The sequence below is a fragment of the Oxyura jamaicensis genome, chromosome 5 (assembly GCF_011077185.1).
Source record: "Oxyura jamaicensis isolate SHBP4307 breed ruddy duck chromosome 5, BPBGC_Ojam_1.0, whole genome shotgun sequence".
In the NCBI taxonomy this organism is placed as follows: Eukaryota; Metazoa; Chordata; class Aves; order Anseriformes; family Anatidae; genus Oxyura; species Oxyura jamaicensis.
Genome location: NC_048897.1, coordinates 43445783 through 43679147, shown reverse-complemented (window position 1 = coordinate 43679147; position 233365 = coordinate 43445783). Strand labels below are relative to the sequence as shown.

General features: G+C 39.4%; 8 protein-coding genes, 1 long non-coding RNA gene and 1 other non-coding gene across 37 annotated transcripts; 4 read left to right on the top strand and 6 right to left on the bottom strand.

Annotated features, from left to right (window-relative positions):
• Positions 1–10840: 10840 nt before the first annotated feature.
• Positions 10841–53808, bottom strand: TECPR2 (tectonin beta-propeller repeat containing 2). Of its 4 annotated transcripts, none has more exons than XM_035327511.1 (20): positions 53231–53292; positions 48739–49023; positions 48472–48600; positions 47945–48076; positions 46814–46971; positions 45378–45690; positions 44773–44905; positions 42946–43410; positions 41327–42321; positions 39895–40078; positions 37847–38020; positions 35475–35655; positions 33857–33998; positions 32333–32573; positions 31339–31428; positions 30296–30529; positions 26617–26765; positions 14670–14811; positions 13311–13460; positions 10841–13044 (listed from the first exon to the last, which is right to left on the bottom strand). In XM_035327511.1, exons 2-20 carry the CDS (start codon positions 48970–48972, stop codon positions 12887–12889), a joined length of 4404 nt encoding a protein of 1467 aa, XP_035183402.1. In that variant the 5' UTR covers positions 48973–49023; positions 53231–53292; the 3' UTR covers positions 10841–12886. The 4 variants fall into 4 exon arrangements, with proteins under 4 accessions (XP_035183402.1, XP_035183399.1, XP_035183400.1 ...); XM_035327508.1 differs by lacking the exon at positions 53231–53292 and adding an exon at positions 53675–53808 and having other exon boundaries at positions 12503–13044; XM_035327509.1 differs by lacking the exon at positions 53231–53292 and adding an exon at positions 53675–53808 and having other exon boundaries at positions 12503–13044; positions 42946–43272.
• Positions 53725–72247, top strand: CINP (cyclin dependent kinase 2 interacting protein). 2 transcript variants are annotated; one of them, XR_004751254.1, is made up of 6 exons: positions 53725–53850; positions 54823–54991; positions 56232–56358; positions 57936–58065; positions 59463–59741; positions 71905–72247. XR_004751254.1 is itself a non-coding variant. In XM_035327533.1 (5 exons), the coding sequence occupies exons 1-5, from the start codon at positions 53844–53846 to the stop codon at positions 59663–59665; spliced, it is 636 nt and encodes a 211-aa protein (XP_035183424.1). In that variant the 5' UTR covers positions 53725–53843; the 3' UTR covers positions 59666–59796. The 2 variants fall into 2 exon arrangements, 1 of the variants encoding a protein (XP_035183424.1); XM_035327533.1 differs by lacking the exon at positions 71905–72247 and having other exon boundaries at positions 59463–59796.
• Positions 62453–74971, bottom strand: ZNF839 (zinc finger protein 839). Of its 3 annotated transcripts, none has more exons than XM_035327514.1 (8): positions 74378–74971; positions 72639–73571; positions 70304–70555; positions 69329–69421; positions 68811–68963; positions 67249–67296; positions 66245–66383; positions 62453–64556 (listed from the first exon to the last, which is right to left on the bottom strand). In XM_035327514.1, exons 1-8 carry the CDS (start codon positions 74840–74842, stop codon positions 63574–63576), a joined length of 3066 nt encoding a protein of 1021 aa, XP_035183405.1. In that variant the 5' UTR covers positions 74843–74971; the 3' UTR covers positions 62453–63573. The 3 variants fall into 3 exon arrangements, with proteins under 3 accessions (XP_035183405.1, XP_035183403.1, XP_035183404.1); XM_035327512.1 differs by having other exon boundaries at positions 67156–67296; positions 74378–74970; XM_035327513.1 differs by having other exon boundaries at positions 67156–67296; positions 72639–73568; positions 74378–74970.
• Positions 74972–75016: 45 nt separating this feature from the next.
• TRNAI-AAU lies at positions 75017–75090 on the bottom strand. Its single transcript has one exon. It is a non-coding gene; the product is annotated as a tRNA-Ile (tRNA).
• A 984-nt stretch (positions 75091–76074) lies between these two features.
• Positions 76075–99208, top strand: MOK (MOK protein kinase). Of its 12 annotated transcripts, none has more exons than XM_035327521.1 (13): positions 76075–76188; positions 80532–80646; positions 82440–82529; positions 83917–83987; positions 87333–87411; positions 87910–87958; positions 88895–89073; positions 91448–91549; positions 91971–92144; positions 92390–92498; positions 93470–93667; positions 93754–93880; positions 99017–99154. In XM_035327521.1, exons 1-12 carry the CDS (start codon positions 76182–76184, stop codon positions 93832–93834), a joined length of 1254 nt encoding a protein of 417 aa, XP_035183412.1. In that variant the 5' UTR covers positions 76075–76181; the 3' UTR covers positions 93835–93880; positions 99017–99154. The 12 variants fall into 12 exon arrangements, with proteins under 12 accessions (XP_035183412.1, XP_035183411.1, XP_035183421.1 ...); XM_035327524.1 differs by lacking the exon at positions 99017–99154 and adding an exon at positions 78745–78806 and having other exon boundaries at positions 76129–76188; positions 93754–94776; XM_035327520.1 differs by lacking the exon at positions 99017–99154 and having other exon boundaries at positions 93754–94776.
• On the bottom strand, positions 83917–87339 carry LOC118167750. Its single transcript, XR_004751255.1, has 2 exons — positions 86702–87339; positions 83917–86381 (listed from the first exon to the last, which is right to left on the bottom strand). It is a non-coding gene; the product is annotated as an uncharacterized LOC118167750 (long non-coding RNA).
• Positions 99209–99372: 164 nt separating the features above from the next.
• WDR20 (WD repeat domain 20) lies at positions 99373–144374 on the bottom strand. 6 transcript variants are annotated; one of them, XR_004751253.1, is made up of 5 exons: positions 144010–144363; positions 116724–116906; positions 111439–112716; positions 109608–109674; positions 99373–100278 (listed from the first exon to the last, which is right to left on the bottom strand). XR_004751253.1 is itself a non-coding variant. In XM_035327516.1 (4 exons), exons 1-4 carry the CDS (start codon positions 144271–144273, stop codon positions 100225–100227), a joined length of 1779 nt encoding a protein of 592 aa, XP_035183407.1. In that variant the 5' UTR covers positions 144274–144363; the 3' UTR covers positions 99373–100224. The 6 variants fall into 6 exon arrangements, 4 of the variants coding, with proteins under 4 accessions (XP_035183407.1, XP_035183409.1, XP_035183410.1 ...); XM_035327516.1 differs by lacking the exon at positions 109608–109674; XR_004751252.1 differs by having other exon boundaries at positions 99840–100278; positions 109608–112716; positions 144010–144362.
• A 17950-nt stretch (positions 144375–162324) lies between these two features.
• Positions 162325–169839, top strand: HSP90AA1 (heat shock protein 90 alpha family class A member 1). The gene is made up of 11 exons (XM_035326951.1): positions 162325–162474; positions 163883–164041; positions 164138–164504; positions 164953–165086; positions 165526–165834; positions 166506–166671; positions 166936–167126; positions 167248–167395; positions 168282–168550; positions 168646–168979; positions 169094–169839. Exons 2-11 carry the CDS (start codon positions 163883–163885, stop codon positions 169201–169203), a joined length of 2187 nt encoding a protein of 728 aa, XP_035182842.1. The 5' UTR covers positions 162325–162474; the 3' UTR covers positions 169204–169839.
• Positions 169840–179085: 9246 nt separating this feature from the next.
• LOC118167527 lies at positions 179086–183710 on the top strand. 6 transcript variants are annotated; one of them, XM_035326955.1, is made up of 6 exons: positions 179086–179417; positions 180662–180729; positions 181130–181183; positions 182541–182600; positions 182809–183360; positions 183522–183710. In XM_035326955.1, the coding sequence occupies exons 2-5, from the start codon at positions 180673–180675 to the stop codon at positions 183352–183354; spliced, it is 717 nt and encodes a 238-aa protein (XP_035182846.1). In that variant the 5' UTR covers positions 179086–179417; positions 180662–180672; the 3' UTR covers positions 183355–183360; positions 183522–183710. The 6 variants fall into 6 exon arrangements, with proteins under 6 accessions (XP_035182846.1, XP_035182847.1, XP_035182844.1 ...); XM_035326956.1 differs by having other exon boundaries at positions 179087–179417; positions 181133–181183; XM_035326953.1 differs by lacking the exon at positions 179086–179417 and adding an exon at positions 180077–180195 and having other exon boundaries at positions 181133–181183.
• A 1061-nt stretch (positions 183711–184771) lies between these two features.
• DYNC1H1 (dynein cytoplasmic 1 heavy chain 1) lies at positions 184772–228973 on the bottom strand. The gene is made up of 78 exons (XM_035326950.1): positions 228639–228973; positions 226216–226303; positions 225472–225645; positions 224764–225019; positions 223653–223839; positions 223196–223467; positions 222858–223085; positions 220947–222023; positions 220462–220641; positions 219835–219984; positions 219416–219562; positions 219138–219278; positions 218812–218988; positions 218599–218709; positions 218399–218518; positions 217936–218175; positions 217256–217411; positions 216807–216920; positions 216073–216183; positions 215783–215992; positions 215248–215394; positions 214858–215024; positions 214019–214192; positions 213118–213283; positions 212850–213038; positions 212569–212763; positions 211608–211890; positions 211248–211348; positions 209716–209875; positions 209177–209420; positions 208814–208997; positions 208063–208275; positions 207675–207913; positions 207395–207551; positions 206752–206979; positions 206285–206515; positions 206010–206150; positions 205500–205733; positions 204708–204914; positions 204483–204604; positions 203939–204104; positions 203576–203739; positions 203147–203276; positions 202295–202428; positions 201915–202029; positions 201632–201793; positions 201341–201555; positions 201036–201240; positions 200726–200899; positions 200509–200628; positions 200257–200377; positions 199418–199613; positions 198699–198816; positions 197535–197750; positions 196764–196976; positions 196420–196547; positions 195891–196044; positions 194946–195092; positions 194717–194867; positions 194254–194507; positions 193946–194080; positions 193756–193850; positions 193495–193669; positions 192399–192474; positions 191666–191826; positions 191279–191390; positions 191137–191197; positions 190636–190759; positions 190185–190298; positions 189740–189910; positions 189311–189528; positions 189022–189125; positions 188419–188630; positions 187565–187718; positions 186629–186771; positions 186065–186233; positions 185506–185633; positions 184772–185162 (listed from the first exon to the last, which is right to left on the bottom strand). The coding sequence occupies exons 1-78, from the start codon at positions 228907–228909 to the stop codon at positions 185034–185036; spliced, it is 13956 nt and encodes a 4651-aa protein (XP_035182841.1). The 5' UTR covers positions 228910–228973; the 3' UTR covers positions 184772–185033.
• Between the last annotated feature and the right edge of the window lie 4392 nt (positions 228974–233365).

The following is a 233365-nucleotide window of genomic DNA, read 5'->3' as shown; positions in this document are numbered from 1 at the left end:
GGGGGGGGGGGGCATTACTTCCAGGCAGAAAACACTTGGCTGCATGCCTCAGCCAGGACAGGCAACAGCTTCCAGCCCCAAGCAGGACCGCAGCAGGGCTGCTCGGCTCCCTGACTCTGGCCCGTGCACCGCCAGCACCGTGGCTCCTCTCTCGCAGGCTTTGGGGGTCCCCTGCCTGTCCTCCCATGCTTGCTCACAGCCCAGCAATCAGGCAGTGTCCCCAGACCCTGGCTCAGTTTGGGGCATTCTCCATGCTCTCTCTGTCAGCAAAGTTTCCCTGCCCAAAATTGTCCCTCGGCTCTTTTGTTCCGGCTGTGGCAGTAATTACTATTTTGATGTAGGAGTGGTGTTTTTGGCATTGTGCTCTTAATATTTGGACTTTATTTTATAATCATTGGGTTCCTTTTAATGGTGCAAGTAAATTATAGCAAACATGTTACACCACATCACATTCATGTTTTTTAATAGTGTCATTTCCCTGACAACGTCTGAGGCAGCCCTTTAGAGCAAAGCCTAAAAGGATAAGTAATTTCTAACTCCCAGTAAGAGAGAGAACCAAGTCCCTTGAGGAGCTGAGTTTTGAGTGTCCTTCCCTACAAAACCATCTGCTAGCGCTCTCACGCTTTCTCCCACTCCTGCAACAAGGCAAGCTATTGCTGGTTGGTGACTCAAAGCGACAAGACGGAGGGACTCAAAACCAAGCTGCTTTTAGTCCTTTGTAATGACAAGCAGGGGCAGGCCTGCAGCCAAAAGCAGGCTACACAAAACAGCCTTGAACCAGTGATGGAGGTGACCTGAGTGACTGCTAGTCCTAGAGCGGGGCAGCCACCTCATCTGCGAGGCGAGGGGCACATTGCTTCTGTCACTTAAAGCACAGATTTGCAGGCTCGCCCAGCAGGAGGGATGCTAGGACCTCAGGGACCACAGAGCTAAGAGAACTCCTAAAAATGTCATAGGGCTTCACCCGACAGCAGGCAACTGGTGAGACAAGAGGGATGAGCAGACACCTTGGCACCAAGGAACGAATCTGCCAGTGACCTCTGCTGCTGTCCTGTAGAGTTGCAGCATGCATTTGGCCACGGCAGTCTGACAAGAGCCGTCACAGAGCTCCCCATGCTCAGGGGAAACACTCAGATGCCAGCAGGAAAAGAGCAGCACTCTGTCAGGTTTGTTTCCTTCTTCAGATGCCCAAGGTTTGACTCAGCCTTGCTGCCGTCTCATCCTCCCTGCCGGCAGCAGCAGTAGGGATGTGGTTAGACCAAAATGCCCTGGCAGAAAAACACCCTCTGAGACAGACCTGAGGTAAGGAGCTGCTGGGAGGCAAGACCAAGTGAGTCACTTGCTGATTCACTTGGTGGATAGGGTGGGATGTTTTAAAGGAACATTTCCCTCAAAGTCAGATGCCAGCTGCATGGCTAGGAGTGCATGTATTGCCCAGGTCGCCTTCAGTAAGGAGAACTAGAGCATTGGCTCTGTTGTTGGAGCTCTGCACGACATGCTGGCCAGGGATGGCTGGTTCACATCCAGCAACATCATCCCAGCCTTCCTGATAGGACAGCGAGCTGTCAGCCCACCAGTCAGGGCCATGGCATCCAGCTCTAGGTGAAAGTCTCCAGGTGGATCTCCTCATAACCCTTTGTTCCAGCCAGTCTGATCTGTCAGGAGACTGTAGCTTTTCCCCAGGGTCATCACCCCCAGGCTGGGGCTGCAGTGTGAGACACTCCACCCTCTGTTTCTTCTCTCAGGAATAAAGTCCTCTTAGGGTGCAGCGGAAGCACTACAAGCATGGTGATGGGTGGAAAGTGTGGCTGCCATCCAAGCTGTCATTCAGTGCTGGAGACTTGCTAAGTGCTGTCTCCCCAGGGAGCCCAGACCCCTGGGGAAGCATCCAGGAGATGGTGAGGACAGCACAGTCAGGCAGACAGTGGGGCCAAGCACAGCACTATTTGTGCCACAAATGCTGAGAGAGCCTGAGGTCCTGATTCTTTGGTACCACGCGGTATCAGCTATGCTTACGTACAACATGCCTTAGTCACGATACGCCTGTGGCACTGATGCAGTGCCCACATAGCGAACAGCCAGCTCACGTCACATCTCCTCCCCTTTCCAGTTTACAGAGCACACAAAGCAGTTACAATCCCAGCTCCTCAGCTGAAGCCTTTTCCTCAAGTGATATCAGCAAATGTTCTTATCACCAGAGGTCTCCGGCTCAGTAATTGCCCTGTGGTGGCCAGCGGCGGCTGGTAAAGCTCAAGTCTCACAAGTACTCGCTCAGTACAAGCCAGCTAGCAGCAGACCTTGTCCTGCAATAGTCCTTGCTGTCCCTGCAAAAGTCCACGCTGTCCCTGCAAACAGCATTTTTGCGTGTACAAGTCAGGGAGTTATCAGGCAAATGTTTCTCCCTATTGCGCAGCTAAGGCTGCCGGGGCCAAAAAGAGAGCTGCAACCCTCAGTGCTCTGCTCAAACAGCGAGTCTGCCGTGTTCCAGTTCTCTCTGCTGAATGATGGGAGGAGAAGAGAGGGGGAGCGAATTGCCTTGCTGCCCCTGATCGAGCGAGTAACTTTACAAGCTAGTGCCAGGCAAAAGAACGGGGGAGTAACACAGGGCTTGGCTCTGCCCACCTCCAGCGCATGGGAAAGGCTCTGCTCGGTGACTGCTGTGCCTTTCGGGGGTGCTAAGCAGCACTGAACGTTCGCTCAGGGAGGTGACAGATCCCGGCTGGTAGCCTGCATCTGCCTCCATTCACCTTTTCAGCATTAGCAGTTCACGCACGGCAGAGTGGCACCGTACCGCAGCGAACCTAGGACACCGAGCGGGGAGGGTATTCGGCAGTCTTTTGTTCCAGAAGCAAAAGAACTCTTTCCTGCCTTCTGCTTGGGATTTGAGGCTTTAGAAACTGGTTGCTCAGATACCAAACAAATCTTGTGCAGACTCTCTGCTAAAACAAAAGCACAGAAATTCATGCGACCATATCCCTTGCTTCAGCCTGTGACCTTACCAAGCCCCATTCATTAATCCGGCTGCGCTGAAGCTTTGCTCAGTACAAATCTAACACCGATGCAGTGACTCTGCAGGGGTGGGACACACACTGAACCTGCATTTTTGCAATGTGATGTTGACCATAAGCAGCCTTGATGACCTAGGCATTAACTACATTGTGGCAGAGAGATGTGTGCCCTCAATTAGATGGTCTCTGTGAAGAGACAAGCCAATTTGGCCAGCTGAGCCAATGCCTTTTGGTTCAGCTGGCAAGAGGGCAGCACCGTGATAGCAAGCTGTGAGCTCAGAGCCTGTGGAGAGCCCATATCCTTTGTGGTATCAAAGCATTAAGCACTAACAGGGTGATCATGGAATTTTTGGCTGCCCTCCTCCTTTCCTAATCTCTGCAATGGGAAAACATAATTCCTTATTGCTTTGTTGCTATTACTGAAGGATGTACTTGTCCTAATGACCAGGCAATTCTCGAGCCCACACCCTTATTGTAAACTGCAAGCTTGACACTGATGAACTTCTGGTTAACGAGGATCACACCGCCCTCTCTCACCACCCTGGGTTACTCCTTTCTGAGCAGTGTTTGGAAGCCACTCCCAAGCACAGTAAGTCTGCCAGCAGCAAACCCTCAACATCTGCTTTCTGTTTGCCTGCTCTCCTTCTTCACCTGCCTACAGGTAAAAAGACAGGTTGTCTGCTGACCATCACTTCAAGAGTGCTGCTGCTACCAAAGGAAAGCACAGAGAACAACACGTGATGGCTCACTTTGATGCAAATTACAAGGTAAGAAATAAAAAAGTAACATGACACCCTGATGAAAACAAAGGCTGATACTAAATGTGAGCATCCACTTGTGGAGGGATCACTTCTGAGGAGAGAGATTATAGAAACCTACAGCCTGACAAAACAGATTTACTACATAAGTTACCCATTTTCCTATTATAAATCTGTCATATGGTCTAACACCAAATCACCAGAGGTCAGAAAAGTCCCTCTCATCTTATGCTCTTGACACACTGATTTTGAAAATAAAACCAACCAAAGCAAACAACCCCCCAGGTACATGACAAGCATTACAGGGTTATGCTATACGCACTGCTACCGGTGGTTGCTTTCATGCCCCTCCTACCACAAAGACCGCTGTTTTCACACAGGCTTTTTTCACATCAATCAGCCCTAGCTGTTCTTACATAGAGGCTGAAATAGTTGGAGGGCTGATTTGCAGACACGCTGAGTGTCCGCAGCACCAGCTGACACCACTGAGAGGCATGTGCTCTGCACCTTCAAATGCCCTGACTTTCTGCTAACACCGTTCACATCCACCAAACCAAACCAAAAAGCACGAGTACTTAGACGTGAAAACAAGCTGACACCACTTACACAAAGAAATAAAGCAAAGCAAGAAAAGATTAAATGTCTCTGATCTCTGATCGATGTTCTCACCCCTTGATATCATTACAGGGATTGTTCCCTTTATCCAGTGTTAAATGCCTCACAGAATGGGACTGCCACCACTTCCTATCAAAGGCAACACACAGCCTAGTAAGCTTTATTGTGAGGAAATGTTTCCTGCCACTAAGCCTGATTCCGCTTTGCTCATTCTTCTTCCACAGGTCAGAATTACTCTCTTTAGCATCTCCTGAAACAATCTATCATCTCTACTCACTGTAGCAACTGTGGATTGCTAGGTATTCTTCAAAGGTCTGACTTATTTTGGGGTTCTGTTCATTTGTTTGCTTTTCCTCCACAAGGCATTCTCTCTGCTCAGTTCATTATTGTGTCTTTCTCAGATCTTCTCTTCTGAAATTCAGGTGCTTCCAGCTGTTTGTAGTCACCTAGATGCAAACACATCAGCATCAGAGGGGAAAGAGACTATGTCAGCACTATTGCAATGTGCAAGAGCTTCACCCAGGACCCAAACGGCAAACTATATAAAACCTACTACACAGGTCACCCTGTGATTTGTCTGTCTTTTGAATATACACATTCCTGCTCCCCAGCCACTGGCACAGAATGGCTTCTAAGGATAGTTCTTGCTTATCTGGACTATATCAGAGACACCAGGTTACAGAGGAAAGAAGAAGATGGTTCCTTCCCCAAGTGTCATCCATGTCAAAATTTTTGTTTTCCTTGGCAGCAACTCATACACTTGGTACCTGGCTATCACTTCAAAGTAGATGCATTTATTTTGCAAAATCGCTTGCCTGGGATGGCTTCCAAAAACATCCCTTAGTTGGCTGGACAAAAGCAAAATTGCCTCTGGAGGCATCATATGATGAAGCCTTAGATCCTCCTAATAACATTCCTGAAGCCACATCCACAACAACTGTAGTGAGAGCTTTGCCATAGATGTATATAGGACTAAACATGCAAGACAAGCGTTCCAACATTCCCCACTTGTCTGGCTGTGTTTTGACACTAATAAAAACCATCACGACACTTGGCCTTCTTAGTCTAAAGATCTTTCCAGTCACCACTGTATGGTTTTACTTGTCACCAGTATTTCTTGAGCTTATCATGACAACTCATGTCAGACACTGTAAATCTGCTGTTGGGAAGAGTTAAACTCAGTCCAGGAGATCAGTGATACCAAAGCCAATAAACAAAATAAATTCATTTTCATAGTTGTCAGGTTACACTTGCCTTCCCTAAAGGAATAAATATGTATACACTTCTACTGCAGCAGTGTTTCTGAATGGCGATTCTCATATGATGTTCCATCGGGCACTGCCAAGTGGTCCGTATTTGCTTTACAGAAGTGTGTTACTTCTCTGCTTATGTTAGAAACCTGATGGAAAAAGCACAGAAAATTCTGGAGGAAAGTTTTAGTGGTGACCCAGGTCAATTCACACAAGAGTTCTGGGAATCATTGTTTTAAATTTATTCACTCTGTACAGGTTGGTACTGCTAAAATAACAGAGATCAATAACGAAAGATGGGAATCTTGAACGCAGGAAGCAAATAAGATAATGATATGCAAATCACCTCGGTACACAATCAGAGACAGCTCTAATAGCTCAGTCCCTTAGACACTGGATTTCAAAAATAACCAGCTCAAGCTGAATGTCACTGTGACCCATTAAGGTCCTCGATACAACAAAAGCTGTACTACTACACGTGATGTTGACTTTCAAAATGAAAAACTGCATGAAATTTTGTGAAATTTAGCGTGAAGAAAGTTTTATTTGTGACATATGAACTAGGATGTGATTTATGTCTGTGTTACACTGACACGTTCCACCTTGGCTGAGTTCAGGAATTTTATCAAGGACCCTAGATCTAAAGCAAGAAACCTTAGACCCAAATCTAAAAAAAATCTACATTTTTGCTGAGATCTGCAAAAGACCCACCATGGCAGCTGGCAAATCGCAGAGTAGGGAACTATATGTAGGCTACAAGTCTGTCCATGTTGTCCAGAACAAATATGCTACAGGAGATAGTGAGATAGCTCTTAGCAAGTAGAGTTCTGCACAGACGATATTCCTCTTTAGGTCTCTGAACCTAACAGTAAGACAGATGCCAGCCTGCTCCTCTGGATCACTGGATGTCTGATTGCGAAACTCAGGGATTGAATGAAGCATGGCCTTTTAAGTGAAAGCTGAGCTCACCTTGCTCAGCGTGCTTTGAAAATTCATCTGGCAAGATACAGTATCTCTTACCCATTTAAAAAAAAAAAATGAAAAAAACATCTGTCACCTTCCATCTTGAAAGTCTTTTATTAAATCAGGTTTAAGAAGTTACCATATTGCAAGCAGCCAGCAATGGTGAAAAACATGCTGCAAAGGACTATAGACAAGGGCGTATAAGGTCAAAGGTAACAAAAGCCCTGCTGGCTTTAACCTCAATTTACACAAAATAGTAGAGCTTAAGTTGAAGGAACAACTTTGCTGCCTTCCTGGATCTCAGCTCCTGTTATATACAGCAATTAAAATCAGCAAGATGGGGAGGAAGAAAAGGTGACACAAAACACTCAGAACAGCCTCTACAGAGCCTTGTGCTCTCCTCCCAGTGATGCTTTGTGTGGGCACCATCCCATTACACAGCTGCAATAGAAGGGCAGGAAAAAGATCCCTCAGCTAGGCAAGGAACAGGATGAAAGGAAGTCAGCAGGCCTCGAGACTAACAGGATTCAGCTCTGCAATTTATCTGTTCCTAGTACAAACACACACTTCAGATTTCTTTTGTTCTTTTAAACGCCCAGCCCATGCTGACAGTACTTTGTTAACCAGCTAATTAGAACCAAAGACGGATAGATCTCCTACACAAGTACCTATGGCACCAGTGTTAATATTTAACAAGGTTGGCATTATTATAACAGTAATTATAAAGCGAACTAACAGTGCTAAACCTGTTATTTCAAAGTGCTACACCGATCATTTACCGTGCTCTCCTTGAAATAATTGACTTTCACCACAGCACGGTGGAAGGAGGTGCAGATCCGCTGGTTCACGTGCTCCTTGCTCCCAATTCGGAGCGCTGGGTGCAGCTCAGAGGGAGCAGACTACGGCCCATCTGTCGAGGCAGAGAACAGATTTAGCAAGACAAGCGTGGGAGCCGAGCAAATAAAATCTCAGCCGTCCTAGCAATTACCCGACTTACTTTGCCCTTCCTGCGATCAGCTGCCTGGCTGTCCCCTGTAGCAAGCTGGGACTGGGGGGTTTCTTGCTGGCACTTGCATTCTACCCCCCACCTCCAGCCCAAGCAAATTACTTCTTTTTTAAACACCCCCCTGCTGCTCAGCCAGGCACATGTGCCAGGCAGTCTGCTGGGTGCTTCCCCGGAACTTTCCTCCCAATCTATTTTTTTTTTTTTTTTTCGGAGAGAGTTCCAATTAGCTTGATTTTTCATCTGACTCAGATGAGCTTTGCTAAATTCATCCAGCACAAGGCCAGGCAAAATACAGCAATGTATTTTTCAAGCAGGAGTCATCTACTGTGTATTCCTGTCTTATGCTCTCACAGATGTAATAATATCTATACCATTTCTCCATTCTATATACAAGGTATCTATGCACTTGTATAATAGCAGAGAGTTCTCCTGGCAAAGACTTGCCACACTCATTAGACTACAGGTCTACAATACGCACATAAAGCACGCTGTCAACTTGTGCAAAATCAAGGTAGTAAATACAGGGTATTAATCTAATTCTGTACTCACCATTTAGCATATTCTCTCTGTATATGCAATTTTAAAGGACAAGTGCTATAAATTTAGGCCTTCTTCCTTCAGCTGTATCTGCCATAAGTGAATCTCAACTGAGGTTACGAGGAAGATGTATTAAAAAAATAAATCTCAGATTACTTCTATAATGGAGAGAAAACAGTGAATAATATTTGAAAGATTCATCCATAACTACAGTTTCATTCAGCGCTATTCAGCTGTGCATTACTCGGTGCCTCAGGCAATCACAGGCTACAAAAATTAGCATATTTTAGTCATTTCTGAGGGCCAAAGATAGGGCATTTTTTTCATTTTGAGGGATTTCATATTTTTGGTATTTTATTATCATTGTGTTAGCTTATAAAAACAGAAATCAATTACATATATAATTGATAAGTCTATGTTTCATAGGAATATCAAGTTTCTCAAACAGATCTTGGCTTCTTCTACAGCTTGTTTTTTCCCCCACCAGCATCAAGCAAGATTTAACTTTATGGCTAACGTAACAACTTCGTTAGATCTATTCACATAGACTTTGAGACAGATAAAGACCAAACAAATCACAAGGGTAATTTCACCTAGCTTCCAGTGTGCTACCAGCCAGTGTCTTATCTACAGAACTTCCTGAATTGAACCCAAAACCTCACTCCCTATCTCGATGTCAAACGATGAGAAATCCAGAGTTATTTCTGTGATGAACCTAGATATCACCATTCAGCAATCTAAAGGGACTTCTGTTTATCTAGATAGCGTAGTTGTTATCAGCACAGCTCTGGGTATAGTAATTCACAGAAGATGACTGCAGCTCAGCTTTCACTTTCCACTAATTAAAATCCAGTCCTTTAGATTACAAATTCTCTTCTCTTCTGCAGAAGTGAGAGTGCAATGGTTATTTTTAATTAGAGTAACTCATTACCAAACAACCAGAGTGAGCTACTTTGTTTGGCAAGGGATACACCAGCTTTCTTTGCTGGCTACCTGCCAACATGATACACGCAACTTTTCCTTTCTGGGAGGCTGTGAGAGGAATAAAACCCACACCTCATATTCTACAGGTAGAAGTCTTTAATTAAGATCTTATCTCTCCACTCCTGCAGGTAGGGATAGGATGTGGACAGGGCTGGTTAATGTAACAATTAAAGACCAGATATTTTCACCACAGTAAGGAGTAGATCTGAGTATCTTCACAGATGATTTATGCTTTTGTACTGGCTAATCAACAAGGCACAGACACACAGGCAATTGAATTGCAGTCCCTCACGCCCAGAACATCATTTAATGAAAATTTCTCTGAGGCTGTTCCTCAAAATTTATCCAGAACTGGTACCAACAGCTCAGCCATTGAAGGGACTTTCATGAGAGAAGCAAAAAGACAAGCCAAAATGCCTTGCTAGTCTGAAATAAGCCACAAGTGCCTTTGAGACTCATCAAGAAAGCAATGCCGAAGAGTTAAGGGGTTCAGATCTTCTGATGGCCATGTGTGTTGCGAAGTGGGTTTTGGGTTTCTTGTACATCGCACCAAAGATGCTCTTCATACAGATTTAATCATTTTTTCCAAATTATTTGTTCCTGTGAACATAAATCTATGTTTAGACAATGGCCTAAGTCCACAATTAGGAATTCTCATCATCTTCTTAGCAGTAACAGCATTTCCTAACAGCAACTTTACTATCTTACTTAAGCAATTCAAGTATTTTGACACTTGTTAGTGGAAGACTTGTTTTGTACCATTCAACATTTTCCATTCCTTTTTATTGCTGCAACACAGAAAAACAAGAGTTACTTGGACATCTAGATGGGTGTTTCACAACAACTCAACTCAGGCATCTGAACTGCCATCCGTCTGGTGATATAAGGATCACTCTTGTATAACAGAACAGGCTGATGCTGTAAGGAGACCAGAATTTCCCTGCAGGAACCAACAGAGGCAGCTGAACAAGTTTGTCAACATAATTAGCGAAGACATTGCAATCTGAATCTGAGCAGGATTCCCGTGGTTGGAAGTGGGTCTAAGTGCCTGAATTGTCATTAATCGTGGCTATGGCTTCTTGTGTGAAGTTACACAGGTCACAGCTCTGTCAGGAAACAGTCTGCCCATGTGGGAAGTGAAGGCAATGGTGCTTATTATGCCTCAGAAGCTGTTACAGTTCCAGCCCAGAAACACAGGAAGTCTTCTGATGAGCTCAGATATTTTAAAACGCAAAGCAGGGTGCAGTTACAGCACGTGGCACAGTCACCTATTTTCTGCCAGAACATTTCCTACCTGTGATCACACATGCATATCCTTCACCCAAGGCTGAAGCATTTAACAAACAAGTGCAATTTTTGTAGTGTATAAGGAAAGAAACTTTGTTTACTTGTTATATAAAGACAATCTCAATATAGAGACAATAACCTTAATGTTCAATTTTCTAAGTGTTTAATTCTCTTTGCTTGGAAGACGATCATTTGGCTGGTTTGACACACCTATCAACTAAGAAATATATGAAATATACCTTCCAGTATCCAGGTCCTTACACTGCCATTACCATATTATCTGGGGTAACAGTAAGATAAGGGTTTTATAAGCATGTCTGTCTTCAGCAGCAAGACAATTTCCAGACAAACAGAACTCTTGTGAATCATACAACAGATGAGTCTTACCACAGTCATTTATTTCTTAAAAATCTAGTTTATTGCACTTGTCTCAAAGCACAAACAAAAACCTAAATACAGAAATAAAATAAAAAAACCCTAGTTTTATTAAAACTACCCTAAAAAGTAGTCTGAGAAGAGCTCGACACCAATTTAATATTAACGACCATAGCAAGGTACAGTATCATACAGTAAACAAACAACTAGCAAGCTCAAGCCATTACTAAGATAACTTTGAAAAATGTAATACAAAAGTGTCACTATTAAATAATGCCACTGTACTTGAGCATCCGGTGCTTGGTAGGGTGCAGAGAAGTACCCGTATCCCTTCTCCAAAGTGGTTGATTCAGGAGCTGAGTTTCAGCTTCTTTGGGGTCCTCAAGATACCAAGCTACGCTTGCATAAAACAAACTGGGTTACTTCGTGAGCAGATTCCATTACAATCCACTGCCAGACAGGCTAAAAAAACCCTCTGGGGGTATTTTCCATATACGGATGAGCTAGCAATGAAGCAAGCATCATCTGTAAAAGGGAAACAAAGCTGTCCACCCTGCAAGACTAAAAGAACAGACTGAGAACTGACAGCCAGTATCACAAGTGGTACTAAAAATAATAGTAACAAAAGAAAGTGACATAACTTGGTTCTCTCTCCACAGATCTACATTCTCACCTTGCACCTCGTTTGTTCCAAGTTTAGTGCAGTACATGCATGAATTATTCTGAAAGAGAACAGAGGTTAAAAATAAAACACATCCTTTTCTGTATGTATCGATTAAGTTCTCAAAACAGAAACATCCCCACTGTTCAACACCCGGCCTTTTCTGAAGCTGGCTCATTTACAGTATTTGTTAGCAGCTGCTTAAACATTCTGATGGTTTATAAGCTTAGAAAGAACACAAAACTCCTCCGCCTACATACCGAACTAAAGTTCTCTCATCCATAGTTCTATTGCTTAAAAAAGATGAGGTATCTTTCAAAAAAGATTTAGAGTTTAAAGAAAAATAAACTGCAATGATTAACTTAGGTTACTTCCCAGTTCATCACATACCTCTGCTGTAACATCTGTTAAGTATAAGACACTTCAAATTTAGCTAACATAGCTAAAAATCACAATATTGTTAAGTATTTTCTCACAATATCACAATTTTTAATGGGATATACAGGTAATTCTATCAATTACCATTTTGCTTTTAATACATCTATGTTTGGCACTCAAAACAATTTGAGTCCAAATGTTAAAGCACTGGCTGGAGGCACAAATATAGCAATAACAGGTATTATGAAAGCTGCCTTGTACATTCCTGCATCGTACTACAAACCCAACATGCAACTTCTTCCTATTCCGAAGTGGGACTTACCCCCCACCAAAACTGTCAGCTTCCTGATGGCTGCGTGAAATGAGCAAACGTCCCCCTGATATTAGGTATAATCCAAACTTCTCACTTGTGAATGAAGCCAAGTTAGAAACAGAATTTGTAGACATGGAAGGTTAGTATAGCCTCGCAGCAGATATTTATATGGAAACGGACCAAACTAAGCTCATTTCAACACCAATGCTGTGGAATCACAATGTTCTGAGATCCCAATAAGAAATACTTCAACATACTTTCTTCCATGCTGCAAGGAAAAAATTATTGTAAATATATACAATAGTTGGAGAGTGTTCCCATAAGTTTGGAGTTTCACATACAAGAAGAAATTGAGAAAAAATTAATGTTTCTGCTGGAGAGAAATATTTAATGCAACAGAAATCCTTCTCAAAATAAGTACACATGTATTAGTGTGCATGCTGTTGTGAAATACTCACTTTCATTGCTAATCAGAATAAGTTAAAGAATTATGTTTCCAAAGGAGCTGCTACAGTAGTACGGTATAACAATTGCAGTATGCCACACCTAAAGAGTCTCCCAAGAGATACTGGAACAGACATCAGAACTCACAGCTTGAGGGCTATTTAACATGTCAGTTTTTTAAATACAAAAGTGCTAATATCACTGGTCCAACATGAGTGGCTTTTTAGATCCAACATTCTGTACATACATTACAGTAATTCTGTATGTCCTTCTGTTTTTTTTCACTGCTTCACAAGCTTGAGATACTTCATATCACTTCCCATTCATCTTCAAAATCATCAGGGTGAAGCAGAACAGAAGCATCATTATTTTTCTGCAAATTATGGGAATGGCTAAAGGTCTTAGTGAGGCGCTGGAGAAGGGATCCTGAAGTGCTGATTGCCCACAGTTCATCTAGAGGGGTCACTGCAAAGCATAAATTATCCATCTTTTAATGAAGGTAGTAGGCTCCAATAATAAACAGTAAATAAATAACATTTGATTTTTTTTTTTTTTCTAATTGAACGCAGAGAAGGTTTTTTACTAATGTGATAAAAGCACCTTGGTGAAATTGGCTGTCCACAAAGCATTTAGATTACATAGCTCTCCCTGCTAATGATCAGCTTGAGCACCAGCAGGCAGAAGTCAGCACAAATCACAATGTTCTGGATTATCACGCAGAGCCAACTCGCCTGTTAAACGTGAGACATTTCCAGGAATCTTCTTCCAGTAGTCTCCTGCTGGATTCTTGTCAGTGATGCCATATCGACGAGCTACATCTCCATTTGGACAGCGCGCCCAAACGGTCCTTGTACTTATGGCCAGCTGACATGCCTGCAAACCTACAGATAATTGGACATGAGGAGGCAATAATCACAGGCTTTCTTATGTAGTAAATACACTTGCAGTAAAGCTTAAGAGAAGACAGTGAGACTGTAATATTTTTATATATTCTGATACTAATACTAGAGAAGAACTCAATTATAAAAGGCACAAAGAAATACCTAGTTTTCCTAGAGGCTAAGAAAGAATTGGTAAGACAACAGTTTAGGACTACATTTTTCCTTACACAGACTTTAAGGGAGGAGAACAAAGCAGACACTATCAGATTCTGAGCTTCTTGCCCTCTATCAGCGGAAGATAAGAATGCAGGCACTTGCATCACATGGAGCAGCTGTAAACAAACAGGCTTTTTAATTGCAGACTTTGTAGTCATTGCAACTATTGGCTGTAATAACATCACAACGTGGATACACTTTGTTATGTAGCCATAGCCACAAGCAACAACCAACTGAGGATCTTCACAAACCTATTTCTGAGCTTCCACTGTATTTCACTAACAGATGGGGAATAATCTGACAGTTATAATTTTAGTTTGCCTGAAAATGGTTAATATTATAGACATGGTGGACATTTTTTCTTCCTCTTCAAAAGAAAGCAGATCCTCTACAACTGAAGTGCCATGCACTTCTCCAGTGAAATATCTTTAAAAAGCAGACAGCATCAATACACAGATATTTAAAAAGAAACAACTAAAATTTAATTTTACTTATAGGCAAAATGGAAATATAATTACTTAATCCAGAATGCATCCAGCACACAGAATTAATAGAAAGATGTGCAAAATCACATTAGGTATTTTTTAGCCACATCAAGACAGGAACCCCACACTGTATCACATTTAAATACAAAACTTCCCAAAGCATCGTAGTCTACTATTGCATAGGAGCATTGCTTTAATCCTAACTGAAAGATAATTGTACTGTTCGTTAATTCATTGACAAGAGCCTGAAATAACACACACAATGGAAGTTCATCTGAAAACCAGACTTCTCTTCAGTTAACTACAGAGCATTTTTAAGTGAAACCAAGGTTTTCTTTAAAAGACAACCCTAACTGAATACTTTACTGAGTTTCTATAAATAAGTAAATTTGGTTACTGAGAAAAATATCTGATTTAAGCATTGCTATCAAACTGAAAAAACAAAAGGGAAAAAAAAAAATCACAGAAAATGGCAGGAAGCACAAGGAATTAACATGTTAGTTTTTACCTGGTACATGCTCCCAGTCAGTGCCTACAGGCATTTCTTCTGTAATTCCCACTCGTACGTGGACATTCCATTTGCTATCAATTGCCCACAGCATCTGATCATTTGGACTTGAATGAATGCTGACCAAGTTGACTCCTACTGGCTATAAAAATTAAGCACAGTATTTAATTTTTGTACCACTGTATCTTTAAATACAGACACTTGCTCCTCACAGAAGTACACACACAAAAGTTGTAAAATATTCACCAGAGACTAAGGACAGAAAGAAATTTAACTTTTTATTTGTCATTGTATAAATTAACCATTTTTCAAAAAAGTCAGTCCCTTCCTAAATAGAAAAGGAACATGAGTGAATGTCAGCTGAAGTTAATATTCATATTTGATGTTCAACATCTGAGTTTAATAATACTAGTATTTGCTCAAACACTGTTATCCCAATCAAATACCATTTCAATTGTAAGTTGAAGAGAGAACTCATCCACAGAAATGCAGGAAGAACGGTATTTTCCTATTGCTTTCCTGAAAGTTTTCCTACCATAACTAAATCTCTCCTGTATTCCTAAATATACATAAGCTGCACATTTTTAAGGTCTGAACATCCCCATCTTTGCAATGATGCGGTGATCTGGCCTCTCCCCTAAAGTATTCCATTCTTTAGGAATATGACCATGAAACTCATGGTGAGCCCAAGAGAAATACATTTCCCATTCTGCTCCCAGGAAGGTCCTTACTCTACCTGCTCCTGTGGAAATTTGCCTTAACTACTATCCCAAATCAGTGTTACTGACCACAGAATTTTACATACATCATAAAGGTCATGACTTTGTAGCAAAATATATCAGCCAACAGGTTAAGTGTATGCAAATACCTTAAAAAAGAAAAAAAAAAAACGCACACAGAAGAAACAAAAAAAACACGTACTTTAAATAAAACGCAGATAAGAAGAAAAAAGGGATTTTTCTGCACATCAGCCTAATAAATGTTGCAATGAAGACAACAGTAAGATGTCCTGAAATATGTCATCATCTGACAGCAGCACTGCATTTCTTGCAATAATCTCACAGACATAAGCCAAATATCCAGTGTGATAAACACAAGAAGCAGCAGCTCTTCCTATGTATAAGCCTAGGAATACAGGACCATAATCAGTACACACACAAGTGCACAACCCAGCACCAGATGGGCCTTCTGTGTACGTAACAGTTACCTGCTTTGGTTTTGCTTTGAAAATTCTCATGCTAACACCTGATCTGGGTCTGACCCAGTTATAACCAGGTTCAACTCGCAGCTCCAAATCAATCCTGTCTATTTAGGTGGTAAGACCTTTGACAGACTGTCTTCTCATGCTTGTGTTCTCATCAGGTACTTGCACTTTGTTGGGAGCTCAAAGCTGGTTGAGCCTTGAGGAAGTGTTTTCACCTCTGCTGACAGTAAACTGACAATGGCTGCAGGTTGAACGCTTACAGGAAGACACAATTTGTCTTAAAGAACATCAAATACGTAGAATATATAACTACCTAGCTACTTTCAAATTCTTATTATCATATTACAAATAAACTGCTATATTGAAAAAAAAAAAAACATCAAAAAGCAAACAAAAAAAAAACATTATCACCCCCATCTCTCATATGCTGTAAATGAGGAAAGGGAAGAAAAATAAAGATAACCCACACGACACATCCCTCTGTCTTGCCACCCTCTTCACCCAAATTATCCTCACTCCTGGGCCCCTTTCTTCATCACATCCCTCTCCATACTTCTGCTGTCGTAGTTCCGTGCTTTCAAGGGAGCTGCAACTAATAGCTAGTGCACACTGAGTTACTGCACACAGCAGGAGATCTTGGCTTTTCCTTTTTTTTTTTTTAATCCACTTATCTCCTTCTTCCCACAATCTTACTCTATCATAGAGATCTCTTCCTCAGATTTAGGGACTTTGCCACTCTTTCCTCATCTGCTTCACACCATGAACTGCTAAGTACATCTATGCTCCAGGTCTGCAACATACCTCATGTTGCAACTACAGTCCTTCAGAAAATGTGATGAAGGGCGTGATGTGACCCTTGGGATCTGTTGGGAACTGTGCACCTTGCTCTCCACTTTTCCATGTCAGGATATCATTCCCCTTCCTCTATCATTTACCTAGAAACAAATTCCCCTAGAAATAACTGAAGGAATATTTCTATCTAGACTTACCGAGTGCTCACACCTACCAGGTAAGCCTGTGCATTAGTACAAAATTGTAGGTAGTGGAAGCTAAAAAAAAGCAAACAAAATACTCCAAAGGTGTAGCATAAATGAAGTTGCATGATACACATGCTGGATAGCTTCCGATATCACTACAGGTTCAAGTATAATCAAAGCAATTATCTCTACTTAATTCTTCAGCACTAATCAATTGAAGAAACAAACGGTATTATCAATTTCTAGGATCTCCACAAGTTTGCCACAAGCTTGGACAAAAATTCTCTCTTTTAAAGCATGCTCCTCCTTCCTCAACTTTTCCTGCCTCTCTGGGTATTGCACTTTTGCTTTCTTTTCCTTTCTCAGACTTAGTTCTTTCTGATAAACTTGCATCAAGGAAACAATCCTCCTACTCACTCTTATTATAAATGATCCAGGCAAGACACCGATGGCAGCATCCAGTGCTCTTAGCAGAAAACACCCCACTCTGCTGCAGCCTTCTGATGTGAAAGAGAGTAAAGGACATGACTGACAGGACAGCTAGTGATGTGATTATGTACCATAGCTTTTGGAACAAAGCAGTGACAAGATGCTGGGAAACAGGCACAGGCAATTCTTAGAGCCTGTTGCAGAGGTTTTAAACACATTAGATGGCTACCCAGAAAGCACTTACCTGCAACAAAAAGATGTTCCTATGGCTATCACAGTAGGATAAAACTGATTTAGAGTTTTCTTGACATAATGTACCACTTCTGGAGAACATCTCAAATACTCCTCCTTTTCACTAAGTTTCAATTACCATAAAAACATTTAAAGTATTTTATAATCTATATAACAAGAAATGGATCTCTACAGCTATAGATTAAATATTTTTCTTATAGCAATAAAGAGAGCTATCAGTGCAAATTTATAAATCTGCTGATAACATTTCAAAGACTGATAGCCATGAAAATGAATAAATTATTTCAGAGTAGCCTTTTCTTAACTCAATTAACTTCTAACAGCATTCATGAAATCTATATTAGGATCCAAGCAAATGACGTGGAGCTGGGACAGGGGAGGGTCAGGTTGGGTGTCAGGGAAAGGATCTGCACCCAGAGGGTGGTCGGGCACTGTGACACCGGGGCAGCAGTCACAGCACTGAGCCTGCCAGAGCTCAAGCAGTGTTTGGACACCGCTCTCAGTCACAGTGTACTTCTCAGTACATAACACTGCATGCTAAGAGCTGTGAATATCCTAATTGCCTGATACAGAAAAGAACAATGAAAAATAGTTTGCTAGCACCCAAGTGTCTGACCAGAAGACAATGCTGACCAGAAGACAAAGTAAACTTCAAAGAAGCACTTAACTAACAAATTGTTAAATGGTATCATTAAATAGTAACTATGCTAAACATATTTCAGTTATAAAGTTGTCCGTTAGCTTTATAACTCTATTCCTTCTGCAGACCGCAGAGAAATATGCTTCAGTGCAAGAGCTTTGTTTAAACAATGGTATCCAACAAAATCCAAAGTAAAAACTAGTGCAGTTTTCACCCCCTGAACTCTGAAGTTTTGCCTTACTGTAACTGCTTCAGCTACAGATGAACCCAAACCACACCAGTTCATTTCCTTGTTAAGGAGGAAAGGCCAAAACCCACACGCACACAAAAAACGCATCAGAGCATTTTCCAAGTCACTTTTCAGAATTAGAGAGTCCATGTATCAGCAGACCTCCCCTATCTCTTTTCGGCTGCAAACACACAGGGTGAGGAAGACTAAACAGAACATTCTCAGCCTGTCCAACTCCACCCCCCCACTTCTTTTTTTTTAAATAATGGTTTGGTGGCTACAAGCAGCATGAAGGTATGAATGCTCTACTCACCTTCATAAAACAGAAATACTTTCAGCTGCTCCGGGCCAGGCTGTAAGAATATCACTGCTGAGCAATTTCCCAGACTGTTGGGCACTATCTGTACGTAGATCAGACTCATCTGACTGGTCTGATGGCTAACAGACATCCAGACCTTATTAACTAGCATGACAAATAAATACTGCAGCTTGGAGAGACTCCTTGATATGGACCTGACCACTGCATATTATTTTCAGAGCTCCATTTGAACAGCAATTGTAAATCACTTCCACCATTGGAGATATCAGCCAAGCAGGAGCAACGTTGGAGCAGTACTGACCAGAACGTTTTGCATTTGGACTCTGAGGAGCAGAACAGCTTGCTAAACCAAGTGCCCCTTTTTCTCTGTAGAAAAGTTCAATGCAGCATACAAGAGCAGGAAAGGTTATGAATCTATGTTTAGTCTGCCTTGAAGCTCCATGTTTTTCAGTAATGCTGCCATAGAATTGTCAGAGAAAGGTTATTTATTGACTGAAAAACTGGAACCTTATTTTCCTCAGCAGCCTCAGAGTAACAGCATGACTCCTTCCCCCACTTTGTGCCTTCAGCGAGTAAACAGACCCGAGCCTCAGTCTGATAACTCCAGTCTATGGCTCGCACAACCAAGAAAGGGAAAAAGGCATGCAGGCAGTTTTCTTGACCTCTCACCTCTGTCAACTCCGAGTGTTTTTCTCACAGAGATATGCAAATATATTTTGTACACACACATATGTCACAAAATACAAGAAAAGGTCATGCCAAATCCACACCACTGTTCAGTGTGGTGAAGCTCTAGCAGGTCCACAAAATACTTTCAGAATATGTAGCACAACAACTGTTGCTTACAAGCAATTACAAACAATAATAATGCAAAGACCATTCAAAACACGAGCCTAGTCTTTTGGTTAGCCCTGCCGTCTTCTGGTCACACGGTCTTACACCTAAGGTTACAGAAGCCTGTAATGCCCTACACAACATTTTGTAATTACCACTACAGGTGTTTTCTTTTTTTTTAATAGCACACTAAAAAATTAAAATGTTAGGATGAGAACAACTATGTCTTTATAGAAATACACAACACTACATGCATGGAACTACATGTTTCACCACTTCGCATGAAACAGAACACAATTTAGTACAAGGTAATAAAAACCTTGATAAGCAAGGCTCTGAAAACCAAGGCATTTCAGGGTTTTTGTTTTGTTTTAAAACAAGTTTAATGAGCATCAGTAAAACATCCTCTCATGCATTCTATGCTAAGAGAAGCGCTTGCCTGTAGGTTTTGAAAGGTAAATGCCTTACCAAGGAAAGTAAAACATTTCTGTACAATAAAAACACAAATGCATATTTAAACTCAGCCTCACCTCTGCTTTGACAACTCTAACGGTTGTCAAACTCATGGTTTCTCTGCCATTTTGCATCTTAGTGTTGCTCCATGTCATGTAACAGATTTCTGATGAAAATGCCACATGCCTTTGACAGTAAGAGAAATTCTGATTTCTCTATTGCATCGGTTTACAAAGGCCTATTAACCTTTAAGTGATATAATTCACTTACACAACTGGAGTTCATGTGTAGGGGGGATCATTAAAACAAAACCCCAGGAAGTTACTGGTGGGAGGTTTGGTTTTGTTCTTTAAACGAAGAGTGACCTTGTGACACTCTGGAAAGTTACAGTCTGTCAGGATTCAAAATGTGCCCTGTAAGCCTCTGAAATACCGGGGATGCACTCGGGATGTAACAGTTGCTACTCCCTCATCTAGCAGCACTCATCCAGCACCAAAGCTGTGGACTGATTTCTGTTCCAGGTGAGGTGTGGCCCCCAAACACAAGGCTCTGAAATGTGTTACGCTCCTGGACGATAACAACAGTACTGCAGGGGGTTGGGGATCAAAAATCAGATCACTGCCTCCCAGGCAGAGGGTGCATTTACGGGAGTACAGAGTCCAGCTTCCTCTTCCTTGCCTGCTCCCTGGCTGCATTAGGCTCAGGTTCAGTAGGGCAAAGGATAGATAGCACCAGGCTACGTGACAGCTCTGCAGGATGGGCCACCAGGGCAGGGGAAACACCGCAGCCCAGCCAGCTTCCGGGGAAGGCAACCGAGCACAAGGCCCACTAGCCAGATCTGGTTGCTGGTACCCATTCTGCTCAAATAGGGGGATGCTGCTCAGCACCACACTGCGGAGGGGGCCTCAAGCTCATCACTCAAGGAAGAAGGGTTGGATGTGCCCATCCGTTGTCCCAGGCGGGCTCCTTACTCAGTGGGGACTTTAGGTTTGCTGGAGTCCTCTCACTGTAAGTACTGTCTCTGCTGCCCAAATTACTCCACGAAAGCCAAGCCTTTGATTACTAAACTGGTTCCAGCCTCCCGCTGATTTTAAAATGAGATAAGCTGAAGTTCAGTCACATGAAAAGCAATAAAGTGCTCTAACCAGAATTCACAAACTGCAGCTTTAATGAAAACAAAACAAAACAAAACAAAAACCACTCAATATATACCAGCAGAAGTAATTTCTTATGACCACCTCTCAAAATCACTTTTCAAGTTCTTCTATTTATAAATACTTCAGGACATCACTGCTTTCAAGCATGACAATAGTTCCACTGAAATCAAGGCAACTGCTTGCTAAATCAAGTCCTATACCCTTTACCAATGATTTTTTTATACCATTACCTGGACATTTTTACAGTAATTATGAAAAACTCTAAAAACTCAACATCAATCGTTTCAGTTACTTTATCTACCCTACTGAAGGTTCAATATATTTCTCCATCTCTGTAAAATAATTAAATATTGTGTATTAGCTAACAGAAGTACGGGCACACTGGAAGAGCCCAGATTTGAGGGTGTTACTAGTACTGCACAAATGCAAGCATGAAAATGAAAGGTTCTCCTTCCCGCGGTTTCTGTTTTCAGCATAAGCTGTCTTGTCAAGAAGCAGAAGCACCACCTTAAGATCACATTTCAAAAGGATATGGAAAAATCGTGTACTCGGTTTTCTGGGTGTATCTCATTTTGTGCACCTTTTTTGTGATCGGAGGCTTCTGGTACCGATAACCATTGCTATCTAATGTGACAGGCTACATGTGCGCTTTTCTGAAGACGACGATAGCAATGCCTTAAAACAAATACCAGACGGCTAAAACTCCAAAGCAGAAAAATACTGTGACATATAGTGGCAACAGTTTTCCTAACTTGCAACAAAACAGACGATAATAAGCACTGAACTGAGCAGTGGAATCAGCGTGAGATGACTTTACTAGAAATGCTGAAGGTGCATTTTTCTAGTATCTAAATAAGCTTCTTATGTAACCTATAAGAAAGGCACATGCCTGTGAAGAATTGTAAACATTTCAAGTTAAACATTACGGTATTCTGAATCAGCGAAACAACATACACTGCAGCAGGAACTCTGAGCTCACATGCTTATTCACAACCCACCTTGGAACAGCTACTCTACTGCCAAATACAGGTTTTCCTTACACCTTCTTGAAAACTGTAGTCCTCCATGAAAATCCTCTCCCCCCAGTGTCTTCAGGAGGCCTTACAAGAGTAAAGACACATGGAACAACAGACTAGATAGTCTGGTGTACAGATAACCAGAAGTTTGAATGAGTATTTTACCTCCCCAACCTAAATATATTTAGTCTAATGAAAAATATTTTCTGTTAATTTCTATACATCTTGTCTTACTACACCAAAGCAGAACTCCCAACAGTTACATCTGTGCAACCGGTAGGTAGTGCAAGTTATTTTGTGCTCCTGAAAACAATCTGACTTGAAAAGTGCAGTCATGTGGATTATGCGCTACAAATAACAGACTTTTCCATGGCAAGTATTTTCAGCACTAGCCTGGATGATTCTGAAGTAAAAACAACACAGTACTCTCAACAGAAAAAAATCCCTCATCCTCCAAATATCCTTGAACAATTATTTCAAAAGAATCTCCCCTACACTTCAGCTTTGATTTTGGCACCTGCCAAAAAAAGATGCACTCATCACTTCATCCTCTAAGTACCACCTAATGTAGAACTGGCCTTAAAAATAATAGGGAAAATGCAAAAGCAAGGCAGATGGCAGCGTAAAAGTTTTCTCTAAGGTAGGAAGAACTCTTAATTAAAGAGAGGAAAGTAAACAAAGATCATGGCAGCTATTTTTAACACGTCACCCAACATCTGCAGGGCACAACCAACCTCCTTACGCTGAACATAGATTAAGAAAAAGGAAGGTATTGAAAAAAATTAAATCTAATGTGCACTGATTTTTGCAGAATAACAAGAATTCCTGAAATTTCAAATGCCATTTTTAACGGTTGCTTCTTAGTTTTGAGGTTTGGGGCTTTTTTTTTTTTTTTTTTTTTGCATGACAGTGAAAGCGTGAATAACCAACAATTTTATTTCGTTCTTTTATTTTTTGTGTGCAAAAACTAATCAGAATTCTTACTACCTTAGAAGGGGCTATCTTACCTTAGCTGTGATATCAAGCTTGAAGCAGAAAAAGACAATTAGAAGGGTGTTTATGAGAAGAGCAGTAAACCAAAAATTCCTCTACCTTGAAATGCCCTTACTGGAAGGGATCATTTTACGGCAAACTGCATTAAGCAGTACTCTCCTGCTGATCCTAGGAATTACACCAAAAATCAACAACAGGTTTACGTAGTAGCCAAGTAGTGGACATCTTTTTAATTAAGTCCCTCTCTCTCCACAGTTTGGATGAGCTACACAGCTATTTAAATAAACTTCTTGACTTAATAAAACAAGCTTTTTTGATCCTATGCTCCAAGAAATTCCAGTTAAGAAAGACCATAGACAAGCAATTAAACAAGTGACAATTAAAATGTTTAATCTGTTCTTAGAGTAAGATTGATTGTTTGCATGCAATAGGTGATTGCTAACTCATTACAAATGGTTGTTCTCATCCTTGTTTCTTTTAGCTCTCCCTAAATACAAGTTTTGCTTACCGAAGAGATCAGCAAATTTATAAAATCTGATTAGGTGGTTCTAAGGCCAGTGTTACGTTAAGTAATACTTGTAAGAAGCAAGCTATTCTCAAAATCAGATTTTGCTTCTGCATCTTTTTCAGTAGGTGCCCAAAATCAGAGACAAAATGGGTTGGAAGGGACCTTATGGATCACCCAGTTCCAACCCCCTGCCATGGGCAGGGACACCTCCCACCAGACCGGGTTGCCCAAAGCCCCATCCAGCCTGGCCTGGAACACCTCCAGGGATGGGGCAGCCACAGGTACTCTGGGCAACCTCTTCCAGTGCATCACCACCCTCTGAGTGAAAGAAATTACTCCAAACGTCTATTCTAAAAATCTAACAAAACCATTGTCTCTGAATACCTTTGTGAGGCTGTGCAATGATGCTGTGCAATTACAGCACTTCTTTAACAATAAGTGACACGGTAAAAGCAGAGCCTGTAGCTGCTCATGAGTCATGAGATCTGGGATACAGCAAGTCATATTGGCTCTGACATTTACTAGGGAATGAAACATCCATAGTCGCTTTTAAATTACATTATTTGAGGGTATTTCTGTGCTTAAAGCAACTGAAAGACAATTTTGATTTCCCTCTTCAAGCAGAAGATGACTGAACCATTCACAAATACTTCTTACAATACTTCTGTTGTTGTGAACATAAAGTGATGCAGCATGAAGTACATCAAAGTCAATTAAGGGACAGATAACAGTAAGGAGCTACTAATAAGCACAAAACAGTTCACTTCTCAACCATCCTTTGTCATAGTTGTTATCCAAACACTGAGAGGTAGTATCTGGAAGTAATTTTAAAGTTCACGTGTTTTCTTATTTTGCATTCAGCCTTTGGAAAAGCATGGGTGGTTGCTCCCTTGGTACTTTAATTACTTGTTTCAGTGTGTTGGAATTGTCTCAAAACAAGCATTTAGCCCACAAGTTTTCATCTCTACAGGCAATGTTTGAATTTTTGCCCTTTCATATTGACTCATCAGATATGCAATGTCGGGACTTGGCAAGATAACAGAAAGAGAATGCTCCGGGTAGCAGGAGGTTATCATTTTAGATGGCAACATCACCCAGCTTCCTCAGTAAGCTATAGGAAGTAACATGATTTTCAGCTTTCTCCAAGACTTTCTGCATAAGGAAGTCTCTGCTAAATAATGAGCCAAAGCAAATCCTGACTTCTTGTAAACACCTTTGTATTGAGCTGTTTAATCAACTTCTGTAGAGGATTAGAGAATGCACTCAGTACAGACAAAATATTAGCAGTGTAGTGAAAGGCTTTCAGGTTATTTTCCTGGTTAGATACATTTTTCGTTAGAATATACAATGAAAGTTTAGTTCTGTCTATTGGCAAACTCAATTATGTGGAATACATCCTGGAATATGTTCTCCCCCACACTTTTTAAGAAAACTGTCCTCATGGAAGACATCATCATTCATATCCTCAGCCTCCTCCTCCTGCTGCCCTGCCCCCTATTAGGGGACAAATTTGTATCTTACAGGTTACATCAGAAAGACCTACTCCGCAGCACACAAGAGTGAGCAGTGTAATCTACCCCTTTTGGCGACAGCCCTCACTCAAATGATTTAGTGCTTATTTATCAGCCTGTTATGCTATTCTGCAAAAACAAGATGCCATTTCTCCAGGTCTGATTGACCACATTCCCAGCACAGACAGACTAGTTTAACCAGTGATGAGCTAACTGAGGAGATGCAAATCTGCAGTTTCATTTCCCTGTTTCCCTGGCCTTCTTTGCTGCTACACCCCCAAGATTCACAGGAGGAGCTAATAATTGGCTGTTAAGAGGCAAGCAAAAGTAAAAGGGAATGATGTAAAAAACAAATCACCTATTGCAACTTCACTGCCAGAGATTGACTTTCATTTCTTAATACGACCCTGAAGAAGTACCATGTGTTTCAAAATCTTTAGAAATAGTTCTGTAACATTATAAAATGTAAATCAAGTATGCAAACACATCCCAGCACCACCATGCTAGGTCAGCAGACAGCTCAACTGATTTCATGCCAGGGAGCAAAGAATGAAATCAGTACTCAGAGGTCAACTCTTTTACAGCAGTCTCGAGCCACGATACAGAACTGCAAGTTAAACTGTGGAATGTGTAAAGCATGAGCAGCACCCAAGTTTAAGGGGAGATTAAACAAGAAACCAGACACCGGATAAACATATTTTGTCCATTCGCTATATCCAGAAAATATGCTCCTAGTGTACTTTAGGAGGCTTCTTTCCACTCTGCTCCTCTCAGCTGGCAGGTAGAACGGATATCTCATTTGCCAATTCCAGGAATAAGGGAGAAGAGCTGCAGTTGTACGGCACGCTGACTAACCACCGGATGATAAGGAAAGTCCCTAGATCCAGGCACAGCACCCTGGCAAGCATCCCAGACTCACAGGGGCAAGGATAAAGGAAGAGGGAGGGAGGCACTTCAGTACCACGCCATGTGAGTAGAGCCTTCCCACACCCTCTGCTTTGTGCTGTTTGCCAGTCTAGCTTCTTGGCTACCGTACAAGTAGGTACTCAGTATATAGTTCAAGGCTGCATTCTACTACGTGCCTATAAAGCTGCTGTGTTACTACAATATAAATTTTTCATTAAGGATGAAAAAAGGACAAATAATCATTTTTGAGAAAAAAATAAAGTTATTTATAAGTATTAGATGAACTTGGGATGATTAAGGGTGATAAGGCAGCATATTTAGAGTACATTACACAGACTGTTTTGTTGTTGTTTTGCTTGTTTTTGAAGATAAATCCTGTTGAAATTGAACGTGTGTGACAGAAGTTTAAGTTACACATTTAAATCCGGTCCTATTGTTTTCCTTGAATGTTAAATTACTCCTTTCCACAGGCGCAGAGCTAAACCACTGTGTTACAAAGAATTAAAATCAGCATTTTACCTGTATAGGTGGCTCAATCATTATCCATGCAGGAAGCATCAAGCTGGGGTTAAGAGGCTGGGTTCCTACACGGAAATAAACACCACCACTGGTGTCACAGGCCCAAACATGCTGATTTCCACAGGACAAGCTGATCAGCTTTATGGCACCTAACAACAAAGAGGTTATTAGCAACCTGACATTTTTCTTTTACGTTCAGCTAATAATGAGCACCTTTAGTTAGACTTGATTGTATTAAGCTACCTTTAAACACAGGCACATAAAAATGATTACAAGCTTGTGAAAGAAAAATAACGGCATAAAATGAATAACACCAACAGGTAGTATATGTAAGGCATTTTTCTCTTCAATCTAAAAATAAATGTTTTAGTCACAGGATACTGCTATTTTTAAAGCACACTAAAAATATGCTATTAAAATCACTGAATTCAAGCAGGGAAAAAATTCTGTAACAAACGTTATCAGCGCCAAGACAAACTTTCACATGACCTAATGTGAACTTTTCTCTGTAGCTGGCCATGCTTATAATTTTCATGGTGTTGAGCTAGTAATACATTCAGCATTGAACACTCCTAATGCTACCAGCAATTTAAAAATACAAGAGCATACGGATTATGCATCTCAGTGTTAACATACCAGTGTCACATCTGTAAATAAAGGAGCTGATTTTCAAATGGGTTTATATTTAGCGTACATATTTATTACACTTATGTCAGAAGTGCTGCAGTATTTTAACCCTATGTAAGTCAGCACACTGAAAACAAAGCTCCCAGAAAAAGGATGTTTTGGATTTTTTTTTTTTTTTTTGCATATCCAATCACACCTAGGAGTCTTGCTACTGAAAGTTTGTAAAGTAAAGACACAGAACCGATAGTTAATGGCGAGCTGGAACTCTAACTCCCTTAAATTCATTTCAAAATAGCCATGTGATTTAATATACGTAACATTTGATATTTTTTTCCTCACAGCACTGGGACAACACAACGCTAAGTAATGGAAAACATGTTCTAAAGAAAAAGACTCAATCATGACAGATATACGACAGAAGGAATGCTCTGGTTGTACTCCAAACTAAAGACTCTAAAAATAGGCCTTGTTGGCTGATTGAACATGCCAGCAGTGCTTGGGATATCCCATTCTTGGTAACAGTTTTCTCTTCTGTGATGTGAATCTGGCAACAAATCCCTGCAAAGTACATCGCTCCTTAAAGAGGGGGTACGATTTCATCCCCCAGAGTAGGAGTTCAAAGCACTTTCTGCAGAAGGCAATATTCAATAAGGCTTGCTGAGGGAAAGAACAGGGAACAACAGGACTAACATTCCTTTATCTTTTAGTTACCTGAAATTGTAAACAGATCTCCTTGACGACCAAAGTTATTTAACTTTCTGAATCAAAGGAATTTGAATTAGCTCATCTCACCCCAGAATTCCCTTTAATTGTGCAGCTTCTTATTATAAAACAGCATACAGAGCACAACTATGCACAAAAACTTCTACTGCTTCAAAAGAGAGCAAGTCTCTATTACAGGTAGAGAGGCCTGACATTCAGCAAAGTCAAACTTTTTTTTAAAACCTCATGATTCCGTGTTACAGAGTACACCTAGCCGTGATGGCTTTGTCACATGTTGCTCAGCTGTTGAAATGTTCCGATCCAAAGCATCAGAGCTCTTGCACACGGAATCACATATCACCTACTCGGCATAGCTGATATTTACGTCTGCAGTACAATTTGAGATTCAAAAATGCAGCCCTCGTGTAAATGTTTTGGGGTTTCTCCCTCCTCCCACTTACTGTTTTTATGGTAGGAGAAGGGCATGCTAACCACATTCATCCACTGTTTAGAAAGAAGAAGTGTGATTCAGAGACACTGTTTACAGTTGAAACCTAAAGGTCATTCTACTGTGTTTAGAAACCTTGATAATGATAGTGGAACCCTAATCAAAATAATTTACCAGATACTACTCTCAGTACATAGTGTAAAGGCAAGAGGAAGATACTAACATAATATGAATATTTCAACATAAATGCTGACAACTTGATCACCTCCACACAGATTTCTGAATTTCATTTTACAGTAACTTGCTCTTTTTTCCTCCAATTCACAGTCTTAACATTTGAGGAGTAAAGGCAGACATACATTTCAACAATAGAAATAATTCTCTGATTTCTTCAGCCCCATTAGAGCAAATCAAGTCTCTTATATTACAACTGTGGGTAGGCACCATCTTGTCAGCAGTAATCTACCACATGCATTTAATTGGAGAAAAAACTGGAATTTTTCTGCATTTTAATTATTAGCTCACAATGACAGGTAAAGTGTGGTGTCTGAAATATTTCCTGACCCCGGATTTCTACAGTATCACCAAACAGAGTGCCATGAAACTAACAAGAACAGCTGAATGCAATGGTTGAACCCCAGCATGGCTAAAGTGAACAAGCCAGATAACACTGTCAGCTAGCACGCGTTTCCATTAGAATGTTTTGAGGTTTTCAGACAATAGCAAGAAGCTATTTATTATTTCAGTTTCACAGTTATTATCTAAACCACTGGAAAGTAAGAGTATCTTGAGGAAAACTTTAAGCTCTGCTAAGCAAGATGAAAAGGACAGTACAAACAAAACTATCCTGTAGGTCAGTGAAGGTAAAAGGCATCGCTTATCACTTAAACTATGGTAAGACTGATGATTTGGAAGCAATTCATCAGGTCTGGAAAACCTGTTTTACAACTGGCAAATATATTATTTTTAAAAGACTCTTTAAAAAGTTTTATGTAAAGAACACAAAAGATAAAATTGCTTGTCAGGCCAATCATGAATACTGCCATTAAAAATGGAAAAAAATGCAAAACAGTTTAATTTTATATTAGCACATTCTTTTTTAAAACCTTCTCTTGAAACAGATTAGCATTAAGAGAAAAAAATATTCTAGCAGATATTCAGATTATTAAAGAAATAAATCCAATTGGAATAATACTAGTGAAGCTGTCAAGTGGCCAGATTACCCTTATCTCTGATGAAAAGAGCCAAACTGGGAGGATATTTTAATGATCAAAATGTGGTCAACCAACCTTGGTCTTATTCCTAACCAAACAAAAAGGGGCAGTTAAACAGCAACACATTCTTGACATTATGCTGAATCATTAGATCGCTATCAATCCAAACATTAGAGTGTCATCATCTGTATCACCTATGGATGATGAAACTCTGAGCAAAATTTTCCTTAACAAGATCCTAAGGAAGCTTTAGCCACTCTGTTAAGAGCACATTTACCCACAAAATACAGGGCTTTGAGTATGGAACTGCCCAGGGCCACGTGATTATGGTTACACCACTTGTAGTACAAGAACTGGACTAGTTCAAGCTACTGGTACATCTGCACACCACTGTGTCAGGTAGAGTGGTCTCAGACTGACAACCTATAAGAAGCACAAGTGCATATAAAGCTTCTTGCAAAGGGTGAACATGCTGTCTCCAGCAAAAAGATAAAGAAAACATTGTCTGAAAGCAGTAAGTTGGTCCATGTTTTTTTACAGCCCTCTGTTGCGATGCCCATTATTGTAAGGTCCTGTTTACTCCAATAAATTGAATACTTCAGATCAGTAAACCAAAGACACTTCTGAATGAAAATATAGACTGCCTGCTAAGAGTTAACAGACAGTCTACTCAATAAAAATGTCATACCTAGTTGAGAGAGATCCAATTTTGTCCAATGCATCCCTGTTGGACAGCTGGATGAAAGTGTTCTGATAAATATCTGCCCAAGACTATCCAAACCCCAGATGGCATCCTGGCAGGCAGAATAGTGCACCATTTCAACCTCCGGTGGCAGCTGTACCGTAGAAGGACGAAACTGAGGATTCTGATCACTGACACAAAACAGATCCTTGTTGCTTTGGCACAGCCACAAAAAGCTTCCTATGGTAAGGACATTTCTGTTATTAAAATCATTGCTAATCCACTCTGAGAAAGCTAACACTTCCTCTGAAAACAATCAGTATGTTTGAAGACAAAACTCAAGATCTTAGATTAAGATTTTCAAGTACAAATAAGCATCCTAAGTGCTTATTTAGGCACTTAAGTACTGCTTCCCCCAACCCCCTTACATCAGGTAAGTAGCAAGTGATCTCATTTGAAGAAACTAAGAGGGAGAAGACAGACCTAATAGTTCACTGTTTCCCCTTATTCTTTTGCTCTTCTGTTTCCTTGATAATTGCCTCAGAAAAACAGCATACCTTTCCTTCCCAGTTCTACATCACACGTTTTTGCCAATAAAACTAGCGTGCTTAGTTCCAATTGTTAGCACTTGCATTATCTAACAGTAGAATTCTTCAGTGTGGTTACAGTTTTACCAATAAAATGTGATTCTGCTGCAGTTAACTGCACCGACAGAAGAAGTAGTTGGTTAGTATAGGCATTCCAGCAAAGCATGTTCCAGGTCTTCATATTAAACTCTGGCAATTCATGCTGCGGCAAGTTAGGAAGTTATTACTCCTAAAGACTATCCATTTCTCTGTTGGATGTCACTCCACACCAAAGGTAAGAGAGTGAATGATATGACTTTTTATCTCTACTACTTTTACAGATATTTCCACCTTACTTCTCAAATGTTTTAAATCCCTGCGTACAGAAACGGCACCCAAAACCTGAAGTAACTCAGGGTGTTTAATTACTTACACCATCAGTTCCACTATACTTAAAGTCAAGCATTATGTGCTTGCACTAACCTTCTTTTGATGAAGCTGCAGAAGCCAACACAAAAATCCATTTTGTGGCAGAAGCAGTACCACGAGGCACAATATTATTCCAGTAAGTACCTGAAAGGAAAGAACAGAGTGTCATCAGTATGAAAGTTAATTTTCTATTAGAATTCAAATATCTAGACAGATTTTTTTATGCAAATCTTTTAGTGTCTGTTCTTGGGGAAGAAAACCTCCTGACACATACACATTTCTGTGTGCACACACACAGGGACACATGCACAAATAAAGAACGGGGAATGCAGAAAATGAGACAGGAAAAGATCAACGGTCTTCAACAGGAGGCCAAATGGGTGATGAGTTTAAATAGACAATATTATATGTCTACTCTTTGTGTTTATCTGATCAAAGAAGAGAACTAAATTAAAGTTCTGTTTTGGGAAATATACTTAGAAACATAAATAAAGCAATTCCTGTTATCACTGTAACACCATAACATTACTGCTCTGCATAGTAACACTGATCATGAACCAGACTCCACTGTGATAGATATAACAGGTACAATAGCACAGAAGTGCCTTCTCATCTCAGAGAAAAGACAAACGTAGGTACTAAAAGGGGTAACTTGCGCACTTGTTCACTTGTGGACAATGAATTTTTCATGAAAAATATTTCCCTTCAGAAGGGAAAATATCCAGACAAACTGTCAAAGAATCATTTAATTTAGTTTTTAAACAAAGTTGGTTCATTAAAGCTCCCCTGACTCACCATGGATAATTCTCATGGTGACCAAACTGTAGTTAGCTACTTTTTCCTATTTCCTATATTATTCATATTTATTATATATTATTTATAATATATAAATATATATTATCTTACATATTTATAAATATGTATTTATAATTATATGATAACATATAATGTATACTATATATAATTATATATTATTTTATATATTTATAATATATTATATATTATTTATTTCTGAATTTAAAAATATTAGATGCAAAAGCACACCAACCTATTAAGTTTCCCTTTGCTACATGGAATTCATTTTTGCCTGAAGAGATCCAGACTCCACTGCCATTAACTCCAAGGAGGCTGGGTTGACACTGAAGCTGCTGTGACCAAAAAGCCATTCGAAGTTTGTCAGCCACCTTCTCTACAGGTGCCTGAGCTGCTGTTGCCACTGTGTGAGTTGCCTGGATTATCGTCTGGAACAAGCTGCACTGGTCAAACACTACATAATCGGTGATGCTTACCTGAGGGGGAAGAGAAGAGGGAAAAAATGGTTCTTGATGGTTAACTAAGCTTGGGGGGAACCACAGAATCTTCCATCAAAGGCTTTTTTTGTGTGTGTGCATGCACACACTTTATGTATCATGAGTTTAGAAACTTTCTAAGTGTAGGAAGGGAAAAATAATTACTAATTATAATAATTATTTCTGATGAAATAGGAGTCTTGATAATAACCAGAATCTATAATAAACATCAACTCACAACATAATCCTACCCAGCAATCCACTTTAAATTCTGCATTTTAAGAAAGCCCTTTGTTTAGGGATTACTGAACATCTCTTCCCTAAAGACACAACCCCTGCAAACTAAGAGGTATATTTACAGTTTCCCAAAAGGAATAGAGAAATTTGCATAGTGTAGCAATTTAAATCACATAGTAAGAACCTGGCAGGAGGAAATCTAAATGACCAGATGCCTAAATTCTACCATAAACAGCTAGGCTGACAATGCTCTGGGGTAGTCCTAGAAAGGAAGAAGAGCAGTTTGCCTGTAACCTAAAAATAAAAATCAAGCGACTCAGGATACTCATCTCCAAGAGAAAGATTAGATATGCACGTAAATAGAAAATATTTTCACTTAGGTAAGTATGTAAACAAATTTTCTGTGTAATTATTTCTCTGTACCCCTCTTCCCCCATTCATGCTTTTGGGGAAAAACAAGTAACACTGTGGAAAACAGTCAGGAGTTCTCAATCAACGACAAAGTACTTCCAGTAACTGAGTTGTTTCTATCCATAAGATCTGTGACTGAAGCAAGCAGACCCATGTAGTTTGAAGAAACTTCAATCGATGAAAAATGGTGTAATTAAAGCATTTTTGCAAGGCTAATGATTATTTATTTCATTTAGCTAAGGAAAAGGATGAGTGCTGGAAGATGAGGAGAAGAGACTGTATTCAGCAGCCAGACTTGAATGCTCGGGCTAAACAGCATGTCCTACTGCCAGCTGTTAAGATATCAAGCTACAGGCACCATTGATACAATCTGGTAGAGCATTTCCTGTATTCTTGAAAACTGCTGTGCTGCTGCTTTGGATGACCATGGGGTGTTTCTTTTCCACTTTTCTATAGCGGACATGAAAAGGGATTTCAGCCATAGCCACCCTCAAGTTTTAATACACTGAATGAAGAGTACTATAAGGTATAATATAAGCATAACTGAATGTTATGCTTAGAATCTCATAGGAAAACTGCACATAATAAACCCTGAGTGACACACTAAACTGTAAGCAAAATAAAAAAGTGCCTACTTGCCACCAATGGTTGTCATCTCCTTGTGGTTTCTTTGAAACTATACCAGTTCTGAACCACAGATTTCCATGGATATCCAAAGCCCATAATGTCTGTTGATCTCCAAGAGTTATACACACTGGTTCCAAAGCCTGCATTTCACTGAAAATGCAAACAAGCAAAAAATTAAAAAGCCTTTCTTCAAATTTATGTTTATGGCATTTTAAGGAGTTGTCACAATGCCAACAGCAATTCAAAGTGTTCAAGCTCAAAAACACACCTGATTTCACATTTTCACAGTTATTAGTAGTTTAAATCTTATTAGCTTGCATAAGTAAAAACCATTTCACAACAAAAAACAAGGCCTTCAAAGATCATTCAAGATTTGAAACTGAAACATAACAATAAAACTAAATAAAAATTAATTTGTTCAGTAAATAAGAAACAAATAGCATAAGTTTCTGGTCCATCAGTTTCATAAGTACATTTCCTTCAATTTTCTTGCCCTATTCTGAGAACAGTATTAGCAGCCCAGGCACCATAAATAGAAAACTGAACCTAACTACATGGCAAAGATGAATGTTGAGTCTGACTATATGTTTCCTGTGTAAGTAAATAATTTTTAAGCTCAGAAAGCCAACGGGATCAGATGATCTTATCAGGCATTTAAAAAGTTGGCAACAATGCTATTTCTTTCATAGAACATTTCTTGAGAACTTAAAAGCACATATGGATTGCTTTCTGTAACTTTAGTACAAAGCCCAAGAACATTAAGCATACCTAAAGTGTAGCGTGTAGGTCAAACAAATATTTTCATTAAATACACTGACTAAATGACATGCAAATTTCAGATTTGAACAATACACTGAACATTTCCCAAGTCTTTTTAAGAGCCAAATACCAGGTTGGGAGGTAATACAAGCTGGAACTTCACAACAGGGTATTCAGCAGAAAATAAAAATCACAAGACTGCAGTTCTGTATGACTGGAATTTCTTCCTATACTCACTTCAGGCTGATGTCACAAGAGACCATATATTCCAGATTCTCAAAGCCAGCAGTAAACACTTGTTGCTTTTAACTTCATCACAAACTAACTACTGCAAGAACAGGACCAACTACAAAGCTAAATAGCAATTACCCAAAATATCTATAAAAATCTGTGACTGGGAAGTATAAAAGTATTATTCAGCTGTGTGCAAATGACCAAGAAAATTCTGGGATTTAGTCTCAGGAAAAAAATCGCCCAAATATGTGGAGAGCCCTTTAAAACCATTACAGCAGAGATTAAAGAAATAGTATTTAATCAAAACAGTCATATTAATATACATTACTAAAGGTCTTTTAAGCACTGTTGTCACTTTCTTAAACTTGCTTTTAACTGCATTATCACTCCTGTTCACAGCAATTTCTTTCACTACATAACAGTCATTCATCAAACAGAAAAACACCAGTTACTCTGGGTGTGTCTGGACAAAGACTAAAGGAAATTATACATAATGTATACAAGCACATATATACACACACATACGTTCCAGAAGAAGTTCAAGTAATAAATCCTCAAATATCAAGGAGTTCCAGAGCTGAAAACAATGCATTTCATTCCAGTTATGATGCTGTCCTGCTACAGTGTCATTACCTGACAATATCGCTCTTCCACTGCTCTCCTTCAGGACAAAAGCTGCGTACTCCCTCCCGGTATAGCAGGGCCCGTTGCTCACTCAATGCCCATACAACGTTATTTCTGGAGGTAACCTGCGACAGTGGATAAGGGCAATCAACCTTTACTGCTCTGGCACAAGGACGATCCACACTCAGGCCTAGAAATCAGAAAAAGGAGGATTTTTTAAAGAATGTTTGGCTTTTTGCTACTAAAGGAAAAGAGAAAGCGCTACCCAAATTAAAAAAAAAGGGAGGGGGAAATCTCTCTAACACTTCTCATTTGATCACTATTTTCTTAATAAACCGTTCTTTCCATGAACTATTAATCATTTCCTCTAATACAGTTGAATTTTTATATTAAGAAATAAAACACTGCATTATCCTTCAACATCTTGCAGAGCCCACAAGTCCTATGCTGCCATTTCTGTTCCTTTTCTCCCTCTAGTGACAGTATTGGGAATCTCCATTTATAAAACACTAATTTAGACTTTACAGAAGCATTAAAGATAATAATGCAAGAATCTTTGCCCAGAACACACCAGGAAGAGAGAACCTGATACAAATAGAGGTAGTTGAGCGATGACAAAAGAGCATACCACAGCATGGAGCACTGCAAGGAGGTGGGAGGTTCTGGTAGGTTACATATGTTTATATACATAATCTGGAGGAACACATCTCCTTCACAGTTACACTGAAGATTGATTTACATGCTTGTAAGTGAAACACCTTAGGAGGCAGAGCTTTTGTTTAATCTTCTCATGCTTCTAAGCAAGTCTGAACAGACTCATCTGTATCATATTCTAGACTGACAACAAGACGACTGCTCAGTTTCAAACCTCTGAGAACACTCATTAGATAGGGTGGTGGTCTAGGGAATGAAGAGATCCAGAAGAAACAACCATCATTGGTTGCCTCAAATTACCAATACATACTGAGAATTTATTTTTGGCATCAACGACAAATTTAGAAGCCGAAGAACAGAAGAATGCAAGCTGATGCAATCAATCCAATCTATCACAGGAAAGAAAAAAAATATTGATTCAAACCTCCACGGAGCCCTGTGTGACTAGCATCAAGTTCACCCTCTATCACCACCAGCCATGCTTGTTGGCAATATACATGTGGCCTTGATTTCTCTGTAGCTACTAAACTTATTCAAAGAAAATAATTTAAGAGCAAAACATTTTTGAAACAATGCTATCTACTCAAACAGTTTTTTCACCATGAATAATTTTTATGTGACACTAGAGCAAGTAACTCTACAAGAGAAATTAGAGTATCAAAATTAAATGAAAATAAGAAGTTTTATAGCCACTCTGAAATATTTTCCTGTTTGAATGTTTGTTTTTGCTGTTATCCCCTATCCCTATCTTCCTCCTATTTGTACAGTAATTCCTTCATCATGTTATTTGTAATTTCTCCTGATCAACTCAGCTCTCTGTGCAAAGTCTGCATGCCCAGGGGTTCTTGATACTCTTCTCCTTTAACTCCATAAACTGGAGCTACATCCTAGAAATGGGCTTCCCTCTAGCTGCTTGCTTCTAGCCAACACTCTCCACATTAACACTTTCAGTTGGATCCTTTTTTATTCACTGAAGCAGATAAAGCTAAGGCCATCACTTCAAAGTTGCCACTGTAATATCCCTTTCTCAGTTCCTTGCCACATTCACATCCAGTGACAAAGCAGCTGTCTCTACTGATCCCTAGCCTGTTCCATTCCTCCGTTGGCTTTGCTTTCTCTCTGTCAAATAAAATACATACCACTTGCCTATACTTCAGAATCCATTTGTGTCTTCCATATATTACCTTCCTTTCTTTGTCAAGTGGTAAATTTTACCTCCAACAAAATCTATTCAAAACAAATAGCTTTTGCTTTCTTTTATACTGATTCCTATACCTGAATTTCTTCTGAACAGCTGCATACAATCCCATCTCCTTTCTAGTTCCTTCTTAAAACTCTGTTAAAATCTTTCAAGCAAAAACCCACTGGAAGTTCAGTTGTCTTAGCACACCGTGCCATTTTCACTGCAAGGATATTATATCAACATTTTCTCCAATCCTTTTCACATTTATCTGCATCCATGCCATGTTCTTCCCATGTCATAAATATTCTATAGTGAATGTACACCTTTTCTTTTTTTTTTTTTTTTTAAGTGACCATGAACTGGCTTCTTCAGCATCCCAATTTAATATAAAATCTCTAGACTGTTTCCAAACATTTCTCGATATAAAAATGTTTTCCTATGCTTTGGCTTCAGACAAAATTTTAAAACCAATTGTGATCACTCTATAGACTTGAATTCTAATATTTTAGTTCGCAAAAATTGAAAGAGGTTTCAATTTACATACCTGTTTGCAAATACAAATCTCCATTTGTTCTGATGATCCAGGCAGTGTCATCACTTAAGGCTACAAATACAGCCTGGGGTAAAGCCTCATACCAGTGGCGTTTTCCTTTTATAGTTACTTTTCCACAAGCAAATGCTTTGTTAGTCTTCTGTTCAATCTTCCAGAGAAGTGCCCCTGTATTAATTAAGAAAATTATTTAAAAATTGAAAGAACATACTACCTCTTAGCAATTACTATAACGGAGACAGCTGTCTTGTCCTACCTACAGCTAAATGAATGTGAGGGGAAAATAAGGTAAACCAGTACCATTAAACAGAAATGCACAGACTAAAAACTTTTTTTTTTTTTTTTTTTTTTTAAAAGGCAAAAACAGAACTGGCCAACTTCTGTAGGAATTTCTGAAATGCACTTACCATTTAGATCGAGTACATGTGATATTTAAGTGTTTAAATGCAAATGAATCAGTTCTCCTTAGTTACTCATTGAAAACTCACAAAACAAGTTCATGTAAGGGTGAAATGAGCCCACTGTTAAGAGACTTAAGTTCACAGCTTGCCTCCATATTAGTTTGGGTTATCCTCAGTACATCTATTCATTCACAATACCTGTGACAAATCCTTTCATAAGCATCATACTTAATGATTTTTTAAAGAGTACATAAAGGAAGAGAGGATATTGCAGTACTTTCACCTTTTACAAATACTAGTTGTAGTAATATTCTAAATGCTAACTTTGGTGGACTAGTTATGAATGACAAACAGCGGAACAGGTACGCTGTTCCACACACCACTGGGCAGGCCTATTACCTGTCCACTGCTCAGCATGTCACAAGCAAACAAAACTTAAACACTACTCCAGTTCCTTCAGAACTTTTTCCCCAACTCCAATTAGCTGAGCTAGCTCAGAAAAAGAAAACCGTATTGAATTGCAAATTTAACAGCTGATTAGCAACCGTGCTGGTTCATACCAGAGAAACATACCATCATATTAACTGCCTTTGAATAATTCCTCAAAGTAGCATTTCATTTCCTTTTGACCTTTGTGGTTAATATGCTGTTGTGTAAACATACCCAATTTCAAAACCGTGAATTCTAGCAATCTACATGGGCTCAAGGAAAAATTGGGTAAGTTCCTGGAACTAAGGGGAAAACAAATGCAGAGAAATCATTGAGCCACCAGCGATTGCAGTCTGAAATTCCTGAGGGCAGGAATTCCAGATATGTTAGCTCACTTTCCTTCACGCATCTGCTTTTGACCACTGTTAAAGACAAGATAGTGAGATGGATGAACCTCTCATCTGACCTAGTACAACTAGTCTTGTATTTTTGTCTATCACAAAGCTCAGCTACTGATCAAATAAAACCCTTCTTAAACCAGACAGAAATTCTTTCCCTACACAGAGAGAAGCGAAGATTAATGCATTTTTAAATGATGACAGTGGAAGAAAAGTAGAGGCAGAGCCAGAGACTAAGTTTAGGAACTTCTATTTTCACATCAGTCTTGAAGCAATCTGAACAGACAAAAAGTGAAGCAAGATCATCCCCCAAACCAATTTATCCAATATAATAAAAACATATAATCCAGAATAAACTCATAAACAAATGGATGCACCAAGGTGTTTTGTATTGTTTTTTAAAACTCAAGAAAACAAAAAAAAAAAAAAACAGGCAAAAGCAAAAAGAACTCTATGTTTGCAAAAAATAAAAATAAATAAGTTTGGGAATCTTACGATTCCGTAGTTCCGTATCAAAAACCAAGATGAGCACTTCGTGATTCATCTTCACCTATCCCTGAACTACTCCTTCTGTGGTTCACTTCAATCAGTAAGCTGCACGTTGACAACTTCACAAAATGCAATGTGAGCTTGTTAGAAGTCAGCCACATAAAATAATGATACCCAGATGTACTGAAGATGCAGTCATATGGTATGATTTTTTTTTCCCTCCATCTAATCAAATAATAGTGAATATTAAAAAATAAAAAAGCAAAGAGAATGCCCAGGTCTATGAAAGTTTACAGAGGTTACAGTGAAATAGAAGCCTACCAACCTGAGGGGGAAACTGCCACCTGCTGGACACCATCTTCAAACTTCTGCCACCGCAGTCCAGCAGACGGGAGAGCGCTGCAATACAGGCTGCCTCTGTAGTCCAGGCACCAAATATACTTTTCCGAGACAGCCAGGCTCAGGATGCCATAGCCAGGGCCAGAGTATCCCATCCAGCTCTCTGCAAACTAAAAACTGTAGAGTCAGAACAGTGGCAGGTGTCTTCAAACTGTGAAAAATCTTCCCTTAATAATTAAGGAACATGTATTTAGAGGGAGTGGCAGGTACAAAAAGAAATGTGTAAACATGTGCAATCTCTCTTTAGTTCAGGAAATTATTTATTTTCTATGAAGTCATTAGCAAAGGGAACAAGATAATTGTTTGGAGACAGCTAAATAACCAACTTGACTCTGTCTGTATGGTACAGGAGCCAAATATTATGGAAATTTAGTTTATCTTGAATTTTGATAGCTTGTATTAGGTGTACCCAAGCAGTGCATTCATGACCTATAATGAAAGTACCTGTAGAGCTTTTCTAAACATTCCAGAATCTGAGAACATGACAACTCAAAACTAAAAGTCTTTTACACTTGAAATTTTGAGTTGATAGAGTCCTATTTAGTAACAACTGCAGCCCAACCTTATTTGTTGATCTCAACACATGGCTGTAACAGATTTAAGACAAAAACAAAACAAAAAAAAACACAAACAATACATATATACATATATATATTAAAACAACTATATTTCCTTTTCAAGACCTCTGCTAAAACTCCCAGTGTTTTCTGTCAATTTTGCGGATTTTATGGTTAATCTTGGACTATAGAAAATAAATACTATATAAAAATTCCTATTTCTGGCAACTTTTACACTACAAAATAACAACAAAGAAAAGAAGGGTAACAGGAAAAGGGAAAAACACCAATATTTAAAATAGCACTAATCGCTGTCTAGGACACAAAGAAACACTAATCCTCATTCTGAGCATTTACAGATAAAACTAACCTTAACCCGAGACCTTCAATTTGAGATAACCAGCATTAATTCCTAGAGAAATTAGTGGAATTTGGAAGCATTATCTTGCACGATTTGGGCTACTGGAGACCCAAACAAGGAACAGCCTTTGAGCACGACTTTTTACTTTTCACTCTCTAATGAATGGGTTTATGACAACACCTTTGTCAAATTTGAAGTCTTAATGTTTATGCTGAATAGGCCTTACAGAATGTACAGCTTCTTCACCTTGTAAGGACACATCAACCATTCTGAAGTCTGATATATCACATGTCATAGGAGTTAAAACACATATTGCTGCTTTTGCTTTACTTGTTAACTGAGAAGAAAATTGCTTCCCTAACGAAGTAAAGGATAGTAGTTACACGTTTCTTTTAAAATACTGAGGTTTTAAATATTTCAACTAAATTGAAAACATATACCTGATCAGATTTTAACAGCACCGTTTCATCTAGGCTTGTCCTGGACACATCCTGGGAACCAGGCTCAGCACCAACTTCAGGCATGCTGGTTTCCGAGGATGAATACGGTAATCCATGTCCATAAATATCCTCCTCTTCATCACTTGAGGCAGATTTCTCTGTCTTACTTTCATGAGTGTTTGTTACCCATTCAGCAGTGCTAGTACTAGGTTTAGCTTTGATTGCACTTTCAAAATTCCATCCAGAAAGTGAAGTGTTCTCTGAATCAGTATCTTTAGAGATGTCAAAGTGGAGAACAGAAGGATCTGACAGAGCACTGTGTATTAGAGAATGCTGCTGTTGGTCTTCGCTACCAGTTTCATCACTTTCCTTCGGTGGCAGTGATGTCTGAACACCAAGTATACTGTTAGATTCCAAAACCATTTGGTCTGTAAGGTCTGGCTCTTCAAAAGGCTTTTCAGTATCCTGCAGATCCATTTTATCTAAATTTTCATCTATTTTACACAATGCACTAAAATCCTGATCTTCTTGGTGAGGGTTTTCAAGACAGCATTCATTGCTTGCAGAAAGCACGCTATGGTTATTTTCAGTATCAACATTGTTTGTTATGTCTTCTGTGACAATTAGAGGGGAGACAGATGTCAATGTATCTATAACCGTTGATGTACCCATGCCACTGTCACTGTTTGGAAGTTTCTGTGCATTAACTGTATCTCCATTTTCTTCAGGAATTAGCTCAGTTGCAGACTCAGGAGACTGTAGGATGCTGAAGGTTTCTGAACCATTATCTTCTTGCAAGATTGTATGGGACTCCACACTGAACATGCTTTCCTGATCTGGAGACCCAGTACTCAAATGATCAATGCTGCCACTCATTAGGCTGGATGTCATGGAAAATGAATCTGCAGTCAATGAATGTGGACTGTCACCAGAGAGCTGACGCTCGTAACTTGGCGTACCTTCCAGAGAGCCATGGTTTCTTTTGGTCCCACTTTCTGTTCTCATTAAAAACAAAAAGGGGGGGGAGGGACCATATTAATAAGTGCCATTAAATATTTTTATCACTGGGATAAGAACAGAGTTAAATCTACATTTTGACAAACTGATTTTTTTCACTTTGACTAAGCGATGCAGGTAAAACCAAACAAGTCTTAATAGCAAAACATTTAAGTATAACACCAAATAAAGTTCGAATAACTAAGTACACACACACACACTATTTTAATGAACTAAAAAACATGTTTAAGAAAGACACAGCCAAATACTTTAACTAGGATGAATAGATATTCCACAATTCCAACATAAACCTGTAAGCAGAGCGCACAGTGTGTTACCATTAACTTATACTTTATTTAGAACATTAAGCATATTTACACAAAGTAACTTTAAAGGAATAAAAGAAATAACCTAAAAAGAAAGATATAATCAATTCTTTGCTTTCAAAACAGGCTTTCATCTTAAACATAAAAGGCCAACCGCAATCACTCCAAATAACTCAAGAGTTTTGAATTCCATGTGACAATATAAACAAAGCACAACAAACACACACAGTGTGAAATTATCAAATGTGACACGTCCTAATAAATGACCAATGGTGGGCAAAGTTCTGCTAGACTTACCTTGTTTCTTCTTCTTTTTCTTTTTCACTTTAATGGGCTTTACAATGAGTTCTTGATCAAAGTCTTCAGAGCTGATAGTGCTGAACCGTTGTGAAGAAAGATGACACTCCCTCTGAGCTTCTGAGTCTGCACATATCATAAAACTAGAGCCACTGTCCACAGAATTTACTGAGCTGCTCCTGCTTCTTGACTCGCTTGCTACAGAGCAGCCCCTTTTTCTTGTTTCATTGCTCAAGTCTCCCACTCTATCAAAGCTTTTTTCCAATAGCGTTGGAGTTTCCAGCTTATCTTTCACTAAAGAATAAGAGTCATTTTTATGACCAATACCTGAAGGGGAAGTAACCATTTTTTTATCTGTTTCCACTGAAGGGCTAGATGATACAGATGCAACTACTGATAACGGGGTCAGCAAATTAGGACTCATATCTGTTAAAGGATTCACCACTTTTGAATTCACATCTGAAACTGACCAAAAGAAAAATAAAAGTATAAATACTAAGGTGTCAAGTGAGTAACAGCATAGTTCTTGGAGAGGGTTCAGAGAAAAGAAACTTTATCCTATGGAAAATACTCTAAATGCACATTTCATATATATATACAATTTCATGCAAGTAAATCTACATAGAATCACTTTAGAAGAATCAATTCCCCAAAGCCTGTATCAAGCCTCTAATAGTAAAATTCTGCCTTTCTATTTACATACAAAGAACAGTACAGGTCTTTAGCTGGAAAGACCCAGCGGTGTTACATACTGAAGTACCACCTTGTGTGTGTTCAATTTCTTCAAACATTCAGTATCTTGCACGCGTGCACACACACAAAAGACCAGATAAACCACTGTGGTAATTAGAGGATAATGCATTTCAAAAAGACTCCTTTCAAACTATACTTGGAAGTTAAGAATAAAATCGTAAAAACACCTTCTAAAAGTTTGTGAGTAAAGAACTATTTGAATGATGAAAACGTTTGCTAAGTGCAAAGATAAGAGAGATTAAGTCCTCTAGCATTCACTGAAACTTCATAACTTTTTTGCTAGTATTTTGTTAATACAGAACTAAGATGGAGTTTTTAAAGTGCATAAATAGTCCTCTTGTGACTGTAATATGCTGGGTAATGGTATTTACGATATTGTATGAGGAGAAATCAGTCAGCACCATCATTAAGGAAGTATTACTAATCCCTTTTACAGAGTTCCAGCAACACAGATGCTGAACTCAGATGGCAACAAGTAAGAAATTAAACCCTCAAATTATTTTGGGAGATTTAGTGAATGTTCTTTGGGTGTTTTGTCAGTTTTCTTATTCATTGCTGGGAAAGCTGAGAATTTCCTCTGGAATATGAGTGATGACAGGTGGTATCATACGTACACAGGCATCAACATACCTGGAATGTAACAGATACTCAGGAATCAACATACTCAGGTATCTCCAACCCAAACAACTGAGACTGACAGTAAATAGATAACCATGACTATGAATGCAGATTGTTTCACTAACATTGTTTAGAATAAGGCCGAAGATGCACATATTAGGTATGCCTGGCTATGATAACATTGATCAACTCTCAAAAAACAGAACCATGATTTCTTAATGTCCCCATTCTTGTTGCAGCCAAAACAAAATGTCAGATGACTAGGTAAAAATCACAGCTCTAAATATAATTTGCAGAAATAGATAAGCAATTCCACAGAAGATGGTAGGTTTTTGCAGTAGCCTAGAAGGTGGGCTTTTTTTTCAGTATTAAAAACCAACCAAACAAACCCCACAAAGTTATGATAGACACCACATTCCATGAGGCACATTCTAAAGTTTGCTAATCTGTACAAACCTATTGATGACAGTCCTTCTGGTCTACTTGAAATTCTTATTATGTCTCTATCTCCCTTTAAGAGAAAAATCTCACTGCTCGTGCAGGACACAGATACAATATCACCATATCCTTCCAATCCACCAATCAAAGCCTATAAAAAATCAACAAAGAAAGAGATAAATGGCATCAGATTAATCTGCTGGTTGGACAAGATTAGGCTCTTAACAATTTAAAATTATTCACTGGAATTTAATTGACATAGTTACAGAACAAGGATGCTAACAAAAAGAAAGGAAATAGCAAAGCAAGCAAGTACCTCTCAGTTCTGATGTAGCTCAATTTTTATACTAATTTCCATTCTGTGAAATGTCATTGGTCTATTCATTTCCTCTGTCTGAAATAGCAGTAATCAACTACTTAAACAATTTAAAATTTAGTGGCAGAAAAGAACCACAGTACTAGTTTTTTAGTACTTGTTTTTTTAAAATGAAAAAAAAAAAGTCTTCTTTTTTAGGATTAAATATGAGTTTATATCATAGAAGCGTAATGGATAACCCAAAGTCTCACAACACAGCATGAACAAAACCAGGTAAGAAACAGAATATGCACCCACAAGTGCCTACCTGGTTCACAGTGTCTAATAAATAGATGCTGTATTCATTCCAGGTCAGCACCCATCCTTCTCGGAAAAAGCATGAAACAAGCCCGAGGTGTTTTTCTGGGGAGCTATAACTTCCTCTGCTGGATGTTTCCAAACGTGGATACAATTCAAAAGTGTTTATTCCTCCAGCAAATACATCTTTCAATATGAACGTGGCCTGAACAGTTCCATGAACATCAGACTTCCAGAGGCGAAGTCCAGGTCTGGCAGCAAACAGTGTCAAATCAGTCTGTTTACATAGGCCAGGTATAAAACACGCTCCAAATTTGCCGCTGCTAAAATGTAGAAACAAGAATGTATTAAAAAGCTGTATACACAGCTTAGAAACAAATTTTAAAACTAATGTCAGAAATTTAAAACTGCAGGTTGTCAAAATTAATTTTGTTCTTCAATAAAAGTATTCAGCCAAACATCTGAAATATAAATTTGGTTTCAGTACACCAAGAACACTGCTGCCAGATAACAAGAGCAGCTTCAGGTGTCAGATACCACATCTATTAGACAAGTTAAATGCCTCCTCCTAACACGGCTCACAGCTATAACACTACTTTGTCCATCCTATTAAGATTCTACCATGCAGTTATTCTTCTCTGAGAACTGATAAAAACAAGCAGAAAACTACTAAATAATATTAAGAAATTGACAACCTCTATTTACAAGAAGCAGCTCAATCTCAGCTGTTAAAATCTTTGTCCCTCGTGCATAAAAACACCGTTACTATCACCCAAGAAAACCCCTGGTATATGAGAAAGGGGGGTCCTTGGTGTCCTTTACTGGTCATATGCCTGAAACATTATAAACCTTCTTTCAAGAGTCAATTTCCAACACTTCCAGATACAGTCAGTCATGCTGTTCTAAGACAGAGTGCTCTCTTCCTGCATATCCCAAAACAACTACACAATAAGAGATGCCAGAAGGTCATACAAGAAGTTCCTAGCCTTCAGGACAAGTTTAAGGGCTTACTATACACCTTCTCTTTCAATTCACTTTGGTGTTTAAAAATAATTAAGATGCTGACTGCATTAGGTAATACAGCACCCATGAGAAGGACTGGCTTAAAATGCTCACTCACACTAAGTCACAGTAAACAGTACAGGACGCAGATGAAGTTTAGTAGTGCTTCCAGTTTAAACAAACAGAAAAAAAAAAAAAAAAAGGTACATATTTTGGCATAAGAGTACCCTGAAAATAAGATTGTAGCATATTTGCAACTATATACTTTTTAAGTAAGCAGAACTGTCATTTCATGTTTGAGCATACATGGCTACTGTAACTATACTTTTTATGAGCAGACTGCTATGTTGTATTAATTTTGCTGCTTAGATCACCCTTTCTGTAATCCACTCTGAAAAGCTAGAATTAACGGATGTGCCTGCATCAAGATTTTATGAGGGTTACTTTTTTCTGGGCTGTGTTCCAACTTGCTTGACAGATTTCTCTTCTGTGTAGAAAAGTACAGTTCGTTGTAAAGTTGAGACAAGCAGCACTTTCTGGTTGTAATCCAACTGGACGATCGAAGATGGCTCTTCCAACACAAGGCTAGAGTTGCAAATACCCTTTAAAAGATACATGAAATTAACAAGAGTCAACCTTTCTAAAAATATACCACACTTTAACACTTCAAAGAAATCAATATGGCCAAGAAGGCAAAAAAAAAAACAAGCAAGCAAGCTATGAAAGAGCTGTTCAAAACAACTACTGTTCCGTGAAGTTCATTTACTGAATATGAAATTCCTTAATGCATTCAAGGGGGAGTCAGATTGTGCACGCCAGCAGTTGCACACTATGAAATTCAAATTCGCTGGGAATTTATCTAACATATCTCACCTGAACTTAACAGAAATCCTAGACTGCATATTTTCTTCCTTCTTTTCCACTACCAGGCCATAGGATGCTGAGACAGTTGTTACAGGCTGTGACATTAAAGCCCTCTGTCAAATCAGCCATACACCATCCAACAATCAGATAAATCAGGATGACTGTTGTTTAGACTCCTCCTCACTTACATAAAACAAATTACTACTTGTTTTGTTGATGTCCCAGGTCTGAACTAATTCACCAGCAATTAGAAAAATTCCATTTACTGGTAACATGCTAGAGCCACCCAGTAGAACTGAATCATATTTTTATTCTACACTCTACACTGAGATAATGAACAACTCAGAAAAAAGTACTTCAACTGTAGTGAATCAGCAAACCAGCAACCTCACATCATGTGAGTGTACCCTTTCCAAATTAAGAAGGAGAAAATGCTGGCTGAAATCCAAAGAAAGATTTGTATAGTTATTTCAAAAAAAAAAAAAAAAGATAAAATTGGAAGAATCACTTTTTTTAAAGCTGATGTGAAGGATTTCCAATGGTCAATTTACTGGGTATATGCACACCTACCTACAGGTACACACACCTGTAAAACAATCCAATCAATTACATGATACTAAGCAATCAACTAACTGCTAATTATTTAAACACAGAAGCATTTTTTTCAGAAAATTGTGAATTGGAATTAAGATCTTTAAAATAAACATTTACCTGGTCTAGGTCTAGAGCAGAATAAACAATCTTTCCTTTGTCATCTCCAGAAAATAATTTCATTCCATTGGGACTCCAAGCTAAAGCTGTAATGCTACTTTTGTGGATACCAGCAACATCAAATCTCCGAAGCTGTGAAACAATACCAAAGCAACACAGGAATGAAGGGAAGGAAAAACAGACACAAAGCCTATTCAGTGACTTGGACTGATAGATCAGAGATCAGGGAAAAAAATGCTGGTCGTTCTAATTTCTCTTTAAAAAACAGCAACACCCACCACAAAGTAGCTCAACCAGTTATTACAAACGAGGAATTCCTCATAAGAGTTTTTGATTAAATATCTTTTGTAATGATAAAAATGTTTTAAGAATATTGCTTTTATAAGCTTACCATACAAATCCTGAAACATATCTGCAGACTCTCCATCAGGCAAAATTCTCTCATTTTCACTAAGAACCCCCATAATACTCTACTAGGATTCATCCTACTAAACCTCCCAAAAGTGCAGACAAATACAAAGCTTTACCTGTTTGTTTCTCCCAGGCAATGAGGACACAAGCTGAAAAACTGCAACCCGACCTGAGGCCGTACCAACAGCAACTAGATCATCGAAGCAACTCAAGAGCTTTACAAAAGTAATAGATTCGCATTTCCCCTGTTGGAACAAACCATACAGAAAACTTGCAAAGTTATCAAGAGACAAAAAAAACAGTTGCAAAGTCACCCAATTCTGAGCAACTCAGCACAGAGAAAAGCTTGATTAGAAGAGACAAAGTCAAAAGTTCACATTTACCTCAAAATTATATTTTTTCATCTGGTTTAAATGTCTGCAGTAGAGATAAAGCATCCCAATGCTGCTCCCCACTGCAATGTAGTCTCCATTGGTATCAAGCGCTGTGAGGTATACCACAATAGAGCGAAAGCCTTTTTGGACCTTTGTTGGAATGGCATTGAGTAGATAATATAAGGGACAAAACTCCTTGAATATAACCGGCGAAGCCACAGATGCCATAGCAAGCATTGGCATCAGTAATTTTAAGGCAGAAATAAATGCATGTACTTCACAACATACGGAAATCTGAAAGACAAAACCAAAAGACAGCCCATTAACTTCTTTGCAGAAAGGAAGAACGGTTAACAACGTCATTGTTCAGCAAATAGGAATGCAGAAATTGTCAGCTTTTGTTTTGTATAAAGACAATAAAAAACAAGTCGGAACAATTTACATCCCCTAGTAGAGTTTAAGAAGAACCTTGTTGTTTAGCATAAACTTGTTTTTTTTCCAGTTCAGTCCTCGTCTAAGGATATATGGTAAGCACTGCATTTGGTATAAGCTTTTTTTCTTGCAGCTGCGACCTCATTGAAGTTGAGAAGAAATACTGTACTTGAACATATTTGGGCAGTGAAAGAACCGTATGGGCTCTGCCTGACACTGAACAATCCGCATAATCCATTTCCTCACCCATCTGAAGACTCTAGCCTCAATCTTCCCAGGGCTGAGAGCGTGGGATGCTCGCTGTGTATGAAGGCACGATAAAATCAAAGTGTCAAGCTGGTATTTATGCTCGACTCCACAACCTTCTTGCCCCCCAGCCTCAATAAAAACATGACTGAGAAACAATTCAGTTAGGTCTGTAACTACTATACAATCAAATAATAACCAACAAATAAAAATAGCGTGGGAAGGAAAGGGCAACACAAACATCAACCAACTCCCAATCTGGCCAGTACATGAAGGCATCCACATAGCAATGGAATTTAAAAAGACATGGGGTGAATAGTAAAAGAAAGAAAGAAAGAAAGAAAGAAAGAAAGTACCATATGCCTGTGTTTCCTCTTATGGGTAACTGAATAACTTCATGCTGATGAGCAGCACTGCATGCATACGTATGGGAAAAAATGTTTAAATTAGTTTAAAAAAATAAAAACAGCAGATTTTATTATCATGGGGTGACAGCCTTGACAAGTCCATTTTGTAGCAGAACCTATTCTCTTCGTGGATGATTTTAGAAAATGGGAAAGGAAGGAAATCTCCACTTCTTAATTTTATTTTGCTGTGAGCGAACACAATTAATGAAACAGTTTAGAATCTCCCCAAAACAGATACAATTTTCCAAGACAAAACTCTGGATTTCTGGAAAGAAAGCTTTCTATGCTTGTTCAAGGAAGTAAACATTGAAAGTTTTCTTTAGCTTCAGCAGTTATAACTACCTTAGAGAAACAAGATACAGAAATATGCCACCCTAAGTTGGAAACACCGCTAAATGCTGAAAGTTATTATGAAAAATATTCCTACTGCAATCTGCGTGCTATGTCCTATTATGCTGGTATTTCTGTGGGATAAAAATGGTATTTGTTTTGCAGCTTCACACATTGCTTAGTGTATCTCAACTAAATTAAAAATAATACAGCTACACTAGTTCAGTATCTCCATTGCCAGGAAAAGCTCCGATGTCTCAATTTTCAAACGGTGCCACTTATTGTGCAAGAGGATTGAGCATGCTGGCTTTGGGCCCCACAACGGTTGCTGTCACCATGCAATTTCACTAAATCCAAAGGGATTACTTGTGGGACATTACCCTTTCTAGCCCACATCAGACAAGACAGAAGGAATAAAGATTGGTTCCTGGACTCATGTTTGCTCTGTTACAAAAACAGGCAGTGAACAAGCTAACAGCAGTTACCAGATGCTCTCAATGGTGATTAAGAAACTAGAAAATAATTCCACTCTCCACCAGTGTTTACTACCTCTCGGGACACTTATTTCATAAAATATCACAGGGATTAGATGATTCACATGTCCAAACTATTTCTGAATGAAAAGATTTTTACAGAGTTGTTTGCTAAAGTAACAAATAACCTAAGAGCACCACCATTCCTTTACAATATTTTCACACACCTCTTTACTATTTTAGGACTCCTTTCTTTTAGCATTTGCTACCTTCTATCTACATAGTCAAATGGAGAACCCAATGCTAGAGTCTTGTTTGTTGCTCTAAACATGTTGCTTTGCCAGTTTAGCAATTTTACTGCCTGCTGGTCATCTTTTTTTTTTTTTTAAACACGAAAATCCAGTCTTTGTCCTAAGTCTAAAACTTCTTCCACTCCCTAGCTACTGCCTCATGACTTTCACATATTTTGCTTTTTAATTCCCCTTTGTCACTCCCACAATTCACATCTGTCATCATCCTAAGACACTCTTGTAGCTGAAACCATTGCACATTCCCTAGCTGTCAAAGGGCCTCGCAGTCCTCAAAATTCATTCCCTCTCCTTATCCTTCCCTTATCCTCACAGCTCCATTACAACTGTTAATCCAAAATAATTCATTACAAACTACAGAATTACAGAAACTTCTATTATCCAGAAAAAGGGTACTCTTCTTTATTCTACAACAACTCTGTTGGCAATATGACACATTTTTGCAAGTTTGTGCTTAACTGAAGAAGAAAAATGGGGGTGAGTTTGATGATATTCTCCTCCCCTCCCCCACAGAAAACACAGGAAGGAATTATTTTTGTCACACACTAAATTAAAATTTAAAAACGCAGTCAGGTTAGGGTTCTCACTCCTCATAAAATTTCTACACATTAATTCCATCTTCTTCAATGACATCAAAAGTGGGATCTTGTGCACTCTCAGCAAATTTGCAGATGACCCCAAGCTGAGTGGTGCAGTCGATACACCAGAAGGAAGGGATGCCATCCAAAGAGAGCGGGGGCTGTTCAGGCTCTGGGGAGACCTTATTGAAGCTTTTCATTTCTTAAAGGGGGCTTATAAAAAAGATGGAGAGCAACTTTTTACATGGGCAGATAGTGATGGGACAAGGGGAAACAGTTTTAAGCCAAAAGAAGGGAGATTTAGATTAGATGTTAGGAGGAAATTCTTTGCCATGAGGGTGGTTAGTCCCTGGCACAGGCTCTCCAGAGAAGCTGTGGCTGCCCCATCCCTGGAGGTGTTCAAGGCCAGGCTGGATGGGGCTTTGGGCAACCTGGGCTGGTGGTAGGTGTCCCTGCCCATGGCAGAGGGTTGGAATAAGATGGTCCTCAAGGTACCTTCCAACCTAAGCCATCCTGTTACTTTCTGAGGAGAAAGTTGTAAAAAGCAAAATTTATTTTTGTTCTCTATAACCCATTCACCCCATACAATCAAAAACTGTATTAATGAACTGTAATTTTTTGTAATCATACAAATTAATTTTATCTTGAGTAGTTTACAGACTAACAAAACACTTGCACTGCTTGTATGAAAACATAACTGAAAGCTCAAATCATCACTTTACTAAAAATACTTCTAATTAAGTAATTTTATCTGCACCAAACAAATGTATAAAGGACTAGGGAATTGCAATGTAGCTCTATACATTCAAGCACTGTGCAAATGCAATGATTCTCCTCTGATTGAGCCTAAAACCTCCAACAACCTTCTAATTACAGTTACACATCACATACAGCTTCTTCCTATTTGTTAATAGCATTAGATTTTATTTTACCCATTTTTCTCATTTTGTTACTCAAAGGCAAAACTATTTTTGCAGCCAGATGTTGGAATGGACCCACACGTTCGCCGGGTCAGCAGCAGTTATCTGAAGTACGTAAGAGCCATTTAGAACAAATCAGATTGCACGAAGCAGCTAGCCTGCAGCAGATACACAGTAGAGAAAAATACCATATGCTACACATGAAAAAATTATCACCAGAAGAAACAGAGCCCTTCCTTCTCAGCTCATAGAGACCACAAGCATTTGAACACTGCATTAAATGCAGTATTTTGAAAAACAGAATCATTTTTCCTTTTCTCTAGTCTCAGAACCGGGAATAAGGCTCAGCGTTGCCTTACAGAGACAGCTACTGTCAGAGATAATCCCATGGTTAAACAGACACTTAGTGGTTAAAGATTCAGTTGCAGGATATGCCAGACATCCAGTACATGAGGCTAAAGCTGTCACCGCACTCCTCTGAGCCCAAGCATCCTGTCTGTACAGAAGGAACATCTGCGCTGTTATCTTTTTTATTCTTTGATCGAAAAAAAAATAATACAAACTTAAATTTAAGGTCTCCAGACCATGGACAAATTCATATTTATGACTGCTGCTAAACACAGCAGCCTGATCACAACTAGATCCCACCAGCTACAAGTGTTATTTTCAGTCACTCCTCACGTTTTCAGCCTGAGGACCAGGCCACCTGACAGCCACATCTCCAAAGTTTTTCGGGAAAAAAAAAAAAAAAAAAAAAAAAAAAAAAAAAGAGAAACCAAAACGCCGAGGGGAGCACCAAACCATCACCTGGCTGAGGGCAGGACTTGGCTCCCCACTGTCCCACCGGCAGGCAGACGACCAGCTAGCGGGCTGGCGGCACACACAGCTCCTTCACACCCGCGAAACGCCGCAGTTTGGCTCGGGAGAGTTTCTTTGGAAAGGAAAGAGAAAGAAAAAAAACTCGGCACCGGGTGGCAGAGACCGAAAGGAGGGCGCGGGGGCCCCGCACACGCAGGTGGCAAAGGGGCACGGGGCGACGGGCTTTACTCTGGCGAGCCGGGACACCCAGCACCCCCCAAAAAATATCTTCCTTCCCCAAACCTTTCCTCCCCAAATCTTCCTTCCCCAAACCTTCCTTCCCCGCACAGCGAGCCAGCTTCCCCCGCCGTTCCCCCCCCCCCCCTCCCGAGGCCCGCACCCCCTCTCCGCCTTCCCGCGGGCGCCCACCGCCGCCCTCCCGGCCCCGCTCACCTCGTCAGGAGCCGGGGGCGGCCATGGCTGCTCGGGGCGGGGAGCGGGGAGGGAGCGCGGCGCTGCCCAGGCCCCGAGGCACCGGCGGCGGCCCCCGGCTGCCTGCGGCGCTCGGCGGGGCCGGGGCTGGGCGGGGCCGGACGTGAGCGCACTTCCGCGGGGCGCCGCCATGGCCGGTGAGTGCCGCCGCCATGGGCCCGGCCCTGTGTGGGGGCTGCTCGCCTCAGCCCCCGGGCGGCTGCAGGGCACCGGGGGGGAGCGAGGGGTGGTGGTGGTGGTGGTGGGGAACGGGGTAAGGGTCTGGTGCTTCCTGCTATACGCGAATAAAATGTCTGTCTCTTCCTTTCCGGCTTGCTGGCGTGTTGTTTTCAGTCAGGGCTGTAGGGCTGAGGAAGGTGCTTCTCTCGTGTCGCTGGGAGAAGCGAGTGACAGCAGTGTCTTGTCGTGTGTGGGCACTTCATGTGTGTGGCAGCCTTCAAATAGCCCTGTAAATACAGTAGGTGCAGTTAGTGAATTGCAAGAGCTGGGTGTGCAGCCCCCATGCTGCGGGGGAGGGGTTGATGCTTGTGAGCAGAGTAGTTGTGTGGTGCATCTCAAATGCAGACACAGCTACATCAGGTACTGGTGTGTACCTCTCAGAATCTGGGCTTTGTGGTCCGTGATAAAGCACCCACTGTATTCAGTGGGACCAAAATTTCTCCCTGACACTTCTAGATCATGTATTGGCATACTGAGTTAATTCAGGTGTTCATGGCAACAACCTTGCATGCACGTAGTCATCATTACCTTGACTATTTTTGTCATACCTTGAGTTAACATTTGACTTAAGAAAATAAGCTTATAACATGTTGACAGATGACCACTACAGCAATCGGTACTACAGAACTGTTACTGTCCACGTTACAACATCACATCTCAGATCACACATTTTTTTAATAATATGATTATTGTGTAACAAAGCTGATAGGTAAGGAATTAGATTTCAGGATTGAAGTTATGATTACTATAGTTCAATCTATAATAAATTATATTTTACTTTAATCTATACTCAGCAGTAAAGCAAGGAACACGTTTATACATGCACCTGCAGGGCAGCACACTGATTTGTTTATGTTTTAAATGGCTTGAATCTTTTTTTTCTCGTGTAGCAAAGAGTCCTGCTGACAGTACCCCAAGAAGACCTGTTTTATCTGTCAGTGCAAGAAAAATTAAAGATAATGCAGCAGACTGGCATAATTTAATGATGAAATGGGAGAGACTGAATGATAATGGATTTACTACTGCAAACAAAATAGTCAACATGAAGATCAGTGAGCAGTAAGTATGTTAATACCATATACAAGTAAAGACAGCATAAGGATTGCCTACATTGAGAAACTAATCTGTTTTCTTCAAAAGAAAGATTTTTGTAGACTGGGGAAAGAACAAGTCAGAGTGGATTAGCTAGCTCTTAGATCAAACTAAGCCGTTGCACTTTTTGGTTACATAAACTGTTTACATTCAAATAAGGTGTAAATGTTTAATAAAGATTAAAATAATCTCACAATGTAGTGGCATTTGCAAGAAATAGAAGATATTTATTATACTTAGTCAAGCATAAGGGCTATTTAAAATATTTACGTAACGTAAAAAGTTAGAGTCTAATCCTACAAATCGATGCCCACCCAGAAATTTGCAAGAGAGATGCAAGAGAGCTCTCTTGTATGTTTACACTGATGCCAATATTACCAAATATCACTGGAGCAAGAGTTCAGCAGATTTTAAGGAAGAATCAGTGATTTATATAGACAAAAGATTTAAAAAAAAAAAAAAAAAAGTTGTAACAGTAATGGTTTAAAAACAAAACAAGCACAGTAACTTCAGTAGAGCTATGTCTTCATGCAGTGAAGACAAACCTATAACAAGCAGGATTTTCAGAAGAAGCTTCCAAAGAGTCCTGACAGTTGAACAGGGTTTGTTAGACAGGGTTCTGACAGACATGCTCAAGAATATTTTGCTGAAATGATGTCAAATGTTGCTTTCTCTTTCTAGCAGTTCCATCTCTGTCAAATTTACAGCTTCTGTGGGGGAAGGTTAGCAAGACGAGAGATACATACCTGCAAACTAGCTGCTCCTGGTTCACATTAAATGTCTTAACTTAAACTGTCAGTGAAAGTGACTTTGTGGTGAGGTACCAGCTTGTCAGCTGGGCTAACCAAAGCCTTGACAAACATTCCTCCTTGTCCATTATGAGAGGATGGATAACTTCCAACACAGGGGCAATATACAGTGGAGAGAGGTGTTGTCTTAACATTTGCAACTGTTTTTTTGAGCACATGCTGTAAAGTGGAATAATTTTATGTTCCTCTGAGGATTTTGATACCAGCCTCAATTGCTCACATTGTGTGCAATTGCATTGTGTGCAATTGGCCAGCTGTGTCATTTACAATTTTTTGTTGGAATTCTCATAAACGGCCTGTGAGAGATTTTGTGTGATCAGACCACATGGATTTTAAGTCTGCACAGCTTGAGTACACCTGTATGCAGTTGCTCACCCTGCCTTATGTTTCTATTTTAGATTTCAAGATAACAAACTGGAGATAGCATGCGATAACAGTGCTACAGAATCTGAAAAGCCAGCTCCAAAATACAATGAAGAATTGGACAAATGCTGTGCAGAACTACTAGAGACCTTAAAGCATATGGTAATATTCATTTTTCAGTCTTAGTATGAATCAGTTCCAAGTCTTTTCAAATATGACATAAGAAAATGACTTCAAATATTTGTTGTAAACAGAAAAATTGGGATTCTTATTCATAATTCTTTGGCTTCAGACCTGAATGATTACAAATCCAGTGCACTCCATTTCTTTGCTTGATAAAGTTATTTTTACATCTCCCTTCTGCTTATAATTCTACTCCTCCCTTATAATGTGATTTATAATGAGATCTGAAAGCAAGTCATACAAAAGTCTGTTCTAAAACTGCACCTGTTGTCTTCTTTCTCATTCTGAATATTCCCTCTGTTTAGAAGACAGCAAACAACTTAAAGCACGCAGTGGTGTTTTTTCTACCATGATATCCATTGCAGCTATCTTTGATCAGACAATGCAATTATATTTTAATCTGCCTACCTGCATTTACTGTGCAGAACTCTTTTCTTTATGGAGTAGAGTAAGATAATTACTATGCAACCCACCTTCTTCGTGGATAAATTGTCAGGAATTAATGTCACCTTTCATTTTGACAGGAAGTTAAAAGAATTTCTTTGCCCCATATCGAAATGTAAAATTTTTAGTAAAAATTACTTTTAAGGCCTTTAGCCATTGTGGGGGCCCAATATAAAGAAAATAGGTATGCTTTTTATACAGACAGGATACCAGACCAGTATTTAGAATAAGCAGCTAGATTTTCCTAAGATTTTGATCCGTGGGAAAAAGCAACAGTAATTTGGGGGTTTCCTTTTCCTTTTTTTTTTTTTTTTCCTTTGAGATAGTTTGTATTCAGATGAGCAAAGGTATAAATGCAGCTTTTTATTACGCTTGAGTAACAGAAGTCTAAGCAGCCTGTGCTAGATTGGATATTAAGCATATCACTACAGACACTTTATTTTTCATTTCTTTTGACCCTGGTAAACTGGTAAGCTTACAGATTTACAGAAATACCTGTATCTTAGCTTCTTTACTTAAAGATAGTGAATGTGAGTTCAATTTTGTTATAAATATCAGTCCCCTTAGGTAATGTACAAAGACAGGTGGACATGAAAGAGGTGGACAGGATGACCTGTTTGTCACAGCAAGCTGTTCAATCAGCGTAGATAAATTGCTAGTCATAGGTTGAACTGCTTTTCACACCTACAGCCAATCTATTGAAATCAGATTTAAGTCACATTGACATGGTTATGTAAAAAAACGTGGTTATAAGACTTATGCCAAACTTGTTCATAGACAGTCTGATGTTTTTTTACAGTTCTAGTTTATAGGAAAAATCCAAAGAGATATAAAAAAGTGAGAGGGAACTTTAATATATTTGTGCTTGGGGGTAAAGCAGAAGAAATATGCAAAGTCACTAATTCATATCTGGAGTGTTTGAAATTTTAGGGTATCTCATATTAAATTTGTATATAAATTCCAGCTTTGATTCCCATCTGCAGTTAAAAGAAGAATTAGAAATGTTAAGACTAAGTAAATTCTTCAGAAAGAGTATTTAAAAAGATGTTCAAGTTTATAGTAGCCTAATGTTCCTGAGATGTTCATTAGCATTACACATTGATCATTTTCAGACAAAAATACAGCTGAAAATGGAAAAGCTCTCTTCGACTACTAAAGCAATCTGTGACTTGGAAACATTCCACCACAGAGCTGGGAATTGCACAGCACCCCTATTTCACACGTGGCCAACACCGTACTTCTGTAAGTAAAATATTGATCATCTTAAATAAATGCATTGTGTTGTTGATGTCATCTAATTTAGAACTGAAAAATAAACCATTTTATCTGGATGTCTTCCCTTGGAGAGAGGGAGTGTGAATCAGTCTCCTTTATAATTGACTAATCAATAAACACATGAGTGCACCACTTGGCTTAGGATTACTGCTGATGACTGCTTGTATGAATTGCCAAGCATTGTCTGACATGCAACAATTACAGCATAAAACTAAGCTTGTCAGCAGCCTACAATGGCCAAGCTACAACAGCCACATCCTTTGGAGAGAGGGACATATTTGCAACTTGGTAGTGTTAAGCTGCAGGCTACTGAATGACTTGTTACTTGACACTGAAATGGAATCCTTGAATGCAGAGAACAAGATACACCTCAGTTAATTCTCAGGCAGCCAACGGGAAATAGCTCTGATCACAGTGTCAGTTGAGACAAGTAAGGAAATGTTCAGTTACTGTTAATATCAGCCCTTTTTACATTCACTAAAAGGCACTGCCTCCCAGCTGCTATTGCTACAGTTCTAAAAAATTTAAGAGGAGCCTAACTGCATGCAAACCAGCTGCCTTCTCTGTGAAGTCATGACAGTCATGCCTTTGTGAAGCCCTGCTTCTTACTTCATTACCACAAGCTATCAGAAATCTTACATATTAGTTTCTGTCAGCTTGAAAGGGTAAGAATGACAAAGACAACTGCTGTCAAAACACTCATGGTGACTGAATCATTTAGTGATGCTCTCTACTCTGTGAAAGACTAAATCCTCCTGAAAATAGTGGTAGTTCAGGCTAAGTTGGAAACAAAGATCAGTCCCTCTCAAAAATTATTTTGTGCAGTTATTTTTTAGAAAGTCAAGCAATTAAAGAGAGAATTATATAAAAGTATTTTACCATTATTCTTCGCTATTGGTATCACTTGTTGGTGATCATGTGTTGGTAAAGGGCCTGACAGCAAGTGAGGACATAAAATCATAGAATCACTCAATGACTCTAAAATGTGAAGCTTATATTCCAAGATAGCATTGCAAAATTTTACCATCAAATTTCAGTTATTTAAAAGGAAAGATGTAGCAACTGCTAGTTTTACAGTGGATCCGGAAAACCAATACCATTGCTTATTCTAGAATTAAAATGCAATTCGTATCAAAATTACAAGTGTTTAAAAGTATAGCCAAAACCTGAAAACTGAGGAAAATGTTTAGCATTTTATATTCAAGAATACAAACATCATAAAAACCAAGATGTATAAATATGGGGAACAGCTTTTGTAAAGGTAGAGTTCTTTTAATGATCAACATAGCACAGGTGTAAATTCAACATTTAGGGAACTGCTGATTTGTTGTGGTCACTGTGCTTGGTTTTTCAATCCATTTCAGATGAGGTTTCGCTGAAGCTCTCTGAAATGTACAAGAAGGAACTACAACTCAAGAAAACAATTGTAGAAGAAATTGCTCATTCTGCTGACCAGGATCTGATTATGGTCTATTTATCATCATGGTTATACCAGCCTTATATTGACAACAGCAGCAAACTACTGCTTGAAGCCATGCTGCTGGAAACAGGACACAGGCAGTGCTAGAACTTCAAATGTTGCTCGCCTTGCTTCTAATGATGCTTATGTGAAACTGAAATGGCAAATTTGCAGGGCTCACCAAGTAAGTTGAATTTTTGTAAAACTTATTAAAAATATTTTTCTGTTTGTATTTATTAGTTCGTCTTAGCTGATACTCTTTTCTGCATGGAACAACTTGGTTTTGGCTGCTTTACCGAGTGTAACACAGAGCCTATGTAGGAGGCTGTATAAAGGCTAAGTTCTCTAATCAGAAAGAGATGAACACTACTTTGTGGTCAGGGATTGGGAATTAATGCACATAGACACCTAGAACAAATAATTTTACTACTTTCAAAGTCCTGACAGTCTAAACTACCTACATTATTGCTCTCACCATAGAAATTCAGTGCTTCTTGCTCTCGTGTTTTTTTCCATGACTTGACAGGGCTGGCACTCTTGTACTTAGTTTATAAACGGGGAAGGGAAAAGAGAGCACAAAAGGCAGGATCTTAAAGTGGATCTAAAAGGATCCACATTATTTGGTATGTGGTCCTGAAAAGCTGTTGTAGACAGTAGTGTAAATTCTGGTTTGGTTTTGATTATAGTGTGATTTACCCTTGAAGAGTGATCCAAGCCTGAAGTACTACATTTGGAAGATTTAGTACAACTTGCTGTTGCACAGATATTATATAAAAAGGCATTGTCTTTTTTGAAGCGTTGCAACTTTTCATGAAAGGCTCTGTTGAATAAAAGCCAGCCCTGCTTTGGTTATGTCCTTAGACCATATTGTTTGCTTCTTGTCATAGAGCTCAGTGAGCTTTTCCTTGGGTTACTGTTTCTGATGGTTTAAAGGTTTCTGATGGTTTTGGCTTAAAGGCATGCCCTTTTTGCATTTTTGGTTAGCAATTTACATAAGAAGATTGGTAGCTCTATTTTTTGCTTTTCTTTTTCATGCTGCTTTTTGATTTTCTTAGAAAGCACGGCAGTGAGTATGTTGAGGAGAAAGTTAATGAAAAAGATAAATGCTGAAAGGAATTCAATACCCATGTTTGCTTTCACTCCTAAAGGTATAATTGCTGTAGCATACCATTATGTCAGAGCTGGGTGGCATGGAAAAGTTGCTACACTTGCCAACAGTTATTAAAGGTTTGATTCTTATTGCAAATCAGGACTTTTCACAAAAGTGTATTATAACTTGCAAACTCTGCAGCTGTTCAATCATTTCTGTAAGCTAAATCCCTAATGTCTAGGGAAGTTAGGCCCTTCTACTTAATTATGATTAATAATGCAAATTCCTCCCACTTAGTGATTGCCTATCTGGCCTGCTACTATATGAAATGTTGCTTTCCAATTCCAGTCTTCCATTCCACTCAATTGCTGTAGCATTTCTTAGTGCTGTTGAACCACTGCTGTGCCCTGACAGATGTTTACCCTAGATTTCTCCCTGAAACAACTATTTAAACTAAAAATAACATGAAATGCACACTGCTATGAAATGCCCACAATGGCTGTGGTTTGACGTTATAAAAATGTAATTAACAGTGACAGATTCTGGAACAGATTTCTGATAGGAAACATAGGGTCACTTTTGCTTAACTAGTTCCAAGCTGAAACCTCATAAGCTTGGTAAAGGAGGTGCATGAATTGCCTGCAATAACTGAATAGACATGTATGAATTGGAAAAGTTTTCTTTTGCATGTTGCTCTGTTCAACAAAGGTTGTTTCTGACAGCTTAATAGTGTTCTATTCTTAGCCAAAATTTCTAGTGCATTAAAAAAAATAATCTGCTGTAGCTCGAGAATACCATCAATTATGAACAGCTTTGCTAGTTTTTATTATTGCTCCTTGCAAGCATTCCGCGTAGTTTAACAGCCACCTTAATTTATCTGAGTAGGGCCAGACCCTTGTCACTATGGAAACACCTTCATACTTGAGAAATATTTTGCAAGAAGGCAAGGTTTGTTCACTTACAGAACTGCTCTTTTAAGATGATAGCAGGTATATTTTATTTCCCAGCATGTACAAATCAGTAGGAAAGGAAGAACTGCAGCGAGTTTTCATTTTCTGCACAGGTGGAAATGGTGGTTTGTTCTTATTTCTCAGAAGAATTAAGCTCTTCAGGAAGGAGACTTCATATTCATGAATTGCTTTGCGCATTGACTGCTATAGGACAGGAGATTGCTACAAAATTGTTATTGCAGAGACGTGTTGTCATTATAGTTCTAAAAATTTCATTATTTGGAGCCCTCAGATGTAGTTTAGATGGACAGTATGAAAGAGTGTAATAAGGAATTGCTCACTGCAATCTAAGACTTGGCAAGACCAGCACAACCCTACTTTGTATGGTATCTTCATTTGTTAAGTAATTACCTCTGGCCATTACCACCTCCTAAAAAAGAAAACAATACAACAACAAAGTAACAAAAAATAACCAAAACCCAACAAAAAGTCCTTAAATCCAACAAACAGACAGGATCTTTCACATCCATTAACAAAATGCAGTGTCCTGCCTAATCATAAATCAACATTCAACTCAGGCAACCAATTTTTTTTTTTTAAAAAAAGTATTAAAGGAATATTACAGAGCAGATTGTTTCATCTCTAAATTGTCCCTTTCATTTGTATTCAATTTTAGTATAAGTTTTTACTCAGTTACTATCAATATTTGAGAACAAATACCTGCATGCAGGTATTTTTAGCTGATTTGTCCAATTATTTGTGTAGTCTCATTTGTATTTAGCAACGAGGCAACACACATTTTAAAGGTATGTTACCAGTTTTCAGTAATATTCACAAGAGCGCAAGAACATAATAAAGATGCTGGTGATTTAGGACTGTTCTTTTTTACCTGATAAGCTTTTTGAGAGTTAGTGCCTTGGACAAGACTACTATCAGCAGCTAGGAATGCCCACAAAAATACCATCCAAGCAATAAACGCCATTTTATGACTACACGCAATATCAGTAAGTAATAAATTTGGTAACTTTTCTCTCTGCATGGAGAAACAGGGATTACAGTCAAGGTTACATTTTTATTATGATTAAACAGTACAGGGCAGTGTAGATTTACTAGGAAGGCCAAAACTTTGAACTGATGAAATGCATCATCTGGAGGAGAAAAAAAAAAGTATAATAGAAATTAACAACTAAAAGAGACTATCAGGCACTAAAGTTAAAGAAAAGAATTTAAGGAAATTCACATTAGACACCTTCCTACTTCTGTCCAAGTAACAACAACTGTTGAAGGCATGGCTGAACATTAGGCAAGAACACTTGAAAATATCTCCAGCAGTTCAGTACAAATTAATTCTTGTTTGAGGCTATTTTTGTCTCTAAGCAGTGGATGCTTAGTCTAGTGTAATTTAAATGAAGATCAGTTAGGCTGTCACATTGTTCCCGGAATGCACAAGTGTGGATTGTATTTGAAACTACCCATTTTTTCAGACAGATTTATGTACACCAAATCTAGATGCTAATGAATATTCAAGCTAGCTTTAAGAAAGAGCAAACCAGCAGGGTTTTGTATTTTCAGCAGCACAAAAAATGCATACTTTTAATATAGTTTTTATTTTACCCATATACAGCTTGCCAGTACATAGCACATCACTGCCAAAAAGCAGTACAATTTACTGAATTTAGATGGCTAGAGAGAAGAGGAATTATGTAACAAAAGGGAATAGTGCAACAATTTTAGGATTGACAGATTTCCACTTTCCACCCACCCCCCAACATATAAAGCAAATAGAACAATGTTAATTCTAGAATTTTTGGTTGCAATGGTTTTAGATTTATATAAACATAAGTTATAAAAAGTATAGGGCATAGAAACAGTTTACAAATAAGTTAAATTTCAGTTATCTCAGTATTCACATTAGAAAAATATACATTTTTATGTAGACAGTCTTTTCCAGAAGAAAGCATGTACAGTATTCTAATTTATGGCTCCAATTCGCTTTGTGAGAGCAGAATGTTTTCGCTTTGGCCATCTGCTTCCATTGCCAGTAGTGCTTCCACAGTTTCCAAAGGTATCCCATCAGGTGCTCGGATGTGCATTGTAGTACCATTAGAATCAGTTACAATAACAATGCCTTCTGCCTGAGACAAAACAGCAGTATCTGGATGAGACAAAATAAGCCCATCTGAAGTCTGAATAAAAATCTGTTCATGTCCCTGAGTCAAAAAATCATGGCTCTCCTCAGTAATCTCAAAAGCTACAGTTTCACCTACAGTAATTGTATTCTCCAGCTCATGTTGTTCCGCTGTCCCACAAGAAAATTCACCCATGTTTTTAAATGAGCAGTCCTGGTTCGCATGAACAGACAGGGATACCTCCTGGACAGGATTCTGGTGCGACTCAGTCTGAGCATGGCGTGGATGGCTTATTGGCACGTTTGTTGAAAACACCTTTTCAAGTTGCTGCATTTCCTCAGTCATATCTGCGTTGTGAAGCTGCTCAGAATGTCCTTTAACAGCAAAAACATGGCTTTCTTCTTGCAGTGTCCGATATTTTTGATTGAGACCACTTTCTTCCCTCATTGGCAAGTCAGTTGTCTGAATGCTCACCATGTGCTCTGACACAGCGTTGCAGAGTTGAGGAACTGACAGTCCACCTGCTGTATTCTCACTCACAAAGTGTGCTTGAACTAATTCTGCTGAGCTGTTTGCTTCAACAGGCAATACAACTTCAGTATGTAGCAGAGACGTGTCACCTGCAGTATCTGGCCCCTGTTTATCTTCGGGTTGGGAATACTCTATCCTCATTTTCACAGCCTGAGAGAAGGTACCTGAATTTTCAGCACTGATTTTAACTTCGGAACCTACAAGCGAATTCTGTTCCTCCACTAATAGGCTTCCAGTTGTGCAGCAAGTGATACGTTTACCTTCTGAAAGCAGGATTTCTCCATTTAGTGGATTAAAACCTGAAAAATTGGAAGAAATATCATTTTGTTGGGCAATCTAGTACTGCATGTCCAAAAAGTTATTTTTTCAGCTTTAACTTTGGAGGAAAAGCTAGACCACTTCCCTCCTCTCCTCCCCTAAATTAGCAAGCCTGAAGCCTTTTTGAAGTTTCAAAGCACTTCCCAATGAGAAGGCCGGTATGAAAATACTTAAGGTACTTCTTGGATAGTGAAATATTATTGTGTATTTCAGTAACAAAGGACCTTACATTAGAAGCAGCATTTTTCTGTTAACCCCAAAAAACACCTGAGCTGAAAGTCAAACTGTTCCCCGCACGCCAAACACTATCTGGCACACAGCCAGTAACATTAAGCGAGAAGGAATATTCCAGGCACAAGGTTGCCAGTTGCTCATCCTCACTACCATTACTAAACTGACAGAAGCTTTAAAATTCTCTTGATAAGTCGAGCTCATCCTGGATTCAGAGAAGTCAAATTACTACATATCTAATGAGCTGTGCTAGCAGCCCCAGGACCAAAAGAGCAAAACACTAGAAATTTAGTGTGTTTTACCAGTTCTATGACCTGGACTAAGAGGTCTTATAAGCCTAGCAGGCAATTGAACAGTATCTGCTAAGCAGCAGTAGTTTGAGCCATCAATTTTTATTGAAGATCAAGAGGAACGAAGAGTTTTTTTTCTGCTGTTGTTATGAAAGATACCACTGCAGCACAAAGGAGACCTAACAGCTCAGAAAGGACTATTTTAACTTTCTGTGCTGTAGACTAGCAAAAGCCCTACTAGCATGTACAAGTGAAAGAACAAAAAAACAACCTCATAGGCCAGAAGAAAACCATAAGATAACAAGAAATAAGCACTGTCATGCAGAGAGCCTTCCAGAGAAACAAAGATAAACTGGGGGAAGGATAGGGAAGAACACACACACACAAAAAAGCAACCACTGACAAAGACATGCAAAGGGCAAAAGAAAAGCAGTTTACAGCAACATCAAAAAAAAAAAATGATGCGTACAAAGCAAGAGGATGGAAGTGCTGTGTACTTTACTTGAGATGGGTAAGGGCTGGGATCTTTCACAACAGGAATCACAATGCCTCTGAATAGTGCAACACTTGAAAATGAAAGACCAGTGCAGTTTTGGGAAATTACAAATGGGAACCTATCTCTGTTTTCCTCTCTAATCCAATTGCCCCGAGGAGCAGGGGGAATTAAGATAAAAACGGGAGAAAAAGAAAGACAGCCTAAAGACTGTTGTGCAAAATGGTGTCTCAATTTCAGCCTTTAGCTCCCCTGTTTCCCCTGGGATACAGGGTAGCCTGCACCAGCTCTTCCCCTCCCCCAGGATCCACAAAGCTCTAATGATTCCACTCTTGCAGTCTGCTGGGGCAAGGAGGAAAGACATACACACTGCTTCCTCTTCCTCTACTCTCCCCCTGCTGCCACAGAGGCTGTGCACTATCTCCGCTCTGAGGAACAGTGTGGACAGGAAGCATTCAGGAAACGCGCAGCAGAGGACAGTACTATTCTCCAAATACTGCAGTGAGGACTTTCCAGTTAAAAATCTGCTTTTGAAGAAGCCGGGAAGCAAGATGAGAAATGAAACCTTAAGACAAAAACCACAATAGCTTGAAGAACAAAGAGTCGCTCAGCTCCTCCATGAACAGAACATAATTGGAAAATGGGAAGAGGTTACCATCTTTTTCAAAGAGTGTACATAAATTCCCACTCTTTTCTTTCACTTCATCTTGACTGGCATAAGCATTATTCACATTCTCCATTACGTCTTCTAACTTGGTCCTTTTGGCTGATGGCAACAGTTCCTCCCCTGAGCTCTGTCAATACAAGACATAATTAACTGGCTGCCACCACAACAGCCAACAGTACTGGAGAAGAACACAAACTAACTGTGGGCACTTCGCGGCAGTGAACTAATGCTCTCCTTGAAAACAAGATTTTGCAATGAAAAGAAGGACTTCCTAGGAGGTAAGGATTTAAACACAGCTCTCACACTTAGCCAAAATACCGCTGATAGTTTTTGATATTTGGTTGAAATGATCTGCCTTGTCTTCAGTATCAAAGTTTCTCTCTGAGCCTTTGTGATTAGCTGTATGGCATGATACCTGCTATAAGCTCTCTCTCCAACATCACTAACAGGCTGTGAACAACTTGTCCAGCACTGTTTGGTTAAAGAAGAGCAGATCAGCTCAAATCTAACCACAGGCAGAAAATGTAAGAGTGCCAGTCTTATTTATCCTCCATGAGAAACAACTCTAAATTAAATAAAAATCGAACAGTTGAGGGGAAGGACCGTAGAGATGGGACTTCCAAGAAAAGGAAATCGACCGCACTCCCTGCTCCAGCTGCCAACAGACCAAATCTGGGGAACTGACTTACTAGAAAGAAACGAGCTGTTTTCATGCACCTCTACCAACCACCAATTAGCCCTGCAACCACTTGTCTAACACCTGAGCCTGCTATGGTTTAGCTCTTTTTACTTTAACAGAAGTCAGATAATACTAGTATGATTTATAAATAAATATTTATCTATTTTAACAAGCTTCATGTTCTGGTTTCACTTTTAGTTCTCACAAAAGCATTCCATACCTCAGCTAACCGTTTTTGTCCCAGAATCTCCACCGGCACTTGCTCACTAACCATTTTAATTATACATTGTGAGCAAGAGTCTATGCCTTGCACCTTTTGTTCTCCAGTGAGTATTTCTGTAATTCCCAGTGATTCAGCAACCTTTAAAGACAGTTACAGGAAAAAAGTGAAAGTTAGCCTCTCCAGTCTGAACACAAAAATACTGATTCATTTTCTTAAAGCTAAACCAGAAGTACACAGTTTCCATCTGACAACCAGTCATTACAGCTTAAAGAATTATTTAGACTCTGATGTTTTCTGCTAGCTTCCATATTAATAGAACGTGACCTTCTTTTGAAGGTGAACGTTAACGGGCAAACTCAAAAGAATCAGTACAGTGTACAGTGGTTATATATAGAATCCAGAAACAGTTACTAAGAACAGGGTTTAATAAAGAAGATTGTAGAGGCTCTTCATTACTTAAAAAAAAACATGCAAGTATTGCAATTTAAAAGTTAGTAGCTAAAGTTTATATATTTTTTTCCAAATCCCATTCTTGTGCTTCATCCTTACGTACGTATGCTACTATATGACTTCTCCACACTTATTTTTACCTTAAAAGAGCATTTATTAAGAAGGCACATTAAAGCTGAAAAAAAGAAGCAAGAAAGATCCAAATGTGCAACTGCTGGTATGGACAGCATCCCTTTACTCAGTGCAATTTCATTTCTCCAAAACAGAAACAATTGGTCAGTTACAAAATAGTTAGATGAGCAGGCAGTAATTCTAAAACGTTTTTCCAATACATACAGTGAACCTCGTGATTTATTCCAAAAAATACTAAGCACTACTAACAGCCCATGTAGGAGTTTATTAACCTGGATTACTATACAAACCAAAATTTTATCTCTACCTTCCCTATTAAGTTTTCAAGTATGCTCTCTTCTCATTGTAGTTGGAAGTTCAGTGCAGATCTACCCTTGTGAGGGTACATCATTTAGAAATTTTATTGGACATAATATGCAAAACAGAAGGGAAAACCAAGAACATGTTATGTACAAAGATGTTTTATTCCAATCAAGAGGAATATATACCAAATTAAGGATAAACAGATCCATATTAATACACACACAAAAAAATCAACAATGAATCTGAAGAGTTACTGAAATAATGGTTTTCAATTTTATCAATGTATTCATTATCTTTTGAATTTGTTAGTATGACTGAACTGCACAGAAGCATTCCATTTGTCCCCATTCTGCAATGAAACCACTTATCCCTTTAAATCAATGCCACTCAATTTAAACATAGCCCTTTTCCCTCCTAATCAAATATCACAGTGTACTTTTAATGCTCAACACACTTTGCAGTAACGTACAGCTTCATAGTACTCTACCCTAGATATGCAGACTGATACCAGAAATCAGTACTGTTAGAACTAGTTTTATACATTGCCATGCACTAGAACTGTAGTTTTGTTATGGATTTACTTTTTCTCTTTGCTTGCTTATTGTACTTTTTGCAATACCATTTTTGCTTATCAAAAAAATATGCCTTGTTCAAATAACTTTACCAGGATAACAAAACTTATCAGACAAGATATAAAAATATCTAAAAAGCATCTAAAACAAACAAAGAGCAAAAATAGCACAGTTCTAAGTAGAGTATTTTATTACCTTAGCATCTTTTATTTCAACAGGCTGCTGGCAACTCAGCAAATCAGAATTACTGAGGTGATCGTAAGCCATTTTCTTCACCATATTATGCAACTCTTCAAATTCCCTATACACATCTGGGAAGTAAGCTTTGGCTGGATACCCTTTTTCAACCTAGAAATAAAAGAAGAAAGGTTTTGTTTCCACCCTGTATATTTAAAAGAAGATGAAATGAAAATCTATCAGTTTGTTGAACATTTAAAAATACTAGCAGTCAAGTTAAAAGACTACAGAATCTTCAAAAATGCCACTGAACCAGAGAGCAAATACCTTCTATCAGGAGACCTATCAGCAAGAAGCCTGTGTAAAGCTGAAGTGTGACCTCTGTAAAACTGTAGCTATCTAGAACATCTATATTCTGCACAATGCTAACGTAGGAAATTCAGATACATCTCTGAAGGAATCTTTTAAGGTATATTAATGGAAGTTGCTCTGAAATAATTTAACATTTTTACATTAAAAAGATAAAATAACCTCACCTTCATCAACAGGAATTCATAGACTGTAACAAGCTTTGTAAGACGTGGGAGAGCCAGCTCCATCAAGTCTTCATTATCACACTGTTGTATTAGCTGTGAAAAGCCATAATGAGTTTATTAGAGTGAAGTAGCCTCCAGAGGTTAATGCATCCCACATTCAGAACATAAAATATTGCTACTCTTCTGCAAGGTACATAATGGTATCCTATATCAGGGTGGCTTTTTTTTTTCCTGTTTTAAATAGACAACACATGGCACACTGTCAGTCCTATAAGCAGTTGCTGTTAAAAATGCAAGTTAGGAACAAGTTTGCCTTTGGGGACTGGGGGTGGGGGGCAGAGATAGACATACTTTAAGTTTTAGCAGCTTTAAGAATAAAGGCATACATAACAACAAGATAAGTTTAACACCAGGAGATAAATTAAAAATACCTCAAAGCAGTAACTACACCTTTACAGACAACATTCAGTCCCACGAATGTTTCAAACTCAGAAAAAGAGCAACGTTAGTAGATTCAGGACCATTAAAGATCTTCAACAACACACAGGAAACAAACAGTCATATTAGCTGCATAGATTTTAATCCTCATTCTATCCTCTCCCAAGTGCTTTTCTGTGTGTGTGTTAGAATGTTGCCTCATTTCAGTTGGGTTTATTTCTTTTTAATGTGTTAGAGTAGATGCACAATAGTAGCTAGTAACTTTTCTTCTCCAGAAGAAAAGCGAGAGTATATCTACATGTCAAAAAGCCCTTTCCACACGGAGTTCCCATTTTCCCTTTGTCCAGCATTCTGCTGGAAGTAATTTTTCCCTAAAAGCCAACTTAATACTTTCTTCTTAGAAAATGTCTTAGGCTTTCATATTTTCAGTAAACAAGAACATCAACTAATCTTTCTGGAAAGAAATCCTTGAAGTAATCCAAACATTAAAAAAGGTGGGGGAGGAGATACTTAAGTAATTACAGAAGGGAACCATACCTCTTTTAACCTAGCTTTTCTTCTGAATACATTGTGTTCTGTCGACACACTACTAAGTGACTTTGAAGGGGACTGACCAGGTCTGCTAAGCCTTCCAGGGCACCTAGATCTTCCACCCATCCTTGGTCGACCACGTCTCTTTGGTCGTCTGGGTCTTCCAGGTCCTTTTGGTTTTCCGGGTCCCCGGTGTCCTGAACTGCTTTCATTTTGTTGCTCTTCCATCAGGTGCCTGCTTTCTCCAGACTTACAATTCTTAATTAAAAGAAAAATAAAAGTATTTATTCACCATTTGAAACAGCATTTTAGGTAAGGCAAAATTTTATAATGAATTCTTCACCTACACAAAAAATAAATAGTGCATTAAACAAATGCAAGGTTGGATACAAGCATAACTGCAAAGAAGTTGCAGAAGAAATTCACATTAGGTAGACTGCTACCTCAGCAATATTCACATGCCTTTATTTGTAAAGCCTTTTTGATCCGCAAATTACCATACAAAATACAGAGATCAGGGGAATATAGTTAGAGTTGTTTATGCCTGCTAAATATCCTTAATATTTTTGAAGTAAGATATTGCCTCTTTGAACAGAGAAGTTATAGAAGTGAACCTTAATTAGCAGTAAAACACACCCCCCAAAAAATGTGTTTCATTGCAATAATGTGAAAGCATGGAGATTTTATGAAATATAAAAACTTTGGGCAGCCATGAACAGTGAACAGCCCAACAACTAAAGTCAAAATATATTTCCCAATCTCCAAGAACACAGCTAAGTAGCTTCTGTTATAATAGCACAAGGCAAACCTGAAAGTACATTTTCTGTTTTTAAATTACCATAGCAATCTTAGTGCAAAGCAATTTTTACTGATCAAAGTATTGATTTCTTACTAAAGCTGTCTTGTCTTCACTTCCAAGCTAGAATTTCTAAGAACATCCCAGTATTCTTTTAAGAGGCTTGAACAACAGTTCAAGCTCATTTTCTTTATCAGTACATTTTCATCCCAATGTTCAGTAGCTTCCTGCTACTCTAATAAGTAGGAAAGCTGTAAAAACGCCAAAATGACACCAGTTCTAACCCATGCATTAAGTTACTATATTAGTTCTAAACATAAGACTAGGTTGAACATGGGGATCTTGTATGCCTTCCTCTATCTATCAACGTACCAGTTTTAGTAATCTCGCTATTTTTCCTAGGAAATGTTTACCTGGCCAAAAATTATAACTAAATCAACAAGTTACAGCACAAACTTCTAGTATCAGTATTTACCAGTTCAAGACAACTGATATGATAACAATCTAGCAGTAAAAAGTAAAAGTACTGAGATTGCCCAAAGGTTTTTGTTTGTGTTTTGTTTATTTATTTAAAGAATTCCTGGCTAAAATGAGTGCTGCACAGGGAAACAAACACATAATAATACAGGCAGCAGACGTCAGTATTCTGTGCTTCTCTCTTTTTCTAAAGATGACAGAAAAGCACAGAGGATGAGGTGTTTTGTTTGCAATGTTGGCACCTTGACCTGAAGTTTTAATTTTTTCTGAGAACAGCTTCTGTTCTAAGTAAAAATATAACATTGCTACAGCTAAAAAGGGTACTGTTTCTTAGGCAACAACTGTATCAGCTCTTACTGCAAGCTAAAGAAGAGAGAACTTTACTTTGAACAGAAACTTTATTTAAATTGACCAGCTTAAGACATCACAGAAAAATGCAGCTGAAGTTGCTTCCGACCCAGAGAGTCAAGTTTCAAAGCGTTCAGTCGGCAGGGATAAGTTAAGCCTCACTTTCAAAACCTGCTCTAGGAAATGCTGTGGTCCACTGTTCAATTCCAAATAGTTTTACCACAAAAAAAAAAGTTTCAGTAACAGAAATTGACAAAGCAGATGATGTCTTGCTGTCTGTCATGCAAAAGGCTATATAGAATGAACAATGTAGCATTCTTATATGAAGATTTACGCAGACCACTTTTTTTTCAATCTGCAAACTGCATGTCAGAAAGCCAGTAATAAAGGAATGCTCAGTGAACATTTTACATTCCTGTGCAAGAATCCTATTCCTGACACATTTTTTTTTTTTTTTTAAATCAAGTTGTTGTCTCTTGCAAACACCTTAATGGGAAATGTGTTTAATTTAGCCTATCAGTGGATATTGCTGAGCAGTACAAGACTTGCATGTTTTACCAATGAGCACTACTGAATTCACATGTATTTAGATCCCTACCTTCAGTCTCTTCAAAAATACTCATATCATTGTCAACAGTAACTCAGATGAATGAGTACAGTATGCAGCTATGAAATTGCCCTTCTATTTTCTACAAAACCGACAGCTGTAACACACTTTACCTGTCCTCCAGCCTGCGAACCAACGGTTTCTTCCAAACTGGTAGACAGTGCATTTTCATTATTAAAAGCGACAGCAACTGAATCCAAATGTGCTGGACTCATCGTTTCCTCTCCTGTTCCACAGGGATTGTCCACAAATATACTTCCATTAGGCTTATATAAAGGTATTTTTTGAGGTGCAGGCTCCAGTTGTCCGTGACCTGGATTAAGTTTATAATGTCTTGCTAATCCTCCTTTTCCTATATAGGATTTTTCACACATCTGACATTTAAACATTTTGGGTTTCAGATTGTAATTTGAAGAATTAAATAATGCATCCTTTCCCTTCACCTTTCCTTCTTCATCATCTTCTATACTCAGTTCAGAGTAGTCATCAGAATCAGACTGATGACCATGAGCCAAATCCTCCATCTTAATGAATTTATAATCTTTAGCCTTGTATTTTGGAGGGCGTGAAATCCGTCCGGAACGAGTTTTCACTTTCAAAGATTTTTTTAGCTTGTCTTTTTGTTTTTTTTCAAGACATGGTGTTAGGGTATTTGCTGAGCTGGCTGCAACCATGGTAATATTTGAAGACCTTGTAGCTGATACAGTGGCACGTGCCTTTTTCTGCCCATTTAGCATCTTACTTGTAGCACTCTTGTTTACAGACACTGATCCACGAGAAGGTAAAGGTCTCTGCACAAGGAATTGAATTGGAGACTCAGAAGAACTATGTAGGAAAACCTGCTGCTGCTCCTGTTCAGTTCCTGTAACAGGCTGTATTCTAATTATCTGGGGATTAATAACGCCAAGTCCAGGTATGCTAGAATTTCTACCAACCGACTGACTCAGTGTTATAGTTTTGGGCTGGATTGGTGCCAATGATGGCATTGGCCTTTCAGTTTCCTTCATCTGTTCTGGCTGAACTTGGACACAAATGGCCTCCAGCTGCTTTTGTGAAAAAAAAAAAAAAAAAAAAAAAGCTCAGGTTACACAAATACAGCATTAATTAAATGAAGCCATTATTTATCAATATGATTCATACATGCCCTTAGAGCAAGGCATGAAGGAACGAGTGCATACTGTTAGTTTTTTATTTGAATGCATCAAAGCACTGATTTAATGTCAAAGAGCAGATTCCCTTCCTTCAAGCTATGTGCTTTTCTGCATGCTCACCAGTGTAACTGCTGTTCAGGTAAAGCACGTTAGGATTGCTCGTAGGTGACATTACAGCTTCGTTTCCTGCAAGCAGGCCTGTTCTGGAACAGCAGAGCCAACTGCACCTCGTAGGCAGGTTCATAACCTTCAACAAGCCAAAGGCAGAAAAGCTCCAGCCTGTTAAATGGCACAGGCCACACACCCGATGCAGGACATGCAAGTGCTCTGTTCAGGAGAACTTTGAGACAACGAGCAGTAACGCATGCTTCCTCTTAACCATCTCCTTCCTATTCTCTCCCCCTCTTCCAAATTTCCACCTTAGCTCAAAACCAACCACTCGACAACCTCAAGCACCGCCTGGGAGCCCAAGTTCTGCCACCTTCTTCGAGAGAGGCACTCACAAGCCACCTGTGCTTCACCGCCCTGAGCCAGCTCCCCCGAGCTGCCCGGGCTGCTTTCAGCACACCGAAACCGTGCTGGTAGAAGCTACTCCAAACCCCACTGCGCTACACCCGGGTGAGACAGGAAGAAAATACACGAATTAAAGAAACGCTAACAGCCGAGGTCGCCCCCAAAAGGCGCCCCCACAGCCCGGTTACCTGGTGCGGGAGGAGCGGGGCCGCGGGCCCGGCCGGGCCGTGCTGCAGGGCGGCGGCGGGCTCGGCGTCCCGGGGAGCCCCGGGGGCAAGCGGGGCGGTCCCCGGCGGCGCTCCGTGCCACTCCTGGGCCCTGCTGACTTGCTCGATGACCCGCCGCAGCTCCTCGGCGGCCAGGCGGCCCGGAGGGGGAGGTGGCTCCGCCGGGCCCGGCTGAGGGCTCCCGGAGGCGGCTCCCAGTGGCTCCGGGTTCAGCCCCGCGCCCTCCGCCCGCAGGTAGAGGACGGCGCCGGCGGCCTCCAAGCTCCGCTCCAGCCGCTCCCCTCCTTCCTCCTCCTCCTCCTCTTCCTCCTCGCCGAGGGGAGCCCCGCACGCGGCCGCCGCCCCGGGGGGCTCCCGCTCAGCGGGAGGAGGAGGAGGACGAGGGGGCGGCGGCGCCTCCGTGCCCCCCTCCTCGGGAGCCGCCATCTTGGCAGGCGGCGGCGGGCAGGAGCCGCATCGGCTGCCCTCCCCCGGGCAGCGCTCAGAGGAGGAGGGGGCGGCGGCTCCTGCCCTTCATCCCGCCACTGCGGCCCTGCGGGAAGATGAAGGACGGTGGCCTTGGCCTGCGGCTAGGGGACGGAGGGAAAAATTAAACACTCCTGGCCCGTACGGGGATCGAACCCGCGACCTTGGCGTTATTAGCACCACGCTCTAACCAACTGAGCTAACCGGCCGGTTGGTATAAGGTGCCTACCCGCAAGCTATAGATGTATGCTACCGGATCGTTGCTTCACCCAAGGAAAGCAACGAGGGGTGGAAGGCAGAGAAGAGGCAGAGTTCGCTGCACTCGAAAGCCCAAGGGATACGGAGAGACCGTGAGCCTCGAACGGAGCCTCCCGCCCGGCTGGCAGTGCTTCTGCTGAGGTGCAGCAGCCGCGGGACACGTTAGCGGGCGATTTGCCTTCCCTCTAACTCAATGAGCTCACACTTCCAGGAGGCTTCTAGGGTGTAATGCCAGTTGCATTGAATTAAACAACGCATTTATAGCATATTTTTTAAAACACTAAATCCTCCGGATGCTTAATGCACTGCTAATATCTCAGTTTTCATGGATAACCGGTTCACCTTCTGCTATTTTGCTTTTTTATTAAATATGCATTTAAAAGCTTTCTTATCTTTAAAGCTTACATTGAAATACAGATATATTGTGCAATACATGCTGGAGGATTAATTGCTGTAATTACCAATCACTTTATCAATAGAGAACACCAAAAAAAACCAAGCCACCAGAGCACAAAAGAGCATGTTAGAATTTAATAATGCATGTTAGAACAGTAACGTGGATGTTTAACACAACAGAACAATTGTAGGAAGTGCTCTGTAAAAGATCCCAAGCTGTTGCAACAAGCGATTTACTATTTGAGGTCAGTCCAACTTTTAGAAACGTTACATGAAAGTGGAAACGTAAGGCTCTGTGATTCTGTGTTGCCTACAGAAATATTCGCATAATGCGTAGGAAACACTAAAAATCGCAGTTTGGGCTGTTCTGGGGCCGTTTCGTCCCCGGCCACGCGAGGCTGCACGCTGACGGCTTCCCTCAGCCCAGGGAGAGGACCCCGCACCTCAGCCTAAGGGCAGGAGGCGGTGCCCTCTTGGCGTCAGCGCTCGCACTGCGCATGCTCTGTTCCCTCCCACCCTCACCCGTGGCCAGGCGTGACGTCAGGGGCGGGACCTAGCCCTGTCAGCCGGAGCCTGCGCGGTTGCCAGGGCGACGGGAACACAACATGGCGGCCTGAGGCCCGGCCCGGAGCGGGGCGAGCGCAGGATGAGCAGTAAGGGGCGGGCGGCGGGGCGGGACCGGGCCCCTCGGTCCCCGGGGCCGGCGGCGGGGCCGGGCGCCTCTCAGGAGGCCGTGGCCGCGGGGAGCGCCCGAGCGAGGCGGCGGGTGCGTTGGCAGAGCCCGGCCGGCGCCGTCATCGCGGCCCGCTGCCGGCTCGGGGCATCCCTGAGGGAACGAATCGCGCTTGTCCGGGCAGCCGATGGTGCTCCTGGGCCGCCCTGCCGCTCCCGCAGCCCCTCCTCGGGTCCCTCCCGTCGTTTCTGCAGGAATCGCGGGGTTCCCCTATTGTTATGGCTTAGTGTCCCTTACAAACAGCCCCTGTCCCGTCCTAGTGTCACTGCGTGCGCTGAGTGGGTGCCTCGGGACCGTGGCTGAACCCAGCCTCTTGCTTCCTTTGCTTTTATTTCTCTTTTCTTGCATGTATGCATGTCATATTTAAATGTCATGGGCTTTCTTCCTCAGCATCTTGGCAGACTCACAACAAAATACCTACTTTTGTTTTTTATAATACCCCATTATGGTTATTGCACCACTGTCTTTTCTGTCGTTTTGCACTGGATTCTTTAATTCCAAACTGGGAGAGATTTCACGTGCTCTCTAGACACAGTAGTAACAGTCCAGTCTTTGCATTCTATCACTTGCTCATAATTTTCATTTACGTTGTTCTTAATTTCCTGGGTCCTGTAATTTCTTATACATTAAACTGCCTTTTTATTGAACAGTTATTTCCCTGTCATTCTCATGGCCACTTCTGCAGTGTTAGACCGGTTCATGGTGCTAGAACTTCTTCTTACGAATAACTTCTGTACATCTTTGTACTATTTTGTTGACTTGTTTGGAACTTTATTCCATTTTCGTAACCCTCATGTGCCTTTTCTCTAACTATTCCAAGCCAAAACATCTATGTGTGCTGAAACAACAGGGAAAGAAGGAAGAGGTTAGGTAATATCTAGATAGTTACAGATGCACGAAGGAATTACTAACTGGGGATTAGATCTTCTTTATTCGTTAATGTGATATGCAAGTGTAACTCAAACACTGTTTACTAAGTTTCATGCTGAAAGTGTTCTGTCTTAAAATGCTTATAAAGTTTTATAAATTTCTGGCATTCTTCATCTAAGAGTACCACAAATTCAGGTGAACTCGCTGGTAATTAGTTTTGCTTGGTAGCTGCATTAAGCTGCATAATGTGACATTGGGAAGTTTGACCTGACTATTCTCTTTCAGTGTTTGAAGTTACTGTAATTGATGAATCAGAAGTAGATTTTTAAGAATCTTCAGAAATCCTGGCTTGTGGAAGCAAATTCAAAATTTGCATTAAATTGTTAGTACACTCTAAATTTGTTTTCATTCTTATTCTATAAAAACTCTTATACTACCATTCTTATAATGCCCGAGATCTGTTCAGTTCTCATTAAACAATAATTAACTTGTCATACGATCATTCTCTCATTTCATCCCTGGGAGAAAAGCTCTCCCATCTTCAGTGATCTGTTTTGTTGAGAGTTTACATTTAATGTTATGCATCAAAAAGACATTTCAAATAATGCAGTTTTCATTCCTGATTCTGCACTTCATTCAATTGAGTGCAATTATTCTGGTCTTTGCTGTCACTTTTTTCACTGGTGGAGAGGATGGTTCTGTTCTCTCTTCAGTATTTGCCAGCTTAAAGCCTCGGGTGTTTGTTACTCATGGTTGTTTGTTTGTTTGTTTGTTTGTTGTTTTGGTTTTTGAATGTCTGACATTTGATTGTAAAAATGAATATACCTGTGACGATTTCACCATAATGGGCAGCTAAATTGCACTACAACTGCTCTGTCCCTCCCCTTCCTCAAAGGAAGAGAGGGAGAAAATACAATGGAAAAAGGCTCAAGGGTTAAGATAAGGACAGGGAGATCACTCACCAATTACCATTATGGGCAAAAGAGACTCAGCATAGTGAGATTTATGTAATTTATTCCCTACTATTAACAGACTAGAGCAGTGACAAACTAAAAACAAACTAAAAACACCTTCCCCCCATATTTACCATCTCCTACATCCTCCCCCTGAGCGGCACAGGGGAATGGGAGATGGGGGCTGCGGTCAGTCCCTGATGCTTCGTCGTCTCCACCAGTCCTTCATGGTCCCTTTATGCCCCTGCTCCACACGGGGTCCCTCCCACGGGATGCCGTCCTTCCCGAACTGATCCTGCGGGGGCTGCCCACAGGCAGCAGCTCTTCAAGAACTGCTCCCACACAACTTCGTACCACGGGGTCCATCCCCCAGGAGCAAACTGCTCCAGCACGGGTCCTCCACGGGGGTTTGTGACTTAGTGGAGAATATCAGTTGCTACAAAAAAAAATCTGTTGACAGGTCTTCTTTAGAAAAGTGGGATGTAAGTAATCTGAATTTATGATCTTCATCTTATATTTAACTATTTATTTGGGAAATTAAAACTTAAGGAGGAGACAGAGATCACAGTGCAAAGCATGCTACTTGCTGAGCTGTGTTGCTTAGTGATCACCAAAGTCAGGGATCACCTTGCTTAAGAGTCCTTGTTGGTCAGTGCTCACGTAACAGTTCCAAGAATTTATCAATCTCATGGTCACATCCCTATCTTTGTCTCCAGTAGGTATCGCCTCCTTTACCCAAAATGATTTTCAGATTGTTTCTGCTTTTAAAGTAGTTCTGTATGTAATTGTCTGTATAAAGAGCATTAGACAGCGCAATTGCTTTTAAATTACCCTGTTTTTCTCCCTTTTTCTCATTTAGATGGCCTAATTTGTTAGTTTAAGGAAAAAAAAAGGGGAAATGGTATGTAGGAAATGAAAAGGACACTTGACTTTCTGGAGAGGACTAGGTTTTAAAGAAAGTCTGGAACAGCACTAAGAATGATAATCAGAAAACCTGAGCAGCAGATGATAAAAATGGGAAAAGGAAATGGTAATTCTCACAGAAGCCATGTTTTTATATTGGAGAAAGCAGAAATTTTCCCTGTGCAAATCCCCCTAATTAAAATGTAAGCATTTGGATCACAAGGTAAAGAAAGACTTAACAGGAGTAAGCAAGAAAGCTGGGGAGGAGAAAAGGGATGATGGCCAGACGAACTGATTGCTGGTTGGAAGACATCGTTAGAATGTCCCTGCCTAAGTAACTTGTCTCTCTGTGAAATTTCTTGGCAGGCTCTCTCCACTCTGAGGCTGTATTTATCCTTGTAAATTAAACATATCTGGAAATCTTCTTGGCCACAAAGAGCAACTGGCATGAAATGGCCCACATCTATGCTAGTAAATTCTCTTATCCTCCAAAACAAGGCCGCAGGACAGAACCTCTGCTTGAGGAATGACCTTAGAAGGAGTCCTCGCCTGGGGCCAGGAAGGTGCCTAGGGGAGCGGTGGTTGTCCCAGGCCGAATGCATGCCAGGGACTGTTGTCACAGTAACTACACAGACAGCTACACTTCATTGGATTTGCTGCCATCAGCACTGCTTTGGACTCCTACACTAGTTTTGAGTCCCATAAAGGGCTGAATATGACAAAAGAGGTTTCCTGCTCTGCCTCCCTCAAAATGACTGGGTCTGGATCTCTCGTAAATAACAAGACTATCTCAAAAGCAAAAGTAGCATAGAGACAAGCAGGACTGGTTTTTGTTCAGATGAAATAAGTGGAGGAATTACCAAGGATAGATAGAATCTGTAGGTGCTACACATAAACGGAAACAGGAGGACAAGGTGGGAAAGGGGAACCGGTCAGTGGGATCGGTAAAGAACAGTTGATTACAAAGCTGAAGGAGAATAAAGGAGGAAAGAAAAGAAGTGTCAGTTCTGAAGGAAATTAGGAAAAGACTCAGAATATTAAACAAAAGCATTATTTTTGACCTACTTGAAAACTCACACCTGAAGTTAAGATGGGAATAAAACTTTAAAATCAGTAACTGCTTTAAAAAAAAATGAAGCAAAGCCAAGATGCCTTTCAAGATACAACTTTTTTGTTGTTTGCTTATGTGAAAGAGCAAAAAATAAACTCAGGTATGAGTTGCTAATGTGCTGCAGCACACACACACAAAAAGATATTAAGTGGTGTGTGCAGAAGCATTGTATCTCTAAGCAAGGAGGTAGTAGTTAGCTCCTGTATTTTACTTTCAGAAATATGAATTTATGTAATGTGGGCAGCAAAACTTTTTCTATTATTCATTATATTTTCTCTCAAATAACCGATGTGTTACCAAAAAACCTCAATTATTAAAAAAATAAAGATCCAGCTGTCTGAACTTAATAAATCAATTATGGATTGATACAGCCTTTATGACATTTTCTATTTTAAACTTACTGAAACAATATATTTTTGTTTTTAGAATACAAACCGGTTGGTAAGATAGGAGAGGGAACATTTTCTGATGTTCTGAAGACACTGAGTCTTAGAGATGGAAAGTACTATGCATGTAAACACATGAAACAACACTTTGAAAGGTATGCATAATTATACTACTACAGAAAATCTTATTTAAATTTAGTGGGGAAATGCAAAATAAGGACTAAGTGAAGGTTTTTGAATATGCCTGTGTGAAAAAGGTTTGCATATGGTATATGGGTCAGCTGCTGCTGATTACGAAGGGCCTTCCTATTTGGCATTGGAGTTATTTTATTGAGTACTCTAACTGGTGTCCTCCCCTGTAGTAAATGCTGCCTGACCCCTGGGCTGAGGGTGAAACAAGAAAAATGCAGACTCAGTATTTAATTTCTGCCTTTTCAAATACACTGAATGTACTTGTGCTGCTTTTATTCTGGCTGTACGTAACAGTAGAAGGAAATGTGCAAGCCCTCTCTCCTGGACAGTATGTTTTATTTCAGTACTGTTTTAAAGCAAGTTAAAAGCACCGGTTTTATCCTTACTCCATGTGTAGCATTAGTTCTCCTTCATACTTTTATTTACATTTGATTACATCCATCAGCAAGATGCTACATGGTCACAAAACAGGTGCTTTTTGTCAGGTGGAAAATAGCAAAGAGGGTTGTGTGGAAGTAGAGACATACACTTGATGTTCTTCTCCAAATTTATATGCCTTTTGGGTCACTGGCTTTGTATTCTTGGTTAAATGTCTTCATTTCCTAGTGACAGCAGTGGGAATGATACATGTACTTAAGTAAAATGGGACACTGCTCTGAAGTGAAATTTGCAGTGTAACTCAGAGCTTCAGAGAGGATGGAAAAGTGGAGGTTTAAAAACATTCCAGGAAGTTTAAACAAACAAAACAAACCCAGATGTTTTCAGTTAATGAATTCATGTGACTTGTGATTGTCTACTGTGTTGTTAGAGAACTGCTGGTCCATTTATACATTACCTACTACTGACCACATTTGCCCAGCTTATGATCAAAACAGTATTTAAACTAGCTGCTTAGCTACGTTCAGAGCAGATCATATGCCGTGCAGTGGAAGGGAGTTACAAGCTGACCCGCGTTTTAAGCTGAGTGTTTAAAATGTTTTTTAGGCCTCTAACCCTTTGATAAATTGAGTGACGAATTCTTTTGATGAAGCAAAATCTTAGCAACAGATAGTAGTGTTTCAAACAGAACCTGCCTATCCAGAGTATGTCTCCCAGTTTCAGATTGGAAAATGATGATTTGGTGTTTAGCTTTAAGTCATGAGAAGGCTTACGTATCCTGTTCTGATCCATGAAATAGTGTGCAGAACTCTTTGTTTTCTGCTTCCTCCTCAGTTTCTATTGCATGCATTTTTCTTGTTTATTAAAGTCTAGGAGGGTAACTTAATATTTAAACACCAATTGAATGGTATCCATTTTTCATGCAATTGCTTATCATTAAAACTTAATTTTAAGTATTAAATTGGGCAAGGCTAGTCTGTCACTTTCAGCATCGTGCTGAGCAATAATTGGTATGTATGCTACAGCAGCTCAGAATGACCTGTATGATACATACTGTTATGTGACACACAGTTCTTCCAGATAGCAGCTTGGCATGGTAGCTGACATCTGGAACACAATACATTAGTAATCATGCCTAGGTAAGTCCAGCTGCTTTGGACTGGAAGAAGGGATAAAGCCATTCTCCTCGTTACTGACTTGCTCTATAAAGAAACAAAGCAGGTCCTGCAATTGGAAGTTCAATTTCAGACTGAAATGGAGTGGGTTCTGACCGTCTCATGGCAGGGAAGACAGACAGTTATAATCTAGTTTGATTGCAAGTCAGTCTTCTTTTTCTTTCTTCCTCCCCTTTTTTTTTTTTTTTTTAATTCAACTTTAGTATTGAACAAGTGAATAATCTGAGCGAAATACAAGCACTGAGGAGGTTGAGTCCACATCCTAATATCCTTATGTTACATGAAGTTGTTTTGTAAGTATGGTGCATTCATTTCTTCCTTAACCCTTTATTTGAACAATATCCAGTAACTTTTGGACCTAGAGGCAGCCTGTAGGAACTTGACCAGCAAGAAAGAAAACACAGCAGATATGCCACATTCTAAAGTCATTGTGCCTTCTTTGTGTTTTGTTAAGAAAATATGATCTATTATTGCTCTGACTCTTCTGTAGCAGACTGAAAAACACTTAAACATCCATATTAAAATGACAGACTAGATATAGTTGAAGCATAGCTAAACTTAATGCATAATATATAATAGTTGCTGGTGAATTGAACCCATTTCCCATATCGAGGGAGTGCTTTAATGCACAGTGTCATGTCTACTGGAGACTATTTTGGTCAGGCACACACAGAGCATGTTTGCTGAAATAGGCCTGGCACTTCAGGGCTCTTGGTTTGGTCTGTCAGGTTGAAGTAGGGATCCAGGCAAACTATTTAGCAGTAGCACCTTGTAGGTGACTTTATGGATAGTCCTTTGCAAATAATAGAAGTATAGATCTCTGGACTAGGCAGCAGCTGAGGTATGCATTTGAAGAGAGATCAGTCAGTTATGGAGTCAGGCTCCTTCTAGCCACATTTGGCATTTAAGTGTCTTCTGAGGCCTCACAAAGTTTGAGTTTTATGACAGCATTTACTCCACTGCTGTGCTATACTTCCTCACTATGTAACAGCAGACAAATAGTTCGTTATTCTGAGTACTTGACACAAAACTTGTTGAATGCTTAAAACATTTTTTCTTGCTCTCCAGCAATTCCTCTGTGCCAGCCTCTGGTACTGTACTGTTATCAGCAGACCCATTTAGCACAAACACATGAAAAGCTGGTAACCGTGTCAGCAGCTCAGCTTTCTGGAATTGTCAGCTTCAGCTGCCGTGTTGTTAACCAAGTGTAACCCAGCCAGCCAGCCAGCTCGCCTGGCTCTTTCACTGTCTGTAAACTGGATTGCAGATTGTACCCTCAACCTTTTGTTGTCTGGGTCAATGGAGCATTGTAGAGGGGGTGTACTTTAATTCAATTACCTTCTTCTGAGAAAAACTGAAGACCTAAAAGTATTTGCCTTTGCAGGGCAGTGAAATGGAAACCAAGTTGTCAGATATATAATCGTATCTTGATAATACTTAAAACTGCTATTGTCAACAAAACAGATTCCAGTCAGAGTCAGGTACCCATTTCCACTGATAATAATGACCGAAAGTGTTTCCATGTCTGGCATCATGTTTCCTCTATATTATTGTAACATTGTACCGTTTAATTTACTGGAAATTTCCCGATACTGAACAGTGTCACATACTCAGAAAACATGCATTCAAATACCTTCACGAGGAAATCAGATCTTAAAGTCTCCTAATTTGTTTCTTCAGTGATAAAAGAGCCGGCTCCCTTTCACTGATCTGTGAACTTATGGACATGAATATTTATGAGCTGATAAAAGGTACGTGGCATGTGCTTAAGCAGACAACCCCTCCTTCTGCAGATCACAAAGTGGAATTAACTGTATTGTACAAGGTTATTCACTGTTACATATTATGAAACTTTTAGTGAAATTTTATGCTGTACTGCTTCGTTCTATATCAGTTTCCAGTGCAAAATACCCAGTTCAAAGCATGGATGCGTGCAGAAGCTTTCTAACGGGTCAGGTCAATGGCAATCTGTTTCTACAGTCACCTGAAAACAGGGAAACAACCTTCTCTACAAAACTATTACCTTACATAACCAAAATACTTGAATGGGTTCTTGTTAAGTCAGGACTATAACGAAACAACTTGAAGATTTTTCCAATTTGTTTCAAAGACTACTGAATCAATGAATAATGATTTTCAATTTTTGTGTTTTGTAAAATGCCTTTTACCAAGCTTTCTCTATAAAATAATGTAGTTCACTGAAAACACTTAACTTTAAGAATTCTGGAGATGTTTGTCAAGGCAGGTGGGAGACCATAAATCTTAAGGAAGAGTTCCTACAGAAAGGTTTAGAACAAAAGCTAATTTAAAAACAGATCTCCTACAGAAACCAAAGGAGTTGGATACAATAAATGGAGTGGCACTTTCAATTTCAATAGTAAAAGAGGATTTTTTTTAATAATTAAAACTTTGTAATGTCTTGAGAGCTGGGAGGTTCATTCCCGTAACTCAGCATGGAACTGATATTCCGTGCAATAGAATAAAGACTTGCTCTCAAACATTATGTTCATGACATTGAGTATTCAGATCTCTAACAAAAGTAGTAACCTTGTTCTGACCTAGATAAAGAGCTGAGATTAAAATAAACTTGTTTGACTCTGTAGATTCAGCTCTGAATAATTGCTGCTTTTTATTTTTCCGTGATCAATTTGTGAAGTTATTAAGTCAGAGTGAGTTGCAGAATATAGGAAGGAGCCCTCATTGACAGTGAATTAGTCCAGCTACCATCCAGCTTTTTCTAGGAAAGATACTATACTTCACTTATAGAAAATCAGAATGTTTAGATTTGCTCTTTAACTGCCTTAAAAAAATCCAAAAATCCAAAACACCAGATTTCATTTGGTGTACATTTCTCAGTGTTTCTCTTGTTCTTTCCATGTAATATCTTTTCCTGTTATATTAAACACAGATGGAAATTAGCCTAATAGTTTCAGTATTTTCTTTTTTGATTTTAATATACAGTTCTTATCAAACTCCCAGGAAGATTTTCCATAGGAAGATTGTTTTCCTGCTGCTTTTTTTTCAGAAATTAATTTTGATGGTTTCAAAGTAGGCCTAAGTGCTTGGTGGTTTTCCCGTGCTAGACAGCTGAACTCCACCACAGCCACTCTCTCTCTCTCTCTCACTCTACAAAGTGTCAAAAGGACAATTTCCTATGGGGCAGAAATAAGTGGGGTTTTGTTTGTTTGTTTGAATTCTCTCCCAGACAGTTCTATTTATGGCTTACTGCAAAGTCGAGAAATATAAGATGTGCCAGTTTATTTAAAAGAATAAGTATCTGGCAAAAATTCTGAGTTCGTATTTAAATTGGAAAATTAATCTTAATTCTGAGCCAGAACACTTATTGACTGGGGATATCTGAGTAACAATGGAAAGTAGGAGCTGCTTTTGAATTTTCAGGGCTATGATTTAAAGGAGTGCACTATTAATTTATAGAAAAACTAAATTGTGTGTATTGGCAATGCTCTGAAAACAGTTTACAGAGTGTACAAAAGTATTTACATTTCAGAGAGTTTTTGTAGTTTTTTGCATATTTCTTAAGTATATAGTAATATAAATCCCTACCATTTTCAGAATACTCTGAATCTTGCAAAATTAAGCTCAAAAAAGGTGCAGGACAATTTAAAAAAGCTTTAAGTTAGAAAAATTTAAAGGCTAACATGGTTTGTACAAAATTTTGTAGTGAAGAAAAACAGAGATTGACTGGAAATTAATTTATAGTTTATCAAGATTTATGAAGACACTTTTAATTAAGAGGACAGTTCATTTTAATGCCATAAATGTGGGAAGTTGATTGTTTTTTTCCCCCTTCATTACACTGACAACAGATTCATCTCATTTCAACCAAGGCTATTTGTCCGTACACAAAGTCATAATTCTGTAACTATTAATTTATAGTGGTACCACAAGTCATTTCATAACTAAAAAACAGCCTTGCCTTTCTTTAATCAACAGGTTGGTCATTTAAAGTGATAAAAAAAAAAAATAAGGCTCAGAAGGAGGTGGGGAAGATGGCCTAAAGAAAAAATGATTGTAGCCCCAAATGCTGCCTTCTTATAATTGACTTCATAATGACTTCCAAATAAGATTTGTGTGGTAAAAAATCCCAAAGTAGAAAAGCATCTGCTCCAGATTTCAGTAGTTACCTGTAAAGAAGAAAAAAGAAAAAAGAAAAAAAAAAAAAAAAAAAAAAAACAATTGAGCATGACTTCTTTTCACAAAGGCCTTATTTTTTAAATACTAGCAATTAGTTGGGTTAAATAAAAACACTTTATAAAATCTTTTCTACCATAAATAACAAAAAAACTGAATTTGAAAACACCATCTCTTTCTACCGGGGTAATAATATTAAAATTCCTGGTGTAAATGGTGACACTGGTCTGCTTGCAGCGAGTTTTTGCCCTGCTCATCTCCCTCCTTCTCCCACGCCAAGTACGCGCACTGCTGTCAGCATGCAAACCAGTACCTGTTCTGGTTTTCAGAAATGTGATCACTTCTGCCACTGTTGATGACATTGCAGCATTACATAAAGGCATTACAGCAAGATTAAAAGGCCTTTAGAGCCTGTAAAAGAAAAAACTGTGTAGGTACTGAAAGGCTCTGAAAAACAGGTAAATTTTATAACTGTGCTTATTGCACAACTGCAATAGTAAGCTAAACTAACTAGGTTAACCTGTAATTTGCAACTCGATTGTGAGTCACAGTTATTTAAGCATTGCACTAATTTGAGGTGATAGATAGGAATCTTGAACCTTAAGGCCTGTTCCTTTTTTTAGAAAGGAAACGAGAGATTTGGAAGTGATATATTCCAGTTCTATTAGAACTTGGAGACAGATATTGCAAGAAAAACACACAGTAAAAGCTAAGGCAGTTTATAGACTACTGAACTGACAGCTATGTTAGCTGAACTATTCTGGTGCATACTGAAATTTAAATTATGTCTGAATTTGAGTGGAAAATGGGTCTCAAAGCGAGCTATAAATGACCGAAATAGTATAATTGAAAAAGGTAATAGCAATTGGAAGCTGAAGATGTTTTTTTCTTTGTATTCTGTTGTTTGTTAAAAAGGACTTGTACAACTTGAAATTTAATTCTAGGAAGGAGAAAGCCATTACCTGAAAAAAAAATAAAGAACTACATGTATCAGTTATGCAAATCTCTTGATCACATACATAGGTAAGAGACCTGCTTCGACAACAGCTTTATAGTACGCGCATCATACATCTATTTCAGAGTCATCTCTAAGCAGATACGTATAATGTGAGGCAGCAGACTGCTGCAGGGTGAAAAAAGGCCATTGCCCAGTTATTTCTTTGGCTGTAGCAGACCCCTGGAAGTCAGCAAGCTGGCAGCCAGTGCAGCACAGCACCCAATGGGTGCTCTGCTTTCTGTGCAGGAGCCCTGCTGGAAGCAGGGGGCCCTTTCCATCCTTTTCTATCCCTGCTGAGAGCACCACCAGAAAGCTCGACCCCTTCCTCAACTTACCCTTTCCCCATTCCTGTAGCTGTTGTACCACCATGGTGGTAAAATTCTTCAATTTTTTACTGTGCTGTTGATAAGGCTGAAAGAGTGTTTCTTTACTTTTTTTTTTTTTTTTTTTTAAATAACTGGAAGCACTGATAATTTTTATATTTTCACTGAACTCTTCTCTCTGATCTGTTTACATTGGTACAGAAATGGGATATTTCACAGAGATGTGAAACCAGAAAACATATTAATAAAGGTAATTCATTTTATGTGAGAATATTTAACTGAAAGTGAAGTATCTTGGTATTTTTCTGCTTATGCTGAGAAAGTAATGCTTCTTCATGAATAAAAATACAGTTTTTAAATATATACAAACAGTTGCTTCTAATACTTCGTTCCTGATCGAGAGGAATGAACAAGCAGGTTTGTTAGTGGCTAAAACCAGATGAATCTGATACGTTACAGCCTTTGTGTGTCTATGCCAATCTGCAAACTGGTCCTTTATTATGTATTAATCCATATTTTCCTTTCTGTATTACCCTAGAGACAAGCAATAGCGTTCAGTTCTGCATCTCTTTCTTTTTACATTTAATGCCTAGGTTTAGTGGAAGTTGCTCATACAAAAGAGAGCACAAGATACTGGCTTCCAGAAGATTTCTTCATTGAAATCTATTCTGCGTTTCAAAACGTTATTTTACTAACGTATGAAAACAAGGATTCCAAAATTCACCTTAGGAACTTTTATTTTCTGGAGATAAATTTTTCTTTTAAGTCCTATAAACGTCCGGGAGAACCCGTTGCAAAGAAAAGCTAAAACCACCTGCTATATCACTGCTAAACACAAGAAGTCTAAGAAAATAACTTAATCCAGATGTCCTATTTAGCAGTCTTCTCTTCAGTAATAGTCCATATGCTTTTCCATTAACTCTTAACTCTGTCTTAACTCATTAACTCTGTCTTAATGATGAAGAGAAAGGCATTTGTGCATATTAGGGCACATAAATCTCTTCAAGTCTTGGAGCTACATGCTATTTAAATGCAGTTTTACTGCTGTAATGCTCTCCCTGGGTTTTCTAAAATGGTATTTTTAATCTGTTGATTTCTTTTATGATGACTACTTCACACATTGAAGGAAAATCTTTGCTTGAATATTTCAGTCTTTCTAAATTGTCAAAATACTTTATTTTTGCAGCAGAATACGCTGAAGCTAGGAGATTTTGGATCTTGTAGGAGTATATATTCTAAGCAGCCATACACAGAATATATCTCCACACGCTGGTACCGAGCACCTGAATGCTTGCTTACAGATGGCTACTATAGTTACAAAATTGATATGTGGAGCGCTGGCTGTGTTTTCTATGAAATCACAAGGTACAGTGTTCAGTTCCTTATTGCTAATTGAGAAAATCAAAGGTAAACAACTGAAATAAGGAGCACATGGTATAGGTAATCTGATCTTTGCTTCCACAGTATTATGGAAGTTCAGTGCATGATTAGTCTGCAGGGTTCACAAGACACTTACCGTCCATTGTCTGGCCCTCTCTTCACCCTGTGGTAGGTTAATAATAAAGCAGTGGGATGATTAAGAGAACATAATAGCCATAAAAAATATTTACAAGGAAAACAGCATTTTTGAGCAGTCCCCCCGCCCCCTGACTTCATGTTTCAGTTTGATAAAAAATGTATTTTATCTGCCGTATCTGTCAAGTATGGCTCATTTCCTGTCATGAGTATAACTAACCATCCTCGGTCTTGTTCATGCACTTGATGGTAAAATTTTTTCCTCTTCTGATGAATTACTCTTCTGCAAAAACAGATGAGATCATAGAAGACAATCCCTTGGACTTACTGGTTTGGTTTATAAAATAGTTTGTTCAAGACCCTTGTGCCAGGACCTTCTGTCCTGGAATATTTTGAAGTTAGTTTCTGATGCAGCAAGAGTTCAGAAAAACCTGGGTTAAAGTCCTTCAAGATTTTCAAGGATGATAAAACTATATAACAAAATTGTCATTGGCCTTCAAGAAAAAAAGAAAAAATAACCACCATGAGTATTTCTCCATTATCTTTGTGCCCTAGCAACAGCAGCAGTTCTTTATTCTCCTCCCACACTACTGCCTCTGATACGCAACCAGGAGTGGTAACATTTGCTTTGCTTCTTTCTTCCTCCTCCACATGGCAAGTGCAGCTGCTGCCGTCACCATCACATTAAATGACAACCCGTATGCTTTGGCTGCTAACTTGTAGAAACAATTCTCCTTCGGTCAGAAAACTGTTAACAGAAAAATTCCAAATGTGGCAGTTCTCTTGCAAAGGAAATTGGGAACCAATGCTTTAAAAAATGCCATGTTTTCCTATCCCAATTTGAATCGGTGGGCTTTGAAGATTTGCAAGAAAATTACATGCTACAAACTTTTTTTTTTTTTTTTTAGGGTAAAAAACCTAAAGATGTTTTCTGGTAATTTTAGCTTAAGGAAACAGATATCAGTCTTTGCAACCACTGCACGTTTTCAGAGTCCTAATAGATGTGTTTAGAAAGAAACAATAAATGTCTATTGGAAGTAACTGAATTTTAAAAGACATCTCTGCCAAGCTAAAGGAAAGTATGGACAGGTTTGTTTCTTTTTAGGAGGATCTTGCAATTTTTGCTGTTGTACATTTGCATAAGCCTTTACACTTAAGACCACATTTTGTAAGGATTTTTTAATCTTTTAGTCAGTCACACTTGTCTTTTACACCTTGTTCTATTCTTTATAAACCTGGGGTGCTGGCTGATGTTTCTTGTGGATTGAGCAGTTGTCCGTTAAGTTTTAGCTTTACATTTAGAGGCAGCACATTTTTGTAATTCACATAAAAACCCACTCCCAACTGCTTGTCTCGAGAGATACAGCTGCACAACATGAATCAGCTCTCTTTTTCTCTCCTTCTTCCTCTCAAAGCTTTATGAAGACATTCAGAGAGATGTGCAGCCAGCTGTTTGATTGAATTTGCAAACAGTTAAAAGAAGTTTCTTCCTTCTTCAAAAATGGATGAATGTTTTGTTTTCAAGAATCAAGTGGTGCTACTGAAGTGTTTCTTAAATTATATACCAAAGGAAATGCTCTGCTAGGATGGAAAAAGGGAACATATGCAAAAAAAAAACAAAAAAAATGATAGTGGACCTAACTTGTTGAATCAGATTGCCCTATTGATAACAATTTTCAAAGACTCTGTGCAAGTTTTATATTAACTGAGGATCAAGCTCAGGAATGCATTTCAAAATACCATCTTTCCAGTATTGATGCTTGTAAAGAACCTCCGTGTAAGAATGGAATGTTTCTTATAAATATGTATTTGTGTGCATACACAGCAAGAGGGACTGCTTGGTTCTGCTGTTTTAAAAGGAGGAAAACTCATACTGTCTTCCGGGATCTGCCACTTCACTAGAAGAAAACAGAATCCCATACCCATTACCTTTCAACAGCAGGGATGTTGTCTTTACATATTTTACTCCAAATCTGTGAGGAGAGGGCAATTACAGATTTCTGTTTAATAACCCTAACTATCCTTTCTGTCCAAAAATGCAGTTGTATTAATCTACTGCTCATGTCATCCTTCTGTTGTTGGCTAGTATTAAACTGTTCACAAACAAATAACACAAAAGTTTATCTTTCTCTTCAATGAAAAATTGTTAAGCAAAGTGGCAGCTATGCCATTTAAACCAGTTTAATCGTGTTCTGTAGTGCTGATATCATCTCTTACCTTGCAGTTTTCAGCCTCTCTTTCCTGGATCTAACGAACTGGACCAAATTTCAAAAATCCATGATGTTATAGGCACTCCTGCCAAGAAAACTCTCAACAAGTTCAAGCAGTAAGTATGCATTTCCAGAGTTATTGGTCTCAGTGTTCAAATATTCAAAATACAACTGTACAGCTGTGTACCATTTCTATACGGGAAACCATCACAAAAATCAAATTCTTCTGTGACAGCTGCTGACAGTGGTGTCTTCTGTCTACCCCCGAGCCCCAGAGACAGGCATGTATTTGTGATTCTTGTAGGCAGAGCAAAAGAAATTTGAACCTACATCAATCTTGTCTGGCCTTATTTCTATAGTATCCTTAAGGTCAATGGCATAAACTGTTGAGAAAGAAAACATTTTTTCCCAAGTATTACTTACTTGCGCCTAATAAGTGATTACCCAAATCTTATTAGACTAACTTTTTTTCAGTCAGTTTTAGTTTCTCTCTGAATACGCATGAATAACTGTTTGTTCTCAACTTGCTTAACACAGGTCAACAATTATGAATTTTGATTTTCCCTTTAAAAAAGGAAAAGGAATACCTCCTCTTGTACACAATTTGTCTCCTAAAGGCTTCTCTCTCCTGTATGCAATGATTAAATATGATCCTGATGAGAGAATTGCTGCCCATCAAGCATTACGGCATCCGTATTTTCAAGAATTCTGGCAAGTGACTTCAAATCATTTCAGTCTTGTAGTCAGACTACAGTTGAGAAGTGGGGGGACACTATGTGCTTATTATTTAAAGAGGACTGAAGTGAAGTTCACTTACAGTGCTAATATTTATGTTGCAACACAATGAAATATCAGTCAACAGAAGTCTTTGCACTGAGTCCAAACTTCACCTAAAGCACAACTGATGTATTTCCTCTTTTTTTTTTTTTCTTTCTTTTTTCCACCGAACTGTTTAGGGCAGCTGATGCACAAGCTTTGGCCACTCGCAGAGTAAGATTACTAGAAAATACAGCAGGGCAAGTACCTCTGCATTTGTGGCAAATTTCAAAGGAAAGCCAAAAACAGGTAATATTTTAGTGGAAGCAGTGTCAGCCCACTTAGAGAAAGTAATTTGTGACACTGAGCTTGTTAGCTAGAAACAAATGTTTTTCTTAAGCTGATTACTTGGTTTTATTTGGTCTGCCCAGACACCAGTCTTTGTTGGGTCTGATGCAGCTCGCCATCCCCCCAGGCCCTGAAACACAGGTTAGAATAGAAAAGCTGTGATACCACGTGGTACCTCTGGCAGACAGTTTTCATAGGTGCTGCTACTTAGAGAGTCAGTGCCATGTTGTTTAAAATATGGTCTTCTGCTTTTTGTTTTGCTATCAACCCTTGACTTTTAAAAACGTTTTACAGATAAAGTTGTAGCAGAAATAGAAAATGTATTTGTGCTCTCCAGGCCTCCAGTCTACATTTTGAATACATTTCTTGTTGTTGGTTTTTGTTTCTTTGTTTACTTTGTTATCCTGTATTCAGATCATATCCAGACAAATACTGAATTTATACTTGACACTGAAAATCAGCAAATTAAAATGTGATGAAAAATTCTAACTAAATTCTAACTAAAACTTTGTTTATAGTCAAATTACATGAAAATATTCAACATGCAGTCATAGAGTTCATTCTGTCCGCAAGGTGAGATAGAAGTTAGTATTGCATGAAAAACTCCGAAATGCATTTTTTTCACAAAAATCACCACAGGAGAGAGAAAAAAATGTATTTTCTCCTGTGCATTTGACATAGAAAGCATGAATTCTCCTTTCATGCAAGCAGACACTTTTTCCACCTGTTTAGTTCTTGGGTTCATCAATGTGAGATTTGTAAGAAGCTCCATAGGGAAAAATTGCAAGAAACATCATGTGAGGTAGGCATTTTTAAAAATAATCAGTTGAAATATTTGGCTGAGTTGTTTCTTTTACTTTTATTTTTTATTTACTTATTCGTTAAGATGTTATCAGAAAAAAAAATAAATCTTAATTTCTTTATTTTAAAAGGATTCTCTTAGAAAATCCCAGGAAAAAACAAAACAACATCGACCCCCTTGTGGAGAATTACCAATATTAAATCTTCCTGGAGTAGCCAAACTGACTTCCTGTCCTACACCTACATTGCGTTCAGTTCTTCCTACAGCTAAGGAAAGTGGGGAAACCCCTGTGTCACAGTCTGTTAGATTTATGGGATCAAATATCGAGGTATAGACTCTAATTTGCTCATTAAAGTATAACAGCCAAATATGTTTTACAGAGCACATTTCAAACTTCTGTTGTTTCCTCAACAGCCTGAGAAACAGAAGGCACTTAAGTCTTCCCTGAAACATTTCCACTTACCTGCTATAGAACGAAGAGGAGGAGGTTACTGACCACCTTGTAAAGATTTTGGAGGGTGAGGAAAAGCACGGCTATGCAGTGAGTGAAACAGCCTCGATCATGCTGTCATTGTTAGAGATCTAACAAAAACAACAGTGCATTATTTTGTGTTTCTGACAATTTGTCAGAAAACCCCACAAGGTTATAACAGGCTGCTTACCAAGCATTTTTGTGTTCTGTTTCTGAAGACTATCAATATTTAATTAAAGCATTGTTCTGGCTGAGCTTAGAGAGCACTCTGTATTGAACTTCCTAAATATTTTTTCCTTTTAGAACCTGATGGAGGAAGGGGTTGGTTAAAAATAACATGAAAGGATTTGTTGAGCTTCAATATAAAAATGCAAAGTTGCCTAAAAAATACAGGTTTTCATATTATTGAATAAATGGCAGCTAACTTGACCGATCATTTTGTATATTTTTTAGATTTTTTTTCCCAGTGATTTCTGCATTTACCTCCTGTATTTAATAACTTCAAAGCTTTATTGAAAACTTGCAGATGGTACAATCATATGAGATACTTAATTTTGATACAGTTAATGTAACTGTTAAATATTTTTAGATAACTATTTACTAGCTAAAAGATAAAGCAACTTTTTGTCTGATTCAAAAACAAATCAACTTTGGCCAGTTTTCTTCAAGCAGTGCTCTTAAACAGAAGTTTAAACAGTGACTGAAAGTGCAGCTAGTTGCTTGTAAGAGCAATACGTGAATGCATTTCATCATGTTTTAGAAATTTTACAGTTCCTCAGGAACATTTTACTATAACGTTATTGTTCTCTAGCTCTATACAAAGCAAATGCTTAAAAAGTATTTTTATCATACTTGGAAAGCATTTATTAGAATTTGATACCATTGATTTTAAAACTCCTGAGATCTCCTTAACAAAAATGCAGCCATTAACTTGATGTTTTACAAACCAGTTTTCTTATTTAAAACCCAATGAGTATGTTTGTGTGAGGCCTGCTTTGCTAGGGTTTAGAAACTGACCGGTATAGCTGCAGGACAGGTTTTGCAACAAACTTTTTTTTTTGTTAGTCCTAAATTACTCTGCTCATAATTGGGTTTTTCACCTACCTTCCTGACAATGAAACCAAAGAGCTCTGGGCCATCTGCTGCTGTGCAACAGCTCTCTGTGAGACAAGAAAGTGAAAAGCAACCAATGCCAGATCAGCACTACTGCTCAGCGACAGGGAATGTCCTGTGCTGCCTAACTTTTTTGCCCCTTTTACAGAAACAATGAAACAAAAATCAGCAACCCAATTGTAAAATCTAACTCAGGCACCAAAAGTCTGTATTTGTGACCATCACTGCTGAACTATTTACCCATCCTTTAATTTCTTGTTCTTTTCCTTTTTTGGGTTATGAGGCAATCAGTGATACATTTTCAGGTTTTATATTTTATAGTCATCAAGTACAGCTTAGATTTTTACTTTTGTGGTAGGTTTACCACCACACAGCTTGTGGTGGAGATGAGAGGGGGTGGTTAGGGATAGGCAGAGAAAGGTGGCAAAAGGCATGTTGTGGTAGATAGGTCACAGCTGCACAGGAATGAGGCAGTGTGAAAGGCAGGAACAGAGGCAGCACACAGCTTAGCAGATCACATTTTAGAAAAAAAAAAAATATTTAAAGCTACTAAACCAACCCTTATTTATCAATTTGAGTTGGATGCTCTAAGTCCAGACAGACTGTTTGTCCTAACTGGTTAAGATGCAGCTTAAATGATGCAGTAAAATACACGTTAACATAACAAATCTATAAAAATGTGAGTAATCTAAAATAATTTATGCCCATTATTCTCTCTGCTCTCCTTCCAAGATTTTTCTAGGATATAAACTTGTGAAAATAATGATTGCTCCCACTCAATTAGAAGTTTTCCAGTACATAGGGTTTTTATTGTTGTGGTTTAAGGAATCAGTGTCTCGTACTGTCTACATTCCAGCCTATTCCCTGTTCTGCCATTCAGTGCCTGGGTGACTTTGAGCATGCCCAAGTTTGCCATTGGACCTTTTCAACAGGGGAAAGCTCATGATACTCAAGTTCTTTATGAATTCTTTTGAGATCTGCTTAAACATGTGTGGCTATCTAATGTTCATCTTCATGTTTTGAAGAAGGCATTCTTTTCACATGCTGAGGATCGACATGACATTACTAGCAAATTCTTTAAATGCAAAAATCTCAGCAAGCTCAATGTTTATGTGGTGCATACCATGCGAGTCATGTTTTGGTTTGATTCAAATTTGAATCAATGTCCAAGGTGAGTATCTTGTGCCTGCAGCATGGTCTGCTATACATTATCTCGTTTTACTCCATTTCTTCCTAGCAAAATTCTAGAATCTCAATAGGAAGAATGGAAATACCTCCCACTAAATTGTAAATTACATAAATCATTCTAAATTACAGCACAGGAACAAGGTTCTGCAGGGTAACCTGTACTGCTGCTACTCATCCTGCGTATGCCACAGAAACAGCAACTTTCTCTTATTAGGATTAAACAAATATGTAAACAGTCTTAGCAGCAGTTGTGTAGTAGACCAGTAGAACACCATAAAACAGGGAGAATTAAACAGCGGAATGCAACAGTATAGGTAGAGGCTGTTTCTCATTTTATTGAAACTCGTACTGGATGAAGGTCATCTTTCCTTCAGTTCTAAGCAAAAAATACACTCCTGACCATGATTATCTTGAAACTGCAGCGGGAATACATGAAGACAGAGCAACCAGCCGAGGTCTACTGTTGTGTTACAGTTATCATCTCCCCACTTAGTCACGCTTATATGTTAGCGGCTCATATCGTTCAAACAGAACAGATAGTTTGAACAATTATATTTGTTTGAATATCTAGCATTAATTTACAGACACACACAAATAATTAAAAGGTGTGATGGTAAGCTTAGGAATTAAGAATGACAGGTCTACAGGCAACATAGTGTAACAGTAACCTCCGGCTTCTTACCTTTTTTTACCACAAGTTTATCCAGTGTGGTTTTCTGCTTTGTTTTTCCAAGAGGGGAAGATGGTGAGTTGCTGAGTGTTACCTATTTGGGGTTAAGCATGGTATGCAAAAGTAAAAATGATAGTCTAAAATTAGGTAATGTATCTGCGGGATCTTGCTCTCCACAGTTATGAATTTGTGACATGATTTTTAACAAATCAAGCATATGTCAGTCTCCAGATTCTTTAACCAGAAAAAAAAAAATCCCACAATTGGCTGATCACCCAAACTCAGAGCTTGAGATACAATATTCCAAGTATGTTCTTTGTATAATCTTTTTTTTTCTGAAAATCTCAAGCAGATGCTGAAGTTTAAATGGTTTCATTCAACAATTCAACCCCCACCCCTCAAAAGAATTCCCTCAGATCTTGTGTTCACAAGATATTTTCCTGTTTTCAAGTATTATTGCAACTCTTGGCATCTGTGAATGATATCAGGTAGGTAATTACCTTATTCATACACCAGGAAATCATTATATTTGTTGAAAAATATGAAGTCAGAAATTTTTGTAGCTCTAAACATAGAGAGAAAATGTTATCAGAGTAGTATTTTGTATATCACCAGCAATTCTGTCTCACATAATAAGTATCTGGGGCTGTCAGTCTGTCGCAATGAAAAGAAGCAAGTTCACATTCAGCAAATTGTTTTTGCTATGAAAATAGGGTATTTCAATTGAACTATCACTTTGAAAATATTTTTTCTCCATTTCTTTTAAGCTTTTAGGTGGGTCTTACAGGGCTTGGTACTTACAGTGCTTCATGGGCATTTATTTCACGACAAGTTCTTTGCTATTATTCTTCTGGAGACCACTTACACTTCTCTGGCTGTTGGATTATTAGGCAATCTTGAGTTTTTCTGACTTGCTTTATAGTTAAAATACATTCAACTTTAAACTATAAATTGGGAAGTATTGTTCCTACCACCATTCTTCAAGCCAAAAATCTGTAGTGAGATGATCTGTGTTCAACCCTTTATTTTTTTCTGTATAAGTTCTCTCCAGGTAAGTTATTAGCATCCTTTTTCTTCCTAGAATCATTTTTTTCCCCCATATGGAAGAAAGGATGGGATGGGATGGATAAGTTCAAGCTTTCAGGTGCCCGCAAATGGTACAGAAGTTGTTGCTGAAAAAAAAACCAGGCTCCTTGTATGGTATTTGACTATGGCTTGTAACTGGGATATACTCTGCAACCATAAATGTAAGTAGCTGCCACTATTAACCTCAGATTGGATACTATGGTCCTTCCAGTACTGAATTTTCCTACAGCTGGTAAAATACAAAGTCTTTTAAAGAGACTATTTCATCTTTTCCTTAACTGTTTCATTTTGACTCAAACCATATGAAGCACGCACATAAAGGACTCTACAGGGAGATAACTACACTAGTTCTCAGTGACAAGGTTTATCTGTATTTTAACAGTTAAACCCAATATGTTAATAAAAATTTCTGAACAATAATGCTGCTCAGTTTCAGTATTTTCCCCATTCCTTGTATTTTAGAAGACTGCAAGTAGCTGAGAATTATGAAGTACAGTTCTGTCTTTAGCAAAGTAGACAATCCAAATGCTGGTTTGTACATACATCTGGCAGTCTTCTGTATGCTAGCTGCCTGAAATGCATGGGAGATGCAGTTGCAAGCAGTTACCGCAGTTGTTTCTCTACAAGTTTTCATTCATTTCCTGAAAAACAGCAGCTTCTCTTGCCCAAAGGTGTCTAATGTTTACTTGCAATGAGAAATATTCTACCCCCCTCCATTGCTGGAGAGTAGGACAGGCAGATTTTGCTGAGGTGTGCCCTTACATAGAGCACATTGCACATTCTCAAGCTCTCGGCCTCGGTTCTGCTCTGCCTCCCTGTAAAACTCAGCAATAGGCTGCCTATTTCTGCATAGGACAGAGGGAAAGACATGACTGGTACTTCTGTCGTCTGTCATTGCTGGGCATGGAGCAACATCTCTCGGGGCTTCTTCCACCTTCACAAGAAATACCAAAAACAATTTAAGTGTTCTGTTACTGACTAAAAATGTGTGTTCAGACAAGCAGCATTAAACCATACAAATACACAGATTCGTATTTCTATCGTACTTATCAGTTTTAAGGTGTTGAACTGTAAACACGATGCCTGTAAACAGGACAAACAAGTTGTCTCAGAAACCTAGCTGCTCCTACACATTGATGTAATTTTAGTTTGCCAGGTCAGAAGGTGTGTTTGTCTACTACTGTCGGAATGGTCACTTCTGAAGTCCCAAGACAAACATACAATATTATGCGATTACAAAATCCTCACCCCACAAAGTTGTCTGCAAGATTTCTGCTACATGATGGATTTGGAGATAAACCACTAAGAATGAGGACAGACCACCATTACTTCATTTTCCTAGTCAAAACTCAACTATATTAAATATGAAGCAATGTTCTAGGTAAGGTTTTTTAAAGGAATTTGTTCTACAAAGTTTAGATTATATTTCTGTACCAAACATTTAATTCAACAAAGGATTGATTACATCAAAGCTGATCAAATTTGAACAGAAAGTAAACAAAAATGCATATTCAAGATAGTTTAATATGTATTTTCTGAATTAGAAATATCACTTTCTTAAATGAATGAGAATTTCTAGTGTAATGATCCATTACTCCCCTCCCCCACCACTGAATTACATTATTTGTACATATAATACAGAGCTGATTGCAGTTGGAAACAACAATATTAAAATAAAGGTTTAATAGATACAAAGGATCTTTTCTCCACAACATAGTTTTTCTGGTGTTTGGACACCAGATTTAAAGTAATTTTCTATTAGCATTAAACTATTTAAGTGCAAAACAATTTTGTTTTAAAAATCTAAGATTGCAGCATCCATCTTCCTGAATAACATTTTGAAGCCAGAAAGTAATGACTTTCATTTTCTACGAGTGCATTCCAGGCTGTCTTCTAGCCATCTCTGGTTAAAAAAATCAGTGCAAAATAAACAATGGTGAAGTACTAATTTAACCATTGAACTTACTTGGATTTAAGAAACATACTTTATTTTACACTATATATATATATCTTTTATTTATATATTTATATATATAGATTAAATTACACTGGACTTTAAAAGTATAAAGAAAACCAAAAATGTTACTATTTTTTTTTTCTGCAGCACCAAAGGAAGCTTTTGTTTTGTTTTGTTTTTAAATGAAAACTCTTCCTTGGGTGAGCAGCTAGCAGTAGTAGCTGTAATAAGAACTCATTACATTATTCCTTTGCAAATTACTATGTGATTCACATAATTCCATGTTTACACTCTGCCACATTATAATTTGTGATGCTCTTTGCCTGAAGAACAGCTCCTGGTTCCATTGTCATTACTTCTTGTCCTGTGTTCAGAGATTTGCTAGCAGTAGTGTGATGGCTATACTACAGTTCCACTTGGAGAATTGGCCTGGTTTTGGGATGACAATAAACCCTGCAAACAAAGCAGTTTACATTAATCCAGCAAGAGAACCTGACAGTAATTTTAAAAAATTATTAGCCTGAAGCTAAAGTACAACTTATTTTTACCACCACTTGCTTACTGTAGGTATCAGCACCTCCCCTCCTACAAGAGCCTAAGCCACTGTTGTATCAGTCAAGCAGCACACAACAAAGCGTTCAGTAAGGCAGAAAGTGCGTGTGTTCATGACACACGGTGAATCTGATCCAAGCACTTGATTTCAGTCTACCTTGCACTTTGAGTCATTGTGAGCTGTGCAACTGTAAAAATCATACACCAAAAAAGGGATCATCATTTTATTAGGGTAGCAACAAACAAACCTATTTCAATATCAACAAGTTTGACAACTAACCTGATACAGGGAAATGCTCAATCTCTTATATGCCACTGAATATTACAAGCTTTAAATAGAAAAATAGATTATCTAACCAAATACTTAGTTTGGTAATTGTAAAGGAGAATGAAACAGGAAGTAGGAGTTCAGTAGAAGTTTCCCATTACAATTTAAGCTTGCATTCAGGATTTTTTTTTCTTTAAACTGCATTACCATTCCAATAAATGGAGACTTACTTTATGTCAAGCATAATGCTGCTACTGTGCGGCACCCCGAGCTAGACACGGGTTGCGCTTCCATATTAAGGCAACTATACTGTAGGCGACAGATCCCAGTTTTGATTTATGTATAGTAGCCCATTTTTAATTATTCACATAAAAAAACCTGTATGCCAGACTTATATAGGAAAAGCTTAATATCAAAATGCAATTTCATCTTCTTGCAATGTCACTGTTATAACAACTGCCAGCAGACTTGCACCACCACGGCAGCTAAGCTGGAAGCTTATGAGTATCACCAATGAGTATCACTGAGCGACTCTTACTATGCAGGCACGGCAAATGCACTTTTAGCAATTCCTCTAAATAGCTACCAGCTTAATTTCTTACCTCAAAATTAAGATCCTGTGACTCAGATCCATCAAACCAGACAAGTTCAGGCAGCAACTAACACACAATGCAGAATGCACACATCTTCAGAATCTACAGGAGCTCTTTCTTGCTTGGATCCCAGAACTGAAAAGTCACTACTGATGGAAGAAAACCCTGACCATAGACAAAGAGGTGGAAGGAGGTCTGGATTGGCTGGATTCAAGTCATCAAGTTTCTACTAAAACCATAACCTTTTTTTTATTATTATTTATTAAAAAAAGGGAAAAAAAAAAGAAAACCCCACATGTATTCCACCAATTCCAACACACAAATCCAAATACATGTGTAGGATTTATAGCAAAGTGTGTGGGCACGTGTGTATGTATACACTTTTAAATACATTTATACATAATAAATGTATGCAGCACTTATTAATATCTTGTGAATATCTGATTCAAACACCGTTGAGGTAGACGGAAATGGGTTGGTCTTCAAACCTCTGTGTCATTCAGGCTTTGCAAAGATGCTGCATACTTAACAAGAAGAGAAGAAAGTTTCATTGTTATTAGTTAAGGAATAGCAAAAAGGCAGAGTTTTAGAGAAAACAAGCTACTGAAATGAAGCACTTCTGAAAATGTTTACCAAGAAAGCTTTGTTTCAAAGAGATGAAGACAAAACAGAACTCTGTTTACTGAAGCGTTCCTCAGAAATCTATTAAATCCAGCAACAACTGGAAGGTCTTTCTTGCAAGAAGACTACATCCACTAAGCAAGTTTCACACACCTTCAAAAAAGATGTCCCAAAGGTCTTATTTTCAGTCTTTAATAAATCAATAATCCAAACTGTTCATATGCAAATGTGCTTTATCCTACTATTTTCAAAAAGTACTAGGGATGGTGTAATACGAAGCCTTTTTCAACAGGATCATAACTAATGCTATATAAGCAGAGAAAAATAAGCACTATTCTACCACCACGTTTACACGGTAATGCAATTGGTTGTTGGCAAACAAAATCAAGTCATTCATCCTACAGCTCCTCTAGAAACAGGTAGCACATACTGATGTCTAGTTTGGAGCCTTATTCCCCCAAAACTACTGGCAACTCTGGAATTTAAGTTCCACGACTAGGAACAAGGATTTGCTCAGTCCTGGTTGCATCTCCCACACCATGAATGCCTCCTGCTTTAGGAAGCCAAAGCACCATGCGGGTGGCTCTGAGCGATGCTAGGAACTCAGATTTCAAGCCTTGTTCTAAATTAACACTACAACTCTGGGCAGGCAGGGCAGAGGGACACTAAAGCAGAAAGAATCTCAGGATCAACACGTGCTACTGCAGGCAGAAGCTTCCAAAAACTTAGGAAGCAGCACCTTAAGGCTGGGTCAATCTACAATGAGATGGCCATCCCTGAAGTTCACTTCTGTGACAGAGATCAGAAATGCTGCAAGTTCTTCCAAGTACTTAACTTCATAAGATGACATCTAAGACCTTAGATGTTCATATAAGAAAAGCAAGAATAAAAATCTAGGCATAAAAGTTTTACAGAATCGGGTAAGAGTTCTAGGTGGGTCCTCAGTAACAAGAAAGATCCTATGGAGTTTTGCCGTTATTAAGAAGTTAGTTAAGTACAACATAGGAAGTTCTGGAAAGCCATTTTAGAAAAGCATGTGACAGCTGAAAAAAAGTTCAGTTTTCATACAAAAAATACCATGTAACAGTCTGGTCTGTAATCTGGGTGTGGGCCTAGAACGCTTGTAATGACGTTCTCTGGGAATAATACAATGAATAAAGTTATTAAAAAAAAAAGTCTAGAAAATTCCGCTATGGATACAGAAGATAATGAAGTTAGCCCTCAGTGCCTTCTGTGGCTAAACCGCCCAGGTGCTAAAGAATGGAACAAAACCTGCAGTAACTCAGTGCAAAGCTGCACAGTTTAACAGCAGTGACAGAAATCATGAAGAACTGCGATACGACAGCTCCAGATCTGCTGTGCTGTACGTCGCATGCCATACATCAGCTTAAAGTTTAAGAACAGGCACCACACTGAGCTTGCAGCAGGGACAAATTAAAAGACTGTTCAAAAGTTTTGTAAACAAACATAGCCTTTTATTAGCAGTATTATTTTGGCAGCATGTGGCTCTAGTAGGGGTTGGGAATGGAGCAGTTATGAGATCCAAGTCAGGAATCTGATAAAGCAACCTTCATCACCACCTCAGCAAGAGCCCCCCAAGTCAGCGTTGCATCATCTGCCATCTCAACAGCATACTCTGCAGTTCAAATACTGTTTGAACACGCTTCTCTGGTGGAGGACTATCATTTGCCTTATGTCAATTAGCAATGAAAGCCTATTAAACACATTGTTTCAGCATTGTTGCTAGGGCAAGCTGCTGCACCATGCTAATCTCTGCATTCTCTGACTTCCCAAAACACACGGGACTTTGCATATTTAGTAAAAACTTTAAGACATACTGGCAGGCAGAAGCAGCTGTAACAAATACAATAGGTAAGATGACTCCCATCCAAGTTGCAGAGCAGTCATACCCATGGTCTGTTCAGAAAGACCTGCAGCAGCACTAGGACCTGCCCTCCTGCACGAGATGGCACGGGTTTGTTTTTCACGAAGTTCCACATATGCACAAAGTTTGTTTTATTCCCCAGGCAATAATATGAAACAAAGTTTCCCAACAGAAACTAAGTGTGTGAGAGATCAGGACATAACTGCTGCATTTAAAAAATGAGCCAGGAAAACACTGCTGCTTAGAATAAAAGCCACCAGTAACTAGAGTTCATATTTTCTTTGTTTAAATTAGAACAGAACTGATTGGAGACAAAGATTTCGCTAATCCAGATATTAAACTGCAAGTTTGGACATGTGGGCAGGTTACTGTAAAGTTACTGCTTATGTGCTAATTCACAGCTCTCTTGGCACGCACTCGGTGCTCGCCCTGGACAGTAAAACAGAGCAGCTGCCTCAGTAACGTGCTGGAAGCCAGAATTCTGCCTGGCTTTCCTGCTGTTTTGAAATTGGAAAGTAGAAAAAAAAAGCAAATAGTCCACTGTAACAAATACAACAGGTATTACAAAATCCTTTTAGGCAGATACAGGCTAAAAGGTCTCACAGTACACTTCACTAATGCAATTACACCAGCACCAGCTGACCTAACAAATGCCAATGCAAACATGGCATTGATTTGTTAAGCCATTACTGCTATTGAAATAATAATTGCATTTATTGTTAAGAGTATTCCACATGCAGTTTATTCTTGTTCAAAATTCTGATATCCTTGGAGTCACTTGAAGATAGTTATCTGGACTGAGACCCTTGCTTGACAAAAGAGCCCCCAGTCCAGCGCAGTATCTGAGCAATAATATACTCAAACAGAATGAGACTGTTCACATTTAAAATCCTGCAGTCGAATGAGCTTAATTGGATTAAGATTTGTATGAACAAAATGTCCATGTTTCTTGTCCAGATGAGTCAGCATTTATTAGCCTAAGTCTTTGAACTACATATATTTATTAAATCAGATAGTAAATCAGTGAAACGGAGTCAAAATTGAGACCATTCAAGGAAGTGCCTGCTGAACATTAACAAAACATACTATAGAGGAATGCTCTGTATTGATTCAGAGGGATAGAGCCAAGCCAATACCTATCTCTACATAGTCTCTGTTCACTTTATGTAGTTTTAAATGCATTATTTGTCTTTGGTTGGATTTATTATTTTTAGTAGTTACAGAAAAGTAAATTCTTAAACCATTTGACATATTAGATCTTGTAAAAGCATGTAGGAGCAACAGGGAGACTGCTCTTGCAACTTCACTTCTGTATACATAAGGAGTTTTTCTTCTAACAGAGGTGTATCACCTCTTGACAAATCACTCTTTGTTGCTCATGGTCAACAGAAAGAAAGCCAAGGCTACTAGAAAACTAGCAGACTAGTTAAAATAAATCTTACCTGTAACAATACTAGGTAAGATTACTTCAAGACTAGTTTTAGAGTGGTAGTAGAAGATAAGCATCTCCAAGAGGAGAAAAAAATAAGATGTAACTAAGTGTGCACTGGGAAAAGCACAGAAGGCTTTACCAGCAGAAGCCGGATTTGACTCAGACAATAGGAACTTTAGGTTCATTTAGGTAGTACAGGCTCACATGGTTAGGAACAGTTTCTCTAGCCTCTTCATTCTATGGTAAGGTCTAAACTTTTCAGATTAGGAAATAACGAAATGGAAATGAACCAGGAGTAACGCTGGGTAAGAAGTAGATGACTTCAGGCAACTCCATTTTGGGTAGCTGTAAAATAAGCATGATCACAGAATGAGAAGAAGTGATCAAAATGAAGTTGATTGGCACCTATCTAAAATCCAACTTTAAATACAGAAAATAAGGTGATCAAACAAGTTATTTCCTTGAGAAGTTTGTGCAATGCTATGAAAGGCAAGCAAGAAGACATTTCCATCTTCCGGGACATCTTTTGTCATCTTCTACGACTGCAGAAGGTGTGGAAGATGGTTAAGCTTCATGCTCATGCTGACTCTTGAGAAACTGGTTTGTACAACCAGTTCTTGCATCATTTGATGTAATCAGCTGTTCACACAAGCTTTCAGGACAGATTTTATTTTGTTCGTCCATTGGATCCTGTATATTCTTAAATATATTACATGGAGACCATCACAGTGGTCATTCAGTACCTCCTGAAGTATCAAATATTCTCAAGTTCATATAAAACAGATTATTTCCTCGGTTTAGTCTACGGAGGATTTTTCCCTAAGAGACAGAGTCCTACCTTGAAACCGGACTCAAAGTAAATAACTCTTTCACTGAAATTTCTCAGAAGTGCCTCTGAAACACTGAAGTGTCACTTGTTTGGTTCCTTCAGCACACAGTACTGCTGCGGCAAGGGCGAAGTTTGCTCAGATAGAAGTGCAACTTCTTTTTCTTTGCCTAAATTGGTCCCAAGAAACGTTGTAGCCAAAGGTTTAGACTGGTTTGGTTCTGGTTCAGATGAGTGAAGTTCTAGACTAGCCAAAGCTTTTCTAGACTGAAAACACTTGAATCATCCAAGCGAGCCATATCCTCTGGGCTGTAAATTCAGCAACCTTAGGTGAATGGCAATGCCTAAAGCTGGAATAAACAACATATCCTGCACCAGAGTCCATAGAGGAAAGAGCTCCTGTAGAGTCCTAGAAGGAACAGAAAACACTCAGCCCCAGCTCGTATCTGACGGCTACGCTGAGTGAATCTAGACGCATCCATGTCTGTGTTTTACTGAATCTGAGTTTAAACAAATTTGATTTTTTAAAATAAATATTCTATTTCATATTACTCTAGTCGTAGAAAAATATCAGAAGACATGACCTTATCAGCAAGATTTAAACATCAAAAATGTATGTATTATCTTGAGTTGAAGTGAAACATTTACTCAGAGCAGGTTACAGGATGCGATCAACTTCTTACTTCAAAATGCGGCAAGTTAACAGTTTTCATTGTGGCCATTTGCTCAGCACAGTATGATAGCAAAAGACCACCTAAGGACTGCAAGATAAATTAAAACTCAATGTGGAAAAGGACTATTGAAAGTTATCTGCATTTACAGTTCAATCACACATTTTTATTTAACATCAGTATACAGAGGACAACCCCAGCAAGTTATTTTGTAATGTCAAGTATTTAGTAAAGTTCTTCAGCTGTAACAGTGACAATAGAACAGCTAAAAATAAGCAGTATGAAACAAACATGATTTTCTTAAAATTATAAATATACCAACAATACTTCTTAAAGCTTAATTATTGCAACAGTTAAATTAACAATAGTTCATGTTAGAAAGGCTCTATGAAATTTATTCAAGTTGTCAAGAAATTAGATGGAAGTGTAAAAAGGAAATACATATGAATTTTACTTTTGATTTTCACTAAAGGTAGTCAATACAATTTTGTACAGTATCACCTAACATGTCAATCTTTAACAAACTCCAGTATACAGAATTCATAAAATGCAGAAAAAAATTGTTTAATTTTTACATGTAAATTGACAGTAAATTAACTGACACAAAATTTAATATTGTAACATAAGCAGGCCAGCATTTTTAATATTAATTTAGAAGCTTTATATTGTTAAAGGGGCAGACATATACAGTCATTCCAAGTACATAACCAAATTGTAAGAGGTGATAATTCAGAACATGGGTTTTCTAAAAGGTGTTTAGTAAAAGTCATGTTATTTCCTAATCCAGACATCCTCATCATAAAGCCTTTACAGGGTTATGATCTTTCCTGGCTTTACTGGAGCCACTAGTCACACCTCCTCACACACGCACACGCGCAAACACACATACAGACCTTGCTATAAATATCACACCAGTGTACTAGGTTTAAATTCACCCTGATAATGCGGGTATGCTATGTGCAACTTTGCTATTATGCACATTACAGAAAGCTTCAAATTTCAGCATGGTAACCTGAAGTCATATAGCTGTGTTTCAGTTTTACTATAATCATCCCTGAAGTTTATACAGATACCGTATCACGTTGAAAGAAATCTATTTGATAGTACTTAAATACCAGCAATTGAACTTCAATTGTAATGATGAAATGCTCCTTTCCATTGAGGAAGAATTAGTATGTATAGCTGCTCATCTCACTCAAATATAGTACATGAATGTTTAAGTACTTTTACTAAAACAGAAATCATACTAAAACATGATACTGTACTACAATTGTAGTTAACTAGAAAATTCAAGGATGTTATAATTTAAGTCTAAATTTTCCTGTACAATAAGTCAAATAAATAAATTCCATGTGCATTTGTTTTACAAAATGGTAACATGTTTGTCTTGCTAGGTTATACACTGCCATTTCACCTGTTCATAACTCTGTCCAATCTTACCTTGAGCTTTCTGACAAAGGAAGCAACTAATCAGCAGCTTTCATTTAGATAAAATGGAGTCACTGTACAAGATGAAAAATTAATCCCTAAGTCAGACACAAATCATATAGATCATTTCTCTGACCATTAAATTCAGAGAAAACCTACTTTGCATATGCAGGTACCACTGTACCACTTTTTTTTTCTTTCAATAGTGTTTCTGCTTCTGCAGTTCCTATAGTTCAGTTTGAAGTAGCTATAAAGATAACACACAGTTTACCTTGGTTCCTTTAAGATGTTTTACTCCTGCAGTTTAGGATTAATACAACAGTTCTACAATCCCATTTACGCTTTCCATTGGGGCTGGGCAAGAAGGGGAAAAGGAGACAGCTAATTGTCACCATGTTGATTAAGAAGTCCATACTCTTGTTAAGGCAATCTACTTTTCTCACTACCCTGAACTTTTTGTCTTACAAACAGGCTAACAAAATGATCATAAAAAAAAATATTTTAAGGTATTCTAAGCCTCGTTCAACTTGTTTCTTATTGATTTTTCCATTCACTTGACCTCACTCTGATCAGGAGATAGTACAACAGTTCTGGAAGTATAATGTAAGGATAGTATATCCAGTGAGGAAGCTCAAGGTATGATTATGTATACGCTCCAAGTAATAATTTGTAAAGTTTGTAAACAAACTGGCAGGACCCTCTGTAAGCACAGTACAGCCTATCAGCTATCATAAGGATCTTGGCTGAAGAGACATTTCTGGATTTTTTCCACTAAGGGCAGCACCAGTCCAACCAGAAAAAAATCAGAGACCTTGTCGTGCATTGTCCAATTATCCGGCACGTCTTTTGATGACTATTAAAAATGAGGGAAATGTAGCACTGGCTCAATGGAAATTACATTAAACACTGCAAATCTATTTCCGTTTTCCATCCAATTCTTTCTTTAGGCTGGCAGTGCCATGAATTTAATGAAGGCCTTTTGAGGCAGTGATGGAAGAAGCAGCAAGATTTAGAGGCTTTCACTCTAGAGTTGGCAGACAAAAAAAAGTGACTGAGTTTTAAGATCACTTGGGGACCCAATATTTCAAAAGGAAGACTAGAAATACTAGAAATAGCAGCTTTAAACCCTAGAGCAATGGGATGGCCTAGGATATAACAGTTGGCAAAACAGAAATGAATGGTATATAACCCAGTAAGAAAGACATTACCATGAGTGTTTTATACTTTGACAATTCTCATTAAATAAAGTTAAGTGCTTTCCTATAAACAAAAAGAATGCTCATAACGTCCTTCTGGCACAAATATTTTCCTATCAAACCCCTGTAAACATGCCATCAAAATTTAGTTTTTACCAGCAGAGTGAGCTCACTAGAAATGCAAGTGATATCAGAAAAACAAATTCATTTGAAAATTTCTAAGTAAATACTTCCTAAACAATATGGCATTTACATCAGTGTGCAATATATTAATTTTGAAAGTGATAACTTTAGCATGAAAGTTACTTACCTGTCATTAAAGTTTTCCATATTGGCCAATACATAAATCCTGATTTTTGGTACTGCATACTTTATCTCTGAAATATTTGAAATGTCATATTCCAAATCAAAGTCAATACACCAAAAAAAGTGTTTAAGTTATAACCAGTCTAACAAAACCCACCTCAGCCACTGAAAATAAATTTAACAGTGTTGCATTTAGTAGTACACAGTGGAGTTTTAAAGCAAAAAGAAAATATAGATCACAATAGAAATCTGAGGCACTGCTGTACATGTTTAAAGTTAATTCTTAAGACTTATGAATTGCACTGAGTCACAGAAGTGATAACTGCTTTAGTATTTTCATTCAGGACAAACATTAAGTAGTTAAGTTTTTTTTTTTCCTTTTTTTTTTTTTTTTTAAATTAATGCTGGAGCTGTAGTCCTTAGGCAAAAACTATATTTTTTCTAGATATTACCTTCTACCCTTCTTCCCAGAAAAGGATTTACAATTTTTTTTAGCTTTAGATTCAACCTTTAAAAATGCATCAAAATGCAGAATTGACGTAGCTATGAGTAAGTTGTGTCAAGTCTGAGAACATCTCAAAGAAATTTACATTATACAACTTTTAAGAAAAAAGTCTTGACTTTTACTTAGTTTTATAGCAATGAAGATGTGGTATTTAAATATTTACAGTACCTCCACTTCAAAAGTGAGATTTATGAACCAAATAGTTAAGATGTAACAAACGTCAGATGTTCATTTTTGCTGCCTACCGTGGCAATACTCAGATATTACCAGTTTTTTTTTTTTTTTTTTCTTGAAATGATAATCTACATGCCACAAAAACTTCAGAAGTTGTCACAAAAATAATGGTCCTTTTTGGTGGATCAAATCCGGTAATGTTTTCATAGCTGTATTCCTTTAAAACACTGCAGGCAAACAAAGCTATTGTAGCACAAAGTACTTTTTAACAAAATCATCACCACTTTTAGCTTCATTCAAAATTTAGCTTGCTATACATTGAACAGAAGAAAAAAGTTTCATCTATGTTTAAGTGCATTAACAACAAAAGTTAAAACTAATATTTTAATGAAGGTTCAACTGATAGAACAGGTGCTACCAAAAAGCACAAGCTTGTCAATGATCAAATTTGACTAAGAAAAGTGACAGTGACATAAAACTAAAGCTGCTTAGAGAAAGCTTACACAATTTTCCCTAGCTTGACAAAGAATACATAAGTCAAGACCCAGCTAAAATTAGAGTTCCTTGATAGTGCTGATTCACAACTTCAAGAGCATAAACTACAGTCAGTAAAGGGCTCACAAATCTGCTCATAAAATGGCTGACACTTTAATAAGAAGTGGTTTTACATTAATGGCAGACCACCACAGAAAAGTATGGAGGAATGAAACACTTTGGTTTAAATTTTTCAGAGGCTCACATTTCTCGTTAGACTTAGAAGCAGCAGCTTTTATAAGCTACTTTTACTGGGAGTGCAGTATTTTGTAGAAAACATTTGAAAGATTATAATTATTTTAGTGATTGACATGTTTTTACTTCCATTTTTACATAAATAGCTTTCACCATATTGTGGTTATGCTTAAGTATAAGAACACTGATCAATAGTTTAGATGCACAGTATTTATTTCTTCTGCTGGAAGGCAACTATACTTAATTGTATCCAAGACACTTCAAATCATTCAGAAATATGGCATGCAGTATCCAAAAGTATGGCTCTGAGGATTTTTTTTTACATTAAGCATAAAGAAATTTTATATTCAACATTCATTTATATCTCAAGAAAACTACCTATTCAGAGTTCTAGTTCTTTGATGCAGCATTAAGGATTAAAACTTACCACTTTACCAGGCCTTGCCCATGTGCAAATAAATCCCTCCTGACAAGCAGTGACTATACAGTCTTCAAGAAAAATTAACACAGTCAGTCTTTCATGTGCTATCTTTTTACAGATAAGAGGCTCTAACAAGGGAACATCTTCCATTCTGGGACAGAGAGGTGTTCCCAAAGTTTTAGCTGGGTCCGTTTTGGTTTTAGTAACTAGGTTCAGTTTGTCACTGCTCTTGCTAGATATATGTCCCATGCTATGATTTCTCTTGTGATCTTTTTCATGGTGTCTTTCCTTCCGATCATGTAGCGATAAGGTTGCAAATTTACTAACACCAGAAGCAATGGCACCATCCATGACACTGCTTTTACTGCCAGCATTTGAGACTGCAGAATGTGGAAGGCTGTTTGACCGTGGAAGAGGAGGGGGTACAGAGTTTCCAGGTGTTGTGATACTGTTTCCATTACTTCCTGGGTTAGTTCCACCACTTCCAGCGGGTGGACTTGTGGCATTCATGACATTTGTATGTGTCCTTGCTCTTGAGAGAGGTTGGTGGGGGAAGAGGATATCTTCTGTAAGATCCCATAAACAGAGCTGCGTGTCCTGGCCTACCGAACCAAATCTATACGTAACACTTACTGGACGACTGTCTGTAGAGTTCCTTTTGGATAGCCTAGATTGAGTACTATTTGCTCGATCTCTGCCAAAATGAAGGTCTTGGAAATCCTCATCACTGCCGCTAAATTCCATCGGGTCACTCTCTTCTACGCTAGTGGTATACGGATCGAATGCAACAACACTGACCCACGATTTATGTCCATGGCCTCTCGCTATTACTCGACAGTCCACAAAAGACCAAACTGTTACCAAGTCATCCTCTCCACCTGTCACTATGTATTTCCCGTCAGGACTCCAACACACACACAGCAGTCCTCCAAAGTAGCTTTTCATTGTACCATGCAGTTCCACTGAATCAAAGTTAAACACACGAAGAAAACCATCCTGGCTCACACAGGCCAAGAATTTCCCATCTGGGGAAAAGGCAAATTCATTCAGGGCACCCTCACCTACTGTCCATTTAAGCAGAGGGTTTCTTGTGGATTTACTCTTGCAAGTGTGAACTGCAAAACTTTCTCCTTGTTTAAGTAGCTGGTAGTGCGGGGCTGTGGTACCACAAGTGTGCTCCACGTTATATAAGTACATATTGCCACTGGAATGAGCTACTAGGAAAAGGCTTTCCGAACCTGGTACCCATTTTACACAGGTTACTCTGGACTTGTCTATTAGTCTCTGCGAAAAACAAAGAAGATACACATCAGAAAGTCTGAAAATTAAAGTTTTAATCATTAACTGTAAATCTGAGCTTTTGGGGAAGAAGGGGAACAAAGCTTAAGCAAAGCGAATTCAACTTTCTGGAAGGAACTACGTTACTGTATTCTCAAACACTCAATCTCATAAAGCAGTTAGGAAATTATATTCAGAGAAAGTGCTATTAAAGGTTATTATGGTCCAGTCACATTTTTAAGAACATACTTTGATCAATCCAATCTGTTGCTATGAATCTCAACGTAATGTTCTTAAGTTTATAATCTGCTGAGGACATTAGAGTACGAAAAAAATAATCAAGAAACACAAACTGAGCTAAAGGGAAAAAATGCTGTTACTCATCTATGTGACAAGTTATAAATCAGCAACAGTTAAATTTAAACTCTGGTTTTATCTGAAATTGTTATAAAAATCAGCATCTGAAAAGAAAAAAAATAGAGGTTTTAGGAGCCTTTATCAGCTTACTGATTCAGGCAGCAAATGCTACGCTGTGCCCCTGTTACCATGTAGTTGGACAGTTAGTTCCTAAATACATGTAAATCAGCAAATTTGGAAGGCACCACATCCTCTTCACCTTGTAAACCCCACCCTGAAATTACTTTTCATTCATTACCCAAGAACCTGCCTATACTCTCAGTTACCATCTGATTAAGAAGTTTCCTTTAAAGAAAAACAATTTAATGGAGTCCATCATTACCAAACAATGAACACACATTAAACAAACATCCCTAGTTAAAACGTCTTCAGTGCTGTAAAAACTGAGAAGTAAAGTCCGTAAACTCAAGGGGTCACCTGTTGTTCTGGTGGATTTCTAAGTCTACCAACTCAGCCATGACTTCACTCAACTGCAACTTAGAGACAAAATATTCTTTAAGTGCAAATTCAAGATTTGTATTTGGCACAGATTGATTACAGCCTGAAAGTACAGCTGAGATATACAAAAGGCAAGAATGCAAATACAGCGAGCCTCAGGAAATACCAGAGAAAGTTACAGAAGCACATACAAAAAAGCAAAGAAAAAATGCCTTGCTATGCTGTTTTTCACAAAGAAAAAAAAAATAGCTGATGGATACCACTGACTGTTATCCATTCTGGGCCTGTAACTATCAAAAGCAGCACCTGGTCATTTTATGTTATACTCTTGAACATATTTTTGCTGCTGTGAAATTCAGTATAAGGACCAGGAAGCCTCTCTTGTGTAACTTCTTATTTTGTATTTGAGAGCTGAGAAGAGTAACTTCATCTGTGAACTTTTCCTCTAACTAGGTAGCTTTACAAATAGCATCTTGGCTTCTGTTGTGATATTTTAAATAATTTGTCACCTGTCCATTAATACATATCATTCATATCCGGTAAAAATGATACCAGAAATGTTAGTCAGAAAGTTACTTCATATGTACCAAGAGAAAAAATATAGAGAAGGTCAGACTAGCTTGCTTTCTAGAGGCAAAAATCTTATTATGAAGCTACCACTAATACAGCACAAAGTGAGATTTTCTGCTCTACTGTACTAGAGCAGCTCAACCTGACAAACAACATATTCACAGGAGCAGTAACTCAACTTTTATACTAGAAAACACAAGAAATCTGCCTTTCAAGTCCCTATTCTCTTCTACATCAATAGAATTTAAAAAGTAACAAGTTAAAATGCAAGAGCCTTCATTTAGTCAAGCTTCAACACAACCTGTGTCATAAGATTAAGCCATTTCACATATCACATACAATTAAGTGCTATCCTTATTGCTTTATCACAGGTGATAATCAAAACAGAGCTTTGGGCTACCTAAATCACCCAATTTCTAACAGGACAAGTGGTGAACCCTACCATCTTTATTATTCTAGCACCAATGCTAAATCTGCCAAAAGATGTAAACACTTATTTAGCCCACTTTCTGCTTATGAAGGTATGTTCATTCTCAAATATTTTCTAAAATCTAAATATATCCAAAAAACATTTTCTTGAAGCAAATGTACCAACTCAAAAATAAATAATTACTAATGTTTCTCTTAAAATGGGCTTTAGATACAAGCTAGTATTTTAAACATGCCCAGAGTCAATTTCACTATTGTAACTGACAGGCCAAAAACACAGGAGTTTTAGAATTGGTTATAACTGCAGATAGGATCTATGTAGGAAACAGGGATTTGTCTTTTAACTTTACCCTACATGTGGGTAAGTTCTGGTAACACTACGCAAACCCCTATGCTAGCTTTGTAGAAAAGAGAATCTCTTTTCATTTCCACCAAAGAGGAAGATGCATCTCCATTGCAGTAAAGTAATAATACTGGTTGCAACAGAGCAAAGACAGTATTTTCTGATGTCAGGTCACCTCAGTGCTTCCAGCACTTGTGGAATACCACAAGAACTATTCTGCCTGAAATGCAGCTTTACACTGTAGAAGCTAGACAGTAAACATCAAGACATGTAAATAGGCACTAGACCTTTGCGTGAAGTATTTTAGCATAAGTTTTTCTCAAGGCAACTACAGGTCAGCTGCCAGAGTGGGAACTGCTCTGTGATAGGAAATACTAGCTATTCAGAGTTTCCCACTGCCATTTTTAACGCTTATGCTACTACCATACAAGATTAAATCTTGTTTACGTGAGTAACTTGTCACATCTGGATTAGCACTCCCAGTGGTGAAGTTGCACCAATGCCAAAGTTTGGTTTTCTGGGAGTTTTTTTTTGCTTTTGCTTTAAAATGGATGGTGGTAGAAGGAAAATTTTGACTACATATACAGTGGTTTCTACAAAAGAGAGTATTCCATGCGACATTAGGAGGCTCTCCAGCACTGTTTCCCATTCAACATGAGCAGGGGGACAGAACAGGTGGGAAAAGGCTAGGAACAAAGGAAAACATCCCTCTTCTGAACTGGTTGTAGCTACTTTTAGAAAGCTGAGGAGGAGTCAGTTATAATTATAAAACATCTCCATTGAGAACAATACTTCAATTTTCTTTGCACAAAGACAGCAAGAAAACACAAGTCCCTGAGGTGGGAAAGATATGCTTGCTTAGTTTGAAAGCTGAGCAAGGCTTAACTTCATCTGCAAAGCTCTTACCCAGATTTGAAGTCTTAAAAAAACAAACAAACAAAAAAAAACAACTGCAAAGCTCTTTGTTACCTCATGATTTACCTGCAGTTGGATTAAAACACAAAAAGCAGAAAAAACAAACAAAAAAACAAGCCAAGTATCCCTGGCTTATCCTCTGCAGAAAATGCTGTCAAAGTTTTATCAGTTGCCAGATCTCTTCTACTGTTAACATCCAAACACTTACCTTTCTAAGAATACCAGTATTACCAGATAATCAGAGCCAGTGGTTTTGTAACTTGGCATGAGTCCCCCCCATAGTACTCCCTCTATTTTTTTCCTATTGCTTAGAGAAAAAATTATTTTCAGAAGTATCACATGGCCAAGACTTTGCGAGCCTTCAGCTTTTCCTATGCAGCGTTCAGCTCGATATCCTAGTCTTCCCTGAAAAAGCTTTTATGAATCCTTGATACAGATGGTTTCTGCTGTTAACATCCTAACCATAAAAAAAAAAATGATATTTTTACTTTAATTATTATTTAATGTTTTGACCGTAATATATTAAATAGGGCCTCAAATGTTTCTTCCCTGTTTGGAAACCAGACACCTCCAAAACAACTGACTGCAGAGAACATGCAGCAGCATTTTGATTTGTAGATTTTATTTTTTTTTTAAATAAATCCGTTAACTGTTGTTAATTCTAGTTGCAGTACTACCCAAACTAAGAAGTCCTATTTTTTTTCTCTTTTGCCTTAAACCCCAAAAGCTTCCTCATGAATAAAATTTTTGTGTAAGTATTCTAAACCAATGAAGCAGCAGAAAAACACAAGGTAGCGACTGAACATTGAGCTGTATAGGCAAACAAAGCCATCTATAGAACTTTGAGGATTTTTAGTACCAGAAATACATTGCATGCAACAATGTTAAGATTTCTACTTACTTCCTCGTTAAATAATTTGCTAGTTTCTTTTTTAATAGGGTCTATAAGTTGGACCTGGCCTGCTGAGAAGCCCACTAGAAGAGAAACACTTTCTGCTGTGGCTGTTAAGTGATTGAAGTCATGGCATGTAGGTTGTGTTCCTTTGTATATCCTTTTGTCTATTGGTTTACTCAAGTCCGCAGCCTGCAAAAAGAGCAAACAGAATTTAAAAAGTTTATCACAATGTATACACATACAAGTATCACAATGTATACACATACATGTATACAATGTATACACATACAAGTGCAATGTATACACATACACATACAATCGTTGCTTATCCTAAGCAACGATTTATGCAGTCACAAAACCATACTTTAAAATACAGCTCTGTATTTATTGAAGACCTCAAAAGATGTCTTCAAAAGGTTTATCTTTTAATGTAATGCCACATTTCCACATTTTTCAATTTTGTTAAATGCTACACCTTTGCAACTACATCATGTGACAAACCAGTGACGACTGTTCAGTAACACAAAGGCTCCAGTGAGTCCTCAAGATCAACCTGTTTCCTGGGTTTTCCTGCCAGAAGCAGCATCCCATCACATTGAGACAAGACATCTTCCATTTCCCTAGCAGCAGTTTTCTCAAAATGAAGTACAACTAGTTTTGGCGGTGGACTAAAAATAGCATATCTTGGTCCTTGTACTGTAAATGTATCATTTTATAACAGGCAAAAATGCGATACTATTATCAATATTAAAAATGATCAACTAGATCCAAGGAGAGAGATTTCTAGGAAAACTGACTCAGAATGTTGATACTATGCTTATGAAATATTTTTAAAGCGATTAGGTTACAAAATAATTGTGCTTCTGACATTGATTTATTAAACATGAAACTACTTTGCACCATCTATAATCAGGGATGATTTCTATGGATCAATATATCATCTGAATTTACTGAACAACCCAAATACAGCTTAGACAAAGTAAGTGCTAGCAAAACAGAAGAACTTTAATATAAACAACTGAAGATCTGGCACTTAAGTGTCAGAAGAATCACAAGAAACAGAAAAGCAATTTAGAATGCTCTCTCAGTTGTGTAACCCATGTTTATCCCCATATCACTTCTGAACAGACACCCTAATCTATCATCATCCAGAGATTATAACCCACACATGTAATATGCATGATCATGCATCAGGTTCAACCTTTCTTTTTAACTCCCTATTTACTAGGTTCAGAGTCTGTAATTAGAAAGCTGCAGTTACTCAGTACTATTACAGAGTTGAGATGCAGCTGTGATTTGGGACTTGGATTCTAATTTTGATATATACTTTTACAGTATTTTTAGCCAAGGGAAATCAGGCCAGCAATATAGGAAATAAAACTTGTTTGAGGAAGTGGACAAGCTCCATATAAAAGAAAATTGCTCCAATGTATTAAACCTGAGTACTACATTTGAAGAGCAGCAAATCCATAGCATGCATGGAGCTATACTGTGGGAAACCAGACCTGCCTGTAAGTAGAGCAAAACCGTAACTAGCTACACAGTGATTCACATCAGGTGAGCCATTTCCAAGGCAAATTTAACTATGGGATACATGTGATAAGCATATGTATATGCAGCAGTATTAAAGTTACACTTCTGCTTTGCAGCATATATTATAAACCAGTTTAGTCAGGTGTATGGCCTTCTGGTTGAAGGCTCCAAAAGGAGACAATGTATTATAACTTCTGAAGTCAGCATATTAAAAAGTTATTCTCCAGAGCCTAGAGAACCATTATAAGCTAAAAAAAGAGTATTAGCAATACCTCTTCAAGGAGAACTTAAATAGAATGCTAGCTCTACTGGGATCATAGGATAAGGCACATGTCTACCAAGAAGCATCCACAGACACATGTAAATCTGTAACTTGAAATAGGAAAGATCAAACCCTAGAGGCTGTGTGGTTGGATCTCCTATATTGTGCAAGATTCCCTTGCCCTAAAATAATACAAAATACATGGAATCAAGAGGTAACTCCCTAAATGGAGAAAATGTTTCCATGAAAGACTGTTTTACAGTAACATATAGATGCATCCCTCTGTACCTCAAATAAATGCTCTTGTCTCACCTATGACACAAGGTATGGCCTCTGGACAAGAGTTTCAGCAGAACCAGGTGCCTCAGAAAGGAGATCCCTTTCAAAATAAACAGAGCTGAATCACGCTGAGGGATCAGAGAATGGTTGACTCCTCCAGCAGTGGAAAACATGAGTATTCCCAGGGTCATCTTCTTTTGAATCCCTACTATTCTTTTAAGTGGCACAAGATCGAGAGGTAGCTATTTTCAGATTGAAATTACACTTCACTCTTTGGTCTGGTCAAGATGTTTTTTTTCATTTTGTTTCAACATTCACTATATTTTTGGTAGTCTGAAAAACTTGCCGTGGCTGAAGACTTCTGAAATTGTGTGATAACAGATACAGCAAAACATGAAATTCTGATAAATGAAATCTAGGCGTTAAGACTTCCCTGTGCTTGTTCTAGCTGCTCTCAGGGAACCAGATGGCATGGACAATCTGTCTGAACTTCAATGGAGTATAAGTAAATTAATTCAATTACCAGAATTATCAGAAGCTAGACTTCTACTGAAAGGGATGCTCTGCCTTTTATTTACATGCAGCTAGTGTTTTCAGTTGTGATTACGATATAGTTGTCTCATGGAGATAAGTCAAAACTACAGGCACAAAAACACTTTTTTGGTCTTGTTCTCACTTCACTGCAAGACAGGATAGAATCAATGATCCTAAGAACCAAAAGCCATTTTCTCTATTTCTGCATATTTGAAAGTTGCTATTGGATTTTTGATAAGAACAAGAAAAGCCCTTACTCATAAAATTCAATAGGGCCTGTGACTCAGCATTTCATTAGCATACCATTAAGGCCATTTGCTGTAGCTGTGCTGCGAAGGATCTGATTCTCAGAAAAGAGATTTTCCATGGGATCCTAGGATCTGACACTATTTACTCAACAAGGTGATGTGAACTGCCACTCTCAGAAAAAAGCTGATTGATGTACTTCAGAAGAGAACTGAAAGATGCTGGGATTAAGTGTTACTGAACACGGCAGCTACAAGCACAAGGTAAGGCACCCTTGGCTATGCTTGAGCTGGTAGCAAGTTATTTGCATGTTTTTTTTTGTCCCAGTTTTTAAATTTTTCATCTGAAAAAATACTTAACAGTATTCCAGCCTGTCCACTTTGAGGAACGTATTCCGTGATGGATGATTCATGATGACAACATCACTCTGTAATTAGAACTTATGTTTAGTCTTGACTAAAACAGGTTGGAGCACCTAATGCAAGGTTAAGAATCAATCCTCCCTTTGAATGAGATCGCTGTGCAAGCCATCAAAGTACATCTTCACTAATCAAGCCTCTGTAATAGCACTTGGGCCAACCAATACCTGCACTGGAAGCCTCTCCTTTTCAACATGCACTGGTATTTCAAGTGCCCCTTGTGCAAAGGAACAAGGAATAATGGGTATCAGGCAACAAGAGCAAGAAGAATTTCACTCAACAGTTGTCTGAAGTCAGCCATGCAGCTGAACGAAACCTGGGGCTCCAACAGTTTGTGTCCTGTCCTTGAACAAATTCAAAGTCTCTAAAATCTTACACTTACAAGCAGAAGAAAAATTGACTAACATAGCCATTCAGTTCTTTGTGAGGAATTTCTTGTCTAGAAATAAAACATGAATCACATAGCGGTTCTGGGGACTTTCCAGTCCCATTTAGTTAACCTACATCATGCGATTTTAGCCATGTTACCCTCACTCTGCTGGGGTAGGGAGAAGGAAAGGAAAAAAAAAAAATCTAATAAAGGCGTGTGCATATGTGTACATAATTTGCCCATTCATAGGAAGGTGGTCAAGTGGAACACCTTAACCACAGCTTTAGATACTTAAATACTAGGAACAGAAAGAAAAAAAATCAGTTGCCTCAACCTGAAGCAAGTATTGAAGATTTAATATTCTGACATTTGAAATGTCTTGTTAGGATGGGCATCAACAACCTTGGTCCCATATCCTTATGCAATTCTAAGGTCAAAGCCAGATTAATTTCTGTCCAAGATTTATTCTTTTGATGTACTATTGATCTAAGACTCAGCTTTCATACTACAATTTCACAAATAGTGAATCACATTATTTCAACTCAGCATTTAATCATGCTCCTTGACAGATGTGAGTTCTTCCTCTATTTCTTTTCCTAACTTATATCTGCAGCTTTCTGCAAATTTTAGTTATTGAAATCTATAATAGATGCAACATTTCCTGCCAAGCTAAACAAACATCTCCCAGATCAGAAAGGGAAGGCGTTATTAATTTCTCACAGATAATTTCAACAGTAGCCATTAAAATGTTTCCTTTAGAGACTTAATAGTATTTAATATCAGATTTGCCAGGCTGGCTTTCAGTTGGTCATATGAGTAAGTGAGTTTGAGACAGAATATTAGGTCTTAAAGCCTGGAAGTAAGAGCAAACATTTAATAAAAAATTCACTTCCAAAAATCCTCTTAAGAGAATCCTCCCTAGTACAAAGAATTAACTGATCTTGAACTGCAGATTACAGGTTGGCTATGTATGCACAGCTACAGCACCAACACATGATGACAAAATACTAAGATACACTTTTGAAAACATTTTTTCCAGCATTTTTAGAGCTTGGAATTCACAACGCTACTTGCGGCTTGTATCTCTTCAACACCTTGCTGATCAGGGATTTAATGCTCCCTAGTCTATAACCATAATAATTGGAGAAAACTTTGCTTGTTACAATGCTATACAAGCAACTACAGAAATCAACTCTTACAATTGTTACTAAGTGGACTTTGTTGAATTTCACAGATGCTCTTTAAATTCCTAACCAAAAAATAGGTTTTGTAGCAGCACTCTGCATTACAGGATCCCCTACAGCATATCCTTCCCCTGCACACGTGCTGCTCTCCCTCTCCTTCCTACAGGGCCGAAGGATGGCAAAAGCCATGCAATGCAGCTCACCCACAGCAAGAAGGTGCTGTTATTTCAGGCACCTGTGTAGTTTTCTGTGGAACTCTGCCCAGTGTCTCTGTACGCAAGGGTTTCTGCCAAAAATACTACCTTTGGGACTTCACACTGGAAATCCCTCTAATTCCCTCAATATCAAAGGAGTAGATTTCTGGAATATTTTTGTAGAGCCCAGCACTGTTAATACCAACAACAGAATAATTTGTAGTTGTTTCACTCTTGCTTCAAGCCGGTCGGATCTCATAGTTGACCCTGCTTTGGGCTGGAGGTTAGACTAGAGACCTGTCCAGCCTGAAGGACCCTGGGACCCTATGCTTAGTACCAACCAAGGCTGCAGCAACAAGGCCATTCCCAGCTTAACAGGTCTGGTTCATGTCTTAAAGGAACTTCAAGCAGGAAGAAAGCTATGGGAAGAAGTCAGCTGACTTTCCCCGTAAAGAACATTGACATAGATTAAGAGTTACGCTTAATTTATATGGCACGAACACCATAAAGTTCAGGCAATACCCTCTCCATCTATAAAACCCCAATAAAACTCCTTGGTACAGTTGACTGTGTCATAGCCAATCAGTAATTAATTAGTTTCGACAAATATAGTCAGCAGTCTGTCAGCTTACATGCAGCTAATGACCTTAGCTTTCTTGGTAGAAAGCTTAAAGTCTGGCAAGGTCTAACAGCAGGCCCAGGAGTTCTGCAGATTCAGTATGAACCCTTCGGGTAACGGACAAACACACCAGGGCCACCTCAGAAACCCCAGGAAAAAATCAGAACTAGACTGAAAGATTCTGGGAACGCTATACGAACATCTATAAAAACATACGTGTAGATATAATTTTTGTGTGTGTTTTTATACAGAATGCTCATGAGGACTCTAAAAAGCCAGCAGACAATCATGATTCAAGTTGCCCTGTTTATACACAGTTACAGTGGGTCTCTTCAATGTTAAGGACAGTTTCTCAGATAACTAAGAACAGTTGAGCTGCTTTTTCCATTCTTAAGTGACTTACTTAACTTGAGGGTTGCATAATGGGCATTTTGTGTGCAAGTACAGACTAGTTTTAAGGTCTCCTAATTTATACAAAGCCACTAACACGAGTGAAAAGTTGCCCTTTATTTTGCAACGTTGCATTCAATGCATCTGCTTTATATTGAAGTCAGCCAAACTCAAGAAAACCATTTTTTAATTTTTAGTTTTGCTTTTGGTATTTGTCTGAACTTTCAACTAGGTGAACTGGAGCAGCAACAGCTTAATATCTGAAACAGTAAAACCAATGCTGGACTGCGTGCTGCCACTTCATAAAAGGGCAGGTACCAACACATTCACTTTCTCTTTTTCTTCTAATTGAACGTAATAGAACTTGAGTAAGCAAAGAAGATTACACTGGACAATGTGAAGTTTGAAAATTGAAAATTAAGAAATTGGGACAAAAAAAACAATTAGCAAGTAGGAAAAAATCTGCTACTTTTAATGGAAAGTCTTTGAGACTGCGTGTTAAGATGTTTCTTTCTCTACAGTCTGCAGAAAGTGTAGCTGGCAACCTTGAGAAATCTAAAGAGTCTGGTCTTTGAGACACGATCATTAATTTGGCTTCATTGACAAGGGTAGATTTTCTGATGTATTTTTTAATACGTTAATATATTGAATGATCCAACTTGAAGTACAACATAATTTGCATTAGCTCTAGGCAAAAGCATTTTAAGATTTATTTGTACTTAACAGAGCGCTTCCTCTCCGTAACAGCACTGCTCCTCATAAACAGGGTCCTGTATCTTTGCAGGTTTTTATAAGTTACCAAGCACTTGATTAAATGCTGAACAGGAACACTGAAGGCATGTGACAGAGTTTCTAGGATACTGTATAAGAACAGCTCTGTTAGTAAAACAGGGGCACCGAGTAATTTTATTTAACCTAATTTATTTTTAAAGTGTTCCACACAACTTATCCATAACAAAGTCTTAAATATCAATTTTGTACAAAGCTGCCTGAACATTTGGGAAGCTACTTGATATTCTTCTTCCTTCTAGATTTAACTTCCACTTGGGGGCCATACAAGATATAACATGAATTTGGAAAGCAGAAAAGCATTACTTAACAGGGTTTCAGCCTTTATTCATACAGCAGACAACTGTGACCATATACATTAAAATAAGAGCTCTAGTCCAGACAACTGGACATAAATCCATATTCAGGCAAAAATCAATTTAGTTTTCTGGAGCATCCAATAAAATTATCAAATTCTGTTTCCAGAAGAAATTTCTCAGCACACAGAGCAAGAGCGCACACACAAAGGTTTGAAATACATCTACGTGGTATTAACTGAACTGAATGGTGGTATAACTGGCAAGATCAAAAAAGTAGACTTGAACACCATAAAGAAGAGGCATAAAGGATTATTTGATTTATAACTCCACAGCCATGTTAACTTCATTTTAGTAATGCTCTGAACAAATATATTCCTGATTACAGTATAGATCAGCACATCCTGCTGGAAGTATTTAAGGTGAAAGTACCTGTCTACCAATAATGCTTAAAAAAGTTTTTTTTTTTATTTATTTAAAGGGTTCAAAAAAGACAACAGAACAGCAGGCACTCCAAAAAAATAAGAATCCTTTTTGGTTTGCAAATCCCCGTTCACTTCACATATGTCATAGAATACATTTGTATATGTGGAGATTGCATGCATACAGAAGCAACTTACCCTTTGTTTCCCTGTAAGACTGGGCAAAGGGCGTTAAAGTAGGACAGGAACGTTAACTCATTTGTGCTATTGTAGGCCAGTGAGGTTGAAGGAAATCAAATGTTTTGAACCTCTCCGAATAAAAAAAATACTTCTGTCTCCTGAGCAGAGAACACCACTACTGCCTTTATCTGTGATAACCTGACAGAGGTCACTGCGATTGTTCCTGTGGAAGTTTAAGTGCTTTTCAATTCACCGTGTCAGTCACTTGCTAACATTTCCAGGCCGGCTGGCAGGGCTGCCTCCCAGCAGAAGACCAGAGGTACGTACACCTTGTGCCAGCACTGCCCACAGAGTCGGGTTGGGGGCCCAGGCGCAGCTCTCCGGAGCGAGTCCTGTCCCAGTTGGCCCCGAAGAGGTGGGTGAGCAGCGTGCAGCTTCTCCAGGAGAAAAATAACAGCCTGCTCCAGGAAGTAGGCTGGAAGCACTCCAAGTAACTTGAGCAATCTTCAGCGGCTCTACAATCAAAGCACTAAAACTTCAGGGAAGTGGCATGATGCTGTAACCTTGCTTTTCGTAAGGTATTTGTTTCTATATATTAGACATTATTTTTTATTATTCCCACACTATAAAAATCTGTCACTTTCCTGCCCAGAAGTGCTTCAGTCCTTTAAATCCCACTTTCTACAGCATGGCTTTACGATGTGATGCAGAAAGAGGAAAACAGCTTTAGTGTTTTCTTGAGCATCTAAACAATCGCTCAACCCCATACAGAAGAGCAGCTAACCACAGAAGAATTTCACAGCCCTATACTCCTCTTACAAGGTTATCCTTACTGTGAGTGCCAGATAATGACATGATCAATTCAGATAAAATTACAACTGACTTCAGTGTTACGGGCTTGGTCACACTAAAATCTGTAAACAGGCTAGTCAAACAACTCTGAATATAGGCACTGTATCACACACTCCCAACAGGCATGAACTGAATTAGATGTTCTATTTTGGTTTAAGCAATTAGTTGCCTTCTTTTTCTTGATTTTTTTTTTTTTTTTAAGGGAAGAAGGGTAAAGAAGGCATGATACATCTCTTCTCAGTGACTGGTCTACAGGATTTTGATTTTGGCTCAATTGTTGTTCAGCCAGCTGGATAAAACCCTCTCAGGCAGCAACCCAATTCCAAATCACGTATGTTTTGCATGCAGTGCAGATATCTTCCTCCTCTTCTCCCCCTACTCAGCTCTTTTTAAAGAGATGCAAGAAAGATCTCACTGTGCAGTTTTAAGTTCAAAACAATGATTTCTCAGGGCTATAATTAAACCACGGGTGAAGGGGTCACATTTATATACTGGTCTCTCCTTTAGCAGCTTAAAAATTAAGATGCAGATTGAGGGAGTCATGGCACAGATGTACTTCATTATCATGGACTGCAGAACTGGACCACAATCCCCATTTCTCTGACACCGGGCAGAAACACGTCCCAGAAGTGAATTCAATAAACGTGCTGCATTCCTTTATCATCTTCCATCCTAGATTCCTTCTAGAGAGCCATTTAAATTGCAAACATGGGAGTTTAATAACACTACAGGATTTGTTTGTATTAGCTACTGCATAGAATGACGAATACTGCCAGGTTTTAACACCTACTTTCTGCTCGTTATTTGCTTAGATGACTGAAGCAACACATTCCAATCAAGTTAAATATATAAAACAGTATCAGTTCTGAATTTTGCTCTCCTCAGATTTCATTGAATAGCTTCTTGTTACTGGGAAGAGACAATATCTAATATTTCTTACACATACAGCACTTATATTGCTTATTAAAATAAACAGTCCCATCCGTTTCAGTATTTCCATAGAAGTTTTAATTTTCAGCACTTCTCCAAATCTTGGTTCTAATTCTATTTCAGACATGTCCAAGCACTTACACTTAGATCTACCAACTAATACAATGGAATATGATTTACTCAATTGTTATTTCTAAAGCTCCCCTCCATGCCATTTTTTACAACAAAGAAAAATTAGGTTTCAAGTATTGACCAGTTAAGGCTGAATCATCCCCAGCAACCCCCCTTCCTTTTTGCATAGTGGTACCAAATTGACTCAAGTTTTTTTCCCCCTCAGTGTACCACCAAAAGATTAGTGGGAACAAGCACTCCTGCTCCCTCACCTAGCATAATTACATCTCCCAAGTTTCTTACAACTGCCTCCTGCTTTGACAGTTACATAAATCAGTCCACCTGCAATTTCTGCTGCTTTTCTCCACCACCACCACCACCCTTTCCCCCCCCTTCAGTTAAAGTTTTATTTACTGTGCCTAATCAATGGCAACAGTCCATCCCTTCCAGAGGCCTCCAAGTTCTTACTTTCCTTTGAACTAACCCCTCCTATGATCTTCCAGATGTTTTCATCTGGAAAGAATACTTTTGTGTTAATTATGAAGCGATCCTTAAATCCCTTTGAAAAGGTCAGCAAAAAGGCACAAACTAACCTGTAATTCAATACAACAATTCCTATTTGTAACCAGTCTGCAGATCAGCCTCTTTATTCTAAAACTCAGAACTCCCAAACACCATTTCAGCTTAAAACTAAACTGTTCCATCACCACTAACATTTCAGGTTCCACTAACACCACTTCCTAGACACTACAACATCAAGCCTTTCTTCCTAAAATACCCTGTGCTATAAAAGCAAAGGCAAACTAATCATAATTTCTCAGTAATATCTTAACTTTCTTTCTCTTAACCTCTAAAAATCTGACAGTCACCAATCCCATTTATGCAATGTATGCAGTGACGAGGCTAAGTCACACGTTAGAGTGTACAGTCTCGATGCCAAGCTGTGACTCTAGCCTCAAACTTTAGGAATATATATGTGTGGGGGGGGTCATTGCTTTTGTTTTGTTTTATGAAGTAGCATCTCTCTCAAGCCACAGGATGATTTTTCTGTGTAACACAGCTTCCCCTTTGGGGGAAGAGATTTTGGTCAAGATTCATGTAAATGCACATACTAATTTACATTCTGAAGTGTATGATTTACGTGCTGCTATACCTGTGGAAAGTTTACAGCAAGCTATATGCAAAAATATCAGATTTCACCACAATATGCTGACATAACTGACGATACAAAGTACTGTGTTTGTACACAGCCAGTTGATTAAACACGGAAGCCGGCAAACAGAAAACTGTCCCAATTAAAACACCAATTTACAGATCTCAGTTATGGTTAGCAAGCCTGAAGACAAACTGTGGGAAAGTGAATTAAGTAATTCTAGAACTTTTACACACAAAAAAACACACATATGTTCTAACAACTATCCCAATCCCATCTGTTAGACATGACACGGCACACTGAAAATACATAAAGGTTGATTACTGTACTCCAGTAATTTATCTGGCTCCAAGAGGCTATTCTATTCACTCAATGCCCTTACAGTTAGAGGACAAGTGAACAAAGAACGACACTCTTCCCTGCTCGAGAATATTGCCTGCTTTGTGTAAAACTCAGTACTGGAAATTAAGGTTTGCTTGATAAAACAAATTTTAAATTATTATTCTTTGGAAAAGGGATCTGAAGTTACGAACAACTGCATTTATTCTCCAAAGTGACTATTTCAGTTTACAAGTTTTCTTCTGCGTATCTTAGTTTCCAAACTTTGGCATGAATTTCCTACTGTGTTTGCCATGGTAACCAAGCAGGCTGAGCGTCTACTTAAAATTCCGCTTAACTGTTTAGTGTTGCATGTTAATCAAGATACATTAACATCCTAATGTACTCCAGTGAGCACAGTGAGAAGTTCTCATACTGGAGAAATCACCTTCAGTGTTACAAACCTTGAAGGATTTTTTTTGTTGTTATTTAAGAAGGCAGGATAGTGGGGAAACTTCATTGCCAAAGATGTGCATAAATAGCTACCAAGTACACAGCATAAACCCAAACACAAGGGACAAGGTATATTTAAGGAGCTACAGTAGAACAGGCTCTATTTGACAGTGTTTTCTCTACTGTGAATCAAGATTTTACACTCACGGTAAAGGGAAATTTGTTCCAAGAGTGCACTTTAGTAAGATAGCTTCCATATGCTAAAGCTTGTGACCTGGGAGAAAACAGTCCTGCTGCTCTGATGCGAGAGGAGCAAGGTAACAGACTAACTTACTTGAAGTCCTATGATTAACATTAACAGGGCCAAGCCAAACAGTTACTAGCTTCTCTCAGTTTCCATTTTGAAGAAAGATCTTTCTTCAAACATTCAGCTCAATTACAGGGTCACAAACACAAAAACATCTGTGTAAGCACATGGAATCATTCCTGATTCCCAGAAAATGCATCAAATGCTTTAGTACACTAGCATTTATATAAAGTAAAGAACAGATTAGCAAGTCTCAAAACAAAAAAGTTTACTGCTTGTTTAAGCCTCACCACCCCCCAGAAAAACAAGTAAGGGTTGGTTGGTCACCTCTTTTTTATAAGAGATCAATGGAGCCACTACTACATAATGTTAATATTCAGGAAAATCTCACCCTTTACTCTGCTCATCTGAAAGATAACATTATATGGTTCTGAACTCCAACACCTGCTGTATAAATACAGGTTTAAAGTTAGCAAACTATCTCCAGAAAAATCAAAAACAAAACAAAACAACCGCCCCCTAAAGCTTGCTTACAAAACTACTTGAGGTACCGTTACCACAAAACATAGCATGCTCTTCCCACAATATCTGTAAAGTCAGCTGTAAGTCCATTCTTTCATTGGGCTTTAGCGTCTCCAGCTTCTCAGTATCTTGAATTTCATTTCCTTTTCTGGATCTAAAAGCCAGTAAGGTAGTCTCCCTGGGTACCACAGATAGTTGGATTTGTATCACTATGAATGTGTGTTCTTCACTCTTTTTTATCTGTCTGGGCTCACAGAAGTTTCTGGATGAAACGCTCTGCTTCTTCTTAAAAGCTATTCTGTACTTCCCATGGAGCCTGTAACCTATGACACAACAGTATTTTCATTATGCAGTCGTTCAACTATTAGCAACAGCTTACAGCAGGGCTGGTCAAAGAGCAGAATCCTTCTGAATTCATAGTTATTTTGTGTGGCTGGGATTTGTGGGAGATCTGGCAGTGTCTCTCAGACACCTAGGGAAGGTTTTGCATTATTTATTCTCTCCCCTTCCTTTTACAACTTTAAGAAATAGTGATTGCTTTGCCAGGCTAATTAAAATCATACTCCTTTTTTTCCCAGTTTTACATTAGACGCTATCTTCTCCTAATAGCAGCAGTTGAAATTTACCTTCGTCAACAGAAGCAACCACAATTTCATACAATATTAAAGACATCTCTTCACTATCTAGTATGACTGCACCAAAGACATTTCCCTATTTCTATCGGTAAACCTCATTTGAGGGATCTTCAAATTGCATCTGTTTCCTCCTGTCCTCAACAGCTGTAGCACAAGCTAACTCAGCTTGATAACCATGCCATAATGTTTACATCTTTTCAAAGTTCTCAGGCTGAAGCAAAAATTCCCTAAATACATCTTTTTTCCAATGAAGTTTCACCTCAGTTACAGTTCTGGTATCAGCATGTTTAACCTTATAAAATATTCTACGAACAGTGACCCCTCCCAACTTATGAGAATTTTGCCATCTTGTACTTGTTCTTACTTTTTTGCCCATAGGCTACTAGAGTACCTCAGCTTGAAATTCTCTTCTCAACTACTGTTACAGTCCCTGCGATCAGTAAGAGATCAAGAGAGATGAGTTTAGGTTCTAGAACTCCTTCAGTTAAAACATACAGTATACAAAACTAGAAACGCCAGTTCAGTTAAGGACATAGATTGAAGGGATGCTTGAACAAAGTTATTAATGAAATTTAAACCACTTGAGATAGCAGCACAGATGAGATTTCAATAGGCAGACAGCAAATTTTAAGACTAAATAATGATGGCTTCAGTTCTCTCTTACTACCAGTGTATTACACTGGGAAGGCAGAGCACCTGAACTTCAAGGAAGCTTTCTTATATAATACATGTTACACTTTAACACTTTCTTTCAGCCTGGACTGCAGGGAAACAACATTTTACTTAAAAAAAATCTAGTGTAGAACTCTACCACCTCAGAATTTCAAAAGCTGAAAGTAACTGTAAGCAGCTGAGGATTCTTCTCAGCATTGTACCATTGCGGACAAATACAGACACCGCTACAAACAAATCCCTTTAATCCTTTTTCATTTGCTCATAACACTTTTTTCCCCTCTGCATAGTGTTCTTGCATGTTTTTCTTCTACCTAAATATAATCAAGGATAAGCCTTAAGAAAATGCCTTTCTGTTATTCAAGTCAAAGGGGCCTTCGCATAAGTTTTCACTGTTAAGAATACGCTGAATTAAGAAGCAACTAGTTTCATAGTAGTAGAGACCACACTGAGCATTTGCAGGCACTGAATGAAGTTCACGCTATAATATTCCTTACGGACTGTCACATACTGTGTAAAGAATCCACCACCTTCTGTAAAGCTTGGCACTGAAGCACATTTTTTAGTCTCTTCACTTTTGAGGAATTGAGAGAATTAAAGTGTACTGTAACAATTGCATCTTTCCTTGACTCCTTTATAATTAAGTTCTTCAAGGTTCTTTTAAGACGTATGTTTAGTTATCCATAATTCCTTTCTCAACAGTTACAATCAAAGAGGTTATAACAGATTCATAGCTCTGAAATTAAAAAGATAAGTTATCTTTCTGATCTTTCTTGTTCCTTATCCTCCAGTGAATCCTTTTATTTCCTCCTAATCCTAGTCTAGTCACACCGTTGCCTACACTTATAATCTGTCCTTTCTCACCTGTTTTAATGCAGAATGAGGTACAATTCACATGAACTGAACAAAGGTAAGAGACATACTAGATATAAGAAAAACTAAAATCAAGAGGCATGTAAATATTTTAATATTTGGATTAAAAGCACACATTCAGAGACAACTGTTCTCATTCAATTCACTGGGTCAGTTGGGAAACTTACTAAATGCTTAGAAGGTTACTTTCACTTGGAAATAGTTTAAATTGGCTCATCTCTAAGTAAGACTGGTAGAGAATTATAACTGCTAAAGGTGACACTCATTTAAATTGGAGCAGGCAGAATGCTTTTAGATGGCTCCACAAACCATGGATCAAACTAGAAACACCCCAGGACTTGACAGTGTCATCTCTTCCCTTGGTGTCTCCTCCCCATGCCCACACAAAGCTACCTGACCTGTCAGACTAGTGGGCTAGCCCAGAAGCCTTTCAAAGCCACCACTTGCACTCTAGCTGTGAACTTTAATTCTTTTTCTTCTCTAAAATACTTGTATCATGTTCTTTTGCTATCAGAAAAAGGCACTTTAACAATACACGAACATCTATGAATACTCGTTTGAGGTTGACTGTCTATTGACATTGCTTCTGTTGTTTCCTTCACGCGATCAGACGTCCAAAGTATCCTTAAAATACATGACACAAAATTAAATTCCCTGTTAAATGACTAAGGCTGTTGCAGCTTCAAGACTGAAGCTGCTCAAATTTTATTTCTTCCACCTTCAAAAAGACCAAAAGACAGCAAAGCCACCTGTTGAGTGTTACAGATGTGTTTTATGGCGAAAAATGCAGTTGCCTTATCTTTTCCAAATGCACCAGTGAAGCCTGAAGTTGAACACTGTTTTCTTTAGGTGCATTCACAAGTATAAAAAAAAGCAAAATACACTGAGACCTCAAATATACACAGATAAACACAGCAAGAACCTGCCTGATTCCAGGAATCAATATCAACTGTTAAGTTCATTAGGACTAAGCTTTATTAACCAATTTACTTGAAATCTACCAGCTACTATATGATTCGTTTTTAATCAAATTAAAGCAAGTTCAGCTTTAAGTAGACTTGTCAACAGAGAAATATAAATTCATACTGCTCTACAACACATACATTACAGTTCTGTTACACTAAACAACCTGCAGGCAAGCAGTATTAAGTAGAGTTTCCACTGGCTTGCCACCCCAGTATTTATCTTTTAATGTTTCCCCCACCCCCTTTTCAGCATGTAAGAGAAAAAGTTATTTTTTCAGGATTAGGAAAAGAAAAAAAAGCAGCAGCAAAAGAGCTGAGGATTATCCGTTGCTATAACAAACCAGTGTTTTAGTCCAACAGTGTAAATTCACTGCTTGAAAGAAAAAATTATCTGTTACAGAAGAGCAGTCTGAATAATTGTAGCCTGCATTGCACTGTTGCTATAGAAACTTATGTCACCGTAGCAGTTAATTGTTAATCAATTTATATTTTTTCATTACAAATCTCAATAAGAATCAAATACAACACAGAAACATCTGTCCAGCAAGTCAGAATTGTGCCTTTTTCTGGCTACTGTTGGATTTTGCAAGCCCTACAGGAATGCCAGACATTTTTGATACGGTAGTTTTATTAAGCCAGCAACTCCCTCGTGTTGCAGCGTATTAACAAAACATTACTAGAACAAAGCCTAGTTACTTTGGTACTAAAAATAAGATGTAGCTAGCTGTTATTCTAAGAGCCTCAGAAGACTTCTACAGAAGTTATATGAATAAGTTATCTACCAAATATATAATCTGTGCTTCAATACCACAGCGAGACCCATTGGTTTATACTTCTTGTGGTCATGTTTAGTAACAGACAGATGAAAGAACACATCTGCCTTAGCTCTTGTCCTGAAGTTAATTTACAGTAACGTGTCTTCCTTCTGGGGCTGAAGGCATTTTATAACAACCCAGCCCAACTCAGCAAAAAGTGTTACTGAACAAGAGCAAGAGACAGGCTACAAAACACTGCAAGGGCCAAATCCCTAACACATACACTGCGATGAACTCAGATTTTCCACTATCCCAGATGTACAAGGTCTAGGTTATAAGCTGGTCTGCAAACCAGAACCCTATTTTGGGAGCTTTAGAGCAAAAGGCAGCAAGCTCCCCACTTTGGCACAAGTTTTCCCCAAAGCTTTATTTTGAAGTAAGCGAAGTATTATAGATACTTTAAGTAACACTAAGTGCTGACAACTTCACTGGCACAGATATTAAGTGAAAAGAAGAGTTGCTTTGCCTATTAATCGATTTGAAAAGACCATTTAAAGGTCTGGAAGTGTTTCATTTACCACAGTCATCCAACATTGTCTCTTTCTTCAGGCTGATTTTCGTGGGAGGGAGTGATCAGAGTACCTATTGTCACTGACCTTCCTGCACACGGGTGTGCTGCCAAGTACCCACCTCTCAATCCTTTTGCCAGAGGTGGTAACAGAAGTCTGTGTTAGAGCAGGGAGCTGAGCACACTTAGGGTACAAACAGAACACAGCCCAGCTATTAAATTACCGCTCCCACTGATATGGCATACAAATATTACACATGCTTTGAAAGCAGGGATTTCTCCTTTCAAAAATAATCATACCTCATACCTTTAACCAGCACTGATCTCCCCAGACTGTCCAAATTAAGTTTTCCCTCTACATCAGCTTGCAGTGGAAGTGCCACAGCCACCACCTCCTAATCAGATATGAGACAAATGAAGAAGGGGGTCCCAAATGACTCCAGACAATGCATGACAGAAGTGTTTTCCAGCATCGTAAGACATGACTTTGACCACTGACCTTATCAGCATCCCGTCTTGTTCTTCTATGTGCAAGTAAAGCCTGTATCAGTTTAGGACTAGCAAAACATAGTATGAACACCAAGCAGAGCAATGCTGACGAAGTACTTTTTTTGCAAAAGGGGTTAACCTATACATGCTGCTTCAGTGCAGCATTAGAGCAGCTAAACAAGTTGCCTCAAGACTGCTGCAGCAATTTGACAACAAGCACTGTGCTGCTCTGAGAGGAGAAGTCTGCATCATCTCAAGCATCACTAAATCTTCAGGCAGCTTCATCTGCACTTCTGTTTGAGTTGCTCGGAATAGTTATTTGCCCCATCTCTCTGATTCAAAAGTGCTAACATGTATCCACCCATGCTTTTTAATCCCAGTTCAGAGACTGCATTTTGCTAAAACAAAACTACACTGGCACAGTTAATTCTCAGTAGAGTTGTCTCACCAACTGTTAGAAGGTCAGAAACTTTGTCTAGAAGAACAGCATCTTAAAATTTTGCAGGTGTTTGCTACTTGTACACGACAAGTTATTCTGTCCAAGGGAACTGCTGAAGCACTGCTGAAGGTGAGAAAGGCAAGCTATACCCATGTATTAAACTGATGTGAATATAACCAGTTTCCTTGAGAGCACTCTATATTTCTGAAAGGCTTATTTGGAAAAAAAAAAAAACACATCCCCCTGGATTAAAACAATCACACCAAGCAGGCACTCTTTTTAATTTAAAGGTCTCTGGTTATTTATAAACAACAGATTAATAATTGGAACTGAGAAATGCTGACACATGCAAGATAGACTAAAACAAAGGTAAGAAATGCTGTATTCTGCACTACACATGGTATCAAACTTTGAAAGTGGTATTGGCTAATTGTTCAACTATTCTTGACCTCATCAATTACTCTTTAAAGGTGGACTTTCTTGACACCCTAAGTGTACACAGCTAGCTCTTAAAGGTTTCTGGCCCACTCTCCTATTAAAAAGGTGTTTGTAAAAAGGTGTTTTTTTTTTTTTTTTTAAAAAAAAAAAAATGTCATTTATGTTACTGAGATGTATTGTTATCCTTGTGACTGTGCAGACTGAAGTGTCCATAGGGCACCATTCCAATAGTTTATTTCATAAGACTCGTGGATTTGAACACAGTTTCAATATATATTGACATCCACTCAGTCTCCCGTTGTCACTGCTCCTCCTTCCCTTAATTGAGAGGGAGCTTTAAAGCTATATACTTTTCTATACTTTTAGTTTATTTAAAACCATAAACTGGAGTCCTCTGCAAGTTTTACATGGTATCGTTACCCTGACAAAGTGCATGTAAATTTCCAGTACAGACAATAAGAATTACATCTTGCATTCCTAGTAGACTGAGGATAATTAAATTTGCTCCTAACGTCCAGTGGTCACAGAGTTCTTCCTCCTTACCCCAGGGCATTCTTAACCTAAAGTTCTTGCTCAGACTAGCATTAGTCTAACTTCGCACTTCACGTTCTCCAGGTGTACAAAGATCAGGCACTATTAAACAAGGAATAGTACGACCACTTTTCAATCCCATACAGAGTCAACAACAGAAAAGTATTTTTTGACCATTAGCCACCTGAGAATTCTGTGATTAACTCATGAAATTAGAGCTTGATTTGAGCTGGTAAATCAAAACCAAAATCAAAGTGCAGAAGGTATCCCTTAGAGGCTTTTCATTCCATTATGAGCAGCTTTAGTGAACAATGTAACAGTAAAAATCCAACTCCAAGTTATGACACTGTCACTGGAAAGAGTTTCACTGTAGTGCCTGGTGGTCCTGCCCACACGAACTACAGGGCTACATTCAGCCTACTGACAGTCTGCTCAGTGGAAGCCCAGACAAGCAAAATCAGCTCCTTTATTTCAAGCTCCGGGGGGGCAAGAAATTGGAAGAATGTAGATGCTGGAAGATGGACTGCGTACACATTTGGACTTACAAGTGGGGTGAAGTAATCAGGAAGAAATACTAAATTCAGGAGGAAACAGCACAATATTGTTTCACCTTACAGTATGGCACATTTAATGTTGCTGTTTAGTTTCCCTAAGCTTTCTAAGAGAAGAAAGGCATTATTAGGTTGAAGAGCTTTGGCCTTCCCTGGCTATTTTCAAAACAGTAACTTGTCCAAGTATGTCAACTCATAGTCAGGACAACTGGACAGCACATGGCCTTTGGATACACATTCAAAACAAAGTATTTTGGAAATATTTATGATATTTCCCAGAGATCTACACTAATGCTTCAAAGTAGGGCATTACATTTGATTTTACAATGTCAAACAAGAAAATTTTGGCTGCGACCCTCTCAGAGATAGGTCTAGGCAATGTTTAAATAGAGTTTGAAGCATCTTCAATGTATATTTTAACTATTAACTGTCAGATGTCAAAGCACAACCCAAACTCCTTGCAATCTAAGCACACAGTACAGCCCTTCTGTAAATATTCTGACAAAGCTGGCTCACAAAACTCTTAGTGTCACCAAACTGTTTGTAGTACAAATGATCATTATTTACATCTGTGAGGCGTTATGACTAAAATTTTGTTGTCTTGCAAAGATTAAGCACCACAATTAATGGCTTCATGCTAAATTAAATTCCTCCAACTTACTTCGTCTACATTTTAGTAGAAAATAAGAATTCTGCCCACAGTGGCAAAAAAACCCCTACCTCACTGCCTACAAAATCCTGCCTACCAATTGAGAGGTTTGGCCAGCGTGACCCAGTATTCACACCAGTATTCAAACATGCCAGCCAAGCAGGCAGCCAGAGATAAATGAACCATTACCTTGGAGAGCAACCCTTCAAAGGATGTCCTGCAATAGCTTACTGAAGACACACAGTTGTGATACGGGCTGGAAGCACAAACCAGAAAAGGTGAAAGTGCTACAGACTAAGGGCACTATCTACCATCCAGAAGTAACCCCAGAGAATAATCACCTCGCAAGCTTCATCAGGTGCAATAAATGCTTAACATTGTCATTGTAAAACAGCTATTTATTCTTTAGATTTCCTTTTACTCAAGACAGTCCTAGTCCTAAATAAGCCTCAAAACAGAGTTAGCCTCTTAAACCTACCTTTTAATCCTGTAACCCAACATTAACTCTTTGCTATTTTCCTCAGAAGTGTCATTGAAAGAAAGGGATTAAAAAAAAAAAAACAAAAAAAAAAAACACACCATCCTTCAGAGAACTTTACAGGAACAGTTTGTAACATGTCTTGGCAGTCCTTAGTACAGCCCAGCTAAAATTAAGGAAGAAAACATCTATCTGTATCATAAAACTTGGGCTGGTAAGTATATCCATCAACTAAATGCTTAAAGAATTTCCTAAAGTCTTTCAAACACCTCCACAAGCACAGATCAACAGGTAACATATTACTGACGCAGCCACGTTCCTTCCACGGGACTGGTGAATCTAGTTGCAACATAGCAACTCTTATCTACAAGACAGAGAAGAAAAACTCCTTGGCAAATTAAGGGATTTCCTGGAGAAAAGAAGCACAATCAAAGAAAACCACAAACAACCCTACAACACATTTTTGAAGAAGGACAAATTGGGTTAATAGTGTCACATCCAGAACACCTGGAGAGAGTTGTGGACTATGCAAATCCCTGTAGCACAAAAAAGGAGTGTTTTTCCAGCCACAGGATGGCATCAGATACCTTTGAGGAAAGTTTTGATGTCTTTACTGTGGTAGTTCCATTAGCCAGCTGTGTTTGTCTTCCGTTTGACTAGAAGAGCGATGTTAGAGTCCAGTATAAATAAATATTTCAATGCAGAACACTTTGTAGCAGAATTTAACAGTTACAGTAGTAAACCTTTTTTTTGGTATGAAAAACACCAAAGTAATGTCTGTAAGCACCTAGACAAAGGGAAAAATCCCGTACCAGGCAAATTTGCTTAAAGCTGGCACCAAACCAACATAATTTTCTGAAAAAATAAAAATAACTGGACCAGAAGAAAAGGTCAACAGCAACGCCTTGAAATTAGGAACACTTCTGGTAAGTCTCATGTGCCACACCTACAAGTAAACTAAGTATCATATTATTTAAGATACTTTTTTAAATGGATGAGAGTACACATCAAATTGTGAATGACATCAAGACTGGAAGGATTATTTGCACTATGTGGCACAGAATTGGAAACAAAAAAACACCCTTTAATGAAGCTACTAGAACAGAATAACAAAAATGCTATGTGGTATTTATAAATTAATAAATCAAAGCGTGGTGAAAAGCAGCAATATGATAAGAAACAATCCAAGTGAGTCAACACTATGAGAAGAATTCAAAAATGTCAACATTGTTCAAAATGTTAGTGAGAATATTAGAAGACAGACACAGCAGGCGACTGTTCTCCCTTTTTCTGTATTGAAATCACAGTAGAAGTACTACACCTATTTTAAGTACTGCAAATAAAAATAAATGCTAGTTAGTTGAAGCCAATATAGAGAAGAGCAATCAAACACTCAGAAGTCATGACCTGAGAAGATTAAAAGGACTAGATTTATTTTCCTTTGGAAAAATAAGAGGACAAACTAACAAGTTTTCAAATACGGAAAAGCCAAAGACAACAGTCAACTACTCTCTATGATCCTGGCAGAAAACAGCAATCAGCTTTTTTTTCTGCCTCAAAGAAAAGTTTAGTTAGATACTAGGGAAAAAATATGAAAACTAAGCCCCCCAAAAATTATGAAGGCTGTGGAATTCATGTTTAAGAACTGGTCACAGAGATGTAGATATACTTCATTCTGTGTCAGAGCAAGTGCATCTTCAAGGAACTTGATGAATCTCAACATTTTAATACCTCATACACGCTACTAAAACATGCATCTTTTTTGGAGGCCTGACATATCTTAGTGATCTCTAAGTTTACAAACTCACCTCCCCACCACAGGAAAGTTGGCTGTTGTTCTCTGCAGATTCCAGCTTCCAACCTAGCAGTCTCACGCTGCTCCTCCCAGAGCAGCGCACTAAGCACAGTGACAAATGCCAGCCATTACCACCCTGTCACTGAGACAAGATCCTAGATGACCAGACTGTAGAATGCAAGTAATCATCAGCGATAACACTTCTCAACCAGACAGAGACTCCAATATCAAGCCAGACATTAAAAAGGTAATTTAGAGAACTGTGAAAGAAAAAAATCCTACACACGATCAGTATTGTTACTGATAACCAGGGATTACCAACATGCTACCTCTTAATAAAAGAGGTTGAGATATGCGATTACCTCCATCTTACAAGTAATTATTTCTAAGCCCATTGCTCAATGTAAGGTTAAAAAGACAGTCAAAAGATTACATCCTCCATACTTCCCCCAACATAAGCCTATCACCTACACGTTTCTACCACAATACCATTACAACACACTACAATGTCATATAGTTATTGACAGACTGCTGCTTTAGGTAGCTGCAGAAAAAAAAAAAAAAAAAAAAAAAAGTAGGACTGAAGATAAAGCTTCTTTTAGCAAAAAGTTCAAAAAAAGAAAAGAAACAACCACAGCCTGCCAGATGTTAGCAGAGTTGGTCGTCAGAATTCCCTTACAATGCAAAAAGCTTAGTCTAGCATAATAAACTGAGCTACACATTCAAATTCCACAACACCCCAATACGGGAGGTAAAAGCCAAGGCAGCGTACTTCCATATGACTGTAGTGCAGTCCTAGTTACAGATTAACTTGCCCAGAGGCCTTTACAATAAACAGAGAATACACCAATTATCATAAACACAGTTTAAAGGAAAATGCACTAGCTTCCAAGTAGGAAGGGAAACAGACTTGATATTTAATGTCAGCAACAATCGTTTTGTCAGTCATTCCTAAGGCAAGGAAGATGAGATAGCACGCTCCTTTCCAAGCCTAATGAATCAACTAATAAATCATTTCTCAAAGCCTGCCACAAACCAGCTAGAGTGCTCCAAGACTGTCTTACAAGCAAGACTCAAGTAATGGCCCTCATTCCTGATCTGGGGCTTCAGAAAAAGGCCACCCATCCAAAGCATCAATGCATCAGAGTTTGATCAATCATTTTTAACGCTTACCTTGTACTTTTACTCCATAAAGCAGCAAGTAACAGAAGAAGGTCTCCTGTAACACCTATAGCTCTCAGTCGAGATTAAGACAATAATCCCTAAAGAACAGATCGTGCCCAATCTGACTTAAGGCTGAAGTAAAGGCTCTGTTCAGGTGAGACCTCATAAGGCAACAGATCCCGTCTGATAGCACAGGCCTCTTAAGGGGAAAGCTTTGTTCCTTTTCCCCACAGCCTTTCTTTGCTGCCACTGTGCCTCCTAATACCTGACCCCAGGAAGAGACAGTTAACTTGCCAAATCAAGAGAAAAATCTACCCAGAAAAAGAGCAGGTATTTAGCTGCTGGTTTAGCAAGCTGAACTAGCTCAACCTGAGGCTGAGTGCTGCTAAGGCTAGCAAGGAGAAAGGAGCACGCTGTCAGGAAGATACCTCACTGCTAGGCCATCATTTCCAGCTGTCACTACACTAGTTCGGTTCGTGAACATCCACCCATTCAATTTAACAAAAGATCATTGAACACATCAATTCCTAATGTCAAAGTTAAGGAGCACCAAAAGGGAAAGCCCACTGACACTCAGTGCAGTTGAAAATAATTACATGCTTATGTAAATAAAGCAACCACATCTCATTAAATCACAGTCTAATTTCTCCTCGCTAACCTATAGGTTCGCTTCCTTTTTCAATGAATCCGAATCAAAAAGCAGCATTTTTTGGTAAGCCTGTGTTGCCTTATTAACGGAAGGAGAGCTGCGTAAGTTCCACTACAAAAAACAATACAACACTGGCTTATAACTGATGTGCTTTCTCTGATGACTCCACTGTCATGGAACACATGGAAATATGGTAACATTTCACGGTAACACAGAAGAATAAAATAATAAGAACTCAGATTCCTTTTTGAGGGAGCAAAGAACAAATTTGTATGGAAATACATTTTTGCTCTCTCTCCCTATATATATAAAGACAGCTTGAAATGCTGCCCAAAACTCTCCTCTGCCTCTCCACTAAATTATCATTATTTATTGGTACTCCAGTCTCCACACCACTCTCCTGGTCTGTGGATGTAATTTTTTGACTGAGCTTCTTGGAAAAAAAAAGAACAAGGTTAAAAAAAAATCTTGAAAAGTGATTTTTTTTTTCTTTATATCAGTTAAATATTCTAAATAGAACACAGCCATTAGCTGTCTACTTTAAAAGATGACTTACAAAGGATGACTTAGGATTTAATGGAAACTAAGAAAAAAGCTTAGCGTCATTGATTTCAAGAAGCATCCTTTCAAGTGGTACCTTTGACTCAATATTAGCATTATTTACTCTTAAGCATCATTCACGGCTCAAGTGTGACTCTTACTTGATGTGCCCTGATCTGCAATGGATTATCAATACAAAGATTATCGCAGTTTCTCATCGACACAGCTCCTTAAAATAAAGTTCTGGGGGTTCTTTCACCCATTTTAATAAGAGCAAAACATTTCCATAGCAAGAAGAGAAGCAGACCTTAAAAAAAAAAAAAAAGACAAAATCATAGCTACTTGATACATACAGAGTACGGCTTCACTAACTTCAACCTGTACTCATTTTAGTGACTTCACCAAAATGAAGAGAAGATTACAGCCTGGAAGTCATTAGGGAAATTTTTATGGGGTACTTGGATAATTATGAAATAACAGCTAAGTTATTAGCATTTGTATTATGCAGAGGATCACAAATAGGTTGGCCTTCAACCGATAAAGTCCCTCTTGCCCTCCCATTGCCAAGGTGAGACATGCAAAGTGGTTGTTTGTCCAGTTTAAGTCAGATTCACATACTACTGATTTAGGTAACATCAGCTCTCTCCTCTTATGGTAGCCACAAAAAAAAAAAAAAATCTAACTTTTGATACTGACAAACTCAATAATCGGTTGAAAGTCTGTCAACCTGTTCTTAGGCTGACTTTGCACATAAAGCGACTTACAATTGAATAGTTTCAAAATAAATTCCAAAGAAACAAGTATTACAAGTTTCAGATGGTGCATCTTCGCAATTCTCAGTTAAAGTACTTTCCTTAACCTATTTCAGCTGGTTCTCTAGATTTATTGAAGTTTTACACACACAAAATATGAAACGTTTTATCTCTTAACATTTTTAAGAGCTCATTGAAACAAACTGTTCCGAACAAAACCTATGTTTTACATTATTCTAAGGAAAAAATACGTAATGCTCTAACAAGTATATCTCACAGCTCACAGTCAACAACCTGACAAACTAAAATTTTCTGTTACTGCGTTCCATCAAAAGTAGCTTTTAGCATCTACAAAAAAAATATTGCAATGCTAAATCTCAAAGCCATTTTATGATTTGAAAAAGTTATTCAGGCCCCTATTTTCTATGCAGTTCAGAGCTTTAGATTTTACTTTTATTTCTTTTAAGTGTGACGAGACTTGCAAGAACCACACGTAACACTAAACTACACAAAGGCCTGCTCTGTAACATGCAAGACAACTCTACAGCTACTTGGTATGGAAAAAACAAACTTAAGATATCAGAACCCAGACACAGTAATAGTTTAAATGACATATTTACAGAGATACTGACACAGTATCTTGTAAATTGTAGAGACAGCAATTGATTATAAATAGCAATTACTGCTTGATACAAAACACTCATCACACGCTTAAAGAAACTGTTGTCTAAGTATTAAAACAACTAAATTATGAAAATTCATTAAAGTGTGAAACTAAAATCCATACACACTTTTCCACATAATTATATATGACATACTCAATCTGTCAAGTCGCAGTCAACAGACAACGACGTAGACTTTATTCTCCAGTTGCCACTTATGTTTTATACAAGCGAGCAGAGATTTGGGCACTAGCTTAAGGGACCGTAGATTCATGTACTTCTCCTTGCTCTCCCACAAGCTTTCTGTGCAGCTTGAGGTACATCTCTAGTTCTCTGTGCCTTCATCCCCTGTTGCATGGTGGACTAAAAGCAGGAAGATTTCAAAGTGCTCACCTTACAGCAGGTGAATTCCGAGTATATAAGATAACAAACACACATTTTTTGAAACATAACCCAGAAACCTAACAGTTGTTATGGCTATGTTTACATACACTGAGCGACAACCATTCACTCAGCATGACAAATTCTGAATCCTTCTCTAAATGCCATGAAAATCAAGGACCTTAAGAAACACCAAGTAGAAAGGGTATTTATGAACAAACGGTGACCTTAAACACCAAATGCATGCACTGTTAGCCCTGCATCAACTGCTAACTGTTAAGGAGTCTATGTCAAGCTGCATCAATTTTTTTTTCTTGTAAAAACATCTTTCCCTGCATTCATTATCTGACATTTAGAACTCATCTCATCGCACTGCTCCCATTTAGGAACAATCCCCGAACCACTCCACACTTCAAGCTCACGGGAAAGGCCTCAACTTCGGGCGAACACCGTAGCTCCTCAACCAAAGCAACAAAGCCACCCTCCGCCCACCGGCCTAACCGCAGGGATTTGACACCACCATAATCACGCCGGGCATTAGCTCCCGGCCAACTCGGCCCTGAAGCAGCAGGTGAAGGAGGCCCAGAGCTGCCTTATTATTGGAAAACCCCCCTCTTTCCTATACGAATGTCATTCGCAGCGAGGCCCCGCGCAGGCACACCCCTCCGAACACCCCCCACTCCCACTCGCACCGCTGCTGGCACCGAATATGACAACCCCACCCGCACACAGCCAACACGAACCCCCCTCAGCCCCAGCCCCACACCCTGAGCCTCACAGCCCCACCTCAGCACCGGGTAAAGCACCCGCGGAGCTGCCGGCCCCGGAGCTCCCCGGGGGCCCGAAGCAGCGGCGCCCGCTGCCCCCCGCCCCCGACACAGCCCCCGCAGCCCCCGGGGACCCCCGGAGCCCCCCGTCAGCCTCCCCCGGCGCCGCCCGGTACCTTGCGGACCCCCTTGTAGATGTAGAAGTAGAGCTCCCGGCCCACATTGAAGCAGAGCCGGTCCCCGTTGCCGCTCTGGTCGTTGACGTTGACGAAGGAAACGCGCACCGGGTTGGAGCCCTGAGAGTTGAAGGGCACCCGGTTGGGCCGGCTGTACTCCGAGTGGCTCAGCAGCTTGTACAGCCCCTCCCGGGTGGTGAACTGGGTCTTAATCTCGTTCATCTCCTTCCCTCCTCCCTCCGCCGCCATCTTGGAAAGGAGCATTCATCCTGCCCCGGCGCCCGGATGTGGCCACACTGCGCAACCGCCGCCGCCGCCGGCGCTCGCGCGGCCCTGCGCGGAGGCGGCCACGCAAACGGCGTAAGGGGGAGGAGCCGCCGCCCCTGTTTACCGCGTCGCTGCGCCTGCGCCGCGCCCGCCGGCCCGGGGGAGGGCCCTCAGGGGGAGGGGGCGGGGCCGGCAGGGAGCGGGGCGGGGAGCGCGGAGGGGCGGACAAGATGGCGGCGGAGGGCTGGGGCTGGAGGGGTTGCTGTTGGGGTTTGTGGTGGGGTTCGTTAGCCCTGCCCGGGGATGAGACGTTTAAAAGAGAGTAAATGCAGACGTAACACGAGGCTTTAAGCCTGTGCTCTCCCGAAATTTTCACTATGGAGGCAAGTTTTCTGTGAGCTTAATTATATCCTCATCACAGTTGGCTTAAGCTAATCAGAGACTGCACTCCGGCTGTAAAAAAAAAAATAAAATAAAAAATGACATCTCCTCATCTCCCAGGAGATGTCATGTTTTGGTATCAGAGGAGATGTCACCTTTTTTATAAAATAGGTGAAATTTTTTTATTTTTATAAAAAAGGTGACATCTCCTCTGTCTTCAGGTACATGTTTCCATTGCCTCCCTTGCATCAGTTCCAGTAGTCATGCAACCAAAGGGTGAGTCAGAGCAGCTCGAAAGCTAATCCCACCAGAGAAATGGTCAGGTAAGCAAACTGTTGGTCAGCAACGAAGCTGGTCCAATTCAACAGAGAACTGCTAGAGACAAAATAAGGAAGGACTTTGGAATGTGCAGCTAGGGGAAGATCAGCACATTCTTAGATCGCCTTCTAACAATGCACTTTCAAAGTGTGGTTTCACATTGTATCAGAGTTGCTCTAATGTGGCTGCTAATAAAGGGGTTTTCCTGCTCTCTTTTTCCTTGACTGTGACTGCTGCTACTTCCTTCACCAGCAGTGTTGCTCATCTGACCTTATGACAAACTGCTTCTAAAAGATCCTGGGGTAGAGAATTAAACCCCCTGCAAACGTGAAATGAATCGGGTTAGATGAAAAACACTGACTGGGTAAGGGAGGGGATGGGAATGCAGAGCAGGAGGGACGCAGAACCTCCCTTTCTTTCCACTAGATCAGCTCGATCACAGAAGCCCACTCAGACTCCAGGGGGTTAAAGGGAATTATTTTCAAAACAGTTTAGTTCAAAGGGATTTAGTTTGAAGCTAAATACCACCTTACTGCCGATCATCAAAATATTAGTATATGGTGGCTGAGAGGCATGAAACAGCAGAAGACCTCCAGGTTAACTTGTGCAGAATAGAGTATGTAACTTAGTGAATATCTGAACAAGTACAGATAATCGAACTGTAGTGAGGCCAGGTATTGAAGCCTTGCATGAAATTCTTAAGATAAAACCAATCAATAATGACCAATAGATCTTTCCAGTTTATCAACCAGCTGCTACATAGTATTGATGTTCTCCTAGAAGTGTATGAAGTAGTTGAGCTGACCTGCAATTATCCTAAGAGTCTTCATCTAGAGAGTGGTTCTTTCCTGCAAAAAATTCATGAATTGAGTTCCAGAAAGAAGGTCAGAAAGTTTTCAAACATTAAAAAAAAAAAAAAAAAAAAAAAAAAGAGCAGGAAATGCAAGGCTCTCTTAATGACAATAATATTCAAAGATCTAACCCAAAAAACTGTAGCTCCAAGCTGACATGCTAAATACGTCTTACTCATTACACGCTGACAGCGTTGAGTAGATCACTTTGAGCGGCAAAGCAGGCAGCTTTGGTGGGGGGATCGTGAGGAATGCAAACTGTACTGAAACCACAGCAGGCCATCTATGACTGATGGAATGAGTGTGATCCAAAGAATAAACAAAGTTAACATGTACCTGGTTATCAGCAGTACATGATGGTGCAGAAACTCAAAGAATTGATGTAGTGTTTAACATTTACCAAGAAACATCAATAAAAGCTGCTGAGAGATTCCACAGAGAATCCAAGACAAATATTCATTTGAAAAACACAGCTGCAAGTCACAAGAACACTATTGTACAGCCCCATCAACAATCCTCACCAAATACTTGGTTAAAGAATGGAAAAAAGAGATTACAGTGATAAGTGTTATGAAAAAGTTCTCTGTACTACTTGTAAATTCTTCTGTTTCAAGCTAACCAAAGATTATAGTTCTGAAATGATCCCATCAGGACGCCCATAGATGTTTTGTTTTGTATGTACAATCAATGAATAGAAGTCAGGCAGAATCACTGCTTTATTGTGCCTGTACTTCTAGCAAGTGTTTTGGTAAGCCGGAAGGCAGACATGAGCAAAATTCACTAACATTAATAAAATAGTGTGGTTCTTTGAGATTGATTTATGCACAGCATGAATTGGTCCTGCAGCATTTCAGGATGCAGTATTATTAGTGCTTTTGCTGACCATGAGGAAACTGGAGCCTTAAAACTTAGGTGATACAAGTACAGTTATTAACAAAACCTTTCTATGCTTGAATTGAATGCCATCTGTTACTTGCCTAAAAGTGCAACAACTGAGATCAGTGATGCTTTTATCAGCTCTTCTGAGAAAAAAAAAAAAAAAAAAAAAAAAGGATTGTGACTACACCCTATTGCATCATGCTAAAAGTATCTCTTCGAGTATGCACTGCCTGCAGATTATGAGGTGGGAGTCAAGAGACCATGTCTGCAGTCTCTGTCAACTATAGGCTGTCTGTCACATCTTGCTTGGATTACTGATGTCAAAAATAATTTAGGTATTTAGTGGCTTCAGAGTATCAAAAGCTTTGCAATGTGTTACTTCTTACCAAATTGTGAATGTGTGAGAATTACCAGCTGACACAGGTATACACAGATACGTACACAACACATTTGAGCTAGTCAGAAGATTAATGTTGGAAAGGAGAATGGCATGCAAATTCCATTTAATATTAGGAAAAGAACAATTGTGATGTTGGAAATACATTTCCAATGACTTATATGGATTTTAAGGTACATCTAACTTACTTTCATCGTGAGAAAATATTGTTTATGGCATAGTTTTAAACATTTTCAGTTCATAATTCTCTATTTGCATTAAGAATCTCTTCTTAACCACTACATATAATTAACACTAAAGACATATGATAATGCATTGTTTTATGCATTACAAAACAAAAGGATGTTAGGGAAGCAAGTAAATCTTTGCTAATCTAAAATACATTGTGCCTTTTTGTGCTTTTGTCCCTCCCCAGGAACAAAAGTGCGTGGAAAAGAATTGTTACTATAGTTTTGAGGATCTATTTCTTAAAAATAAATGGGTATTTTTATAAACAAACATTTGTTTTAAAGAAGGCAAGGTAAAAGAAATCTGATTTATGGTTGGGATTGGATGATAGTGAACTCTGTTGCGTCTTTGAAGGAATTTATTTTGCTGTTTGCAGTGAGCTCTCTGAAAGTTGTCTCCTGAACAGACTAGCTTACCTCCATAGTGAAGACTGTTATTCTTGTCAAAAACTGTTCTTATCTTGAAGCTTTAGCTATCCTGGAAATTATGTTCTCTGAAGATAAAACTGAGATTATGAAGTTAATTTAAATTCTATGGGAAGCCAGAGAGATTGGTTTGATAAGCCTGCAAATAGCTTGTGTTTCTGAGATGTGCTCCAGCATTAAGTACTTCTCAAAACTCCCTAGACATGGAAGACATATTATCCATACATACAGTAGTGCTGTAATCCAGCTGAGGAATGACAAAGCTGTGAATAAGTAATGTCTGATTGTTGTCCAGCAGCAATAATTTAGTTCCTTAAAACTGACTTTCTAGACAGTGATGCTTATCAGTGCTGCAGTGTGAGAATTTAATGCCGTCAAGAAGGCCAAGAATAGGCCTAAGTTGCAGTCTGCAATAGTCACCCGTGTGTCTGTAACTGAAGCAGCAAAATATTTAGTATGTAAATGTTTCAAAATTATTTTCTCTACTCATCACGGCCAGCTATTTCATTCAGCTGGTTTTTGGGCAGGTCGTGTTGGTGATCGTGTTGTGATCATACATGGTTATTGGTAGGTTTTGCAGGTCAGCCAAGCAACCTGTAGTTGGTGTGAGCAACAGTTAGTTAACAGTTAGTCACCCGTGCAAATTAACACAAAAAGAGGTTGTCATTGTGTGCTTGAAGTCTCCCCTAAGCAGAACAGGAAGTAAGGAAAGCTGAGAAAAGTGTCCTTGGAAAGAACAGCTAAGGAGAGGGAAGCCTTACCAGCCTAAAACAAAGAGCTAAGTTCTTTGTTTGCCTAAAACGTGGACAGAATCGAATGGCTCTGAACATTTTGCACTTTAAAGAGATCTGTAGATACCTTACATTTATCCTAGGCTCACCAGTCTCCCCCAGGCCATCTACTGAAATGATGATGGGCTCTTGTTAATAGCAATTATATATCATGGCTTAGTTTTGCATAGCTGTGTACATATTCAGTAAAGCTTACTTGTTAATGGATGGGTTGTCTGTCCTGACTCCTCAACTACCTAGTGCCTAGATTTAGCACTTTGGCAAGAACAAAGTTGTCGTCCTTCTGCATACTGTTTGCTGGCACTCAAGCTTTTTTTTTTGAAAAAGACTGGGGAGAGGATTAATCTAGAAATGCACAAGCTGGGACCATCTCAATAGTTATTTCTCCATTGCTTTGGTGTATTTCTCAAGGCGGGACTGAAAGCTTGGTAGCATGTTCTGCGTTCCCTCATTACCGTTCTCACATGAGACAATATTATCTCAAAATAAACATATTGCAGAGAGCTTCGGGATAAGAATGGCTGTATCTGCTTTCTGCTGAGCCTTAGAAGGAGATTCTTCATCAGTGTCACAAGTGTAATTTAAATTCCACGGCCTGAATGACTGACTCCAAATTGTTTTAGATGAAGCATTGAAGTTTTAGGTAGATGATCTTCTATTGGAACTTTTTATTAGCTTTTCTGTGAGCTCACTGAAGCATGGAAGCTTTGGAAGCTGTATAGCACAGGCTGTTCATTCAGTGCTAGATGAATCATTGCACGTTTACAGAAGGGAGAGCTCATTTCTCTGAACTGAGTGCTGCCTTCATTATGGTCATTATTATGGTCATGCTCATGACTTTCATTTGCAAGGCAAGAAGGGCATAAGTTATATTCACACGTCTTAGACATCCATCTGGTGTCCACAACTTACTCGTATCTGGGAACTGGAAGATTGGTGAGCGGAACCGTGTAACTGTTTAGACAGAACTTCCCAATACAGCTTTTTCATCAGTGGATTTATTTATTTGTTTACTTATTTGTGATCTACAAGGCAAAGAGAACAGGGATTGGCTGAGGAGAATGGGAATTTATTGCTAGAACATATATTCATATATACCTTATAATTTCACTTCAAAAAGTTTAATTCATAATAAATTGACAGCACTGAAGCTTTCAGAACTGTAAGTGCCTGTCCAGCTGGAAGTCTGACTTGCTCCATGCTCAATGAAACTTGTTCAGTTTCTCTCTTACTCTTTCTCCTACTGCAAGTGATGGGATTATTAAAGAAAGGAGTAGTTTGAAGGTTACCTATGTAGAGTAGGCTCTTGGGTCCCTGCTTTTCTTGTTTACCTGAAACTACCATCTTTATCGAGCTCATACAATATTATATTCTTAGCTAACATATAAATATCAGTAATCATTTAATCAAGTATGCACATTAGTGTGACATTCTTTGTCTTTTCCCTCCATTTTCTGTCATCAAGTGCTAGGTATAATACGATTTGTCATTAGCCAATAATCTTTGTTCAGTGGGTTAAATGCCATCTGATGTATACTATGTTCACTGTTATTTTTATTTTCATAAATAGGTATAATATGATAAAATCAAATATGAGGTAGATAAATACTAATTTTTAACATATATTTTCATTCCCATTGATGGCAAAAATGAGAGAATCGATTATTAAAGACATCAGAATATAGAGAATGTAAATCTGACACTTTTCACAGATAATTACTTTCAATTTTCAGTATTAAGTTTCCAATTCAATGATTTGACATAGATAAGGGCATTTGAGAGATGCAGTGCATTCAGGGATTTTTTTTTTTTTTTTAATCAATTAGCTAAAATTTCACTGTGATGTCTAAATATATTCAGAGTCTCTACATGAAACAAAACCTGGGAGATGGACTTAGGAGACAAGATCAGTCATGTACCATGTCAAAAAGGAAAGCCATGTGTTTACAAGCATAGATTGATTTTTTCAACTTGTATTTGCATTTTTATTTAAAGGTAGAAAAAAGCATCATATCTAGGATCCAAAGACAACATATATCTTTCCATTTCTGTATTTGTGGCTTTATAGTTGTTTAAAGATTTTAAAAAAACATTTGAAATAATTTCCTAAGACAGCTATTGGTTTGGGGAGTGGTGGTGGTTAATCGTTGAATAGTTAAACATATAATTAACATACAAGGCTATCAAAATAAAATAGCCGTTTTAAATAATGAATTCACTGAGAGGGTTAACCACAAAAAGACCACCACCACCACCACCAAAAAACAACCACAGCCTTTCAGAGTTATATACCGTGCCATATATACAACATATCTATCTACATTTCTTCGGTATGACTTCTATAGAGAATATTTATATTTGCTGTATTAGCCCCATCTGGTGAATTCTAACTGCATTGCAAACTAGACAGACTTGTGCTCATCTCCCATGTCCCAGATGGATGGTAGGGCATACACAGAGACCCATACTCCTCCCTTTGTCACTGTAATGACAATAGTGCAAGCACCAAGAAGGAATCCTTATCTGCATTAACATAGTTTTAAAGCTTTTCTTTCATTTTGGTGGATTCATCTCGCAAGTTAGGGTGCTACTATTTTCAGTTGCATTCACAATTATGAACAGTCTATAATGCACTTTTGCCATTCACAGGGTTGTCTTCCTTTTTCTGTTATTTAGCACTCTTTGAGCTGAGGTCATGTGTGACAGGGCAAAATCAGTTTATCTGTGTCCTCTGCTCCAGTAGAAATTTTACCTTTAAGGTTCTTCCTGGGAGACAGCTCTGATCCGCTTACTGTAATTGCAAAGCGATGTCACCCATCAGTTCCTTTCAGAAGAGATGTTACTGGACATAGGCTTCAGGCAACCTTCTCTAGGTGACCCTAGGTTGGATGAGATGACCTCCAACATGGTCCCCTCCATCCTCAACTACTCTGTGATTCTGTAAGGTTACCTTTTACATAATCACGTATATTTGTGCAGTATCAATGTAAGTAAACATTATTTTGAGTAGGTAGCATTTTACTTACCTTGCGTAGGCATAAGTGATTATAAATTTCTTTTGAAGTGCAGGATTGGGATCTTAGTTTCTAGATAACAAATGAGGAGGCTGCTTGCCTCTAATATATGGGTTAGCAAACCCAGTCAGCCTTTGATATGCGATATGTGAAAATAATGCACCCTAAGTGCCTGTCTGACTGGAAGTCTGACTTGCTCCATGCCTAATGAAATTTGTTCAGTTTCTCTTTTCTCTCCCTCTCCCAGTGCATGTCTAAATCAAGTGATGGGCTTATTTAAAAAAAAAAAAAAGTATGGTTTGAAGGTTACCTACAGAAAGATGAGTGATGACAGTGATCTTTTACTGACGGACTTAGCTGATGAAGATTAGTTGCTCTCCTAAAGAAAGTTTAAATGTGGCGACAGTATGTTTCTTTCCATCATTTCCCTTGGAAAATTCAAATACACTCTTGTCATAATCTTCTAAATCATTCTAGTCAGTCTAAGGCATAATGTTTTATTTTTTATGTCTTCTTTCTTTCCCACAGCTGTACCAAGAGACAACTGTGGACAAAACAGCACCAGCTGTTAGTGAGGCACAAGGTTCTCATGGCCTTTGTTCAAAACAGATGAATAAAAGGGACTTAAATAAAGGGAACTTAACATACCTTAAATAGGAACAATAAGAGCACACCTTAAATAGGAACTCTACACGTTTAGGTAGTTTCAGATTTAATTACCTTTAAATGAACAAGAGGGACTTTACAATCTAACATGTCCCTGAAGTAAAATGTGTTTCATTGCAGTCTTATTCTGACTTGGATGGAATATTCATATTTATACCACCTAAGTCAGTATCTCTTATTCTTCCCAAAAATTTCACGTACATTCTCTAAGCAATTACGTCAGGGTGTTTCTACACAGGTAGTGTTTCAGTTAAAGGAGACTGAGAAGAATATCCAGTATCTGTTACTGTCATAACAGTAAAATTTAAACGCTGGGATGTCCGAGAATGTAAACAGGAAATTAATTATTGGTAGTAAATCAAATTTTATGATGACTTTTTGTGCTTTATACCACAATCTAACATGATTATATTATAAAGCTTACTAAATTCCCATTGATTAAACAATTATTCATCCTATGCTGTCTTCACCTTAAGCAAGAAATTATAAATCCGAGAGTGCAGGTCCAAAATATACAATTAAATATTAGTAATGCATCTGCAACAATTGTATTTCTCTGTCTTTTACTCCCACAACATAAATCCAAAATTATTTGTATCTTTCTACACAATTTAAAAAGCCGTATGCCACAGTCAAGCTTATGTGTATGTATAAACATAGACATGCAATGTTTCAGCCCCATTCACCCTTACTGACATTGAACCTGTGCAAACTCAAGATCAGCCAGCGGATGAAAAGGGAAAAACTTTTGCCTAACAGGCTGAAATAGTTGCTCATCAACACTTTCTACTCCAACAAGGAAACCTTTTTAAAGGAGCCATTTTGCAATTCATTGCATGCACGTAGTCTTGACATTAGTGTGACTCAGCAAGTAAAGTACTAAGTTCCTAAGTATAGCCTGAGAATGCTCAAGCCTTCCGATTTTGTTGTGGTCTCTGAACAAAATCAGATTTCAGGCCATGACTGAGCCAAACAAGCTGGATCCTGGGAACGCGTGAGCCAGTGAACATAATTGTACTCCAGCTATCAGGTACAGGATGATTAAAGCAGCCTCCATTACTACTGTGAGGTCTGGCACCAGAACTTTCACAGAACCATTGTTCGTGCTGATATCTCATGAACTGGGCTCACAGAGGAAAAAGGCAGTATGTGTATCACCTTCAGTGCAAGGCTCTCTTGTCAGTGTTAATAATGATGTTTGTGAATGGAATTCGCTGTTCTCTGTCACATAACTGACTAATGTCAAGTGAACACATTGTAGAACAGCAGTGCAAGCAAGCACAGGTGCACAATCTGATCTAATAGTGGTTCTAACTTTAGCAGCAAATTTGCCCTGGCTGGGTAATCATCATTGACCAAACTTTGTTTAGCAAGAGAATGAAGATGCTATCACACAAAACAACACCAGTGCTGCATTTCATGTTTAAAGAAACATTTTTTAAAAATTATAACATTTAAAGAAAAAGGTCAATCTTAATGAACTTCTGCCATATGAACTCCCTCTTGCAGTCCATGTGTTGCTGTGCACTGCTATGCTTTACCAGGGTTCTGAAAGCTGGGGGAAATACAAATCAAAATGTTTTCATTTCTGTAGTTATTTTATTTGTTGGAGCACAGAATATGTACAAAGCACCAGTTCATTGTTCTCAGGTAGTCAATGACAGTTGATGTATTTGTAGTAAGAGAATCTTAATCCTTAATTTCAGGAAAAGCTTGTTATTTGGCCTTGTGCTCCACCAAACTCTCAGATTTCATTCAAGGGAAACTCCTGGTCAGAACAAAGATTATCCTAAATCCTAAGGACGACCAAAGAGATTATTTGGAAGAAAGGCAAATAAAAAATAATAATAAAAAAAATAAAAAAATAAAAAAATATATATAAAAAAGTGAAGGAACATTCTCAATTCATCAGCTCTCCAATTACACTCTTTGTAAGTGCCTTGTTTGAGATGCTAATAGTACATGCTTTGAAACACTAGTTGAATACCTAATGTCCTTGCAGCATTCCCAGATGCTACTAGTACAGCATCAACTAAGCTGTCTTTGTACTGTTGGCAGGAATATTTACAAGAAGGACTCTACATTGTGTTTGAGATAATTTCTATATTTTTTCCCAATGATCACTTTTTAAGAGCACTGTCTGTATAAGATAGTTATACCACTTACCAGTCAAATCTAGATACTGATCTTTTCATTCACCTTCTCAGAGGATGTCTTATAAAACTAATGTTTATGTTAGTGAATATGATAAGACACAACTAATGCTTTTGGTAAAATCTGGACTATTTGACAATGAAAAGACATTTGTAGCTGAAAATCCTAAATATGCAGCTAAAACAATAGATGCTGACTGTATACCTTATAGTGATGTAACCTAGAGCTGTACTTTTGGGGCCAAAGAAGTCTGCCAAAGCACTTAAATATAATTCTGAACGAGGTCTGGTTGACACTAACTAGTTAGTAATTCTGGCTTTTAAGCACAAGCTATTACACCTCTAGCTCCAAAATTGGCAACAGATAAGCAGAAAGCAATTTAGAAAGACATTTTGAATACCAGGTGTATGTTATTTCATGAATGAACTCTATGAAAACCCAAAGCAGAATTGAAAATACTTCTTGTGACCTGTAGTCTTAAAAAAGCAGTGACATGCATGGAAGTCAGTCAAGATGGAAATAACATGCAAGTTAAAGAATAAAAGAGGAATGTGAATGCAGAGATTTCTAGTGAAAAGAATGGCCCGCTGCAATTTTCTGTCTCAGAAATCTAAGGAGAAGGAAGCTAAGTCATCGTGGTTATATTTGGTATAAACTCAGAACTGTATTTCTTTCAGGTAAACAAACTTGAAACAGCTTTACAGAACTATGGGCAAAAGAGCGATATTTCACTTTGACCAAATGATCTGAGGAAATACAATTTTAGATAAGTCATTAGAAAGAGCAGCTGTGCCATGAAAAAGAAAAAAAAAAAAAAAAAAAAGAAAAAAAAAAGAGCTGAAAAATCCCTTCTTTTACTATTCCTTTACTGCACTTTTCTGCGACTGAGCTTTGTAGATCTACTCTGAAAGATAGCAAAAACAAGACAGAAAATGCATTTTATCACCATTTTTTTGTAGTTTTATAATAAAGACCTTTTCTGGTTAATGTAAACTTACTGCTTTTATTTAAATGCTAGACAAACTCAAAAAGTAACTCAAACTCAACAAAATAAAAATACTTTCACTATTCCAGACATATCTAATCCACATGAAGTGGGGATGTAGATATCCTCAGCTGTCAGCATCTGAAACGATTTTACATTTGTCAGTCATAAGAGTCAGTGTGGTTCTCAGTCAGATGAAAGAGCCTTTCTGGAGGTTTTTTTCTCTTTTTTTGTAGCCAACTGTGAGAGAAAAAAGCAGAAAGTAATACCTCCTGGCAAGTATTAACCAGCACTGCTCTGATTAAGAAATAACCTGGTGACTTCTAATAACTCTAGTCTGTCCTACTTTCATAATGTAAAATGCTGTAGAGCAGCTGCATTATACTGACATGCATATTAACTGGCTAAGAATACCCTCAGCTCAGCTGACTGCAAAGCAGGATTTCAATATAGATGGCAGAGTTACTTCAGGAGATTTGCCTCACTATGGCAGGAAACATCACTTTGAAAGAGATGAAAACTGACTTTCCCTCTAATTCACTATGCCTGCTTACTGTAGCATACCCTACAGATAAATTTGTATATGATTAATCAAGTATTTATACAACTCTTGACTAAATTTCTCAACGCATCTACTCATAGTCAGCTTTAATCAAGGTTATCTTAGTGCTACTATTCTTTTTTTTGGCATTATTTGGAAGGAAAGATGGCATTCAGGGCTGTCCTGTTTTTTACCCCCAAGAAATGCCTCTTTTGATCTATCTGACACAGAAGAAAAAAAAATGCACGTAGCAGAGTGATAACCATAGATAGCTGTGATGACTTAATCCATGATTATCTGAAAGTAGTCTATAATTTTAGAACCCTGTTTTTTCCCTTAACAGTATCTCTGTCATAAGATGAAAATACTAAGTCTGAAATACAGAAAAAATAAATTAAAATCTTTAGCCAGGTGCTACAGTCTGCCCAGAACCTGTGACAGATTCACATTAATTCTTCCCTCTTTCTTACAGGTACAAAGAGACAAAGATGATATCCTATATTTGAAATACAACCTTCACTGACCTCTATTTTAAGTGTTAATAATCTCTTGTCCTGAAAAATGTGGAACCCAAGCTTGCACATTTTAAAATTTCTGTGGCTTCACATTTTTTAAATTTCTGTGGCTTCTCAGACCTCTGTTGAAACATGCATCCAAACTACTACCTTTACTGTTACACTGAATCCAACTCTTAGAATCTGAATATATACAGGGAAAAAGTATCAGGTTATTGCCACACTTGACGATGAGGCTCTGTTAACTTACTTGTCTGGAGTTGTTAACCACCATCACATTTTTTAAATATCTTAATGGGAAGTCTAGGATTTTGTTTGTCTGGGGGCTTTTTAGTTAAACCACCTGCTCTCTGGAAGAGCTTTTTCTCCAAGTTTCTTCTCTTTCTGAATTAGGATCTATTGCAGCTTATGCCAATGAGTGGAAAAAAGCTCTGAATCATGGATAATACACTTACAGCTGCCACCATCTCTCTTGTTCTTCCCACAAAACTAACATCTATGGAACTATTCCTGATTGCTTCTTGTTTCAAAGGGGTTCTGATGGGTTCCGATGGCATTCTGTGGTCATTCTCCAAGCCATGTAATTATACATGCTGTTTTTTTTTTGTCCCATGCTGGACAAAGACGGCACACATTTCAGAAAACAGGTACTGCAGCCTCACAGTGCTCCTAAAGCAAAGAGCAGAACCAGATACTGGAAAGAACCACTTGTAATACTGTGGAAGACAAAGTGACCTTTGTCTCTCAGGTTTTCATAGGTATAATTCTTGGTCTGTACCTATCCTTTCAGCTAAAAAATGCATAATTATGCACTTATTCTGGGAAGGTGTAAATCATGATATATGGTATAAAACTCCAAAAACCAGGATCTCTTGTTTAAGTCACAAGGGAATGTAAAGATGAGGACAAATTTAAAATATCAAGTTATTCTGGTTATAATCTAATCTATTCATGTTAAGATTAGACAGTTATGCTGCGGCCTTTCCACGCTCATTCTCTCAGCCTTTCTATCCAGCTGGATTTTTATTATACATTATACTTGGCATTTGTTAGTGGAAATATTGACTCTCGTTAAAACTAATGCATTTTTCTTCAACAGTTCAAGCCTCTTCAGAATTCCTTCTGGAGCAATGACTGACAGTTATCACACTCCATAACACTTCCTTCAAAAACAGGTACATTTAGGAAGAATGATGCACACGGTGCCCCTGGTCCATACAATTCTTGCTGCCACCTACGGTTCAGAAGTACAACTACATTTTATGAGATCGATTTTGTTCTCTGCTTTTCGAGTATCTTCCCAACATAAAAACAAACAAACAAACAAACAAACAAAAATCTAAGTGACTATTGATCCTATTTCTAGTATGAATCACTTTTTTTTTTGTGTGTGTGTGTGTGTGTGTGTGTGTGTGTGTGTGACCCAAAGATCTTCTGATCATTTCATCTCCCAAATAAGACATGAGGAAGCAGGAAATGGGACAGCCTGATGAATCATTTTAAGAAAGCATGATGCTTTGTTCAGTCAGTGATCCAAGCCAGCTTTACATTTCATTATGATAACATAGATTTTACATGCATAATTCTAGTGTGTTAAAGAAAACCAGACACACATTTCCACATCTTTCTACTTATGTCAGTTTTCTGAAATCTACTGTATAGGCAATTTCAATTGCCGCAGATTTGTTTTCCTTTTGTAAACCCTGAAGTACTGAGATAACGACATGACAAATCTGTCTCAGAACTCAGACAGAATTAATTTCAAAAGCACTAAGGCTACAACATCAAACACTCAAAAATTAGTAAATGCTAGAGTTAAAATTCTCTATGCAGATTTCATTTAATTTCTTTGTGGTTTATAAAAATAAAAAAAAGTCTTATTCAGCAACAGTGAAGAAGCCTGTGGCAGAATCAAGAATAAAACGCTGGGTTTTCCTGAGTGTTATTTCAGTGCTTTTAATATTAAATAACTTTCTTCCAGACGTCTTTTACTTTGTTCTTTGTTAATTTTGTAAGATCAATAAAGTTGCATAATTAAATCTTCTATTACAGTGCAAATGTATACAGGGAACAAGTATGGGGATCTTCCTTAGGAAATGGGCAAATGCAAGATTGAAGCCTATGCAGTTAATGCAGCGATATATCTAACTTTGTGGCATGTGTTGGTGCAGAACAGTTTTTGATTAAAGACTGTTTTCTTCAAAATTTGGTTAAAATCTGAATTTTCTGAAAGCAGAAGTTGCTCAGATTCTGATGAGAATGGCAAGTCACCTACCTGCCTGGGCTTTGACTGGGTATTGTGGTTGTTTTGTTTTGGTTTTGCATTTACAGTGATGTTTGAAGTAGTACATTTTACTGAATAAATGGTAGTTTCCCATGTTACTTAATACTGTATAATTGGAAAAAAAAAATAAATACCTTGTAACCATCCATCAAACACTGGTTACAACAGCTGTTAAGTGGAAAAAAAAAAATGGAAGAATGATTTTAGTCTACTTTCCTAAGGCAATGAAACATATGCTGTGATACGGTGGTTGTCCATCAGTCCCTCTTTAGTAACTTTGACCTACTTAAGCAATTCAATCAAAGCTAACACAGGAATAGAGATCACAGAGATATTTAGGTCTGAGAAAATCAGTAGGTGGGTAGCAGAGACACATCCTCGTTGCCTGTTTTGAAGGAAGGGACAGGGAGAATCCAGCTTTATCCTCGTTTTCTGGCTGTCCTAAGAGCTAGGAGGTAATGGCTGGCTATTTATTGCCCAAGCCCATGTGTGCACCACCCATTGAATGGACTGCTTGTTGTTCAGGCTGGAAATCAAAGGATAGATCTGCAACAGTGAGAAGTGTCAGGGGTGGGTGGGAGACACGGAAGGGAACAAGCATGTGTGAATATGCCAAGAATGTAGGACCTGAAAATAAAATGCTTCAGCAATTCCTCCATTAATAGAGTTATTTGTTAAAATATGGAAGTGTACTAATCTCTTAGTTGAGAAAGGAAATATTTTGCACAGATTTTCCCCCAATATTAACTCTGGCAGAAACGAAGTCGGGAACATTTTAGCCAGAAACGAGCAATACAGATCTGTAATCAGTTAAAACAGAGGAATAATAGGGGAGGAAAAAAACAACAACAACAACAAAAAAACATTCTTCACCAGCCCTTACTGTGTAACAGAACAAGTAGAATATATTCAAAAATTGTGAAGAAAATATTAGCTTTACACAGGCACCCAGAAACTTGCGTTAACCAGAGCTAGAAAAAAAACAGATCATTTGGTAAGAGATTACTTTCTCCTAGTGGATTTGTTAAACAATTTTGACCAAAACTAAAAAATAAAATTAAAAAATCAGTCTGCTTCAAAGGTGGCTTTTGAAAGCCAAATAACACAATCACACAGAATAACATTACTACATCAGACAGTCTGTGATCCTGCAGACTTATTCAAACCTTCCACAGGTCTTCACATGCTTAAAATTAAGTATATTCCCAAGTCTGTATGACTGAATCCACATTAATCAAGAGATTAGAAAGGAAAAGATTTTCTTAAACAAAAACAAAAACATCTTGACTATTTTGATGAAAAAGTTACTCTCATTTTTTTGACATCTCAAAAGGAAAGCATGCAAATAATTTTAGTAGGATATTATGGAAAAAAATATTGGACAGATATCCATAAATAATAATGGCTTAGCAGTTCTTTAAAATATAGAATTTATTTCGACCCAAGAAGATGTTAGAAAACATTTCAATTGATGGATTCTGAATGTAAAACCGTTCCGGCCTAAAAGGTTTGTCCTATAGAATTGACGCTACACTAGTACAATATTTTATCTAAGAAAAGCATTAAACATGCATTGGGTATAACTGCCACACTTTATTAGACAGCGGTAAAAAGCCATTAAGCTGCTTTATGGAAGCAGGTGAGCAAAGCAGCTGTACAACCACTGAAACCATAGTTGCTACGTGAAGAAAGGAACATAAAATATTCTACAAAGAACATTGGTAGGGATTATTTTGTAGATGTGTATTTGAGAGAAAGGAAAAGAAATACATGGAGAACCACCACAAACTCAGGCCCAAAAAAGGTAAAGCAAGGAAACAACCGGCATGAGCACCAAAGAGGTGGCCTGGGCAGGACCGCAGAACTTTCTAGGCTGAGCATTGGCTGAAATCCAGCTTCCTCAGGGAGCAACTACCTTCACTCTTACAGGTTTTCTTCCGTGTGCTGAGCAGCAGCTAATCTCACACTAGTTTACGTTGCTGTTGACACAACTATTAATTTTTCCTTCTAATTAAAACAACCAGCAGGACCCCGTATTTTGGCCAGCTGTTTGGGGCAGAGGTGTAATGCCAGAGTTTAGAAGGGCAGAGCCCTGTAAGTCATTGCACCAATGCAGATCCTCTTGCAGATACCGCAGAAATTGCAGTGAAGCAAGCTGTAATTTTAATTACTAAGCTGGTCCTACGTAATGTCTTAAACCTATACTTAACGTACCTTCTCGTTTGTCAGAGAAGATAGCAAAAAGGAATGAAAAATCCCCGAAAGACAGAACTCTGCAACAAAATCAAGCCCGTAAACCCCAGGTCAATCAGATGTTTGTCTAGATCAAACTGCAGGATAAAAGGTTGTGGAGAATGTCAGATTCAGCAAAAGGATCTTCAGCTATACGCATTAACAGAGCTAAGCATTGTAATATCTAATACATTGGGCATGCCACCCAGTTTAATTTAGGATGCTTAAGTGGGATAAGGGCATGCTAGTCATCTAAAAATAGCATTCTCAAGTCAGATGCTGAACTAGATAGCTCTCTGGGGTACATTTAAGAGACAACAGAAAATACCAAAAAGTCAGGCCTGGGATGAATTTTTGCTACAGAAAGAGCATCCTTTCTATTCCTTCAATAAAAATAAAACAGGGAGATTCTCTGGGCTGATGTTTTCATCACTGTGCAGTTCTAGCACGTAGATTCACTTAGTATTTATATCCCCAAAGTGGATCAGCTCCAGGAAGAAAGTTTCAGCAGCCTGCTCCGGAACACGGGTGATGGTCCTCCTGAGACAAGGAAGACCTGCATTAATTCCTTGCTCCCAATGAGGTCGTTCGGGATGTAAAAATAACCCCCTTGGTAAATGCATTAATCACAGAGCTACGCGCTGTAGTAGGACGTGTACTTATCAAGGTCTTTATGCAAGCTGCATAAATGCATGGATGAAGGTGTCTGTGGCCGTGCCCTTTGAACACCAGAGATCTCTGACAGATTAGGCAGCGAAGGCCGTGTCGTCTGGGAATCCCAGCAGATTTCAGGCTCTGGGCTCTAACAAACCAGACATCACCGGCATCCGCCTAGCAGCTACTATTAGCACTTAGACCCTGAGGTAACCACATTGCTATGTAGCTCCGCGCCTCTTGGCTTCGCTCCCTCGCCTCTTTTTATCCCAAAAGCAGCACAGAGCCCACGGGGCACATCCCACAGCCCTGCGAGAAGCCATTCCACCTCCCTACTGGGCAGAGCGCTCGCCCACAGCCCCCATCCCTCACGCTCCTTCTAGGAGCTTCGGCGGGGCGGGGGGCAGGCGCCTCACCCGCGGCTTGCGCAACCTTCCCCCTCCCCTCATCCCCTCCTTCCCGCGCCCCGCGCGCGCTCCCAACGCCCGCCCTGCGCGCCCACCGCGCACGCGCCTGCCTGCTCCCCCCTCCCCTCCCCAACTGACAGAGCCAACGGCGAACGCCCGCCCGCCCTCAGCGCTCTGACGGGCGCCGTGCGCGGCCGCCTCCTATTGGCTGCCAGCGGCTCGGCCTCGCCCCGCGGCGGGCGGGAGGCTCCGCCCACACTCCTCCCCCCTCCCCTCGCCGGCGCCCCCTCCCCCGCGGCCGCCAGTGAAGGTTCCCGATGGTTCTGGAAGGAGGCGGCGCCGGCTGTATAAAAGGCGGGCGGGCGGCCGGGGGCGCGCACTAAGTGGAGGCGCAGCGGTGCAGGCAGAGCGCGTCGGGTTCGTCGGTTCATTGAGGAGAACAGCAGAGCCCTTTATCCTTCCCCTCAGCTGCCAAGGTGAGCGGCCGAGGCTGCGCCGTGAGGTGGCGGCGCTCGGGGGGCGCAGCCCTAACGGCCGTACCTCAGCACGGGGCTGCCGAGAGGGGAGCGGGGCGGTGGCGGCGGCCGCGTGGTGCAGGACGCTCTCGCCGCCGCTTTGCGGTCTCCACATGGCTGGAAAGGGTGGTGGCGGTTGTTCAAGGAATTTAATTAATTACGGTCACTTCATGATTTTTGCCTCATGGTTTCCTGATAAAGAAGGAGAAAATGGTGGAGAGCGGGGGGGGGGGGTGGTTGAGGGGATCGCGGTGGCGGCGGGAGGAGCAGCCTGCAGGGGTTGTACGGGGGCGGAGAGAGAAATAATCAGATGGGGGTGAGGAGGCTATGGTGTGTTGGGGCATCTAAATGAATTAGGGGAGAGCCCGGCCGGCGGGGCCCGAGGTTGTTCTAAGATGGAGGCTCCCGTCGGGAGGGCAGCGCGGGGCGGCCGCTGGGAAGGGCTCGGCCGGCATTGGGGAGGCTGCGCGGGGCCGCCGCTGACGGGGAGTGGGTGGAGGGAGAAGGGGGGGCGGTAGAGGAAGGCTCTGGCAGTTTCTAGAATCTTTCCCGCTTCCATCGATAGCCTGCAGGGGGCGCCGCAGGCTGGCCCTGCCCCGAGCCGCGGAAAGGAGCCGGTTGGACTCGGCGATAGTTGGGCGAGTCGTCTGGTCATGGCTTAGCTAGCCGTGCAGCTGAGGATTGCGAACTCGCAGTTAGCCTCTGTTCATTCAGCAGCGATTAAAAGTGGGTTGAAGAGTTTTTCGTTTTGAATTTGATCCGACTTTCCAGAGCCCTGATTCACGCAGAGGATCTTTCAGGCAGCAGGCGGCTGGGCGAGTTCAGAGAATATCTCTCTCTGTAGCACAGAGGAACAAGTTCAGTTGGGCTGTGTCTATTTTAGTTAGTGTTCAGTAAGTTCTGAGGTTCGTGTATGCAGCTGAAGAGAGTAGCACAAGAAATAGAGGAGTTGGACAGGAGAAAAAGGAAACGGTCCAAACGGAAAATTTGTTGCTCATTGACCTTAAAATAGCTAAATCAGCTTTTTAAATGTTGGGCCATATTTTCAGTTGTATTTTTGTGTTTAGCAGTCTCTACTTGGTCAGTGACAAGGTGATGTAAGGGTGTAGAAATAGTAAATGCAAATCATACTTTATATAAAGCAAGTCCAGTTAAAGTATTTGCATCTAGTTCCCTCATTTTTTTTCACAACACAGGAATTTTTACTGGTAGGGTATCAGATGTCTTTTTTTGTGTCCCTGTTGTGCTGTATTTGGCACCATACAGTTAACAACTTGAATCCCAAATGCTGTTGTCAGTAAGGGGGAGGGGTATGTGCAGCAAGCTAGAGCTGTTCAGAATGGAATCTCAACTTGATGTCTCCTTACAGATGCCTGAAGCTGTGCAAACTCAAGACCAACCAATGGAGGAGGAGGTGGAGACCTTTGCCTTCCAGGCTGAGATTGCTCAGTTGATGTCTTTGATCATCAACACTTTCTACTCCAACAAGGAAATCTTCTTGAGGGAGCTGATTTCCAATTCCTCAGATGTAAGTACTGGAGCTCTTAGGCTGGCTTGTGTCAGTAGAATATTGAAACTTCTAGAAACGGGAGGGCAATGTTGAAGCTTGTCTCTCTTTTTACAGGCTCTGGACAAGATCAGATATGAGAGCTTGACTGACCCAAGCAAGCTGGATTCTGGGAAAGACCTGAAAATCAACCTGATTCCAAACAAACATGATCGTACTCTGACCATTGTGGATACAGGCATAGGGATGACCAAAGCTGACCTGGTCAACAACCTTGGTACTATTGCAAAGTCTGGTACCAAGGCTTTCATGGAAGCACTGCAGGCAGGCGCTGATATATCCATGATTGGCCAGTTTGGTGTTGGCTTCTACTCCGCCTACCTTGTTGCAGAGAAAGTGACTGTCATCACCAAGCACAATGATGATGAGCAGTATGCTTGGGAGTCATCAGCTGGGGGATCTTTCACTGTCAGACTTGATAATGGTGAGTGTTGAATGTGCCTGCTCACTTTCTGAAGATGAGTCAAAATCATTCAGATGTCGACTCTACTCTGTGCATTGGGAAAAAGTGAGAGCAGTGATAGGTGATAAGGGTAGCACTACCCATGTGTCAGATAAATGTAGTTAGAGTAATTGCCCATGGTAGGGAATTCTATATAGTAAATGGTGTATCATAATAAAGTGTTTTAAGCATGTGCATGGAAATAATTCTGTATGAATAGAGTAATGAATGGAATTTTTCTTAAGTTTCTTTAAAATGCTGGGTACAGTAAGTTGGAAGTATCTGTAACCCTGTTTCTGTACACAGTACACTTCCTGCCAGTGGTAAAAAAAGTGATAAACGAGTACATTTCTAAACAACAAATAATGGTCAGAGTTTGTCAAAGCTTAGTCTGCTTGTGCACAAATAACACCTGCAAATTCAATTCTAGGTGAACCTTTGGGCCGTGGAACAAAAGTTATCCTGCATCTTAAAGAAGACCAAACTGAGTACCTGGAAGAACGGCGAATCAAGGAAATCGTGAAGAAGCATTCTCAGTTCATTGGCTATCCAATCAGACTCTTTGTATGTATCTTGAAATTTTACTTAAGTATAACCACTTGAAAACGAATGTTTTTAAAAACAGTAACATAGAGTTTGTATACCAGGTTTGTTTTATAACTTGTTGCAGATGACTATGTGGATATAGCCCTTTATCAAATGTTGCTGTCAAAAGATTGTCCAAGATGAAGTTAAAAAAAAAAAAAGTTCTACCAAGGTGGTAGTACTGCAGTTCCCACGTGATTCAGACAAAATGCATGTTGGTATATTCTTAGTGGGAATTCATTCTAAGTTGTGTAAAACACCACAAAGACATAACCAAAATGCTATCTCTGTCTCAGCACTAATAATCCGATGAAGGACAAAAAAATCAATGTAGGAAAAAAAATTAAAGCATAAATCTTAGAACAGTTCACGATGAAACTTCAAGGTCTCTAAACCCAACTAATGATGCCCCTTGTAGGTGGAGAAAGAGCGTGATAAGGAAGTGAGTGATGATGAGGCTGAAGAAAAGGAAGAGGAAAAAGAAGAGAAGGAGGAGAAGACAGAAGACAAGCCAGAGATTGAGGATGTAGGCTCTGATGAGGAAGAAGAAAAGAAGGATGGAGATAAGAAGAAGAAAAAGAAGATCAAGGAGAAGTACATTGATGAGGAAGAGCTCAACAAGACCAAGCCCATTTGGACCAGGAACCCAGATGACATTACCAATGAGGAATATGGCGAATTCTACAAGAGTCTGACTAATGACTGGGAAGACCATTTGGCTGTCAAGGTAGGTTCTTGATTGTCTTTCTGCAGGCACAATCCTTTTTGAACTAAAGCTAGTTTCTAAATTCAGTCCCATTGTCTTGTAAATTGCTTACCATTTAGGGTGATAGTATTCAGTATACTTTGACAGTGTGAGGTGATTCCTGAGGTACAGCTATGGAGGCCACGTCAAAGGTTGTGTTTATAATTATCAGATCCACACCTAAGTTTATTGAAGATGGAATTGCAGGTGTCTTACTTGTATGTAGACTTCAGTTAACAAATCTAATCACAAAAAATAAAAAGTAGGTCTCAGGTATAAATTAAAAAGTTGAGAGGGTTTGCAGTGTAGTTCTCAACATTTCTAGTAACAAGATACGGGTGAGTAGGAATTACCCTTCTCATCTGCCACTGGTTGGAGGTGTGCTGTAAGAGCACATCCTTCACTGGAGCTCAATATGCACCTGGGAGCTGAAGAGGTCTTCTGAAGCAGGCTGCTTAGTAGATGGCAGTGGTACAGAATTTAGATGCTGTTCTGGAGAAAGATCTATGCTTTGTTCCTGACGAGTGTTGGTCTTACTGCAGTACATTTTTTTTTGAAATCACTTATTTTTCTTCTGTGTTTAAAGAGTTTTTTAAGGGTTGCTTAAGTGAGAGCCATGTAAATTGCACTAAGATTGTCTCATTTTCTTACAGCACTTCTCTGTGGAAGGTCAGCTGGAATTCAGAGCTCTACTGTTTGTCCCACGACGTGCGCCTTTTGATCTCTTTGAGAACAGGAAGAAGAAAAACAACATAAAGCTGTATGTACGCAGAGTTTTCATCATGGACAACTGTGAGGAGCTGATCCCTGAATACCTGAGTGAGTATTTTTGAGAAAAACATTTCCTAAAACACTAGATTTACCTAGCAATTTTGAAGCTTCTCTTAATATTGAAAAAAAAAATTGGGTGGAGTGAGGGAAAGACAGTTCTAAATTGAGTTGATAAGGAACTATCTGATCAGTTCAAGAAAGGGCTGCGTTATTCTGAGATGCCAACTGGTAATTCAAAGCACCACTGAAGTGGTGTTCATAAACTGAATTTTATTAAGATATGCAAAGCTAATTCTTTCCATCTTTTTATAGATTTCATGAGAGGTGTGGTAGATTCTGAGGATTTACCTCTGAACATTTCTCGTGAGATGCTCCAGCAAAGCAAGATCCTGAAAGTTATTCGGAAGAATTTGGTGAAGAAGTGCCTGGAACTCTTCACCGAGTTGGCTGAAGACAAGGAGAATTACAAGAAGTTCTATGAGCAGTTCTCAAAGAACATCAAGGTTAGTGGCTTTTCTGCTTAATACCAACTATAAAAGCTAGAGGTTTTTGCTGCAAAGTCCTTATGTAGCTTAGTATTTATTTTAGGGAATAGTGCATTGAGTTGTTTATCTATTTTTGTAGCTTGGTATACATGAAGACTCCCAGAACCGCAAGAAACTGTCTGAGTTGCTGAGGTATTACACCTCTGCATCTGGTGATGAAATGGTTTCTCTGAAGGACTACTGCACTAGGATGAAGGAAAACCAGAAACATGTCTACTACATTACTGGTGAGTTGGAGACAATTGCCTGTGTGACAAGCCCATTTAGGCAGGGTTAAGTTTTTTATGTAAAAGGGATGCATCAGTACAATTTTTAATAGGATAAAAACAAGTTCCAGTTGCACTGAGGTTGCACTGTTTTCTGATCACAAGTTGCCTTGTCAACATGTCTTAATTGTAGTCATGACTGAGAAGTGTTGACATAGATCCTGGGAAAGTAAAACAGATCATGCAAGTTCCTATCAAATCCCTTGGGTACTATAGAACATTTGAAATGAATAGATGCTGTATGCAGTGTTAAAGCCGTCTAAAATGGAGTTGCAGTTGTGGTTCATGCTAGGTCCTCAGCCACGAGGACAGCAGAGCTAGCTAGAGGGAATGTTCTCCTCAGTTTAACTTCTTTTACTTAAGGAAGCTTGCAGGTTGGCTTGCAACTTGGGCTTACTGCTGCCACGTTAGCTGGTCTCTTCAGGAGCTATGCAGCTTAAATGAGCTGCAATAGAAGAGCTGCTCCTCAAGCATTATTTAAGTTCTAAAATGCAAAGTTCAGGGTCAATGCTTGCTTGAACAATTTCGAAGTCCTTTACGTGCTTTTAAGACAGCTTTGTGTTTGGACTCAGGCTAATAAATTTGGCTAGGAGTACATGGCTTGGCATTCCAGGAATGGCAAATGTTCTTTCAAACCAAAGAATTGTTACAAGCTTTGATGTCAGCTGGAAAGGCTTGAGCCTTACTGTGCCAAGATCTTGTAGTAAATTGCCATATACTTGTTTTTTGTCCCCGTACTTCCCTGCTCATGGCCATGGAGCACTGTTCAGAGTGCTACGTAGGCTCTTGCAGAAAACAACTTGCCATGTTAAAATGCAGGGGCTCAAACAGTTCATGCTTCTTGCAGGTGAAACAAAAGATCAGGTGGCCAACTCTGCCTTTGTGGAGCGTCTTCGCAAACATGGCCTGGAAGTGATCTACATGATTGAGCCTATTGATGAATACTGTGTGCAGCAGCTGAAGGAATTCGAAGGCAAGACCCTGGTTTCTGTAACAAAAGAGGGTTTGGAGCTCCCAGAAGATGAAGAAGAGAAAAAGAAACAGGAGGAGAAAAAAGCCAAGTTTGAAAACCTTTGCAAGATAATGAAAGATATCCTTGAGAAGAAAGTAGAAAAGGTAATTAGTACTTGCACCTTAGTTCTGTCAGTGGGGTTCTGATTCAATGGAAATGTTGAAATGTTAAGTTAAAATTTTTGGCTTTGTTTTCTTAGGTTGTTGTGTCCAACCGTTTGGTAACTTCTCCATGCTGCATTGTAACAAGTACATACGGCTGGACTGCCAATATGGAGAGGATTATGAAAGCGCAGGCATTAAGAGACAACTCCACAATGGGATACATGGCAGCGAAGAAACACCTGGAGATCAATCCTGATCATTCCATCATTGAAACACTGAGGCAGAAGGCAGAGGCTGACAAGAATGACAAGTCTGTAAAGGATCTTGTCATCTTGCTGTATGAAACAGCACTCCTGTCCTCTGGCTTCAGTTTAGAAGATCCTCAGACACATGCCAACCGCATTTATAGAATGATCAAACTTGGCCTGGGTAAGTTTTTTCTGGGACAAACTGGAAAATGGGATTAAGAACCTGAGGACAGCTGAAGTATGAAGTAGGCAAAAGAGTTCAATTAGCACTAATGGTCCCTGTTTTCTTGCACAGGCATTGATGAAGATGATACTGCTGCAGAGGAAGCTAGTCCAGCAGTTACTGAGGAGATGCCACCTCTTGAAGGAGATGATGACACATCACGCATGGAGGAGGTGGATTAAAACAGTTTACAGGAACTCATGAATGTTTCCTTGGCTAATATGAATAAGTTATATTTTGTATATTATGAATGTTACCTGCCAAAAAAAAATCTTTGACACTTTGTCTGCATTCCCTCTTTATATTTATTTTCAAAGATGTTATACCTTTATTTTTGTTACATTGCTTTTTCAGCTGATGTGAGATACAAATGCCATTGAGGGAATATTTTCTTTAACACTGTACAACCCTAGACAGGCAAGTAAGGAGTAGTTATTTTTGTCTGTATTAGCTGGTTGCAGGTGGCAGGGTTTTTTGACTTATTCTTAATTGCCAGAAATTGGGGGAAGTAACAAAGATGGTATGACATCTGGATGTTAAAGTTTGTTTAGTGTTAATACAGCTCTTCAACTTGGAATATGTCTAACATACAGTACCTAGTAACTAGGTATCTATGAGAGCTGAAATACTTGGGGAAGCTTTAACCCTTTTGCTCCTAACAAGGTCTTGATGTTTAAAGTTGTTTTTTATACTGTTCAAGGATTCTCGATTGCACTCTACCATAGAATAGAATCCACTGTAAATCTCTATTGTGACTTATGCAACTCTGCATGTACAGTTCAAACCTAGAACTGTAAGAATAAAAGTGTTAAGAATGAGTCGTGTCACTGACTTGTCTGTTAACTGGTCTGGGAACCAAAACTGCTGTTGTAAGCATGAGCCCTGCTTCGGATTTCCAGTATTAGCTGCTGACTTAAATCTCCAATTGACAATGCTCTGCAGTGGTACTGCAGAATGTGCAGTAATGTGTTGGAAGTGGGAAGGTAGAGGCAGTAGTGACTTGAAATTAGGTTTAACTTGTTTCTACTTCACAATGTTTGTAAAATTGTACAGGTGGAACTAGGCTCTAAAACATATAAGCCCTGTTCATTGCGCTCTGCTAGCAGTGGTAAGTGGTTGGTACCAAGTGAGAGAGGCTTTTAGAAGAGGCTTTTAGAAGAAGCCATGAAGTTACATGGCATTCTGTATTCCTTGGTCTCTTAATTCAAGGAGTGGTTAAAGGAAGTAGTTGTTCACAGCTTAATTCAGCAAGCTTCCTAGTACCTGCCAAGTATCTACTTCCAGATCAGTTGGTTAATTGTAAATCTGCTTCGTTGACTCCAGTCAGCAGACTATTCACAACCAAACTGACTGCATCTGGTGTATATTCTGTCAAGTTTGAGTAAGAGCAAGAAGTTGAAGGTGGTCTTCAATGGTCCTACACTGCATATGCAATAGAGGCACAGATGTTTTAGAGAATGATCAGAGTAACAGGTTAGTAATTTGCAAGTCCTTAGTGGAGGTTATAGCCATATAGCCATATTATTTGGGTCAAACTCAGCAATGCAGCACCAAGGTAGCTTTATAATGAATTAGGAGGGAGAGGGTAGGAATAAGAAACAGCATATTGCCCCTATTTTTTTTTTTTTTGGACAAAAGTTGGGTTTATTAATGAAAAATTCAAGTGTGACAGGACGGATTTTTTGTGTAGTAAAGGGTTATCTGTTTTAAACTGACTTTGGCGTGTTATTGTGCCAGATAGATGTGCTTGTTTCTGCAAATAAAGTTCTTCCTCCAAAAGTAAATGTAATGGATTGAATAGGAAAATCAGAAACTCCTTAGTATTATGCAATCTCTAAAAGTAACTTGCTTGAAGGCTTCTGTCGTGTTTTTTATGCGTGTTTGATTTCAATGCCTCAATAGAAAATTGCTGTGTTCCTTGGGCTACACTTCTGTTAAATTATTTCAGTAGGGAGGTGATCACATTCCTCACTGAAATGGAGGACCTGCACCATGAAGGGGAAGTGGCATCTGCTTCTTAAGTTCATGAAAGAAACATGCCTTCCAAAATGACATCATTACTAGTTCACAGAATTAAGTCATGTGCCCAAGTTTGTTTAAAACCTTTTAAACCCAGCTATCAATAGCTAGAAGAAATAAGGAATTTTACAGCATCTACAAAATGGCTAAAAGTCATAGGTGTGACTCCATGTGAGACAGTTGTCTTCCATGACTGTGCCACTCTTAATCATTGCTTAAAATGTCCAAAACTGCTTTGAATTACAGGTATCTCAAAAAGACTACAGAAGGGTTTGGTGCTTTCCATATTAGTGAAAGTTGCACTCAGCAAGGCAAAGGTAAGAGATGTCAAAACAAAAAACACTTAGGCAATGAGGCAATGTGTTTTTGTTCTCCCCTACCCCAGTATGAAAGCAAGACAAGATCTACCTAAGTTTAATGTCACTATTTATAGGTTTCCCTCATTAACTCCACTTAAGATTCAGTTCCAGTGTTATACAGCATGGTTAGGATGAGATGACCTCCATGCATACAACTTCATTCTGTTGCCATAGTAATGACTGTGACATAAGGACAGATACTGTCTTGGCTTCGAAGGGGAGTTGCACAGTTAAAAATGTGTGTCCATCAGTCCTGACTTGCATTTTCAGGTCATGGGTAATAAAAACTGATCAAGAGGTAAAGGCTTCATCTTGTAGATGCTTAAATACTTCAAACTGCTGGGTTGAATTCAGTCTGCTTTAGGTAACCTCTCCAAGGTCTCACTGGCAGGAATTCTCACTGGCAGGAATTCTTCGTAGTATTCTACCAAAACTGAAGACTTAGCTATATTAAGATGCAAGTACTTCCATGTCTTAAAACTAGAATCTATTCTACAAGGTCTTTTAGAATTGAGATCCAAAGGGTGTGATGGCATAGAAAAAACTGGAGACAGACTTGCATTCAGACAGTGAAGTGATGACAATGAAGTGATGATGCAAGTTTTCACCTCCCTTGGAAATCTGTTAGAAAATAGTACAGGTGAAACTTGGGGGTTATCTCCAGCATTTTTTGCAGTGAGACTGAGTTTTCTGTGTTGCATTAATGGAGCGGTCAGACCTTAGATCTTGCAAGAAGGCCACAAGGACAAAGCAGTTAGTCTTTGTTTTTTTGGCATAGAATGTAGAATTCCCCTCATTACCAGGTTTTCACTGAAATGCATTTTAGTAAGAATGGCTCCACAATCAAAAGCTTTGCTTGGCTACTATAATGTAGCAAGTTGTATGCTTTGTTTCATGTACTTTGTTACTTTTTAAATAGTAGATACTGTAGAGTGCAACAGTAGAATTTAGGAAAGAGGAGTGATCTCCTGATAGTAACTTTAACGTCTTTCAGAGCTGTTTGACTCTACAGTGAGGTTCATGGTACAGGATTGCTGAAAATTTAGGAGTTTATTTTAAGCAGAAATGTAGCAAAACAAAGTTCAGTGAAGGGCTTAGATTCCAGCATAAAAATATTTCTGCATACTGGAGCTTCAGGATAGTGGAGTCAACCATGTTGAATAAGTGATTACAATGAAACTTCCATAGCTTGGCCCTGTACTCTCTCCTTGCCTCCACGTGTAGAGATCATGTTGCTGTCAATGGGAGGCTTTGCTGAAGTTCACGATGTTTTTGTGGTAGTACTAGTCGATACTATATCCTGCTACTAGTTAATACTAGTAGCAGGATATTAAAATTGTAGCAGGGTATTAAGATACTTATTCAGAAAGTACATGATTCCTCAGCTCTTGGAGGAAGCCTAGTACACTGTTCTTTAGGGACTTGAGCCTTAGGAGCTAAAGTGCTGGTGCCACTATTGTTCTAGTGAAAGGCTCCCACCATTGTGTGCAGTACAGCCCTGAATTTGGATGGTGGCAGAGCAGCAAAGTAGCTTTCATTGTACTAGGAACTGCAACAAACAATTGAACTTGACGGAGTTCCACATGTCCCAAGGAAAGGAGGAAAAAAAAATAGAGTAAATTCTGTGCTGTGATGGATGAGATGGAATTGGATTTATTTCATAAAATGTTTCTTAGAATGCACTATTTGATAATCATGTGTAAACACATTTCATGGGCAATGTTGTGTCTTGAGCTTTTTTTCAGGTGTTTTGCATTCATTTACAGCTGAATGTGAGATGTTCATTCACGTTCTTAATTTGTAGTTGGAGATCTTAACAATTTTATAATGGAAGCTTTTGCAAATTCACCATTTCAGATGGTCTTCTGCTTGTGAGTAAATTAAACTTTTCTTAGATCAGAACTTGCTTAACAGTGAGGACACCCTAAAGGAAGAGTGACATGAATTTCAGATATGTTTTTGGCTCTAATTATAGATCGTTATAGATTAACATTCAAATGTTCTTTATTTAAAACAAAGTAATCTTTACAATGAAAAGTGATTTCAGACAAAGATGTGTTTTTATGCTAGTCAGTTGTATAAACATTGTATTTTTAAAAATTAAGGTCAAAAAAAACACCCTGATGAATAAACTCAATCTCAACTATGGCTGGTCCAAGGAGGAGGAGATGTATTAGAGAAGCATTCAATGTCCTTAGCAGCAGCATGAAGAGAAGATGGAGACGTGCTTCCTTTCATACCAAGGTGCAGTTGGGATGGGATGGTAAGGGTGGGTGGCAAAGGCTGTTCAGCTTTTTTACCCCAGTGCACAGAATTCTGATTTTGAACCATTAGGCCATTAAAGTAGAACCAAATATTTCATTAGTGCTTTAAAGTACAAGAGTTAGTATCCAAATAAATATCCTTGTTATTTTTACTTACCTATTTATGGCAGACTGTAAATGATATTTTTGAGTTGCCTTTCTATATTGGAAAACATATTCCATTTATTTTTTCTGTAGTAGCTTTCATCAAACAATATTTTTAATCAGGCCTTTTCATGTATTGTTCTTTTGTTTTGCTGGCCTTTGTGGCAGATGGTACTGTGCACTGGAAGTTTGCAGGAAACCTTGACCCCAATATCTCAATGATTCCTTTGGTAGGAAATGACCCAGATGGTACAGAACTCATCTCACTCATTTGGAGTCATTTTATTTTAGTTTTTAGATGCTTATTGCGGTTACTCAGAAGACAGATCACTTCACTCAAACTGCAGTATGAATTTCACTAGCAGTAAACATCAAAGAAGAGTTAAACCTGTACTGGTGCATGACATAACAGAGGCAGTAGCCCTGGGACAGCATTTCCCTTTAGAAGATCAACAGCTTGCTGTTACACCTGGAAACGTAGTCCTGCCCATTAGAGAGTCCCACAGTGATGTTTACATGGCACCAGAAAATGATTTTAAAACACCAATGGAAACAAATGTTAAGGAGAAATCTGCTTTTCCAACACCATTAGCGGAATTATATGAAGTGTCTCAGAGATCTGGAGCTAGTGCAGAGGCAAGGTGGCCCCAGAGGCCTGAATGCCCCTCACCCATGGATATCGAGCCTTCAAGATCTATGGGATTTCTGGAGAACTCCATCACAACTGCTTTGCAGCAACCCCCGCTACCTGAATGGGATGGTGACGTGTAAGCAAAGAACAAATGTTTCCAGTTCTATAATGCACTGCTGAAAACTTAATGAAAGAAAACTTCATGTCACCTAAAGTAGGCGTGGCTGTTATATTAACATCCTCAATACTTCATCCTGTCATTAATGCACTGTGAAACTTCTGAATTTTTCCTAGCTTCCTTTGGACAGTGGAGGTTGTATAGTATAATTAAGGTTTCAAAATCATAATTTTCCTTACATACAGGCAACTACAAGGGAAGGCTTCGTGAAGTTTAGGTGGTCAAGAAGGACAAATCTGTCTTAGGTTCTTACAAGTGCTAGTTGATGGGTCTGGAAAGGCAAGGCTTCTGGGAAGACAAATTCCCTCCTTCAGACTTCCTATTTTTTTTGCTAGGGAAATAGGAGTACTGGTTCATCAAGATACCAAAATACTTTGTTGTTGTTGTTGTTGGGTTAAAAGTAATGCAGGGGATGATATGATGTACATGCGAGTGGGATGCTCTTGTTGCCTTTTCTCCCAGGCTGTTCCTGAGGCATTTGAGAGGCTATAAAGGTACGCGCTGACTACAGCTAATTTTCTTCAGGCTCTTAAGTGGTTGAGCTAGAAAGTTTGCCAAGCTAATCCCTTGTGCAATCATTTAAATGTTTGCTATGCTTCATTAGTCTCGAACAATTTACTTGATTTTAGTCATTTTCTGAAATGTACATACTAGTTTTTGGCAGAGCTTATATATGTTGAGGCAGATATGAAATTGAAGCATCAAGTAATTATGAAATAAGCCTCTTGGTCCCTTGGTATTCTGTATGTGCAGGCAGGTAAGGTAGCTGGCACTGGAGAGTTCCAATAGGAAGGGAGAGGTGTGAAGGACATACTTTTCTCCTATAAATTGGGTGTATCTATGTGCAGCATCTTCATTCCTGGGTGTTCCCAGCTGACAGGAACTGTTTCCAGCACTCTCTGTGATAAGAGATGGCCAGATCACTCATGCTACTCCCTGTCTTTTTCAAAGAACAAAACTCCAGCTGAAGATACCAGACTGCACTAAAGAAGTGAAAAGGTGTCAGCTTCAAATGCAGTGCAGCCAGTCCTGGTAACCATCTGCCACGGAGCGCAGTGGGCGCCTTGTGTTCTGCTTGAGAGGAGAGTGAGAGATGTGCTTAATAGTACAACCAAGCAGCAATTCAGCAATTCCAGGGCCAGGATGTTATGAAATCGCTCTGAGAAGCAAAGCCAAGTGTTAAGGCTGTTGCACAAAGAAAATCCCTAAAGGCAGGAGGGTCGCGTGAGTTCAGCGAAGACGTTCTTTGCAGATACTGATTTGGCACAGTCAGCATGTACTGTGACATTAGTTTCCAGGTGCACAATTTCAGTTTGAAATTAGAACCAGAGCAGAAGATTATACAGACTAAAACTTTTATTGAATGTAGTCAGAATTAATTCAGAGTTTTCTTCCTGCTTAGTTCTCTTGCTTTTCCTCTAATCTACTTTTCAGAGAGTATTAAGAGCAAGACAAAACCTGTAAATGCCAGTGATTCCCATGCAAGGTAAAAACAAGATACGGCATCAGCTCAATATCCTCATGGCACTTTTGCCAAGACAGAACATGTAGATTTAGGGATCCATGGAATTTTGATAACTCTAAGTAGAAACAGGGTACTGTTCTGCTGCCTAAACGGTGGTGTCACCTCGAGGTCCTGTCACACCTGTAGGATCCACAGACTCCTGCCAATGTGAATGAGCTCTGTAACTTTGAACTGAAAAGCTTTCACGTTTAGGCTGCTGGTAACAGCACTGACCATGAGTCTAGGCTGAATAGAAAGGTTTCTCTTGGAGCTTTTCTCTGTGTATTGAATGTATATATCAAGCATCCTGTATGGTAAACAGTTTCAAGAAAGGACTGTGTTTACTCTTGAAGTAAATAGATTTTAGAAGGTTTGGTAAAACTGGCTAGCTAGCCAGAGAAACGGTTACATTGCAAAAACTCAACCTAGTCCTCTCTCAGTTTATGAAGTCCGCATTCAGCTTTTGTGCTGCCCACTGTTCAATCTGCCTGTCTCAGCATGGTGTAACCATAAGGGTGAACAGAGCAAGCTGAAACCACAAAAAAAATGGCTGATTTATTGTTTTCCTCAAGTGATTCTGATGTGTCTCTTGATGTTCGGTTGGCATGAAAGTCATTGCAAGTAGCAATTAAAACGAGCAGTATGCATTTCGAGAAGCCAGGAACATATTCAAGCAAAAAAGAACTCCCTATCAGAAAGCAGAAGGCTGTTGTTGAATAGCCCCCAAAAGTTTGGCACAACATAAAGTTAAAATAAAAGTGGAGCAGAATATGTATGTGAGAAGTCTCAAGAGTAACTTCTGTCCTTCACCTGTTAGGATTAGATAACACTGGGCTGGGCACAATGCTGCCTACCATGGATGTATGTGTAGAAACAAGAGTTGCAATGTTCAAATACTTTGATATATTACCACCTGCAGGTAGCTCTGAGAATTAGGTCCAGTGTCTGCAGTGCAGCTCATCAGGTGGGTGCAGTGCCTTCTGTCAGCTTTCAGCCAGGGCTTCACATCCCGCCTTCTTCAGATGATGTAATTATTGATGGAACTGAACTGTTAAGTCTGGGAATGTAACGAGAACTTAACAAACACACGCACAAAAAACCACCTTACTAGTCATATGTAACTGGTTTTAGTAAGTGGAGTCTGCGTTTTCACGCTCTGACTGCCTTCTCAGTATCCAAATTATGAGACCCCAGCCTCGAACCAAAAAAAGTGGCTAAGGGAACTGAGGTAGCCAAAATACCATCCTTACTCTTAGGGCCTTGAGGGGCATGTGGACACTCCAGGGGTATTGATATAAAGCACTTCAGAACAACAACAGCCTGTCAAAGAAACTCATGGGTGTGACTAAGAAGCTACATTTGAAGTCAGGCAAAATATTTCCTCTCTGGTACTCGCAAACAAACTTGGAAGTAAACCAGCAAGGGTCTGGCCAGCCTTTAAAAATGAAATTCAGTCTCCAAACGTTAGCATGGCTTTCTGGCTTAACAAAATGCAAGTTTCACATGTTTGCTGTGGAATGTCCACTATATGCATCAACAACCCAGGAACTTAGAGGAGGCTTTCTGAAAAGCATGAAGATGCATCAGCTGCCAGCCGTGGGGGCTGGTCCTCAGCCTGAGGGGCCTTGGCTTCTAACCAAACAGCTGCCAGGAAATGCTAAGCATGTAGCTCTGCTACAACTGCAGAAATGCTGACAGCAGAGTACTGCTAAAGTGTTGCTGCATCATGAAGTTAGAGTGTGTCATTTTAACACAGTAACTGTTAAATGCCCAATACCAAGCTGGCCTTGGGCTGTGTTTCAGAACCTGGGGATCAGCACCTGCCTCCACAAGATGAAAATCTTGTTTCTGGCCACTTGACTCAGCAGGAATGACGTTTCACAGCTTCACTCACATGATGGTTAATGTAACTCTCATGAAATAAAGTATCAAGGAAAATCTATCTCTTCCCTATTGAGCTGTTTCTTGCCTTATATATCGATTTAAACATATCAGCGCTCTCAACCAGTGCTAATTCATTCCCTTTGTGAAATGATTTTTCCAAGGTCGTGCATCAAGGCACAAAAGCCAAGAACAGAACCTCTGCTTTAACTCCCAGTGCAGGTCTCCAGCTCGTGCTGCCTCTGACGTACAGAAGAAAACCAAGAATCTTTAAAACTCTCATGGTTTATATAGCACAAAATACCCACTATTGGATTTGCTCCCAAAGGATTATTTTTAACAGCTAGCTCAGAACATGGCACTTCTGTACTCACAGACAAGGGGAGACACCAAGGACATTTCTTTGTCTTCCAAACCCTTCTGTCACGCATCAAAGAAAGACGACTTCATGAAGAAGAGAATGGGATGTTGTGTGCAAACAGCTGTGAGTACAGGAATTTAAAGGCTGGCTTTGTTCTCTCTCTCCTAAAGAATCAACAGTCATATTAACCATAATAGCTGCTGTAGGCTTTTCAAGGTAAGCTGCAGAAATCAGGAAACTGCAGCACCAGTTGTAGTTCAGCCATGCTTGCAGTCATATACAGCACCATATGTGCAAGTACAAATTAAGTGAGGGATAAAGCCAATTACTGTTAAGCAAAACAGCTTCAAACTGTGCTTCTGATGTCTTTGTTCACAGCTTGATTTTAATAGGAAGTTAAGTCAAAGATTTCGTGAACTGCCGATAGACAGAAACACTTCCACAGTGTGAGATGAGCCTGCAGTTTCTACAGTACCTTGTTTTCAGCTTGTCACAACACTCTCAGGCTTGACTGAAATATATTTGATTTGTATTCCACCATGGGTTGACCTTTTTGTGGCTGCAGAACTTCACACGCTATACCTCCTTCATCTGATCAACTCAGGTAATTTTGACTAAGTGTCTTGCTTCAGACACTCCCTATCACAACTGAAGTAAAACCACTCTCACTGCAATGAGGTCCCATCTTGCATTTTAAAAAATACTTTGTACAGGGAAGAAGTGATTCCTAATGTCACAGTCTCACCTGTAGTCCTTCAGAGATTAACAGTTCTCTTGATGACTACCTGATGGGTCCTTAGGTTAACATCTGTTGCTTATAAAGAATGAGTAGCTTTTCTGGGCAGCCTTTTTGAAAGAGAGATTTCCAAGCCCTGTTGATGGTTGTATGCCCTCATTCAAATCAGCTGGCGCTGCAAGCACTGACTTAGCAATTCTTCGATCCCACTTCGGTGGTGTAGGAGACTCTTGACTGGTCTCTGTTCTGATGTGGAAGCAGTTGAAGGCCCCAAAGAGGGGAGATAACTAAAAGACTGGTCTTGGCCTGGGCAGAGAAGGTAAGTGGGTGGAAGAGGAGCTGTCAGGGGAGAAGAGAGATGTATGTGATAAGGTGTACGTAGCTCAGTTGGTGGGAGGAGTGAAGCAGATCATGTCTGGAGCATGCTGTGAGCTGCTCCTGGTGCAACTGCTCTCCCTCTCATGTCTCCTGCGATTTTTTCAGAGTGATGACCAGCTGCTGGGTCCGCTAACAGACCCTTGTTTCACTGGGGCGCTTATGCTCCCTGGACTATGGTTTATATTCTGAGGGTTGTGTAAATGGAAAGGGGCTACAGAAAATAAGTCCATGAGAGCAGAGGGGGAGTGATGCATCCCTGGCTGCCAGGCCTTGTAAACTCAACTGCAAATGTGTGTGCTTGTCTGCGTGTGCTTTGTGTGTAACAAATGCCATGAGCAGAGTGCTCAGACAGCCGTGCTGTTCTCTGCACATTGTATCTGCAGGCCTCCACACGGCTGGTTCTCATGAACCCAATTTGTGGAGGAGTCTGGGGCCTTTGGTTGTAGCAGAGAGTGCTTTGCCAGGAGGCCTTTCCCCTCTTCTTCCTTGCTTTACTTCCATGTTTCTCAGCAGCGAGGTGCTTCTGTGCTGAGGGAGCTGAGCAGGGAGGCAGGTGTGAGCGGCAGGGGCAAGAGGGGACTGGGAGCCCAGGCATATAAAGCTTGAGGAGGGTGCAGGGCCTGGAGGAGGGTGCAGGTGGTGGAAGAGGATGGCCTTGGTGGAGAAGAGGCGTAGGAGGCGGCATCGGGCTGGGCAGCCCATGGAGGGGCTGGGGAGAGGTGAATCTGCTGCAAGCAGTACCCCCTAGGGAGGGCAGGGGGTGTGTGGGACCCCAGCGCTGGGTGTGGGGGCTGGGATGAAGGGTGACTGAGAGTGGCTTTGTGTTTGCTTTCTCTAGCCTATTCTCTAGCCTAGTCTGATGTCTTGAGCACAGACACCTCTTTGAGGGTCTTGTAGTGCCATTTCACAAAAACCCTTTACCAAGTGTAAGCTGCTGCTTCACAAAACGTGCATCTTTCTCATGCTGCACAAATAATGAGTGAATCAAGTTGTTGTTTTGGTAGAAGATAGGGATTGCTTCTTCTTGTTTGTTTTAAACAGCAGCTGCCTTTAATTAGTAACTTAGCACAGACTTTATGAAGGATTGACAAACCTTTCCACCATAGAGGGAGTTAGCATGTCTAGGAAACTTACAAATGAGAACTTTCTCTAATGCATTTTCTTACCCTCTTCCTGTTTTGTTAGATGCTCAGGAAATGAAGCTTTCTGTGAAAAGCTCGGACTACATAGAAAGACTGGCACATAAATACATGGTAACTTTTATTCTAATGAACTATTTATTTATCCCCCTATTAAAATGTAATTTCAATTTAGTTAGCTGCTTTGTCAGTAGCCTGATAGTGCAGATAGCTGTGCTGGAAAATACTTCATGGGGAATGTGTGTATAATGAATTCAAATGGTATCACCTGCAAAGAAACAAAAAAGGGAGGAAGCTTTTGGGGGAATAATAAAGGGCTTCTATTTTCTCTCATTTCTCACTTGTACAACCCAATCAGCAACACAAATGTGGGATGTTCGAAAAGACAAGCTGAAAAGCTCTGAAAGCTTTGGAAAAACATAGCATCTATGGTTTGTACTAGAGCTTCAGTTTCAACCCAAAGCTACCTGCAGTTCTGCTTTGAGCAGTATTTCTTCCCTTTCTTCCTCCACAGCAGAAGTGCATCATAGAGTCAAGTACAGAGTCAGAGTCTGAATCCAGCACTGAGGTGAGGCTCGAGTCTCTGGGTGTTTTGATGGTGATGAGCGTCTCTAACGCCTGGCATCCAGCGCTGCTCTTCCCTGCCTTTGATCTCGGTAGGGAGAGTCCAAGGCGTGGTTGCTGGGGTTCTTCCTTGTGACTGTAAAAGGAAAAGTGGGGCAGGGGAACAAAACAGAAAACCCCACAACACCGTTCAGTTCATTGGGCTCTTTGTTACAACCGTTACTAAGTTTAGCAAAATTAGGAGAGGGGGGAGTGGGAGTAAGGCAGGAAAGTACCAGGTTAGATGTACTTTCCCTGCTAAAACATGCTTAAAGCCACCTTAGGTTGTCTCTGGTGGTGCAGCCGGGTTTCTGCAGGGCTGGGCAGAGACTGCCTGCTGAATGCTTGCCTCAGATGAGATTGAGAGCAGCTCTGTTGGTGTGGCAGTTATGAGTATCAGTAACTTCCTGAACACTGTTTTGTCTGTCAAACCAGTGTGTTTCATATCAATAGGAGGAAAAAAAAACAAACACAAGTGATTCTGCAGTGGAGATGTGGCTTTTTTTTGTCCACCCCCTTTCCCCAGCATGTGTTGCTAAATTCTAGTGAACTTAATCTGTGTTTGCTTCCTATGTCTATGATGTGGAAGTACAAAACACAGCAAAACATAGCTGTAGTTACTGTTGGGAACCTTGAGTTTTGTTGATCTTGGGAACTTTGTAGGGGAGTTTCTGTATCTGGGCAGTTAAACCAAGTGTTTACAGAAATACTATGTTAATTGTCAGCACCTGTAGGTGTCATGTGCAAAATGAGCCCTCCCCCCTCCCCCCCCAAGAGCTCTGGGTAAGTATCATGGAAGCATGGAGCCTGCCAGGGCCTCGACTGCTGCTCCTGTGCTGAGACAGGGTCTGTGCTACGTGAGTCCTGTTGGGAACTTTTGTTGGTTGTAAAAAAAAAAAAAAAAAAGGTGAATTTCAGATTGTACCTAACGTAAAAGAACAAAAGGTGACCTAATTTGAAGGGAACGCTCTCTAACCTCTAAATTACTTGTTCTCTACTATTAAATTCTGATTTTATTCACTTCTGGTAGTAGGGTATACAATTACTCATTGCTCTCTTCATAGTGACATCTTAAGTGCTGTAGGATTTACCATAGCTCTCCTCAGTCCTTCTATTTTAGTGCTTTTTATTTTTTCAACCAGGTGTTTACAAGTTAGACTGTCTGATACATATTTTTATTAACCTTGGGGGGAGGGGGGGAAGGAGGGATGACACAATCTGGCTTCCTCTTCTCTAGGTTTTTACCTGCTTTAGTTTTACTTCAAGTGATAATAATTCATGGGAAGATGCTTTATAAATCTACGTAAACTTCTCTTAAATAGGTCATGCCTAGCCCACTTGCTGAAGGACTCAAGAAGGCAAGGGACTCCAAGGAATCACAAGTAGGTTCAGCTGTTATATAGCAGCCTTGTTTTCAGAGTACAAGTCAAAAATTAAAATATGGGGTGGGATTGCATGGATAAACAAAACTTCCATAGTAAGCTTATGACTTGCTACACTGAAGAATTTTTGTAAGCCCATTGTATGTTACCTTTTTTTTTTTTCCAGACAAATAATCATCCACCGTATTTATAAAGATCTCTATTTTAGTTTTTAGATCCTTATGATGGTGATTCAGAAGATGCATCCATACACTCTGACTGCAGCTCGAATTCTTTAAATAGTATACAAGTTGCGCCGTGGGTGAACAGTGCCCCAAAAGCAATGGCTTTGGAGGATGCTGATCCTTCAGAAGATGGAGAGTCCTTCCCTGAAACTCTGCACTGGCTCCGCCCAGAAACAAAAATCGGTGAACTCTACACCCAGATAGCAACTGACTGTAAAGCACCCCTGGAACTTGCTACCCAGCAGAAGGATTTCTCAAGAAGCCTGTCGCAATCCTCTGAACTGACTAGAGCCACAGAAGCATTTCCCTCCATGTGGCTGACACCTGACTGTTCCTTACTGACGGGTATTAATTCTTCAGCCTCTGCAGATCTGCTTGCAAGTCCAGGTGATAGTGTTTCACACACCATGCTAACAAATGCCTCTGATGAAACGATGTCCACACAGCCACTAATTAAAAGAAAACAAGGAATTCCCACTGCAGAGGGTGCTGGTGAAAAACTACGACGGAAGAAATTTCGTGCTATCTAATCTGAGGTATGAATATATAGTTGAAAGAAAGAACTGTTTGTTCTAAAGTGAACCAACCTGGTAGACGTTTCTTTTGCAAGGGTATATTGAGGAGGTAAAGAATAATGAATAAATTGCTGTTGATTTTCTGTAACTATTGCTTACCCCTCACCTGTTTCACTCCACAGGGTTTGTTCTTCATTTGTTTGATCTGCTGTGTGACAGGAGGGAAGCAGCTGTATGGTGAAACGACTCTACAGGTTTGATTACAAACAATTATGTTAAGCTGAAATGAATGTAGCAATCTAGCTTTTATTTCTTTTTCCTTTAATCACAGAGCTGTTGACTTGTATTATTAATATATCTGTTCCTACCTATTCTGAACAATATTTTTGTTATGTATGCTCAGTACAGCTGCCAGTTTATAATTTACAATGCAGAGTTGAACACAGTAACTTTAAGTACTCTTCCTTAGAACAATCATGAGCTGCAGAAGTGGTTGATGCAAATGGGAGGTCAGTTAGTCTGTAAAGCCTCTCTCTGATCTCCCTGCTTGATGATAGTTTCAGTAGTTTCCTTTCCACATGAATGGACTATACCTGCAGAAGTATGATTGCTTGAAAGATACCAGTGCCAGTTACTGCTGAAAGTGTTCAGAAACTGTGCATTTTGCATGACTGGCAGAGATTAATTTCAGACTTAAAAAAATGCCTAATAAAGGTAGCTTGTACCATTCCATTAACAGCTGCATGATTATTGTTACTAAATTAACTTTTTTCCTTCAGTTTGGAGATAAGTAGTTGGTTTTTAATAAAGTGGTTAGAGCAAGTGTATCTTAAAATTCAGAGCCCTTTGCCCAAGTGAGCATCCAATCCATCTACTGAATATTTTACTTAAACCAGGTGTTTACTGAATTAATCCAGTAGAAAAAATAACACAGAAACAATCAGGAGAAGATATGGAAAGGTAAGTAAACCACATGGTGACAGTACTTAGACACTCAAATCTAATGCTATCTTCCTGGGTTAAAGAGACAGGAAACTGGAGCCTTATGTTACCATAAAAGCAGCTTAAAGAGAAATCCCTGTAGTCAGTAGGACGAGGAAGCCTTGTTTAGGATAGTCTAGCTTCTGAATGCATCTCTGCAGCTGCGTAAAAGCCACCTACTTCAAACAACAGCCACTCTGAGTAACTTATTCAGTATCAGACCTCATAGCACATAATGTCAGGCCCCTTGTTCTGCTGCATTGAAGACTTCTGTTTCAAGGTTCTTGTTCCTATGCTTTAGACACAAGGTTCTTGGTGCTGAAAGTTAGCTCAGTGAGCTGTGTGAAAGTCAACACTATGCCTGAATACCAATTTATTTATTACTTGTTATTCTCTGAAGAGATCATAAGTAGTTTTTCCAGACAAGTCACCAGAATGATTCCAGAAATAGTCAGAGATCTTGCTATAGATTTTATTTCATATAATACGAGCCAACTAATACCACATGTCAGTAACCGTCTAAAAATCTCATACACTTTTCCTTCGAACAAATCTGGCCTACCATCTTTCTGCTACACTCCCCCCTTCTTTCTGGTCAACTTCACACAAATCCATCTGCCAACCTAGCCTAACCATATCAGCTACAAGGTATAGGTGAAGAATACACAGAAGACTGACAAGGGCTACAGTATTACCAAACAAAACATAGTTTTTCACTCAGTGCAGAGAACTGCAACACCACGCTCATAGAAGCTGCGAGGGTCTTCCTTGGTCGCTATTTCGAAGTCCACTGTGAAAATCAGATCTGCACGAGTGAAGTTCAGATAAACCGGTAGTGTCACCTGGGAAAAAAGTGAGTACAGAGGAGTTACACAAGGCAGCTGAAGAGTGTAAGAAGCTTATGCAACAGGCATAATAAATTCACTTTAAAGCATAGCTTTAATTTATTCATATGAAGTTTTGTCTTGAACACAGCATTAATATTTTTGGATGCTTCTCTCTCCTCTTACCTAACTACAAAGGAAAGATCTAGTCAATGATACCCTCTGATGCTGAGAATATTTTTTTATTTGTGGTGCCAGAAAAAAGGTAGCCATAGAATTTCAGAAAAAAAATATTATTGTCTGGACAGCCACAAGAAGACACAATTATAAGTTTTTTTTAAAATATATTTTTAATACTTACAACATTTGCTTTCTTATCAGCATTTGTCTGCTTGATCCAGCGAAGCTGTGTAATGGGCAGTACAGTTGAAATAGCATTTGAAAGTGACAGCTTGTTGTTACTGCATGTAGCTCCCTGAAGCTTCAGGCCTGTAAATTGAAATACACTTTATCGTTCCAACAGCCTTCATATATATCCAGACAAAGCGGGTTTCCCAGTGCATCACTTCAGGGCTATGATGTTAATCCACCAAAGTTCTCCAAGATGTTTTAAACTATGGCCATTCTGGTTCTCTGCTAAGTCCACTAAAAGTGCTAGAAGTATTTCATACCCCCCAAACAGAGAAGTTGTAGAGTAAAAGATACACTCTCTAATACTGGTTAAACATATACTGATCTGAATCTTGGGATTTATTACCACTGTAAACACTACCCTATTCACAAGATCTTTAAACAGTTTCAAAAAGCATATATTAACTCTTGCAATGATGTGACTTGTTCATTTAATTTAGCCCATTTAACACCAGGAGCTTCTGAAAGTATGTGGAACAAGGACCTCCTTTTTCCTGTAGTACGTTTACCTGTAACTCCAAAACTGCATGCATCCAAGACTGCATTCTGTGTAGTTGTAACATTGACCTCAAGACAGAGCTCTTCAAGGGACCAACTGTTTGCTTGGGCAACGTACTGTCGTGTAGCAGTGATATACGCCTCTGGTACAAACAGGCCTCCAAGGCACACATGAATGTTCTAATTAAAAGGGGAAGGGGAAAAAGATTATCAGTGCATATGGCTGTGGTATTAATTAGTGATTATCATAAATGTTCATCAATCCAAATTTCCATTAAATTTTTCCTGCTGCTGCTGGAATAGTATGCGGTTACTATGTAACTGCTAAGCTGCTTTTTCCTCTATGGCTATGTTTTCTGTTGTAAAAATATGTTCCCCTCTAATCCATATAAACTTAACCCTGTTAGGTCTCACTAGAGTATCAGGAGACACTTATCAGTAATCACAACCACATTTAGGAGAAATGAAGCTATTTTGCTTAATGAACTTGTAAGAAGTCTTGATATGAAGACTCCATAAAGTTGTTCTGCACCTAAATTCAGATAAAACCTCTAGATGATATCGGCTCAAGATACCTTTAGTTCTTTTGCTCCACCAGAGGCAGCTGCCTGGGAAATATTCTGCAGCTGTTTGATGCGTTCACTGAAGTCAGACACCCACTGGATAACAGTCATACCAGCTGGCACTGTGTAATGAGACCAGCTGCGAGGCAAAATACCTATGGAAAATGTGATTGAAATTAAGTTTTGCTTGCATACAGGTTGCAATTGTGCACTGTTTTGAGACTTTAACCATTTCTCTTTCTCTCCATTTAAGAGTTAGATCAGGACACAAGCATTTACTGCAAGGCTCCTAAAAAAGTGAAAGCATTTACCAAGATTTCTAAGCAGATGGCCTCCAGGTCAAGTACTTAAAATACCATCCAGTTACAGAAACCCTTCAACGGCAACTTCAGTAACACACAGGTATATAGTGTATTAACATATCTTTAAGTTTTCTTGAAGATACGAATGCTTTAGAAAGAATTGAAGAGGCCAAGTTACATCATTTTAAGAAACCTTTTTGTTCAAAGCAGACATCTGAATGATACTTCAACAACTTACCTTCAAGTATTACTTGAAATAGAAATTTACCTACAATCTTGAAACAGAAGTTTAGAAAACTAAAATATGTGCCAGGTGATTTTATTAGGAGAAATGTTACTCACTTTGTGGTATCAGCAACTTTGTTCCATCAAAATTTACAGACTGAAAGAATCTAGAAAGATTTCAGCTTAGAAATGAAGCTGCTAACTTAAACTGCCTGAAGAAGTTTAATATTACCTACCTCAATTAGAAATTCCAAACTAAGCCAATTGGATTTTTATGCTCAACTCAAAAGGGTTGCCCGTACCAAATGGTAAAGCCAATCCCTATTTTCCTGCAATTAAGCTGCTGAACATAACAGCTTCTAATTTACAGAGTGCAAGTGGCAAGCAACAACCTGGGAGATACTAATCTGAATTACCATACCTTTCACCAGTTCATTTATAAGTGTACGCAGGTAGTTGGTTTGTTTCTTTTTTCCTTCACACACTTGAACCACATCTGCAAGGTCCTGACGCACATCCTGAAGCAGCTTAGCTCCCATTTTCACCTCTCTCTCAAAGAACCGGAACAAAGGATCCTGATTGACAAAACATTTAAAGTAAGTTGCAGATCAAAATTCAACATTCTTGCTGGTAATCTGGTAGTTGAAGACTTTTAGTTGAACAATTAATGCAGACCACCTGCACCAACACCTTCCAAACAAGCGTGGATTTCTTGTCATCAGCTACAAAAGGTTCTCAACTACTATCCTAGATTAAGTCTTTAGAAGCAGTTTGGCAATCACAGCCATATTCAATTTCAATGAGCTTATTCCTGAGTTAGTGCTTAGGTTAATCCTGTCCTGATCTCAAGAGTTTCCCCCTGCTATTTGTTCTCACTTAGCAGGAGCTGCTGCCACATCTCCTCTCACTGAACTTTAACACAAAGTAACGTGTGCTGGCTGTAAAGGCAGTACCATAAATAGCAGTCAGTGTGCTGCAAGTACAAGTTTCTTGTTACCCGATCACAGAGAAGCTTCAGAAGCAGTACCTGTGATACACAGTTTGCAATTGTATTTCTTTCAAGAATTCCCCAGAAAACAAAGGATCAACTTCTGAGAGATTTTCGTGAAACCCCGTGGGGCATACACAGGGCTATGGCAGTCAGAATCAGCACCAATACAGGTTCCACCATCCTCTGTGACAGCTCAATCAGTACTTGAACTCAAAAGGCACTTACTTCACACATTAGAACTTGTGTGATTCCTATGTCCATATTAGATAAAACTTAATTCTTACCTTAATGTTTTCCACAGTCCGCTTCAGATGATTAAGAGTTTGTGGGATAAGGTGAAGCCAGTTAGAGGCTGTGGTATGTAGTGTTCTCATCCAGGCTGGGCGACCATCTGACGTAGAATCTGTTCTTGTCTTCTTCTCAGTTTCTGCATAAGCTAGGTCATCTTCATCCTCTAGCATCTGCATTTTCAGCATTTTACTGATCATATCTATGCCTAAAGCATAAAATATGCTGTTAGTCAGAGAAGCATTGGCATGAAAACAAGAACACCTAACTCCATATAAGAAGTAGGACTTTTTCCCCCCCAGTCTAGACCTAACATTCAGAACTGTCTCGCTGCACATGTTTCCAGAGTTGACAATAAGGCCTTCCAGAATCAAGATGGAGTCTTGACAGCTGGAAGGCTGAATGTAACTGGCTTTTGAATTCACAAGCTTCTAGTAAGTTTCTGGAATGCTAGTGTGTTTAAATTGCAGAGGGTTAAACTGTTGAGGAAGGAGGAGAGAAGTATGAATTCTTTAGCAGGACTTATATTTCTCATCTGCTTTTTAGTTAAACTGTTGGCTTTCCACTCTGTAAGAAAATGTTAACGTTCTGTTTCTTACCTTGTGTAGTGAGAAGAACTTTCTCTGCGTTATTTGGCAGGCCCAGCCATGATGGTGTCTGTGTATCTGGCAGCATCTCAACCCACTGGACAAATTCTTCACGCCTGCAAGTCACAATTTTGGTATTCGTTAGAAAGCTTCCCCCAGTTATAGTGCCAAGGCAGTTCTGTGCCCAAGACAAATGTTTACGCAGACAAATTCCAGCACACAAAGATACAGGTTATGCCTTACATGGTTTTTTTTTTTTTAAAAAAGTTGTACATAGTGACCAGGTGAAGGAGAAAGATACCTGATTCCATCTGGCATCTGAATATCTTTGTGTCCATCAACTTTGCAAGCAAGTTTGAATTCACTATCAAAACTCAGAGTAGTAAACAGACGTTCCAAGAAAGTGTTTAATAAACGTTGATCAAATTCATTATCAATGCGGCCTCCATAGATTGACTGTGCCATCAGTGTCTTTAATGCAGACCAGGGGATTTTATCAGGTGAAATGTTTTGGCGGCCCTGTGAGTAAAATGCAATGTAATTAGTAGAAAGCATCATCATCTCCTCTCCTCTGATAGAGGAATCAAAGTTAAGAACTAAGTTAAATTGCCACCAGCTTATTTCAGCCTACTCGTCTAAGTTACTGAAGGCTTCCAGAACAGACTTCCTCAACTGAAGATCTTAAGTAATCTAAATACTGTCTGTACCTTAGGAACACAAGACTACTTGCCTTCGCTGTATCATCCAACCATGTATCTACTGTGTCACAGGCAGATCTCAGATCAGACTCCCCAAATTCATACTTCTTGGACCAACCCAGCGGAGCATAGCGCAAACGCTCTTGGATAATTGCATGGAACCAGGCAAGGAGGAAATATAAACGAGCACGTTCATTTGGAGACTAGGAAATAGAGGAAAGAAATACACTTATTACCCAAGTGATTTGATAAAAATCAAAGCCTGCAAAATGGCTAGACTATGTCACATTTAATGCTAGATTGCAACCAGAATTGAGTATGTTCTATCAACAGAAGGAGCAACTACTACTTTACTACTGGGTGAACAAGACATTTTATATATACCTTGGAAGCTGATATTTTATCATCTTTCTAAAGTACAGTTTTAATTAACACAATCTGACATTTACATTTTACCCATACAAGTCTCAGCCTTACCTTGCACATTCTAGAAACTGGAATGCTACTGAAAGTCCTCAGCATGTTTGCCTTTACACCAGGAGGAGGTTCAAACACAAAGATTCGGCCAGCACGTAACAAATTCACTGGCACCTAGAAGAGAAAAGGTAAACCCAACTTCTTTAGCCTTCACTAAATTAAGTCCTTCTAACAGCATGGTTTGGATTAGCTTCAAAACCCCAGAACCTCATTGTAAGAGCACGGTAAAGTCCTGCCTTTCTTTGGGAGGGTGGGGGAATTGGTGGAAGGAACACTGTCAAGTGTGCAGGTCCACCTAAGTTACCAAAACCCAAGATGAATAACTACCCTGGCAACATGTGTTCTTTCATTAATGCAGGAAGGCAGTCACAAGAAATCCTTCCCTAGGTGGCCTTCTTGGTTCTGCAGGACAATTGCTGTACCAGAGCATCAGATTTCAGATCAGCATTACCTTGGGATTGATCTCCATGGTAAGGAAGAGTCTGAAACAAGCATGGGGTTGCAGGGAATGTAGTTTCTTCTCCAGTTGCATGAGCCAGCCAGGAGCCAGGTGAACATTCTTCAGCATTACCCATCTATGAAGTTTTGAAACAAAGTGCTTTTTAGCATAGTACTTATGGATCCTTGCTATTATCACCACAAAAAGTAACAGAATCTGGTATTAATGATACAGGTTTTTCTCCTCCTTTTAAACTTTTCTTCTACATAGAATCAGTTACTGCTGTAAATAGCTAACTTCCCTGTTCTGCAGATACAACCTACCTCTCTCCTTGAAAATACTTAAGCACCAGTTATAAACAGCTGTGCGTAAGTTACTATAAATCTTAGTTCAGAAAATGGGGATTACTTTTTCTTCACAGTTTTATCTATTTAGCCAATTGATTATTCCCCTCCCAACGCAATTCACCTTTCTACTAGAGGGTATTGTAGCTGAACAGTAAATAGAACTTACCTTCCAGATTTCACTGCTGTGTTTATTGCTTTGTCTGCTTGGTTAAACCCTTCAGCAGAGCCTAAAAGACAGAAGGTTGCTTAAGCTCTTACTGCTAACAAATTAATTTAGGCTTAGATACTGAGAAGTGGCATGTTCTTACCAATAGCAATAGAAGTAATCTGTGTGTTCTGCTCAGCTGCAAGGTCTTCAACATGACCGCTGGCATCATAACCCGGCACTGAGCACATCAGCACTGGGGTATTAGGTTTCACCTATTGTACAGGAAGTTTAAAAAGATACAAAGCAGTCAGTGCAAGAATACACAAGTGTAGTAAGCTCAGTCTTTCTTCCCTCTGGCCAGCTAAAGACATTATGTTACTCTTATTTTTTTCCTATTAACAAACAGGAAAACAATCCATTCTTCATACTACGGGCAGAAGCGTTAAGTAGAAATGTTCTGTGAACAGGTTTACTCATGATGGACCTCATGCAAAGTGGCACTGAGCATTACATCAGGAAATTAGCCTTCCCAAAACAGGCAGGTTACCTCTGTGTCTACAATGTGCGTCAGATCTAAAGGCTGCTCCATAATGGACATGAAAGACTCTCCAAGATTAGTTGAAACGAAGGTATGCGCCATTGCCAGCAGACGATCCGGACGGAAGGCCTGAATCAGAAGCAAGCGATGTATGGCCTGTCCAATAGGAGCTGAAAAGGGGAAACAGAATTGAAGAGGTAAGAAAACCAACCCCCAATACCTCTCTCTTTTCAATTCTCCATTCAATTTTTCCTGTCTTGTTCTTAAGACTAAATGAAAGGTCTTTTGCAATATAATAATAACGGAATGCTTATACTCTATGTTCACCTGGACAGTCCAAAGAAACATACCAATTTCAGCAGGTCTGCTTTCCATGACATTTTAATTACCTGCTTAATGTCTCACACTGTGAGCCTTTTAAAAGCCTGTCTTAATAGGATGCTTCATGACTGTACCGAAATGCTACTTGTTTACAAAACCTACAGTCCAGAAGTGCCATGATATGATTTTAAACTTCCAGAGACAACAAATCTCATCATCTCACTCATTCAATAATCCACTGCTGTTGTTTTCAAAAATAAAAACAGACTAAGGTTCTTCTGCAATCCCACGTTCATGATTTTCAGTCATTCAGGTCCAAATTCCAGTTCTATTTTAAAATTGCTTTGAAATCTAGTCAGTTCTCCTTAGACTGAAGTCGGTAAAGTAGGAATGGTGTGGACAATAGTGCAACTTAACTTACTTGCAGGTTTTTCTTCAGTCCAAAGGTATGGTACAGTCTGCTCTGGTGAACTGCTATCCAGCCAGATACAGAATTGCTGTATTGAAAGAAAATGCAAAATACTTTAAATGGAGTTTCATGGCACCAAAACTGTGCTGCATGGTCCAGGTCCTATTCAGGATGCAACAGAGATCTTAAATTTCAGCCTTAAAATCTAGAATTGAATGCACTGAAAAAATGCTCAGCTACATACCAGCTTTCAGTAAGAAACTAAAGATTGCTAATGTAAGGTTGTATTTAAGATATCCCAAGCTCTAACAGCCTTCCATTTGCAAAACCTCTTCCAGATTTTTTTTAAAAAACACTAAGTAGCTGTGTTTAATCAATGAAACGTACAACGACTTCTTAAGATTTTTCCCATTTAATACTCGTGTCCTACCCGCCATCTTTAGTATAAAAAAATCAACTGAGTACTAGATGCTGCATTTGAGCTTCCATTTACAAATAAGTCTTGCAAAGCTAGTGAGGGCTAACAGTGCTAAACAGAAGCACTGCTGTAACAGTGCTGGTTGTCATATTAATTCAAGTCAAACATTAAATGTAGCACCACATCTTGTCTGACGCTCCATACCAATGTGTCTTTTCCAAGACTTGTTGATAATAAATGGTTTGAATGTTTCCCTGAGCAAAATTGCACTTGGACAATCACATTTATCAAGTTTTTAACTCTTCATTAAATTCTTCAAGAGCCCACCATATCAATGTATGGGCTGCTCCCCTCTACTGCATAATTTTCTACTGTATCACTGTGATGGGATAAGACATCACACTTCCTGTGTGCAAAAAAGCTGACTCCAATATTGGCTTAACAGTGAGATGAATAAGCTGCTTCCAAGGCTGAGTGATGATCATTGCTGGTATTTACAAATCAAGTTTCATAGCCTGATTACAAATGAAGTAAGAATGTTTACATTTTCCCAGTGACTACAATTAGTTAATCTGTAAGGCTTCCTTTCTCATTCTGGGAGACCTTAGTTGTAGCATGAAATTCTTAAAGCAGAAACCCTAAAGCCTAAACAGGTAGCTTGATGCAGAAGAAAACCTAGCCAACACTTACCTCATCAGCTTGAACTTTTGAAACGAGGTCCTTAAATGCAGGAAGGCAGCTCAACCTCATCATTGCTTCTGTTTGCTCTACAGTCAAACCATTGATTTTTGGGAGAGATGAAGTGTTTAGTACAATCTCCTTTCCTCTCAAGAAGTGCTGGAATTCTGCATCATATGTAGGCTCCCTAGAGTAAGGGAACAGAAAGCTTTAGCTCAGTGTTGCCTTTCAACACACCTTCCCTTTTTCAAGTGAAGTAAGAAAAATGTTTACCCAATAGTTCCTTTCAGTTTAATGCGGGCCAGCAACATAGCAAATGTTATATGATCTTGATGCAGCATGCCACGTGCCACTCTGTTGAAAGCCACCTACCAAGAAAATAGTAAAATAAGTATCATAAGGAGCCTTGAATTCTTGTCCCTCAAAAATTATGTAAGTACATCTGCTGAATAAAATACTGAACCTGAAAAAGATCCTTTGTAATGATTGAGAGACGCTGAGTATGGTCTGTGATTCCTTTCAGATTTGGGTTCTCATACAAGACATTGTGGTAGATGTCCAAGAAAAACTGGAGAGAGTATTGGTACAGGAAATGTATCTGAAAAACAAAAAGAGATTGGTTTCTTCTCTAGAATTCTACTGGTTTTGATAGTTAATGGCGTATGCCTACGAAATTGCAACATGGCAACTGGGACTGCAATTAGGCAGTACCTACTTAGCTCTGAACAGTAAATACACAAGGCTTCTGGCAGGAAGGAGAACTCATCCTACCTGTTTCAGTGACTCCATAGTAAAGTAGATACTGCTGCATGCTGTAGAAAGAGGTAAGTACTGCTGAGAAACAGTCTCCACTTCTTGCATGACGATATCCGTTTCCTCTACTTTTCTAGTAACCTCTGCTGCTTCCTTCTTCAGGTTCTCCAGAGTAGTAATGATGGTATCATCATCCAGGATACGTCCCTTCACTTCGTTAAGTGCCTGGAGTAGGGATTTTTCTAACTGACGCAAGCGCAGCTGAAATTCACCTTAATTAGAAGAAAAAATTAGGTTACATACTGTACAGATGTGCTATTTTTCCAGGAGCATATGAAATGTGTATAATTTGCCATTGGCCATGCTAGAAACGCAAGGATATCAGCTATAGAAGTGTTTCACTGTGTATTACTATAGCTAGAGTTAAACTGCTGTATCCTTTTAGATCAGGAGGAAGTTACTTCGATTTTGGTAAGCATACCCTGAAGCTTGAGGAGATCAGAGCGTTTTTCATCAACATCTGGCCTTTCAGCTTTCAGGACTTCATTCAGACATTGGCTCTGTAAGCTGCTGCGAGTTACTGTGAAGTTCACAAACGTAACACGAGAGCAGAGGTCTGGTGGGAATTCAACCTATCACAGGAAACAAAATAACTCTCAGCTCACTGACATACCATTTCTACAGAGAGGACAGCTTTGAGTTGTGCTTACTGTTGGATCTCTGGTGGAGAGGAAGATAACGAAGGATGGTGACAAATCAATATCTTGGTCTCCCAGAGTAATCAGAACTCTGCCTCCAGTTCTCCGGACTTCACGATTCAGAACAGGATTCAGCACTGGATCATAGCTCTCCACATCCTAAAAACAGAGATGTGCGAGAGAGGATTTGTTACTTCCAAGTGTCTCTAACAATCCTGATCCAACTGAGACTAATGGTCTGGTCGTGATCGATGCGCATTCATTTTGGAATGCAGATCACATTCAGAAGCTTCTTATTTGTAGCTCAGCTACACAAGCCCAGAGTTTAGGCTATTATCATACAAGGCCTCAGTAGGGGAACACTGTTAATGGTCTAGTTGTGTTGGTTTTAATGCATAATAGGTCCTATTCTAAGCAGCACAAGCAACAGTTGCTGACCTCATCTGTGAGCTAACCCTTTATTTTCCTAATTCTATGCTAAGAAACAAAAAAAATCTCAGAAGTGAAAGCCAACTATTCCTAGTTGCCTAGTTCTTTGTATTACTGCAAATTCTTCCTGCTACTCCTTCCTGCAAATTCTTCCTGCTACTTCCTACTACTAATTCTGGATAGCTAGGCATATTAGCCACTATTACCTATGAGTAGAGAGACTGTATGGGAACAAAGGGATAAGAAAGGCTGCAAGTCTAAAATGAGTGGAAGTACGGAAAGATAATTTGAAAATAAAAGCATTTGATCTTAAAATAGTAGAAAAAGGTAGGGTCGTCTTCTGCCTGCTTATCTCACTAGTTTTATTTTTCTCAGGACTAACTCTTCACATGCTACTCAGTATTAGTTAAATAATGGTTTGAAAATGAAGTTATTTGCATCTTACTAACAGGAAAACTGCAAATTTTTCTAGCACACAGGGCAGTATTCAAGAATTGTAAGTAGTTTCTACGTGATCATGGAACTAACCTGGACAAGAAGCGGGTTACCAAATCTCAGTGCACTTTCCAAGTTCTTCCTGAAAGCGTCATCCAAGAAACTAGTACGAGTTATCTTACGGTCTTTGTATTCATTCATGATAAACTCTGTAGCTTGCCCAGAGGGATCGATGATCAATGGATACCTAAGTTAACAAACACTTTCATTATTTGGGTTTTGACTGCAACCAACTAAGCAATTTTATGAATTTAGATTGCACTGTTAGCCACAACTCCAGAAATTTGCATACTGAAGAAATAAGTTGGACAAGTTCAAGGACTTATTTCGGACTTCAGTTCAAGCCAACCTATGCCATCACCTAAGCGCAGCAAAGGAGGCAAGCAAAGATGAGTGAGAACTTTTGTGTTTACATGTGGTTGAGTAGCTTTTATAAACATTAAAAGCTCTTCTGACAGTTAAACAGTGCCTTTAAAGAGTTGTTGTGAATTCTTTGATAGGCAGAAGAGCCTGCCTGCTGTAAGAATGCTATTTTAGAATTCTGTGCCTCAGAGTGAAATACCTGTTGAACCGCTTGAGCATGATGGCGTTCTCAGTGCACAGGTCGTCTGCAGGGAGAGAACTTGCTTGCCAGCGAAGCCGCTCATCTGCGTTGGAAAGGTACTCTGTCCTTGCAATGTCTGTACGGAACTGCAAGAAGAACGTACCATTAGTATGTGACTAGAGATTCTCCTGTGAGCACGTTTAGAGTAAACACAGCTCTGCAAAGTTATTCTCCAATAGTTCCATTCACTACTTAAAACTCCTTTATTGTTTCTGGTAATGTTGTATAATAATTATGTTTTAGGTTTTTCTTAGGTTATGTTGTATAAAAATCTGGTTATGTTGTTACAACACTATCTTTACCTGGATATTTGCTTGTTGCAAATGGTGAGACCATGTAGTGAACAAGTTCTGACGCATCTGCTGATCAAAGTAACCAGCATAGGCAATAAAAGCTCCTGAAAGCAAGCAGTCTCCCGCAATAGTGGACATCTGGTTCTTGAAAGTTTCACTTGTCTTCTCCCATCTTTCACGTTCAGCAGAAAGACTCTTCAGAAGAGCTGTACTACGGTTGACCTAGAAATAAGTGAAGCAGTCTCTTTAGATGATGTATTCTTATAGTATTAAACGTCTCCAGGGACACTACTTACACTGAATCAAAGTCCAATTTAAAATTAAAAACTTAGAATTAAATTAAATTCGTGCTTCTACACTCCAGTGTTAATTTACTGTGTTGGTATTCAGCTGTTATTTTGAAGAGTTTAAAAGGTTAAGTAGTGACATAGTAGTGACATGCTAGTGGATTAGACCAAATACATGAAGAAACTCTTCAAAAAAATAAAAGTCCTATTGCAATATTACACTACAACCATGACTATTTCCAAAGGCTTCCCATTTATTTTAAGCCTGATGTGAACTGTCTTAATTAACTGGCAACATGAGCTGACATTTCTAACTCTAGACAAGTTTCAATAGCTTAAGAAGCTCATGAGATCTAGGGATAAAAGAGATAGCTCAGAGGTACTGTAAAGAAGCAGCCCAGTTTGCTCATCAGAAGGAATTTTGAAGAATGGTTCAATTTCAAACTGTCAAAGGTGAAGGAATGGAAAATTGCTGTTATATAAAAGCTCTTACTTTTGCTTCTACAGCAGCCAAGTCTGCCTTAATAGCCTGAGCCTCTGAAATCAATACTGCGTATTCTTCTTTGTAACGCGCAATGCTGGCCTCGAGATCACGAATCATCTGCTCCACTTCATTTGCTTTCTGTTGGTTGTCTTTGGCATCATCCTCCAGCTTCTGCAGTTCATTGCGTAGAGGTTCTACTCTTTTCAGCATATCAGCGTAGTTAAGCTGCAAACAGTAAATAAGTCCTTTATACTTTCTGAACTGAAATGTGTTAACAAGAACCCCAGCACACAGGTATACACTAGCAATTCCATCTTTTCAAGCCTAAGTAACTGCGATCTGTAGAAGAATTAAGGGCTGGTTAACACAAACTAAGGACTGTCTATCAATTTCTAAGACTTCAGTTTAAACCAAGTCCCAGAACAAAAGCAATTTTGCAATTGCTCTGTAGACACACAGAAGGTTGAGACCACATTGGTAAGTGTGCGACACTGTTTTGCTGAAACACTTAAGTGGATGTTCATGCCAGTACTGAGGTCACCTGCCTCTCCTAGTATAGCCAAGCCACAGAACAAGATAGGAGCTATTGGCAAGACTGAAGCTAAACTGAATTTCTACACATCACTATCATTCATAGAAGCCACAGTTTTAGCAAACCAAGCATACTTCTGTGTTGATCAGCAGGTAAGTAAAACCACCCTTAGGTATCTCACCCTGGGTGCACCTTCCCCCAAAGCCTATTTCTTTTAGGAAACCATTCAAGTATTGAGAAGTCCGACCTTAACAGAGCTGCCTGTGAGCATACCCTACTGCAAAGCTAGATGGTGACAGCAGAAGCTTCACCAAGAGGACTGCAGTGCATTTCCCAGCATTTGTCATGCTGAAAACTCTAACTGTCCTGTACCATTACACTACAGAGAAAGATCACCTACTGTTTGCTGTAAATCAAAAGTTTCTTGACACAAAAAGTATACCACAACTGCCAATTAGTTATCTGGCACAGTACTACACAACCCAAAAGCATCCATATAAACCTTCTACCAATGTCTTTGAAGCAAAATAGCTTGCAAATTTTAGTTGAATAGAGGTAAATTCAGAGACTTTAGACCCTTGTCACATGCCTTCAGGCTCACTCTTCACCTTCCATTTGCTTTCCCACAGTACTGACTTTACCTGTGCAATTGCCCATTTCACCATAGGCCCACAGGCCAACGATGCTCTGTTTACAATTTCGTAGTTGTAACTTGGATTCGACAGGTAGTTTTTCTTCATCTTCTCCCGGATGGCATCACTGCAAGGGAAAAGTTTTTAGAGACAGCATGAGTCCACTGAATGTTGGCCCCCAGGTGTTCAGAATGTGGTTTACCTTTCACAATTGGCAACAACGTTTCCTAGCAGTTTTGCTGATGTTTTAATTAGTTCAAGACATTGTATCAGAAATTATAGCTTGTCAGTGGTATAAGGATATTTAGCATATTATAACTAGTTGATCACAAACTGCTTAACTGCTCACAGGATCACAGAATAATTTGGGGTTGGAAGGGAATTCAGGACATCTCTAGTCTGACCTCCTGCTCAGATGCTACAAAACCTAGGTCAGCCTGAACAACCTGTTCAGTTACTCCTGGAAGACTAGTTTCAGCTAATAACGTGGCTTTGGACAGCAGCATTCAGATTTGGAATTCTGCCTTCAAGTTATTCAACAGCACTTGTTCTGTCCCAGTGTGTACCTTTGCTGCTGTGGTCCGTTTCCTGTACCACCTACATTACACACAGGTGTACATCAGTCTTAAAAGAAGTCAAGTGCTACTAAAGCAATTAGACAAAGTCCAATTACAACCTTCCACGCCTTTGTCAACAGTTAATCCACATAATGCACATTTGCACTTTACCTGATTTCCTCAGCAGAGAAGTTAACAATGGTTGGAATGAAGTTCTCTCTCATGATGATGGACCGTATTTGTTTCCAGTCGGTTGTGCTTTCACCGAGCAGCAGGCAGATGGACTCCAGTGCCAGCTTCACTGCTGCAGGTGGATTAGCCATAGAACGGACCTCTACCAGGTGCTGTTTCTTTATTGACTTCACAGCTAACCAATGCCAGAAAAGTGATGAAAGTTGATTGGGAGGGAAACAAAGAGTTAGTGAAATCTGTTCAAGTATCTTGGATTTATAAAAATGCTTCAAGCTTACGAAAGGAAGCTGAGTTTTTTTTACAGAAGTAGATAGCAATGGATCACACTGAAAACTACAGTATCACAATACAAACTTTTACAGAAGTTAACCTGCCAACTGGCCACGGGCAACTTATTTTCCTGCCTCATCTATTTAAAGCTTTATAATAATGTTTCTCCTACACAGTTTTACAAAGGGAGAGCTTGAGTGTAAACTGTCTTTGCCATAATAAGGCATCATCAGTCTTTCTGATTACAAGCTTTCATTATGAAATATAGACTGAATAACTCGATCTGGTCTGCCAGAAATGAAGCCACAAGTCATAATGAGTATCAAGTATCACGTCAGTACTACAAACAATAGAAAATCATCAATTATGTTGTGGTTTAACTGAAACCAGGACAGATTACTAGTAATTTCTCCAACACCGTTCAACTCCATGTTAACAGCCTACACTATTATTAGATGGGACCAACTCAGAGCACACCAAAACAGATTCCCATAGACTTCAGTTCTCGTTCCAGTCCCAAAGTGTGATCTTTTCATATGCTGACATACCATTCTGAGCTTCAATGACAGCAGGCTCCACCTTGTCAAGATCCTCTTTCACACTCATCTGCTTGTCTGCAATGACCTCCTGCTGCTTGTGCAGCTGTTCCTGAATCTCCTGACTCATGACCTAGGTAGAAGGTTCACAAAGAAAACACTGCTTTTTAGAAGTTAAACGTCCTCAACTGTTTGCTCTATAGGCTCTAATGTTTTAGAAACAATAATATTTACTGCTTACAGAGATTTAACAAAGATTTTTACCTTTTTCTTCTCAGCTTCCTGCTGATCTTTCACCATCTTTTTCAACTTGTCATTGGCTGCTGCATTCTTCACTTCCAGTTCCTGACTCTTTATTCTTAGGTCACGCCGCAATTCTTCCACCTAAGACAGATGGTAAGATTGGAAAATTCAGCCTAAGCATGGAGGTCTATTTAATCACCCCAAGCCTCATAAAAGGCAACGTTTTCAGGATACATACCTGGTCAACTGTTTCCTTGATTTTTCTAAGGCCAACATTCAAATGCATTTGCTGTTCCTCTAATTCACTTCGCTTCTCATTAAACAAGTTGGCATAATGGTTGATGAAATCTAAATAGTGGCGTGGTGTGATTGCCATGGTTCTGCCTCCTCGTTTTGCCAGACGAGCATTGGCCTTTAGGGAAGAAGTTGTTGATTATGCATTGGTTTTAAAGCTATTCAAATGTCAAAGACCATACTTTTTAGGGAACTGGTACATTATGCTGTGGCCTAGGTACCAGCACAAGCTCAGCAATGTTAAGCAAACATACCTGATGAAGTGTCTGATGAACAAACACACAGCTGTTAACAATAGCCTCCCTGTGCGATGGTGGTTGTGGTAGCTTATCATACACAACGGGCATGTAATCAGGCACGATATAATTTGGTTTCTCAAGATCCATTTTGCTTGTGAACTCTTTGCCAACTTGGTACAGTGCCTCAGTTGACCAGTCTCCAAACCAGTTCAAGACACACCTAAATAATATAAAAATAATATAAGAAGTATTTGTGAAGGTTTCCCAAAAATACTGTTTTAATTGTATTTATAACGTATGGTGGGTTATACAGCAATTACCTGTTGAAGAGCGCAGGGGAGGTAGCTGCCCTATCCTTCAAGCCCTCAGATGATGGATTCATAGTGAACACGACATGGAGATTGCGAATAACCTGGCTGGTGAACCATTTGTAGAGTTCTTCATGTGAATCTAACATTAGACCTTCTTTCTGTGCCCCTTCTTTACACTGAGTCATGAGGGTGGCATATTCATCTCCTTCAAACAGACCAGGAACCTAATTCAAAAGATAGTTTTGTAGTATCTTATCGTTGTAAAAAGGCACTTAAAGTAGTTACTTAAAATCTTCTTACCTCTCCATTGGCTAGGAGAGTGTTCATTCTCTCCAGGAATCCAGAATCCAATACATTCGACTCATCCATTATGAAAGCTATTTTTTCATTTTTACAGCCAGAACGTCTCAGTACTGTCCTTAGGTCTTCATCAAAATCTTCACCTGTGTATTTTCTGTGAACCTGAAAAGATTTAACATTTGTTATTAATGTTTTCTTTTAGTGGGATTTTTTTGGGGGGTAGATATTTAGGAAGCATGAGTTTTGACAGACAGTCTTTGTTGAGTAAAACTAGCATGCCAACCTTAATTTGGTAGACACTCAAACCGTTCATCCAGGCAACGAATCTTGAGAGGGTTGTTTTCCCTGCTCCACTGACTCCAATGAGCAACAAGTGGCCCTGTGGTTGACGGAAGATTCTGAAAAAGAACATACATGAGTACGTTTGGTCAAGTGTTATCAACTCACTGAAATTTTTCCCTGAGTACCTATACTTCAAGCTAGCACTACAACTGACAACACACATATCTCCAGCTAGGATCCTGCTCTCTGAAGGCTAGAAGTAGGTCACCTATGGAAAAGAATGGGATTAAGTTCCTTTCCTAGTCTCCACACAGGCTTCTCTGATTTAGACAAAGTCTCTAAATAAAAGGTACATGAACAGCAACCGAAGTCTCAACTTACCGGTCAATTCTTAACACATGATCCAAGACTTCATTGAACAGAACAAGCGGTACATCAAGCTCTTCTTCATAGAAGACTTTAAGCCTAGCTTTCACATAGTCTCTTAATTCTTCTTGATCCACTGGAATATAATCCTAGAAGAATCAGTCAATACCGTATGAACATTAAGATTAAGGATATTTTGCTTAGCAATCAATTGTTGACTAGATGAAAGCAGAAGTATGAGAGTATCTAATACAGCAATCCCCTAACAAAAGCTTAAAAATGCTGTACACATTTAACTTGCACAGGAGCATGTCCACAGCTTAGAGTGCCACAGATAGTGGCATGGGGTTGAAACGCTTCATCTGTAAGTTGAGCCTGAGCTGCCAGACACCCAAGAGACTGGGAAGTAGCAGGAAAGACTTCCTTCCCCTCACTCCCCCATTCAAACAGCCTTTCGCTGACCAACAGCAAATGCCTAAGAAGGTTAGCAGACTAGAAGGACCTTTCTACAGATTGCCCAGCTGTATCAATTCAGATTGTGAGAAACAGTCCACTATACCATTTACAGTATCAGAGTTGTTCGAAGGTCACACCTTATCCAAGAGATTCCATACACAGTAACTGCCAGCAACTTTCTGGAAGTGTTACCCTATTCTAGAGAAACATTATTCAAACTGCCTTTTGTTGTGGTAGATCTTACAACAGCATCCTTGCAATAACAGCTATTAACTTTGTAGTAATTTACTTCAGATATCCATAGTAGGAACTTCTCAGAGTTAATAAAATTACAGACATTGATTATCATGCCAGTATAGTCATAAAAGCTGCATCATCAATTGCTCCCAAACTATTCAGTTTTTTTATTACCTTTGACAGCCAGTTGCTGTATAAGATAGGTCTGCTCATAGCTTTTTCCTTGTCAATATTGGGGAAGTGTTTCAGAGCAACCATGTCAATGTTCTCATCAGTCCAGCGTCTCTCCTCATCTTCTACAAGTCTGGATAAAGAAAAACATCCATGACTACAAATACTCTAGTGGAAGGATACACTCCCCTCACGTGGCAGTGCTACTGACAAAGTATGCTTCTACTTCGGAGTTACTATTCACAAGAGCGTTAAGAAAAGTAGAGTGTTAAGTGAAGAAAAATAATCATATTTGTATTCCAGCTATATAACACAAAGTTTGGTCTGCAAATGAAAGCTGGAGGAGTGAGGGAAAATTCATTCTGTGCTTTTTTTTTTTGTGTCCTGTCCCCCGTGTTCTACCCCCAGAGCTCCCCACTTTACGTTTCTTACCTGTCCTGGAAGAGACGTAAAGCTTCATGGGCCCAAATCCTGATAAGGCCTTCAACTGGTAAGGTTTCTAGTGGTCTCAATGCTTCAAATATACCTCTCACCCATCGAGTCATTTCACGAGGTGAGTAGATATAGTGTGGCTGTGTGTCTTGAGTGAATCTCTCCTAAAAATGCGAATATATATTAGTTATATATAAAAATATATTAGTTACTTTGTCCCAGAATTCTGCCCTATTTTACAGGCCTTGAGTTGCCATATATTACTTTGCTAGCCTCATACATATGAAGGGCAAACAATACACCTTAAATGATTTGGCCAGAAGTAAGACTGATGAGAATTTGAGGTTGTATTCAACAAATTACCTGAGACATTGTGTAGAATTCTACCATAGCAGCAGTGAGAGGTTCTGCATATGTCCGAAGTGACGGGATCAGCCTTAGCATCGCACGATTGAATGTTCCGTATATCTGAGTGAGTGAAGCTGGTCCAGGATAGTCCACATAAACCACAGGAACATGTCGCAAAAATCTGAAAGATTAGCATAGTTGATAGTCCAGAAGGTCAAGTAACAGTCTATACTATTTTTTTTTTTTTTAATCAAAATCAAATCACAGTTTTATTACAAATTCTCAACATTAGCTCCAGTTTGTTAGTTGATCCTTAGCGCCTTGGACCAAAAAGCATTCTGACATACCCACTGCACGTTAGACAGGTTATTGAAGAAATACAACAAGGCCACTGACTGTCAGCCAGGATAAGAACTGACTAGTAGTTAGTTCAAAAGCACAGAACACAACTTGAGCACAACTGGTGTTAAGTAAGTGTTTAAGAATGGATTCCATAGTCAGTGCTTCAGTTTTGTCCTCCCTGTTCTGCAGCTACAAAGTTGTTTACTAGGTACATTACCTGTGTGACAGAGGTTTTCTTCCAGGATCAGTAGGTGGATTACATGCACCAACAAACTGAATTCTCTCCAATTTCACCCATGTTTGATCTGATGTACGATAGAATCCTCCATGCTCCACCATCTGAAAAAAACAAACAAACAAAAAAACACAACAAAATGAGTGTAACATTAAGTTTCTGTGAAGATAACTGTTATGATACAGTTAAGTACAAAAGAAAACCAACCTGTCTAATGAAGGATATGACTCTCTGCGTGCCATACTTATCCATGTCTGGCAAGTTGATTTCATCACAGAACAGCACCAGCCACTTTCCTAACTGCACAGGAGCCAGCACCACTCCATTAGGTGTGCGCCTGTACTCACAATAGTGATCAAAAGTTTTCAAGAGCAGTTCTGGTGTAGTAGCACTAGAAAAGTTGAGTCCAACCACCTTAAGAAGAGAATAGTGAAGAGAAAGTAAATAAGTTAAAATATATTAGAGTTTGGAATAGCTCAAGAGCCCTGGAAACAGGCATGCTACAGCTTAGCTTTCCACAGTGAAAGTCCATGTATCATCTACATCTCAGGTCACTGACTAGTACACTGTATGCTTCCCACAACAGGTTTTCCATTTACAATGCAGCAAAAACTCCTGCCCAACCTTGTACTTAGACCACAGCTTCTTGTAACTGTTATGCCACCTAAATACACTGAAGGACAAGAGAGATTCTTAAACATTACTACAGGTTTTAAAATACTAAATGGAGGAATGCTCCTCTATTATTGAAGCTGGATAGAAGGAAGTAGCTTTGGGGCTAGGGGTCCTGAGAAATACATTTAATGCTACTCAACATCATTCTTATTTTTTGCTGTATTTTCACATGACTGACTGAAGTGGAAGCACCACTGAATTCCTAGCAAATCACTTCAGTGCTGTATCAAGAATAACCTTGAATCTTCAAGATTAGTGACTTGTTACTACTCCTTAATTCACACACACATGTGCACATACAAATGCACACTCACACTCATTTACCTCCATATCAGGCAGGGCTCTGAGAGCACTGAAGAGCGTCATGGTCTTTCCAGAACCTGGCGGGCCACAGAGTACTAGAGGTTTGTGCTCTGCCAGCCAAGTATAGAGCAATGCTTCATGGCGAACTGTGTCTAGGGTTGGTACTACAACATCAGGAGCTGCAACTTTGTGTGTTTCAACTTCAATCTGAGGAACCTTGGTTTGCCATGGCACCCACTCACCCGTAATGGACACCTAAGAACACAAAAACATGATCAAAATTTAGAACAGGAATGCAGTTTAATCTATTTAATATACATATAGTTTTGTATAGTATTTATATATTATATATAAACTATTAAAAATCATAGAAAGTTAGTAGCATCAAATTTGATGTGATTGTTAGAACAGGCAGCTTGAAGCATTGCTCACTGACAAGCCAGAAACTATAAAACTTAAGTTTCGGCTCGAAATTTTAAAGCAGGCCTCAAAGACCACAAAGCAGCAATACTAGCTTAAGAAAGGTTTTACCTCATAGTCAATTATAGGTATGTTGGGTGCAGTTGGCAGCGGCACAGTGGTGATTCTCCTAATGTATTCTCCCAGCTCTGCTCTCATTTTCAGACGACTGTCTCCAGAGAGAGACCAGAGAATTGCATAGACCAGGTACCTCTGCAGGAAGCAAGAAAAGCAGCTATTGCTTGCTTGTACAGTAGTGGAACAAAACTTAATGACCTATAAATGAAATCTAGCTACTATTCTGACATATCAAATACAGGAATTACCCAGCAGCATGTTATATTTACCTGGATATAACGCTCTAGTTGATCTATCTGCATTGGGAAGTCTGGATGATTGGCATTGTACTGGGCTACGTTGCGGCAAGCTTGATGCAGCATTGAGAACAGAGAGCCAAGACAGCGCAGACGGGTGAGATCCATAATATGCTCCAACTTGAAAGCGTGTTCTAGTGCTTTAGTTACGAGGCCATTGGAGGTGAAATACGGCTGCATTATTGTTGCAGCATCTCTCTGGATCTGTTAGGGGGAGACAAACACTGCTTAATGCATTTGCTTCTCATTTGATTACCAGGCAGCAGGAAGTAATTTTGCTTAAGGTCTGAAATGCTTCTTATTTTAATGTTCTTAAAAAAAATAAATAAATCAGGATGTCAGCTTTTCTATGATTAAGCTGCTATAAGTTTGAAGTACACCATACTACTTGTGATACAAGTGTTCCAATACACTAGCCCAGAACGTAATCTAAGTTATACCTGCAGCATCGGGGATGCTGCTTCTTCTCCCTCATCTTCTTTGCCCTTTCGCCTTCGCTGAGCTTCCTCTTCACCTTCATCCAGAGGAATGCTTCTTAGTCTGGCCAGGAAATTATTGAATATCATGTCTGTACTGAGAACATCCTCACTGAACCAGACCATGCCACACCTTGATACAGTAGCCAAAGTTGCATATTTCAGATCCTGTACCTCAAACATGATACGCACCTAAAAAGCAGAAATTTATAACAGATTTTTAAGTAAAACAAACATACAAAAAACACCAAAAAGCAAACAAACACACACTAAAAAGCAAACCCACACCCAGATCTTTTAAAGTAAGTTAGCCTGTGTTTAGCTTCTGAAGAATCAAGAGCAGCACTGAACTATCTTAAACTAAGTTAATCACTATTGCCTGCTACCCTAGACTTTCATATAATGCATGATGTTTGTCTCACACGGTCAGAACAAGCAAAACATGAAATGTTTATTTCCACAGAAGTTCCTAACTCTAGTTAACCACTACCTGAAATCAGTATTACTCTGCTTGTGACAAGTGAGACGAATGGCACGAGTACAGATCAAGGTAAAAGCAACACGTTTATATGAAAGCAAGTAACCATCACATAAAAAGTAGCATTACGTTTGGTGGAAGGCTGAGACGTTCTCCATTTGGCAGAGTAAGCAGTTTGTTGTCGTCCAAAACAGAGTTCAAGTTCTCAACCCATTCGGGGTCTACATCACCATCAAAGATAATCCACTGACGTTTCTGTAATTCACCTCTCACATTGTCTATAATTCTGTAATTAAAGGAAATTGGTATTGCAGTTTTACAGGTTATAGATGACAAAGACCCAATAAAGCCAGAACATGCAAGGCACACATCTACTGTCCATTTTTCATTTGTGCTCTTGAAGACTCACTTTCTCAGGACATGCGTAAACAAGCCATCTGTCCATTCTCTGGTATTTGGATCCAAAGTACCATAGAGGTGATCTTTGCTGATTGCTTTTGGATCAATAATGTGAGCAACACCTTCCACACCTTCCAGCCGTTCAAGAGCTTTCAGCAGTACTCTCCAAGCCATGCTCTTTCCACTACCTGAGGGACCCACCATCATCAATCCATGATTTATCTGTGTAATCTGGTACAACTGAAGTACCTGCAACAGGAAAAATGATGTGAAGTCTCAACTTTGGTAGTCACTAAGTATTGCTCACTTAGAAATGAAGAATTTAATAATAAAAGAGAAGTTAAGTCTTACAAATACATTAATTTCAGTTCCATGACATCTCCAGTTTTACAGTTTACCTTCTCAACCCACATGCCACCAACTTCTTCTCCATCACCATAGGTGAGGTACATTTCCTGACACACTTTCTTAAGCTCCTCTCGCAAGGCTGTCATCTCCCCACGGTGATACTGTACTCCAGGAAATACATCAGAAAGGAGACTGAACAGCAATGGAATGTCTTCTGCAACCAGTTTTGGTACCATAGTTTCACATACACTTTGGATCAGGATCTGTAGAGAAAATCATGTTTTAGTTGAGACCTGGGCCAGGGAGCAGGGTTAGAACTAGATGATCTTTAAGGTCCCTTCCAACCCAAAACACTGTGTGACTTTTTTTTTTTTGTTGGGTGTGTTTGACAGGGAACACTTCACTGACAGACTGCCAAACCAGGATGGCCTTGGTAAAAACAACAGTTAATGGGCGGCTCAGCTTTGAAACTATGCAGTGAATTCCTACTGATTTTTAGTTTATACAACTGTAGGTGTTTAACCCTCAAAATGCTTTTGGAATTAACTTCAAAAGAACAGAGCAGCAATGAGTTATGAACACACCACCTAATAAGTCTTTTATTACTATTCATGGAATCCTACAATTCAACACTTATTTCACTTCTTAGTGCTTCTAAGCTATCTAATTATCACCTGCTGTAACTAACATTGCTTTGCTCGCATGGCCTAACACTAATTGCTGAACGCTGCATAGTGTTTACTCTGTTCAGTGTGCATTCTGTACTTTGTCACAGAAGATAAGAGTTCACACACTAATTACCTCTTGTTCTGGTAAATTCTCAGCAATTTCTCCCTCATCAACAACTTCACCACGCTCTTCTTTCTCACGCTTTATCTTCTGAATCCTCTCCCTCTTCACGTTACCTGCGCTGACCAGTACACTCTTCAGGGCTCTCAAGCCAAAATCATAATGACTCTGGGAGGACAGCTGTTCATCACAAAGCCTAAGAATCAAGAAAGAAAATTTGATTCTCAATCAAAACCAACACAGTAGTCAAGAAAATATATGCCGTTGCTTACTTGGAATAATCTTTGTAACTCACTGAGCACGTTGTACAATAAACATCACAGATTTGAACAATAAGCTCAACATTTACCATCTCAAAACAAACTTGTCACTTACTTGAAGAATGGTACTATCTTATTGGCAAGGACTTCAGCTGTACGGAAACCTTGGGAGTACAGCATAACCTGGGCAATCAGCTGACGGTCTGGTTTTGTCATTGCCAAACTGCGGAACAACTTCTTCAAATTGTCAGGCAGATTTGATCTGCCCGCATAGCCAGGATTCATGGTGATGAAGATAGCCATGTCAGGGCTCACTTTGACTTGTTTGTTCAGCAGCTCACAAGTAATTGGTGTTGCAGCTGAAAGGAGATGGTACATTTAGTTGCAAATGAGCTGGTGATCAGTCACCTTGAAGACAGAAGTCATACTTCAGGTATTCTAATTTAGTTTGCTGCAGTAATGGACAGCATGTCCTTTTGTACTTTAACTCAAATACTTGATTCCTACCAGCTGAAAGCTGCTTCAGGATTTTAATTTTTGATGGTAAGTGGTTTCATTCTTGGACTGCTAGGGAGAAATGTAACTGAGCAACTAAAGAGGGTGAAAGATGTTAAAGCTACATTACAATACTATGAGAAATAAATAGTAGCATACTCTTGTCATAGTTGGGGTTGGAATGCTCTCGCAAGGCTTCCTGGATGCACTGAACTTGCTGTGAAACAGCAGACAGCATGCGCTCCTCCAGTCGGTTGAACTCGTCAAAACAGCCCCATGCGCCCACTTGGCAGAGTCCCACAAAGATGCGTCCCATTGCCTGCACGTAGAGAGGAAAATTCACTGATGTTGCACAGTTATTCTTGCCAATCCATAGGCAAAAGGAACAGAGAAGAGTGCTTTATACAACGCACCCAAGGCAAGAAGGAGCTGTATTTGTACACAGGTCTGGCACAAGGTTCTGAAGGTCAGATATTTGCTGCTTTCTATTATTATGGTACTGCAGTGCAGTCACAAAACAGTGAAAGCCCACTGCACAATATTTTGCTTGTTGATAGTAATGCCAGGCGCAGCTCCAGTACTTTATCAGAAGGCAGATACTAGAACTACAAAACACTGCAGGTCTAAAAGCCACAGTAGTCCAGGATGGCCAATAATCAACCATTCACCATCTTTTTGAATACAAGAATCAGGGAATTGTTAAAAATAGACAAAAAGAAGTCGCTTCTTTGTAAAGTGCATAATAATACCGTGGAACTATTTGGTAGAGAATGCTATAGAAGCATGTGTGTACGTGGATTCAGTGGGAGAAATGAGTACCTGGAACATGAATAGAGAATAACCCATGTCAGCTGGGAATTTGTGATCCTGCCACTGTGGTAGGATCCCTACTGTCAGTGGCAGGAAGGGGACTGGGTGCAAGGAAGGAGTATCAAGCACTATGTCTCCTAAACTTATCCCTCCCTAGGCACTTTATTATGGCCACCGCTAGAGGCCAAACACTGACTAAATGAATCAAACACAGCTGTACAGGAAAAAATCACAACACACAACATATGGACACCGCACCAGAGTCCAGGACGGACTAGAATTACTTGTCTTTGCTCTGTGCTTCTCTTCACATAAACACCTCACAGAGGTTTTGAGATATCTGCTGTGTTGCAATTGACTGAAGCATTTAATCTGGTTCTCAGTTTGAAGATGTCAGTAATTTTGAAATATCTGTGTACATTTTCTTATTTTTGAGTAATCCTTCACATACTGAGGAAAACTCTTTAGCTTTGCCATGACAGTTAATTTGGTAATCATGCAGCCTCAAACTCCCCTCTGTTCTCCATTAATTTGTCTTGATAGTGCTGGTTTAAAGTTTCTTTCCTAATGCCAGTCTTAAGCTCCACTTCCCTGTACTTCGTATTCCTTTTCCTCCATTTGCTGCTATTGAACTACCAGTCCTAAAGAGAAAAACAAAACAAACAAACAAAAAAACTAGAAGAACATCCCCCCCCCCCCCGCAAACAATTTTACTTCAGGCATTTTTTTGTTATAGAGCATCTGTATGACGCATGGATACCTGCTCAGTTAAGTGTTATAGATGATCATTTCAAAAGTAAACACTGCTGGCTGTTTTAAACTTCTGAAGAGATTTTTAGTGCTTGATAGCACAGACTACAATTTTAAATCAAACAACTTACCTGGAAGTCAAATGTCTCATCACAGTTGAAAACCAACACGAAGCGGCCAAGCTGATGTCCAAGAGCCTTAACAGATTCTGTTTTACCAGTGCCAGCAGGACCTAGTTTTGAAGCGAGACAGACATGCTTCAGTGTTTACAGTCTGAGTTACCAGTGCTCAACTATGTAATCTGCCAGTATTCTGAATCCAAAGGTCCCTGACAAGAAGCCTAAAATGGTTATACCTTCTTTCCCCAAAAGACTGTTTTGTTCTTAAATGTCATAGTTTAAAACATTCAGAAACCTTATATTCAAGCTATAAATTAAAGAGAAGTTTATATACTTGTCTCAAGATTTTGTTTTACTTCAGTACAAACGTACCAAATGGCGATCCTCCAAGTCTTGCCTCCAGGGCTTGTGTCATTGTCAGGTAACAGCGGTCTGTAAGAGGCGTCTGTACTAGCTTATCCTGAACACCAAGGTACTCAAAACCATAGTTGAATTTGGCATTTGCCATCTGAATGGAGAGCTGTTGAAGTACATCTGTCTGTTTTGGGTCAAAGTAGAACCGCATTTGGCTGAGCCACTCAAAGGATTTGGAGTTGTCGACCTTGCTTTTGATCAGCGATCTCGTAACATCTCTCTGGTGCACCAACTCAGTGATCTGGAGAATGAAGCAACTCATTAGACCACAGCAATACAAGCCATTGCTAATAAAGCCAGGAACTCTACAGCTTTTCAGATTAGCGTAGTGAATTGCCATCACTCGGAAATCATGACCTACCAACAACCTCTGCCTTAAAAACTGTTGATATGGAGACAGAACTAACAAAGTTGACTGCTCTTGCTAAGTCCTAGCTCTCAGTTTGCTCCTCTGTTTGTCTGTTAATCCATTACACTACCGAACAAAGTACTTTACGTGCCAGAAATTATTAAGACAAATAATCTAAAAAGAGCTTTCCCTTTAAAAAGGAACAACCGAAGGTGATTCTATTCCCTGTCCCCACCCCTCTATCCTTATCTACAAACAAAAACATATCATTATTACTATAATGGCAGCATAGTAAGCTATTTTCTTTGGAATGAACAAGTCAGTGCCTTCCACATTTGAAACAGCCAGTCTGAGTGAGCTAGTCTAGAATATGGCATCATGCAGTAAGTTGAGCAGAGTTAAAAACTACAGCGGCCTACAGGACTAGGGCTTGATGTCGTTGCTTAAATTGCTTTAAGCTTTTTTTTTTTTTCCCTGGAGGAAAAAAGATGTCAGACTACTTGATTTTTCATTAACCTTTTACAAAACCTCACCTCCTAACCCACAAGAGGAAAGGAGGTTTTCACTTACCAAGTGCTCCAGTTTCCTTCTGCGAAGAGGTGGCTGCTCCATCAGCACAGAGTCTGCCAGGACATTGAGTGTGACCTCCACATTAGCCAGCACTGACTGGAGAGGACTGCTGTCCCCACCTCCACCCATACCGTTGAGGGCTGACTCAACATTCTCAGACCATGCAATCTGGGCTGACAGGACAACAAGCTGAGCCTGTGTAAAAAGAAGAATCCTCATCAGACAGTTTTCCTCAGTAAAGTACCCAAGCTGCGATATGCTTATATGTTCCATACTGATACCTGGTATTTGTCAATCCAAGAGATGTAGACTGCCGGATCAATTGATGTTGCTTTTCCGAAGATTTCTACTTCAGTAACAGATTCTGCAAGCAATTTAGCAAGGGTCACCCTCATTTCTTTCTCAACAAGAGTGAGCCACTCATTGATCTTGGGATGTTCTGTGATGGAGACAGGTGTTTTGAACAGCACCTGCAAGAATTATGTTCAAGTCAATCTACGTTCACATATTTACAAAAAATTATTTTAAAAAGAAACACTGCAACTCTACCTCCTCTCCTTCCCGTGAGGATATTCCCAAAACCACAGAGTTATCTTCATTGAGAATAATGCTAGAAACGCCAGCAAACATCTTCTTGAAGTGTTTCTGCAGCTTAGCAACATTCTTGCTGTTTCCAATGATTTCAAGCAAGTCCTCATCACCAACAAAGTAGAACCTAATAACCATATAAAATTAGATCTGTATCACAACTCCAACCATCACTTTTTATTTTTTCATACTTCATAGACAGCCACTATGTGGGAATAACTGACACTCATTTCTCCAATACTGTAAGAGGACAAGAACCACTTATTTGCTAGAAGAGCTCAGTTCTAATCCTTAGTCTCAGTTCACATGATCTGTACCATATAAAAGCGTATACTTACTCCATGCTCTGGAGTATTTTCTTTACCTATCCATCACTGAAGCACCCACAACAGTGCCTGGGACTTAATTAAGACAGGTGGAACTCCCACTCAATACCTCCTCACGTAGAGTCACACTCTTACGCTTTCATGCTAAGTGATAAACTAGTTGACAGCTATGGGTTAATTCAGAATCAATAACTTAAATACTGGACTGTGCCAGTTTAGATTCTGTCCTTCAATCGTATGCCAGAATTAAGCAGTTCCAAAGAGAATCTGTAAGTTTATAGAAATCAGCTGCAATGGTTCTTTGAGTAACTTCTGAATCCCATGACCAGACACAGACGATCAAGTAAAGTTTTAGTTCCACTTTCTGAGAAGCTGCTATAACTGAATTCTGTACTTGGAAGACACAGATATACAGCTGTAACATCTTATATATACACGATACGTAAAAACTGGAAGAGGCTTTACCTAACAGAATGTTCCTGTACAGAAATATCAAGTTACTTTACTTCAAGAGTCAACTGAAGTCAACTTCTTACCGAGGGAAAGAGGACCTCTCCCTTTCTAGGTATTCTCCCAGTGCCTTCTGGATCTTTCCAAGCAAGTCTGCCAGTCTCTCTAGTGACCTTTGCACTCCTTGAATGTTAAGGACATCCATCACAAGTGGAGATTTGGACACCTTTTTCATCAGTGCCAAAAATTCAGTGCTGATGCTGCAAGTAAAATAACATGGTACGAGAGTATGAATTCAGTAACCACAGGCCTGCAGAATTCCAAAATTAGTTGTCTCTACACGACCACTGCCTTATGGAACACAAGACTAAATACACCAAATAGATCTTAATTTACCTCAAGACAACAACAACAAAATCAAGCTTTTGTGCAATGTTATATCTATCAACTCCACTGCTGAAGGTCTAATTTTCTTCATTTCCTGAAGAGATGCATAAAATTCTTTGATCTGACTGGAAGTGTGTGCAAGAATGATCAAAGTGACTTAAAGTGGAGGAAGAAAACAGCGTTTTAGGGTGAGACTAAAGGCTGTGACAACTGAAATCAGCCTGCTTTGTACAGTCAGAAAAATCCCTGAGGTACCTCACTGGAACTTGCGAGAAAAATCACTTAATTCCAATCTACTTCTAAAAACTGTATACTACCCTTTTTAGTATAAGCCTTTTACGGTCACAACTGTTTACAGGCATTTCGTGCTTTGTCTGCGTGATGAACTTAAATCTGGGCTGTAATCCAACCAGACTAGGTAAGAATACAATTAACGTTTCAACTTAGAAAAGTGCTACACTGAAGTCATGAAATTACAGGCTTGTCCATAAGATGCCCGGAGGGAGGCAAGAAAGGAAAAAAGCAATTAGAATGTTACCTCTGGAACCGCTGGGTCTCAACAGGCAGCAAGTGCTTGATGTCTGCACTACCCGTAAAGATACCCTCCAGGTAGACCCATCGCCTTTGGACGTCTATCCAGACATCAAAGAGTGCCATGATACGGTTCAGCTTATCTTCCCAGCTGAGGGCATCTTCCTCAAACACCTGAAGTTTATACACTGCATTAATACTCATTTTAATAATATCAGAAATTTCATTGCTAATAATTGTTAGTGGAAGCAGTTGTTTATGGTAACAAAGCATGTATATGCAATTAATTATCTGTCAACCTAAAGAGCTAATATAGCTTTTGCTGATGATCACATATACTAAACAAGACAGGAAGGTAGAATTAAATTAAATTGTTTGGCTTTTTTCTGCATTTTACCTTGTAGTATGGTGATAGCTTCATAGCAGACACGCTATTAATGTGCTCTTTTACTTTGTTGAAAAGGTCATCCCATCCACGAATCAAACGACATTTGTTCTGGTAATTGACTAAGTCCAGTTCATAAGTGTTCCACACTTCTCTTATCTGAAGGAAAGATGGTTGATATACAACATCAATTATTTCTGCTTCAGCACAATAACAAAGTAGAAATGTATTAATCAGATTTTTCTTTTTACCCAAGTATTCTGGGCTTACACTCAAGCTTTTGTTAAAAATATTGAGAATATGATACAACTAGGTAAAATAAACAAGTTGAGGGTTTTTTGCAGTCACTGACTGCTCTTCCCAAATGTTGCATTTTTCATCAGTGAAAACTTTTACAGCTTCAAGTTCTTCCCCAGAACAGTGTTCCACGGAGTCCCAAGCACTTGTATCAACATCTTAGATTGACAGGTTTACTAGACAAGCGTCAGCCACCTGACAAAAAGGCTCTGATGTTACTACGTGCATACACACAAAAGTTGATACTTGCCTGTTTCAAGAACTCTTCCAAAGCCATCTCTCCCTGAGCCACGAGCAGCACATCTTTGACAATTGCTTCATTTCTCTGTAAATCAACATCCCAGATCTGTCCCAGGGTCAATTCTGAGACAACCCAGTTAACATGAAGCCTCTTCATTAGCTGTTTCCAGTGACGATCTTTAAGTGCCTCTGATTTCAGTTCAATAACTAACATGTTTATCTAGAAAAGACAAGAAAGCAAGTTACATCTTGGAACATGAATTACACAATTCATGCATTTTAGAAATGAGTATAACTTACCTTCATGTAGCCTTTTAGAAGTCTCTGAACATACTCATAGGAGGCATACTGTCGCAAGCGGGCAGGGAAGTTTTTCAGTTGGTTCAGCAAACCATCGAGGTTTTGTCGAAGCTGTCAGTAACATAAAAGAACTGAAATATTTCTCTGGAAGTGCAGTGTATAAAGACGTACTAGTAAAAGTTAACATCTCATTTGAGAGATTTCTGTGAAAATCTAAAGTTTAATCGACAGGACAGCTCTTTTAACATTATATGTAGTTGTGTAAGATGTGGTTGCTCTGTAGTTGGGAATTTAATTTGATTGGTCTGATTAAGATTTATGAAATAGCATTGTAACAGGCATTTATAACGTAGTATTCCTACCGCTGTCTGCCCCCTGGCCACTGAACTAAAACTGATGCTGTTCATCCAACCATATCATGAAGCTTTCCTATGGAGGTCCAACAGACTATTTAAAACCAGCGTAGTATACATATTCTCCCTATACAGTACAATCTCAATTTCAAGACTACTGGAATTTCACAGGCCCACTGGAGAATTAAGTTATGATAGATCCTGTGGAATTTTTTTAAGCTTAGCATGAGAAGAAATATGCTCATGAGATACTGAAAAAGTTACATAAACACTGAAAATGATCTTGAATGTGACAATTGAGCACATCTATCTCAAGAAGTCTAATTCCTAATTCACATACTTGCAGTAGTTATATTGTTTACAGATACAGTAGTGAAATACCTTGCGAGGCTGTACTGAAACCCAGGGTTGTTCTTTCATTTGATCAATCTGTTCCCAGACCTTAGAGAGTTCAGACCAGACGCCTTTGAGATCCTGCAACTCTTCTAATGCTACCTATAGTAAAGAATGAACCAAACATCAAGAGTTAGTGATAATTTCTTCAAAGTCATTAGCATGGGGGATTTAAACAGAATACTTTTAACGTGTCAGAAACCTTCATATAGCTTGCCAATTCAACAAAATTGCAATAGCAAGTGACCCAGATGAGATTCTTCTAACTGCTCACATAATAGCTTCAAAAGATTAAGGCAGTCATGAACAATCTTTTAAGGCTAGAACTGGATGAGTGTGGACACCGGCACCCGCAGGGTATAAGTCACTTTCTTAAACGACGTGCAAGATGGAACTGAAACACTGTGCTGACAAGAAGCTGTATGAACAGTTTATACCTGGACACGTTCTTCACTGCCACTGAGTAGTCCTGTATCTGTTAGTTCCAGAGCTTCTTTGGCCTTTGCACACTTCTCACGATCATCTTTCAGCCTACCAAATTTTCCTTCATAAATGGTAAGAGCTTGAAGAGCTTCTTCTGGACGCAGGTTTCCCTAAAAATTGGATGAGATACATTAATCCAAAAACCCTAAAAGTAACTTGAAGCTAATTCAAAAGCAAGAACTGAATACCAAATGTTGGTCTGTCTCCTTATTTTTCTATTTCTCATATGCTGGCAATGAGGCTACACACCAATTTTTTTAAGTCTAATGCCACTTTTAGATGTACTTTTTAGCTTTACTGAATACCACTATGGGGTTGGGGGAGAAAACCCTTTCTTCTGAATCTTCCTACCTGCACACCTCTTAAAAAGCATTGGTTTCAGCCAAAGTTCTGTTAGTAACTGAAGCTGTTCTGCTTTTTGCACCTAAGACACTTAGACTGTAAGGTTAGACTTCTCTCTGCCACCCAAGTAAATAAATCAACCAACAAGTTATAATAGAGCATTCACAAAAAGACTTTAACCATCATGTATAATGAAAAGCTACAGAAAAGTTTAAAAATAAACTGCTTTGTTCTTGCTAAGTGCAAAGAAACTACCTCATTTGGTAAATGAGTATTAATCGTTACTACTTACTGTTACGGGCTTTGTTTTCTCCCAGTCTGTTAGCAAGTCAGTTGTTCTGCTCTCCACTGCCCGATCCTCTTGAACTATCTTCATCTGCAAGTTCGCTACTTGCTGCTGAATGGCAGAATCCTTCCGACGCATGATGTCATTAAAGGCACCCCATTCTCCCTCAATGTTGTCAATGTACAGCCAAGAGGATGGAAACTGGAACCTCTGTTTCTCAAGCAACCGCTGACCATTGCGATAAAGCTACAGGAGACAGCGATTCTAAGTTAGTTTTGTCTTTTTAACTGATGTTGCAAGACTAAATACTCAACACGTTAACAAGCACTCGCTACAGAGAATCCTCAGGATACAAAGTTCAAGTCTGTTCTCAAGAGGACTTGAATATCACGATGCCAAGCTTGAATATCATCTCAAGAATTACGTCTGACATTCTTAGAAGCAAGAATCGTTAGGCAAGGCAACATACCTCAACTTGTTTTTCAAACTGCTTGATTTTACGTTTCAGGGATTGCACGTATGTGATGAATGTCACTGCATCTGATGTGCTGGCAGTATCCACTGAATGCTGCTCCAGTTCTTGACGGGACTGTTTGGAGAAACAATTCAGTGATTTAGAAGTCTAGAGTAAGTTCATCTGAAAGTGAAAAACTAGAGATGGATTCTTACCTTAGAAATCTGTGAATGGAACTCTGTCATATTCTGACCGAGCATTTGGCCAAATTTGCTGAGTACTTCCTTGTGCCAGGAGTCGTACTTCAAGTTCACCTTTGATTGTACCTACAGTTGAATTGAGTTACATAATAGTTAATAGCTTTGTTATTTTCTGTTATACACCCATTCTGAAATATAATGCATTTGTCAAGACCTATAATTTCCTACCTTGCCATAGTCTATCACAACAGGTCCAAATTCCTTTCTAGTTTCTGCATTGTCAAATGTTCCTCTGGCCTTTCTTATCTGAACTAAAAGAGCTTGCCACTTATTTAGGTCTTCTCCAAGGCGGTTGTATATGTTTTCAGCCTGCATATCCCACAGACACTGGTACTGCAGCCAAACCTAATAAAAGATATTTCACAATGTTCAGAACTTTTCCAGTATATTCTAAAAGATGTTTTTCCCTACTCCTGAAAATTCTTATAAAGGAGAACTGAGAGAAAAGCCCGTGTTCATTTTCGCTGTAGCATCATGTGGTGTCAACCTCCTACCTTAACATACTGTTCCACCTCAGTCACAATTCCCATGACAGCAGAGTACGACTCCTCCAGGGCAGCAGGGCCATCAGGCATCCGTGTCAATGCATTACGATAGAACTTCTCTTCCTCAGACAGCTCATAATGCACTCCGACCTGAAAACCACGTGATATACATGAATTTCTAGTGCACTTATATTTGATCCTACAGCAACACACTAAGATACTGAACACAATTAAGTGTGAAGTAAAAGTAATTGCTCAGACCTTAGATACAGTTTCATTACACCTACCTGATATCTCTGACTTTGAATTCTTGGTAGTGACAGGATTACCATTTTCCAAGAAAACATTTCCTGGTAAAGTTTGTATCTGCACTCTTCAATTGGTGGATTCAAGTATATCACCTGGTTGGTTATTCGTAGCTCATGTACAATGTTCTGCAGATAGAGTGAACACATTCAGTTTTACTGCAAGACACTACTACAACAAACACATTGACAAGAACTTTGGACTTCATGATGTCCCACATTTTTGAAAAGCAAGTAGCACTTATATGGCAGAAAGCAAGTATTCCTCCAAAGCCAGATGCAAAAATATTTATCTCCCATAAAAGACTCATATATAATTATTGCATTAAGTAATTGCCAATGAAGAAAAAAACACCACCACCACCACCCCAAACAAAAACACAAAAAAAACAACCACTTACTTTAATCTTGGGTTCTCCCCCAGGTTTGTGGCTCACTTGAGGAGCATCTGTATCCATGTCAACTTCTGCTTTGTCATCCGCTTGTCCAAGAAGAACCTGGGTCCAGGCTCTCAGCCCAGCTTGCAAGCGAACACCGAGGATTCTTTCAATCTATGGGGAGTAGGCCACATTGGAGGAAAAAGCTGCATATTACTGCATAAGGATCCCCACTACAACATATTCTGACACCCAGGTATGCTACGGAGTCTTAAAGAACCATATACTCCTTTACCAAGTAATTAAAAAGAGATTTAAGCGTTTTGGTAGTTTTTTTCAGTCAATATCAATTTAAAGCTTCCTCTGTCCTCCTGGACTTTAATAGAATTAAGCATTTTTAACTGCTTTGCAGTTGACCTAGTGTCCAAAAACCTGAAACTTAACAGGCAGAACCAAGCACCATTAGGGCAAATAGCCTTCACTATCAGCATAAAAAACCTTCCCCATCCTTTATCTACCTTGCTCTTACAGCTAGAAAGCTATCAAACAGTCAAGCTATATCAAAGGAATAATTTCCCCTTGAATTCACTGATCCCAAAATAGAACAGCTGCCAACAAAGAGGACTGGCATCTTATACTGCTCAAACCTACCTCCATATCCAACTTATTGACCCAGATTGGCAAGTTTGAATATGAATGGAGATTTAAGTCATCCACAGCTTTCTGAACCCTGTTTAAGATTTCAGAGAAAGTCTTGTGATCATACATGCATGTTTCCAGTGATCTCACTTCCAGGTCTATTTTCTCTTCAATAATGAGCAGATCATCCACCTAAAGAAAAAACAGAATGTTTAGTTTGACAGGTTAGATACAATGATATCCAAGCAGAAATGGTTAGTCACTTCTCTTTACTTGGATACAGCAAGATGATCAAATTTAGTAGTACTGAAACATCCATTCAGTTGGACAATTTGTGTCAATTCAGTCAGCTACTTAAACAAAGAGCTATAGAGACTATACTGAGCAGGCCATCAGCTATCAAATCCCAGTTGTGGTTAACGACTCATTACTGAAGCATGAATGTAAAAACAATTGCAGTAATTTCAATTTTTTGAAAGATAAATAATAAAACAAACCTTTTCCTGGAAACTGAAGACAGTCTCAGCCAAACGTTGCACATATGGATCAAGTTTGTATGACTCCCACACGAGTGCAATACCTTCTGCAATCAAAGCCTGAACCTCTTTCTTCAGACCAGCAACCAGAAGTGAAATGGTGTTACGCTCTTCAACTTTCTCACATGTTCGCTCATATGTACGGACGCTTTCAATGAGAGAAATGGCAAATGGATAGAGCTGGTTTGCTTGGTGAGCTTTGTTGACAATTGCTAGTGGAACACGGAAACCCAGCCACTTCAGGTTTCGCACTTCTTTGGAAAGTGTAATTATTTCTGGAAGGAAGTTGACTTTCAGTTTCAGGACGTTTCCAGTTCGACCTCTAACACGAGTGCTTTCAATGGTGAAAATACGGCCAGAGACACCGAGGTTGCGTTGCTGAACTTTTCTTGCCCAGTCATCAAAGATCTCTTGAGTGTTGAGCTTCATGCGAAAGCTATCTCCATCTTGCTTTAGTTTCTGACCTTCTACATGATTCTCCCAACCCTTACCAAGGACATCCTCAACACGCTTCATGTAAGCAGTGAGTTGTCTGTCAATTTGTTTTGCCCAAATTATAGACCCAGACACTGGAGGCAAGTCACGAACATGACTCATTTTACAAGCTTGACTTTGGGGGTATTGTACCTTAAATTTATCATGAAGAGACTCAATATCATCTTTCACACGCTGGATCAGTTGTGTTTGATATTCACGAATAGCACCTCGAATGTGAGGCCTGACAAACAAGGCATTAAACCGAGAGAAGATTCTGAACATTTCATTGGCATTCTTTGCTGTACCAAGCTGGTCTCTCAAACGGGCAGTTATCCTTGTTTCAACCCTATCAATTCTTTCATCATATCGTTTCATTGCTGCCTCCCAGGCTTCTGTACCTTCTTTGGAAACATCTAACCCATCTACTTCCTTAACATTCTCATAAGCGAGATTGACTTCTTCAATTGCATTAGCATCTGCAGCATCAAAAAGTACTTCTGCTACTTTCATATCTTGAGGTTCTGGTACCTCGCCTTGATTTTGCTGGGCAACAGCAGTTACCTGTATTAAAAATAAGGGTTTAAGTGAGTTAGATGCCTCAAAATTTGCCTAGAAATAGCTAAACACAGTCTGTTCTAATAAGCATTGCAAAAACCTCACAAATTAACATGCAAATTCCTAGCAAATTTTAGTAACGTCTCAGATTTAAGTTCACTAAGGAATAGGACAAAAGAGTTACTTTATAAACTTCCACTACTGTGTAGCATAGTCTTCATTTTCTGCTATGCTTTAGTCAAGCTCAAATACATATATATACACACACCAATTAATCTGCTCTATTTTAAGTCTGAACTTGCTGTGTCTGTTAACATGAGCATGGTCACATAGTATGTGAAGCATGGCAGAGTTAAAACTAAGTCTATTAGCAAGGGTTCATAAGCAGACCAGTTTGGGAAGCAGAAAGTGAAACTGTTATGTTAGTTTCATATTGGGGAATTTTAAAGCTACAGTGTAAATGAAGTTTCTGCAAATTAAATCCACTTTCTCCTCTAATTTGTAGAGATATTTCCTGCATTTATACATAACTTGAGTTCTTTAGAAAGAAGAGGAGATCTGCAGGACTAGCATCTGCCACATTGTAACTGAAGTTTCATGTCTCTTCCCTTGCTAGTCTTCTGCAGTTCTACTAGCACAATCCAATAGAATTGAATGTTAAGATAGACCATAAAACAGAATTACTACAGTTGGGGAAAAATGAACATTTGCTACCTAGATACCAGGACTATGCATTTAGTCACCTACTTCAATACAGCCCTCCCCTTCCTCTGCATCATTAAATATTGCCTACAAGCAAAAAGGCATGTAGATTTTCTGTCTGGTAACAATCAAGATTACCTGAGGCCGCAAGACTCTCACAATAACTGCCCTCAGCTGCTCATGCTGACGCCTGAATTTCCTCATTTGGTCAAGACGAGACTGGAGTTTCCTATGAGCAGGATTGATACGCCACACCATCTTCAGGTTCTCTTCCCTTTTCCTTTTTACAATATCTCTCAGCAGAACTTGTAGCTTCTCATATTCATCATCCCAGGTTTGGAAAACTTCAAAGCATGCAACCATTACCTGAAGAAAGTTTTAGGATAAAAACTTGAGCTCCCAAATGAAGTACTTCCTTATAATCACTACTCAATGCAAAAATAAAGCTGCTAGCATTGTGAAAATCATAAACATACCTTTTCAAACTCTTCATAGGCAACATGCATCAGTTTTCTGGTTCCCAACACTTTAAGCAGCTGAGAGCTCAGATCTCTTGATATAGCTTCCACGAGACGCAATGCCCTTTGAATTGGGTATTTCGTGTTTCTGATTTTTCTCAAATGGGTAAATATTGCAACAAGGGCCTGCCTTATTTTGTCGAGCTCGGTAGCTGACAGCAAGTCATTCAGTGGAAAGTCTTTCATCAATGGATTATAGTCGTTCACAGTTTCCAGTGCCTGTTTTAGACCTAAATGTAATAGAAGAGATTTTGACTTAGAACTTTTCATTTCATTAATCCAATCTGTACAAGACAGTAGCTTTAACTAGATCAACTTTACACAGCAGTGGTCTTTGTACCACATTACTCAAGTTTTGTAAGAAGTTAATTTCCACAGGACATTTGTGAAAAATCTTATTGAGCAGACATTTTACCTGTGTCTGTATCAAAGCTGACAGTCGCATGGAAACGTTTGCCGTGTTTCAGAATATCCAGAGTTAAAAGAACTTCTGGACTTTCACGTTTTTCCTGAATACGATACAGAGCACGTTCCAGGTTTAACCAGAAGCTTATCTCCTGCAACGCAGTGCCTGATGCAGGATCTCGATCAAGTTTGGTCACCTTAAAAATAATAACAAGAAAAAAAAACAACAACAGGGAGTGAGGGAGGGAGATAAGCATTTTATTTACATATTTCAACTGTAAAAGCTTTATTACTAAATGTAATCAAGACACATAATATCTACTAGGTTCTAATATTCAAACATGAGTAAGTTTTGGCAATCATTCTGTGAGAAGTATAGGAATCACAGTACAAGAGTCAAGGTTTAATTCCAGTGGTCTTAAAGGTTGGTTTTTAAGACCTTAATGTACTACCTTCATCATGGCCTAAAAAAGTCACCTCTCCACTTTCCTGATCAACACCTGTATTTTGATTAATGACAGATGAGCCAGGCAAGAAAACACACATTTTATCCTCTGAAGTTAGCAAGGGCACTGCTTTCCCAGGAGCACTAGGTGTTCACTGTGCCCACGGAAAAAAAAATTCTGAGTGTCACTCTTTCTGAGTGACAGTAGAAGAACAGCAGAGTTCTTCTGAAAAGTAGCAGGCAAGAGTACAAGAGAATATGAAATAGGAGTAGAGCATCTGTTGTGAAGTGTTTGTGGATGCGCCTGGAGAAATAACAAAACTAAACTAAAAAACAAGTCCTGTTTCTCTCAACCTGCTGTACAGATTTGAGGAATGGTTACAACCTTCACCAGGATACTGCCAGTTACTTAAGCCTGTTTATTCCAGTAGAGACAAAAGTTATGTTCTCAACTATTTGCAGAATAATTTAGACTAGACTTTCAAATTTAGACTAGGCTGAGTCTAGTCTAGAGTTAGACTAGAGTCTTTGGTGGCTCAGGAAACTGGTCACAGATCTCCAGAGTACCCTGCATGGAATAATATTTTACCAGTTAAACTGTGAAGATACTTAGAGGAATTTTTCACAGTACTACAAAGCAGTTTGTATCACATAGTCCAGCACTTGTCTTGTCTACCTTTTGTATCTCTCTAATCCAGCGATTGACTCCAGACTGTAGCTGATTGAGGAATAGCGGATCCTCAGCCTTCTCACCAAAATCTGTAACCTTTGGTTTTTCTCCACGTTCATAACACTGCTTGGCAACGTTAGTAATGGTTGCATGAATTGGCAAACTAATCTCTGGAATTTCAATATTCTGCTGCAGATGCAAGAGGCCCATTTCAAGTTCTGCAATCTTCTTCTCAACTGAAGGAGCCATCTTATCGCCATCCCTGAAAGAGCACAGGTATTTCCATATAAGAAGCCAAACCAAAAACCTTACATGACACATTTGAGCCATTTAAATTATTTCCCCAGGGTCAGCAGCAGCTTCATATGCAACTGTGCACTTAAATAACATACGACTTGGTTTGAAGAGTCACTGTCTTATTTTTTTAATTGATGGTAAATGAAAATGTATATGATGATTGTTTTTTTTTTCATTCATGGTAAAACCACTGTCGTGGTTTTACTTGGGAGGGCTTGGAGGGAGTCCTGATGTGGTGCCAGTATTGCACAGCAGTAGACACAACACTGGTGTGATACCACTGCTATTCTAGCTCCAAGTGCAGAGCACAGCCCTGTATGGGCTGCTGCAGGGAAAGTTAACTCCATCCCAGCCAGACCCAGCACAACACCTACTTTAATTCGTTAGCAGAGAAGTACAGTATTTATATTGAATTACCTGTCTGCTTTGCCAGATTCTCTGATATAGGACTTAAAAAAGGGAGCAACGGCATTGCTAATGAAAGAGTGTAATGTTTCATACGGAGAATCTTCGCTGAGAGTGAGCACTCTCAGTTGGGAAGACACTGGTTTGTCGGCATCAATCACTGGTGTACGCTTAATGAACGCCAGGCTGCAGAACAGAGAAGAGAGTTACCATTTGAAACTTAGTGACAGAATAGCTTTAACCTGACTGCAAGCTTCATTCACAGGAGTTAAATACTAACCTCCATTATCATATTTTATAACCTTGCTTCTGAGAGACTTGAAAACAAGTCTTCCAATAAATACATCTTTATACTTCAGTATTCAGCTGAACTTAGCTGTCAACGAGCACCCGGCAGTGTGTGCATGTTAGAAGCACACGCCTTAAGTAGCTTCAGGGAGGAAAGTGACATGGAATGGTTAAACAGTAACAAAAGATTACAGAACCCCAGATGTATGTATGCTTATAGGTATACTGATCAAATAAGCCCATTTCCTTTGTGTATCTTTATTTAACCTCAAGGCTATTAGTTCTAAAGTCCATTCCTTTCACCCTCATGATACACCCTTGTTTCATCAGAGCCTCCCCCTTGAAAAGCTACTGCCCCACCCAAATAAGCACTTGCACAAAGCATGAGGTAAATACTAATTATCAGTCTGTTTGTGTAGGTTTTGCTTTTACTAGGCAAAAATGTCAAGATCTATTTTACTAACGCACCTGTTTGATTTTATTCCATAATGAATGTCAGTGCTGATACTGTAGGAAATGAACTCTTTTTCCTCTTCTCCTTCATCTCCCACATCCTCTGCAAGAAATACACTATGTTAAGAAATATTTTATTTCTAAGGCATCTGTCACCCCCTCTCAAATGTCTTCTGCTACAACCAGGCGATTTTCTAACCTTTAATTCCTACACCAACTTATACAAAACAGCCGATGTTAAATTTAGCTTTGCAATATCCCTCAAATTCAGGATGGGTTCCCTGTTTTTTTGCACAACTCCATTAAATTTGTTTAGGTTGCTATAAAAAAAAGATTAAGCATTACAAGCAAATTATAATCCACATTCTACTTATAAAGCAGAATGAAATTTTCTGCAATACAGAACATGCACTTATTTGCAAAGATATGCTGCCAGGATAACTACCGTTCAGTGAGAACATTAAACAAATACTTTTTTCCTTTTATAGGCTGCTTTGTTTTTTCAGACATTTTCTTTGAAAGTGTTTTGGAAATTACGTCAGAACAAAAAAACGACCAACCAAACAACCCATAGGAAGTAGTCAGGCATTAGTACAGCCTACGTATCACAGATGATGTAATTACTGGAGATGCGGGGAGCTGTGCTGCAATGCAGAGATTTTGGTGCAGGTTACTCCCTGTTGGGAGACACACCCTGACTGGATGCATTGCACTGGACTCTCATTCTGCTCCAGTTTCATTAGGCACTTCATACAAGACATACTCTCAGGCTGTCACGTTTGCGATCCCAAGCAGCAGAAGTCTGATCACAGACACTACAGAAACCCTTGTGAAAGCTGTTGACAGACTGTGTAACAAGTGATATCACCCAACGTTTTAATTACTTAGAAATACAGCTTCTGTTCTGCTGTATACGTAATCAATAATTTGCTTCATATCTATTCCTTTAACTAATTTTGACAGAAATAGTTTTTAACAGTGTCAGGGACGACAAGATCTCCATAGGCCGCTGCACATTCTGAACACTGTTAAGTTTGATGGGGTGTCTGTGGGGGTCTCTGTCAGGAAATCCACTTTTGCCAAATAACTGATATTAATCCAGAAGATATTGATGGAAATGGCTTCTGTCCATAATGTACTAGTATTTAGCTTCTAGAACATGCAGTAAGGGTTTCAATATGCTTTTAATTATAGATTTGTGAAAGCAAGCCTGGAGCTAACTGATCACCACTGTATCATTACTTCCAACCCAAACTAAAGAAAACCAACCTCATGAGCCTGAAATAAGAGAACTTGGGAGATCATTTGCATAGCTTCTTAACACTCAGGGGACTTACTTTAAATCTTGCTAAATGCTGAATCACGAATTCATAAAGATTCTTTTTCTTCTCTAGAAAATTCTAGTTATCCCTACAGAAACAGAAGTCTCGAACTTTCAAATGGGAAGGAGGAAAATCAGCGGAAACATTATAACAAAGACAGGATATTTCAAGCAACATCTTAAGTGGAAGAACCTTCTCTAAGCTTCCTTTGATGTGCAGAAACTGTGGGAATGCATCCAGTATCTTATAGCGTGGCTGCTGACCTGCTACGCAACACAACGTGAAGTATGACTATGTTAAAATTTGACGCACATCTACAGGGACTGAACCAACAGCACGCTTGGAATAGAGATCCAGAAATTTAATGTTAAAATTTTGCAAGCTCAGACTGGTGGGCATGCAGCCAAATACAGATTGCAGGTTTTGTTTAACAGCAAATGCCTGTTGTGAATGAATTCTATTTTATTGGTGTTCATTGGCCTGGATTCTGCAACAAGAAGTGCCTATTTAGCGGCAGATTTGTTGATAAATTTCATGAAGAGCTACTTCTGAAATAAACGGAGTGTATAAATGACAGAAACGTCAGTCAGAGCCAGCTTTGCTGCGGTATTTAACGTAGCATTTGCCGAGATTTCCGATAAGCGTTTACAAACAGCACGCTCAGCAGCCCTCACTGACTAAACAAAGACGTGCAAGGCCTCAGTTAGGCTTTCAGAACTTGTGAGTCTGGCTAATTACCCACTGAGGAACACTTTCTGAGGGCCGATTCAGCCCCCCAGCCCGGTTTGCTCTGCCAGCAGCAGGTTACTGGTGTCGCCAAGGAGCCCGAGCAGAGGGCAGGCCGCAGGAGCGGCGCCCGGGGCCTACTGACGAAGCATTTCTCCCAGGCCAGCCCGCTGAGGCAGCGCCCATCGCATCCCCAGCCGAGACACGGCGCCCGGAGAACAAGGGACTCTGCACCAGGAACGCGGCCAGGCCCCGCCGCCCTGTCAGCCGCCGCCCCGGCGGCCCGCCGGACTCCGCCAGGCCCTTCCCTTCCTCCCGTGGCTCCCCCATCCCCTCGGCAGGGCGCCGCCGCCATTTTGTGAGCGCGGCGGCCGCGGGCCCTCGGCTCACCTTTGAGGGTGGAGCGCTCCACCAGCACCGTGTGGACCTGCGGGTCGGAGAGGAATTTGCGCATATGCTCCACGGCGCCCTTCTCCTCCAGCGCCGCCTCCAGCACCGCCGGCGCTTCGCCGCCATCCTCCAGCAGCAGCGGCACCAGCTTGCGCAGGTGCTTCTGCAGCACCGCCACGTCGGCCACGTTCTGCACGGCCGAGCCCGACACCTCCATGCCGCCTTCCTCGCCGCCGGGGCCGCCGCCCCCGCCGCTGCTGGAGTCGGACATGCCGAGACAGGAGGGAGGCAGGCAGGCAGCCGCGCTCCGCCCGCTCCGCCACCGCCCGCCGCGCTCCGAGCGCCGCCTCGCCGCCGCGGGGGAGGCTGGGGCGGGCGGGCCGACACGCCCCGGGGCCGGGCCGGGCTCAGGGCTCCGCTCCGGCTGGCTCCGGGTCCCGGAGGCAGCTGCCGAGATATTCGGCTCCGATCCCGAGAGGTCCCCGGGCTGCCCCCGCGGGGCGCTGGAGCCGCCGGCCGGGCTGCTGGAGGTCGGGCCTCGCAGGGCGGCGGCTGCTTCCCCTCCCTCCCCTGTGCTTTAACAGGAATCACCAGCGAGTATTGTGTGCGTTCCTTTGTTCGAGTTAACTTATTCTGAGGGGAAAAGCAGGCCGCGCCTGCCGCTGTGAGGACGACAGAAGGGAAAATCGTTCCTGGGGTTGCCTAGCAGGGAATGGACCCTGTACACCAGTAGTTCACAGGGAAGATGAGGTGTTCCAAGAGAATAGAATTGTTTGGGGGGAGGGAGAAGGGACCTAGGAGGTGACCCAGTTCCAACCCTCCAGCCCCAGGCAGGGATACCACCCACTAGATCAGGTTTCCCAAGGCCCCATGAACCTGGCCTTAAACACCCCGGCAGGGGGCATCTACAGTTTCCCTAGGCCACTTGTTCCAATGCCTTAGCACCCTAATGAATTTCTTCTTTATACTCAAGAGGGCAGGTTTAGATTAGATATAAAGCCCTTGTCCTATCACTACACTCTCCCATAAAGGGTCCCTTCCCAAGCTGTCAGGAAGACTCCTTTTAAGTACAAGGAGGTCACAGTAAGATCTTCCTAGAGCCTCCTCTTCTCTAGACTAAATAACCACAGGTTTCTCAGCATTTCTTCATAGGAGAGGTGCTCCAGCCCACTGATCATCCTCACGGGTCTCTCCTGGACCCTGCATCTGAATCCAGATTCTGTTGCCAGACAGTTTTCCAAAAGCATAGGACAGAATACCAAATGAACACACCGATAAGACTTTTTTTCAGAATTTCATTTTTGAAAAACCTTAATCTTCCTATACCACTGTCACATGCATGCTTGCTGTAACCCAATGAACATGCTTGCCTAAGTTATCCGATGAATCCAGCACAATGGACAATCCTGTTCCTCGTGTGTGTCTCTAGTCTCCCCCCTTGCCTGGTCCTGGCTCATGGTTGCTGCTAGTTTAGCAAGCAAAGTGAAAGGAGAACGTGCCTGGGAGAGGGGAGGTGGCAGTCAAGTTCCAGAGCAACTCCCCAGGCCCCATCAAAGCACACTGGAGGCACTGGGTGACCACAGACCGAAAACTCCACTTCTTATTCCTATGGAGGTGGAGAAGGGGAAATCTCCAAAAAGAAAATTCTCTCAGAACCCCTCATGTATTTCCTCAGGTGAACAGAGGGAAATAAATCAATGTGCACAGAGACCTTCACACTCAAGATCTGTTCAGATGTGTCCAGAAAGCCCAGCCACATACCCCAGCTCCTCTGTTTCAACCCCCCAAAAAGCATGCATATGCTCAGTATTCTCCCTAAGGGGTTTAGGAACCCAGTGTATCTTGGGAAAAACAAAAAAAAAACTGATTTCTGAAGTAATACAAATCTCAAAACTTTCTTCTCTAGAAGGAAAAATGATCAATTCATCAACCAATTTTCTCACACAAGCACCAGAACTGATACAGATGATCCCTCCAAAACTGATCAAAAAACTATCAAAAACATTTAAATTTTCACTCCCCAAAACCTTTTTATTAGAAAGGTAAATTTTATTTTTGATGAAAAAAATAGTTGTAGATCCTTACCTCAGTTGAATGTCCTATTTAAGGAACACAGTTACTGAGTTATTATTTAATACAACACACCCCTATTTTCATTGTCTGAAGGCCAGTTTGTTCACATCCTACTATTCTTCTACATGCAAGTCATGTTAAATGATTACATTATATATATATGAATATATAATGTAATACATATATATATATACATACATATATATATATATATAAGCACTTTGTCAGGCTGTCTAAATTCCACCAAGGACCCATAGCTAGGTCCTGCCTGGCTGCTTCCCAGGGAGAGAAGAACCCTCTACTACTCATCTCCATACAGTAAGTGTCAGTTTGGGCCATGCATCTAGAAAACAGGTTAACTGAACATCCTAGCTCAAGTGTAACTTGGCATCCCTTAGCAGGTTAGCTGAAGCTACGTGTTATGAAATGTCAGTATGCTCATTCTTCTAAACAGCTGTCATCAAAATACCACAAAAAATTTTGTAGCTTACAAAGAAAGATACAATAGCATTATTCTAAAATTGCTGGCAGGAAAAAATGAGAGTAAGGAAAGTAAAGTAAGGAAATAAGGAAAAAAAAAGCAGGACAAAGATGAAAAATAAGAATCCAGGAAATTATATCCACTACTGCTGAATCACAGAGAAAGTGTCAAAAACCAAAACAAAACAAACCAGCAAGTCGTACATTACTTAAAAAAAAACACACAAAAAAAATTCTGTATGTGACAAGACTATAGTATAGAACAAGTCTAGGACTCTGTTATCAGTGTCAGACCACTTGCAACTAAAATGCAGTTTAGATAAGACACTTTGTATTCCTTTATTCACTTAATTCTCACCTGCTGTGCCAAAGGGGGTAGTAGGAAGACACCGTAAATTAAAGGAAATCAAAACAAACTTTTTTTTTTTTTTTTTTTTTCCACAGGTTCTCAGGTTCAATTAAAATCTATGGGAAGAATAGGCTCAGAGTGAAAAATCATTTCCCTTGATCTACCTCAAGTTGACTATTAATGTCTTTTTCTTGGATATTTATCTTAGTATCAAAACACAAAGACTTCTCCTTGCAGGGTATTAGAAAAAAAGCATAATCTATTACTATGGCAAGACCTTCACACCGGCATGAACACTCCTGCAGTTTTCTGGTCCACAAAAATGCCTAACGTAACTTGAAGCAAATTATGTGAATGCTCTCTCCTCTTTATGTCAAAACAGTGGAAGCCTTCTCCCCTCAAAATCCTACGGTGGAAGCCTCTGAAACTTCACATTCTGTGCATGCAGTCCCAGTATGAATCGGTTCAGGGAAAGTCAGCTGCAGTCACACTGCTCTTCAATTACGTGATGAAGAAATAATGCATCATCTTCCTTAGCTCCACAGTAAACTTCCCCTTGGGAAAATTTTCACACACAGTATTTAACTACATCAAAGTTTCACTTCATAAGGTGAAGGCAGCTCAAGCCAAGTCTCATCATTTAAAACAAACTATAATCCAGAGAGACAGGGATATGGTAATTAGAATGGCATTTCTTAATTAGCTATATGCAGTCTGAGCCTCCACAATTATTATGCACAGGAAGAATAAGATTTGAGGAGCAAAAATGCTGCACTTTCAGGCAGATGGTCCATACCAGGATCCAAACCAACCCTCCCCATGAACTGGAATCCTGGAAGTACTCTTTCCAGGGTACTAGAACAGCTTTCAGAAAGTAAAACAAGCCTCCAAACACAAGTGTATCTGTGCCACACTTGCACCGACTTTTCTGCTTTCAAAAAGCCTCATCAAGCTAGCAATGTCAAAAAAAAAAAAAGGTTGTTGGGCAAAGCCCGGGAGTTTAATTCCCACAGACAAAAATGGTTAGCTCCCCCTCTCCCGCTTCCTGAACATGATCACAACTCAAGTGTATTTATATAGGAAAAAAAAGTCACAACCACCACTATTTTAAAACAGTACCTGCTATCGTATTTTGAAAGATACTTGATCCTAATTTTGTAAATGATGTCTGAATCCTCAGTTGTTTCAGTACCTAGTGTTTTGATTTATGATTAAGCTTGGGAGTGCATGTGATGAGTTTTTGCTCATGCAGAAAACTCTATTTCTTTGAACACACAAAGACTTACAGGGCGGTGGCTACTGAATTTAGCTGTCTCCGCAATCAGTAGGTTATTACCTGAGTTCTTCAGATTGAATCTTACATTTCTTACTCAATAGTTGATTCTGGGCCTCCGGAAAAAGAAAGTCCCGCCAGAAACAAACAAAACCAACTCCACTCCCATCCCCGCATCCCAAACAGAAAACTCTCACAAGCAAAAAACCTGAACAGATTGGTATTAGCATTAAAAAGACAAAAAAGAAAAGCCCAACCAACAAACAACCCCCCCATACCACAACTACTTCTTTGAAAGTCAAGCTTTATATGAGTCTTTACCTTTGTTTTTTTTGGAGGCTTTTAGGGGTTCCAGAGGAAAAGATCTTTCCTTACATCCTTGCCATCTGACCATTTATCAGCTACCCACGCTATAATCCTTAATTCTGTGGCTACCTAGCTTGAAGCCTGACAATATAAGCATTACATGGGAAAATGTTATGCTATGAAAGGTTTTCATATTTGTAGACTTCGAAATTTATCAAATTCTTTTCAGTACTGATACCTATTCTA

Coding starts and splice junctions, on each gene's coding strand:
- TECPR2 (XM_035327508.1), bottom strand. CDS start 48,972: ATGCCAATGCTTGCTATGGCATCTGTGGCTTCGCCGGTTATATTCAAG. Junction 48,601..48,738: donor TGAAAAAATATAATTTTGAG/GTAAATGTGAAC, acceptor TTGTTCCAACAG/GGGAAATGCGAATCTATTAC. Junction 45,691..46,813: donor GGAACACAGCCCAGAAAAAA/GTAACCCTCATA, acceptor TCTACATTTTAG/CAGCGGCAAATTTGGAGCGT.
- CINP (XM_035327533.1), top strand. Junction 54,992..56,231: donor AACATGAAGATCAGTGAGCA/GTAAGTATGTTA, acceptor TTTCTATTTTAG/ATTTCAAGATAACAAACTGG. Junction 58,066..59,462: donor GTGGCCAACACCGTACTTCT/GTAAGTAAAATA, acceptor AATCCATTTCAG/ATGAGGTTTCGCTGAAGCTC.
- ZNF839 (XM_035327512.1), bottom strand. CDS start 74,842: ATGGCGGCTCCCGAGGAGGGGGGCACGGAGGCGCCGCCGCCCCCTCGT. Junction 73,572..74,377: donor CCCCGCTCCTCCCGCACCAG/GTAACCGGGCTG, acceptor TTTTCACAAAAG/CAGCTGGAGGCCATTTGTGT. Junction 68,964..69,328: donor ATGAATTCCTGTTGATGAAG/GTGAGGTTATTT, acceptor TTTTATTTCTAG/GTTGAAAAAGGGTATCCAGC.
- MOK (XM_035327521.1), top strand. Junction 80,647..82,439: donor ATGAAACAACACTTTGAAAG/GTATGCATAATT, acceptor ATTCAACTTTAG/TATTGAACAAGTGAATAATC. Junction 83,988..87,332: donor TATTTATGAGCTGATAAAAG/GTACGTGGCATG, acceptor ATTTAATTCTAG/GAAGGAGAAAGCCATTACCT.
- WDR20 (XM_035327516.1), bottom strand. CDS start 144,273: ATGCTCCTTTCCAAGATGGCGGCGGAGGGAGGAGGGAAGGAGATGAAC. Junction 116,907..144,009: donor TCTACAAGGGGGTCCGCAAG/GTACCGGGCGGC, acceptor CTCTTTTTGCAG/GCTGCGGACTTGAGTAAACC. Junction 100,279..111,438: donor GGGCAAGGCCTGGTAAAGTG/GTAAGTTTTAAT, acceptor CTTTGTTTGCAG/GGTTTATTGTCATCCCAAAA.
- HSP90AA1 (XM_035326951.1), top strand. CDS start 163,883: ATGCCTGAAGCTGTGCAAACTCAAGACCAACCAATGGAGGAGGAGGTG. Junction 165,835..166,505: donor AAGACCATTTGGCTGTCAAG/GTAGGTTCTTGA, acceptor ATTTTCTTACAG/CACTTCTCTGTGGAAGGTCA. Junction 168,980..169,093: donor AATGATCAAACTTGGCCTGG/GTAAGTTTTTTC, acceptor TTTCTTGCACAG/GCATTGATGAAGATGATACT.
- LOC118167527 (XM_035326952.1), top strand. CDS start 180,126: ATGGCCTTGGTGGAGAAGAGGCGTAGGAGGCGGCATCGGGCTGGGCAG. Junction 180,196..180,661: donor CATGGAGGGGCTGGGGAGAG/GTGAATCTGCTG, acceptor CTGTTTTGTTAG/ATGCTCAGGAAATGAAGCTT. Junction 182,601..182,808: donor GGGACTCCAAGGAATCACAA/GTAGGTTCAGCT, acceptor TCTCTATTTTAG/TTTTTAGATCCTTATGATGG.
- DYNC1H1 (XM_035326950.1), bottom strand. CDS start 228,909: ATGTCCGACTCCAGCAGCGGCGGGGGCGGCGGCCCCGGCGGCGAGGAA. Junction 204,105..204,482: donor AGAAAACCTCTGTCACACAG/GTAATGTACCTA, acceptor CTAATCTTTCAG/ATTTTTGCGACATGTTCCTG. Junction 189,126..189,310: donor CAGATGCCAGATGGAATCAG/GTATCTTTCTCC, acceptor TGTGACTTGCAG/GCGTGAAGAATTTGTCCAGT.